This window comes from Panicum virgatum, chromosome 8K (genome assembly GCF_016808335.1).
Source record: "Panicum virgatum strain AP13 chromosome 8K, P.virgatum_v5, whole genome shotgun sequence".
NCBI classification, from domain to species: domain Eukaryota; kingdom Viridiplantae; phylum Streptophyta; class Magnoliopsida; order Poales; family Poaceae; genus Panicum; species Panicum virgatum.
In genome coordinates this window covers 48,906,081-49,174,040 of record NC_053143.1, presented here as the reverse complement: position 1 = coordinate 49,174,040, position 267,960 = coordinate 48,906,081, and the positions used below count along the sequence as shown (strand labels likewise).

General features: G+C 46.3%; 12 protein-coding genes, 5 long non-coding RNA genes and 2 pseudogenes across 34 annotated transcripts; 14 read left to right on the top strand and 5 right to left on the bottom strand.

Annotated features, from left to right (window-relative positions):
• Positions 1-68,072: 68,072 nt before the first annotated feature.
• LOC120645021 lies at positions 68,073-69,104 on the top strand. The gene is made up of 2 exons (XR_005664060.1): positions 68,073-68,425; positions 68,684-69,104. It is a non-coding gene; the product is annotated as an uncharacterized LOC120645021 (long non-coding RNA).
• Positions 69,105-94,188: 25,084 nt separating this feature from the next.
• Positions 94,189-95,007, top strand: LOC120645020. The gene is made up of 2 exons (XR_005664059.1): positions 94,189-94,361; positions 94,460-95,007. It is a non-coding gene; the product is annotated as an uncharacterized LOC120645020 (long non-coding RNA).
• Positions 95,008-113,372: 18,365 nt separating this feature from the next.
• On the top strand, positions 113,373-118,444 carry LOC120645012 (disease resistance protein RGA5-like). 10 transcript variants are annotated; one of them, XR_005664049.1, is made up of 6 exons: positions 113,374-114,303; positions 115,441-117,046; positions 117,147-117,423; positions 117,615-117,651; positions 117,903-118,034; positions 118,163-118,444. XR_005664049.1 is itself a non-coding variant. In XM_039921755.1 (4 exons), the coding sequence occupies exons 1-2, from the start codon at positions 113,489-113,491 to the stop codon at positions 117,413-117,415; spliced, it is 2,790 nt and encodes a 929-aa protein (XP_039777689.1). In that variant the 5' UTR covers positions 113,373-113,488; the 3' UTR covers positions 117,416-117,423; positions 117,615-117,651; positions 118,163-118,243. The 10 variants fall into 10 exon arrangements, 3 of the variants coding, with proteins under 3 accessions (XP_039777689.1, XP_039777688.1, XP_039777687.1); XR_005664050.1 differs by having other exon boundaries at positions 117,903-118,038; positions 118,294-118,444; XR_005664045.1 differs by having other exon boundaries at positions 115,441-117,423.
• Positions 118,445-119,423: 979 nt separating this feature from the next.
• LOC120645016 (dirigent protein 1-like) lies at positions 119,424-120,181 on the bottom strand. Its single transcript, XM_039921759.1, has one exon. It carries the CDS (start codon positions 120,135-120,137, stop codon positions 119,547-119,549), a length of 591 nt encoding a protein of 196 aa, XP_039777693.1. The 5' UTR covers positions 120,138-120,181; the 3' UTR covers positions 119,424-119,546.
• A 934-nt stretch (positions 120,182-121,115) lies between these two features.
• LOC120645019 lies at positions 121,116-124,059 on the top strand. Its single transcript, XR_005664058.1, has 4 exons — positions 121,116-121,893; positions 122,374-122,498; positions 123,397-123,602; positions 123,803-124,059. It is a non-coding gene; the product is annotated as an uncharacterized LOC120645019 (long non-coding RNA).
• Positions 124,060-130,919: 6,860 nt separating this feature from the next.
• Positions 130,920-133,750, top strand: LOC120645013 (disease resistance protein RGA5-like). Its single transcript, XM_039921756.1, has 4 exons — positions 130,920-131,100; positions 131,134-131,642; positions 131,795-131,820; positions 133,341-133,750. The coding sequence occupies exons 1-4, from the start codon at positions 130,936-130,938 to the stop codon at positions 133,628-133,630; spliced, it is 990 nt and encodes a 329-aa protein (XP_039777690.1). The 5' UTR covers positions 130,920-130,935; the 3' UTR covers positions 133,631-133,750.
• Positions 133,751-143,977: 10,227 nt separating this feature from the next.
• LOC120645017 lies at positions 143,978-148,367 on the top strand. 5 transcript variants are annotated; one of them, XR_005664056.1, is made up of 5 exons: positions 143,978-144,036; positions 144,322-144,584; positions 145,188-145,284; positions 145,381-145,474; positions 148,115-148,367. It is a non-coding gene; the product is annotated as an uncharacterized LOC120645017 (long non-coding RNA). The 5 variants fall into 5 exon arrangements; XR_005664054.1 differs by having other exon boundaries at positions 148,104-148,367; XR_005664055.1 differs by lacking the exon at positions 148,115-148,367 and adding an exon at positions 146,720-146,937.
• A 2,429-nt stretch (positions 148,368-150,796) lies between these two features.
• LOC120645018 lies at positions 150,797-153,307 on the bottom strand. The gene is made up of 3 exons (XR_005664057.1): positions 153,000-153,307; positions 151,977-152,878; positions 150,797-151,887 (listed from the first exon to the last, which is right to left on the bottom strand). It is a non-coding gene; the product is annotated as an uncharacterized LOC120645018 (long non-coding RNA).
• A 1,522-nt stretch (positions 153,308-154,829) lies between these two features.
• On the top strand, positions 154,830-159,483 carry LOC120645011 (disease resistance protein RGA5-like). Of its 4 annotated transcripts, none has more exons than XR_005664044.1 (6): positions 154,830-155,016; positions 155,138-155,958; positions 156,401-158,361; positions 158,554-158,589; positions 158,848-158,977; positions 159,131-159,483. XR_005664044.1 is itself a non-coding variant. In XM_039921752.1 (5 exons), the coding sequence occupies exons 2-5, from the start codon at positions 155,150-155,152 to the stop codon at positions 158,862-158,864; spliced, it is 2,823 nt and encodes a 940-aa protein (XP_039777686.1). In that variant the 5' UTR covers positions 154,830-155,016; positions 155,138-155,149; the 3' UTR covers positions 158,865-159,483. The 4 variants fall into 4 exon arrangements, 2 of the variants coding, with proteins under 2 accessions (XP_039777686.1, XP_039777684.1); XR_005664043.1 differs by having other exon boundaries at positions 158,848-159,039; XM_039921752.1 differs by having other exon boundaries at positions 158,848-159,483.
• A 175-nt stretch (positions 159,484-159,658) lies between these two features.
• On the bottom strand, positions 159,659-160,873 carry LOC120645015 (pterocarpan synthase 1-like). Of its 2 annotated transcripts, XM_039921758.1 has the most exons (2): positions 160,266-160,873; positions 159,659-159,905 (listed from the first exon to the last, which is right to left on the bottom strand). In XM_039921758.1, the coding sequence occupies exons 1-2, from the start codon at positions 160,823-160,825 to the stop codon at positions 159,902-159,904; spliced, it is 564 nt and encodes a 187-aa protein (XP_039777692.1). In that variant the 5' UTR covers positions 160,826-160,873; the 3' UTR covers positions 159,659-159,901. The 2 variants fall into 2 exon arrangements, with proteins under 2 accessions (XP_039777692.1, XP_039777691.1); XM_039921757.1 differs by lacking the exon at positions 159,659-159,905 and having other exon boundaries at positions 160,102-160,873.
• Positions 160,874-173,450: 12,577 nt separating this feature from the next.
• LOC120645880 lies at positions 173,451-173,879 on the top strand (the record flags this gene model as incomplete). The annotated part of the gene is made up of 1 exon (XM_039922599.1): positions 173,451-173,879. A coding segment is annotated over one exon (402 nt), but the record flags the coding sequence as incomplete, so codon positions are not given.
• Positions 173,868-178,467, top strand: LOC120644990 (disease resistance protein PIK6-NP-like). Its single transcript, XM_039921732.1, has 2 exons — positions 173,868-176,138; positions 176,455-178,467. The coding sequence occupies exons 1-2, from the start codon at positions 175,342-175,344 to the stop codon at positions 178,376-178,378; spliced, it is 2,721 nt and encodes a 906-aa protein (XP_039777666.1). The 5' UTR covers positions 173,868-175,341; the 3' UTR covers positions 178,379-178,467.
• A 7,219-nt stretch (positions 178,468-185,686) lies between these two features.
• On the top strand, positions 185,687-188,228 carry LOC120644993 (L-type lectin-domain containing receptor kinase IX.1-like). Its single transcript, XM_039921736.1, has one exon. The coding sequence runs from the start codon at positions 185,826-185,828 to the stop codon at positions 188,028-188,030; it is 2,205 nt and encodes a 734-aa protein (XP_039777670.1). The 5' UTR covers positions 185,687-185,825; the 3' UTR covers positions 188,031-188,228.
• A 4,233-nt stretch (positions 188,229-192,461) lies between these two features.
• Positions 192,462-198,599, top strand: LOC120645879 (probable serine/threonine-protein kinase PBL7). The gene is made up of 7 exons (XM_039922598.1): positions 192,462-192,563; positions 192,730-192,991; positions 193,100-193,328; positions 193,421-193,571; positions 196,467-196,586; positions 197,933-198,319; positions 198,522-198,599. The coding sequence occupies exons 1-7, from the start codon at positions 192,462-192,464 to the stop codon at positions 198,597-198,599; spliced, it is 1,329 nt and encodes a 442-aa protein (XP_039778532.1).
• A 3,168-nt stretch (positions 198,600-201,767) lies between these two features.
• Positions 201,768-204,934, top strand: LOC120644999 (transmembrane protein 45A-like). Its single transcript, XM_039921743.1, has 2 exons — positions 201,768-202,573; positions 204,115-204,934. Exons 1-2 carry the CDS (start codon positions 202,218-202,220, stop codon positions 204,656-204,658), a joined length of 900 nt encoding a protein of 299 aa, XP_039777677.1. The 5' UTR covers positions 201,768-202,217; the 3' UTR covers positions 204,659-204,934.
• A 10,827-nt stretch (positions 204,935-215,761) lies between these two features.
• LOC120644997 lies at positions 215,762-220,326 on the top strand (annotated as a pseudogene).
• Positions 220,327-220,870: 544 nt separating this feature from the next.
• On the bottom strand, positions 220,871-221,668 carry LOC120645001 (pterocarpan synthase 1-like). Its single transcript, XM_039921745.1, has one exon. It carries the CDS (start codon positions 221,562-221,564, stop codon positions 220,971-220,973), a length of 594 nt encoding a protein of 197 aa, XP_039777679.1. The 5' UTR covers positions 221,565-221,668; the 3' UTR covers positions 220,871-220,970.
• Positions 221,669-246,490: 24,822 nt separating this feature from the next.
• LOC120645878 (NADP-dependent D-sorbitol-6-phosphate dehydrogenase-like) lies at positions 246,491-249,143 on the bottom strand. The gene is made up of 5 exons (XM_039922597.1): positions 249,109-249,143; positions 248,971-249,028; positions 248,729-248,846; positions 248,508-248,640; positions 246,491-246,521 (listed from the first exon to the last, which is right to left on the bottom strand). The coding sequence occupies exons 1-5, from the start codon at positions 249,141-249,143 to the stop codon at positions 246,491-246,493; spliced, it is 375 nt and encodes a 124-aa protein (XP_039778531.1).
• Positions 249,144-251,844: 2,701 nt separating this feature from the next.
• LOC120645877 lies at positions 251,845-264,861 on the top strand (annotated as a pseudogene).
• Positions 264,862-267,960: the final 3,099 nt, after the last annotated feature.

The following is a 267,960-nucleotide window of genomic DNA, read 5'->3' as shown; positions in this document are numbered from 1 at the left end:
TAATGCTCCATATTAGTCCTAATATGTATTAGTTGAAAAGCATTCTACTTTAATAATTAAATATCTTTTTCTAGTTTGATAATCTGCCCTTAGCTTGTCAACTAACATGCTAGTATAGTTTTCAGAAGAGCATGGTGCACGGATTTCGACATGCTAGTATAGTTTTCAGGAGACCATCATGCAGGGAGTTCGACGTGCAAAGATGTAGCATGCTATGGCTGGAAGCCTAGAAATCAAGGTTAGGTGAGAGAAGCTAGCTTACGTATATGGTGGCGACGCTGGCGGAGTTGCCCTGGAGGGGGGGGGGGGGGGGGGGGCTTGATGTCGTTGCCGATGGTGCCATAGAGGTACGTGTCTTGCTGCACGTCCAGGGACTGCGCCAGCACCTCCTTGTCTAGATACATGTCTCTAGATTAATTAATCTGCAATACCAAGAAGCCGATGAATCGTTGTGAAGACTGGAAGACCCTAGAGAGATTAATCAACCAATGATTGCAAGACGCCGGCGCCGAAGAAAAATCAATCTATGACTTCAAGACGCTAGAATCAAGCACATGAGAGGCTGCGTGGTTGAAACAGATTCGAGGAATCACGGCCGATCAAACAGCGGTGGTTCGGACGGCTGTCGCCGCGGTGGCCATGGATGCCCTGCTTGGTTCCGCGTGACTGGGGACAGAACTGCGCTAGCGAGACGCGGCCGCGCTGATGTCATCTATATATTTAAAATAAGTAAATATATCTCCTGTATATATGGACATGTGATGATACAATGTTGTCTCCTAGCTAGGTGACTCACGCAATCAATACAAAATCTCCTAGCTACGGTTGGTATTTTTATTTTAATTATTCAATAATGGTAATGGTGGATATCTTTTAATTAGACATAGGGGTATTTTAGATCAGTTTTTATCATAATGGCAGTGGTAGGTAATTTTTATTATTTTTATTTTTTTTCTTCGATTAACGTGGGAATTTCTAAACCATGAGAGCGAACATGAGGACTCCTTTTGTTGGCCAAATAATAAGGCGCCGAAGAGAAATCAATCTATGACTTCAAGACGCTAGAATCAAGCACCTGAGAGGCTGCGTGGTTGAAACAGCTTTGAGGAATCACGGCCGATCAAACAGTGGTGGTTCGGACGGCTATCGCCGCGGCGACCGTGGATGCCCTGCTTGGTTCCGCGTGACTGGGACATAACTGCGCCGGCGAGACGCGGCCGCACTGATGTCACCTATATATTTAAAATAAGTAAATATATCTTCTATATATATGGACACGTGATGATACAATGTTGTCTCCTAGCTAGGTGACTCACGCAATCAATACAAAATCTCCTAGCTAAGGTGGGTATTTTTATTTTAATTATTCAATAATGGTAATGGTGGATATCTTTTAATTAGACATAGGGGTATTTTAGACCAATTTTTATCGTAATGGCAGTGGTGGGTAATTTTTTTTCTTTGTTTTTCGATTAACGTGGGAATTTCTAGGCCTTGAGAGCGAACGTGGATGCTCCTTTTGTTGGCAAAATAATAAGATAATAGATTTCTCTATTTTTTTAGATTGTTCATCTAAGATCATATGTGGCTTCACGTAGATGCTCTAGAATTTCTCTATTTTTTTTAGTGTCCACCTAAGATCCTAGGTCGCTTCACGTAAAGGCTTCAAAAGAAACCTCCAATTAGTAATAGTAAGATAACCACATTAGATCTATTATATTTTCGAAACAAAAAAATCCACCTCTGTCATTAAAAAATAATCTAAAGTAACATCCTAAATCTATATCTAAATTACTAATCTCTGCCGTTAATAATAGAATACTATTTTAAAGCTTCACCATTAATCCTGACAATAAGATGCGCTAGAAAATAAATAAAATCCTAGGAACTGAAAGAAAAAACACAGCCCTTAATCTTCTCCTCACATGATCGTATGGGCCTTACTCACTCTCACGTAACCCTAGGTATCAATCCCACGGGGATGAGATGATCCTCATGAGACAACGACTCCTATCCCTCGTGTCACACCATGACCATAGCAAGACATTCCTCGATCTCTTCCCTCCCCTTATCTTCTATGGACAAAGGAGGATAATAAAAGGATAAATCGATTTAATCTGGTCAGTCCTTGCTCGATCTTTCTCTCTATCTCTGCTTCTGTTCTGTGAACATAGGAGGACGATGCCTGAGAGATTCGAACATTCTCGCGAGAGAAAAAAAAAACAGAGACGATGCCCGATAGATTCGAACTCTCCAAGGGAAACCGCATGTACTTAGCAGGCACACACTTTAACCACTCGGCCAAAGCGTCAGTGAGTACATGACCTCCCTGCCGACCCCTGCTCATCGCGCTGCAAGACCTCTGTGAGGGACCGAAACAGCGACCAGAGGGGGGGTGAATGGGAGCCGATTTAAAATTCTTGCAAACTTAAGCTCCGGCTTAATCCCAAAGTGCACACCCAATCCTAGAATCCTCTGCACAGTGTGGAGTAGCTATGAGGGAGCTACACCAACACGAAAAGCCTTAGGAACAAGGTGAACTGATGCAGAAGCAAGCAACGAAGAAACTGTGCAAGAGACAGCAAGGTATATATCACCGGTTGATCCGACGCACAGCAGATGAGTACGTCGGTCTAACCGATGACACAGAGCCTGCAGCGAAGAAAAACAGTCACCGGTTAAACCGATGCCCCGGTTTGAACAACGTCGGTTCAACCGGCGATACGCACCGGACGATCCGACAAAATCCAAATGCCACGCCGGTGCAGTTGTCCAGAGAGAAAAAGCATCGAATTCAATAGAGCACCGGTTAAACCGGTGTTGTGAAAACTCAATTCACCGGTTAAATGAGTGAACTCTTGCACGTGGGGCAGCTGGTGACCATGCACCGGTTAAACTGATGCTTGTGGTAGCTAAAGCACCGGTGTAACTGAAGAACACCAGAAAACCCTAACTCAGAGAAAGACCTATACACCGGTTGATCCGACGTATACAATTTCAAAGCGTCGGTTCATCTGGTGCTAGATGAAGCAGAGTCCAGAAACGCTTTTCAGCCCGCGTTCTTCCAAGAACTCGATGATCGAGTGTCCAAATCAAGTCCAAATCTCACCAAATTTTGCAGGCATGATCACAAGGGACTTGTGAACACGTCCACGGAAGGAATCGACGAATTACTCCATGGTTTGGGAGAAATCGACGAAATCCTAAGCAAGATTGGGGTTTTCTCAAGAATGCATGAACTTCGATTCGTGGTGACTCGTGTTTCCGGGGGTTTTAGCTCTAAGCTAGAGAGTTTTGAACCACTTCAAAGAGTCACGAAATCATCTAGAAACAAGCCATCAACTCGTGCTCAAGAATCGACGAAGGAAAATCGAATTCATCCAAAACAAAGCACAAATCATACGAGATTGAAATGAATTCAAAACCCCGGAGGGCACAAGGAGGATTGGGCCTCCTTTCCCGATCAATCTCGGTACAAAACTCAACAATCCATGGCCGAAAACCTACCCTAGAGAGGAGAGGGAGGAAGAATAGGGAGGAGACAGGGAGGTGGCGCCAGGGAGGAGGAAGGCGTGCGTCTAGGTTCCAGGCTCCCAGGGTGGGTGAGTTGGCTGCCCTCCTCTCCCTTTTAACCCCAATAACTCTCTAGACTAAAGACTAAAATACCCCTAGACTCAATTAGACACTAGAAAGCCCATTGGGGCAAAACCGGAAAAAGATACAAGGACTCATCCGACGGCCGAGGTTCTTTCTTCGAGTCGATGTCTTTTCCGCAATGCCGCCATGTGGATGAAGATCCGGTTCGCGGTTTTGGGGGGTCCGCGAAACCCGGGAAGGTGGCCGGTTTTGAGAAAACCGCCAAAACTCCACGCGCGGGAAGATTCCCGCCTCCACGCCATGGCCCTAGACTCCGTTCCTGCCTCAGCCTTCTGACGGCCCTAGACGCCGCCCGTCACCTCCTCTCCCGCAGCGAGGCCCTAGACGCTGTCGACGCCCGTCGCCTCAGTCAGTCCCGAGACCGACGCCCGTGCCTCCATGACTTGGCGTCTTCAACCGCCGTCCGCCTCCTTGGTTTTGTGGCGCAAACCAAGAAACCTGCCTTCCGTCGCCGCTTACGCCCTCGATCCAGGAGTGGATGCCACAGCTGCCGCCCGGCCCGAGCTCTTCCACGGCAACTCTCCGTCGACACTCGACGCCCGTGTACCTGCAATCTCCCCCTTGATGAGTGCATTGTCAACACACCACAAACGAACCAAGATTGAAACAAAAACAGTGAAGAACAAAGAAGCAAGAGAAAAATTTGAACAAGTGACAAAAGCTCAAAAGAAGCAAGAATAAGTCACTTGACCAAGCAAAGATCGATTCCCTCAGACAAGGGCAACGGCTCGACGCAATCGATCAAACACAAGCATGACTCCTCAAAGACAGAGGCAGGGCTCGACACAGTCATGACAGAAGCGGAGGGAAAGCAGAAAACTCCCACTGAATGCATTTCCCCCTTTCCAGTGCAACTCTCACCACATGTATGCACTCTCAAAGCCCTGTGCACAACAAGTTTTTGGTTCACTCAAAAATCAAACAATTTTCCCCCTTGTTCGATCACTAAACTTCAACCCCTTGTTGGCACATGCACACATCAAGGCTTAGACCTAACGCTCCCCCCTGAAACTGAGATTCCCCCTGAACCTATGCTATGCAATGAATGCAATGCAGGAGGTGTAAGTGAAAGCATTCAGGGATACAATGATATGAGCAACAACTAGTCACAAGCACGTGTGCATCCATAAACAAAACCTGCATCTAGCTCAACTGGGTATATCAAATCAGTCTAGAGCTAGGCAAGTTCCAGTTTAGGAGAAATAAAAGCATCACGCTTGATCTAGCACGAGCAAGTAGGGAATTGAAAACAGTGCTAATCAAACTCATACAGGTGAGCCAAAACAGCCAAAGCAGGTTGGAAACATTCATTTTGCCATCAAATTAAATCAAGCAATCGTTAATGCCAGGGGTTGAAAGCTTGTCATGCTTTACTTAGCAACGAGACCAAGCCTATGCCAAAGGCAGTCAGAAGCTTAAGGCACTCGTTTCAGTCATACACAGCCTTGCCCGGGTTCTCACAAGTGCAAGGTGAGCCGTCCCGAAAGCTCGATCAGTGCGACAAGCAATCCCACCTGGATCTTTCCATTCCATTTCAAGCACAATCCAAGCAATTTCATCAATTTTAGATCATGTCAAGTAAGAATTGCTGAACGAAAGGCTACACTTGCATGAATGAGATAGCAAAGCATATCAATCACGCCCTAACATGCTAGTAGCCAAGACAGGGTGACCATGTTTTTAAATTTTCAAATCAAAATAGCTTAACTCAGATGATGTCATATACACAGTGGAGCAAGCTATTCATGATCACGTTTATAAACACACACTAGTAAGCACTAGGAGATCATAGCAAAGTATACAAGAATGCTAGTGCAAGCGAGACAATGTAAAATGCAAAAATGTACAATGCATATGCACAATGCAACTACCAAACCTAGAAATCGAAGAGAAAAACAAATAAACCCTACAAAGCTACCCAAAGAAAAGTCAGCGATCAAAAAGGGTAACAAACCCAAGCTCCCCTCGCAAGCGAGCAAAGGTGTCCTGCTCAAGAGGTTTGGTTAGGATATCTGCGGTTTGCCTCTCTGAAGGGACATGGATCAAGTCTATGTGACCTCTCTCATGATTGTCTCGCAGGAAGTGGAACTGGATATCGATGTGTTTGGTTCTGGAGTGTAGGACAGGGTTCTTTGCAATGCTAATAGCGGACATGTTGTCTAAAAAGATGGGAACCCTATCAAAACTCAGTCCATAATCCTACAAGGTTTGTTTCATTCAAAGTATCTGGGAGCAACAGCTAGCAGCGGCAACATACTCAGCTTCTGTGGAAGAAAGCGCTACTCTAGCCTGCCTGGAGAGGACCAAGACACCAAAGATGTACCAAGAAATTGACAAGTGCCGGATGTTGACTTGCGATCCAACCGACACCCACCGAAATCGGCATCAGAAAAACAAACCAAAACCAGAGAAGAATCCACAGAGTACGAGAGACCAAACTCAGGGGTGAATTTCAGATACCTGAAGATGCGTTTCACCACCTGCCTGTGGGAGGTGTGCGGCGAAGCCTGGTACCGCGCACAAAGGCCGACGCCGAATTGAATGTCCGGCCGCGTCGCCGTCAGGTACAGGAGGGAGCCGATCATGCTCCTGTACTCCATCTGGTCCTCCGCCTCGCCGTCCAAGTCCTCATCAAGCGCCGTATAAGTGCTGATCGGAGTCGGCTGAGGAGACAAGTCACTCATGTCGAACTTCCGCAGCAAGTCCTTGGTGTACTTCGCTTGATGGACGAACGTGCCCTGAGGAGTTTGCTTGATCTGCAGCCCGAGGAAGAACTGCAGCTCACCCATCATGCTCATCTCGAACTCCCTGGACATCTGCTTAGAAAACTTGGAGACAAGAGCGTGAGAAGAGCCACCAAAGATGATATCATCCACGTAAATCTGAACCAACAGAAAGTCAGAGCCAGAGCGCATGAGGAACAAAGTTTTGTCAACACATCTCATTTTAAAACCTTGAGCAAGCAAGAAGGTTTTAAGCCTATCGTACCAAGCTCTAGGCGCCTGTTTCAAACCATAAAGAGCTTTCTGAAGTTTGTAAACACGGTTTGGAAACTTGGGATTTTCAAAGCCAGGGGATTGCTTCACATAAACCTCTTCTTCAATAAAACCATTTAAGAAGGCAGATTTGACGTCCATTTGGAAAACTTTAAAACCCTTGGAAGCAGCAAATGCAAGAAAGATCCGAATGGCTTCCAAACGAGCAACTGGGGCAAAAGTTTCCTCAAAATCAATCCCTTCTTTTTGGCAAAACCCCTGGGCAACAAGCCGAGCCTTGTTCTGAACAACCAACCCATCCTCACCCTGCTTGTTTTTTGAAAACCCACTTCGTTCCGATGGGATTACAAGCAGGTGGAGGCTCGACTAAAACCCAAACTTGGTTTCTTTCAAAATTTTCAAGTTCCTCATGCATGGCATTGACCCAATTAGAATCAGAAAGAGCGTGTCCAATATCCTTGGGCTCAAAAGAGGCAACAAATGCTGAATGAGCAAAGCCAGTGATACTTGTTACCTTGGACCTGGTGACTCGCTCGTTGAGATCACCTAGCATCTGTTGAGGTGGATGACGACGCTGAATGTGTCATGGTGCTTCCCGTGTCGAAGTCGCCTCCTCCTCAACCAAATCTGGTGTCTCCTCAGGTGCAACTGGTGAAGCCTGAGTCACCTGCTCGATCGGTCCCCGGGAAGTAGACGTAGTCAGGTCGGGGCCGTCGTCATCGTCTGAACTCGTGGCAGAGACGGCTGGGTCCACATCACGTGTGGTAGCCTCAGCGTCGCCCTCCGCAGCTTCTTCCTCGTCATCTTCAAAGATGGAGGTGCCGAGCTCATCTTCTCCTGCAACTTCAAAGACATAAGCATTGCACGGTGCAGTCTCGTCGAAAGTGACTTCACAAGTCTCTCTGACGATGTTAGAATCAATAAGCAACACACGGTATGCTCTGGAATGAGATGAATAACTGAGAAAAATGCCGTCAGACGAGCGAGACTCAAACTTATCAAGATTTCCTTCTTTCAGCACAAAACACCGGCAACCGAAAACTCTGAGATGGTCAACACGGGGCTGGCATCTAAATCGCAACTCATAAGAAGTCTTCTGCATGAAAGCACGCAAGAAAATGTGGTTGGACAGATAACAAGCGGTATTGACCTCCTCAGCCCAGTACTTTCGAGGAGTCATATGCTCATCGAGCATCGTCCTCGCCATCTCAACCAGCATCCGATTCTTCCGTTCTACAACTCCATTCTGCTGTGGAGTGTAGGGGGAAGAATACTGGTGTTCGAGCCCTTGATCACTGCAAAAGGTGCCAAAACGAGCATTTTTGAATTATGTGCCATTATCACTGCAAATCGCTCGCATGGCCTGGGGTAGATCGTTTTTCAACCTCTAGATCAAGTCTCCAACAAACTCGAAAGCCTCATCCTTGGTTCTCATGAAAAAGACCAAAAAATAGCGAGAAAAATCATCCACGATCACAAGAACGTACCACTTCCCACCAACTGACATCACCCGAGAAGGACCTACTGTGTCCATGTGTAGCAATTCTTCAGGGTGAGCGGTCATCACCTAATTAACAGGCGGATGAGAAACGGCAATCATCTTCCCGTGGCGACACGGATGGCAAACAAGGTCCTTTTCAAACTTCAATTTGGGCAATCCTCGGATTATGCCAAGTGAGCTAAGTCTCGACAACAAATCGAAGCTCAAATGTCCAAGTCTCCTATGCCACTTCCACAAATCAGAAGAAGGACCAGCCAACAAGCAACGAGAAGGGCCAAGAGGAGTTCCAGAAAAGTCAACCAAGAAAACCCGATCGCGAGGTGTAATCCGGCAAACCAAATCTCCTCTGGAATCCAAAACACGCGAACAACCCTCCTAGAAGCGAACCTCAAACCCCTCATCAAGAAGTTTCGAAACAGAGAGCAAATTAAAGCCAAGATTTGAAACCAGAGCAACCTCTCTCAGGGTAAAGCGATCAGAAACTCGAACAGCGCCAACACCACGTACCTTGCCCTTACTATTATCCCAAAATATGATGTATTCTTTGTGGCACATTAGGGTGAGGCTGGAGAAACATTTGTCATTCCCAGTCATATGGCGCGAACAACCAGAGTCCATGATCCACCTATTCTCCAAGCCTCCAACCTGCACATCAGTAGTGAGACAAAGGGTGAGCAAATGTCTCAACACTGGGGTTAGCAAAGTGAGAAGCAAACCAGTGTCAAGCCATTTGCTCTACAGAAGGGTTAGCAAGATCAAAAACGTGTCCCCTGTCCCGTCTACCACGAGGCTGATGACCACCACCGCGAGGAAAGTGTGGTGCATCGTAACCTCCTCCAAAGCCTTGGTCCCGTGGTCCATAGCCGTATTGAGGACAACCAGGAGCACGACCGGCAAAGTGACCACCCGCTGGAGCACAGTAAGCACCACCGTCTCTCTGATCTCCACCTACACGGCGCGCCCTAGCATCTTGCCTATCACCACGCCGAGGAAGTCCATGCACCCGAGCAGAGTACATGTCCGAGTTGCGTCTCTCCTACTCACGCTTCACAGCCCGCTTCCTCCTGAAGCAAAACTCCTCCAGGTGACCCTCTCTGTCACAGTACTCGCAGTGGTACCTCACCTCTCTCTTGGGAGGTGGAGGCCTAGCCTGCAGACGAGGAGGAGCAGGCCCCTTCTTCTGGGTAACCTGGGCTGTGGCAGCAGAGAGCATATCAAGGGGATTCCTCAGCTCATTGGGCTTTGGAACCCAAACCTGTTTCTGTGGAGGTGCTTTTAATGGTTCCTTAAGCACACCATCCACGGGGTCAATGAGTGAAGGCTGTGTGCTCGTGCTAGCAGTGTTCAGAGTACTTAGAGCTCCAGCAGCCTTGCCGATCTTACCATACAACTTGTCAAAGTCTGACTTCGTGTATGTGTAACTGACCCCAAACCCATCACCACGCTTGAACTGCTTGATCATCATGCCTAACTGCGGCTCACTAGCAGAAACCCAACTAAGAATCGCCCTAAGATAGGTATTCTCATTCTCCAAGTTGGCTTTCTCTACCGCAAGATTATCCAAATCAGAGATCAAACCAGGGCAAACATGACAATCAATAGGTAGTCTAGACTCCCCGAACTTAGTCTTCCCCAAAGACTTAATCAAGATGTTCTTCTCATCTAGCTCCGACCTAAGTGTGGGACAAAGCTTACAGGCACCAAGTAGAACAGGCCTAGATCTAAGCTCCTCTAGTTCACAAACAATAGTGACAAACTTAGACTGCAAAGAAGCTAGATCAGACTTAAAGATAGGACACTCATCGCATTCAAGCACATCACTAACAATGGGAGCGTCCTTAACCAGTTCAAGCTCATGCTTGACCTTGGCTAGCTCGTGAGACACATCAAAAAGCGAGGTCTTGGCAACATCCAAGTTCGCGACGTTCTCATCATGCCTGGCACGAAGAGCAACAAGATCATTCATGTGAGATATGCAGCCAGCGCACTCATCCTCACTAGATTTCTCCCTAGAACAAGCCAGCTCAGCCCTAAGCTTTTTACGCTCTCTAGCTGCTTCCTTAAGCAGCCTCTTCTGGTTGTCGAGAGCGGCGTACAACTCCCTAACCTCAGTATCAAGGAGGTCGATGGTGGAGTTTACCTCTGAATCACTCTCGGATCCAGGAGAAGAGTCGACGTGCGTCGGTGTAGCATGTTCACCCGAAGACGCACGAGCACCATTTGCTTCACCCGCCATGGTGCAGAAGCCCTTGCGCCGACCGGCTGCCAAGCAAAGGCCGATGAAGCCGGTGGCATCCTTGTCCCGCTTCTTCTTCTTCTTGTCGTCGTCGTCAGAGGTCGGTGAAGAAGAGCGGTCGGTGTCGGAGCTCTTGTCGAGGTCGCTGAGCTGCACCAGGAAGGCCTTCTCCCGCTTCTACGTCTTGTACTGGAAGCGCTTCTTGAGTGACTCCTTGTCGAAGCGTCCTCCCCGGTCACGACTGCGGTGCTTGTGGCGCCGACGCTCCTTGTTGGAGCCTCCCTCGTCGCGGTCGTGGTGGCGGTAGTAGTCGGGGTTGTTGTTCTGGCCACCGCCGGACTTCTTGGGGCAATCAGCGATGAAGTGGTTCGGATCGCCGCAGTGGTAGCACCCGGGGTTCTTCCGCCTCTGCCGGTTGTGGTAGACACGCTGGAACTTGCTGATGAGAAGGCACAAGTCATCGTCGCCCAGCGTCTCTAGCTGCTCATCTGTAACAGAGGGCAGAGAGACAAGAGAAAAGCCAAGAGCAGAGTTAGCGTTAGAGCTCGATCCACCTGGGCCAGTCACAAGAGCGATGCTCTTGGAAGGAGGGGCACCATTGAGATTGGCTCGTGTCTGATTATCCACCTCTGTGGCCTTGAGCTTGCTGAAAAGCTCATTCACGGTCAGAGTCTCATAGCCTGCAGACTCGATGATCGTGTTCACCTTGAGATCCCACACAGAGCGGTCAAGTGTGTAGAGCAACTTGAGGGCCTTCTCATGCTCTGTGTACTCAAGGGCATCAGCAGATCTGTTCGCATTGACTTTGTTTACAATCGATTGAAACCGACTGAACATGTCGCCAATGATCTCACCCGGCCCTTGTGTGAAATTCTCATATTCATGCCGGTGAGTCTCGAACAGTCTGGCTTTGACCTGAGGTGTGCCCTCGTGGTAGTTCTCAAGACACATCCAAACCTTGTGGGCTTCCTGAAAACCCTAGACGCGTGAGAACTCCGCACGAGAAACGCCAACAAATAAGACATTGACAGCTTTGGCGTTGGCCTCGTGCTTGGACACCTGAAGAGGTGTGGTCCGAACGGCAAGCACCTCGTAAGCCTGGTTCTTGGTGATCTCCCAAACCTCGGCTCCCATGCTTTGCAAGAAGGCACGCATGCGAACCTTCCAATAAACATAGTCCTCGCCAGAAAATACTGGGATCTTACCAAGACTCGCCATGGTCGCCAAGTGGTTTTCGAACCGGTTAGGGTACTGAAAACCTCAACCAAGCTCTGATACCAATTGAGGGACCGAAAGGGCAACCAGAGGCGGGGTGAATGGGAGCCGATTTAAAATTCTTGCAAACTCAAGCTCCGGCTTAATCCCAAAGTGCACACCCAACCCTAGAATCCTCTGCACAGTGTGGAGTAGCTATGAGGGAGCTACACCAACACGAAAAGCCTTAGGAACAAGGTGAACTGATGCAGAAGCAAGCAGCGAAGAAACTGTGCAAGAGACAGCAAGGTATATATCACCAGTTGATCTGACGCACAGCAGATGAGTACGTCGGTCTAACCGATGACATAGAGCCTGCAGCGAAGAAAAACAGTCACCGGTTACACCGATGCCCCGGTTTGAACAACGTTGGTTCAACTATCGATACGCACCGGATGATCCGACAAAATCCAAATGCCACGCCGGTGCAGTTGTCCAGAGAGAAAAAGCATCGAATTCAGCAGAGCACCGGTTAAACCGGTGTTGTGAAAACTCAATTCACCGGTTAAATGAGTGAACTCTTGCATGTGGGGCAGCTGTTGACCATGCACCGGTTAAACCGATGCTCATGGTAGCTAAAGCACCGGTGTAACTGAAGAACACCAGAAAACCCTAACTCAGAGAAAGACCTATACACCGGTTGATCCGACGCATACAATTTCAAAGCGTCGGTTCATCCGGTGCTAGATGAAGCAGAGTCCAGAAACGCTTTTCAGCCCGCGTTCTTCCAAGAACTCGATGATCGAGTGTCCAAATCAAGTCCAAATCTCACCAAATTTTGCAGGCATGATCACAAGGGACTTGTGAACACGTCCACGGAAGGAATCGACGAATTACTCCATGGTTTGGGAGAAATCGACGAAATCCTAAGCAAGGTTTGGGTTTTCTCAAAAATGCATGAACTTCGATTCGTGGTGACTCGTGATTCCGGGGGTTTTAGCTCTAAGATATAGAGTTTTGAAACACTTCAAAGAGTCACGAAATCATCTAGAAACAAGCCATCAACTCGTGCTCAAGAATCGACGAAGGAAAATCGAATTCATCCAAAACAAAGCACAAATCATATGAGATTGAAATGAATTCAAAACCCCGGAGGGCACAAGGAGGATTGGGCCTCCTTTCCCGATCAATCTCAGTACAAAACTCAACAATCCATGGCCGAAAACCTACCCTAGAGAGGAGAGGGAGGAAGAACAGTGAGGAGACAGGGAGGTGGCGCCAGGGAGGAGGAAGGCGTGCGTCTATGTTCCAGGCTCCCAGGGCGGGTGAGTTGGCTGCCCTCCTCTCCCTTTTAACCCCACTAACTCTCTAGACTAAAGACTAAAATACCCCTAGACTCAATTAGACACTAGAAAGCCCGTAGGGGCAAAACCGGAAAAAGATACAAGGACTCATCCGACAGCCGAGGTTCTTTCTTCGAGTCGAAGTCTTTTCTGCAATGCCACCGTGTGGATGAAGATCCAGTTCGCGGTTTTGGGGGGTCCGCGAAACCCGGGTAGGTGGCCGGTTTTGAGAAAACCGCCAAAACTCCACGCGCGGGAAGATTCCCGCCTCCACGCCATGGCCCTAGACGCCATTCCTGCCTCAGCCTTCTGACGGCCCTAGACGCCGCCCGACGCCTGTCACCTCCTCGCCCGCAGCGAGGCCCTAGACGCCGTCGACGCCCGTCGCCTCCGTCAGTCCCGAGACCGACGCCCGTGCCTCCACGACTTGGCGTTTTCAACCGCCGTCTGCCTCCTTGGTTTTGTGGCGCAAACCAAGAAATCCGCCTTCCATCGCCGCTTGCGCCCTCGATCCAGGAGTGGACGCCACAGCTGCCGCCCGGCCCGAGCTCCTCCACGGCAACTCTTCGTCGACACTCGACACCCGTGTACCTGCAATCCAAAGACCAAGCGCACGATCACACCGCACGGTTGACAATTCACTCATGACAAGCAGGATAGAGTACTCAATATTCCTCACTCTGCTTCTGCAAGACCATGTCCGAGCTGTAGCAGGCCATTCTCCCTGCTGGCTGCCGGAGCCGCACGGCGAGGTTCATTGATGCTACACGTAGCTACGTCAAGGTATGGGCACTGTAAGAAACATAGCCCCATTAGACTATAGTTTTGTGATTTTTGTGATTGAGTGACAATATAATCATTGGGACTAAAGTGAATGTTTTTTAGGTCCCAAAGATGATGTACAAAGCCCCAGCAGAGCAAAACACGAAGAAAGAACTCAAAGAAGTGATGAATTGAATGAGTTCAATAAGAATCAACCAACTGGTTGAACCGACGGGCCTGAATTATAACTGACCAGCAGTTCAAAAGATGATCAAGCAACCACGACCGGTTAAACTGACGCTTTGGTTTTCAAGCATCGATGCAATGCACAACAATTCAAGGGAATAACCTAGGTGACCGGTTGAACCAGTGCTTTGGTTTTCAGGCGTCGGTGCATGTATCATTTAATTATACATAAGGTTTTGGAAGTTGAAGCTGAAGAAAGTCTTCACGACCGGTTGAACTGATGGTGCATCGATGCAAGCGTCGGTGCAATGACGTGAGCAAACAGTGGTAGTTGGAGTTCAACGGCTAGCATGCAGGCTTAGTGTGACCGGTTAAACTGACACATGTGTAGCGAAAATGGCCTCTCATGCCATATTTCAATATAATATTTTGGCGATTGATGACACACACAACACTTGGACTAATGTGATTGTTAAGATGACTATTCTCAGGCTTTTAGGTTCAAGTGATGACAAAGAGAAGAGAGGCGTAGCAAGGCCCGAAGGGCCACCCCTCGCGGGTCTCAGGGCAGCGCCCTGAAAGCTCTTCGGTCCAAGGGACAAGAATTGAGGCATTTTGCTATCATCGGTTAAACCGACGTAGGGCAAAATGAACTCACCGGTGCAATCACAGAGAAGGTCTGCGGGCTAGGGTTTAACACCGGATTAACCGACGTTGAAGAAAATGTATACGTCGGTGCATTGGCAGATGAAGACCGAGGAAATTACATACACCGGTTGAACCGACGATGCATCGGTCAATTGCATCGGTTCAGTTGTCCAGAGAGGTGGTTTTTGGAGGAACGTGAAGAAGTTACAATCACCGGTTAAACCGACGCTAATTTTACATACACCGGTTGATTGCATCGGTTAAACCGGCGATACACCGGTTAATTGCTAACGGCTAGTTTTTCAAGTAGCAGTTTACATACACCGGTTAAACCGATGATGGCTTTTGGGGTACGTCGGTTTAACCGGCGTTACGCAGTTTTCTGGCAGCTTTTCCCCAACGGCTACATTTGCTTGGGCTGCCTATATATACCCCCAAGGCCGGGTCATTTGAAGTTGCTGGAGTTCAAGGAAGTATACAAGAGCTAAAGATCATCTCCAACCACCATAGAGCTTCATTGTACATCATATAGGCTTAAGCACACTTGTGAGAGTGCTTAGTGCTTGTTTAGGCTTAGTTCTTGAGAGAACTAGCTTGAGAGAAAGCCTTGCTGCGGCAAGCAACTTGTATACTCGTCGTGTGACCCTCCGACTTGGTGTGGAGTGGCAACGACACTTTGTGCGGGGAAGGAGGCCCCTACTTGGTGTTAAAGCTCCAAGATAGTGAAGACGGTGCCGTGGTGACGCTTCGAGATAGACGGTGGCGGTGACCTCGTCTTTGTGACTTGGTGTCACTTAGCCTTTGCTTGTCGGGAGCCTTGGAGGCGTGGCAAGACGGTGATCAAGCGAAGAGACTCGGCATCACACTTGTTCTTTGTGAGCAAGTGGCCGTGGACGTAGGGAGGGACTTTGGTGTCCTAACCGAACCATGTTAAATCGTGTGTCTTGGTGTCTTCACGGGAGTTTGCATATCCTCTCCCTTACCGCTTTACTTACCACAATACGTTTCCGCATTTACTCTTTCTTGCTTACCTTTACTTTCCTAGTTAGTTTGATTAGGATTGGCTATAGGTTGCAAGTCTTTTGGGGTAAGTAGAGTGTAGCATAGATAAACCTTAGTCAAAACTAGCATGTGTAGGACGTGTTAGGTTTATCTTATGCAATTAGATTGAGCCCAAGGATAGAAAAGCGATTAGCGACCCTATTCACCCCCTCCCCCTCTAGGGTCGGACACCCCGGTGATCCTTACAACATGTGACCGGTTTAATCGACGCTTTAGAACTTTTTGCAGAACGGCTAGTAATGGCTATGTGCTGCAATCTAACCTATATAAGGCCTCACCCCGAGCCATTTGAGGCTGCTGGAGTTCAGGAGAAGCACCACACACATTGAAAAAGTTCTCCAAGCCATCCAAGTGCAAATTGATCAAATTCTTAGGTTCAGCATAATCTTTGTGAGTGAGAGTGCTAGGCTAGCTCAAGATTGAGTGAGTGTGCAAGGTGTAGTTGCCTTATGGCTAGTTCTAGAGTGAATCACATCTTGTATCTCGGTGTGCCGGCCTCTTGGAGCTTTGGTGACTCACCGGCAAGTCTTCGACCCTCCGTCTTGGTGTGGAGCGGCATCGATGACCTTGTGCGGAGGACGTGGAGACTCCCATCCTTTATGGAGAAGCTCCTTAGTGGAAAGCGGTATCGAGGTGACCGGGAACTTGGTGTGTGCCTTAGTGGCCTAGCCTTTGTGGCAAGTCAAGGAGTACCCAGGAAGTGATTTGGTGATTGGAAAGCAATACTCTTTGTGAGTGCTTCAACAATGTGAAGTAGGAGTGGCTTAGTGCCTAACGAATCACGGGATAAATCACGTGTCAAGAGTTTGCTTCCTCTCATCTCTTATTTATGTTTCTGCATTTTATATTTGCAACTTGTGTGCCTTTACTTTTATAGAGTAGTATCTTGATAGGATTGGCTATAGATTACAAATCTCTTTTGGGATGAGAGTTTTTACCTAGTTGCACATCTAGATAGTATGATCTAATTTTAGTTTGTGCAAATTAGTTTGAGCTTTAGGTTAAAATAAATAGAGTGCCCAATTCACCCCTCCCTCTCTTATACGGAGGAACAATCCGACTTTCAGGCACGAAAACCTGACGACGACGCCATGAGAACCAGGTCAGCGGCTCGTTGATGACGCCATCAAGTGGTTCTGTGTTCTGTTCCTCGTTTACATGGTAAGAAATGGCCGGTGTGTTCTCCGACGACGACCCTGACCAAGAAGCTATGGCCAACTTCCCTGTGAACCCTCAACCCTTCCTCGTTGTTGGGCTCACAGTCGATCATGGCTGGAACAGACCAGCAAGAGGGCGCATGGCCTTGGGAGGAGAACCAACCAGAGAACATGAAGATTATGCAATCATCACCATCAACCCGATGCCTCAGAATGCTGCTCAGCTTCGCCCGACGCTCAATGTTGCTTGCGACTTCCTGGAGCACACGCAACGGGTTCGGGTAACTGCTTCTCATCTTTCTCCGCTAGGCCTGGGTCTGATCAGATTGAGAACAGTAGCTCAGAGAGACCAACTTGTCCGGGATTCCCCCTTTCACCTAGGACAAAACCATGTAATCACGGTTGTTAAGCATGACGAAGGGCTAAACTCCAGATCGTGCACCTACACACGTGTCTGCTGGCTCATGTTCTTGGCTTTTCCTCTAGACTTTTAGAAGGATGTGTTTATCAGAGCTGCTGTTGCACCGTATGGTCGTCTGCTGGAATGGTACAGGGACGAAAATAAGTCCAGAATCCTTGCACAAGTCCTAGTGCTCAGCCCTGACAGAGTAGCTAGGAGCTTGATTGTCTCGAGGGGAACATTGATTGGGGGCTTGGGACGTTCTTGGACAGTGCCTGTCTACATTCTTAATGGCCACTTCCTAGATCACTTCCCTGCTGATGAAGACCCGGTACCTTTTGATGGTGAACCTCACCCTGAACACCCCCCAGTTGTTCTTGGGCCCAATCCACAAGAACCCAATTGGCAGAATGAACATAATGTAGCTGCAGAAAACCTGGGCTTCTTTGGTGCTAATCATCCCCAGCACATACAACAGAATTTGGGACTGAATCACGGCCAGATACTTCAGGGTGCAAATGGCCTGCAGGCTGAGGAATTTCAGGCTGGCAATGAAGATGTTGCTTGGGAAGTTGTCCAGAATCAAAACCAAAATGAAGATATTCAAGCAGAAGTGCAGCTGCCTCCACAACATCCAGAATTCCCACAACACATCATGGACCTTGACCTCTCTGGCTCCTCCATGAGCTTTCTGAGAGCCAATGGCCCTGACATCTCGCTTGATGATGTTTTTGGGGATAGCAGCTCTTCCTCATCTAGTGATGCAACCTCAATTCCACTAGAGAATGAAGAAAATCTACTCAGATTCCTGGCTGCACAGAGCCATTGTGCTTCAATCACTATCTTTCACAGGAGGGGTATCCCTTTTAATGATGAAGCCACATCTGCAAACAGCTTCCCAAGTTCTTTTGCCATAAAGCACACTCTGATTGAAAAGCCGGTTTCAATCCACACCAGTGGCACCCAAGAAACTTTTACAGGACAGGAAATTGTACCTTGGCAGCCCTGCATTCCTGCTCTGCTTCTGCAGTTGTGGCCTAATGTCCTACAAGCTTGGCGCCAAAAGAGGAGTGTTGAAGGACTGACACCTAATTCAACGGTTGGGCCTCCCATACATGACACAGAGATGACCTCTCCAGACACTATGGAGTTTCAGCCCAAGTTCACTCCTTCTACTGATGAAAACCAGCCCAGCACAGTCCTTGCAAGAGTTGAAATACAGCCCAGCCCAGCCACTCGAGGCAGAAAGAAGAAGACAGTCAGATCAGGGAATGTTTCCCTCCCTACCACCATCTCCAATCTGACAAGTCCTTTGGTGGACGGCAACGTTCGTCGTAGTTCAAGGCTAAATAAAAATGATGGCTTCTGTGCAGTAAGGCTGGAAAGAGAGCCAGCAAAAAAGAGGAAGATCAACATTGTACAAATTAATGAAAAGACCGGTACAATTGGCTTAGTGCCCCTCTCAGTCCTGCAAGGCTGGGGGATTGATTGTGGGATTGCTCCTGAGGAGTTATCCAATGAGAAGCTGATGCAGGCTCCTGCAAATCAGATACAGTTTGAAGATGAAGACACTGATGAAGCTTTTCTGTGATTGGAGGGTCTTGTGTGCCCTGTCTTTTGCCCACCTTTTGAACTTTAGTTACTTCTTTTCTCTTCCAGATACTTTGCCTGTGTGGCCCGTTACCACCTGCTTGGATGTCCAAGTAGTTCTTGAACTTTTCTACACTCTTTCTTATGGATAATCGTGTTTGGAATATTTTATGTTGGAATATTCGTGGCATCAATGCCTCCAGCAAATGGGATGCAATTAGAAATAAAATTGAAGAGAGCTCCTGCTCTGTTGTATGTCTCCAGGAAACAAAGCGAGAACACTTTGACATCTCCTACATCAGAAAGTTTGCACCAAAGGGATTTGACAGCTTTGATTTTATTCCCTCTTCTGGGGCTTCTGGGGGCTTCTAATTCTCTGGTGTAGTTCGGCCTTTCGAGGAGCCATAATCGAAAAACATCATTTTACGATCACAGCCTCCTTCACCTCAATGATTAATGGTGACTCTTGGCAAGTCTCCAATATATACAGTCCCTGTGATGAACCAGAGCGAAGTAATTTCATTTGCTGGCTCAGAGATTGTGAAGTTAATGACTCTGTAAATTGGATTTTCTTGGGAGACTTCAATTTCTATCGTTCCTTAGAGAACAAAAACAGACCAGGAGGCAATCTAAACGATACACTGATCTTCAATGATGCAATAGACCATTTAGGTCTGACTGAACTACCCTTAAAAGGATGGGCCTTTATGTGGAGCAACATGCAATCAGATCCTCTGCTAGAGCAACTAGACTGGTTCTTCACTTCCCCCAATTGGACACTTGATTTTCCCAACACAGAGGTTTTACCAATGGCAAGAATAACCTCAGATCATATTCCCTGCAGAGTGGCTATCAGCACTAAAATCCCCAGGAGTAATGTTTTCAGATTTGAGAATTTTTGGGTAGAACATGAGGGTTTTTTGAACACTGTACAAAATTGTTGGACCCAACCTATAAATGACTGCAGTAACTCTGCCAGAGTCATCTCTCTATGGTTCAAAAAGCTAAGGTCCGATCTCAAAGTTTGGAGCAAAAGCCTCTCTAACCTTTCTTTGCTTATCAGCAACTGTAATTCTGTTATCAGTTTTCTTGATGCCCTAGAGGATCAAAGGCTACTCTTCAATCCTGAGATGAATTTAAGAAATCTAGTGAAGTCCCAGCTACAAACCCTTCTACACTACAAGAAAGAATACTGGAGAAAAAGATTCACAAATAACAAAGTGAAGTTTGGTGATGAATGCACCAAATTCTTCCATGCAATGGCAACCATTCCATATAGAAGAAATGCAATCTCACAAGTCAAAAATGAAAATGGAATCTGGGTGCAAGATCATGAAGGAAAAGTAGGCATTCTCTGGAACACCTTTAAAAATAGAATGGGTATTTCTTCTGAAGTCACAATGCATTTTGATTTGCACAGCATTCTAACTCCTAGAGGAGAAGATTTGGAACTTCTGGTACAACCCTTCCAGTGTGAGGAAATTGACAGAATCATAAAGCAGATGCCCACTGACAAGGCCCTAGGGCCAGATGGTTTCAATGGGCTCTTCTTGAAGAAATGTTGGCCAATTGTCAAAGGAGAATTCTACACTCTCTGTCAAGACTTTTATCTAGGAAACCTAAACTTAGAAAGCATTAATACTTCCTATATCATAATGATTCCCAAGACTTCTAGTCCAGAATCTGCCAATGACTACAGACCCATTTCACTTATGAATATCAGTGTGAAACTTCTGACAAAAATTCTAGCTGATAGACTTCAGAAGGTGATTATCTTGCTAATTCACAAAAATCAATATGGATTCATCAAAACCAGAACCATTCAGGATTGTCTGGCCTGGAGTTTTGAATACATTCATCAGTGCCATCAGTCTAAAAGAGAGGTTATCATTCTCAAACTGGATTTTGAAAAAGCATTTGACACTATAGAGCATGAAGCTATTATCCAGATGATGGTCCATCTTGGCTTCCTAGACAGTTGGCTGAATTGGATCAAATCAATTTTATCTTCAGGCTCTTCAGCAGTCCTTCTCAATGGAGTCCCTGGAAAATTTTTCAAATGCAGAAGAGGAGTGAGACAAGGGGACCCTCTCTCTCCTTTGTTGTTTGTGCTGGCAGCTAAACTACTCCAAGTTTTGGTGAACAGAGCTGCAGAACAAAATTTCTTGCATGCACCAATACCACAACCAGATGTTGACTTCCCTATTGTGCAATATGCAGATGATACCCTACTTATTATGCAGGCAGACTCTCAGCAGCTATTCTTTCTAAAATCCTTACTCAACACTTTTGCAAGCTCTACAGGTCTAAAAGTGAATTACAAGAAATCTCAGATTCTACCAATTAATGTGTCCCCTGAAAAGATGCAACATTTGGCCATGACTTTTGGTTGTTCAGTTGGTTCTCTGCCTTTCACTTATCTGGGCCTGCCAATGGGCACAACAAAACCTCGAATGGAGGACCTTACCCCCTTAATGGACAAGGTTGAAAGACGTCTCTCAGGTTGTGCCACCTGGCTTTCTTACTCTGGAAGACTACAAATGATAAATTCTGCAATCTCCCCAATTGTCACTTATGCAATGTGCACAATCAAACTGCCAAAAGGTGTTATTGAGAATATTGACAGGATTAGAAAGCAGTGCCTGTGGAGAGGAAATTCAGATAAAAAACGTGGAGGCAACCTGGTAGCTTGGGATCAGGTACAACAGCCAAAGAAAAGAGGACTTGAAGTTATTAACTTGAGATTACAGAATGATGCCTTACTTCTGAAACACTTGCATAAGTTCTATAACCATGAGGACATTCAATGGGTCCAGCTAATTTAGTTCAAGTACTATCAACAGAAGGTACCCCACACCTCTAGGGAAGTTGGATCCTTCTGGTGGAAGGACATTTTTCGTCTAAATAACTTATATAGAAGCATCTCTCAATGCACAGTAGGCAATGGTGGCACAGTTTGCTTTTGGGAAGATAGGTGGCTCACCAATATTCTTACCAACAAATATCCTAGATTGGCCTCTTAATCATTATCACCCTCCATTTCAGTGCAACAAATCATGGAAGCAGTGGATCTAGATAACATTTTCTTTCTGCCACTTTCCCAACAAGCATTGGAAGAAATGGAAAATCTAAAGTTAGAGCTGCAGAATGTGCCTTATGAGGAAGACACATATGACCAATGGAAACCCTTACAGGGTACTGGATACTCTTCCAAGAAGTTCTATGACTTTGCTTTCAGCACTGTCCAAGCAGGCACAATCTTCTCCCAGATCTGGAAGTCAAAATGCACTCCACGAATCAAATTCTTTATCTGGCTCGTTCTGATTGACAGGCTAAATACAAAAATCATGCTCACCAGAAGACACATAACTTTCCATGGGGACAACACTTGTGTCTTGTGCACCACAGGTGCCGATGAGACTATAGATCATTTGTTCTTCAGTTGTCCTTTTGCAGGTCTTTGCTGGACAAAAATCAGCTTCAATTGGGATCTCACATTGAACTTGGAAGATAGAATTCTTCAGGGGATAAATGACATTGGCTTGGATTTCTCCATGGAAGCTGCAATGATTGCTGCGTGGGAACTTTGGAAGATACGCAATGATAGAGTCTTCAGCAGAGGAAACCCGACCGTTAGTAGATGGTTTTGTAATTTTAAAAATCAATGTCTTCTACATACTATTAGATTTAAGGCAGACTTGCGGTCAGCCTTCTGTTCTTGGTTAGATGCTTTGAGCTAAGATCGTTGTAAGTACTTTTTTGCTGGACTCTCTTTATTTAAAGGTTTTTTGATACTGTGGGGATCTCCCCCACAGTTTTTCCTTCAAAAAAAAGAAATGGCCGGTGTGTTGTTCAAAAATTTTCAGAACTGAGCTCGGCACAATAGCAAGGAGCGTACATTGGAATTACAACTCGTAATTACCAAAGCTTTGATATGCTACTAAACACGTGATGTGCAACTAGGTGAACCCAAACACATGGAACATCGTTTGCAGAGGTTCAGGTTCCGTGCGAGTACTCCAACTATCGGAGTCTGTTTTTAGAATTTTTGAGGGAACAAAACTGAAGTTTGCTTCAGGTTCTTACACTTTGAAAGGCAGAGATAGATTGGTGTAGTAAAATCACTGATTCCGTTGCATATGAAAGAACTAGTGAGATTTTTCCTTCCATTGCCACCCGGCCGGATTCAGAGTTCAGTGCTCAGTGCATGCATAGCACTACCTCCTAGAATATGTCCCAGTGTACTGCACCCCACTAAAACGATAAGTGCGGATATTTGTGAAGGGAAAGGATGATCATCAGCGCAACAAAGATGCCATCTTCCACCAAGGCCTCTCTACTTCACTTAGGTCTAAGGAAAAGGATGAAGATTCGTCTTGTTAGTGCAAATGCTTTAAGCAAATCAGATATAATCTATAAAGTATAAACACGTAAACATTTCTACAGTCTGTCTCACGGAGAAGAAAATGGCTACAGAATGCACTTTTATTTTATTTTATTTCTTTCATCCCTGTAGCGACATCGTGATTGGCTACAGTGGTCAGGCGGAAACAGCAGGACAACACAGACGACCCATGCGTGTTCGATCAAGTTAGCAGGTCTCACTCTTATAATTGAACAAGCAGCCATCTGTATTGCACTGAATGGGAACAAAAATTCCCATTGTCAACAGTCGAGGCTTTAACTAGGGAAATTTCGGATCATACTCCACTTTTGTTGGATACAAATCAAGTGTCTCACAGAGGGAATACACCTTTATTCAAGTTTGAATTAGGGTGGGTCACTAGAGACGGGTTTTTTAGATTTGATAACAGATGTGTGGAAAGCTGAAAACCGAGGTACAACACCATTACAGCAATGGAAAAACAAGATCAGAGCGGTCCGTAGATTTCTGCGTGGTTGGGCGAAAAACCAAGTGGGAGAAAACAAGAAAAAGAAAATACCCCTCCTCCAACAGCTAGATATCTTAGATTGAAAGGCTGAATCTACGTTGCTTTCACCACAAGAGCTGGAACATAAACGTGTTTTATCTATGGAGCTTTCTGAGATGCTTAGAGAAGAGGAACTTTATTGGTTCCAGAGATCTAAAGCAACCAGACTTGCAAGGATGCCAACACAAGATATTTTCAGCTTGTAGCTAATGGAAGACATCGTAAAACAAGGATCTTTCAGCTAGAACAAGAGGAGGGGACCATAGTAGGCCGTGAAAATCTTAAAACATATATGCAGAGTACTACAAAAAACTTTTCGGGAAGCCGGAGCAGAATAACTTTTCTCTAAATGAGGACTCTAGGGAGGACATTCCTCAAGTGTTTCAGATAGAGAATGAGTTTCTCTATGACGAGTTCAGCGAAAAGGAAATTAGAGAGGCGGTGTTCCAAATGTAACACAACAAGGCACCTGGTCCGAATGGTTTTCCAGTGGAGTTCTTCCAATTCTTTTGGGAAACTATTAAAGCTGACCTGCTTGAGCTGTTTGTAGAATTCCACAAGGGCGAGTTGCCTTTACATAGTCTGAACTTTGGTGTGATTACCCTGCTACCCGAAAAGAAGGACACAAGCAAAGTGCAACAATACAGGCCGATATGCCTCCTAAATGTTAGCTTTAAAATTTTCACAAAAGTACTCATGAACAGATTATCCACTATAGCTTAAAAAATAATACGACCATCTCAAACAGCATTCATTCTAGGATGACATATTCTGGAGGGAGTGGTCATCCTACATGAAACAATCCATGAAATGCACAAGAAAAAGAAAAATGGGGTTATTTTAAAACTTGATTTTGAAAAAGCATATGACAAGGTCAAATGGCCGTTTCTTCAACAAGTGTTGCGGATGAAAAGCTTTTCAATGAAATGGTGTGCTTGGATTAATCAAGTGATAACCAAAGGTTCTGTAGCGATAAAAGTTAATGATGATGTCGGTCACTACTTCCAAAGGAGAAAAGGAGTAAAGCAAGGGGATCCTCTATCTCCCATACTTTTCAATATCATTGTAGACATGCTGACAATCTTAATTGCGAGAGCCAAAGAAATCCAGCAGTTCAAGGGAGTGGTCCCACATTTAGTCGACGATGGTCTTTCCATTTTGCAATATGAAGATGACACAATTCTCTTTATGGAGAATAATCTTGAACAGGAAAAAAAACTAATGCTCTTGCTATGTTCTTTTGAACAACTGTCTGGTCTCAAGATTAACTTCCATAAAAGCGAATTATTCTGCTTCGGGGAGGCCATGGTCTTCAAAACGGAATATGAACAGACCTTTGGTTGCCGCCAAGTTATGTTCTCGTTTCGATACCTAGGAATACCCATGCATTATAGAAGACTTAATAACTCAGATTGGAAGGGAGTAGATGAAAGATTCCAAAAAATGGTTAAGCGGCTGGAAAGGGAAGTTGCTTTGTGCTGGTGGAAAGCTAGTCCTTATTAACTCCGTGCTTAGTAGTCTACCTTTGTTTATGTTTTTGTTCTTTGAAGTTCCTTGTGAGGTTTTGAAAAAGCTGGATTTCTATAGGTCTAGATTTTTCTGGCAAAGGAACGAACATAAAAAAAAAGTATAGGCTTACAAGATGGAGTGTCATCTGCTGCTCAAAGGACCAAGGGGGTTTGGGAATCTTAAATCTCGATGCTCAAAATAAATGTTTGCTAAGCAAGTGGCTTTTCAAGTTAATAAATGAGCAAGGGGTGTGGCAAACCTTACTCAGGAGGAAATACCTTCAGTTCAAATCTCTCACTCAGGTTGAATACTCGCCTGGAGATTCTCATTTCTGGTCAGGTCTCATGCGCGTCAAACCCGAGTTCCTGAGATGGGACAAGTTTGAGCTGGGTAATGGGTCTCTGATCAGATTTTGGGAAGACACTTGGCTAGGCAATATGAACCTTTAAAAAGTCAATACCCGGCTCTGTATAACATAGTTAGGAAAAAGTCAGCTTTAGTCAGTTCTGTTCTAAGGTCGATTCCACTAAATGTCTCTTTTCGAAGGTCTCTGGTGGCTAATAACTTACTCTCGTGGCACCAGCCGGTGGCTAGAGTAATGGATATTCAGCTACAGGATCAAAGTGACAGTTTTGTATGGTCTCTGCAACAGAATTCAGAGCTCAGTGAATGCATAGCACTAGCTCCTGGAATATGCCCAGTGTACTGCACCCCACTAAAATGATAAGTGCGGATATTTGTAAAGGGAAAGGATCACTACTACAAAACAGGCCTTTGTTCCTGGCCATTTGTCCCGGCAGCCTTTGGGCCCGGGACAATAGGTGGCTTTTGTCCCGGGTCCAACGGCTAGCCGGGCCAGCGGGGGGGACGGGGGCCTTTTGTCCCGGTTGGAGACACCAACCGGGACAAAATGGGAGCCTTTTGTCCCGGTTGGTGGTTCCAACCGGGACAAAAGGCCCGCGTAGCCTTTTGTCCCGGTTGGAACCACCAACCGGGACAAAAGTCCCCCCTTTTGTCCCGGTTCGTGCCTCCAACCGGGACAAAAGGCCTTGCGCCCCTTATCCCCTTCCCTCTCCCCCCGCCCGAGCCATTCAGCTCACTTGTTTTCTCTGTTCTTGGCTCGGGATAGAGGAGTTTTGCTCATTTCTTCACCACATTTGTGAAGATCTTTGATTCCCCGTCCATCCATCTGCTCTAAAGGTTTGGGGCTTGATTTTCTCTTCTTCCTTGGCTTGTATAGCTCATTTCATACTTTAGAAATAGAGAAAATGTGTAGCTAGCTCATTTCTTGGACATTATTTTGCTAGCTAGATTGCATATGTAGGCGTAATTTTCTTTTAGATTTAGATGAGTATATGGATAGTAGAAATTTTTAGAATGAGTGTAGATACTTCATATGATGTACTTGTATATATGACCATATTGTGGATAGTTGATTTTTTTATTCGTGAATGAATTAATGAAATGAGTATATTATAGAATTTTTTGTATTATGAATGGATTATTTTGACACTCTAGTGATGTATTTAATCAGGCTCACATTGAAACCATCTAGAAGCTAAAAAAATCTTTATTTCGAAACAAGTATACGTCGTTAATCTCCATCCAACGGTGATGGCACTACCTTTCAGGGATACACGATGCGCTATAAGGACGTCGCAAATCGGTTGGTCGCATCACCAGCACTTCCGATTGATAAGAAGACAGCATTTGACGCAGTCAGCATGCCGTTGTTGTACTGAGAGCATATGAACGAGCATGCTGCCTGTGCCAAGTGCTGTGCCTATTAATCGTAAATGTTGGTGCTGCGACTAGCCGATTGGTGACATCCTTGTACCGCACCGTGTCCCCCCGAAAGGCAGTGTCATCACCGCAGGGTTGAGGTTACTGACATATATATTTTCAGAAATAAAGGTTTATTTTTCTTCTAGAGGGTTTCTGGATATTGAAAAGAGTGTACTCCTGGAACTGAAGGGTGTCAAAGTAATTAGAAGTTATAGAGATTTCTTTCAATTAATTAGAGATTTCTTGAGGATTAATGATACATTTCGTCTTTTTTATATAATTTCATTGTTATTTGCAAGAGTTATTAATCTGATCATTGTAATTGTAATAGTAAATAATTTTTGCTTTGTAATGGTAAGAATTTATAATTTTGTGGAAAATAAAGGTATTTTTCAGTAAAATATGGCTTCAACAGCTGGAGGGAGTGGCGCCGGTGGGGGTGATCGTTGTCCTTCTGGAGAGAAGGGCACAACTCGAGTAGGTCGTCGGTCCAAAAAACCTAGTGCTTTTCATAGGGCAGCGCTCCGTTATTTGGAAAAAGAATATAGAGAATGCATGGCAAGGGGCGAGGAACCTCCGTTTGATCTCGAGGATTTATTGCGGCGTTACGGTTCGTCACCACCAAACTCGGAGGTTTCAGCTCCGCCATCTTATTCTGCGCCAGCAAGAAATCCGTTAGAACATTCTGCGTTCCAACGCAAGGACGGTTGAAAACCTATGTGTTGTTGACCGAATTTTTAAATTTCATGTATAGTACTCCTTTGTTAAGTTCTGTAATGGATTAAGTACCCCTTTTAATTAATCAAGATGTATGATAGATATTGCATATCTTTTAATTATTCATGTTATGTTACATTTAGTTTAATTTAGGTTTGATATATTTTATTTATTCGATACGTGTAAAGAATTCAAATCGATTTATTTAAAATGCAGATGGACCGGCAATGGATGTACAATGCTGACCGACGTTCGAAAGAATTCATTGATGGCCTGCATTATTTTTTGTCTGTGGCTGAGGCAAACAAGCAGAATGGTTTTATGTGCTGCCCGTGTGTTCATTGCAACAATAACAAGGATTACTCATCTTCAAGAATCCTACACAGCCACATTTTCGCAAATGGTTTCATGAAAAAGTATGTTTGTTGGACGAAGCACGGAGAACAGGGGGTTACCATGGAAGACAATGAAGAAGAAGATTTTGACGACCACTTTCCCGGGAATGCTGGAATCGGTGCATTCGATGACGATATTCCCATGGAAGAGCCCGAAGTAGATGTAGCAGAAAATGATCCCAGCGACGATCTGGGGCAAGCATTGCACAATGTGCAGGCAGACTGTGAGAGTGAAACGGAGAGGTTGAAGTTCCAGAAGTTGTTAGAGGACCACCATAAGTTGTTGTACCCAGATTGTCAAAATGGATTTAAGAAACTTGGCACCACCTTGGAGTTGCTGCAATGGAAGGCGACAAATGGTGTATCCGACAAGGGATTTGGTGAATTACTCAAACTTGTTAAAAAAATGCTTCCTAAGGACAATGAATTGCCTGCCACAACGTATGAAGCCAAACAACTTGTTTGCCCTTTGGGACTGGAAGTGCAAAAGATACATGCATGCCCCAACGACTGCATCCTCTACCGAGGCGAGTACGAGAATTTGGATGCATGTCCCGTATGCAGTGCATTGCGTTACAAGATTAGAAAAGATGATCCTGGAGATGTCGAGGGAGAGCCTCCCCGGAAGAGAGTTCCTGCGAAGGTCATGTGGTATTTGCCTATAATACCACGTTTGAAGCGTCTGTTTAGAAATAAAGATAATGCTAAGTTGATGCGATGGCACAAAGAGGAACGCAAGAAAGACTCGATGTTGAGACACCCCGCTGATGGGTTGCAGTGGAGAAAAATAGATAGAACGTACCCTAAATTTGATTTGGATGCGAGAAACATAAGGTTCGGTTTGAGTACGGATGGCATGAATCCTTTTGGTGAGATGAGCAGTGGTCATAGCACTTGGCCTGTGACTCTTTGTCTGTACAATCTTCCACCATGGCTCTGCATGAAACGAAAGTTCATCATGATGCCAGTGCTTATCCCGGGTCCAAAGCAGCCCGGAAATGACATTGATGTGTACCTAAGACCATTGGTCGAAGAACTCTTATTGCTCTGGGGCGATGAAGGTGTACGGATGTGGGATGAATACAAACAGGAAAACTTCAACCTACGAGCATTGCTGTTCGTAACGATCAATGACTGGCCTGCTCTTAGTAACTTGTCAGGACATTCGAACAAGGGATACAAAGCATGCACACACTGTTTAGATGATACCGATAATATATGGTTGACTCACTGTAAGAAGGTTGTATACATGGGTCATCGTCGGTTTCTTCCCATTAGGCATGCGGTACGAAAGAAGGGCAAGCATTTCAAAGGCCAAGCGGACCACCGAACAAAACCGATGCACCGTAGTGGTAAAGACGTCTTCAACATGGTAAAAGATCTAGAAGTTGTTTTTGGAAAGGGATCTGGTAGCCAACCTGTTCCGAACGAAAATGGAATGGCGCCCATGTGGAAGAAGAAATCTATATTTTGGGAGCTACCATATTGGGAAGTCTTAGATGTTCGTCATGCAATTGATGTGATGCACCTCACGAAGAATTTTTGCGTCAACCTGATAGCATTCTTGGGAGTGTACGGAAAGACAAAAGATACAGTAGAAGCACGTCAAGAATTGCAACGTATGGAAGAACGAGATGCCTTACATCCACAACAGCGAGATAATGGACGACAATACTTAAGTCCTGCCAGCTATACTCTTAGCAAGGAAGAGAAAGAAACCATGTTTGACTGCTTGAGCAGTATAAAGGTTCCATCTGGATACTCATCCAATATAAAATGAATCTTAAATTTGGCAGAGAAGAAATTTACAAATCTCAAGTCCCATGACTGCCATGTGCTTATGACTGAACTTCTTCCGGTTGTGCTGCGGGGGATTCTGCCTGATAACGTCCGGTTAACCATCGTGAAGATATGTGCCTTCCTCAACGCAGTTGCTCAGAAGATAATTGACCCGGAGAATTTGATAAAGCTGCAAAACGATGTGGTGCAATGTCTTGTTGGCTTTGAGCTGATATTTCCACCATCTTTCTTCAACATCATGACACATCTTCTAGTGCACCTTGTCAAAGAGATTGATATTCTCGGACCAGTATTTCTACACAACATGTTCCCATTCGAAAGGTTCATGGGGGTACTCAAGAAATGTGTTCGTAATAGAGCTCGTCCAGAAGGAAGCATCGCCAGTGCCTACGGAACTGAGGAGGTCATTGACTTTTGTGTTGACTTTATTGATGACCTTAAACTGATTGGAGTCCCTGAATCGTGATATGAGGGGAGACTAACTGGAAAGGGTACATTAGGAAAGAAATCTTATGTCTGCACAGATGATTTCTCATTCAAGAAAGCGCATTATACGGTTCTTCAACAATCATCCTTGGTTGACCCATATATCGAGGAACACAAGAAAATTCTTCTCTCCAATTTCCCGGAAAAGTCTGAGGCATGGATTACACGTGAGCACATGAACACTTTCTGTAGCTGGTTGCGGAAGCATCTAATGCATAATATGGATATAAGTGAACAACTGTTCTTATTGGCTAGGGGACCATCTTGGAATATCTTAACATACCAAGGGTACGAGATAAATGGAAACACATTTTATACGATAGCCCAAGATAAAAAGAGTACCAACCAAAACAGCGGTGTTCGTATGGATGCCACGGACAATAATGGAAAAAAAGACACATATTACGGCTACATTGAAGAGATATGGGAGCTGGATTACGGTCCCAATTTCAAGGTGCCTCTATTTCGTTGCCAATGGGTTAAGCTATCTGGAGGAGGGGTAACAAAAGATGAGTATGGGATGACAATAGTTGATCTCAACAATCTTGGGTATAGAGACGAGCCATTTGTCCTAGCCCAGGATGTCGCTCAGGTTTTCTACATTAAGGACATGTCCAGCAAGCCAAAGAAGGGGATCAACAAGCAAAAGGATGAGCCTAAGCGACACATAGTTCTATCAGGAAAGAGAAACATCGTTGGAGTGGAGGACAAGACAGACTTTTCAGAAGAATATAATAATTTTGTTGCCATTCCACCTTTCGAAGTAAATGCTGATCCATGCATCCTGCTAGCCAATGATGATGCTCCATACTTGCGCCGTGATCATAATCAAGGGACATTTGTGAAGAGAAAGTCTGTTACCGCTAATCCTTCATGTACTTGAATCATTTTATATTATTGTATAAAAACATAATCGCAATTCGAATACTTTTATTATATATGTACTGTACAATTATATTTTATGTGTTATTTATATTATTTTATATATTTTTCACTTAATTACTAGACTCAATTATAATTTTCATTCAATAATGGATTACTCAACTAATTTTATTTATTTCATGAAATTACATTCACATTAACACACTATACTCTTTCACTAACACACACAATCTCACTAACACACACTATCTCTCAAACTCACACACTACTCATTAATATCATGAAATTGCTTAATTTTATCTAAAATTCACTTTTTAAACGTTAATATCGTGATAGAATCCACTTTCTATCGAAAAGCAACAGTTTGAAAAAAAATTTCACCTAATATATTTTTGCATGGTCAAAATAACAAATATGATTTCAAAAAAGTTAGATATTTCATTGACCCAATCACTTGAATGAAAATTAATTATTTTTGTTGCGTGTATCAAGTTTATATAGAGATAAGAAATTTTGTTCCATAATTTTTGGAATCATAATTTTATTAACTGAAATAACAAATGAAAGCCAATTTTAAAAGAGAAGTTAAAAGAAACAAAAACAAACATAACATTAGGCGGGAACGAGGGAAAACGGGCCCCTTTTGTCCCGGGTGGTAGATCCACCCGGGACTAAAGGTGGGCCGCGGGCTGGGAATTTTCCCGGCCCACCCAAAAACCCCTTTTGTCCCGGGTGAAGCCACCACCCGGGACAAAAGGTCCTTTTGTCCCGGGTGGTGGTTTCACCCGGGACAAAAGGGGGGGCCTTTTGTCCCGGGTGAAGCCACCACCCGGGACAAAAGGTCATTTTGTCCCGGGTGGTGGCTTCACCCGGGACAAAAGGCCCCCCCCCCATATATTTCCTAGCTTCCTCCCTCCTTCGCCCTTCCTCCCTCCCGCGCCGTCCGTTCCCCTGCTCCCCCCACCGCTCGAGCTCCCCGAGCACCGCCGCCGTCGACGTTGCCGCCCAGAGCCCCGCCGCGCGAGCCCACGTCACCGAGCGCCGTCGTCCCTGCGAGCGCCGCCCCCGGCCTCCACTCCGCGCGCACGCCCTCGTCGGCGGCCTCCACTGCACGCCGCCGCGCCGCCGCCCTGTTGTGTGGGTATTCTTCGATCTGTTCTTTTACAGATCGGGAGTTCGTGATGTCCTCATCTAGTGGATACTTCTGTCTTACTACACATGCCGATCTGTGATGTCCTCATCTAGAATTTGTCTCATACTCTTATGGTGTCACTTGACAGTGTTACCTACTCTAGCACTTCGCCTGCTCTATCAATGTCGGCTGTATTTTGTTATAGGAGAAAGTCTCGGTAGATTTTGACCCTTAATTCATCATTATATATTCTTAGTTGCTAGTTACAGAATCTTCATCATTAAATTCCTTTGATTTGAGTATGAATATAGTGATGTAACTTTTGTGCACTAAATATATATGTATATAATTTGACTAATTATTGGTCAAAAAATTGGTAAAGTTTGGTAATCGAAATACGTCTTACAACCGAGCCCTAACCTTTAATTGATGATAATTTCCTTTTTGACAACAGATATTATAATTTCTACTCAACAAATGATTCAAATTAAAATTGAGAATCTTTTGGCTTGGACTTAACAAAAAAGTGATAAAAAACCACATGTCAATAAGAACATAAGACCCCGATGACTCTCTTGCGCTGCACGTAGATTGAAAGATCTTAGAATTTTGTGGCAAACTAAATGGACCACCTAAAATATCATGTGGACAGGGCCAAACTTGATGGAAGCACCCCATCCATCACAATTACCTGCAGCCAAGTAGTCATTAGATAGTGACACTTATATCTAGATGTGATCTTCCAGAAAGAAAATCAAACAAAAAAATCATATAGGAAAAAAACTATACTTATTTTGACATGGAGAGAGTATAATTAGTATTGCTTTAATTAGATGAATCTCATTACAAGCTAAAACTACATTCTTTGTGGGACAAAATTTGGATGCAAAAAACTATACTTATTTTGACATGGAGAGAGTATCATATATGGACCCAATTCAATAAAGCCTAGCAAGGAAGCCCCCAATGCAAAAGAATCATTCTCTCCGTCTCTGCTCATAGCTCGCCCTGAGCCCACGTCCCCCCCGGCTCCGCGTTCGCCCCAGTGCGCCTCCGGCCCTCGGCTTTGAGCCCTTCGCCTTCGGCCCTCGGCCCTCCGCCTATCCCTAGCCGCAAATTTCTGGAGTGGATTATTTAGATAATTTTTAAGGGTTTTATTTGTATTCATATTTTAGTTACGATGGACCCGCGACACACAGACGCGGAAGATGAACAGTTCCTGTTGAATATGATTGGCGAAGGTCAAGGAGATGTCGCTGAACAAGCTGATGATGGCAGCAATACCGACATATATTTGAATATGTCCGGTGATGGAATTGAGGCACCATCTATTCAGGATGACGCTGCTGCTGAACAAAGTGCTAATGTACATATCAAAACTATACTTATTTGTAGTGACAATCATATTTTCATCTGAATCTATATGAATACTATGAATGTTTTTTTATAGCCGTCTGGATCATCGTCGCAGCAGAAAAAGACGAAGCGAGGCCCAACAAAAAAACTGGAAGGGCGGTTCATTATAACGGAAGTTGGTCCAGATGGCGAACCGATCGCTCCAGAAGCTGCCGCCAAAAAATTCATAAGACAATCCGGATGTATTGTCAGGGACCACATCCCGATCAGCTTTAGGCTCTGGAAAGCTTCCAATCCAAGCGAGGAACGGGATGCGGTACCCGAAAGAGAAAAAGAATGGTGCTGGCGGGAGCTTAAGAAAAACTTCACGGTTCCAGCTGAATCCGAAGAGATATGCAAGCGCTGGACCCTGAGTAAGATGGCCGAACAACTGCGATCATTCAAGAAAATTTTGACGAAGAAATATATCAAGACCGGGACCACACCCGTATTTACCGGCGAGCTCGAAAAGCTCAGGGGTCACTGGGATGCATTTGTGGAATACAAGTCTTCAGAGCTTGGGCTTCAGAAGGTGCAGAAGGCCAAAGACAACGCCTCGAAGAAAGTGTACCATCACACTCTAGGCCAAGGAGGCTACAAGCTTGCAGTACCCAAATGGGAGAAGATGGAGCAGGATCTGCTTGACAGAGGCATCCGACCTGCGACCATGAACTGGCCTGAAAGGTCAAGGACCTGGTTTTATGGTCACGGGGGAAGCTTGGACCCATTGACTGGTGACTGCATCTATGGGCCAAACATCCAGCGAGCAGCCCAGAGACTACAGGAGGCCATACAAGCAGCGGCCGAGGGAACATTCCAGCCGGATAGAGAGAGGGACGAGCTGACTTACGCCCTTGGGAATCCAGAGCATCCGGGCCGCACAAGAGGCAAAGGCGTGGTTCCGTGGAAGTATGGGTTCAGGGAATACATTGATTCATATAGAAGCCGGCAAAGAAGAAAGAATGATGAGCGGGAGCACCTGCGAAGGCTAGAGGAACGGCTCATGTCACACGATCAAAGACTGGAGGAAGAGGTTCAACGCCAAGTGGCCGTAGCAATGAGCCAGCAACAGCAAGCGCAAACGTTGCCTCCAGAGCCTAGTGTCGCAGCAGATCACCTGTCTCAGCGGAAAAGCAGCTGTGCTTCCACAGACGTCGCCGCTGCCGAGCCCACGGGGATCCAGGCCGCAGTTGAAGCGTCGGCCCCGCAGCGATTTCCAGTGGATGAGATCACCCACCGGACACCTTGTGACCTGCAGACTGCCGTTAAGAACTTAATGTTCACTGTTGCGTACGGTACCGCCATGCCAACCGAACCAGGCGACGTGTACCACGGGCAGCAAATTCCGCCTAGATACACAAGAGTTGGCGTGGAGCAGGTGTGCCAGGGTTGGGAGACGCTCGAGCTTGATATTCCTGGAGGCGATGGGGAGAGGACACTAGCAGAAGCCATTCATGGCTACATCCTATGGGATAAGCGCTACATTGTCCTAAAGTCGGATGATCAAACACCAAGACCGGCATCTCAGCATGCCTCTCCAAGACCGGCATCTCCGCAAAACTCCCCAAGGGCAGCACTGTCTCGGCAAGGTTCACCGGCACATTCTCCATCACCATCATCTCATGCGCCGATGAACACTCAAGCGTCACCGTCGCCTCCATGGTCACCCCCTCCGCCGCCGGCAAAGAAGCAGAAACGGCCGCCGGCAAAGAAGGTAGCTGCACCGGCTAGGGAGCCTCCAAAGAAGAAGGAAAAGAAGAAGAAAACCAAGGAGGCTCCTATTAAATCCTGGGACATGAGCCTTGAAGAATGCGATCGGATAACTCAAGAAAGAGTTAAAGAGCACTTCAAGCCGAAGCCAAAGCCGGAGCCCGAGAAAGTGATAAATCCGATAGATTTGAAATTTTTTAAGGGAATGTGCGAAGCAAATAAGAGAAAATTCATTCCGAGAGACCCCCCTTCAGACTACGAACGCACAATTATCAAAACTACTGAGAAAAAGAAGAGACAATCAAAGTCGTCGTCGTCCGACGTTCCACAGCTCGGAGCCCAAAAGAAACAATCAATAGAGCCTCTCGTAGTGGGACAGACGACGCAAGAACAAGACTTTGTTACATTTCTGAAAGAATCAAACCTGACGGCCGCTCAGATTGCAGGGGGAGAAGATATTCCAAAGGCCGATGTGGTCGTCAAATGGACGTTTGAGATCGGCAAAACTCTTGTACCCCCCGAAGTAGTGTCTGTGCTTCCAACGCAAATGTATAAGCTGCACCAGCACTACATGCGTGCGATGGCCGATTGCATCTTCATGCAGGGCGCAAAGATTAAAGATGACGATTTCTTACGGGGGGAGGCCATTATATGGATAAACTGGGAAGAAATTTACCAACTATTCCATCAGGAGGCCCTCGACATCTCTATGGTCGGCTTGTGGGTTCTGTAAGTATTTTACTGTCCTTACGTATTGTTTTGCATGATCTCAACATACTGATCTCTTGATTTATTCGGTATCATGTAGAATGGAGATACATACTTGCAGAAGAAAGGGATACTCTCACCTCGGCTTCATCGATCCAATTACTTGTAATTGGAGGCTTCTACGGGACAATCCCGATGACATATTCCAAAACTTGTTCAAGTACATAAGCGTTCATCACAACAAGCAAATGATATTGTTTCCTTACAACTTTGCGTGAGTGATTCCTTCCGTCTAACTCTTTCTATTCTATAATCGAATTGTTTAAACCTTAACTACCAAGAACTGCCTCCGTATAATCTTGCAGTGAACACTTTGTCCTAATTGTCATAATTCCCGAGAAGAGCCTACTCGTGGTTATGGACTCATTGAGGAGACCTCCAGAACAATACGAAAATCTTCTTAACATGATGAAAAAGTAATTCTACCACTACTCCGTCCATGACCGATAATTTGAATCACTTTGTTACTTGACTATAATTGTTCTAATCATGCACAGGGTTTGGAAAGAATTCGCTAAAAATCATCCAGGCAAATTTGACAAGGAATTGAAGATCAAGACAGATTTTCCGGTACGCGCTTGGATGATTCGTTGCACGATTCATTAGTTTTATTATATATTCATGTAAATACCTGATAATTTCTTCTCTCTTAAAGTGTATGAGGCAGAAACCAGGCACTGTATTGTGCGCATACTATGTATGCGAGAACATCCATGGTCTGGTAGGTCCTCCAAAGGGCTGGACAGATTGGGAGGAGGAAGTAAGTAAAAAAACTTGTTAATATTTGAACTCGTATTTTAATTAGTCGAAATTAATTATCCCCTTTTTCCATAGGTCGGGGAGATGCGCGATAAACTCATACCGGAGGAAAAGGTTATGGCGATTCAAGAACAATTCTCCGGATTTATTGTTGAGCAAGTCCTCGATCCAAAAGGCGAATTCTACTATGATGGAATATCTAATATTGACAATCACAGTAAATATGACAATATACGCGTATATATGTAATTAAGAACGAATATAACTATGTAAATATATATGTGTGTCTATGTATTAAATTTCTATTTATGAGTATGTATGTATGTATTAAATTTCCAAAAGGCAAATTCTACTATGTAATTAAGAACGAATATACCTATGCAAATATGATGGAGTATGTATGTATTATATATATAAGCACTCCAATAATATATATGTGTATATATATATATTTATATAATATTGGTCCTAGACATTTTCATATGTAAAGGAATTCACATGTATAGATATGTGTATACATATATATATATAAGTGAATTAATTTATATATGAAAACTATCTAGGACAAATATTATATAAGTAACTATATATATATGTATATATTAGTGGAGATCATACACACTGAATTCCAATACATAAGTTTAATTGAAATGCAAAAGTATAATTGAAATAGAAAAAGAATTGAGAAAAGAAAAACATGAAAAAAAAAGAGACCTTTTGTCCCGGTTGGTAACACCAACCGGGACAAAAGGGTGCGCCAGCCACGTGGGCGCTGGCTGCACCTTTTGTCCCGGTTGGTGTTACCAACCGGGACAAAAGGTCCTCTTTTGTCCCGGTTGCCACAACCGGGACAAAAGGGCACCCCCTTTTGTCCCGGACAGGCGTTCCCGGTTGGGAAACCGGGACAACAGCGGTTTCCCAACCGGGACAAATCAACGTTTTTGTAGTAGTGGATGATCATTAGCACAACAAGATGCCATCTTCCACCAAGCCCTCTCTACTTCACTTGGGTCTAAGGAAAAGGAAGAAGATTCGTCTTGTTAGTGCAAATGCTTTAAGCAAATCAGATATAATCTATAAAGTATAAACACGTAAACATTTCTACAGTCTGTCTCACGGAGAAGAAAATGGCTACAGAATGCACTTTTATTTCTTTTATCCCTGTAGCGACATCGTGATTTGCTACAGTGGCCTGGCGGAAGCAGCAGGACAACACAGACGACCCATGCATGTTCGATCAAATTCTTCTTAGCAGGTCCCACTCTTATAATTGAACAAGCTGCCATCTGTATTGCTTTGAGAAAAAGAAGATTCCTTTAGTTGGTGCAGGGATGAAAGCGAAAGGCATTCATAAATAAGTCAACAAGGGAAATGGCAGTGCCACCAGGAAAAGATGAAAGCGAAAAGCACATAGTTCCTATCAAACGTACTAGGTCTATTCTATCCTCTTGTCCCTAAAGTACTTAAATTTGCAAGCACAATTCCAACACACCAGGGCAAACTTTTGATTTGGGCACTGTCGGACCGGAACGGGCGACCAGAAGGGGTGGGGGGTGAATAGGAGCCGATAAAAATTCTCTCCAAAAAAACTGACTCCAATTCACTGCTCAAAACACCTCTCTTCTAATCGCCAAGATGACACAAGTCAACTGGTAACATGCTCGTCCTAGGAACGATTAGGAATCCTTAACACAAAGCGGAAGCAGGCGAAAAGCAATCTACTCAACCAAAGCAGAGCGCGAAGCGGAAATGTCGATTTACCAGAGCGCTGAAAAAGCTTTTTTGAAAAGATTTGCAAAAGAGAGCTTTCTTCACTAAGCATGTAACGATTCCAGAAAGATTAGCTAAGCTCAAAGTCAAGCGGAAGCAAAGCTTAACCAACAAGACGATCAAGAGCCTCATCAAAAAGATTAGAACTAATCACTATAAAAAAATACTCTTAACTAAGAATGCAAAGAGTAACAATAATTATCAATTAATTCAAGCTAATCAAGCATGCAAATTGGTTCAGAGACACCAAGGGGGCAAAAGTTAATCAACTAGATTAAATAAATGAGCAGAAAGTAAATAACAAGTGCAACGAGATGATTCGAACCAAAATGGGCTGCAAGCTGCCGCTGCCTGCACCGCGTGACCAGCAAGCTGGGCCGTGAGCCTTGGCCGTTGCTGGCCTGCTGCCTGTGCACGCTTTGCTTGCTGTCCGCGCGTGGGCCGTTTTTTCTTTTTTATATTTTTAAAAAATAAAAATTTCAAAAATATATGTTCGTTTTGAAATATTTCAAAAATATCCCCCTGTCGCCCTATGAGGGCGACAGGCCATAAGTGTAAATTTTTTTCTTCAAATTCGCAACGAGGTCCCTGGCAAAAAAAAGGGCCTGTCGTCCACCCAACGGCGACAGGCCCCTGTCGCCCGTTGGGGGGGGGCGACAGGGTCCCCTCTCCCTATATAAGCCCTGGCCGCCATATGCCGCCATCCCCTTTGTCATTTGAGCCTAAAAATTCAGGAAAAAAGAGAGGGGTGAGGAGAAGAAAAGCGGCGAAGCTCTGCCGAATTGCGTACTTGTGATCAATCGGTAACTTCCGTATGAATCCATTGATATTGTATAAAAATTTAATTTAATTAGCGGATTAGCTGAATTAGATTTGGTGCTTTAGAACACTCGTTTAGTATTACAATTTCAGTACTATTACAGACTTATTTTTAAATTAATTATGAATTTGAATAGAATTATGAAAGTACTTTATTGATATTGCAGTATAAGGCAATGGCTGCCTCCAATTGTGGAGGATTTTCATGGACCGAAGAAAAATCTAGTATAATACTTGATATCATGACCCATCTTATTATCAGTAAGAAGTTGGATCCGTTAGCGGATGGTACGATAGAGATGGTGTTGTCCAAAGTAGTAGAATTTAAAGATATCACATTATTTCGAGGTATTACAACGCAAGATGTAAAGGGACACCTGCCAGAACGTCGGAAGATATACATGAGAGTATGTGAGCTAGTGAATCATCCTAATATCATTGGATTCTTACAAAGTTCTTATAAGATATGGATGCGGCTAGAGGTGTATGAGATGCACATTAAGGTAACTCTCATTCAGTTGTAATCCCGTCCGTCATTTCGAATCCATATTTATGAAACAGTAACATTGTTTTTTAATTATATGCTAGGATTACCCCGAGGACACGGAGTTGATTAACAAAACGATACCAAATTTCCGTAAATAGGTATGTATCTTCGGTGGTGGACTTATGCCGCAAACTAGACGAAGGAGGCGGATAAGATCTTCGGGTGATAGTACTTGGCCTGCGCAAGAACAGATGCCCGGAGGTTCGTCAAGTCATGTTGCACCACCTGCAGCACAAACTTGTGTTAACTGGGATGACGACATGGATGACTTCATGCCCCCCAAACCATGGCCTCCAACACATGATGTTTCTCCCCCTGTACATGAACCTAGAATCAGAAAGGAGACAAAGGGAAATGCAAGAGGTTCGTCAAGTCATATTGCACCACCTGCAGCACAAACTTGTGTTAACTGGGATGATGACATGGATGACTTCATGCCCCCCAAACCATGGCCTCCAACACATGATGTTCCTCCCCCTGTACATGAACGTAGATCCAGAAAAGAGAGAAAGGGAAAGCCAAGAGGTTCGTCGAGCCATACTACACCACCTGCAGCACCACCATCTGTCAACTGGGATGACGAGCTAGATGATTTCATGCCATGATCTATAACATATGATGTTCATCGGTTTAAGATGTATTCGTATTTAGTATTGTTAATGTTGTATTATGCTTGTATGTATGTCTCATACCTAACTTGCATTCACTGGACATATACATAATGTCGAGTTTGAATCATACTTAGTCGTAATGGAGCATCGAAGTATAAACATGTCACTAGAATACTAAAAAGCACACATTTAATTAATATAACGCTAAGAAATAAGAACTAAGAAATGCATTACATAATATGAACCATCAAATTTTACATCATAATACAACGATAATGAAACATACATCACACATGCAGTGGCATGGAAGAACCCGTTGCAAACTACGGTAAACAGATTCCGGACTAACCTAACATGCCTTAGGTAAATTTAAAAAAAAAAACAGAACAAACACAACGATGCAGCATGTCACTACCACTAGGGTAGTCCTAGTAGCCGTACCCCCACGTAGCAAACTGCGTTGAGCCTTCTCCGCACTATCCACCCATTGCAGGTGGTGCAGGTGGTGGTGCCGGAGGCGCAGGGCCCTTCTTCTTGTGACAAGGGCAGTTGCAGTAAGCAATAGTGCATGGTTCATCCTGTGAACCGGCAGCATTGCTAGTATCATCAACTTCGTCGTCTTTGTTACCCTCGCTCACTTCCTCATAATGGTTCACCTTGCATTCCAGATCAAAGATCTTTATCTGGAGGTACTCGATGAACTCCTGAACAGAATCAATTGGTGCAGGATCGACCCACCTAGTAAAACCACAGTTTTCTGGAGCATCGAAAGACTGCAAAATAAATTTCATGTAAGGTGTCTCATTGAAGATAAAGAAATGAAAGAACCGAGTATTACCCATGCGTGTGGACATTTAAAGAAACGCCGACCGCCATCCATCCCGTCGGTGCACATCTGCACTAAGCAGTCCTCACCATGTCTGCATTTTGGCCACGGTTATCGTATTGTCGAAGAGGAGTTTCATTTTTAAATTCACTCTTGTGCTGTGGCGGAAACTCAAACACTGGTTCCGGAAAGGAATCAGGTCCAAGAGGCCCCTCCCATATTATGGGGTCTCCCTTTCTTCCACCTTTTCCTTTCCCAAAACCATAGTAATTCTTCCCGCTAGACCCACCTCCAGACATTGGGTATACAATGAGCTTTGGTGTTTAAGTGCTGTTGGGAGTTCACAAACTTCGGAGTATTTATAGGCGCACAAAGGTCTGATACCCAGAGTGTGGAGTGTAAATGCACCTACAAAGCCTACATGACAACACAGTGAAGAGGCTAGCTGACCTAACACTAAAAAGGCTAGATTCGATTATCGAAATGACTACTCAATGCATCTCTGTGCATGCAGACTCACAGCGCTGCATTGATGCCGCTCGGTCGATTGCGCCTAGATGCCGCTTTCCCCACTACACGCCACAGACCTGCGCTGTAGAATGACAGGTTCGTCGTCCTCGCCAGAGAGACTGCTTTGAAGGTGAGCTGGATTGGTTGCCGTGTTGTCACATCTTTTTGAAATGGTGGAAGGGCACTGCTAAACATGTCACGTATGTCTGGGCAAAGAATGCGACATTTGGGAAACCCGTGATCGCCGTGCTGAGCAGTGGCAACCTGTGATCTCGTACTCCCAGCTAGATACACTATGGTTCCTATTTTGAGCTATTCGAGCGTGTAGTCGTCATCATCGTCGGCAGGATCTCGGCCGCTAACTCCTACCGCACCTAACTTGTCCTTCATTAAATCACGGAAATAATTCGCAAGAACTTCCCTTATTTCACGAGCATTATGGAACCCACAAACATAACAAGTTCACATCAATAGTATGTATAGAAACAAATGACAAGTAAACTAGCACAATCATAAACATCGGATACAAATAAGCGGTCCACAGCTATCTCATTACAAATAAACATCAGATATATCTAACCACCCCTAGGGCGTTGGACCCTTTAGCTCTCTGCTGGGCACGGACATGGCCCTCAGAATAGGTGAGAACATCCGGAGACCTCACATGTCGCTCAGGACGCGCAAGGGGCTGTGATGTCTGCTGCTGAGAGATCCCAAGTGGTGCTCCTCCTAGTTGTGAATACCCCAAGACATCGGGGTCACCTTGCGCGGCAGGCTCTTCTGGAGTCAAGCTGTCGAGGTCATCTAAGGTGAAGGCCTCGTTATCTGGTCGAAAAGAGGAAGAAGAAGGTCCGGCACCCTCATCCGGGTAGAATCCTACGCATAAAATGTGGATGTTAGCGTACGCCTGTGTATTTCGTCATGACATGTAGAAACCGAAATACGAAACATAAACTAACCTGTGTAGACAGGTATCTGTGGCCCCGGTGTCATCCCTGGATACGGTCCGCCAACTGGTGCTGTCCCTCTAAATATTCCAGTATGGCCGAACACAATAGCTGGATCGTATCCTGTATGTGATATTAATAAATATGTAGGAACACTTGATCTAATTTTAAAGAGATATGTACGTTACCTGCACTTGGGAAGAACTGCGACGTCGGCCCGTGCACGGTCGACGGACAAGGGAACGACGAGGAGGCCTGGGACGACCCGTGGCTGTCTTTGTACTGCACACGGCTTCCCAAGTTGTGCACTACCTGACGCAACTGATCACGCTGCCTCGACCATGCCTCTGTCTGCTCAAACTGGGTCATTGGGGATCCGGCATGTACCCTCATCAGGTAAGTCGAGCAGTCCGTCTCCATCATGTTGCAAAGGCGAAACTGCATCCATTCAGTAAAGGTACAGTTAGAAACACATGAATTATCTTACGAATATGAATATGATCAAGAGACTCACCGCGCCAGCTAGTGCCTCCACGTGGTGCCGGGCATAGCCATCCTAAGGCCTCGCCTGGTGTGGCTGCGGGTGAGTGTCAACATAAACCAGACGAGCCCGAGTCCGGGGTAAGTACCAGGTGAGGTAAGCTCTAAAGGAGCTGTCTGTGTGTGGTCCTGTTGGATGGACCAAGTGCTCGTCTGCCTGTTCCCATTGGTCCACCCATGGCTGCACCTTGGTGAGCCAATCATCAGAGCACGGCAAGCCACTCCTTGACAACCTACAAAAGTGGACCACGAAGAATCGTTAGATTCGACACGAATGTATGAGCCAAGTTCATTCATAATTACCTGTGGTCCTGGCGACTGACACGCTCCAACGCGGTTGGCACCGGAAACTCCTGGCGCTGCCCAAACTATCTCCTGACTCTCCAGGGGCAATATGCCTCAACCGCGATGTCATAAACCAGGACGGCGGTAGTAAGCCACAGGCTCGCATTCGCGGAGCAGTGCGAAGACAGGCCTGCTGGTGCACGGGTAGCCACAGCCTATGGGCTGTAAGGCTCCCAGACAACGTCCTCGGGCGTCAGCATGTCGAGCTCCGAAACAAACTCAGGATATGCGCGTCTAATCTGCGCATGCGCCCAGGACCTCTGCATTCCGAATAAGTAAAATTAAAAGTGCGCTAATACATCATGTAACAATGAATAACAAAATTAGATTTGTTGCGAACGTACCTGACGCCAGATCCAGATAGTTCCCATAGTGGGCCTCTCGTCCTCCTCGTCGCCGTACATGCCCCCGTGGTAAGGCTCGTGGCTGACCATGGGCCGACCAATGGCTAGCCTCTCGTACGACCAAAACTGTAGCAGTAGTGGGCACTCTGCCAGGATAGCATTCCCATGTGTCTTCATGCAGCCGTCGCAGAGTCCACGGTAAGTGGCTGCAAGTACCGCCTCACCCCAGCTGTAGGGCGGTACGTCCTCGTCCCCATCCACAATCTCCCGTGCATACGGAAGGAGAATCCTATCGACCGAGTTGCCATGAGTGTTGTTGAACATGATGTAACCAAACAACCAAAGTAGGTACACTGTACTCGTCGGCATCCGCAGCCAACAGGGCAGGCTGCATAAACAATTAAGATTAATGGTTTCAACTGTCAATGGAACATGTGAATTGTAATAATTAAATTTATATATGGAATGAATACGTACTGTAAACTGTAAGAACCAGGTCTTCGAAGGACCTGCTGCTCGCGGGTGCGGGTTGATCGGACCTGCTTCTTCCACGCGGTCAACCAGGGCAAAACGGGCCTCCAGCTCATCCTTCCACGAGGCCGCCACCACACGCGGACCTACAGCCTCCCGACGATAGGGAGGCCGAGGAGGTAGGCCACGTCCTGCAGCATAGGAGTCATCTCCCCACACGGGAGGTGGAACGTGTGTGTCTCCGGCCTCCATCTGTCAACGAGCGCCGTCAGGAGGGATCGGTCGAGCTGAATAGGCCCAACCTCGACAAGATGGCTCAGAGTCAGTAGACCGGCCTCACGTAACCTGCAGAAAAACAAAATTGTCGAAACAAAGGAATACCGATGAATACATAAGTGATAAACAATAATATTTCATTACATACCGGTCACACCAATCATGGTGTATAGAGATCGCCTCCCCGGGTGGACGAGGACGTAGCACCTCTAGGGCTCGGTGCTCAACAGCTGCAAAGTAAGACCTGTGGCTCGAGTCGATCACTGGGTCTAGCAAGGAGTCCATCTCCATACCTGCAATCAAAAATATATGAGAACACATAGGTAAATATATATTTCATACAAACTGGACACATAGGTACAATAATACTTCATTACATACCTGCAATATTTCATTACTACATATTACAAATAATGAAATACAATTGTGGATCATGACACCGAATGCCTTCCACGAGCAATTCTCGCCGATGCTCGTCTGAACGTAGGAGGTGCTCCATCTCTGGGATTTCCGGAAGGACCGACGTCAGCAGCATCGTGAAGTGCATTCTGAGGACACTTCTTGTAGTTGTGACCCAATGCTCCACATTGGCTGCAACGCTTTTGTGCCTTGCTTGCTTCCGACTCGTCCATACCATTCCGAATACGACGTGTCTGACGGCGGACTTTGCCTTTCTTAGTGGCTGGATCAGGAATAAACATCTTATTCTCATTATCCTGAGTGAAAGGCCCCACAATTCCAATCCCGTATACCTCATGTCCCCAGGTGGATACAGCTGCTTCCTTGCTGAAGTAAGGTGAAACATCCATCATTCACACACTTCACCTCATATTCTTTACTGCCAGACTTTACGACTCTGAATTCTCGTTTCAATGATATTGCCCATAGTCTCACAGCATCTTTTACGGCTTCAATGTTTGGATATGTTGCACCTTGCACTACCTCATTCCCTCTGTACTCTCACTCCTGATTTCGTACATCTTCTGCGATATGACTGCCAAAACCATGCTCCTTCCACTCTTTTGGCAATGAGTACTGCTCGTCATCAGATGAGCCCTCATATTCTTCCATCTCTATTGCGGTTTGGTCTTCTGCCTCCATCTCGTCCACAATGCTATGTATCCTCTCTCCCTCATCAGCAAGGCCCTGTGGTCCCATGTTTTGGTTCTCTGTCTCTTCTGACTCCTCTTGCTCAACATAATTGGTATCTCTTCGAATACTCGGAGTTCCTTGATCTACACAAAGTTGGATTTCATTTTGAGTCTTCTCCCGGATTTGAACAAGAATGGCCAGAGGCCACCCACGCTCTAGAGCTGCTTGCATGTACTTCTGCCAGTCATCAGTGCTTTGTATCATCATCAATTCCCATAATTCACTTTCTACCTCCTAATTAACAAGAGACTGGACGGTGATCACATGTGTCAACGGATCAACACGGAACCCACGCTGCAGCCACTTACATATGGAACCAAAACTCCTTTCCAGAGGTTTATCTATGGCGCTAGATGTGCATTTAAAGGCAGAAAGATCTACTCCATTTGGCCCATACATAACATTGTAGTCACCATAAAATACTTGAAACTGCATCTTGCTCGACATATCTGTATATCACATAATACTTATCGAGTTATACTCTTTACTTCACTACCTTATTCAATAATCCGTAAAAACTAAGTATGAAATTCAACTACAACGTATAAGTATTCATTAGTACGTGATGACACTCAAATTCTATACTGCATATGCCAAATTCTATTCTAAATCATAATTAATTTATAAACACGTCTCTAATAGTACTGCAATTGTAATAATAAATGCATAGTACTAATTTTCTAAACTAATTTACTACTACGTAACAACAAACTAAAGTATCATTAAACTCCTACTTAAATGGTTCTACTATAGCAATAATTAAATTAAATTACTCACCCCTACTTAAATTACTCCTACTTAAATGCGTAGTACTTAAATAGAAAAATATATAAACTAAATGTACTAACCTACAGATCACAAGTGCTGAATCCGGCAGGGCTTCGCCGCTTCCCTTCTCCTCACCCCTCTCTTTTTTTTCTGGATTTTTGGTGGAATTTTCGGGCTCAAATGAGGAGGGAAGGGGGGTTGGATCTTATATAGGGAGGGTTACCCCGGTCGCCCGCGGGGGGGGGGGGGCGACAGGCCCCCCTGCGCGCGCCCGTGGGCTGGGCCCACTGGTCACCCGAGGGGGGGGGGACAGGCCCCCTGTCGCCCGTTGGGGGGGCGACCGGCCCCCTTTTTTCCAGGGACCTCGTTGCAAATTTGAAGAAAAAAAATTACACTTAGGGCCTGTCGCCCTATGAGGGGGCGACCGGGGGGTATTTTTGAAATATTTCAAAATGGACATATATTTTTGAAATTTTTATTTTTGGGTGTAAAATTTTTGTAAGAGAACAAGGCCGTATATTGTAGGACATGATCATATTGTGGATGGTGGATGGACTGAACAAGAACAATCCATGGATGAGCCATGGTGTCGTCACCCTGTTCCCTGGGTGTAGTAGCTAGCTAGAGCACTATTGGCCGGACGACAGCCCAGCATGGTCATCTCCTCCGTGCATGGTCATCTCCCCCGTTCAGGCATGCAGAGCTAGAAGCTAGCCGCTGACCTCTCATCTGACCCCGACATGTCAACTAGGCCTGAGCAGCAGCAGCGAGTGACCCATGCATGATGCCTGCGTGCGTCGTCCACGGGAGTTCGAGCTCGTGAGCCATGCATCTCTGCTACTGCTAGGTGCAGGAGCATCTGTCACCCTGTCGCCTGTCCCACAGGCGACAGCCCCCCTGTCGCCCGTGGGGGGGCGACCGAGCGACCGGCCCCCTCTGCCGCCGCGTCCCCGCCAGGGATGTGTTTGAAAATAAAAAATTTACAGAAAGGTCCCTGTCGCCCACTGCTTGGGCGACAGGTGCTTGTCGCCCCCCCAAATGGGCGACAGGGGGTTATTTTTGTAATTTATTGAAATGGCCATATATTTTTGAAATTTTATTTTTTTTAAATATAAAAAAGAAAAAAGTGCCGTGGGACGCCTGCCCTAGCCCGTGCGAGCTGGGCCCCTGCTCCGCGGTGGGCCGCTCGCCCCGCACTAGCCCAGCCTGTGCGCTCGCGTGCATCCCACCTGGCCCACCAACACGGCCGCTGGTGCACCCCACGCCGCCGCTGCACACGCGCATCGCACACGCCGAGACTTGCCTCGCCGCGCTCCCCGCGCATCACGCAACTCACCAAGTGCATGGGAACCGAGCGAATCGAGCTTCGATTCACTTGCATGGGAAAAGAAACGAGAGCAAACAAAAGAGGGATTCCGAAACTTTAAATCAAAATTGCTTCCTCAAAACTTCATGAATCCAAGCGAAATTTCGGCCACAGATGCACAACCAAACGACCTAATAGGTCCATGAAGAAGTTCGCGAAAAGATGGAGCATCCACGATGAATCGAGCGAAAAACTAAAGCGCCCTAGCAAGAACATGAATTTGGGGAAAACTCAAAATCCGAACCGATTGGCGAGAGATTTGAAAGGTGATTGAATCAAAGATGTTCACAAGTGTCCTAGCAACAAATCACCTAAAGAAATCCGGCTCAAAACGCGGCCAAATGCGAAGAACGAAAATTCACCCGAAATTCATCCGAAAATGGCGGAAAAAAATGCTCGGGATGAAGTAAAAGGACACGAATTTGATCTTTTGATTACTCCACGAGGTCCGATTATAAACCACTGTTGAGCACAACAAAGCTAAGATGGCAAAAAAATCAGATCAAAGATCCAATCTCCTCTCTCTCTTTCTAACCCTAACTCTCACACCCAAATGAGAAGACCTCCAAAATGAGAGAAAATCCTAGAAGTGATTTTCCTCAAACAACCCCCTCTCTCTATATCTCTATATATAGATGCCCTGGTCAATGACCAAAACGCCCTCCATTAAGCATACAAGCCAAATACCTCTTAGAGGTAAAACCATCCAGCATTTTATCAAGCCACCGGACAGACATGCCGCCTTCACAACTTCGCTTTGCCTCGACACAAGCTTCGCGATGACGCCACGTGTCATCTGGGACGGCCATCCGGCCGCACCGAACGTGCCCCCGGTTTTGAGGCCCAAACCGGCAAACCTGCCACATGCGATGTCGACGCATGTCCGACCCCCGCCAAGTGCCACGACGCCTTCAAGATCTTTCGCGCTCCCACCGCACGGGCAGCCTACTCGAACTCGCCATTGCCTTCCTCCCTGACTTGGCCGATGTCGTCTTCATCACAATCTCGCTCTCCATGTACTCTTGCTTTGATCGTGCACCATGTGGACCGCTCATAACTCCGTCTGGACTCCTCGGGTCCCTCAACGCCAAGCCTCTACTTGTCCTTCACCACCGCATGATGCATCGGCGCCAAGCCTCCTGCTTGCCCGTCATCACCGCATGGTCCATCGCACCCAAGCTGGAGCTCGCCCTTCACCGCAATGTCGTCGACCACCATGTCGCATCCTACACCTGCACATCATGAGCTAAGAGATACATCAAATCCACACAACGTTGTCATTCACTCGTCATCCAAGAGGGACCATCATTGGTCCTCAGGCTTTGTATTTCTTGGGTCATTTACACACTTCCATCCTATCTCTTTCATTATTCAAGCAATAGTTTTGCCTTTATATGATTGGATTCCGACTCTCACCCATTTGTTATTGCCGTTCACTCCATTGGCTTAGCGTTCTATTCCATGACAGCTGCGAGCACCTAACTTGGTGTCAAGGTGGCAGCAACTTCGAGTCAAGGCGGTCGTGGAAGTTGCATAGTGTCGCAGAAGCACGATCTGGTGACGACTAGCTTCCACTCCATCCAAGGACTTCCCTGGCTGCGGCAGCTCTTGATTCCCATCCAGAAGAACCTACAGCCCATTCGGTTGCTCGTAATTGGCTGGGCTGGGACGGGAACGGCTGGGCTGATCCGGCAGCCCATCACCAGCCGAACGGCTGGATAAGCCGCGGCGTCCGTGACTGGCTCCCCCTCGCTCATTCGTGTCGCGCATCTCAGCTAGGGTACCAGCCATCTCAGTTGATAAGCCAGCCACGTTTTCCAGTCAGAATAGTGACTACCAGCTACAACTATACGCCCAGCCACCAGCCCAGCCAATTACAAGCCCTCTCGTCCTTTATTATTCAGATGCACCTTGTGCGACACAGGGAGAACACAGAGTAACTTACTAGCTCCTTGCCCTCGCCCAGGAACAGATCCATGGAGGTGGTGACAAGTGCACTGCCAAGCGTTATCACCAAGCTCGGTGAACTGCTCATCGGAGAGTACATCTGCAGAAGGGAGTGAAGGGGAAGATTAGATTTCTCCAATCTGAGCTTGAGAGCATGAATGGTGCCCTTGAGAAGGTCTCTAGTACACCGGCAGACCGGCTTGACATTCAAGATAAGATTTGGCCTAGGGACTTGGGGAGCTGTCCTACGACATTGAGGACAGTATTGACACATTCGTGGTCCGTGGCTAGGGCAAAGAGCAGGCCGATCTGCATGGCATCAAGAAATTCATTGATAGAAGTGTTGGTTTGTTCAGGAAGTCTAAGATTCGCCATGGGATGGCCCCTGATATTAGAGATATCAAGATCTATGTCGAAGAGGTTGCCAAGCGGCACGGAAGGTACAAGATTAACAATGATGTTGCTATGCCTGTCATGATCGACCCTCGTTTATTTGCTCAGTACATGGAGGTGAAAGAGCTTGTTGGAATTGATGAGGCAAGAGATGAGCTAATCAAAACTCTAGAAGAAGAGAATGGAGTGTCCATGCAGCAAAATGGAAAGATAGTTTCCATTGTTGGATTTGGGGACTGGGAAAGACAACTCTTGCAAATGCAGATTAAGAAAAGATTAGAGCACGATTTGATTGTTGTGCTTTTGTTTCAGTTCAAACTCCTAATTTGAAGAAATTATTCCAGGGCTTGCTCTATAATCTTGGCAAGAACATCAATGGAGAAACATTGGATGAGAGTCAGCTCATCAAAGTACTTAGAGAATTCCTTCAAGAGAAAAGGTATGAGAGACCATTCTTTCTGTCAATATGAACAATGTTTAAATAGCGGGCTATAGCGGTGCTATAGCGGCGCTATAGCGGTTTTGCGGAGCTGCTGCTATGACCACTGCAATAGAAAATAGCACGCTATAGCGGGCTATAGTGGCGCTAATAGCGTTTTGAGAACCCTGCCGCTAAATCCTATAACCTGCTATTTAAAACATTGAATATGAACATATGAGATTTTTTTTGCCAATGATAATTTATGTTGTTTATAATACTATGGCCATGTCTAGATCTCCTACAAATTATAAGAATCTGGATAGTGGCCATAGATTAAAAGAGTATGGATTTATACATTATAATAGCTGGGCTGTTTGGACCTCTAGATTATAAAATGGTGGGAGGGTTAGTTGTGTTTATATCCTCAAAAGTAGGATTGAGGGAAATAGTGGGATTACAATAATCTGGGTGCTAAGGTTTTTATAATCTATCCAATTACCTGGTGTGTTTAGCTCTCATAAAAACTTTTTAGCCAATTTGTATAATCACAATTAGATACATTCCATAAGTGTACATACGATCAACTAAATGTTCATGCATGGCCCTTATTAAATAATAAAATACAATCACTTTGTCTTTTTAACATCATTATTGAGTGCAAAAATAATATAGCAAAATATATGATCTTTATTTCTGATTGGACTTCTATTATGTTTTGGCAAAGATTCTGAGTGGACTAACTTTTTTTGCCAAGGATAATTTACGTCTTTCTTTCATAATACTATGGCCATGTTTGGATCTCGTACAAATTATAAGAATCTGGATAGTGGCTATAGAGTAAAATAATCTGGATTATATACATTATAAATAGTTGGGCTGTTTGGATCTATAGATTATAAGATAGTTGGAGGGTTAGTTGCATCTATAACCTCAAAAGTAGGATGGAGAGCTATAGTGTGATTACAATAATAAGGGTGCTTGGAATTTATTATCTATCCAATTACCTAGTTGTTTAGATCTCATTATGATTTTTGTCTGATTTCTGAAATCACAATTAGTTCTATACATGGCCTAAGTCGACATATTGTCAGCTAAATGTACATGCCTGGCCCTTGTTAAATAACAAAATATAACGACTTTATTTTTTCACATCATTATTAAGTGAAAATAATATAGCAATATCTACAATCTTTGTTTCTGACTGGACTTATTTTATGTCTTGGCAAAGATTTTGAGTGGACTTATTTTGTCTAAATACATGCTAATCTAGCTGCTCCCTAGCTATTTTAGTTTAATCACAAAAATATTTAATGGTCTAGTTAGCTTAATTTGCATATCTTGATATATATATGAATATTATTAGAAGTTTTTCCAACCTAAAACCATTGCTAATAACTTGCAATCTGTATAGGTACTGCATTGTTATTGATGACATATGTGATATATCAGTATGGAAAATGATCAGATGTGCATTGCCAGATAATGATACCGGATACATTATCATCATAACTACCCATATTTCTGATGTTGCTGAACAGGCCGGTGGTGCTTACAAGCTGAAACCTTTTTGGCACAGAAAACAAAGATAATAATATAGACATAGAAAAATGTCCTGACCAAGAGTTGGCTGAAGTATCTGACAAAATACTAAACAAATGTGGTGGTGTACCCTTAGCAATTATTACGTTGTCTAGTCTGCTAGCATGCAAAGTAAGAAATAAACTGGAGTGGTATGAAGTGTACAACTCTGTTGGTACTGGTATGGAAAACAATATGGATGTCAAGAATATGAGAAATTTTTTGTCTTTTAGCTACTATGAGCTACCATGCCATCTAAGGACTTGCTTGTTATATTTAAGCATGTTTCCTAAAGATTTTAAAATTGGCATGGACCGCTTGATAAGAATGTGGATAGCTAAAGGTTTTATCCAATGTGAAAAATATGGGAGGAGTCTAATTGAACTCGGAGAGAGTTGCTTCAACAAGCTCATCAATACAAGTATGATCCAACCTATATATAACTCAGTAACTGGCATGCTAAATAGTTGTCGCATACATGATATGGTGCTCGATCTTATCCGTTCTTTGTCAAGTGAAGAAAACTTTGTTACTGTACTAAGTGGTATGGATAGCCCATCTCCATCAAATATGTTTCGGAGGTTGTCCCTTCAAAATAGCAAGGAAAGTGACAGTGGCTCAAGCTACTAGGAGCTTGTTACAACATGCAAGGTCAGTTGTTGTCTTCACCTCTTCCGTTGCTCAAGTGCTGGCTCCTGGCAGCTGCCGAGTTTTACGTGTACTGGATTTAGAGGATTGCAGCATTTCACAAACTAATAGCCTTAAGCACCTTGGAAATTTATATCAGTTGAGGTGCTTGAGATTATAGTGTACGCATATTTCTCAGCTCCAGGAAGAAATAGGAAACCTGCAATTTCTACAAACATTGGATGTGAGGCTCAATACTATTTCCAGCTTGCCTTGGAGTGTTGTCCAGCTAAGAAATTTGATGTGCCTACACATTGATTCATCTACAAGAGTGCCAAATGGAATCGAAAACCTAAGGTCGCGTTTGTTTTTTTCAGTTTAAGTCATAAGTCCCATCACATCATATGTTTAAACACCAATTAAGAGTACTAAACATAGACTTATCACAAAACTAATTTCATAAGTCGTGACTTAATTACGAGACGAATCTATTAAGCCTAATTAGTCCATATTTGATCACTAATTGCTACAGTAACTATTCGCTAATCGTGCATTAATTATACTTGATAGATTCGTCTAGAGCCCTAATTTCAACTTATACAATTAGTTTTATATTAAATTATTAAATTGATATCCGAATATTCGAATTGACATCCAAACATTCGATGTGACAGCAATTTAAAAAACCAATCAAGCCTAACATGTCTTGAGCAGCTGTCACATTTATGCATTGATGACTCCACCATAAATATTACAGAAGAGTTGGACCAGCAAACTAAACTGAGGCATCCGTGGATTCAATTGAATGACTGGAATGACAAGCTGTTGGAGGGCCTACGCAAGCTACAAAAGATCCATGAACTGAAATCTCTGTCTATCCTGGTCAACTTGGCATCGGTGGATTGGACACTTGCGCCTTGTTTAGTTATATGTCAAAAACTTTACACATTAATCACATCAATGTTTGGACACATGCATGGTATATTAAATATAGACAAAAAAATCAATTTTCACATATTGCCTGTAAATTACGAGACGAATCTTTTGAGCCTAATTAGTCCGTGATTAGATAATAAATTACTACAATAGATATGTGCTAATGATAAATTAAATATTCTTAATAAATTCGTCTCGTAGTTTACAGACGAGTTCTGTAATTAGTTTTATGATTAGTCTATGTTTAATACTTTAAATATGAAAAGATTTCATTTCAAAAACTTTACGAGGAAGAACTAAACAAGGCCTTGGATTGTCCCTCGACATATTCGTCATTTGGGAGTACGAAGCTGTTGGTTTTCTACACTGCCAGTTTGGGTGAATCCATCGCTTGTTTCGGACCTCACCTTCCTATCCATTGCCGTGAGGCAACTACACCAGGTTGATCTTGAAGCCTTAGGGAGGTTGGCCTCTCTCCGCTCTCTACGTTTGGCGGTGGACAATAAGAACCTCGGAATCTTTCAGGGATTCATTGTTGGTGCTGGTTCGTTCCCATACCTTGTATTCTCTCTTCTCGTAATTTGTATGGCTAGTGATATTTCAACAAGGAGCTATGCCAAGGCTCAGAGAGCTTCGGCTCTGGCCATTGTTTTATGTGCGGGAGGGAAGAGGAATTGCCAGCAACGATGGTGATCTCGACATGGGCCTGGAGAACTTGCCATCGTTGCAGGACGTGGTTGGTTATCCTTGTTGGCGAAATAGCCCAGCCAATATAGCTAAATGGGCTGATTGTAAAGGTCAAGAGCTCAAAATGTAAATCATGCACTTTTCAGGGGGCCAGGAACAAATTGCCACCTCCCTCCTTTCTATATTGAGGAATGTTGAGTACTCTATCCTACCTGTGATGAGTGAATTGTCAACCGTGCGGTGTGATCGTGCGCTTGGTCTTTGGATTGCAGGTACACGGTCGTCGAGTGTCGACGGAGAGTTGCCGTGGAGGAGCTCAGGCCGGGCGGCAGCTGTGGCATCCACTCCTGGATCGAGGGCGTAAGCGGCGACGGAAGGCGGGTTTCTTGGTTTGCGCCACAAAACCAAGCAGGCGGACGGCGGTCGAAGACGTCAAGTCGCGGCAGCACGGGCATCGGTCTCGGGACTGGCGGAGGCGACGGGCGTCGACGACGTCTAGGGCCGTCAGAAGGCCGAGGCGGGAACGGCGTCTAGGGCCACGGCGTGAAGGCGAGAATCTTCCTGCGCGAGGAGTTTTGGCGGTTTTCTCAAAACTGGCCATCTACTCGGGTTTCACGGACCTTCCAAAACCGTGGACCAGATCTTCATCAAGATGGCAGCATTGTGGAGAAGACTTCGTTCTGAAGAAAGAACCTCAGCCGTCAGATGAGATCGTGTACAGGGGGATTCTTGTGCTCTTTTGTGATGGATTTTCGTTTCGTTTTTGATGCACATGATCGCGACGGTTTGTAGAGCTCTTTGGAGTGATTCTCGTGCCTCTAACCTTGTGCCTAATCCTCTGGAATCAAGAGTTCTCACGAATTGGAGTTTTTGAGGTCTAGAGAAAACCCCAATCCTTCTCGATGTTCCCTCGAATTCTCAAGGTTCTTTGATCTTTTGGGAAATATCTCTTGGGAATATGTTCGCAGGTTAGTTGCGGAGGTGTCCTCCAAGTTTCGCTGGATTTGGACTTCGTTTGCTCGAGATTCTTCTCTTGAAGTCTTATTCTCGGGTTTTTCTGGCCGCGACCGATCAGACCGGATGACAAGACCGGTCAGACCGGTCAAGACCTGTTCAGGCCACGACCGGTCAGACCGGTCCGACCGGTCCAGGCAGTCGAGTTCTGCGATTTGCGTCGTATTGACTCTTTTGCTTCCGCGCAGCTTCCTAGGGCTTTTCGCTGGATATAGCTTATACATAGCTACTCTCTCATATCCTAGGTTCGAGGGGTTGTGGTGATTTTTGGGATATAGGCCGCCGGATTGATTTCGAAAGAAAATTTTGATCGGCTCCCATTCACCCCCCCCTCTAGTCGCCGGTTTCGGTCCCTCAATTGGTATCAGAGCTTGGTTGAGGTTTTCAGTACCTTAACCGGTTCGAAAACCACTTGGCGACCATGGCGAGTCTTGGTAAGATCTCTGTGTTTGCCGGCGAAGACTATGCTTATTGGAAGGTGCGTATGCGAGCCTTCTTGCAGAGCATGGGAGCCGAGGATTGGAAGATCACCAAGAACCAGGCTTACGAGGTGCTTGTCGTTCGGACCACACCACTTCAGGTGTCCGAGCATGAGGCTAACGCCAAGGCTGTCAATGCCTTGTTCGCTGGCATTTCTCGTGCGGAGTTCTCACGCGTCCAGGGTTTTCAGGAAGCCCATAAAGTTTGGATGTGCCTTGAGAACTACCACGAGGGCACACCTCAGGTGAAGGCCAGACTATTCAAGACTCACTGGCGTGAATACGAGAACTTCACACAGGGGCCGAGTGAGAGCATTGGCGACATGTTCAGTCGATTTCAATCGATTGTGAACAAAGTCAATGCGAACAGATCTGTTGATGCCCTTGAGTACACAGAGCATGAGAAGGCCCTCAAGCTGCTCTACGCACTTGACCGCTCTGTGTGGGATCTCAAGGTGAACACGATCATTGAGTCTGCTGGCTATGAGTCTCTGACCGTGAACGAGCTTTTCAGCAAGCTCAAGGCCACGGAGGTGGATAACCAGACACGAGCCAAGCTCAATGGTGCCCCTCCTTCCAAGAGCATCGCTCTTGTGACTAGCCCAGGTGGATCGAGCTCTAACGCTAACTCTGCTCTTGGCTTTTCTCTTACCTCTTTGCCTTCTGTCACAGATGAGCAGCTGGAGACGCTGGGCGACGATGACTTGTGCCTCCTCATCAGCAAGTTCCAGCGTGTCAACAGGCAGAGGAAGAAGAACCCCGGGTGCTACAACTGCGGCGATTTGAACCACTTCGTCGCCGATTGCCCCAATAAGTCCGGCGGTGGCCAGAACAACCACTTCGACTACTACCGCCACCGCGACCGTGACGAGGGAGGCTCCAACAAGGAGCGTCGGTGCCACAAGCACCGCAGTCGTGACCGGGGAGGACGCTTCGACAAGGAGTCGCTCAAGAAGCGCTTCCAGTACAAGGCCAAGAAGCGGGAGAAGGCTTTCCTGGCGCAGCTCAGCGACCTCGACAAGAGCTCCGACACCGACTGCTCTTCTTCACCGACCTCCGACGACAACGACAAGAAGAAGAAGAAGCGGGACAAGGAAGCCACCGGCTTCATCGGCCTGTGCTTGGCGGCCGATCGGCGCAAGGGATTATACACCATGGCGGTAGAAGCCGATGGTGCTCGTGCGTCTTCAGGTGGACATGCTACACCGACGCACGCCGACTCTTCTCCTGGATCCGAGAGTGATTCAGTGGTAAACTCCACGATCGACCTGCTAGATACAGAGGTTAGGGAGTTGTACGCCGCTCTCGACAACCAGAAAAGGCTACTTAAGGAAGCAGCTAGAGAGCGTAGAAAGCTTAGGGCTCAGCTGGCTTGTGCTAGGGAGAAATCTAGTGAGGATGAGTGCACTGGCTGCATATCTCACATGAACGATCTTGTTGCTCTCCGTGCCAAGCATGATGAGAACGTTGCGAACTTAGATGTTGCTAAGACTTCGCTTTCTGACGTGTCTCATGAGCTCGCTAAGGCCAAGCATGAACTTGAACTGGTTAAGGATGCTCCCATTGTTAGTGATGTGCTTGAATGTGATGAGTGTCCTATCTTTAAGGCTGATCTAGCTTCTTTACAGTCAAAGTTTGCTACTGTTGTGTGTGAACTAGAGGAGCTTAGGTCTAAGCCTATTCTGCTTGGTGCTTGTAAGCTTTGTCCCACGCTTAGGTCGGAGCTAGATGAGAAGAATGCCTTGGTTAAGTCTTTAGGGAAGACTAAGGTCGTGGAATCTAGCCCACCTATTGACTGCTCTGTTTGCCCTGGTTTGATCACTGATTTGGATAATTTTGCGGTAGAGAAAGCCAATTTGGAGAATGAGAATACCTATCTTAGGGCGATTCTTAGTTGGGTTTCTGGTAGTGAGCCGCAGTTGGGCATGATGATTAAGCAGTTCAAACGTGGTGATGGTTTTGGGGTTGGTTACACCTACACGAAGTCAGACTTTGACAGGTTGTATGGTAAGATCGGCAAGGCTACTGGAGTTCAGAGTGCTCTAAACACTGCTAGTTCGAGCACGCAGCCTTCGCTTGTTGACCCCGTGGATGGTGTGCTGAAAGAACTATCAAAAGCACCTCCACAGAAGCAGGTTTGGGTTCCAAAGCCCAATGAGCTGAGGAATCACCTCGACACACTCCCTGCTGCCGCAGCTCAGGTTGCCCAGAAGGAGAGGGCTGCTCCTCCCCGTCCGCAGGCTAGGCCTCCACCTCCCAAGAGAGAGGTGAGGTACCACTGCGAGTTCTGTGACAGAGAAGGTCACCTGGAGGAGTTTTGCTTCAGAAAGAAGCGAGCTGTGAGGCGTGAGCAGGAGAGACGGAACGCGGACATGTACTCTGCTTGGGTGCATGGTCCTCCTCGGCGTGGTGGTAGGCAAGATGCTAAGGTGCGCCGTGTAGGTGGAGGTCAGGGAGACGGTGATGCTTACCGTGCTCCAGCGGGTGGTCGCTTTGCCGGTCGTGCTCCTGGTAGTTTTCAGTACGGCTATGGACCACGGTACCGAGGCTTTGGAGGAGGTTTGGAGGCACCACGCTTTCCTCGCGGTGGTGTTCGTCAGTCACGCGGTAGATGGGACGGGGGATACGCTTTGCCTCATTTTGCTAACCCTTCTGTAGAGAAAATGGCTCGACACTGGTTTGCTTCTCACTTTGCTAACCCCAGTGTTGATACATTTGCTCACCCTTTGTCTCACCACTGATGTGCAGGTTGGAGGCTTGGAGAACAGGTGGATCATGGACTCCGGTTGTTCGCGCCACATGACCGGAAATGACAAATGGTTCTCCAGCCTCACCCCGATGCGCTCAAAGGAGTACATTGTGTTCGGGGATAATGGAAGAGGAAAGGTATGTGGACTTGGCGTTGTTCAAGTTTCAGATCGCTTTACCCTGAGAGAAGTTGCTTTGGTTTCGAATCTTGGCTTTAATTTGCTTTCTGTTTCGCAACTTCTTGATGAGGGGTTTGAGGTTCGCTTCAAGGAGGGCTGTTCGCGTGTTTTGGATTCCAGAGGAGATTTGGTTTGCTGGATTACACCTCGCGATCGGGTTTTCTTGGTTGAGTTTTCTGGAACTCCTCTTGGCCCTTCTCGTTGCTTGTTGGCTGGTCCTTTTTCTAATCTGTGGAAGTGGCATAGGAGACTTGGACATTTGAGCTTTGATCTGTTGTTGAGACTGAGCTCATTTGGCCTGATCCGAGGATTGCCCAAATTGAAGTTTGAAAAGGACCTTATTTGCCATCCATGTCGCCACGGGAAGATGATTGCCGCTTCTCATCCGCCTGTTAATCAGGTGATGACCGCTCACTCTGGAGAATTGCTACACATGGACACAGTAGGTCCATCTCGGGTGATGTCTGTTGGTGGGAAGTGGTACGTTCTTGTGATCGTGGACGATTTTTCTCGCTATTCTTGGGTCTTTTTCATGAGAACCAAGGATGAGGCTTTCGAGTTTGTTCGAGACTTGATCTTGAGGTTGAAAAACGAGCTACCCCAGGCCATGCGAGCGATTCGCAATGATAATGGCACAGAATTAAAAAACGCTCGTTTTGACACCTTTTGCAGTGACCAAGGGCTTGAACACCAGTATTCTTCTCCCTACACTCCACAGTAGAATGGAGTTGTAGAGCGGAAGAATCGGACTCTGGTTGAGATGGCGAGGACGATGCTCGATGAGCATAGGACTCCTCGCAAATACTGGGCTGAGGCGGTTAATACCGCTTGTTACGTGTCCGACCATATTTTCTTGCGTGCTTTCATGCACAGGACCTCTTATGAGTTGCGATTTGGACGCCAGCCCCGTGTTGATCATCTCAGAGTTTTCGATTGCCGGTGCTTTGTGCTGAAAGATGGAAATCTTGATAAGTTTGAGTGTCGCTCGTCTGACGGCATTTTTCTCGGTTATGATTCTCACTCCAGAGCTTACCGTGTGCTGATTATTGATACTAACATCGTCAGAGAGACTTGTGAGGTCACTTTCGATGAGACTGCACAGTGCAATTCTTCTGTCTTTGAAGTTGCAGGAGATGATGAGCTCGGCATCTCCATATTTGAAGATGAGGAGGAAGAAGCTGCGGAGGGCAACGCTGAGGCTACCACACGTGCTGTGGACCCAGCCGTCTCTGCCACGAGCTCGGACGATGACGACGGCCCCAACCCGAGTATGTCTACTTCCCGGGGGCCGATCGAGCTGGTGACTCAGGCTTCACCAGTTGCACCTGAGTTGACACCAGATTTGGTTGAGGAGGAGGCGACTTCGACGCGGGAAGCACCACGACGCATTCAGCGTCGTCATCCACCTCAACAGATGCTAGGTGATCTCAACGAGCGAGTCACCAAGTCCAAGGTAACAAGTATCGCTGGCTTTGCTCATTCAGCATTTGTTGCCTCTTTTGAGCCCAAGGATATTGGACACGCTCTTTCTGATTCTAATTGGGTCAATGCCATGCATGAGGAACTTGAAAATTTTGAAAGAAACCAAGTTTGGGTTTTAGTCGAGCCTCCACCTGCTTGTAATCCCATCGGAACGAAGTGGGTTTTCAAAAACAAGCAGGGTGAGGATGGGTTGGTTGTTCGGAACAAGACTCGGCTTGTTGCCCAGGGGTTTTGCCAAAAAAAAGGGATTGATTTTGAGGAAACTCTTGCCCCAGTTGCTCATTTGGAAGCCATTCGGATCTTTCTTGCATTTGCTGCTTTCAAGGGTTTCAAAGTTTTCCAAATGGATGTCAAATCTGCCTTCTTAAATGGTTTTATCGAAGAAGAGGTTTATGTGAAACAACCCCCTGGTTTCGAAAATCCCAAGTTTCCAAACCGTGTTTATAAACTTCGAAAGCTCTTTACGGTGTTTATAAACTTCGAAAGATCTCTTGGGGATATGTTCGCAGGTTAGTTGCGGAGGTGTCATCCAAGTTTCGCTGGATTTGGACTTCGTTTGCTCCAGATTCTTCTCTTGAAGTCTTGTTCTCGGGTTTTTCTCAGCGCGACCGGTCAGACCGGATGACAAGACCGGTCAGACCGGTCAAGACCTGTTCAGGCCACGACTGTTCAGACCGGTCCGTTGAACCGGTCCAGGCAGTCGAGTTCTGCGATTTGCATCGTATTGACTCTTTTGCTTCCGCGCAGCTTCCTAGGGTTTTTCGCTGGAGATAGCTTATCCATAGCTACTCTCTCATATCCTAGGTTCGAGGGGTTATGGTGATTTTTGGGATATAGGCCGACGGATCGATTTCGAAAGAAATTTTGATCGGCTCCCATTCACCCCCCTGGTCGCCGGTTTCGGTCCCTCATATATATACAGCTGACCCAAGGGATCAAAGGAGGCTCTCTCTTGAGCTCACTCATATTTGTGTGCCGTCTATATATTTTTCCTCTCTCACTGCTTGGCGGACTCACCACCCCAACAGTTTGGCGCCCACCATGTGTTTGGCACAAATTCAAAGCTCACGATTATCACACAAAAGAGCCTTCATCACCCTAGTTATTAGAACCTGACCGGAACCAGTGGTTTGAATGATAAAAGATCGAACCAGGGGCTCCGCCAGTCCGGTTCGATTAAAAGACCATCTATGTAATTAGACCGGCAAAAAACAGACGAACTGGCCGGTTTTTTGTGGAACCGGTGAAACGGTTTTCTTGGAACCGCTCCGGTCTGATTGTGTGCTGCGCTGCGTGGCCATGGTGTGCTGCGCTGTGCTGCGGGGCCATGCTGCACTGCAGCACTGGTGGTGTTGCATGCGCCGATGCGCGTGCCGTGTGGTGGGCGTGGTGCTCTGCCGTTGTGCTGCATGCTGCCACTGGTGGGCCCGCATGGCATATCGTGTTTGGAAATTGAAAGGTTGCATGCGGCGGTTTGTGCTCCTGTTGGCTTTATGTATTTTTGTTAGAAGTGAAAGTGAATGGAATGGTTGATTGTATTGATGGATGGTTTAGACTATTTCTTTTATATGTACAAGAGGGAAAGAGTGTCTATTCGCGAAGGGACATGCCCCTTCGTGAATGGCCCTTTCGGGATAGCCCCTTCGTGAGTTGGCCTTTTTGTGGATTGGCCATTTCGTGAAAGGTAACCGCCGAATGACTAAACTAATTAACTATTATAGAAATTGATCACTAATTCTAATTTCTTCATAACACTCCTCCTTGATCAATTTCCTTCTTCTTGTGGTCTTTGTAATCAATTTGCTCTTCTTGTGGTCTTGTAATCAATTGAATAACTCCTTGAAAACCCTATGAAAAAAATTAGGAGATGCGACACACATATATATATATAACTCCCCCAAAAACCTTTTAGGAAAAATGTGAGGAGAATTTTTGGAAAACCCTGTGGGAAAAACCAAAATAATTTCGGTATACTAGGCAAAATTCCTTAAAACCCAATAGGAAAAATAAGGAGAAACACCATAATATATAATTATCAATGTTAGTAGACCCTTGAGATAAACCCAAAGTCTTAGTCTAATAATATTTTGACCCTATGGTCAATATGCTTCAAATACCATCTTCGAAAAACCCCTATGGAGAAAATAGATGATATACCATATACCTTTGCACTGGCATTGCCTCATCAAAAACTTTATATGAGAAACCTCAAACGGAAAACTCACATAAAGAAAAGAGTACAATACATATTATGTCTGAGTATCATCCACCAAAAACTCCATGGGAAAAATGGATGATATGACATGACCTTGTGTTGATATTGTCTCGTTAAAAACTTTATATGAGAAACCCCAAGGGAAAAAACTCATAGAAAGAAAAGAGTGCAATATGATGTTTGCAACAAGTTACTATTCAGAGAGACTCTCCCCCTGATACTTGCAAATCTCAAAGTAATTTCATACCAATGCACTCAACACATAAGAAATGTGGAGTATGGTAGATTCTGTGAATATCTCAGCGAGATTATCACATTACTTAGTTTGCAAGTGTTCCTATGTCCATATTACTTATGGAGTAGAACCATCTTAGGGCAAAAATATTACACTAAGTGTAACTTGTCTTTATCTACACAACACAAGTTGCATTACTTTATAAGTAATGACTATTGATTCAATAGAATCAACACCGCATAACTTCAACATGTGATATATCATTCTGTCAAGCTATACACATTCATGTGAAGCCTTGTGCATTACAATATCAGTATGATTATCAGAATTGACCATTAAATGTCCAGTTATAGACTATTATAAAATAGTCTTTCTATATGTACATTAAGCCTTCCAATGATCTGGATTTTGGGATTTTAGAGATAACCAGAATCATTATATCCACATAATCGGATCATGAATTATACCAAGATCACATGTGCTATTTGAGATATTAAAAGATACTCTTGACTCCCAACTACCAATATTTTGTTAGAGTAGCGCTTCTACTAGATAGCAAATCTTTACAAAAATAATATCTCCGGCCGGGAATTTTTTGCAAGATATATTAGCGCATGGATAGCACGGAGATAATGAACCGTATGTTCTATTATCTCATTTCAATCACTATGGCATAAAATAATCTTTCTCTCTTCTAGAGGTATTGAATCGCTCAATATGATCTGGATATAGATTATTTATACAAAACCTTGAGAGAAGATGTTTAGATCATAAACACAAAATAAAATATTGGTTTAATCTGTATCTTCCATCTTAAACTCCGTCTTTTGATTATCACGCGCTATCAATGTGTGTTCATTACTATTGGTGTCAAATTTATTGACCACCATATAAGACTATGAAGTCCAGTCAAGGACATAAAAAATGAACACCCACGTGTAATCAACCTTGTATCCCTTAACTTTAAGGAATACACACAAAGTTGATTGTACCAAATTCGACTTAACTGCTCTAAGCCATATATTGACTTAAGCAATACACAATATATGTTGTAATTTTATGTATGAGGTTTGGGTATGTGAACTCATTTCCGGAAGTTTCACAGATATACAAAATCAAGTGATCATATAAATATATGCAATCACTACATCTATCAACTATCAACTGCAAAGATAGATGTTTTTGTACTGCCAATCAAAAGATAGTATTGGAAATTTTTTAACAATTATTTAGGATAATAATTTGCACTAAACCTAAGTACCTGGGCTTTGCATAAACCCCTTATGCTACTAGTCTTGTTTTGTATCTCACCACCATATTGTTATCAATCCATTCAGGATGAAAACACTTATGTATCCCACAGTAAAGATACCTTGAGATGTTAGCTCCGTAGGCTAAACCATCTCTTCCTTGATGGGCAAGACTATCTCTATATGTACTACTTCATTCAACAAGTTCCAATAAGAGTGTTCAAAACACTCTGCCATGGTCTTATTAATTGGATGACTTGAAATGTTGTATACAATTTATTCAGAGAAATATGTGTCGACACATGTAACCTTTGTTTTATAAAATTCTCTAGTCTATCAAGACTCAAAAATACCATTAACGACTCATCATGACTTCCTGAAACGAGAGTCATGGCTTTTCGATATCCTAGCATCAGTATTTAGGTGCACCTCTGAGCTAGAGCTAGGTTTGTGGATGACATTCGTCCACCAGGTAATAACCAATATTTACCCACAATATGTTGCCAACCATAGGTTGACCTGTATTTACTATCTTAAAAGGAAAGCCTTCTATTGCTAGCAATGAATAATTATGCTTTACGGCCATACTTCTCCCCCTCTTATTTACAATTGGGAGTTGAGTGGATTTATTTGGTACTTTCACTCTTTCTGGCACATACTTGCAAAGAATTAACAAATTTGAAAGATACCTTAGTACTCAGTAAATGCATTTGGCAGTCTATTTGCAATATTTTGCAAATAATAGTTCTTTGAACTCCAAAGTTAATCATTTAATACGTGATCCAGATCTTAAAATGCTTTAAGCATTCCAAATATTTTTCCTGGCATTATATATGGTACGTCAAATCTCCCCCTAATGCCTGGAAATGCTCTTTATTAAAATAAACTCAGCGTACGGGCCGTAAATAGGTTCTCCTTGAGAGGTTCTAGATACTTAATGATTGACGGAGATTGAAATCTTATGTTGATCCCAAATTTTCTGTGTGTACCCATCAATGTACGCTATGGTGGTGAGATTTGTACGTATACAACGTAATCCAATTTTACGCAAATAGGAAATCTTCAAGAATTCCCACGTACTAAATGCATATAGGGGATGTGCAATTAATCATAAGTCAGGAGTGTGTAAATCTACCTGACCCCAACATGAAGTTGGTAAATAGAAATTCTCTAACACTAGTCCTTTATTATTTTGATGTCTTTCTCATAGATTCCATTTCTCATGTATCTAAGACATTTAAATATTATTTTAAGATAAGAGGGTTTTAAAATCTATCTGTGGCACTTGTCATAACCACACTTTTGGAAAAATAGGACCAATAGAATTGCTAATAATTTTTCAACTAATCCCATAGGATGGGCAAGTTGATCATTCCAAATTTGGAAGGCATCAACAGTGTGAAAAATTATCTTATACGCAACATTTTCTACGGGAATGATTGTATGCATAATACAATCAAAATGAGACTTATCTCAATACTTATATGCCATATCCAATATTATCTTTTTGTGTTTCCAAATGAAAACACATTTGGATATCTCTATAATAAGATATGGGTCGAATTAGGACATAATCAAATATCCGCAATTGTTAACTCATATCTATAGGAAGAATGATAGTGGTAGAACAAACCAAACTACCATTGCATCGCATCAATGATAGCCAAAATTATTCCCTCTTCTTGTCATAAGAACTAGGATAATTTTGCTTCTCCAATTATAGAGTTTGTGGTAAAAAAAATTGTCTACTAGGCACATATCATTCCCACATTGGAAAGATTTTCGGACTATCTATATTTATATATGATAAGAATTCAATGAAATTCTCATCTAATATATAAAAATCCATAAATATTATCAAGTATCAGATTTATAATATGATACCTACAATACTTATGCGTTGACAATGAGTATTACGACATCTTTGATGTATAATGAACAACTCCTAATTGAGGTTCATGAAATTCTTCTCAAAGTCAATGGGATAAGTCAATGCTATTTTCCACTGTCCATGGGGGATAATGATACCATCTAGAGTGAGTTCATCAAACTCCTCTGAAATCAATATCCACACATGTGACAGCCCATTGATTTAATTAATTTACACCGTACCTAAGGTAAATTAAAAATTATATGGTAATGTTGTAATCTTCAATGCAAAATTTAGGGGGGGTCCATATCTTCACTTTGTTTTGGATAGTTGGAGATAGTCAACAAAACTTCAAATCTCACAACAATTAGAGGTAGTCACAACATGTGTATACCTCATAGACAATCATTATTAATATGGCACACACATAGTATATAATCCCTATGTCCGAAATATAGAGTAGATCTCTCAGTAGTAGGCAAATAAATTACTGCTATAGGCATGGTCTCTGGGCTGATATATTTGCATGAATATACCACAGCTAATACCTAAGACTCTACTACCTGTGTGTAACTTTTAATAATGAATGATGATAGTCACCATAAAACTGTACCATTCGTATATTTCCAAAACACCTATTTAGAAGAACACAATGTAAGTAATCATCAAGTTAAAATAAATTAAACATGATGTAGACTTCTTAGCAATGGGCGAATAATCACTGCCATAGGCACTGTCTCAAGGCTGAATAATTCAATATGAATTCAGTGCAACCAATGCCTAGGACTCCATTACTTGTGTTAGGATCCCAAATGTATCCAAGATATGGATATAACAATTTTTGAATAATCCAACAGTAATTAAGAAATTCTTAATTAAGAGGAACAACCTTTGTTAAATGCAATTTACAAAAAAAAATTACCAAATTAACAAGGTCAACAAAGTACTCTACCGTATTGGTATTGTTTATGTCAGAGACTAAAACAGAAAATTTACTAAGCACATAGTGCTATAGTTGGATAGTGGCATAATTTTGCACAAATCCTGTAGGGATCAAAGCACAAATCTACTTTTTTTATGTTAGCCTTACTAGCAAAAATGGTTTGTCTGCCATTTTGCCTTTTCTAGACTTGGCCAATATGTGCCTATATACAACCGTCTTTAATTAAGCATCACTTAATTAAGAGGATATGATTTTATTGCAATTAAAATAATTGCCAACCAACAAAATCGAAACCATTTATATTTACATATACAATTTTCTGGTTTCAAAAGCAAACAATGTATAGGAGTAAAGATACTATACAAATTCTGTCAGAGTCCATGACTAAAACAGAAAAACATAGACACAGGAAAATATATATAAATATTAAACAATAAAAAATCTCCGCAATATAATGTATTATGATGCAATTTCTAAAGACTCATAGGTCTCAAAAACTATCTATTTACACTAGATAAATAATTTGCATCATAAGTCGTTTAAAACACAAGGTCTAAAACAAGCATTTATATTTTCAATTATAAATGCAATATATTGCAGTTTTGTATCTAGTATAGGGGCTAAAACATAACAATTTAGGGCCTCAAATATAAAAAAAGAAGAGCTGAATAATACAAAATGTAAATAAATAAAGTTTGTGGAGTCTTATTGCGATTTTGCATAGGAGAGATAGGACTTGGTGCGGTTCGTGTTGGCCTGCGGGTGGTGGCCCATTTTGGGCCGGCCTGACCAACTGGCCCGTGTAAGGGCCTGAGGGAGCGGTTAGGGTGACGAGCCGAACCGCCGCCGCCCCTCTGCCCCAAAGGTCGCGGTGTCCCTTGGCCCCGACCGCCGCCGCCGCCTTGCCTCTGGGCGCCGCCGCCAGACCCGTCTGGGCGTGCAGCCGCGCCTTGGCCGTGCCATCGCCGGCCGTGGTGCGCCGCCGCTAGTGTGCCGTTCCGGCGCCGTGGTCGCCCGCCAGTGCCGAGCGCCGCTGCACGCCGCTTCATGGCCTCTGCGCCGCGACCTCCGGTGTGTGCCGCCTCCAGCCCCATGCATCGTCGGCGTTGACAAGTTCTTTGCCTGATGGTTTGCTTCTTCCATTTCATGGATGTCGATAAGGCAAAAATGCATCTGTTCTCCTCTTCTCTATCAAGGCTGGGAAACCAAACATTGATTCTCGATGCTGCTGCATGTACTCGATTAGTGATATATAACGTGTTAAGAGTAGAATTGCGAGAGCAAGAGGATTGATGGCTGCCCGATAGTTGTAGTTTTCAATTCTTCTTTTTATTTTCTTATGCTCTTATGCTTTGGGCGATTATCCTTCGATTCTTATTCCTGCAGTTGAGGTCGGGCCTCTGCTCAGGATGGCGACTGCAGAGTTCATGGACGAAGAAGTTGATGGCGCCCGTTGTCGTCGCCGGCGAGTGACCGTTGTTCATGCGGTCTTCTTCTTGGCCTAGCATGTCGCCGGCGAGCCCATGCGTCCAGTGGGGGAACGGCGTCCGCGACCACCACGGGAGCGGCGACCATGGCGGCCTCGGCGGCGACGACCCGAAGTAGCGTGGCCTATCGGCCTCTGTTCTTGCAGCAATTTGGCGAGAGGAGAACTCCCTGCAGTGGCTTTGTTCCTCTTGTTCGCTCAGTGTACGAGTCGTCCAGTTCTCTGATGATTCTTCTCGGCGACTCCGCTTGTTGCGCTCAGTAGTAGAACAAAGTGATCAGGGTTGTGAGGACGACATGCTCTCCGGCGTGTTCTTGTTGCCGTTCTTGCCGTGGTGTTGCAGAGGGTTCCATGGAGTTCTTCGTAGCCGAATTCGCGTCGAGTTCCATGGAGGCCAATTCGGCGAATTCCAGGGAGCGTTAGGCCAATAGGCCTCTAGCGCTCAGTGAAGACTTCCGGCCTCTCTTGGGAATAACTCGGCGAGTTCTCCCTGTAATCGAGAGTCAGTGGAGAGGCTAATGTGCGTGATAACGTGTTAGAAGTGAATGGAATGGATGATTGTATTGATCGATGGTTTAGACCACTTTTTTTATATGTACAAGAGAGAAAGAGTGCCTATTCGCGAAGGAACATGCCCCTTCGTGAATAACCCTTTCGGGATGGTCTTTTCGTGGGTTGGTCTTTTCATGAAAGGTAATCGCCTAATGACTAAACTAATTAATTATTATAAAAATTGATCACTAATTCTAATTTCTTCATAACATATTTTAGCATTTAAGATTGCTTTGCAATGGTGAATATTTGAATTATTATTCTAGTTTTTTTCACCAATTTATAAGTGCTCACATATTATATTTACACACACATTTTATATATCAAGTAAAACAACTCCAGAGCACCAATATCTTGGAGTATGTGTTGTACTTGTGGGTCGATTAGTGGGAAGCAGGTTATATAACTGTGTTTTAATAATCTTATTTATATAAACGATCAAATATATGTTGCTAATTATCTATTATACATCATTATATTGCACCGGTCTCAACTATCTGTGAGCAGTTCAACCATCCGGTCCAAAATCATCGAACCGGCGGTTCAACCGGTGCTTAATAGTTGGACCAGTAAACCAGTGAACCGATAGCTTCACCGGTTCAATGTCCGGTCCGGTCCGGTTAACTATATTCATCACAACCCGTTCTTCGTCTGTATTCGCATTTTAATGCCTTCGACCAGCTTCAGAGCTTCGTCGTCATGCAATCACCACCAAGCCAGCGAAGTCCCTTCCATCACCTCGGCCCAGTCGAAGAACATCTTCGGCCCAGCTCCATCGGACCTCGGCAGCATCACGCCATCTCCAACAACATTTGGGCTTCGCCCAAGCTTCGTTGGCCCGTGACTCCTCGTCGGCCCAAAGCAAAGGCAACCGCGCCACCTTTGGCCCAGAGGTAGACTCCTCGCCTTTTTTCATTTTTATATTTAAAAAAAATAAAATTTCTAAAATATAATAGTCGTTCCAAAAAATTTCAAAAATGGGTCCCTGTCGCTCAAGCAGAGGGCGACATGTCTTTTTTATAAAAAATAATTTACAAACTAATCCTCGATCAGCGCGGCGCGAGAGCTCGGTACATGGCGAAGGCACCACCACCTGTGCCCCAGCATCACGCGCCCCCGGTTTCGGGCCGCACCCACCCCGTCGTTGCACCACGGCTTCGGCCAACGGGCTTCGGTGCAGTCACCACGCGAAATGTCTGACACGCAATGCTCACCACGACTCCAGGAGTCGAACCCCGGACTCCTAGCTTCGGATGCAGAACATCAACCATCTCAAATACTTCGTTGTTTTGTTTCTTGCATGATGCATTATTATAGTCAATAATTGGCTTCGCACATTGCTTTGTGGCGCTGAGGCATTCGTTGGAATGGCCCTTGCATTTATTATTTTTACATACTGCCATTTTTCGTGCAAAGTGTTTCACTAATCACAGGCTGATGCAGAAAAATTTATCTCAAATCTTTATTTATTGGTTGAAATGGATAATATCTTTCATCTTGAGCCAAAGCGGCTTCGGTCTTTGCCGGAAGGGAAAAGTCCCAACCATCAGAGCTAACCCATCTGAACATCTCTTATTTTGATTTGGTTCAATATATATTTCTTTATTATATATACAAAAGCTATCTGGTCTGACCGTGCAGAGGAAAACATTTGGTTGTCTTCGTTGATTATGGGCTTCGGCAGTTCCACATTAATTGGGCTTGGGCATTTCCATGATTACTGGGTTTCAGCATTCCCACGATCATTAGGTTTCTTTGCCTTCATTGATTATTGAGCTCTGGCATTACCACGGCCTCAGCAGCGCAGCTTTGGGACTTTGAGAATTCAGTTCCAGTGGTCAAAATGGACAGCTCTGAAGCAAATATTGGATTTATATATTATTTTCAGAAAAATCATCTCAAGAAAACAGCTTCGGTCAACAATCATTGGCTTCGGTTTTCTATAGCCACGGCCACCCAGAGGCCTTCGGTCTACACTGTTGGGCTTCAAAGCTGCATGCTGCGTTTTGGGCCGCTCCGGTTATCAACCTTTGTGGCTTCGGCCTAAATTGTTCCATCAGCTCCGGCCTAGCAAGCAGCTGGCGTCAGCCTGTGGCTTCGGTGCACGGCGCGTGCGGCCAGCTCCGGCCCCAGCGAGCAGCTGGCTTCGGCCTGTGGTTTCGGCCAGTGTGGAAGCCTTCGGCAAGATCAGCTGACGCGGTATATCAGGATTTGAGCGGCATGCTGGATTCTTCGGCAGCCATGCACGTCAAGCATTGAACTAATGGTCTTCATGGGCAATTATCACTGGGTTTTGGAAGCCACCAGAGGCGTCGACACTTCAGTAATTATTGGGCTTACAAAGACATCTACTCTTTGGGTCTCAGGAATTTTGGACTTTCATTTCTTGATAAAATATTATGTTGCTATCTTTTGGTTCTCAGCGCTGAAGCAACCTACCCCTTCTTTTCAAAGAAGTGTTGTTATCAGCGGAAGGGCTCAAATGCCCAGAATAAGCGGACACGGTCCGTCCTCACTTTTATGGCAGTGGCGTCTATTGCCCTGCTTAATATCTTACGATTTACCTTTCTTAACCTCTCGCTTAATATTTATGATAACTCTTCATTTGCCAGGATACCCCATATCTTTTTTGCAGACTCTCCATCAAGGATATCATCTTCGGACCATTTGTTGTATGGGTGAGCCTAGCCCATGACGCAGGCGGTCTTCGTCAGATATGATCTTCATCAAAAATGGTCTTCATCGAAGTGGTCTTCGTCAAATGGTCATCGTCGAAAGACAAAATGGTCTTCGTCGAAAGTGGTCTTCATCGCAATGGTCTTCGTCGAAGTTGTCTTCGACAAAATTGTCTTCATCGAAGTTGTCTTCGACAAAATTGTCTTCGTCGAAGTGGCCTTCGTCAAAATAGTCTTCGTCGAATTGTCTTTGCTGAAGTGGCCTTCGTCGAAATTCTCTTCTTCGAAATAGTCTTCGTCGAATCGTCTTCGCCGAAGTGGCCTTCGTCGAATTGGCTGTCGGTGTTTTACCGTCGGGTTCTCCGAGGGGTATCCCGAGGAGAGTGGTTATGAGTAGGGACTCGCTGAGATCAGAACGCAATGGTGCAAGGAACACAATGATTTAGACAGGTTTAGGCCGCCAGAGCATAATACCCTACGTCCTGTGTGGTGGTTTGTATTCCCTCAGGTATTGTTCGATGTTTTGGAGGGGTACCTGTTTGCCCTTATATAGTCTAGGAGAACGGGGTTACATGGAAGTCCTAGTCGAGTTCTGTTAGGAATCTAGTTCGAGAGGTTCGGCTAGTTCCCGAGACCGTCGACTAGTTCTACTCCTATTCGAGTAGATACAAAAGAGGTAGGGCATAACCATGTACTACTCCCTACTCTAGAATATTCTGTGCCCGTGGGCAGTCCCGTCGTCCCGGATCTGACAAGCCCCCGAGCTCTTTGTAGTCGAGTCATGCAGGCATCAAGCGCTTCTAAAGACATCCTTCGGATACTTTGAGCATTCCTGGACTTCCGTCTGCATAACCGAGCGCTTCGGGTGCTTCTGGAACAGGACGCTCATTCTCGGAGTCCATTGAATGCTTCGTGTAGTCTTTCGAATGCTTCTTCGGCTGCATCGAGGCTATGAGGTGCTCAAGCCCCGAATCTTTCTTAACATATATATGGCGCGCGATGTACTCGCGCTCCATACGGAGTAGCCCCCAATCCTTAGTTTGATTTGATGAATCAGGCTGAGGATCAGCTCGGTCCTCTGGGTTTTTCGATCTTCCATTTGAAGTCTGGAGCTTTTTTTGAAAAATGTTGCCATTTATGATATGTATTCTGTAGCCCCCGAGCCTTGAATTCAAATCCTTGGTTTGGGGTTAAGGGTCCAGGAGAATCATGTTTCGTCCTCTTGTGATCTTTCTGAAATCATCAGAGCTGCAGCGAATCTTCAGAAAAGGTGACAGTGCGGTGTACTGTTTGCCCGTGGGTTCACGTGGCGAGTACTACTATAGAATCTTTTCTGTTTTGCCCGTGAGCCTCCCTGCCCTTGGATGTCATGGGCTGATCTGCGGCTTTGCTGGTTCCTCTATTTAAGCAGGGTCTGCTGCGCTTGGGTCTTCATTCTTGCAGATGTAGCCATGGGTTCCAAGTGGAGTTCTTCGTTGGAGAGTACTCGACCTCCTGATGAGAGTACTCGACCTCCTGATGAGAGTACTCGATTCATTCTTGATGGTGCTAGAAGAGTGTTTGCGAGCAGCACAAACACTTGTTCTCTCTTAGGCCGCCACCTTTGCTTCTCACATCGCAGCCATCCTGGTTGTCTTGATAGGGAGCTGGTGGAAGCCGTGTCAGAAGCTTTTTCGGGTGGGAACTGTCGTTGTTTCCCCCTCGATGGCTTCTGGAGAGATGACATTATTTTTGTTGCAAAACATATCAGGGAGAAGAGCAGATACAAGAAGAGGATTTGCGATATTCCTGACTATGCATATCTTCTTACAACAAGACTTTTCCTCCATGAATGTATCTGGGTTACTCCCTTTTGGGAGTAATGAACTTTGTATCTTTGTATCAGCCCTTAGGTTGTCCTTTTTATAGTTGAGATCGAGTGGTTTCGAGTGTTGAAACCGTTGAGATCTGTGTACTTTTTTGTATTGGAATGTAATCCCTGAATGGAAATCTCTGTTTTTGCGCTGGTTCCGCTTTTTCTTGTTGAGAAATCTGGGATTTGTTGACTGAAATAACTCTGAAGCCGGTGCGTGACCTTTGGGCTTCTTGTTATTTTACCGTACGGCCACTGGCTTCCCTTATTTAACTGTTCGAGTAAATCTAGGTTTAGCACGCTTCCTTAGCCTTCTTCCACCGCTGCTAACTCATCTACTCTTGCCTTTGAGTGCCGCAAGAAACTAGCCACCGCTAGCCCCGAGCGTGAAGCAAGAGAGGATTGTTCTCATGGCGCCGAAAAGGTCTACTGCGAAGGGGAAGGCGAGCGGCGCAGCCGGGGACGGGGCGGAGGTCCCGGAGTGGAAGTCGAGTAAGTGTACTGACTCGCATCTTTTGAATCTAGTAGAGAGTCACCTTCTTCAGCCCAAGAATGTGATCCATTGGAGACGTTCGGATGGGGAGTCTTTTCCTCATGAGGGTGGAAACGAATCTGTCGTTTCCTTTCTCATGTTCTTCGGGGCCTCGGTTTTTCCGTTTCTGATTTCTTTCAAGGCCTTCTTCATCATTGGGGGGTTCAGGTGCATCATCTGATCCCTAACTCTATTCTTCACATCTCGATCTTTGTTCATCTGTGTGAAGCTTTTCTGGGGATTGAGCCCCACTTTGATCTTTTCTAGTATTTCTTTCATCTGAAACCTCAGCCTAGCGAATCAAAGATAGATGTGGTTGCAGGTGCTGGGTTGTAGTTTCGTCAGGGGAAGAAATCCCAATACATCTCCTATGAGATGAGTGACAAGGTCTTCGACTGGAAGGAGATGTGGTTTTACATTAGGAATCTTTCTTCTTCTCTTCCCCTGCATACTCCTAGTCCCCCTGTGAAGAGACCGAGTTGGAATTCCAGGGGAGGTAGGGTGGACCAGGTCAATTTTCTCCTTGGGGAGATCGAGAGGGTGAAGGCGGATCATCAGATTACTGGTGTTTCCGTGGTAGCGCATTGGTCTCTTCGGAGGGTTCAGCCTCTACAACGGTGAGTTCATCTTGCCTATCAGTATACGAGTGAGGGGGATCCCACTCGATATACTCTGGAGAAGATCTCCGAAGATGAGTTGGAAGGGCGGGTGGCCGCGCTTCTGAAGATCATAAACTGGAGGCCCAGTTTTTCTGGGGCATTCAGAGCTGACAGGCATCCTCGAGAGGTACTACTTCGAGTAGTCTACCATAGTTCAAATCGAGTACTTTTGTCGAGTAGTCGAGTTGATTTTGTATCTTTCGTGCAGATTAAACCTGAAAACTATCAGAGTTGGTCTCCGCTTCCCGAAGATGTGCCATTGGCGCATACTGACTCAAGTGTAGATCTGACTTCTTTTGTCTTGCACTTTGGTTTACATTGACTGTTGAATCTTTGATTGATCAGTTGTGTCTTGTTTGTAGGTCCGTCGGCCAGTCGAACGGTGTCGGATGTCCAGGACCGGGCGGTGGACGAGCTGGCCATCGATTCGGGGAGGACCCGGAAGCGGAGGGCTGCCTCCGTTGGTAGCAATGAGAGGTGAGTTCAAACTGTTGCTTTTCTGAAGTCTTGCGTTCGTTTTTTATGGCTTTTTCTTTTTCTTAGGCCTCCTTCCCCCTCCAAGAGGCAGGCGGTAGGCTCTGTTGTGAGCCCGGCCATCACGACTCCCGTTGCGTCGGCTGAATTAGGCGGGAGTGGCTCTGCTAAGGGGCAGAGTGCTTCGGGACAGAGCGTGGTCCCGAAGTTTGTTAAGCCAAAACAATTCATTCTGAAGCACTCCTCTCAGTAAGTGTGACTGTTGATCGACTATTTGTTTTGCTTTCTTCGCTTTTGTACTGAGGCATCGAGTACTTCTTTTTGTAGCAATCCTGACGCACTGGGGATTGATGAGTCGGAGAAGGGAATTTTTGATTCTCTTAAGAGCATTGCCCATGTGCTTCCCAGCCCGCCGAATGGGGACGATCGGGTGGCTGATTCTGCTACTGGCACAGCGAAGAACCTAGCCCCAGGAGAGGCGGGCATGAATTCTTCGGTCGCTAGCACTGGCGAGTGACTTGATGCGATCGGCTGGTTTTTTCGTTGAGCTTTTTGCTAATGACTTTGTATTTCTCAGATAAGCAGACTGAGGATCCTCTAGAGAGTCATGTGGCTGCTGGCAATGTTGACTTGATCCCACTAGATGTGCCATGGCAGGAGGTGGAGAAGCCGGTCGATGGGTCGACTGCTGTAGCCCAGGAGATTCTGGGCTGTCATTCTTCTCTTGTTGTAAGTGACTTTTCGTACTCGAGTACTTTTGTTGGGTTGTCGAGTACTTTTGTCTTGACTGTTTTTTGTTGACAGAATCTGGCTAAGCAAGTCATTGAGCAAGCTGAGTTCCTTCGGTGGGCTGGGGAGGGTCTCCAGTTGACAGCTGACCAGGCACAGTTGCTTGAGAAGATGGCTGCTCTTGAGAAGTCTTCTCGGGAGCAATCGGAAAAGGTCAGGCTTCTAGAGGCCCAGGTTGTCAGACTCGGGGCAGCAGGACTGCTCACGGGCATGGAATATTTTGGAGTAGGGAGTACTGTATGGGTACGCCCTACCTCCACTGTAACTACTCAAACAGTAGTAGAACTAGCCTAAGTACAAGAAAACTACCCGACCCACTCGGAGTAGGACTCTAAACGTACTCGGCTAGGACTTTCCATGTAACCCTGTTCCCCCAGACTATATAAGGGCGAACAGGGACCCCTCCAAAACATCGAACAATACCTGAGGGAATACAAACCACCACACAGGACGTAGGGTATTACGCTCTGGCGGCCCGAACCTGTCTAAATCCCTGTGTTCCTTGCACCATCGCGTTCTGATCTCGGTGAGTCCCTACTCATAACCACTCTCCTCGGGATACCCCTCGGAGAACCCGACGGTAAAACACTGACAGCTGACTCCCACCGTGGGGCCTCTCGCCAAAGATCAACAGAAGAATTTGATGGCATCTTTCGAATTCAACTTCCCGGCGATCGACGCCGGAACCACCTTTGTTTTCGGCTCGTGGGTCTGCATCGCCAATGGATCAGGTGGTTTTTCGAACCATCTGATCAACCCCACGAGCACGGAGACACTCCGGCGAGAACAACTCAGCAAAATCACTTCCGTCGAAATCCTTCTCCCCGAAATCGCTAAGGAAATCAAGAACTTGTCCTTGTCGGACTCGACACCTACTCGATTTCCTTTCGGACTGAAGAATTCAGCCATGTCGTATTCAGCACTTTTCCGCCAACAGGACCGGACTGGGACTCAGATTCCTTCCCTGTTCGACTCCTACCCGGACTCCGATGATGACTTCGATCTCGACTCGGATTCACCCGGTTGCTAGAATCTGACCATCCTGGCTACACCTCAAAGCCAAGTCGTCTTCTGGAAGAACTCTGAATCCGCCAATGACGTCAATAATGCCCGGTTGGTAGCTTGCCTACAAGATTTGCCTTACTAGCCAGGCAGACCTCTTTCTCCAGTCAGAGGAGAGAAAATTGGTGACGCTGTTCTGGTCGATTATAGCCAGACTCTCGACCCCGGATAGACAAGTGTACGTCTCACTTCACGGAGAAGAAAGTGCACTTGGCTCTCAGGCTAATCGATACGCCAACAAGAGTCTAGACTAAATTTCAGACGACGAGCTGTCAGTCAACGCTCCACAAGACGAGTCCCAACAAGACAAGGAAAGCCGGTGATGACGCAACCGCCGCCGTGCCACTCGCAGAAAGAACGCAACCGCTCGAGCTCAGCGTGCTCCAGCTCCGCACGGACCGCGAAACCTGCAGCAAGACCTGGACGAAGCAGCCGACAATGCTTTCAACAGTCCTCTGATCAACCTGGCCGAGGCAGCTGTATTGATGCAAGCCCTACCAGACACTCCTCAAATTCGTGAAATTCAGCACTTGACCAGAGACGCCTTGCGTCAGATTGGAAGACAGAATCCGGCTCCATCTATTTCTCACAACAACCGGACCCCTGCTAAACAGAAAGGCCATCAGGAAGCAAATCAAGGCAACCACCCGTGTGGCCAGCCTCGGCCTAGGTTCCAGGATGAGAGCTATCATGCTGGTCCTTCGAGAAGCCATGACCGATACCCTAACGATGCACGGGACATCATCAACGCCAAACTTCATGGACGACCTGCGAATGAAACTGATCGATTCCCGGCCTTCAGCCAGAACATAAATTACGCCGAGTACCCAACTAGTTTCAACCCAGTAAACATGCAGAACCTAAAGAAGTACGATGGCAAATAGGATCCCAGACAATGGCTACAGATTTACTCGACAGCTATCGAAGTAGCAGGAGGAACAAACTCTACTAAAGTCATATATTTCCCTATGGCTTTGGAATCCGCCCCCTTGATGTGGCTCGAGAGCTTGAGACATGACTCGATCCACTCATGGGAGGACTTGAAAAAGATCTTCATCGACAACTTTCAAGGCTCTATTCATCGCCCAGCCACTTGCCATGACCTACGACTGTGAAAACAGGAGCGAGGCGAAGCCCTGAGATCATACATAAAGAGATTCTTTGATACCCGAGCTACCATCGCCAACATAGCAGATGATAATGTGATCGACTGCTTTCACAATGGCCTCGCTGTGCAACAACTGTACCGAGACTTTGGAAGAAAGACCTCGCTCGGTTATAGCATTGCGGGACATGATGCTTGCATGGGCCGACCAAGAAGAACAAGAACGCGGTCGCTTCCCCCGCCACGAAAATAACAATCAGAAGCGCAACGGGGACCCACGATCAGATAAAGGCCAATGCAACTTTGACAAGAAGCGAAAGCCGGAGGATACAGTGGCTATGATGGAACGGGGTCAAAAAGGCAAGAAGGGAAATCAGCAAGACGATTTTCAAAAACTACTCGAAAGACCTTGCCCTCTACATCCTAAAGGAAAGCACACGATCCTCGAGTGCATTAACCTTCGTAAGTCTCTCCAACAACGTCAATTGGAAGAAGACAAAAAGAAGAAAGACAAACAAGACGATGAAGACGGCGACAAAGATGGAACCATGGGATTCCAGCAACCCGCCAACAGGGTCAACATGATCTATGGAGCAGACTCTTCTTTCAACAAGAGAAATCAGAAACTGGTCTGGCGTGAAATACTAAAGATGGAACCAGCCGTCCAGAAACCACTAAGGCATAGTGAAACACCATACCTTCTCAAGGGAAGATCAATGGACCAGCTTTTCCGAACCTAGAAAATTTCCACTCGTCCTGGACCCAGTGGTAGCCGGTTCCATTCTCACTCGTGTACTAATCGACGGAGACAGTGGCCTAAACCTCATCTTCATGAGTACAATCACCAAGATGGGACTCGATATATCTGACAAATTGAAACCAAGCAAAGCACCCTTCTACGGCATCATCCCGGGGAACACTTCTTTCCCAGTTGGAACCGTGGTGCTCCCAGTTACCTTCGGTACACCAGATAACTACCGAACGGAACTCATCAAGTTTGAGGTAGCAGACTTCGAGTCCTCATATCACGCCATACTCGGACGGCCAGCCATGGCCAAATTCATGGCAATCCCTCACTACGTCTACCTTCTTCTAAAGATGCCAGGAAAAACAGGAGTCCTCACCTTCCGCGGAGATCTTCAAAGGTCCTTTGAATGTGAAAAGGAAGCTATAACCTATGCTTCCACCAATCGACTCTCGGACACCGCAGGAGAAGTACTAGCAATAGCCCAGCAGTACTCGACATCGAGATCAGAGATCCCTACAAAGAAGATAAACCGCTCTGCTCCAAAGCCACAAGACAATATCGGAGTTAAGGCGATTCAGCTACAAGAAGACGACTCGTCAAAGACAGCCTTGATCGGAACAGGACTTACTGACAAATAGGAAAGCGCGCTCGTCAACTTCCTTAGGGCCAATCGTGACGTATTTGCTTGGAAACCAGCCGATATGCCCGGTGTCCCAAAGGAGTTGATCGAGCATTCCTTGAATGTCAACCCTACTGCTACTCCAAATAAATAGAGGCTACGAAGATTCTCGGCTAAAAAAAGAGAGGCCATCAAGAAAGAACTCACTAAGCTACTCGCAGCTGGATTCATCAAAGAAGTTTATCACCCCGAGTGGCTGGCAAATCTAGTACTCGTTCTAAAAAAGAACAACAATGAGTGGAGGATGTGCGTCGACTACACAAACCTCAACAAGCACTGCCCGAAGGCGGACTCCCTCATATTGACCAAGTCATCGACTCGACGGCCGGATGCGTACTACTATCCTTCCTAGACTGCTACTCGGGCTATCATCAAATAGCTCTCAAGGAAGAGGACCAGATCAAAATGGTGTTCATCACTCTGTTTGGCGCATACGCTTATAAGACCATGTCCTTCGGACTGAAGAACGCTGGACCAACTTATCAGCGCCCCATACAGTTATGGTTCACCAACCAGCTCCATCGCAATGTGGAAGCCTACGTTGACGATGTGGTCGTAAAAACAAAGGAATTCGACTCCTTTATCCCCGACCTAGAAGAAACCTTCAATGGTTTGCGAAGCTTCAAGTGAAAATTGAACCCGACTAAATGCATCTTCGGCATACCATCCGGAAAACTACTTGGCTTCATTGTCAGCCACAGAGGGATCGAAGCAAACCCGGAGAAAATTAACGCCATCATGAACATGGAAGCCCCGGCGTCCATCAAAGATGTTCAGAAGCTCACAGGATGCATGGCTGCCCTAAATAGATTCTTATCGAGACTCGGCGAAAGAGGACTCCCTTTCTTCAAACTACTAAAGAAACAAGACAAATTCAAATGGTCTCATGAAGCAGCCGACGCACTCGAAGACCTGAAAGAGCACCTCCAGTCACCTCCTATCTTAACGGCTCCAATGCCGGGAGAAGAGATGCTCCTTTACATCGCAGCTACCACACACGTTGTCAGCACAATAATTGTGGTAGAACGAAAGGAAGAAAGCCACGCCTACGGCGTCCAAAGACCAGTTTACTTCATAAGTGAAGTGCTTTTTGAATCAAAAGTGAGATACCCACCAATTCAGAAACTCCTCTATGCAATCTTGATTACTTTAAGAAAGTTCCGACATTACTTTGACGAGTACAAGATATCAGTCATCACGGACTTCCCACTGGGAGATATATTACACAACCGAGACGCAACTGGCCGCATCTCAAAGTGGGCAGTCGAACTAGGGGCACTCGAGCTAAAATTCACGCCAAGAACATCAATCAAGTCCCAGACTCTAGTCGATTTCCTGGCTGAATGGAGAGAAAACCAAGTACCTACCCCACCATCCATATTAGATCACTAGACCATGTACTTTAACGGCTCACTGAAATTGGGTGGAGGAGGAGCAGTCGTACTTTTCATCTCTCCAAAAGGAGAGCAACTCAAATATGTTTTCTAAATTCTATTCGAAGTATCCAACAACGAAGCAGAATATGAAGCCCTCCTACACGGCCTCTAACTGGCCATCTCACTCGGCATCAAGCGGCTACTCATCTACGGAGACTCCCTCCTTGTGGTCCAACAAGTAAACAAGGAGTGGGACATCAACAAAGAAACCATGGATGCCTACGTTGTAGAGATCAGGAAACTTAAAAACAAGTTCTCAGGATTGGAAATCCACCACGTCGTCTGCGACAACAATGTGGCAGCAGATGTCCTCTCAAAACTTGGCTCCGACCGAGCGGAGGTTCCTCCAGGAATTTTCGTCCACGAACTTCATCACCCCTCAATCAATATTTCCACCCCAATGGAAGTCGACTCAGTTCCTCAAGAAACCAATTGAGAAGTGATGATGATTGAAACCGCTCTATGTTTATTGACTACATCAAGGACAAACTACTCCCACCTGGAATCGAAAAAGACAACGCAGAAGTAGTACGCATCATGCGCCACAGCAAGAACTACATCCTTATTGATGACAAACTCTACAAAAGAGGCACAGGATCCGAAATCCTCATGAAATGCATAACAGCAGAAGAAGGCAAAGAAATCCTGCATGAAGCTCATGAAGGTACGTGCGGAAACCACGCAGCCTCACGCACGCTAGTTGGCAAAAGTCTTCAGATCAGGATTCTACTGGCCAACAGCATTATCAGACGCAGAACTACTCGTCAAAAGATGCCAAGGCTGCCAGTACTTCGCCAAACAAAATCACTTGCCTGCTCACAGCTTAATCACCATACCTCCATCTTGGCCCTTCGCCTGCTGGACCTTTGACATGATAGGACCACTCCCAACAGCGCCAGGAGGATTTACACACATATTTGTGGCAGTAGACAAATTTACCAAATGGATTGAGGTCAAACCAATCACAAAAATCTCATCAGATCATGCAGTCGAGTTCATCAGTGAAATACTCCATAGATTCAGTTTCCCCAACACGATTATAACCGACCTTGGATCAAACTTCACTTCGCAAGAATTATGGGATTATTGCGAGAACTCAAGCATTGACATCAAGTACGTATCTGTTACACACCCAAGAGCAAATGGCCAAGTGGAACGCATCAACGGACTTATAATTGATGGTTTAAAGAAAAGAATCTTCGATTCTACAAGCAAGAAGGGAGGTAAATGGCTAGCAGAATTAGCAATGGTAATCTGGGGGCTACGCACCCAACCTAGCAAGGCCACAGGACAAACACCTTCCTTCCTAGTATACGGCTCCGAAGCAATACTGCCGGCAGACGTCATATGGAAATCACCTCGACTAGAGATGTATGACTCAGTAGAAGCCGATGGAAGCCGACAGCTAGAACTGGACTCACTCATTGAGATGAGAAACAAGGTCCTTCGGAAGTTTAATTCAAGCACCCAAGACAGTTTCAGGAGTCGTAACTCCATCGGCTACCTCGAATACCAACCTTTCTTTATTTACTCAAAGTCAAAGGCACGGCGAATCGAGTAGTCGGGGCTAAGGGCCATGAGCCTTGCGCCCCTAGAGACAAGTTCTCTACCCTCTTCAGGAGTCGTAACTCCATCGGCTACCTCGAATACCAACTTTTCTTTGTTCACTCAAAGTCAAAGGCACTGCGAATCGAGTAGTCGGGGCTAAGAGCCATGAGCCTTGCGGCCCTAGAGACAAGTTCTCTACCCTCTTTAGGAGTCATAACTCCATCGGCTACCTCGAATACCAACCTTTCTTTGTTCACTCAAAGTCAAAGGCACGGCGAATCGAGTAGTCGGGGCTAAGGGCCATGAGCCTTGCGGCCCTAGAGACAAGTTCTCTACCCTGTTCAGGAGTCGTAACTCCATCGGCTACCTCGAATACCAACCTTTCTTTGTTCACTCAAAGTCAAAGGCACGACGAATCGAGTAGTCGGGACTAAGGGTCATGAGCCTTGTGGCCCTAGAGACAAGTTCTCTACCCTCTTCAGGAGTCATAACTCCATCGGCTACCTCGAATACCAACCTTTCTTCGTTCACTCAAAGTCAAAGGCATGGTGAATCGAGTAGTCGAGGCTAAGGGCCATGAGCCTTGCTGCCCTAGAGACAAGATCTCTACCTTCTTCAGGAGCCGTAACTCCATCGGCTACCTCGAATACCAACCTTTCCTTGTTCACTCAAAGTCAAAGGCATGACGAATCGAGTAGTCGGGTCTAAGGGCCATGAGCCTTGCGGCCCTAGAGACAAGTTCTCTACCCTCTTCAGGAGCCGTAACTCCATTGACTACCTTGAATACCAACCTTTGTTTGCTCACTCAAAGTCAAAGGCACGGCGAATCGAATAGTCGGGGCTAAGGGCCATAAGCCTTGCGGCCTTAGAGACAAATTCTCTACCATCTTCAGGAGTCATAACTCCATCGGCTACCTCGAATACCAAACTTTCTTTGCTCACTCAAAGTCAAAGGCACGACGAATCGAGTAGTCGGGGCTAAGGGACATAAGCCTTGCGGCCCTAGAGACAAGCTCTCTACTTCCTTCAGGAGTCGCACCTCCATCAACCTGTCGACTACCTTAGTACTCGACTTTTGGACGGGACAAGTTCCCTATTTCCCAAGAGAATTCGATCGTCCACAAGACGACAATTGATCGACTACTTCGGTACTCAACATTCGGATGGGACAAGCTTCCTATCTCCCAAGAAGACCACCACGTCCATGAGACAACAACTATCGACTACTACGGTACTCGACCATCTACAAGACATACTCGTCCACGAGACATCAATTATTCGACTACTACGGTACTCAACCTGAAAAGAGACAACATCTCAAGAAGAGCTACTCATCCACAAGATGGAAATTAAGGAAGAGACATAATCTCTACATCCACACAAGACGGTCAATCAAGAAAAGTTCTTACAAAAAGAACCTACCAACCCTTTGACCAAAAAGTTATATTTACATGCCAAAGAAGAAGATACAGTACATCCTACTGATCTATCAATTTTACAATTTGGTCGGCCACAGGTTCTGCCTCCTCTACAAACTTGACAAATTGACCATGGTCACAAGTCGAACACATGCCATTGCCAAGGACACCTATCTTGGCCCAAGGCCAATATGATTTGACAAGATCAAGAGCCTGCGCTACACAATTCCTAGAAGCTTCAGCCAAGTACTCGGCAAACTTTGGAGGAACCTTCTGTAGCCGATCAGCCAAACTGCCATCAGACTCCTCGGCGGAACCTACAGACTCGACCATAGTTTGAGCCACCAACCGAAGCTCCTGCAACTCCTTCTGGTGCTCTTCAGTACCGTCTACAGCCACAACAAAAAGGATGTAAGCACCAGTATAACCAAAAAGGAAAGCCTCAGAACACAGATCAAGGAGTTACCTCGGTTCTTCTAGATAACCTCCTTCAACATCTTGACCCTCTGCATGAGCGCGGCTTTGTCTTTCTTCAAAGCAGCATTCTCCGCCTCTAGCAGAGCGATCTTCTGGCGATCCGCCTCAGTCGCTTTCAGCTTCTGAGACTTCAGATATGAATGGTTCACCATTTTCTACAACAACACAATTAGTCTACAGAGAAATTTCACACAAGGAAAAAGTACTCGACAATAGTACTTACCACAGAAAACTTGGTGAATTCCCGCACAACAGCCTGGAACTTCTTCATGTTCCTAGCCGTCAACTGCGGATCATCCTCAAGTTCTTCACCATGATTGCACTCGAAGTGAGGGGGGGACGCCGCAATCCCCTCAAGGAGGCTATCACTCGACTCCTCTTCAACTTCTGGTGAAACACCTGCTGCCCTATCCTCGTGAAGCAGCCGAGCAAATGGAAGAACCTTCGAACCATTGTAGGGAGGAATGATAGGCTCACCAACAGGGACCCCCTCCGAAGACTGCGATCCCGTCCCACCAGCCCTCCTTGAAGACTCCGCCACATCAGAAGGAGCAGCAATAGCAGGAGCCCGCTCCTCAACCACTCACCTATGCTTAGGCACAGGACCAGGGCTGCAATCAGAGGCAAAGATGTTAGACAGCAAAAACTCAGAGCGAGACAAAAACCACCCGACTGGTTACCTGACATCATCGCTAACCCTTCTCTTCCGCACAGTTGTCCTCGGCTTCTTGGGACAACTAATGCCGGCTTCGGGTCCCGGACTCCCCTCACGAGCCAAAAGTTTGACTCCTCCCGTCTTACCCTTCATCAAATCTGCAAGGAAAGCACGATTATTGGAGTCAGAACTCGACAGAGTCTCCGAAACAGTTGGATCCAAATCCGGCCGATAATCATGAGGTTGCAAATGAGCGCTTGGCATCATATGGCTTGGCCGATGAATGTCTGGCAATGGAGGACATCTTCGATAGATCAACAAATCATCCTACAAAAAGACCCAGAGTCAACCAGAATGCAAAAGGACAGTTCAAAAGCACTCTATGATACTGAACTTTACCTATTTTGGCGGATTACTCGCACAAAATAAATCCAAAAGCTCAAGCATGGAAGTAACACCCTCAAAGAGGTTAAAAAGAAGCACCATAGCCTCATCTTGACTGGTCTTCTCTGAAGAAAACCGAGAGGGATCGCGCAATCCCGTATACTCGAATCCAAGATGACTGCGGCGCTGCAAGGGCTGAACCTGCCTCCTAAGGCAGGACGAGACAACTGTAGCCCCAATCACCCCCTCCCTTCGTAGCTTAGCAATCCACTTGAGAAGCTCTCCCACCTAATCAGCATTAGCAGCAGGCACACACCACTTGTGACGCTGCTTCGGAGGTCCAGGAGTTCTCTCCTGAAGAGCAGGAGCATGGTTATCGATATAAAACCACTCCGCTTTCCAATCCCCAATCTGACGGCACAAAGAATAAAGGATATACTTCTCCGCCATGCCAGGGTGAAACTGGAGATCAGCACCCCCCACCCTTGCAATATTCCTAAGATTGGGATACGGATTCAAGGAAAAGACACTTTTGAAAAGATCAAAATGGGGATGAATCCCCAGAAATGCCTCACATAGCTGAACAAAAATAGCTATATGTAGGATTGAGTCAGCGGTTAAGTGATGAAGCTGAACACCCCAGAAGAAAATAAGACCCCGCAAAAAGTCGCAAGCGGGAATGGCAAGGCCACGCTCAACAAAAGCTTTGAAAAGGACAATTTCAGAAGTTTTTTCATATGGCCTCCCTTGACCCTCGGCCAACTGCCACTGAATCAAAGTTCTAGATTGCAAGAGATGGCGGCTCACAAGAGATGAGATCGCAGCTTCCGACAACTTACTTTTCCTCCACCCATCAGCCATCGTCGCCTCCTTCTCGGACATTTAGCACTTGGATTTCTTCGGCGCCATCCGGAAGGTCACAAGCCTCTTCTCACACATATGCTCGGGGGCTGAAGAATAAAAGGAAGAAAGAAGACAAAACCTAACACAGCAGGCTAAGGAAAAGGCCGGAGGCAAGAGAAGATGAAAACACAGATCGGATCTCCGCTGTTAAATAAACAGGACAATGGCATTCTGGGGAATACCAGGAAAACCAAAGGTCACAAAGAATGCCTCGGTTTGGGAAACTTAACCCTAAATCGAGGGATTTCAAGTCAAGGCTCGGAGGCTGCAAGATAGGCATCATAAATGGCAAACATTTTTGAAAACAAACCCGAAGACAAAAATGACCCTCAGCCTGATCCTTCGGTTCAACCTAAGGCTCGGGGGCTACTCCATATGGAGCATGAGTACATCACGCACCATATCAAAAGAAGAGATTCGGGGCCAAGAGCACCTCATAGCCTCGACGCAGCCAGGAAAGTACCCAGAAGATTACTCGAAGCGCTCGAAGGACTCCAAGCCTGAGCAACGGAATCCAGAAGCATCCGAAAGCACTTGATGATCGTCTTCAGAAGCACTTGATGCCTGCAGAACTCGACTACGAAGAGCTCGAGGGCTTGTCAGACCCGGGGCAGCAAGACTGCTCACGGGCATGGAATATTCTGGAGCAGGGAGTACTGCATGGGTACGCCCTACCTCCACTGTAACTACTCAAATAGCAGTAGAACTAGCCTAAGTACAAGGAAACTACCTGACCCACTTGGAGTAGGACTCTAAACGTACTCGGCTAGGACTTTCCATATAACCCGGTTCCCCCAGACTATATAAGGGCGAACAACGACCCCTCCAAAATATCGAACAATACCTGAGGAAATACAAACCACCACACAGGATGTAGGATATTACGCTCTGGCGGCCCGAACCTGTCTAAATTGCTGTGTTCCTTGCACCATCTCGTTCTGATCTCGGCGAGTCCCTACTCATAACCACTCTCCTCGGGATACCCCTCGGAGAACCCGATGGTAAAACACCAACAAAGGTTGAAACATTGGAGCAGGATAATTCTGCTCTGAAGGACAAGGCCTCCAAGCTGCAAGAGAAGACCAAGGCTGCTGCCAAGGAAAAGAAAGGTATTCTTTTTCCTTCTTCGATGCTTGTCGTTCGAGTAGTTTCTTCTGTGCTCATATTTTGCTTGCTTTGGCAGAGCTTAAAATCTTATTGTTGCAAAGGGATGAACTGGTGACGGATCTTAAAAATATTATGTATCGTCATGCAGATGTTGTGGAGAAGCTGACCAAGATCAAGGCTAACGCTGATAAGCAAATGATCGGCGATATGAAGCAGATTATGGAGTTATCCCAGCAGCTGGCTGATCTTGAGGTGGTGGCTAAAGTAGTCGTTGACATGGTGGAGGATGAGAGGGCTGCTGAGAAAAGTCTGCTGGAGCGTCTTCGTGAAGCCCCCTAGCGACTTAGTAGTTTATTCTCTGAAACCTCTAGGGACTACTTAGCTCATGCTTTGGGATTGGTTAAGTCCTTTCTTCCTTCTGCGAACTTGTCCTTTATTGGTGATGGGGTTGCTGTTGGCTGCTCAGAGGAGCAATTCTCTGAGTATGTCACGGAGATGAAGCCCATTGCTGATAAGGTTATCAGCAGCTTGGAGCTAGCGCCAGAGTCTTGAACAGTTATTGTAATATCCTCTTGACTTTTGTGTGGATGTGAGTCCACTTGAGTACTTTTAACATTCTGATGTATAGTACTTCTTTCCTTTTATTTGGCAGCCGGTTGGCTGGTTGCCTTTTCATGAAGCTTGTCATCGGCTGTCTTGAGTCATTTCTTCGAGTACCATAGTAGTCTATTTGCTAGTCGTCTCGTGGACGAGTAGTTTCTTTGTAGGAAGTGGAGAGATTGCTTCGAGTACTATAGTAGTCGATTATTCTCTTCTTTTGTATGTTCTCGAAGTCGAGTGCATAGCAGTTGATGAATTGTTATCTCGTGGATGATTAAGTCCTTGGAGATAGGGAACATGTCCCATCCGAGAATCGAGTACCGGAGTAGTCGATCAATTGTCATCTTGTGGATGAAGAAATCCTTTTGGGAGATAGGGAGCGTGTCCCGTCCGGAGATTGAGTACCGAAGTAGTCGAGTAATTCGTCATTTCGTGGACGAGAAAAATCCTCTTTGGAGATAGGGAACTTGTCCCGTCCAAAGATCGATGACCATAGTAGTCGATAATTTGTTGCCTCGAGGACGAGATAATCCCTTTGGGAATATGGGGCGCATGCCCCTTCGAAGGTTGAGTACCGAAGTAGTCGAGAATTTGTCGCCTCGTGGACGCGATAATCCTCTTGGGATATGGGGAGCATGTCCCTCCGAAGGTCGAGTACCGAAGTAGTCGAGATTTGTCACCTCAAGGACGGGATAATCCTCTTGGGATATGGGGAGCATGTCCCTCCGAAGGTCGAGTACCAAAGTAGTCGAAATACCTGTCATCTCTTGGACAAGAGAGTATAGAGAACTTGTCTCTAGGGCCGTTGGGCTCGTGTCCCTTGGCCCCGATTACTCGATTCGCCGTGCCTTTGACTTTGAGTAAACAAAGAAAGATTGGTATTCGAGGTAACCGAAGGAGTAACCACCCCTGAAGAGGGGGAGCTCATGTCTCTAGGTTTAACTCCTGAAGATGGTAGAGAACTTGTCTCTAGGGCCGCAAGGAACATGTCCCTTAGCCCCAGTGCTCCGAGTGCTTTGCGAAGAGTGCTGCATTGGAAGCTCCGAGTGCTTTGCGAAGAGTGCTGCTTTCCTTTGGGATGCAGGAAGCATTTTGAATGGATTTTTTGGTGAGTAGAATCAATCGTCGACTGCTTTGGTTGAGAAGGATGTGCTGCTTTGTCGCGACGTCGTTTTCGTGGATTGTAACCGTAGATATCAGGTATCCGGTAATTAGATGTCGGACTGTAGGCTTCGACTTCCTCATGATCTTCCCTTTTGTTGATGATGACTATTTTTGCATTGCGGCCAATGTTGATAACATTGTGTAAGCCACTGTTAGAGTAGTCGAACGAATCGCCATGTTGTTGATGATGCTCTGTCTTGAGAATCATCTTCGGATTGTTGTCTAGATGGACGATGACTGTGATTCCCAGTGGAGGATTTTTGTGGCTAGCTGCTGTTGCTTCAGTTATCTCCGGTTCAGAGAGGAATTCATCGTAGTCCAAGTCTTCTAGTGCTGTAGAATTAGCTCTTCGGTTTGTAGCATCCGAAAGAAAGGCCATGAAAATTTTGCGATTGTGGCTATGAATTTTTGAATTTGCAATGTCTTCATTGAGCGGAAAGCCCTGTTGGAATAGTAGTTCTTCATCTTCTGAGAATTGCTGCTCCTCTCTCTGATTTGAGGACTATAGTTCCATTTTTGTAGTGATGGTGGGAGTCGACCCCTTGTCAGATTCAGTCTTCTTGTCCGAATCGGGTTGTAGCGCGAGTCGGTTTCTTTTGAGGATTTGGTCCGAACCTGGAGAGAGTCTGAGAGTGTGTCAAAGAAGGTCTTCATCATATGGGAGGGTGTCTGCTGGGCACCATCCGCCTTCGATTCGAACTGAAAGTTCGTTTATAAATTTATCATATTTTTCCAAATTGTCACATTCCTTCGGAGAGAATAGCCGTGGCATGCGGTGATCTTCTTGCGGAGTCGGGGAATTTGGAGTTTGGATGGTGTTGCACCAGTGATTCATGTAGTCTTCGATTGAAATAGAGTCTTCTGTGGGGTGGCATTGTGATAGATTTTGATCCAATTGAGTCAGTGACTTGTTTTGTGAATCGTTCCATAGTTTATTCACTTTGGATTGCTCCCAGAGAGTTTCGAGCTTGTCGGGATTTGTTAATCCTTCCATAAACAAGTCGATGTCATGTGACCATTCAGCTAGTTTATCTTTGGAGATTGGTTCATTCAATTCTTCGAGATATATGGTGAAAGGTTGGTCTTGTTCTAGTTCTGCAGAGTTGAGGTCCCATCGGTTGGAGAATTCTTCATGAGAAGTGTTGATGTTGAATATGTCTTCAGCTAACTGAAGGCAGTGCTCGATCTTTTCATCGATATTATTGATGTTTGAAGAAGTGTTCTTGGACGGCTTCTTTTTGCGAGTAGTTTTCTTGAAGCTGGTCTTTGACTTTTTCTTCTGAGGACTTGGTTCGGTGAAGTGGGTGCAATTGGAAAATAGAGTTTTTCCACTCATGGAAGTTTCTTGCTTGGTGTCTTCTAACAGTCTTTCCAAGTCCTCTTCTATTTCGGAGAGTGTTTTGGTTTCGATTACATCGAATTTGGGTTGAATTCGAGTTTCATCCGAGAATCCGACCTCTTCGAATTGGTCAACAAAGTCGTCGAGTTCGGGGAGTTTTGCAGCTTTTGAAATTTCTGGGATGTTTCGGTCAACTGGGAGGCTTTCGAAGCCGCCTGATCCGTTGGCGATGAAGATCCAGGAGCCAACGCAGAAAGAGATGCCTTCCGAAGCTATGGAGTTGTCGTCGAGAAAATCCATCGAATTCTTCTGACGATCGTTGGTGAGATGCCCCACGGTGGGCGCCAGCTGTCGGTGTTTTACCGTCGGGTTCTCCGAGGGGTATCCCGAGGAGAGTGGTTATGAGTAGGGACTCGCCGAGATCAGAATGCGATGGTGCAAAGAACACAAGGATTTAGATAGGTTCAGGCCACCAGAGTGTAATACCCTATGTCCTTTGTGGTGGTTTGTATTTCCTCAGGTATTGTTCAATGTTTTGGAGGGGTCCCTGTTCGTCCTTATATAGTCTGGGGGAACGGGGTTACATGGAAGTCCTAGTCGAGTTTTGTTAGGATTCTAGTCCGAGAGGTTCGGCTAGTTTCCGAGACCGTCGACTAGTTCTACTCCTATTCGAGTAGATATAAAAGAGGTAGGGCATAACCATGTACTACTTCCGACTCTAGAATATTCTGTGCCCGTGGGCAGTCCCATCGTCCCGGGTTTGACATTGGCTTCGTCGAAATAGCCTTCGTCGAGTTGTCTTTGCCAAAATGCTCTTCGTCCCAGTGGCCTTCGTCGAACGGGCTGCGCCGAAATTGTTTTCGTCGAAATGGCCTTCTTTAGAAATTGTCTTCAAAAATTCTCTTCGACAAATGGTCTTCGTTAGAAATTCTTTTCGACAAAATGAACTTCGTCGAAATGGTCTTCATCGCAATGGTCATCATCGAAAGACAAAATGGTCTTCGTCGCAATGGTCTTCGTCGAAGTTGTCTTCGACAAAATTGTCTTCGTCGAAGTTGTCTTCGAAAATGGTCTTCATCAGAAATTCTCTTTGACAAAATTGTCTTCGTCGGAGTTGTCTTCGATAAAATGGTTTTCGTCGAAGTTGTCTTCGATAAAATGGTCTTCGTTAGAATTTCTTTTCAACAAAATTGTCTTCGTCGAAGTTGTCTTCGACGAAATGGTCTTCATCGAAGTTCGAAGTGGTCTTCGTCGAAGTTGTCATCGTCGAAAGTGGTCTTCGTCGAGAGTGATCTTCGTCAAAGTTCCAAATGGTCTTCGTCGGATGGGTCTTCATCAAAGAGATCTTCGTCGGAATTCTCTTTGTCGAACTTATCGTCATCGAAATGGTCGTCAAAGTGGTCTTCATTGAAAATATCTTCATCAAAATGGTCTTCGGGCTATTGGTTTCACCCCAAAGAAAACTAAGTTATATATGGCAATGGCTACGCCAGGGTCTCACAGAATTCTATTTGGCCTTCGATACTGCTCGATTGCAGTTAACTTATGGAATTTCCGCTAAATAACAAAGTGGGACTCACCGGAAGGTTGGCCCATGCTTATTCGGCCAACTCTTCGCTCTTTACTCATTGCAATAGCATTCATTAAGCTCAAATGGCAACTCTTTGCATCACTTTCATTGCATTGTACTGTGACGGAAAGTCGAAGGCGGAAAGTCCTGTCGTGCCAGAGAAGTCCTCCTGTGCGCAAAATGCCGAAGGCGGGAAAGTCCTGTTGTGCGGAAAGCCGATGGCTAGGTATGACCTAGCCGTGCTAAAGAGCCGGAGGCAGCCTAAGGAAAGTCCTGTCGCGCGAAATGCCGAAGGCATTGTAATAAAATAGAAATGAAAATGACAAAAGTTTTGTAGGTGCATTAGCTGCCAACTTCAGTATGGTGGTGAGATTCTATCTCTGGTTTTCATATTAAATTGTTGAAACAGCAATAAGTTTTCAGCATGGGCTTCTCATCAAAGATTCATTCTATCAGTAATAGGCTTCTTCTTCAGACATGAGTTTTGTCAGTCAGACCTTCGTCAAAATGGGCATTCGTCACTTCTATGTTGCCTCCACCACGAACCCCAGACAAGAGAGGCTATAGTGAGATCAGGGGACTAGCACCTTCTGGCGAATAAGTCTTGCCCGGTGCTCGTCGTTTCGGCTTCGACGATGACTTCGGACTTCGCCCTCATCGACAGAGTTTGGCTCAAGGGGCTCGCCATCTGCCTTTGGCGACCACGACTTCGGCTTCGACCTCGTCGACAGAGTTCGGCTCGAGGGCCTCGCCTTCTGCCTTTGGCGACCACGACTTCGGCTTCGACCTCGTCGATAGAGTTCGGCTCGAGGGGCTCGCCTTCTACTTCGGCGACGACGACTTCGGCTTCGCCCTCATTGACAGAGTTCGGCTCGAGGGGCTCGCCTTCTGCCTTCGGCGATGATGACTTTGGCTTCGCCCTCATCGACAGAGTTCGGCTCGAGGGGCTTGCCTTCTACTTCAGCGACCACAACTTCGGCTTCGTCCTCGTCAACAGTGTTCGGCTCGAGGGGCTCGCCGTCTGCCTTTGATGACGATGACTTCGGCTTCGCTCTCTTCGACAGGGTTCAGCTCGAGGGGCTCGTTGTCTGCCTTCGGTGATGACGACTTCGGCTTCGCCCTCATCGACAGAGTTTGGCTCAAGGGGCTCGCCTTCTACTTCAGCGACGACTACTTCGGCCTTCGCCCTTGTCGATCCACTTTGACTTGAGGGGCGCCGTCCACCTTCGTCGAAGACCCTCTTCATCTTCAAAATCGAAGTCAACAACTACATGGAGTATCACTGTCATGTATGTGTAGACCCGCTAGGCGTGCGTGCTCTTTTCTTCATCTGTTTTGTCCTACTGGGTTGTCGGATGGAGTTTTTAGCGAGGCGTTCGGGCAGGCGGTCACGAGGGCAATCCTTATGGCCAAAGTTGAGATAGGTCTGGGCCAATTCATATGTATTCAGCTACTATGCTTTGTCATACCAAACAAACCAAAGTAACGGAGGGGCTACTGTTGGAGAAATGGTCCAGCCCATATAGCTAAATGGGCTGATTGTAAAGGTTAAGGGCTCAAAATGTAAATCATGCACTTTTCAGGGGGGTCAGAGGTAAATTGTCACCTCCCTCCCTTCTATATACAGCTGACCCAAGGGGTCGAAGGAAGCTCTCTCTTGAGTTCACTCATATTTGTGTGCCATCTATACATTTCTCCTCTCTCATTGTTTGGCGGACTCACCTCCCCAACAATCCTCCGTTCTGAAGGCACTAGCAATGAGAAGGCGGAGCAAGCCATGGCTGCACTGACGCATGCAACTGAAATGCATCCCCATCATCCCCGCCATGATATACATATTGAATACGAAGGTGTGGTAACTCTTGTAATTATTCTTTCCCGTTATTCTAACACATCTTCCCTGCTTTATTTCCTTCTAACCTTAATTTTGTTTTCAATTCAATCTCAGGTTGAGATGACGAATAACGAAATCGAAGCAAAGATTTGTGTTGGCGCAAATCGCCACATTTGCAGAGATAAAATAGCTCGCCCATGGACAGCACCAAACAACTTGAAACCTGTGAGCGAATGAATCCTGGAAATTGCTCACACATGTAGTGCTATTATCTACTCAGTTTCCCATGGAAATGTCCGTGTGCGTGGGTTAGATTTGGTTGGTTAAGCCTTGTGCACGCTTGGAACCTGGATGTCTTCCTAGCCGGCTAAATTTTACTCCTTTTTTGCAGTACTAATAACTTTGCTCTCTGGCATCAATAATGCGGTGCATGGGAAAGGCAGCGCAATGTGCCGGCCTCAGGAGCCTGCAAACCTTGTATTGTACGTTCTGCTGGTGTCGAGTGCAGCATTAGTTGGATCCCTTGAGGCTCTCAAATTAAAACCAAAATCTTTTGCTTAGTTTCTTCTGCATTGTATTTGTCCTACCGTTGTTCATATATTAATCTTCATGACTGCTGCCTGTATGACGAGGAAGGTCAACATGTTAATTTTCCATAATCTGCCAGTGATACTTCAGAGCGGCGGTGCCTGTATGCATGGTCGCCCGCTCTCTTTCTCTGTAATACAGGCCAACTGATGTAGCATTTCAATGCAACTAGGACGCCTGCTCTGTTTTGGTGTGCAATGACAATATAGGATTACTGGATAGTAGATGAGTTAAGCATGCTCTGTTTCATTGTGCTCTCTTCTGTGCATTACTCTGCCCTGAAGTGCAGAACATGACGCCGACAAGTACCTTCATATTCAGCTACCCTGGACGGACCCACCCACGTACCGGCTGCCGGCAACGCTCGTCAGGACTGAGCTGCCTGCAATTGCATGCTCGCAGCTGACCACGATGGCATGCTCTCTCTCATCGCCGGCCGATGCAGCCCGAAACAAGAAAGTCAGGTCAGCGGTGCCGGGTGTAAAGCGGCAATTGGTAAGGCTTGTAAAGCGATCGAAATGGGATTGTTTTGAGTGTTTACAGCTAGCAATCAGCGATGGAAGGCAACGCTAAGCCGGAAGGTATATTTGCATTGACGAAGCTTTGATCCCTTGCTTAACACACATGGAAAGACGACAACTTGATTAGGACCGAATAAAAAGCTCGCAGCTTGTTTGCTCGCTCGGCTCGACACTAGCTTGGCTCGGCTCATTCTAATTTCTTAACGAGCCGAGCTAACATTTTAGCTCGTTAGTACTCTCTATTCAGCTATGATAGCTATATTTTTAAAATTGAGAAATTCAGTATTGATTGATATATTTAGTCTACCTCGGGGTTTGTTGGGCCAGCACTTAAAACTCCTGGAAACGAGTCTCGCTGAAACATGATTGGAGAAACGAGGAAAAGATGGTTAACGTGATTAATATATTGATAAGCATACTTATTGTTCTTGGTCATTGTGCCAAATAAAAATATAGCTATAAAAATATAGCTATCATAACTGAATGGAGGGAGTATAACAGCGACTTCCAACAGCTCACAAGCCAAACGAGCCACAGGATGCGCGGTCCAACAAAGTCCATCCAGCCCAATAATGTAACCCTAACCCCCTCCCATCGTTGCAATATGAAATGCGGAAACTTAAAGGGAGGGATGAGAGGAAGCGAACTCTCGACACGAGGATTTATCCCATTGTTTGGATTACCACAAAGGCGCCCCTACGTCCATGTTGTTAAAGTACTCACGAAGAGTATCGTTTCCGGCAATCAAGTCTCTTCTGTGAACACAATCACGGTCACCTTGATCCCGATCTTCACTAAGGGAGATTGCCCACGAAGGAGGGGTCTCCGTCCCCCGCACAATGTTGTCGACGCCGCTCCACACTAAACCGGAGGGTTGTTGACGTGCCGGCGAGCCACCAATGCTCCAAGAAGGCCTGCGCACCGAGATACAAGTTTGGTTCACTCTAGAACCATAGCACAAGGATCTAAATCTTATTTGATCACTCACTCAAGAGCTAACCTAGCACTAACACTCACAATGCTTGTGCTAAGGACTAAGGATTTGATCTTTATGCTCTTGGATGGCTTGGAGGTGTTCTTGGGTGTGTGTGTGGGATGTCCAGCAACTCCAGCAAACTCAAAATGGCCGGGGTGAGGCGTATATATAGGCCAACAAGTCTTGTAGCCGTTGCTCCAACGGTCAGCAGAAAACAGCATACTAGCGGATGAACCGATGCCTCTGCATGGGGTGGCGTCGGTTCATCCGGTCACTCTCAGACCTAAAGTAGTCATTGAGCTTCTGACGCACTGTCTGCAGCACCATCGGTTTAACCGATGACTGGGTGTCGGTTAAACCGGTCACTCACAGCACTCAACTAGCCGTTGGACCTCTTTCTCTCCTGCTGACGTCATTACACCGGTGCTATACTCCGATGCACCACCGGTTCAACCGGTGCTAAAGGCGTGGCTCCTGCGCGCTTGACATCGTCTCTGGAATATAGTGCATTGAATGCACCGATGCCTCTCTTCACACCGTCGATTCATCCGGTGCTTCACTTCTTTCTTCACTTGATCTCCAGAGGCGCACAGACTTGTGCCAAAGTCAGGGCGTCGGATCTTCCGACAACCATTGGATGCACCGATGCTAAGGTATCGGTTCTTCCGGTGCTACTGATTTCTGCAGAACTCGTCTAATTCAACGTTACTTTGAGTTCTTTCTTCGTGTTTTGTTTTGTATGGCCTTTTTACTTCATCCCTGTGATCTAAAAATATTTACTTAACAAAAACATTAGTCTAATTAATTGCGTTGTCATTCGATCACTAAAATCACTCGAAATGACATAAATAGTGCCATATTCGTTACACAACAGATCGCATCGCTGCAGCGTCCGCACCGCTTCCACCCGTGTTCCCGCGGTCTTGATCCCGTTGCTCACCTGTCCTTTCTGTCTCCATCCGTCCTCTGCTCCAAGCGTCAGTTCATGGAGGAAGAGGACGAAGTGCAACAAAAGCCTGCAAGCGTTGAATCCAATAGGGCATGGAGGAGGGAGCAGAGCGCATCAGCCAAGCTGGTCTCGGTGAGGATCCCCAAAGGCCGGTGGCTTCAGGCTGCGCTGATTCCAATTGTGCTGCCTTCATGCCTCACTTTGGTCATGCTAATCCAAAATTCGATGGCTTCTTTAGGCTACATTTGCATTTTATTGAGCTATAGCAACCGTGTGTGAATCCAGCTTCTTGTTTGTGGTGATTTTTTTTTCATTTTTGCTTCATCTTACTGCCGTTTTGATCAGTCTGGATGTTTACTGCTCTGGGCTCGCGAGCTGGACTACTGGAGTTGGTCATGTTTACTCTCTCTTTATTTGAGGGGAGTTGGGTGAAATATTAGGATAAACAGATAATAATTAGGGAAAGGAAAGGTATTGGAGAACTACTAAAGCGTATCTTTTTCCCAATACTAGTTTATTAGGAACTAGGGAGGTGACCCGCACATTTGCGTGGCTAGTTTGACTAAGATCTTGTATATTGCTATTATTTAAATGTTGTTATAAATGTTTGGAAAACAACTTATGAAATTTTAGAAATTAAATGTCATCTAGCAAATGAATACTTAAAGTTTATATGTGTTGAGTTTGACATGTTAAAATTGTATTAAAAAGATTCATCTTAGAATATAATTTTATAAAAATATATCTCAATTGTATATTATAAATAATCTATAGCAAAAGGTAGCAGTCAAAGTTGAGTTTATATGTCTAACCTGCTGGTTGGTGGCGAACTGGCGATGACGAAGCATGGCTCCATCATCACGGCATGGGTGTTGAGCCAATGCGTGCCTGATGCCCTTTGTGCCAGCACGTTGACGTAGGCCTTCGCCAGGTGCCAGACCCACTCCTCGGTGCAGCCAGTCATCGACGCCGGCGGCGTGTACACCTTGCTCTCTTGGCGGCGGTGATGCCATCGCGGAGCTCCGGCAGGCTGAACTATGTCCACGGGCATGAGCATGCCGGCCGATGCCGTCCTCGTATAGCCGCGCCTGATGATGTCGTAGGAGTAGTTGAACTCTCGAAGCTGACGTATCCCATGAGCCTTGGCATGTACGCATCCTCGTCCGGCATCGTCAGCTCGCAGTTCGGGTCCGTCTGCGTTGCCCGCCCGCTGCCCCCATGCGGCCGCGCCGATCTAGGGTACGGGTGCTCCCTGACTCGCCTAGCGTTGGGCCGCGGGTTGTTGCCGCTGTCCTCTGGTTGAGGTCGCTGTGCACATCGTAGCGCTAGACAGGTCCTGCTGGTCGTATTCCGCAGGTTGCGGAGTTCATCATCGCTGTAGGGTTTTACCCGCCGCCGGCATCTAGGCTCGGCATCGCTGGGAAGAAGACGCTCTTTTTTTTCTCTTGTTCTTTTATTAATTGATTGTTATTTTATTAATTGATGTTAGAGGTGGGTAATATAGGAATAGGGGTATTTTAGGTTTATTTTTTATAATGGCAGTGGTGGGTAATTTTATTTTTTTCTTTTTTCTCCGATTAACGTGGAAATTTTTAGACCTTGTGAGCGAACGTGGAGGCTTTGTTTGTTGGCCAAATAATAAGATAACTAGCAAGGTGGCCCGTGCTAATAGCGCAGGTAGCTAGTTTTTTATAATTTTTCTTGACGGAATGATATTGAATTTTCATTTTTTTCTATATCCCTTTGGCATATTCTCATGTACCTTTTAATGTCTAAATTTGGAGATTGATTTTAATATTGGATCGCCTTGAATATCGGTGCATTTTTTAGCATGTAAGTCCGATGGTTAATTGTAAGATGTGGTCCCCTTGAATACATTTTTTTCTTTTACAAAGTTTTTTATATGTAGTTATTAAATATATATTTATATAAATGTGGTAGTGATGTTGCAGAAGGCTACAACTTTTAACTTGCTTGTTGGACTTTAATTTATGCCTTATAATATTTTGAATCTTTATTTAGCCTTTCTTTGCAAAATCTTTTATATATATGGTATATTAATGTATAAATGTTTCTTTAAGAAGTTCAGATGGATAAAGTTTTTTATTTGGGCCAGCCCTGGTTTTTTTTTCACTTTGATTTTTGTTTTATTTTTCTTGGCTCATCTCATCACATAAATTAGCCCACTTTAGAGTTGTGTCATATCAGCAATGGATATTTCCAGGTGTGTTTTGCAGGTGTCTCTAATATTTTTCTTGGACTTCTAATTTCTCCAGCTATTTCTGCTGATTTTCCCTCTCACATTTTCTTTATCCATACATTTGAAATCGGTTAGCATTTTCCGCATAGGATGCCCTTCATGGAGAAATTCACTGTGTAGCTCGGCTCGACTGCCCGAGTCCTCCCAGGGTTATCCTGTCGGCTGCAGGCTCATGTTTTTTGTTGGCGTGTGATTGGAGCAGCTGCTCCGGTCATGTCGTGCGGCGTTTGCCCACAAGGCTGCGGCAACAGCACGGCGGCTCCGGCTAGGACACGCCACGGCTCCGGCTGGGATGCGCAGCGAGCGACTTGAATTCTTGGCAAGTGGAGTATCGGCCGAGAAAGAAATCAAAACAACCTGGCGCAGGAACGCAAGCGATCAAGATGTGCAAAATGCCTCATAGGTTATGTTGTTGTTTGAAATATGCTAGTTGGTCATCTATTTATTTACTTGGCTGGAACCTTTCTCTTATCCGAGTCCTATAATTTTATTTATTGATCGGTACCTTTTCAAGTACACATATGTATATGCTATAGAATATGAAATATTTTAATAATTATGTTAAGCCAAGCCAGGTTATGTTGTCATGGGTGAACTCCTTTTCCTCTCCGAGTCATATACCTTTATTTTATTTATTGACTGGTCTCTTTCCAAGTACACATAGGTACATAATATGTTATGGCGTATGAAATATTTTAATAATTATAGTTATTTTTCATCACGTAAGTGTGTTAGTTATCCTTTTACTGGTTTATAAGTAAACTTAACCGTCCTCTATCACATAAGCGTGGTAGTTATCCCCTATAAAACAATCGATCTAGGCCAAACCCGAGGAATCCGATTTGACAGGGTTGCTAAACCGGTCTGCGCAGCCTCACGGTGATTCGGTCCGTTCGCGACCCGCACGATCTAGCGCATTCGATGTGTTGACTGGATTTCACGTCAACCATAAGAAAAAAATGGAGAGATTGAGGAGGAGGGAGGAGCTTAGGCCCCTCCATTGTTTTGCTGCATCCGCCATACTGGGACTGCCTACTGCTGTGCTGCAGCTGCATGAACTCTTGTTGCCCGTGCGTGCGGCCCGTCCGTGTGTGTCTCGGGCTTTCGGCAATCAATCCAATCCCGCTCACTGCCGCAGCTGGGCTTGTTCTTTAAGGCGGCAAGCGTGCAGATGCACACAAGAATGCATGATGCACACATGCCGCGTGCATCCTCCCGTTCCCGTCTGCCTTATTAGCTCGCCGCTGCAACGCCGTCGTCCTCTCTCGTGGTTTTGTGGCACCAGTGTGAAACAGTGTGATGCACACATGCCTCCCACCAGATCAAGCGAGCCGTCCTGCGAAGCACTGAAGCAACCTCCCGGCCACCTGGAAACACATCCCCGCACGTAGAAGACAGCTCTCGCTGCATCTTTATTGAATTAACATGGATTTTTATGATTATTTTGAACCGTTAGATCTTTATAAAATCCGACGGTGCAAATCCTTCTCTTTTTAGTTTAACGTGTGAATGTGAATTTCTAGACCCCTAAATTTAATATGGACTCTTCTAATTAATTTAGACCGTTAGATTTTAATAGAATCCGATGGTGCAAATCCTTCTCTTTTTTAGATTAACGTGGGAATTTCTACACCTCTAAATTTAATATGGACTCTTTTAATTAATTTAGACCGTTAGATCTTCATAAAATCCGACGATGCAAATTCTTCTCTTTTTCAAATTAACGTGGGAATTTCTAGACCCTCTCGGCGAACGTGGTTGCTTCTTTTAACACTCCTTTATTAATATAATAGATAGATTAATTTGGACCGTTAGATCTTCATTAAATACGACGGTTCAAATTCTTCTCTTTTTCAGATTAACGTGGGAATTTCTAGACCCTCTCGGCGAACGTGGTGGCTTCTTTTAACACTCCCTTATTAATATAATAATAGATAGATAATAGGACTACTGGAGATGTTCTTGATGTTCAATAAATCAAACATCACTAAGAATCCGAGAAATAAATTTATAATTCTGCTATTCAGATTCAAAAAATTTTTGGTACAAGTCTTTGAAGAGGTAATAATTGATCATCAATAAATAAAAGCAGGAAAATGCGGAAGCTGGCTAGCTTCTTCTAGCATGAATTGGGATTTCTCGAAGAACACAGCATGCATAAACATGTCTACTAAGTTGAGACTAGCGACTATTGCCTGGGCTTTCCCCGGGGACGGCTAAACTATTGTTGGTACCCGGCATATTCCTGCACCCAGTAGCATGTATAGTCATGGTTATCTGGTTACACACATAACAGTAAGGATCACAAAAATCATAAGCACAAGTGGACGGGGGTCTTGAATTTGTCAAGAAATTGCAATGATTTGTCAATGACACTCCACAGTTGACAGGGACACAGAGCGATGGCCATAATAACAAGTAGTTGGGCCATAATAACAAGTTGTTGAGCGTGTCTCTCTGGACACAAGCCAGATGACGCAGAATTCAATACCCTCGTTAGGTGTAACATGTAATTTGTCAAGAAATTGCAATGCTTTGTCAATGACACTCCACAGTTGACAGGGACACAGAGCGATGGCCATAATAACAAGTGGTTGGGCCATAATAACAAGTGGTTGAGCGTGTCTCTCTGGACACAAGCCAGATGACGCAGAATTCAATACCCTCGTTAGGTCTAACATGTAATTTGTCAAGAAATTGCAATGATTTGTCAATGACACTCCACAGTTGACACGGACACAGAGCGATGGCCATAATAACAAGTGGTTGGGCCATAATAACAAGTGGTTGAGCGTGTCTCTCTGGACACAAGCCAGATGACGCAGAATTCAATACCCTCGTTAGGTCTAACATGTAATTTGTCAAGAAATTGCAATGATTTGTCAATGACACTCCACAGTTGACACGGACACAGAGCGATGGCCATAATAACAAGTGGTTGGGCCATAATAACAAGTGGTTGAGCGTGTCTCTCTGGACACAAGCCAGATGACGCAGAATTCAATACCCTCGTTTGGTGTAACATGTCATCGCTACAGTCGCAAGGGCCACGAACACGACAGGATTCATGAACGTTCTATCGCTACAGCATTCTGCTAGCTCTCCCGTCTACTAAGTCGTTTGACTTTTTTTACTCTAATTTTAATCACTCGTCTAGACTAGAAATAATGTGAGACAAATTTAATGATTATTTTAGACTATTTTTATAATGACAGATGTGGATGTCTTTTTAGAAAACGGAATCAATATCGCAACTATTGTTAAAGACGATTATAGTCCACCGAGGATGTTTCCTATTTTGTAAGAATTTACAGAATTTATATTATTTTTCTAGTATTTCTCGTGAGGATACAGGTGGAGGCACCCTAATTACTAATAGTAAGATTCATAGATGTAATCGGATGATTCGTATTTAGCTAAAATGCTGAATCAGCAGGGAAAGCTTTCACTGCAATGGATGATCTGCTTACCCACCGGAACCCTACCCGAGCGCCGCCGCCCCCTCGAAGCCCGGCTCCCCCATCTCGCCGCCACCCGAGCGGCCACCGGAAGTCCGGTCGGCCGCAAGGAAGGCGGCGGCGGGGCTCCAACTCGCCCCCTCCTTCCCTTTTCCTCTCCTTCCCTCCCCCTCGCCCTCTCTCGGTGACTATCCATGGCGGCGGCGGCTTTTCCCTGGCTGCTCGCGGCCGGTCCGCCTCGGTGCGGCCGGATCTGCGTCCCTGGTCGCCGGATTTGCCCCCTGGTGCTCGGCATGGCGGGGCGCGGCGGCGGTGCTCGCGGTCGGGCGGGGTGTGCGGCGGCGCATCGGCGGCGGCGTGGCCGGCATGGCGCGGCGGGGCGTGCCCTGGCATGACCAGGCGCGGTGGCAGCAGCGGTTGAGGCATGGCGGGTGCGTCGCGGTGCTTGCCACGGCGGCGCCTTTCGCTTCGGGGGCGTGGCTGGGAGTGGCGGCGGCTGCTCCCGTGACGTCGCTGGGGCGTGGACAACGGCGTCCATGGGGCGAGCGGCTTGGTGGCTGCGTCTGGTCAACCTGCGCTGCGGTGCGTCGGCGGCGCCGCGGTGGCGTGTGCCGACATCGGTTTTGCTCAGACATGCGCTGGCGTCGCCATGGTGGCGTCGTTGGCTCGGCCGTGCGGAGGCTCGCTAGCAGCACCATGGTGGTGGGCTAGTGACGCCGACCGTCCTTTCACCGCGGTGGCGATGCGGGTGAAAACCCATCCCTCGTTGGGATGACGTCGATGGCGCCATTGGCGTCATTTCCTTCCTAAAGACGACGTCGAGCATCTCTGGCTTTTCCGGCTTGGAGGCTTCCTTCAGCATTGGCGGCTTCCGAATGGGCATTATTTTCTTTTTCCTTCCTTTTTTGTTTAGGGTTTGGTGTGAGTTGTGGTGGCTCGTGTCGATATCCCAATCCGACCGGGTAGAGTTCACAGTGGCTCAGGTCGATGTCCCAATCCGACCGGGCGGAGTGAAGGTTGTGGTGACTCGTGTCGATGTCCCAATCTGACCGGGCAGGATGTAAGTTTGGTGGCTCGTGTCGATGACCCAATCCGACCGGGCAAAGAGTTGTGGTGGCTCGTGTCGATGTCCAAATCCGACCGAGCATATGTCGTTGTGGCTTGTGTCGATGTCCCAATCCGACCAGCCAAAGTCTGAATGTGTCCCGGTTGATGTCCCAATTCAGTCTGTCGGTGTTGCTAGCTGTTGGTGTTGTAGTGGTAGTTTTTGTAGTTTCTTTTGTGTGGTTTTCGGGCCCGGTTTACCTATAAACAGGGTCAATTCTCTTCTTCTTATTAATATACGCCGGACCGCAAGCTGTTCAGGATCTTTCAAAAAAAAAAACTTTCTCCCCTGCAATCATACTGCCAGTTCAATTCCTCCCGATAAACCACTTCCTTCTCAAATCATGTTCCAAATTTGTCTAACTTGCCATCTTGTCTCAATAACCATAAAGGCAGTGAATCAGTGATAACGCCCATTGTATATTTCTAAAGTCGACACTTACCAGAGCAAGGAACCTTTTTCTATTTCAAAAACAAGGATACCTGTTTTCAGAGGTTTAAGCTTGGTGCAGTTTCTTGAAACTTCATCTATAAAGTATAGTTTGTTAGAGCATAGCCAAAAATTGTGCAGCCCTTGGTGGCATTATAAAAAGATAATTTAGTTCCAAGGAACACTTTCTAAGAAGTTAGTGTAATTCCTTGAAATGCAATTTTGATTTCAAGATGTCACTCTGCTGACTGGCGTACACTGCCGCAGCATGAGTTTGGTTGAACCATACGTGTAAAGCTGGTGAAATTAGAAGAAGAAGAAAAGACTTTTATAAGTATGATGAGTACTTAGATTAGTACATAGAACAGCTGAGCTAGCTACTTTAGGCGTAATTATATCTTACTTTCTTGTTCCACACCAAGTTATCGTTCCCCCTTAATCTCCTATATTTGTTGGATCGTGGAATTGAGAATACGATGTAATGGCATCAGTTCGCCTGGACTGTCGCACATAAAAAATGAACTGCAAAGGCTTGGCACCAAGCTCCAGTGCAGGCTCTGTTTGCCAGCAGGACAGAATGAGAAACTACGCCATCCTCTCCTATCCCTTTCTTCTCCGGTTCTCCATTGCTCCCTTTGTAGCCAGTACAAAACAGAGTTGGCAAATGGAATGCTAACGGGTGACCACAATCTAACTATTACTTAATTGGAGTCTCTTTCGAAGTCTTCACGTGAAGTCACTTGGGATCCTAGATGGACGTCCTAGAAAAAAAGAGAAATTCTATAAATTCTCTAAAAAAGTAAAATATCTGGCCCTGAACCAATATGGTAATCATCATTGATGATAATAGCAGTTGGATTTACTTTATTTTTAAAAATTACCCACATATGCCATTATAATGAATTTGTCTAAAATAATTCCCTATATCTGTATCTTAATTACTCACATCTGTCATTATAGAAAAAACTAGATCCAGCCTATTTTAGATTCTATATCTATGTCTTAATTACCCACATCTGCCATTATAGAAAAAATTAGATCCAGCCTAATTTAGATATTCAAAAATTTAAATCTATAAAATAGTACCGGTCACATCTACCCAAACAATTCTTCTTATTCTCTTCTCCTTATTTAAATCGGAAAGTCCATCCCAAAGGGCTAATAATATATACGTGTACATCTGTCTATTTTTAAGAGAGTTGTCGTCCTTTCGAGAAATAAAATTCGATATTTTTCTGATGAGCAGCATGCAATGGTGTTGATCTAGATAACTGGCACTAAGATAGAGCTGGGCTTACCAGCGGATTAGTCATGATTGTGATGTATACAGGTTAAAGTATATTTACATGCAAAAGAGTTAAAATATATTTGAAGTCTATGTATTATCACTACTGGAGCAACCCCTATCACTGCCAGCTCAAAATGAGCATCATCGCCGGTTCCCCTGTCTGTTGGATTTAAGTCGACAGTGATAGGTTGGACTATCACCGCCGGATCTAGAACCGGCGGTGATGCCCATTTGAAAAAAATAAAAAAATAAATAAAATCAGGCCAGCCACGGCGAGCTCCGCTCCATCCGCGCCGCCGCATGCTGCCCGTCCGCGGCGCCCTTCCGCGGCGTCCCTCCGCCGGCGTGCCCGCCGCCCTTCCGCCCCCACGCGCCCCTCGGCACACGCCGTTGCACCCCTCTGTCTGCGCGCCCGCAGGCCGCACTGCTTGCCGGTCGCCGCTGCGCCCCTCCGCCGTCCACGCTGCCCATGCAGCGCGCCCATGCCGCGTCGCTCGCTCACCTGCGCACCACTTCACGCGGGGTTCCCGCGTGCTCGCCTGTGGAGAGGAGGGGGGCTGGGAGAGGCGGCCGAGGAGAGACCTGGTAGTGGAGGAATGGAGAGGAGTGGCGGAGGGGAAGGGGAGAGCCGGCAGTGGGGAGGAGGGGGGGCGGGAGACGAGGAGCAGGAGGAGAGGAGGGAGGTAGCGGTGGAGAAGAGGAGGAGCAGAGGAAGAGGATAAGACAGGGACAAGAGGGAATGAGTGGTGAGGACGCAACAGAGTGTTAGAAAAAGGGATAGAATTTTCATCACCGCCAGTTCATAATACGACCCGACGGTGATGCTTACCCGTAGAACCTATCACCGCCGGTTCGTAATACGACCCAACGGTGATGTCTACTATCACCGTTGGGTCCAAAGTTAACTGGCGGTGATATGATATCACCGTCGGGTCCAAAGTGAACCGATATCACCGCCGGTTTGATTCAAACTGGCGGTGATGGGGCATTTGCGATGACCAGTTCTATAGTAGTGTATGGTGTATAAATGAAAACTCTATTTGCATAATCCCACTACTAGAAAACGGGCCTTGGGCACCGGCTGAGAAAGGCCAAAGGCACCGGTTTACCAACCGGTGCCCCGCAACCGCGACCATTGGCCTCTACTTAAGACACCGGGTTTTTCAACCAGTGCCTTAGGCTTCCATTGGTACCGGTTATTTCCAACCGGTACCAAAGAGGCTTCCACCCTGACGTAAGGTGGCAGCCCCTTTGGTACCGGTTGGTATTTCCAACCGGTACCAATGACCTTTTCCCTTTTTTCCCAAATCCAGTTTTGTTTGTTATATTTATTACTGTTTATTCTTTTATAATTGCTAAACGCACTCAAGCTCTACAGTACTCTACGTTCATTGGTTGTTCGTGTTCGTTTTCAGAGAATATTTGAAACTAACTAAAAGTGAAATGCGAGCATATAATTAAGCTAATTAGATGAACTAATATATTTACAAATTTACAAGCATTAAGGCATAATGTTTAAAAATATTTACAAATGTACAAGTCATGTTAGCCGTCCAACTACTAGTCCCCTCAGGATGTCGATGAAAGTCCTCTATCGATGTGACCGTCGTGGTAGAACTCGACTCTAGGATCCAAGATCTCGTTCAAAATGAATCCGGCGAGCTGCTTGCACACGGCGTTGATCCGATCAGTAGAGTAACATTCATCCCCCATTTCAGACATCTATCATTTAGGAAAAAAGCATTAACATTATGTGTGTTAGTACAATTATGAAAATATACTAGTGAACGGTTTGGACGTACTCTCATTTCTTCATCAGTAGCCTTTCCGCATGGAGTCATGATGTGCAAGTAGTCGCATACGTAGTACCCGCACCAATCAGTTCCTTGTTGTTGTCTCGCACACTTAAGGAGAAACAAATAAATTACTCAATTTAGAACAATTTGGGATTATATACTTAACTAGACAAATCTTTATGAATGAACATACCGGATAATCCATGTTAACGTTCAGTTCGGGCCTCCATTGACCACGCCCTTTGTTATTTTTCACAAATTTTTTCCAAACCCTGCGCTCAAAGTTAAGTTTGATATTCAGGAATTGTTATTAACAGAAAAAAGATTTGATTGTGCAAACTGAACTTACCTGTTCAAGGGGTCTATGATATGTTGGATTGCGGACTTTGGATTTCTCATTGAGTCAAAGACTATAAGATTGCCGGTCTCTACGGAAAGTATGAGTAAAATCCAATGATAACTGCAGATATAGATAGGATATATACATAAATGTATTAGACAACTTAGTATTTATTTAGTAATATAACAGAGGTTTGAGTCGATCAAGGCTTACCCAAAGTTGTATGGTATGAATATATAGGATTTGTAACTTTGCCTAGTCAACGAATCATACATGTTTTCGCACGTTTCCTTGTAACTTTCGTTGATCAATTTCTGGTTGACTAGCAAAGGAGACATGAAGCCGATCTAATGGTGCCATCTAGATTTTCGGCTTCTTTGGATCTCCTGTCTAAACGATGCAATAGAAATTTTATAATGCACACATATAATTATGTTCTTGTTAACAAAAAGTATTAATGTAGAGGTAAGTGATACTTACAAAACCCAAATGGTGATGATAGAGGCGTCGAGGGCTTGTTGATGGTAAATGTGATATAAATTTTGGAAGTACACCCAGAAGTCGTCCTCCCCGCGGAAGAAATCATGGTCACGATACTTGACTCCAAACATTTTCCCTTCGTCTTTCGCCATTCGCAGGTACCATCTATGCAAATTGAACATCTGCGTGCCTAGACTTTTCTCCTCTTCCTCAGTGACAAACGGTTTTCCATGCTGGAATGGAGTAATAGTGCGAGCGACAGGGATTTTTGCCTCCACATGCCCCGTTGCCTCCTCTAGCGTTAATCCAGTTTCAGAAAGAAATATTGGGGCCTGTAGGTCCGCCTGGAGTTGTACGTCCGTCGGGTGTAGGAGTGGCAACCCTGGCACCCGGAGGGGCTCGAGTTCTTTTTGTTGTGTGCTAGTGTTAATCCAGTTTCAGAAAGAAATATTGCGGCCTGTAGGTCCACCTGGAGTTGTACGTCCGTCGGGTGTAGGAGTGGCAACCCTGGCACCCGGAGGGGCTCGAGTTCTTTTTGTTGTGTGCCAAGCTGAGGAATGGTCTTGCCACATTTTTTCTTCAGATTTCTCACCTTGTGTGCCTTTGTCAGAGTACGATCATAGTCCGAGGGTAAGCTTTTCGATTTTGGTGGGTTGTCTAGGTTTGCGAGAAGCTTTTTCACTAGTTCTAGAGGTATCTTTTCCCTCAGCGGGGGGACTTTAGGCTTCGATTGTTCTTTTATATATCGAGCAGTCTCCTCTTCCAACTCCTCAGCGGTTTTCTCGTAGGTTAATTGTCTTTCGACCGTTTTCTGCTTCTTCTTTGAGGGTCCAGCCGCTGGGAGGGATGCTGTCTTTTTCTTTCCCTTTTCTAGTGTAGGAGGAGTTGGAGTACTCGTGGCCCTTTGCGCCGGCGGAGACGGTGGTGAAGGAGGTGGTAGTGGGGACGGCGGTGAGGTAGGCCGCGGAGACGGGCGATCGGTCTGCACGGGAGCCGTTGTGCTTGCAGTAAGTTTGATGTCGGCCTTGCGCCATAGAACGACCCCGTGCAGTGCGTCTCCCAATGTCTTCTCTCCATCCCCTCCAACGAAGTCGAGCTCAAGATCCTCATTGTTTCCAACTATCTGCTCGACTGTGATGGAGGTGTAGCCAGGAGGTATCGGCCTTCCATGAATTGTAGTAGAAGGATTCAGGGGCAGGGCTGACCCGTATGCGACATGAATGGATATATTTCTTGCTCGCACATGAAGCTCGCACGGTGTCGGCATGGTGACATCATCCACTGGATACCTCTGGTCATCTACCGCCGTTGGCTCAATCTGGGGTTGCTGTTCCGCTTGTACGTCGGGCGCCGCCGTGGTTGCACAGCTGCTGCGTCGCTGAGAGGCCGGGCTTATCACAACATCCGGGTGCGACCCAGCAGTGCCCCTTTGGTTCAGAGCTAGCTGCACCGCCTCATTGACCCTGGCGTCCATCTGAGATTCGAAGGACGCAACCTTCTTGTTCATCTTTTCTTCTATGGCACAAAGTTTCTCTTCCTGTTCGGCTTTGCTCTTTCGGTGAGTCTTGTAAGAGGGATCTCCGTTCCAAGCAACTTTCCATGGGACCACGCCGATGCCGCGGGCTCGTCCAGGGTGTTCCGGATTCTTTAATGCCCTTGTCAGCTCATCATTATCCCTTTGAGGATGGAATGTTCCTTGTTGAGTCTCATCTATTGCAGCGACTAGATCGCGGGACACTTCTTGTATATGCTCGGGCACGACCAAACTTCCATCCAACTGGTTTAGTGTCACGCCATTAGCAAATAACCACCACTTGGATCTATCCGGCCAATCCCAAGTCGTCGGCCTGATGCCTCTATCTATAAGGTCCTGCTCCATCTTCTGCCATTTTTTAACTGACTTCTTATACCCGCCAGCCCCAAGGTGGTGGCTGTACTTCTTATTTGCTGCATTCACCTTAGCTTGTTCGGATTTTTTTGGGCTTCCTCTGATAGTTTGTATTGTTTGAACTCCTCCCAGTATGGTTTAACCTGAGGAAGATCGTCCCAGTTCGGCTCCTTATCCTTCTTGATGTAATTGGTGTACAACTTCTTCTTGAAAGTTGCAAAGGCAAGGACCATCTTTCTCAAGGCACATTTCTTCACAAGTTCTTGGTCAACTCCTTCAGAAAGAGTGAACATATCCTTGAGTTCTGCCCATAGCATTTTCTTCTGATGTGCAGGCACGGCGTGTTGCTGTTCTTCGGGTTTGGTCGTTTTCCATAGTCTTGTGGTGATCGGAATGCTCTGTCCACTTTTCTCCACTGCGACCCATCAGCGGGGTGTCTCAACATATTGTCTTGCTTACGTTCTTCTTTGTGCCATCGCATCAATTTAGCATTCGTTTTGTTCATGAACAAACGTTTCAGACGTGGTATTAGAGGAAAATACCACATCACCTTGGCAGGCACCCTCTTCTTGACACGCATCCCCTCAACGTCGCCTGGATCATCTCGAGGGATCTTATACCGGCATGCGTTGCATACAGGGCATGAATCCAAATTTTCATACTCACCTCGATATAGGATGCAGTCATTAGGACAAGCATGTATCTTCTGTGCCTCTAATCCTAAATGACAAACAACTTTTTTTTGCCTCGTATGTTGTCTCCGGCAAGGTGTTACCCTCAGGGAGTAAGTTTTTTATAAGTTTCAGCAACTCCTCGAATCCCTTGTCAGACAAACCATTTGATGACTTTCATTGCAATAATTCCAATGTGGTACCCAACTTCTTTTGGTCTTGTTTGCAATCAGGGTACAACAATGTTCTGTAGTCCTCCAACATACGCTTCAGATCTCTCGATTCCTTTTCCGTTTCGCCACCTTCCTCAGCTTCGCGCAGCATCTGACCAAGATCATCTTCTACAACGTATCCTTCGGTATCTTCTTCAGGCTCACCCATTGCAGTGTCATTGAAAAAGGAATTATAATTGGCTGCAAAGTTAGGAATCCTGTCCTCTTCTTCTACATTATTATCCAGCACAATTCCTCTTTCGCCATGCTTGGTCCAAACATAGTAGTTCGGCATGAAACCACTATTGAACAAGTGACTATGGATGGTTCTTGATGATGAGTAATCCTTCTCATTCTTACAGAATTTGCATGGACAACGAATGAAACCGTCATACTTGTGTTTCTCGGCCGCTTCTATGAATTCATGCACGCCATCAATGAACTCCTTTGAACGCCGATCGGCCATGTACATCCATTGCCGACTCATCTAGGTCCACAATACATTTATATACATCATTGTAGTGTACAAATAGTACATTCATACTATAATAAATTTGAATTCAAATATATAATTGATAATGCTTATAACTATAATAAATAGATACTATTCACTTATCAAATAAATTAAATGATAACTGCTTCTAAAAACCAATTGCTAAGTTATGGAGAAAAATAACTAACCTTTTTTGAAAAAAAACAAAAATTCGCCTCCCCTCTCCTCACTCAACTGCCATGAACAGTGAGTTCACGGCAGCTTGGAGGGGGGAGGGGTTGGGGTATTTATAGGCGTGGCTCAAAGGCACCGGTTGGTGCTCAACAACCGGTGCCAAACAAAAGGCATAGGCACCGGTTGATGTTACTAACCGGTGCCTTTGTTGTGGGCACGTGGCGGCACCGGGCCATGGCAAAATCCGGTGCCATTGTCCACCCTTTAGGCACCGGTTGGTTCCACCAACCGGTACCTATTCCTCCTTGTGCTTTTGGTACCGGTTGGTGGCACTAACCGGTTCCTATATTAAAGTTTTGGTACCGGGTGATGCTTTAACCTGGTACCAAACACCTTACCTTTGATCGCCGCTGGCCAAAGGTACCAGCTGCTTTTGCAGCCGGTACTGATGCGTGGCATTAGTACCGGTTGCAACAGCAGCTGGTATCTTTGGCCAGGACTTTTGGCCTGTTTTCTAGTAGTGTCCCTTCACTCCAAACTGTAAGTTATTTTACACTAAATAGACTAAAATATGTCTTGATCTATATTTTTCCATAAACTTAGTCAAAATTAGATGAATTTTGTTTAGGGCAAAGATTGAGAGTGAAATATTTAGGTACGACGAAAGATAAAACAAACTATAATTTAAAATAGAGGGAGTGTTAACTAGGGACATATAACTATAAATTGCTTGCCCGTGCTTGAGGTATTGGAGGGGAGTTGGGTGAAATATTGGGATAAATAAATAATAATTGGGGGAAGGAAAGGTATTGAAGAATTGCTAAAGCATATCTTTTTCTCAATGCTAGTTTATTAGGGAAAGGAGGACTACTGGAGATGTTCTTGATGTTCAATAAATCAAATATCACTAAGAATCCGAGAAATAAATTTATAATTCTACTATTCGGACTCGAAATTTTTTTGGTACAAGTCTTTGAAGATGTAATAATTGGTTCATCAACAAATAAAGCAGGAAGATTTGGTACCCGGCATATTCCTGCACCCAGTAGCATGTATAGTCATGGTTATCTGGTTACACATAGAACAGTAAGGATCACAAAATTCATAAGCACAAGTGGACGGGGGGTATTGGATTTGTCAAGAAATTGCAATGATTTGTCAATGACACTCCACAGTTGACAGGGACACAGATTGATGGCCATAATACCAAGTGGTTGGGCCATAATAACAAGTCGTTGGGCGTGTCTCTCTGGACAAGCAGATGACGCAGAATTCAATACTCTTTTTAGGCGTATCGTGCCATCGCTACAGTCGCAAGGGCCACGAAAACGACAGGATTCATGAACGTGCCATCGCTACAGCATTCTACTAGCTCTCCCGTCTATTTATGACTTCACCTTCATCCCACCGCCGGGCTCTCCATCCTGTCCAAGGCAACTGCAAGGCAGAAACCTCGAGCGAGCTAACTGAGCCAGTAACGAGTCTCCATTCAGAACCAGCAGCACTCAGTGATTCATGGAGGTCGTGACGGGGGCACTGCCGAGCCTCCTCCCCAAGCTTGCTGAGCTGCTTGCTGGCGAGTACGGTCTGCAAAAGGAGGTGAAGGGGGGGATTATCTTCCTCCAGGCTGAGCTCGAGAGCATGCAAGGTGCCCTCAAGAAGATCTCCAAGACGCCAGCAGACAAGCTTGATGACCAGGACAAGATCTGGGCAAGGAAAGTGAGGGAGATGTCCTACGACATAGAGGACACTATTGACACGTATATGGTGCGGTGCAAGGGGGGAAGGAAGCCGGCTGAACAGCATGGCTTCAAGGAAGCCATTGACCGGACCCTCAAATGGTTCAGGCAGCCCATGATCCGCCGTAAGATTGCTACGGAGATCAGAGAAATCAAGAGCCATGTCGAAGAGGTAGCCATGCGACGTGATCGGTACAAAGTCAATGACACTGATGTTGCTAAGCCTGTGGCCATCGATCCTCGGTTATTATTTGCTCAGTATGAGGTTAAAGAGCTCGTTGGCATCGATGAGGCGAGAGAGGAGGTAATCCGGATTCTAATGGAAGGCAATACGGAAGTGTCCAAGCAGCATGGCAAGATAGTTTCCATTGTTGGGTTTGGAGGCCTGGGGAAGACTACTCTTGCTGATGTGGTGTACAAAAAGATCAGAGCACGATTTGATTGCTCAGGTTTTGTTTCTGTATCTCAGACACCTGACCTGAAGAAACTATATAAGGAGTTGTTATATGATCTTGACAAGACAATGAATGTAGAAACATTGGATGAGAGGCGGCTCATAGAATTACTCAGAGAATTCCTTCAAGATAAAAGGTACGAAAGCACTCCTTTCATCAATTTCTACATATAAAGTTTTTTTTAGCCACTGATAATTTGCACCCTCTGTTCACGATACTCCTTCCGTCAATTATACATATGAAATACAAGGCTAGATATAGTTCATTAAATGTTCATGCATGGCCCCTAATAAATTGCAAAACACAACCACTTAAGATTTATCACACAAGCCTATCAACCCATGCTTCCGCACGGGTTAATTAGAATTAATATAAAAATAAGACTTACAGCCAAAAGAGCCTCCAATTAGTAATAGTAAGATCGTATTACATGCAAATAGTTTCTTGACTGGACTTAATTTTTGTTTTGGCAAACATTCTGAGTGGACTTATTTTAGTTGTCCACGAACTTGCTAAACCAGCTGCTCCGTATATATTTTAGTCTAACCATTCAATCATTAGTAGTGTTCCAGTTAACTTAATTTGCATACAGCTGCAATATGAACAATATTAGAACTCTTTTCTATCCTAATAACGTGGTGTTGTTTTCTCTGACAACGCAGAAGAGCTGCGTGTCATTTCATTAAGAAGAAGATAACATGTGGTATGTGTAGTTAATTTGTTGTTGATGATTTTTTTTAAAGATTATACAGTACAACTCAAGCACTCACAACACACACTCATCCATATGAACACACGTACGCAAACCCTACTCCTATAAGCATCTTCGAAGGCTGAGATGACAAATCATTGAGATTGACGAAGTCATCATAGGCACCTCACTGTCCACGGGAATGGCACCTACCACTGAATATAAGATGTGTTTTGCCTGATAATAATGATTTATGAGATATCTCAGAAAATTATTATATGTGCTTTGCCTGATAATAATGTTGGATACACTATTATTACAACTATTCATATTCCTAATGTATAGAAGAACATTTGGTAATGGTCTAATGGAAACAAAGGCTTGCCTTGTTTTGGCAAACATTCCGAGTGGACTTATTTACATGGACTTGCTAATCCAGCTGCTCCCTAGCTATTTTAGTTTAATCATTATCATAGTTGTCCAGTTAGCTTAATTTGCATAAAGCTGGTATATGAACAATATTAGAAATTTTTTCCATCCTAAAACCAAAAGTTTTTTTCTAATAACTTGTGATATGTGTAGGTATTTTGTTGTTGTTGATGATATATGGGATATCTCAGTTTGGAATATGATTAGATGTGCTTTGCCTGATAATGATGTTGGATACACTATTATTGCAACAACCCGTATTTCTGATGTTGCTGAACAAGCCGGTGGTGCTTACAAGCTGAAACCCCTTTCTCCATACAACTCACGGAAACTATTTTTTAGAAGAATATTTGGTAATGAAAACAAAGATAGCGATGAAGAAACAGTAAAATGTCCATATAAGGAGCTGGATGAAGTATCTGATAGAATACTAAAAAAATGTGGTGGTGTGCCCTTAGCAATTATTACGATGGCTAGTTTGCTAGCTTGCAAAGTAAGAAATAAAATGGAGTGGTATGAGGTGTACAACTCTGTTGGTACTGGTATGGAAAATAATATGGATGTGGAGAATATGAGAAAGATTTTATCTTTTAGCTATTATGAGCTGCCAAGCCATCTAAGGACTTGCTTGTTATATTTAAGCATGTTTCCTGAAGATTTTGAAATTGACAAGGACCGTTTGATTAGAATGTGGATAGCTGAAGGTTTTATCCAACGTGACCAGGGGAAGAGTCCATTTGAAATAGGAGAGTTTTACTTCAATGAGCTCATAAACAGAAGTATGATCCAACCGATACAAGATCAATATGGCATGCTATATCTATATGGCATGCTAAATAATTGCCGCATACATGATATGGTGCTCGATCTTATCCGTTCCTTGTCAAGTGAGGAAAACTTTGTTACTGTACTGAGTGATATGGATAGCACATCTCCGTCAAATACGATTCGGAGGTTGTCCCTTCAAAATGGCAAGAAAAGTCACGTGATGGCTCAAGGTACTGGAAACTTGTTGCAACATGCAAGGTCAGTTGTTGTCTTCCCATCTGCCGTTGCTCAAGTACCTGCTCTTGGCAGCTGCCGAGTTTTACGTGTACTGGATCTACAGGATTGCAACCTTTCACAGACTAATAGCCTTAAGTACCTTGGAAATTTATACCAGTTGAGGTACTTAAGTCTATATTCTACGCATATTTCTCAGCTCCCGGAAGAAATAGGAAACCTGCAGTTTCTACAAACATTGGATGTGAGGAGCAATCCTATTTCCATCTTGCCTTCAAGTGTTGTCGAGCTAAGAAATTTGATGTGCCTAGACTTTGAATCGATTACAAGAGTGCCAAATGGAATTGGAAACCTAACATGCCTTGAGCAGTTGTCATGGTTATGCATTGATGGGTCCACCATAAACATTATAGAGGAGTTGGGCCAGCTAACTGAACTGAGGCAGCTGTGTATTCTATTGGACAAGTGGAATGACAAGTTGTTGGAGTGCCTACACAAGTTACAAAAGATCATGGATCTAGTTATCACAGTCCATCCTGGTCAACGCAGCATCGGTGGATTGGATGCCTGGGTCGCTCCTCGACATCTCCGTTTCTTGGATACAAAACACGGCTGTTGGTTTTCTACACTGCCTACTTGGGTGAATCCATCGTTTGTTCCGGTTCTCAGCTGCCTACTGATTTCCGTGAGGGAGCTACATCAGGTGGATCTCGACATCCTCGGGAGGTTGCCAGCTCTCTGCTTTCTACAGCTGGAGGTGGACAATAAGAACCTGGGAATCCTTCAGGGGTTAATTGTTAGTCCTTGTTCGTTCCCGTGCCTTGAATTGTGTTACTTCTGGGAATTTGTATGGCCAGTGGTGTTTCAAAAAGGAGCTATGCCAAGGCTCAGAGAGCTTAGGCTGGAGCCGTTGTTTTATGTGCGGGAGGCAAGAGGAGTTGGCAGCAGCGATGGTGGTCTCGACTTGGGCCTGGGGAACCTGCCATCGCTGCAGGACGTCAGAGCTGAGCTCCTATGTGAAGGTCCTAGCGAGGAGGAGGCCAAGCAAGCCAAGGCTGCGCTGACGCATGCAGCTAAAATGCATCCCAATCATCCCATACATGGTATATATATAGAAGTATATTGATTGTGAAGGTGCGCTAGCTCCTGTCCTTATTCCTTGCGTTAGTTTTTTCCCACCCTGTGCCATTTTTTCCCGCTTTGTTTTATTACAATCTTAATTGAAGATGAAGGAGGGTTAGCTCCTGTTGTTATTCCTTGCTACTCCCCTTCTACATTTCTTCTAAACTTAATTTGCGTTTATTTTTCCCGGTTTGTTTCCTCAGAATCGGATGATGGATCTTGGACTGACAGTGCTAAAAGGTATATAAGCCAGCCTGACTCCTGTTGTTCAATATAACCCCATTTTCCACCTTATTCTAATCATAGTTTTGTATATTTGTCTCATACTAGACAGCAAAATTTTTATTCTAAAATTAATTGCGTTTGTTTTTTCGTGCCCTGTTGCCAGACGGGCTCTAGTTGTCCCCCCCCCCCCCCCCCCCCCCCCCCAAAGTCCTAAATTTCCCCTCTTCATCTTCTTCTAATCTTATTTTTTTCGATTTCTGTCTTAGATTGAGATGATGAATAACGAACCGGATAAAAGATTTGAGTTAATGCAAATGATAAGTTGCTGGTGGAGCTTCGCCACATTTGCAGAGATTAGATTGCTCACGGCTCACCCGAGTACCAAACAACTCGAACCTGTATGTAGTTATGTTATCTACTCAGTTTCCCATGGAAATGCCATGTCTGTGGGTTAGATTTAGTTGGTTAAGAACTATTACGATGTCTGTGGGTTAGAACCTGTAACAACTCGAACCCTTTTTTGCAGTACTGATGTTGCTCTCTGGAGTTATTTTGCATGAGACTTCAGAGCATCGGTGCCGGAATGCATGGTTTTTTTGAGGGGTCAGGAATGCATGGTCAATCGCTCTGTTTCTTTCTAATACAGGGCACCTGTATGTAGTGATGTTATCTACTCAGTTTCCCATGGAAATGCCACGTCTGTGGGTTAGATTTGGTTGGTTAACAACTATTACGATGTCTGGCTTCTGCACACTTGGAACCTGGAGGCCTTCCTAGACGGCTCAATTTTACTCCCTTTTTTGCAGTACTGATGTTGCTCTCTGGAGTTATTTTGCATGAGACTTCAGAGCATCGGTGCCGGAATGCATGGTTTTTTTGAGGGGTCAGGAATGCATGGTCGATCGCGCTGTTTCTTTCTAATACAGGGCAACTGATGTAGCATTTCATTGCAACTAAGACGCCTGCTCTGTTTTGGTGCGCAACGAGAATATGAGATCACTAGATAGATAGTAGTGGTTCCCCATGCTCTGTTTCGTTGTGCTCTGTTCTAAGGATTACTCTAGTCTGCACAACATGGTGCCAAAGCATGAATGTCGGGTCAGCGGTGCCAGGTGTGCGGTCACCTTCTAGTTCTAGCAAAGATCGCACCCATTGCTTATTTTCTGCATTGTGCTCTGTTCATCTCATCTCATCTGTTATTATTGATGCATTGCATGGATGATTTGATGACCCCCTATGCTCTGTTTCCGTGTGCTCTGTTCTGTGCATATCTCTGCTCCAACCAACCGGCTGTCGGCAACACTCGTCGGGAGCGAACTGCCTGCATGTCCGCATTCTGTCTTCATCACCCCGGTCTGTCATTCAGGCCGAGTCTGCATGATCTCATAGGAGCAAAAATCTTCCGAGCGGGTTGGCCATGGACATGAGCGAAGAACGGCATCATAGTAGTATCTTACCAATACTGTTTCGGCACCATGTTCTACTAGAACATGGCCGGACGCCGTGTTGCCCCGCCTCCCCACATGGGCATTCGTCACGCCTCTCCCCGCAGGCCACCTGAGGCGCCCACCCCCGGATCACCTGGCCCCTTCCGCCCTCCTCGAACCCGTCTGGAAGTGGCGCCGATTCCGGCCGGGGAGCAGTGCAGAACGGGAAGAGAACGGCGTGGGAACGCGGAGGAGAAGGTGGGCGGCAGCGTGTGAGCAGAATCGGACGGAAACCCAAGGGATCGATATGATGTGGAGAACACATGCATCAAGCTAATTAATAGCTTGGAGGAGCCAGGATTGATCAGCAATATAATTCAGCCAAGATTGCAATCTGTGCTGTGTTATTCGATCGATCGCAAAATTAAAGATGCATGACCAGTTGCCACGATCGAGCATATTTAATAATTGTGCTATGTATTATTAGTTAATCGATCGCAGCAGAGATGACCACCAATTGCCACCGGCGGCGCTCACCGGCGGCACGGACATGTGCACGTCCAGCTCCACCATCACGTACTTCTCGGACACCACCAGCTCGACCATCCTCCACGTCAGGTAGCCGGCGGCGCGCCGGAGCCGGCCCGTGCCGCCGACCACCGCGGCCTCCGCCTTGTCGTCGTAGACCCCGACGCGGCCGGCCACGGAGAAGGTGCTGCCGTTGTACAGCCCCGCGGTGAGCGCGACGGTGATGGCGACGGTGAGCACCTCCTCGTGCTGGGAGGCCAGCATGTAGGTGCCCTGTGCCCGGCCGACGGCCCGCGACCCGGGGTCGGGCTCCTCCGTCACCACGTCGTCGATCGCCGCCGTGTCGCCGAAGTAGGCGCCCCGCTCGACGTCGTGCGGCGGCCCGACGCCGTGGATGAGGTGGATGGCCGTCGTCCCCGGCCCGCGCATCACGTCGTGCATGTACAGCCGCAGGTGCACCGGCTGCCGGCGGCTGGACGCGGCGGCGAGCAGGAAAGCTACCACGGCGACGGCGACGAGCTGCTTTGCGGAGGAGCTGGGGGCCATTGTGCTTGGGATTGAGAGATCGAGCTGCTGGTAGCTGGAGTGTCTCGATCGTCCCTCTTGCTTATAGCCGGCCGGAGCGAGGAGACATAAAGTAAGGTACCGTGCATCACGTGTTGTTACTCTGTCCGTTTTTATTAATATATAAATGAATGTCATATATTTGTACATATATAATGTATGTACTCCCTCTGTTTTCAAATATACGACGTTTAGGAAAAAAACTTTTATTTCTTGTCCTAAACGTCATATATTAAAAAAACGGAGGTAGTAGTATGTTTGAGTGTCGTATATTTGTACTCTCGCGTTTCGAAGAAAATGTCATATATTAAAAAACGGAGATAGTATGAGTTTGGGTGCTTTGATGTGGAGGCAGGCTGGAATATGATTTCATTATCTGAAAAAATGAGTTTGGGTGCTGCCTATACAAGTATACATGATTTTGCATTTTGCTGTACTTACATATAAATCGCTTGTGCGGTACATTTGTACTTGCCTTTGCTGCAACTTGCATGGAGACAAATATTTTGGTTCACCACGATCGGCCCCATTGCATGAATTATCAAAAGTTAAGTGAGATGTCAGTGTAGTGGGATATGCTGGGAGAATCAGCAGATAAAGGTGCTGGTCCTTGGTCGTACATGCATTAGCTGCTAATTATTGTCATTACTCGTGATTAGGAGTGTCAGCGCTATTTGCGGCCTTTGGTACAGTACTCTCTCCATACTCGAAAATAATATCGTTTTGGACAGCGATATGGTCTCCAAAATTTAACTTTAACTTCTTATTTTTATAAAAATATTTATCACAAAGTTATATATTTATACTTTTATGAAAGTATTTTTCAAGACAAATCTATTCATATGGTTTTTGTATTTTGAAACTCAACAACTTGAAAGTTATTCATGATTTATATTCTTAATGTTTGATCCAGACCTTATCTAAAACAATATTTTTTTTTAGTATGGAGGGAGTACTCAATAAGGTGGCATGAGGCTATACTGTTCTGTTAATGTGAGTTGTCAGGACTAGAGTTAGTGCAGTACTACTGCTAATTCTACCGATCGAGGGCTAGCTCACCAGCATAGCACTCTGCTCTCTGTTTGCCTTCACGAAAGAATTATATACTACTCCCTCCGTCCCCAAATATAAGGCGTTCCGGAGTTTTTAGAACAGATTATGACTATGTAGAAAAGACTCTCCTACCCCTAATTATTAAGCATTGGGACTCTATTTGGGTAACTAAATATTCTCATACACCTCCTCTACATGTACCTCCCTCTATATAGCTACATGCAGATTTTTCTGTTGGAAAATACCTAGAAATGATACACAATTAAGATGATTGGGTTCACTCTCAACCCAGAATCCCTTACATTTGAGTACAAATTTAAACTCTAAAATATCATACATTTTAGGACAGAGGGAGGAGTGCATAATTATGCCTGCACGATCTTGTTGTTACTTCAACATCCAAATTAGAAGGAAAATATGTCCGTTACGTGTACCGTTCGTGATCATCGATCCATTCTTAAAATGTTGTAAGATCGTGAATTAATTATTGTGCTCCATGAAAGGTTAGTGCAGGTCCTGATGCGTTGGAACTGTTGCGAAATCTGGAGCCCACCTAGATCCACGAACGCAGGAGCCTGTGGCCGTGCCGCCGCTTCAAGCCGTCGGCGCGATTGTTCTGTCGCCGCCCTTGCCGCGGCAAGGCCCATCCCGAGCAAAGTCGCAAGGGACAAGGGACCGTCAAAAGGTTAGTAGATCGTGACTGCCATCTATCACCAATAATTGACGCAAGTGGGGACAATATCGATCCATCTAAACAACTTCGTCTCAAGAGGCGTCAGAAATACACAAATTTACCAGAGGAGGAAAAGGAAAGGAGACGTGCAATATGGCGAGAGAAAATTATAAACGTCGCAAGGATAAAACCCTAAATTTAGGCTCCGGCGATCCTAATTCTAATGGTAATCGTAAAATTTTTGGTTTGTAATATATAGAATTGTATCGTTGGTAATAGTATGTGTTTAATTTTTAAATTTTATATGCCTTAAAATGATGTAGAGATTGAACTTGCTTGGCCTCCACGCACACCGCCATGATCATATCAAATGATGATACCATTTCACAAATTTATAATTTTCCAACTGGGAATATCAAATTTTAAGGCATGCCTATTTGTAGTAGTTCCTTATTCACACACTGAGATTGTGCCATCGCGTATTTGTTGTAGTATCTGCTTCAGTTATACCGGATATTGTTGAAGTTGAAATCATGATGAGCAGTGTCATTACTCCCGAAGATGAAGGCCATTGGCTGTGGAGAAATGATATCTTAGGAAATGTACATTGGATCCAGGTTTGATTATAGATACTAAATATTGCTTCCCTTTTAGTTTTTTAGATAGCAAATATAATTGGTCATTTAATCGCACAACAAATGAGATTTTTTAGTAGTAGTTCGAAGCAACCCATTTATTTTTAAACAATTTGACTTTAAATACGTGCCATAATCTTAGATAGTAAATATAATTGGTTATTCCATCATGCAACAAATGAGATTTTTAGTAGTAGTTCGATGCAATCTAACTATTTTTAAATTAATTTGACTTTAAACATGAGCCTGTGGCACGTACATCTCCACTAGTAATAATTAAACAAAAGCAAATTTTCTTACAATTAAACAAAAAAAATCTCAATTCCATTCATGTTTCAGAAAAAGAGGATTCCTTTAGTTAGCGCCAGGATTAAAGCAAAAGCATAAATAAATCAACAAAGGAAATACTACTGCCAGCAGGAAAAGATGACAAATAATTATAAGCACACTAGTCGATCAACCTGTGCTCCCGCACAGGCTAGCATTTGTAGGTGACATTAATATTAGAAGTTTTTTTTTATAAATTTCATCAGGGTGAACAATCGATCAAATTGTGGTATGTGTTAATTAATATCCTTACATTATGGCATGATAAGGAGGATCATACAATTCTGCAACATAGATTCACAATACTTTAATAGTACGTATTATATTAATGAGCATTTTATTCTTGGGAGCGAGACAATACAATTTGAAGATTGTAGCGCAAACTTTGATAGAAAATTGCTAAATTTGCTTCTATTTCAAATATCTGTGACTATAAATATAAATTATTATTATTAGATGGCCATTGAATGAGATTTTTTTTGTTCTCTCTTTTCTTTTTCATCTTTGTCTTCTGCTGCTTATTATTATTAGAATTTTTCATCTCCTTCTCTAGCTTTTCGGTCCCAGTTCTAACTCAGCGCACCAAAACTATGGTGCATGCACCTCTGCGGCGGTGGCGCCCTAGCCGGTGGCATCCAAGTACTACGTAGCTGAGGACGAAGAAGGCCCGGTAGAGAAGAAGGCCAGGGGCATTGCCGGTCAATTTGCAGCTGAGGTCCATGCTGGTCATCAGTCGTGTCGTACCACGTAGATGAAATTGTAAGAAATCATCTCTCTTTTGTGGTAAATATGTAGGATTAATATTAAAACTGACATTTGATGAGTAGAGTAACCACTCATAAGAGTGGCTGAAATTAAATATCCCCTTACATACGGTGTCAGCAATAAGCTAAGCAAGGTTCAGATACTTCTAACTTTCCAACAGTTTAATACCTGATTACCTCGTCGCGGGCCTGCAGGCAACAGGTGGCATGCAACAGGCGTGGACGGCAGCAGCGCACGAGGTGGCGAGGACGATGCACTGGAGGAAGATCCTACCCAAACACCATGACTCATGCACGCAGGCAACGTCTGATCCAATTTGCATCAGCATCAAGCACGATTGCTCCCTGTCCGCTGGTGCCGTGGAGGACTGCAGGTTGGCCTAGTGGAGGTGAGGATGCCGGCGCTGCTAACAGATGATCAGGCCTGGCCCGGGGGGGGGGGGGGGGGAGGGGCGCCCCCGAGACCGAGGGGCCCCTCCTAGGTATGTACTATATACTTACTCCCTCCGTCCTTATATGTAAGCATTCCAAGGGTTCAAAATTTTTACCATAATGTAAGCATTTCTAGACTTGAGTGGGTTCCACCTCATCCATATCCTCTCCCTACCTCGCTCCTCCTAGCCTGCACGCCGCCTCCGCCGCTTCCCGCTCCGGCCGCCGCCCTCCTCTCATGCTCTGGTCGCGCCCCTCCCCTCCTGCTCCGGCCGCCGCGTGGGATCCGCCGCGCCACCCTCCTCTCCTCCTGCTCCGCTGTCGCCCTCCTCCAATCCTCTCCAGCTCCGGCCACCGCCGGGATCTGCCGCCATGCCCTCCTCCCCTCCCGCTCCAACCGCCGCGCGGGATCCGCCTCCCGCCTCCTCCCCTCCCGCTCTGACCGCCGCGCGGGATTCGCCGCCCCGCACTCCTCCCGTCCAGCTCCGGCTGCCGTGCGGGGTCCCCCGCGCCGCCCTCCTCTCCTCCGGCTCGGGCCGCCGCGCGGGGTCCCCCGCGCCGCCCTCCTCCCTTCCCGCTGTCGCCGCTACGCGGGGGCCGCCGTGCTGCCCACCTCCCCTCTTGCGTCGACCGCCGCGCGGGGGCCCGCCCCGCTGCCATCCTCCCTTCCTGCTCCGGCATCCGCGCGGGGGGCCGTCCCGCCACCATCCTCCCCTCCCGGTCTGGCATGCTCCGCGGGCGGTGCAGCGGCGCCAGTCGTCGCCGGGAGTGGCGGCGGCGTCGCCGGTAGGACCCACTCCAGTGCCGTCGGGCGGTGCGACGGCGTCCGAGAGCCGTGCCGCTTGCGGCTTGCTTGTCCTCCCACCGAACTCAGGGGCAGAAATGTCATTTCCTCCTTGTGCTATTTTGTGTGTTTGAATCCTTGGAATGTTTACATATTGGGACGGAGGGAGTACTTATCATATAAGTACACGCGCACTACACTGCGAGGTTCAGTCCCTTCCATCCGCCTCAGTATCTTTCCTCTCTCTCTGTTTTTTATTGGCCTCCGCATCGAGTAGCAGTCTGCATGCTAATCCGCCTCAAAATCTGCTAGCATGCTTTTAAGCTAGCAACGGCCAGTCGATTGGCGATTACACCACCGATGGATGCAACGCATGGTGGAGAAAAACAGATGCAGAAGCTAGAGAGCTCCGCGCATTCTCGGCAGACGGCAATGCACCGCATGAGGAATCATCATCACCGGCTCAAGATTATTGATGTTTGATTTCTAAACGACAATCTATATTTGCATGTCCATTGTAGTACGTAGGGCACTGAAAATTTATTGATTGGATTGGACATCGGTTAGAGATATACTCTCTCCACTCGAAAAGAATGTCGTTTTGGACAGCGACACGGTCTCCAAAGTTTAAATTTAACTTCTTATTTTTATAAAAATATTTATCGCAAAGTTATATATTTATACTTTTATGAAAGTATTTTTGAAGATTAATTTATTCATATGGTTTTTATATTTTGAAACTCAATAACTTGAAAGCTATTTATGATTTATATTCCTAATATTTGATCCAAATCTTGTCCAAAACAACATTCTTTTCGAGTGTAGAGGGAGTAACTCTGTTCGGCTGGCCAACTGCAGCAGCCGGCTTCTTTCAGCTTATTCCTTCTCACAGAATACTATTGAATCAGCCGGCTTATAGATCAGCCAAAATTTCCTTAATTGGCTTGATTAACTTTGTCGCTTTGCACTAGTTTAAAAAATAAGCACGTGGAGTTATTTAGAAAAGATGCATTCGATTCGTAGAAAGTGAGCAGATGAGTTCTAAAATCACAAAAAGAGACACCAACAAGATTAAAATAACAGAAACACTTAAAAATTCCAAATCACAGCTAATATTAAAACAAATAATCAAGGTCTTGCCAGAACATAACATAGATGATAACAATACACATCTTTAGTGTTTACTAATAATATTTTATTATATATAGATACTATTGTCAATTTTATTATAAGAACCCTAGATTTTAATTTTGCCCCGGGCCTCGAAAATCTCATGACCGGCCCTGCAGATGATACGGATGATAGCGGCGGCGCAGGCAGTTCGTTGTTGTTCTCGTATTTAGATGGAAACCGCTCATGGGAAAAAGGGTACGCTTAGGTCGAGACGCGCGATTAGCAAGCGGAGCGATGGGATTTAACTTTTTAGCTGTAAAAAAATAGAGGGGGAATATTTTAGCCTACTTCTTCCTAGTACTTGTGTAGGTAATTTTTAGGAACACAGCAGATCCAACAGATATTTTGCTTTTTTTAAAGAATTTCTTTGATTTCTCTTATTTTCTAAGACTTCCACCTGGAATCTTAGGTGGCTTCATGTGGAGACTTCAAAAAAAGTCTCCAATTAGTAATAGTAGGATGGTGACTACCAAACGCACTAAGCTTTATTTTATCCTCTTATTAGTCCTAAAGTATTGTGATTAGCAGTCATGATTCCAGCCCACTCGGCCAAAGTTTCTTGCTATAATTTTTTAAGCATAATAGTTTTACCATTGTTTGATCTCTCACACACACACTACCTTCCACCGTTCATTCCACTGGCTCAACGTTCTATTCCATGGACCATGGCTGCAGCTAGCGAGCACCTGACTTGAGTGGCGCAAGCAACTTCGGTCTGCCAACTAGAGCGGGGGCGAGAGCCGGTGACCACTAGAGGCGACCAGCAGCAGCTAGGTAACTCCCAATCCAGGGGCAACCTGTGACTGACACATGCATGTCTCAGGCGTGTTCTGGTCTTTAATTGCTCACACAATCGTGCTTGTGCGCAGTAATTAAACACACATATACATAGAGAAACCTTACCTGCCACTTGAAAGATCCATGGAGATCGTGGCGGGGGCGCTGCCGAGCCTCATACCCAAGCTTGTTGATCTGCTTGTGTTGACGCAAATTTCGGTCAACACACGAACGCACTAGATCGTGCGGCGCGAAAAAGAGCTCGATGCAGCTCTTACTGCGTGGAGCGGTCAGACCGGTCTAAGGGACCGGTCAGACCGGTCGTCGGTAAGAATCGGCGACGGCCGACGAACGCAAACCCTGGAGGGATCCCGTCAGGGTAGGCGCACGTAGGGTTGTTCTAGAATCGGCAGGCCACCTAGAACGCCTTCAAACGTCGCGGAGACGAAGGAAGAACAGCAGAGGGGGTTGGAAGAGCTAGGATTTGGAGAAGAGGATAAAAAGTAGAGTTTGTATTGATTTTATTCAATTGGATTCCCTAATCGGCCGTGACCCTTTATATTTATAGGGTGGGGTGTACTTATTCCGCAAGAAATCCTGTTTACAGATCTAAATCTATGAAAAATCTTAGTTGTACTCGGACACTACCTGTACCGGTCAGACCGGTCGGTCCCTGCCGGACAGGCCACAGTGCCTCGACCAGTCAGACCGCTCGGTCAGACCGGTCAGACCGGTTGGTGCTAATTTTGGCTGTCAACATATGTCCCCTGTTTTTTTGGTAAAGCTTGCTTGCCAAAAAATATTCTTCTGAGCCAAAATTGTCTAAGGACGATGATTAACACTACATCGGCCATTTTTTGTACTAAAGGCGATAAACAATTATCGGCCATGTTTTGCTCAAGTCGATGTTGAAACAATTTATTTGGACCGCCACACCTTCTTCATTGTCTCTGACGTCTTTAGCACGGCCTTCACTTGTTATTCAATTGCCTCCTTCTTGCGCATACGTTGCAGCCTTCGCTTCTGAGTATGAGATAAGCCTGAGGGACACCACCTCGGCTGTAAATACTTTGAATCTTGCTCTTTGCTCTTCTCATTCTCTTTGCTGCAATCAACATCTTGCTTGACCGAATTATTGCTAGCGACAATCGGTCTTTGTAGTAATGCATGATTTGGATACATAGAATGATATTGAATATAATATGATTGCATATTCATCCTACTACAATCCTTAGGTGTATAAAAGTATGGATACTAGTAATACCATGGAGCAATCGGTCCACTAGATGAAGTATAATTACTTTGACTCGATTGCTCTTGATGTCTTGACGATGATCCCGTATCCTTGACTTCGCTTGGTGGCCCCTTCTGTCTCTGAGCACTCCCTTCCTTCTCATATTTGGCCAAGAGTTCCTTAAAACTCGGCATTGCCTTGATTTTGGAGGAGTTCCCAGATTTATTGGGTGCACCGGTCAGACCGGTCCCACGACCGGTCAGACCGGTCGACTTGTTGCCAGCCTTCTTCTTTTTGTCTTGCCCCCCGAGTGTTTTTGCGCCTTGAGGGATCTTCTGTGTCAGCTTCTTTTCAGGTCTTTCATCACCAATAACTACATTCTTCCTCTTGGTTGATTCGGCTTGACTTGGCCGAACTAGCACTTTAAGATTATTCAATTCCAACACATGCACTGGGAAAGGATTCTGATCAACCTGCATATTAGGAATAACCAATCGTCCTTCATTAATGGCAGATTGAATTTGTCTACGTAACACATTGCAATCATTAGTAGCATGTAAAAAAGTATTATGAAATTTGCAATATGCTCGCCGCTTCAACTCTTCAAGCGGCGGTAGAGTATGTGACATCTTGACATATCCAATCTTATATAACTCATCAAATATCCTCTCGCACTTGGATACATGAAAAGTAAATCGTTTATCTTGCCGATTTTTCTGAATCGGGTTAAGAGCAGAACAAGTAAATGATTTAGATTGAGATGGCCACATCATTAGACTCATCGTCCGAACAATTTGAATTGCATTCTAAAGCATGCACACTAGAACGATGATGCCTATGAGATTCTTGAGACTCTTTGCTTCGGCTTTCTACAAAAAAAGCTCTTTGATGCACCTGAGTAACCGTAAAGAAATCATAGCCCTCTAATCTTTCTTTAATATGAGAGCGCAAGCCATTAAAAGCCAAATTAGCTAAATTCTTTTCTGCAATATTCACACTAAAGCATCGGTTTTTTGTATCGCGGAATCGTCTTATATAATCATTGACATATTCATCACGCGATTGTCTAACCGATGTCAAGTGAGACAATTTAATCTCATCATGCCCACAGAAAAAGTGCTCATGGAACTTCTGCTCTAATTGTTCCCATGAGCCAATAGAATTAGGTGCCAAAGATGAAAACCATGAGAAAGCGGTTCCAGTTAGAGATAAAGAAAATAAACGCATTTTCAACTCGTTTATTGAACCAGTTTCTCCTAATTGGGCAAGATACTGACTAATATGTTCAAAAGTACTACTAGTATCTTCTTCACTGAATTTAACAAACTCAGGCAACCTAAAACCAGCAGGTTATGCAACTGAATCAAACGAAGTAGGATACGGCTTTTGGTATGTGCGGGTTTTACTTCTAACATCCACTCCAAAACTTTCTCTAAGCAGATTAGCCAAATCATTCTTATAATCAGTAAGCATTTTATCGAAATTACTCGAAGAATTTGGATGTGTGGATGTAGATACCTCACGCTGGTTTGGAACAAACTGACCGGATGGACCGGTCAGACCAGTTTGGGGGAACCGGTCTGACCGGACTGATATACCGGTCTGACCGGTCTCTGCCGGTTTTGCCAACGCTGCACATATCGGCCGAACATCTCGTCGGAGATAGGACCGGTGTTCCTGGAGATTTCTGGTGGTGTGTACTGAACAATCTTGTTTGTTTGGCTAATGTTGGCCGAACCAGGAATACTCATAATAGGATCAGTGTACGTGGGTGTAATAGTTTGACCACTGAAATAATTCATCGGCATCCCATATTGAGGTTGACTCGTAGGAGATGCTGCCGATGGTTGAGGAACATAAAATTCATAAGTAGAAACAGATGGAGGTTCATCGGTTGATTCTGGTTTCTTACCAGCCGATTCCCTTTCCTTTGAGCTAAGCCAATTAACCCAATAAACATCACACTCAGCTAGCAATTTCTGAATTTGTTCCATAGTAACACCAGAAGGTGGAGCAGTTGCAGCAGATATTACCTCAGTAGATGCATCCGAGGAGGTAGAAGCGAAGTCGATCTCCTTAATCTTGGTGACTTTGCCGCGTCGATCGACCTTGATGCTCGCAAGCGCCGCTTGTAGATCTTCTTCATCGCGCTTCTTCTTGTGCTCCTCCAGCAGCAGACGAACGTCCTCCGGAAGATGCTCATATGTCGAAGGGATGATGTTCTCTTTGTCGATTTCTGTGTTGGAGCTCATCTTCTTTGGAGTAGATTAGATTGGTTTTATTAACCAAGATCTTTCTTCCCCAGTGGAGTCGCCAAAAAGTATGTTGACGCAAATCTCGGTCAACACACGAATGCACTAGATCGTGCGGCGCGAAAAAGAGCTCAATGCAGCTCTTCCTGCGTGGAGCGGTCAGACCGGTCTAAGGGACCGGTCAGAACGGTCGCCGGTAAGAATCGGCGACGGCCGACGAACGCAAACCCGGGAGTGACCCGTCAGGGTAGGCGCACGTAGGGTTGTTCTAGGATCGGCAGGCCACCTAGAACGCCTTCAAACGTCGCGGAGACGAAGAAAGAACAGCAGAGGGGGTTGGAAAAGCTAGGGTTTGGAGAAGAGGATAAAAAGTAGAGTTTTTATTGATTTTATTCGATTGGATTCCCTAATCGGCCGTGACCCTTTATATTTATAGGGTGGGGTGGACTTATTCCGCAAGAAATCCTGTTTACTAATCTAAATCTATGAAAAACCCTAATTGTACTCGGACTCTACCTGGACCGGTCAGACCGGTCGGTCCCTGCCGGATAGGCCACAGTGCCTCGACTGGTCAGACCGCTCGGTCAGACCGGTTGGTGCCAATTTTAGCTGTCAACAGCTTGTTGGTGAGTAAAATCTGCAAAAGAATGTGGCGGGGGGGGGGGGGGGGTGGGTTATGTTCCTCCAAGCTGAGCTCAGGAGCATGGAGGGCGCCCTCGAAAAGATCTCCAAGACACCAGCAGACAAGCTTGACAATCAGGACAAGATCTGGGCCAGGGATGTGAGGGAGCTGTCCTATCACATAGAGGACAGCATCGACACATTCGTGGTGCGCTGCAAGGGGAGGAATCCAGCCAAACTGCATGGCTTCAAGAAGGTCATTGACAGAAGCCTCGATTTGTTGATGCAGCCCAAGATCCGACGTAAGATTGCTACTGGCATCAGAGACATCAGGAGCCGTGTCGAAGAGATGTCTAGGCGGCGTGATCGGTACAAGGTCAATAATGATGCTGCCGTGCCTGTCAGTGTCGATACTCGGCTAATGGCTCAGTACGAGAAGGTAACGGATCTCGTTGGCATCGATGACTCAAGAGACGAGATAATTCAGATTCTGATGGAAGGCAATGAGCCGTCTAAACAGCAAAGCAAGATTGTTTCCATTGTTGGATTTGGAGTCCTCGGGAAGACAAGCCTTTCTAATGCGGTTTATGAAAAGCTTAGAGCACAATTTGATTGTTGTGCTTTTGTTTCAGTCTCTCAAACTCCTGACATGAAGAATTTATTCAAGTGTATGCTTAATGATTTTGGTGAGAAGTTCAGTGAAAAAACACAGGATGAGGGGCAGCTTATCAAGCAACTCAGAGAATTCCTTCAAGACAAAAGGTATGAATAAAGCAATATAGAATACACTTTACTAGCCATTAATTTTTACTTCCTCTGTTATTAAATACAGGGTTTAGCAAAAACTATATTTTTCTACCCTAATATCTTACTTAACTAGTAGTAACATGGATTTCGTCTAACCATATCTGCAGGCACTTCATTGTTATAGATGATATATGTGAAAGGAATCGGGTGCTCTAGCCTAAGAGGGGGAGGGGGTGAATTAGGCACTAATAAAAACTTGACCTATGGCTCCAACTAAGTTGCACAAAACTTAAACTAAAACGTGCTATCTAGATGTGCAACTAGGTTGTTCTAGTGTGAAACCCCTATCCCAAAAGAGTTTAGCAACCTATAGTCTTTCCTATCAAGAAAATATTCTATGAAAGTAAAGGCACACAAATTACTAGTATGAAATGCGGAAGCTTAATGAGCAAGATAGGAGATAGCAAACTCTTGACGCGGGTGTTTATCCCGTGGTTCGGTTAGCCACAAAGGCACACCTACATCCACGTTGTTGTAGCACTCACTAAGAGTATTGCTACTCGGCCACCAAGTCTCTTCCGTGAACACAATCACGGTCACCTTGGCCCCGGGTTCCACTAAGGAGCTTCTCCACAAAGGATGGGGGTCTCCACGTCCCCCGCACAAAGATGTCGTCGCCGCTCCATACCAAGTCGGAGGGTTGATGACGTTGCCGACGAGCTTCACGCTCCAAGGTGACGGCGCACCAAGCTCTTGTATTGGTTCGCTAATGAACCACAGCACAAAGGCTTGAAGCCTTGCAATCTCACTCACTAAGAGCTAATCCTTTACACAACACTCTCAAAGTGTGCTAAGGGCTAAGGATATGATCTTGATGCTTTTGTATGGCTTGGAGATGTTCTTGGGTGTGTGTGTGGGATGTCCAGCAACTCCAGCAAACTTCAAATGGCCGGGGTGAGGCGTATATATAGGCCACCAAGTCTTGTAGCCGTTGCTCCAACGGTCAGCAGAAAATCTGCGTATCACCGGAAGAACCGATGCCTCTGGCAGGGGTAGCGTCGGTTCATCCGGTCACTCTAAGACACGAAGTAGCTGTTGAACTTCTGACTGCTGCTACAGTGACCACCGGTTGAACCGATGCTTAGTACCGATGCATCACCGGTTCATCCGGTGCTTAAGAATCTTCTCCTGGGCGTTGACGTCATTGCACCGACGCAATACTCCGATGCACCGTCGGTTGAACCGGTGCTGAAGAAACTTCTCCTGGGCACTTGACATCGTCTCTGGAACATAGGACGCCCAATGCACCGATGCCCCTTTTTGACCCGTCGGTTCATCTGGTGCTCATAAGCTGACTTCGCTTTGATTCCCTTCTGCTATGGCGTCGGTTCTTCCGACAACCATCAGATACACCGATGCTTCATGCGTCGGTTCTTCCGGTGCTTCAGACCGAAGAGCTTTCAGGGCGCTGCCCTGAGACCCGTGAGGGGCGGCTCCCCCTCGACCCCCGTCCGCTAATCGGGTAGCGGAACCCCCGTAGGGGCGGCCCTTCGGGCCTTACTACGCCTATCTTCTCTTTCTCTTTGTCATCACTTGAACCTAAAATTCTAAGAATAGTCATCTTAACAATCATATTAGTCCAAGTGTTGTGTTGTCATTCGATCACCAAAATCACTCGAAATGGCATAAAAGGTGCCATGTTCGTTATAATATGGGACATTACGCACTGGAAAATTATTAAATATGCATTGCCTGATAATAATGCTGGATACAAAATTATTACAACATCCCGTATCCTCCAGGTCGCTGAACATGCTGGTGGTACTTACAAGATGAAACCACTTTCTCTTAACAACTCCAGAAAATTACTCTATAGAAGAATTTTGGGTAACGAAAACAAAGGCAACAATGATGACAAAGAGACATGTCCCGATAAGGACCTGGCTGAAGTATGCGATAGAATACTGAAGAAATGTGCCCTTGGCTATTATTACGATGGCTAGTGTGTTGGCTTGTAAAGCATGAAATAAAATGGACTGGTATGAGGTGTACAACTCTATTGGTACCGGTCTTGAGAACAGTCTAGATGTAGAGAACATGAGAAAGGTTTTGTCATTTAGCTATTATGATCTGCCATCCCATTTAAGGACTTGCTTGTTATACATTAAATGGAATGGAGCACATATCTTCATCAAATATTATTCGGAGGTTGTCCCTTCAAAATGGAAAGGAAGACGATGCTGCTACTGTGGCAACTAGGAGCTTGCAACAAGTAAGGTCAGTTGTTGTGTTTCCTCTGCCATTAGTCTATTGCCAACCCTTAGGAGCTTCCGAGTTTTACGTGTACTGGATTTACAAGGTTGTGATCTTTCACAAAGTTACAGCCTTAAGTATGTTGAGAAGTTATTTCACTTGAGGTACCTGGGATTAGGTGACACACGCATTGCTCAGCTCCCTGAAGAAATAGGGAATATACGATTTCTACAAACATTGGACCTCATGGGCACCAGTATCTGTAGCTTGCCATCAACTGTTGTTCAGCTCAGACATTTGATGTGTCTCTACATTGAGTCATATACAAAATTGCCAAATGGTATTGGGAGCCTAACAAGCCTTGAGGAGCTGCTATTCTTACGCATCGATGACTCCATCACAGACATTACAGATGAGTTAGGCCAGCTTACAGGACTGAGGGTGCTGAGTATTGTTCTCTTCAGCGATTGGAATGACAAGCTGCTGGAGTGCCTATGCAAGCTGCAAAAGATCCAAAATATATATATCGAGGTCCACAATGGTCGCCGGAACATCGGTGGATTGGATGCCTGGGTAGCCCCTCGACATCTCCGAATGCTGAATACAAGATGGAGCTGCTGGTTCTCAACTGTGCAAATGTGGATGAACCCGTTGCTTCTCCCGGACCTCTCCTTCCTATCTATCGCCATGAGGGAACTACAACAGGCCAGCTCTCCGGTATCTTGATCTGGAGGTAGACCATGAGGATCTCAGAATCTTTGGAGGATTTGTTGTCGGTGCTGGTTCGTTCCCATGCCTGGTACGCTGCGGGTTCGGGGGATTTGTAGGGCCCGTAGTGTTTGAGCATGGGGCAATGCCGAGCCTCAGAACTCTTCACATCCAATTCTCCGTGAGGGAGGCGAGAGAAATCCCCAGCAACGATGGTGGTTTTAGCATGGGCCTAGGGAACCTGCCATCGCTGCAGGATATCTGGGTTTATTTGAATTGTGAAGGCGCTAGCAATGAGGAAGTAAAGGATTTGAAACTTGAGTTGAGGAACTCGGTTGAAATCAATCCCAATCATCCAAAATTCCACATATACTGATGAATCGAACTTGACATGCGGATCAATATGAAGGTGCGTGATCCCCGGTCTCTTTTTTTCCCTCCTTTCATCTTTTCACGTTCCATCTGACCTCAATTTCTTCTGCTTTTCCTCAGTTGATGGACTGAAAGACAGGAGAAACTGTTGAAAATGGACAGGAGAAAATATTTGTAAGCATGTCTATCCCCACACGAAAAGGTGAACACAAAATGGCTCCATTTGTTCCCTCTTCCTTCTCTGACATTATTTTCTTCTTCTGCCTCGGTTTCAGCTGAATGAAGAAGTCAGGACCATATAAGGTGGAAGTCGCTGGCTGCCTCTCTCTTGTTTCCCCTTTCTGCTACCATTACATGTTCGTCTAAACCAAAAAAAAAAACATCCTCTGTTCCTATCACAGGTTAATCCTCTGTTCCTATCACAGGGTATCCATCCCAACCATCCCGCCCTTGAGTAAATGGAGATGAAGATAGAAGGTGTTATTTTTTTAGAATAATGATGTACAGTACTGGCCAAACTGACCTGTTAAGGCATGAATCCTGCACATGTCGATGATTATACCTGTATAATTTAGAAGAAAAAGAATATACTTGATTGAACAAGTACATTTTTGTTTTTTGAAATAAATGAACAAGTACATTTTGTCAATGGCAGTGTTTTGTTTTCTCATTGGACCAAGGGCATGTGGCAGAAATGGCAGCTTTCTGATTGTTAATCGAGAAAGAATTATATTTGTAATTTTAAATTTTAACGCTTGAGAAATAATTAATCTAGCTCACAGTACTACTTTAACTCCTTTTTCTTCATGAATTAGTTTTCTTTTAACCAAAATTCTGCCTTGAACGAAAATTTGCTCCAACCCCTAAGAAACAATGGATGAGTGGAACCGTAGAAAGGGTATGTGGAGGAGAATCAGGTGCCTCCCTAAAAATTAAAATGAAGTCTTTTTTAAGGGCCTGTCAGATTTAGTATTTTGACTAATGCTAAAAAAAGTTTAGGGCTGTTCTCTATATAAGTTTTTTGAACAAACCGCACAAGACAATGCGAGTTTCTATTAGTATAGCAAAAAAATACAAGACTACAGCCCTGGGAGGCTGTATGCACGAAAAATAAAGAAAAAGAAAAAAACAGCCTAAACTCGCCCGGTTGGATTGGGACATCAACACGGGTAGCACTCGGCTCAAAACCGCCAAACTCAACCGGTTGGATTGGGACTTAATGCGGCCGCACCACACTACTCGATAATGGCAGCCGATGTAACACCCACATTTTTAAATTAGTAACCTAAATAAATTTAATTATATTTATTATAGGTTCGATAAGATTTTAATTAATTTATCTTGATTTTAGAGCATTTGTCGCGAATTAAATGAATTACAAAGCTATAAAAAGAAATATAACGAAAATAGGGTCGTGCATTTCATGCTGCTTTTGCATTATTTTGTTTGCTTGTTGTTCAAATTGAGTTTAAATTTCCCTAAATTTAAATTTGAATTGAATTGTTTGAATCATTTTCAAAAGAAGAAAATGGAAAACCTCTCTCTCCCTTTCAGCCCAGCCCACTCCCTCTCCCTTTTTCTTTTTTTCCCCCGCTCGGCCCAAACCCCACCGCCAGCCCAGCTCCCCCTCTCCGGCCCAGCTCACATGCCGGCCTGCGCCGCGCTCCCTCTCTCTCGCCGATAGGCGGGCCCCACCTGTCGGGGCCGCCTTCCTCCTCGCGCCCGACCGGGACTCGAGCCGAGCCCGAGTCCGACCGCGCCCCGCCGCCCTGCTCTCTGGCCCGCACACCAAGGGCGCTATTAAAGGAACCCTGCGATCTATTTGACCCCTAGAACCCGTAGCCGCAGCCGCCTTCCGCCCAAAACCTAGCCGCCGCCGCCGCCATCGGACCTTGGAGCTCGAAGCCGCTCGCCGCGCCACCGTTCCGCCGCCTTTCCTCGACGTCTGCGCATTCCCAGAGCTTCGCATGGTGGTGAGGACCCTCGCCGGACCCTTTTCCCTCTCTTTCTCCCTCTGTCCCGCGGGGGATTGCCTGTCGGAGCTCCGTCTCGTCGCCCCGCCGCCAAGCTCACCCTCCGCTGCGTCTTGCCTCGCGCAGGCCCTGCTAGCGCGTTCGCCGTCGCCTCCGCCTACTCCCCAACCGGACTTGAGCCCAAACCAAGCCTAGATGGCCGTTTTCGGCCAACCGCCGCCGTGTTTCTCGCCGTCGCATGCCCCGCTCGGCCTTCCTCTCGAGCACCTGAAGCCCTAGATGAGTTTGCCTTGCCTCATTCTCTCTCCCAGACCAAAACCCGAGCCGAATCATGGCCAGAATCGCGCTTACCCAATACGTCGACGGCCCTGCTGCCGCTCGCCGCCGCAGTGCCGCCGCTGAGTGCCACCGCCGTCCGATCCAGATTGGATGACCCAGAGCCGATCTAACCCGAGCCGTCCGATCCTAAACCTAAGGCCCAGATTAGATCTGGCCCGGATGGCGATTTTGCAAAAGAGACCCTCTATTTTTCCAGAATCAACCCGCAGTCCACCATAGTTCAAAAGTATTTACAAAATAACCCTTTTCTTTTATGTTTTAGCCCCTGGTCTTTTATAATATCTAACCCGCCGTCCAGAGCCCTAAGTTTTGCATGCTAGCCCCTGCGTATAAGGTTTAATTACGTTTTAGCCGTCGGTTTCTTTAGTCCGAGCTCTTTTTCTTTTAAATCTTTCGCAGTTAAGCCCCTAGAACCCCGTTTTAGCCATAACTTGATCATTTTAACTCCGTTTTTAACAATTCTTGCGCTCACGCGGTCCTTGTAATTTGCACTATTTACCTTGTCTGGTGTACTGTTTCTTATCTATTGTATTTGATTGCTTGTATGTACATGTATGATGCATTAGACGGTGCGCCTTTCGAGGATCAGCAAGAGCGAGCCTTTGAAGACACTGAGCAGCAGCAGCAGTTTGAGGAAGGCAAGTGGCCCTTGATCATGCTTGTTGTCCCAATAATTTATCAAGTATTCACATTTACTTTATATGCATGCATAAGTATATAATATGACGGGTCCCAAATTAAGTATGTGCCTAGTTCTTTATTTCCTTCCTTGATAAGCTTGGGTTTACTTTATGTTATAGCTATGCTAGTTGCGCTTATACTAGTCTAAGGTTGGTAACTTGGAAGCTATGATACACTTGTTATACTTCATGTTCTGGTATACCTGTTATAATTAAGATCATATGTTTTAATTGGAACATGGAGAACCACCTAGGAAAATAGTGCAACCACAATATCATATGGCTCTGATTTTGGCTAATTAATTAGAAACCTTAGCTCATGATGATCTTACCGAATGGGCAAGAGGCATTGCATCGAACGGGGTATAGCTCAGTCCTCTTGAGATGTTGATATGTTTCTGGGTAAGGCGTCATCCTCATTAGGAAGTGTTATGACCACTTTGACTGGAATCCTTAGCAGGTTGCCATAGGTTAGGGAATCTTTGTAAAGGCCACGTAGTGAACCTCTTGCCACTCACCAAAGGAAGTGTTTAAGAGCCTTGCAAACCCGGGCGACTCAGGGGAACACGAATTGTGGGTAAAGTGTACAACCTCTGCAAAGTGAAAACTGAGATATCAACCGTGCTCATGGTCAAGAGCGGCTTGGACCCTCACATGATAATTGAACTGGAAGATAATCTAAATCGATGCTATTTATTCATGTTGTTCTGTTTTGCTTTACTTCAGTTATTTACTTATCTTTGGGTTAATGGTATAAACTTGTACTTAGTTAATGCTTGCCAATTAAAATTTGATCAACTAAAAGTGCTTATCGCAGTCAAACCATGTCAGCTATTTCTTGATTTGGCTTTGCATGTAGTATAATTTTCCCTATCACTTGCTAAGTACCAACCATAAGCATACTCACCCTTGCATAAATGCTGCTCAGACCAAGATAATTGTCCGAATTTTCTAGATGATTTTGATGACTTCTAGGTGTATGTCTGTAAAGTTGAAGATCCACTGTTACTCTATAAACTCTATCTATTCGTTTAAGATTAAGACATTCGGTCATGTAATAAAGTTATTAATACTCTCTTTCGTTATGATAGTGTAATGGTATTCACTTTATAAGTCTATCATATGTATAGAACTTGATCATGGCATGTATACACATAAGATGCATTCGGTTCCTTTTCTAAACCGGGTGTGACAGCCGAAAAGCGTTAGCACAGCACCCACCAACAATCTCACTCTCGTGTAGTCATCGGAGACCTCCCGGTGTGATGCTGCGACAACAAGGATCTAACAGAAATAGACTGCACCGCACCAAGAAGGCCACTGCCATGCGGGACCCTACGCTGTAGTGCCGCTGCAACACCACACTCCATCTAACAGAGTGAAAGCCACTAGATTCGACCCCTCGCAGGCTGCCTCGCAGTCGCCACCACGATAACACAATATGCGGGGGCCTCACCACACCCACCGTTGGACTCCACCTCGTTCTCGTCGTCTTGAAGAAACAACGCACGCGGGGGCCTCACCACGTCCGTCATAGTACTCCATGTCACGGATCCATCTCTATTATCTCCATCAGAATGGGGGGCAAAGTTGGCCACTCTCAAGGTTCCCATCGAATAGCCGTACCGCCGCCGCAGGCCGACTTTGCCTCGTTGCTCCACCTGCACACATAGCCATCATCGTCGAGGTAGTAGCCGAAGAAGTCTCTTGCGCCGTCTTTCGACGATGTAGCACACCGGAGTAGCTCAGCAAAGTTGAACCACCCGTCGTAGTCCGATGCAAGCCAAGTCATCCAATGTTGCCATTGCTATAAGTGTCGTCCTTCAATGCAGTCCCACACCACACTGACAGTTGCAAAGCAACGCCAGCTGCCACGGTCCGCTATAACCAGCCAACCCAACAACAATGCGGTAACTCCAGGCCACCACCAGAGCTGTGATCGCCTCCACGTGAGCTCAACAACCCCCATCAAGCTCACCATCTGCACCATGCCGCCATGTGCTGCCATCGGCAGGGGCCTCCCATGGTTGTCGACACCAGCAATGCCACAAGCAGAGTTGGGTCTCCAGGCGCCTCCAAGGAGGGAACAACGCCGGTGGTGCCACCGTCACTCGTCCAGAATCTGGATCGGGTTTTCACCAATAGAACCCCGTGTAGTAGGGATGGAGTTCCAAGATGACGCCCCCAACAGGGAGAGCGACGCCGTAGGGCGCCGCCGCCATCGCCACAAGCAAGATTGCTAGCAATGCTTTCGCCCGGAGCATCTCATCCCTACTGCACGTCTCCAGCTCGGCATTCCAGGACCACGACCAAGGAAGCCCTCCTGGGCCAGCGTCGCCACCGTGCCTTCTCCCACCGCGTGTAGACACCCTCGGCTGCGCCACCACGACACCTGACCGCATCGTCGGCACACACGCAGCTGCTGCCGCGCACAGTTGTCATCGCCGCAGCGGCCTGATTCAACAAGCCGGCGCCACCGGCCTCCGTCACCGTTGCTTGCACTGTCTCCTCTGTGACGCCGCACGGCCTCCTCACCCTGCAACCAGCCGCCAATGCGTTGCACCTCTCCGCGATCACAGTCCACGCGCCCCACGCCGGTCCATGCCCTGCAGTCGTTGCCGCGCCTCCGGGCGCGGCCGGCTCTGCGCTGTACAACCGCTGCCCGCCAAGCCTCAACCACCCACCAGCTTCGCGACAAAAGCCGCTGCCGCACCTTCGACGCCATGCCATGCTCACCTGCCCATTGCGTGGTTCATGGCCTCCATGCGCCTACCGTCGTCGGCCTCTCGCCTCCGCCGCTAGCGGCCACCAGGTCCGCAGTACCGTCCGTGGCTGCCACGGCACTCCGCCGGCCAAAAACACCACCGCCGCATGCGCAGCCACCGGATCTGGCCAGCACCATGCCGGATCTGTGGCCCTCAGGCTCCACCACCGTGGGAGACAGCCCACGCCGGTGAGCACCCACCGGCGGCTGTGGCGGCCGTGCCCGCCTAGATCCACTTGGGGAAGGGGAAGGGGAAGGAGCCCCGCCGCCAAGCTCATTGCGAGTCGTATGGGCTTCCAGCGGCCCGCTCGGGCGGCAGCGCGGCGAGAGGAAGCAGCGGCGAACGAGCGGTGGTGGGGGCTTGGGCCACGGCCTCGCCACCCGTCGCCGGCACTCGGCCCGCCAACGGCCTCGATAGCGCTCGCGAGCCCGACGTCGATGCCCTCGCCCTCTCGCCAAAGGGTGGCCGGCCGGCGGGGCTGCTACGCCACCTCCCTCGCCGGTGCCCGAGCTCGGCCTCGTCAGCGCTCGCCACCTGGATGCCGACGCCCTCGCCGCCGGTCGCCAGTCGCCGTGCCCAGGCTCGGTGCTCGCCGTTGTCATGCTAGCCGCGGCCACGCACGTCGCGCCCCTGGTGGCCGCTCGCCGCGCCCACGCTCGACGCGCCGCCGACGTCCACTACTTCACGGCCGACCGCCTCGCCCGCCGTCGAGCCCTAGGTGAGCACGTGCAAAAGGCCCTTGCTCCGTCTCATGTTCGTAGTACATTACATAACCTCATTGCCCATGATGGTATAAATTGTTACCTAGATTTGGTCTGGGTAACATATGATGATCTTGAGCTTGTGGTTGTATTAATTGTGTCGTGTAGTTATGCTTCTCATGATTGTCATCAAACCATGTGACACATCCATGCCCAAAGCTTCCTGCTTTTTTTTTGCCGTGGGTCAGCTTTGGCACACGGCAAAGGACGCCTTTGCCAATGTCTGAATGCCGTGTGCTCTTTGCCGTGTGCATATGGGGCTTTGCCATGTGCTTTGGCACACGGCAAAGCAGCAGTCTCCTGTAGTGAATACTCCACTAACTAATGCTTTGTAGCTTCCTTTAATAACTGGCATTGCTTTATACAGTAGTAGCTTTTAAATTTTTTTACAAAGCTAAACATGAATAAGTAGAAATTTTGTTTTTTTAAAAAAAAGTAATGTTTTTGTTTTTTTTCTTTTAATTGCTCGATAGGTGCCGGTGCACGTCAGCAAGTGGAGGCAGGCAGGCTGCAGAAGTGGAGTGCAGAGTCAGTGGAGTAGGAGTGAGGAAAAGCGTACAGTTTGTTTCAAAAAAAGAAAAAGCATACAGGACAGGCAGTGCGGCTCTATGCTATAAGGATTCATGACAATTGAAACATTTCTCATCAAAGCTAGCCCCCATACCTACCTCACATACCCCCAGAGGCCCACATGTAAGGTCCAAAAGTTAGACAGAGAACTAGACAGACTGAAAACCAGGCGCCCTCCCGTTGTTCACGATCCCGCCGCCCCCCCCCCCCCCCCCCGAATTTTTTTTACCGTGTGCTTGTCTACCCGCCCGACCGCTCATCACGGTAATTACCTCCCTGATCTCCGCCGATTCCTAGTGACGCCGCTGCCCTCGCTCCGCCCTCGTCGCGACGCCGCCGAGATCGCGCGTCGAACGAGCATAGGAGCCCACGTTTCCTTCTCCGCCCTCGTGACGGTGCCCTCACTCCATCCTCGTCGCGGCGGCGCCGAGATCGACATTTCCTTCTCCGCCCTCGTGCTCGCTCCGTCCTTATCGTCCCTCTCCGTCCTCTGCTTCCGCCTTGGATCTCTCTGCGCCAGTGTCCGCACTCTGCTTCCAACTGACGCCGCGCGTCCCCATGACGCCGAGCGTCACCGTGTCCGGCCGCCGAGCCAGTGTCCGCGCCTCCCAGTTGTCGGCCACTGCGAGCGGCGGCGCGCACCCGGAGGAGGCGCGTGTACGGCGATACGTGAGTTTAAAAAATGACATAGTGGTAGTATAGAGAGAGTATCGGAGTATCGAAGTATCGAATACGCAAGTATCGGATACGGGTACGGCTGGGTTAGTGAAGTATCGGTGATTCATGGCCCCGCGGCCTCCTGAATGGGGACGAGGCCGGAGGTTCCGGCGCGGGCCACGGCAGTTCTAGCCTTGAAGCCCGCAGCCCCGAGCGCGGGCCACGGCGGTTCCGGCGCCGGCGCGGGCGGAGCACGAGCGCGTGCAGGCGCTGCGTGAGACAGAGGCGGAGCTACCTATCACGCAGGGTGGGGCAGCTGCCCCAGCTAACTCCAGAACAAGTAGTCAATAGTTACCAATTAAAACTCAAAATTGCGCATGGTCCGGTGGTAAGAGGTGCTTATCCTGAGGAGTAGGTGGCAAGTTCGAATCCTTTCCGCGACTGTTTTGCACTATTTTTCCCCCTATTTTCTCCACACCAGGCTCATTTCCTCGTGCTTGCTTAGTTCCCTCGCTTTCCTCCGGCTGGTTCACTCCTGTTTCCTTATTTTTGAGTGTTATTTTCAAATCAATGTAATATATAATTATATATAATATATTACACTAGTATTTTTTTGCTATTCTCTAATGAGATATATCCTCTTAGATTTATTACACATAGTCACATATAATCGTATATTACACTAACTCATTTGTTCTTCAAATTTACAAGTTGATATTGATTGAATTAATGGATTATATTAATAATTTATTACACTAGTATTTTTTTTTTGCTATTTTCTAATGAGATATATCCTCTTAGATTTATTACACATATTCACATATAATCATATATTACACTAACTCATTTGTTCTTCAAATTTACAAGTTGATATTGATTGAATTAATGGATTATATTAAGGTGGTATTTTCTGCTATCCTCTAATGAGATATACCCTCTTAAATCAATCTTTTGATTTATTACATAGTAGATATTCATGTATGTCTTATGCAATGTCATTAAAAAAATGTGCTTATAGTGATTTAATATTTAGATTTATTACAGAGTAAATATTCATGTTTATCTATACGATGTCATTAAAAAATTGTTTTTATAGTATGCCCCACCTAAATTTCTAGGCTAGCTCCGCCACTGGCGTGAGATCAAGAACCAGATCATCCCGCCTAGGCGCCGTGGCGGCGGTCGTGGCGTCGCTGGCGGAGCCTGGGGCCTCGCCGGTGGCGCTCGTCCAGGCGGAGGCCGCGGCGAGAACGACGGCACGACCGCCGCCACGCCGCTGGCATCGTGGGGCACCTCACCCAAATCCTTGCGCATCACGACGAGAATGTAGGGTCAGCTGCCCTCACTTGCTTGTTGCTTGTGTCTGCGGGAATCTGATTGGTTTTAGGATTGAAAAAGAGTTTGTTCTGCAGATTTGTGCTTAATTGTGAAAAAATCTGTTGCGTCTCCAGACTCGAGAAGAGTTGACGGAAACTAGCAGCAACACTAACTGCTTCTTGCCTTGTTTCCTGGTTGAGATTTGGGGATATGTTAGTAGTTATGCTTGCAATCTGAGCCAGAAATTGTTACAAACGACGGCTTGAAGTCATTGATTAGTTTAATTGTTTGTCTCACAGATATCAATGTTCGCGAACATGACATCCGTTTTGTTGAAGACAACTGGGAGAGTTCGGTGAAATTCTACCTCCGTTTGGTGTTATTCTTTTATGGCGGCCCATGTCCTGGTTGTAACAATTAACTGTTTCTGCACTAGATTAGCCTCGTATATTATCATGTTGATGTTTCTTCTTATTGATGACAGGTTCTTGGTGCTTGGGGACTAAGCTGGGAGGTTTGGATGGATGGCATGGAAATCACACAGTTCACATATTTTCAGCAGGTAGATCCAACAAAAGAGTATGCATCACTTTATTACTTCTGCTCAAATCACAGCAGGACCACACAGCTGTTTGATGTGCATATCTTGGATGTAGCCAAGAATGCAAACTAGACCAATATACAGTGACTCGTTAAACTTTTTCTTTCAGAAAAGGAAAAAAACTAGACCATCCAGGTCAGGGGCGAAGCCAGCCACAAATGTCACCGGGGTCTTCATGTTTATGCAACGGGGTCTTCTATTAGTATTTGCTGTAGAGTTCTATAGAATTCTGAATTTTTATCGGGTCTTGTGACCCCAATGCTAATGGGTAGCTTCGCCACTGATCCAGGTAGAACTAGGTTGTTTGCATCAAGAATAAAATAGCACCCATAGTAGAAACTTTATTTATTCAAAACTAGATATCCTACTATCCTAGGAGTAGTCAGGATAGTAGAAATTTTCATTTGTTATTCCTGCCAAATCTCTGTACTTTTGAGATTGGCAGTGGGTTTGCTGGTATGGATTGATTTTTATTTAGCACACGATTAGTTGGTGCTGCTCATAATAGGTTGGGCTATGCAGCCTACTTTACAACTTGACTAATTACTAATAACTCATGCTCAGGTACTGACTTTACTCGAAGCGAGCATAATGATGAGTTCTATATGGATGAGGCTGGAAATGTGAAAAGACATGGACTAATCGATCAGGCAGTGTACAGGTTTTTATCCTAAAATCCTATTTCTTTACTGCTACATTTTTTCTGGTGATATAGTCTAATTAGTATGGAACTGATGACTCGGTATTTGTAATACAGGGAGGGATATCAAATGGTGGAATTATATACTTTTTTCTTGAATGCTGAAATTATATACTTCAAAGTGGCTTTTAGGCCAACAACAACCATTGGGGTAAGGCCTGTTCAAAACAAACTTTCTTTGTTTCCTTAAAGCATTAACTGTAGCATTTTTATGAGGGGTAAGTATTTTTTTTCCTGTGAATACAATTAGAATATTTGTCAAAAACCCGCCTTTTTGCAGCTACGAAGAATATTTGAATGTTTATCTGGTTCGATGCATGTCATTTCTTTTGCATTGTCAGTATGATAACATTTACATATTTTGAGCTACAGTTCATACTTGCTAATTGTATAAAGTTAGCCATTCGTCTGAGATGTTGATTTCTGATTTGTCTGCATGACATATGTGCCATCCCAGTTCTTCTCAGAAATAGACAACTGATTTTTTTTATATGTGGTTCTCTACATGACATGTGTCATTCCAGTTTTGCAACCCAAGCTGTTTGATATAATAGTTTCTAAGTAAAATATAATTCCATGACACCAAATATTAATCCACATGCTCGGTTTCAACTACAGGTAACAGATTACTTTCGTCTTTGTTTTTTCACCCATCGAACTAGATACAACTACAACCTAATCCTGTTGCTGACTTTTCCCACTCTGGTAACACAAGGATCGTTAGCTATCAAACTGTCCGTCCATCATCCATGGGAAAAATAAATTCAGTAGTTCTTTGAGATTGGTTGAAACATTCATTATATAGTTCATATATAGGGAGGTCCTTTCTAGATGATGATGCTTGAAATAGTGCCATTTGAAATTATGCCTAACCTTCTGTATACCTTTTAATTTTACATTCATACTAAATAACTGGAGTAGCTGGTTGAAGAAGTTGATGTTGAAAATGAAGGACATTGGGTACTAGATAATTTGATAAACCTGTTCTTAAATTGTAGCAAAACTACTGATGAGAACTACTATAAATTGGTCATATTTATATTTATATTTTACATTTTAAGTTAGACAATGTTTCCTAAATTATAATATTTTGTTGTTGTTTATGTCCCATTGATGTTTAAAGTTTCTCCTTTTCTTCTACATGACTGGCGTGCTGAAAAAATATATCTTGTTTCATCTGATTTTTGTGGTATAATTTATTTGGCTACCATAGCTAAATAGGATTGAATCTATGTACAACAACTATTTCTTTGAATATAAGAATATTGAATTTTTGTATAATTTGTTATAAGTAGATAAATAGTGAACTCAAGATTCTGTAGGATTGCCCCTCGATTTTTTTTTTAATTTTTGTCTAAAACATGTGGTAAGAATCATCATATCATCTACATGGCAGAGTAAATTTCTGTTCGGATGGGAGGTGCTTTTGGTTTGGGTTCGCATCTTCCATGTCTGATGTGTTCTGCTGTATATTATTTGTCTGTCTTGTAAAGTTTGGCATTCACTAGGTGGTGGCAAACATGATTTTCTTGGTGCGTATATATTATCTGCACGTGTTTCATACTACCTTATACATACTATTTACCTGTTTTTATAATTAAATATTTTTTCATATTTCGAATATTTGTCTATTTTCACCGCAACTATGACCTCGTTGCTTATTTTCACAATCATTCTGTTCGGCTGCTGTGGCTGGTGCCTGATGCTGATTTGTTGTGAGAGAGAACTATTATTGGTTGGCTGGTAGCTGGTGCTAGTTTGGTATGAGAGAAAAATACTATTGGCTGATTTAGCTGACCAACAAGGCTAACAGAGTGATATAGTTTCTAAAATTGCTTGGGAAAGACAACTCTTGCTAATGCAGTCTATGAAAAGATTAGGTCACAATTCGATTGCTCTGCCTTTGTTTCGGTGTCCCAGAATCCTCATATGGAGAAACTGTTCCAGGATATGTTCTATCAACTTGCCAAGAGAAATAATGCAAGGATCAATGTTATTTATGAGATCAGAGAATTCCTTCAGAGCAAGAGGTATGAAAATTTTACAGTACACACACTAGACATCAACTTGATTACTCCATAACTGCCATGTGCATGGGAAAGGTGGCAGTAAATATAAAAAGGAGTTATTAAAAAGGAAGATCTTGCGTGTCCCCATTAAACCATGTACTACAACCACTAAATCTCTTTTGTAGCATTGATGGAGACTCCTGACTAAAAGGACTTGTAGTGCTAATCTAGTTGTTCTTTAAATACTCTAGCTATCGTAATGTAATAGCTCCCTAGTTAGCTTAATTAATACTCATATACACGCAGTGTATATGAGCATAATACCCTATCTAGCTAGCATAATTTTTTAATAGCTTGCCTTTTTATGTTTGGGGCTATTGCGTTCTTACCTCTATTTTGGTCGCGAATTGTGATTTTACCCCCCACTTTACGCAACTTTGTGATTTTACCCCTAGTTTTTGAAAACGAAGATAGACTTTACCCCTACTATGTTAATGGGACTTAATGGTGTTAAATGGACGGGTAAAAGACAACTATACCCTTGCATTTTTGCACCTGTTTTTATGAACACATTGTGATTTTACTCCCATTTTGACATAAACTATATAGCTTTTGGTTTTCGTGCCACAAGTTTGATTACATTTGTAAAAAATACGTGCAACATTTAAATCTCCAAATAAATTTTATAAAAAACTAGATTCAAATATTTATCTAATGATATTTAATTAGTACAATAAATATTAATATATTTTTATATATATTTGGTCAAAGTTGTTTCTCAGGAAGCGAAAGCGAAAGTTATTTAGGGACGGAGAGAGTATATGAAATGGAACGAAATAAACACCCAATGCAAGAAACAGGGGGCAGGCACATGGGCCTTCATGCCGACACTTGCATCTGCTGGATGCATCTCATCGTCATCGATCTGCTCATCATCATGCCATGCCATGGGAGGCAGAGTGATTTGGACTCGGAAAACAAATAAAGATTGATCATTAAGTCTAAATAAATAAAGCTCTTCACACTTGACATTTATACTAACCTTGTCTGAAAATTGCATCAACTGCTCAACTACTACAGCGAGCCGCCCCAGCCACATCATGGCTTCAAGAAGTTCATTTACAGGAGTCTGAGCTTGTTGACCCAGTCTAAGTTTCGCCGTAAGATTGCTAGTGACATTAGGGACATCAAGAGCCGTCACTACTACAAAAGTAATTTATAGGAATGTCTCAATTTTTTTCAGAGACGGACAAAAATTTCACACGTTGCTACAAATGGAGAGGAGTTACTGTCACATCCGACCTGCCCCTAGAAAAGCAATTTTAGGGGCAGGTAAAATGGCATCACCTGCCCCTAGACTGCCCCTAAAAATGGTGGCATTTGTAGGGGCGGGTCATGGCCTCACCCGTTCCTACAAATGTATTTTTAGGGGCGGGTGATGGCATTGCCCGCCTCTACAAATGGTTCCACACAAAAAAATTCATAACCTTTTCATATGATCTCGGATGAAGTCAAACTTTATATCAAAATTATAGAGAATGACGAGATATAAAACTTTGTAGTTGATAACTTTTTCATTTAAGGTCATCTAATGGTTCAAAAAATTATTATAAGTTCTCTAATAGCTATAACTATATAGTATCTCATATAACTCAAGTCATACTTTGAAGTTTCCACAATCTTAACCTTTATATAAACTGAAATATACTTGGCATATTTTTTTATGTTTCTATATTTCACAATAACTATAGTGTAGAAGTTTCATATTTTTTTAATTTATTTTGCTATATGTAAAAAATTAAATAAATTTTCAGATAAAATAGAAAACTATTTTTAGGGGCGGGTGATGGCATCACCCGCCCCTACAAATCAATTTCAGAATTAATATAAACGAATAGCATACTCCATAGAGTCACAAGTGACTGTGTAGTGCGGTGGTAAGGAAGATACGCGCGAGGCTTGAGGTAGGCGGTTCGAATCCCGATTTAAGCAAGTGCGTATATCTCGTAAAAAAATGTACCTTGATAGGAGATGGACTTGTGGTGGTGGCCGGTTAGTAGGAATTTTTTTTCCTTTTTATTTTGTTGTTTTTGAGTTTTTTTCTAATTTTTTTCATATTTTGAAAAATAATTTGTAGGGCGGGTCATGAGCTCAAACGCCCGTTGCTACAAATCAATTTGTAGGGGCAGGTGAACCCATGAGCCGCTCCTCTAAATCATTTGTAGGGGCGGGCATGTTATCCGTTCCTACAAATTTCATTTTTAGCTATAAAAATTAGGGACGGGTAGCACACCCGTTTCTAAAAATAGATTTTTACCCGCCTCTAAAAATATTTTTTTTGTAGTAGTGCATGTCATGGAAGTGTGCCAGCGGCGTGAGAGGTACAAAATCCGCGGTGTCGCCGCGCAGCCTGTCAGTACAACTTTCGATCCTCGTTTGGTCACTCAGTACGCAGAGGCAACAGAGCTTGTTGGCGTTGAGGAGACGAGAGATGAATTGATCAAGATTCTGATGGGAGGGGATGAAGTGTCCAAGGTGGAAGACAAGATAGTTTCCATTGTTGGATTTGGGGGCTTGGGAAAGACAACTCTTGCTGATGCAGTCTATGAAAAGATTAGGTCACAATTCGATTGCTCTGCCTTTGTTTCGGTGTCCCAGAATCCTCATATGGAGAAACTGTTCCAGGATATGTTCTATCAACTTGCCAAGAGAAATAATGCAAGGATCAATGTTATTTATGAGATCAGAGAATTCCTTCAGAGCAAGAGGTATGAAAATTTTACAGTACACACACTAGACATCAACTTGATTACTCCATAACTGCCATGTGCATGGGAAAGGTGGCAGTAAATATAAAAAGGAGTTATTAAAAAGGAAGATCTTGCGTGTCCCCATTAAACCATGTACTACAACCACTAAATCTCTTTTGTAGCATTGATGGAGACTCCTGACTAAAAGGACTTGTAGTGCTAATCTAGTTGTTCTTTAAATACTCTAGCTATCGTAATGTAATAGCTCCCTAGTTAGCTTAATTAATACTCATATACACGCAGTGTATATGAGCATAATACCCTATCTAGCTAGCATAATTTTTTAATAGCTTGCCTTTTTATGTTTGGGGCTATTGCGTTCTTACCTCTATTTTGGTCACGAATTGTGATTTTACCCCCCACTTTACGCAACTTTGTGATTTTACCCCTAGTTTTTGAAAACAAAGATAGACTTTACCCCTACTATGTTAATGGGACTTAACGGTGTTAAATGGACGGGTAAAAGACAACTATACCCTTGCATTTTTGCACCTGTTTTTATGAACACACTGTGATTTTACTCCCATTTTGACATAAACTATATAGCTGTAAATAATGTGACTCCATGGACAACATTATATCAAACGCCACAATAATTTCTCCATAATTTTATCAACATAAATTAACAAGATTAAAACTGAGCAATAATTTTGATAGCATCATAACATAATTTGCATTTATAAAGTCTGGATCACATGCATAGATAAATAAGATCCATCATAGGTGCAGCAAAAGCAACATCATAGGTGCAGCAATAGCAACAGTACAACACCAGATGGCATCCACATGCATATGCACCAAAAGCATCAACTACCAGAGAGGTATTACATGCTCATTGAGAATAAATTTATGCATCTATTCCTAACAATGCAGCCAAGCTTCTGGATCTCCCTTTTCCTCTTGTTCCAACTCTTCCAGCATCTCTTGTTCCTGTTTCACTTGTATTGGCCCTTCCCCTTCCCCTTCCCCTTCCCCTTCCTCTTCCCCTTCCCCTTCCGGATCCAGCATCTTCTGTTTCTGTTTCACCGGCACTTGCACTTGCACTCCCCCTTCCCCTTCTTGATTCAGCACCTTCTGTGCCTGCTGCACTTGCACTTACACTTGTACTTCCACTTCCTCTTTCTCTTCCCCTTTCACTCACGCTTTACAAGAAAGAAAAAAATGGTTCAGTCAACAAGTACAGTAACTATGTTATTGGCAAACCAAGTCCAACATTCCTTGGACTCAGTCTCAGTCACTCCATAAGCAACTGGAAATAGCCTATTCTCACCATCCACTGCAACAGCTGCTGCTAACTGACCCCTAGATCTCCCTGTCAAATGTGTGGAATCCATGGCAATATAAGGCCTACATCATTGCAAAAACCTATCAATGCATGATTTAAGAGCAACAAAGGACCTGCTGAAACACACATAGCCATTGTCATCTTTTTCGGTGTCTATCTCAACAATACTGCCAGGTACCACTCTCAAAAGCTTAGTTTGATAGGTGGGTAGCAAGTCATAACTGTCAGCCCACTTCCCATATACGGTGTCCGTTGCTCTCATCTTGCCTCTCACAACTCTGTCATATGGAATTTCAATGGAGTACTTCTTTTTTAGCCTATCTTGCAACTCCCTTGGTCCCATTTCAGGGTCGTCCCGCAACAAGTCAACCACTCTTCCGGCTACCCATTTATTGGAGACCATCGTTTTACCGCAATTATTGAATGAACCACATGTATGCTTTGGTCCACTCATCTTAACCTGCAACAAAACCATCACAATAAATTTCTAAAAATGATACAAAAATCTACTTCATACTTCTACAAATTGAAACAAAATGTTGAATTTACCTTGCAGCCAAGGTACTTCTTGCTCGTAGATGCAAAAAACTTCCAATTGCAACCTTCTTTGGCCCTCTTGCATATGGCTCTAAACCTTCGTCTATCCTTTTTCGCAATCTGATAGGCATGATCATTCAAGATAGCATGATGGGTAACTGCAAATTTGCACTGATCCACATCTGGGAACGCAATACCTACATCAATACATGGATCATCGACATCATATGAAAAAGAGGAGGATCATATTCGTCATCATCATCAAATACTTCACCATCAGGGTCAAATTCTGGATCAGAGCAACCATCAGCACAGTCAGATGATGCAGCCAAATCACTGTCATAGCTGCTATCACTCGGTGCCACAAGAGAATCAGTGTCAGAATGCGTGCCCTCCTCATCAACTCCTACACATTCATCATCATGTGCACCTTTGCTTTTGGCTTTGGTGGCTCTTTTTTTCTTGGTGGTGGATGTCACTCTCTCATTTGGGGATCTCTCATTGGTCTGTGACTCACTAGTGCCTCTCTCATTTGCATGTACTTTATTTCTAAGAGAAGGGTGAAACCTACGTTTAGTTGGTGAAAATTGCAGTGGTCCTACAAACTCATTTACCTGGGCATTGATTTGGGCTACTCCCTTATTAAGATTGCACTAAAACCACTCAAGCATATCCTCATCTAATTTTATCTCAATAGAATCGGTCTCCAACTCACGCCAAAAAGTTATGTACTCTTTCATCCCCACATGTAATGCCCGGTAATGAAATCAACCAAATGCTGCAGACCATAGGCATGTATGTCAACAATTTGAGTTAGCAATGTTTTGCCCTGCATCCATGACTTTGGTCCACCATCAGGTAAATTGAAAAACGACCGTACTCTAACAACTAGATTTATCTCTCTACGATTCGACCTACAAATCACAGCAGTGAATACACAGTTAGCTAAATCGTCCTAGATATCGAGGTTAATCCATCCTACAAATGGATTTGCCCCAAAATCTAACATCAGTACACAAGAACAAGAGAAATTACCTAGGGTTCTCTTCAAGATTGGACAAATCCATCACTTGTTGGTCGCTAGCTCGGCTGCTGCGCTAGCTGGGCGCGCCCGCGCCGGCGCAAGGCAGGCCCCAGCAACTTGAGCGGGGTCACCGCGGGCTCCACGCGACCTGGGAGGGGGCGCTAGCCGGGCAGCGAGGGCGCGCCGCGCCGGCGCTCGCCAGGCCTGTGCGCCCCGGATCCGCAGAGTCGCCGCCGCCGCCTCCTGGATGTCCGAGCTCGAGCTGCCTCCACCGTCGCCTGGAGCCTGAGCCACCGCTGCCTCTGCCTGGATCCGTCCGAGCCGCTGCTGCCACAAGACTGAGAGAAAGGGAGGAAGGTGGGCTCGGGATTGTGGAGAGGCTCTGGTGGAGCACGTAAACAACCTAAGGGTTGCAATGTCTTTCCACCATATTTCCAAGGCGTTTCCTTTTTTTATTTGTTTATTTCAGATCCCACTAACGGAGTTGGAAGAAGGGGGCAAACGGATGCTTCGTTTTGGTAAAACAGGGGTAAACTCACAAAGTTGCGAAGGGAGGGGGGGTAAAAACACAATTAGCTTGCAGAGTAGGGGTAGAAACACCAATTTCCCTTTATGTTTCCATATGCACAGATATATCATTGTTCTCGATGACATATGGGATATTTCAGTTTGGAAAATGATGAGATGTGCCCTGCCTGATAATAATGGTAGATACAGAATTATCACAACTACCCATAATGTCAATGTTGCTGAAAAAGTTGGTGGTGGTTATGAGCTGAAAGCTGTTTGCCTTCAGGACTCTAGAATATTATTATATAGAAGAATATTTCACAATGAAGATAAAGACAAATGTCCAGATGAGCAGTTGGCTGAAGTCTCTGATAGAATGCTAAAGAAATGTGCTGGCGTACCCTTAGCTGTCATAATCAAGATATTAGAGTGGTATGAAGTGTATAACTGTGTGGGTACTGGACTGGAAAATAATCAAGATGTGAGGAATATGAGAAATATTTTGTCACTTAGCTATTATGATATGCCATCCCATCTAAGGACTTGTTTTCTATATTTAAGTGCATTTCCAGAAGATTATATAATTAACCATTGGAGTCTTTTTTTTTTAGAAATTTTGAGGGAAGAAAACTACAGCTCTGTAGTTTGCTTCAGGTTCTTACACTTTGGAACTTAGAAGGCAGGGACAGATTGGTGTAGTATGATCACTGATTCCGTTGCATATGACAGAGCTAGTGAGATTTTTTTCCTTCCATTGCCACCCAGCCGGATTCAGAGTTCAGACTTCAGCGCATGCATACCACTACCTCCGAGAATATGTCCCAGTGCACTGCACCCCACTAAAATGATATGTGCGGAGATTTGTAAAGGGAAAGGATGAGCATCAGGGCAAAGAAGATGTGCCATCTTCCACTAAGGCCTGTCTACTTCACTTTGGCCTAAGGAAAAGGAACAAGATTCGTCTTGTTAGTGCACATGCTTTAAGCAAATCAGATATATATGATCAATAAATACATAACATTAGCTAAAGCCTATCTCACGGCGAAAAAAATTTCTGCGCACTTTATTTCATTTAATTTATTTTACCTGTACAGCGACGTTGTCTTTTGCTACAGTGGCAAGACGGACACAGCAGGACAGAACAGATGACCCATGCGTTGCTTTGCATTGAGAGAAAAGAAGATTCCTGTAATTAGTTGGTGCAAGGATGAAAGCAAAAGGCATTATGCTCAATTAAAAAACGTAGGAAAAGGGTATTCTCCACCCCGCTTTTGCAAGAGCTTCCATTATATTGTTATAGAGCTGCTTGCAGCAATTGGCCTGAGGTGTAGGACAGGCCGTGCGGGAATCCAGTGGCCTTGTGTCTCTCTCGTCCATTATTTGCCTCCCCTGCGTACCATCAGGCTCTCCGTCCTCCCCCATGGCAGCAGCGACTTCTAGTCAATCAAGCTCGATTGGCGACGAGCTGCGGGCAACCTGACCCGGCGAGGAAGTTCCATACCCGACCAGCATCGACCTGTGAGTGCCATCTCGCCATCTGTTGTTCTTTACAACTCTGCACGACACTGCTTATTGCTGCCCGCGAGGCTGTAATGAGGAACATACACAAAAATCTCAATCCTTGCACTCGTTTATTTAGGGGCAAAAAACCATGGAAGTCGTGACGGGGGCTCTGCCAAGCGTCATCACAAAGCTCGCTGGTCTAGCCGCCGGGGAGTACAATCTGCAGAAGGGGCTGAAGGGGGAGATCAAGTTCCTGCAAGAAGAGCTTGAGAGCATGAAGGCTGCGCTGGAGGACATCTCCAGGACTCCGGCAGAGCAGCTTCCCAATAATGACAAGATCTGGTCCAGGAATGTGAGGGAGCTATCCTATGACATAGAGGATAGCATTGACACGTTCATGGTGCAATGCAAGGATAAAGGGCTTGGCAAACAGCACGGGCTAAAAAAGGTCATTGATAGGAGCCTCCACTTGTTGATGCAGCCAAAGGTTCGCCATAAGATTGCCAAAGAAGTCAGAGAGATCAAGAGCCGCGTCATGGAGGTGCACGAGCGGCGGCGCAGGTACGAGGTCAACCTTGGTGTTGATAAACCTGTTACTGTTGACCCTCGTTTATTCACTCAGTACACGGAGATGAAAGAGCTTGTTGGAATTGAAGAGGCAAGGGATGAGTTCATCAATAATTTTTTGACACAAGGGAATAACGTTCCCATGAAGCAAGGAAAGACCGTTTCAATTTTTGGATTTGGAGGCCTGGGGAAGACAACTCTTGCTAATGCAGTTTATGAAAAGATTAGAGCACAATTCGATTGTTGTGCTCTTGTTTCTGTGTCTCAAACTCCTGACTTGAAGAGATTATTCAAGGGCTTACTCAATGATTTTGGCAAGAGCATTAATGAACAAATATTGGATGAGAGTCGACTCATAAAAGTACTCAGAGAATTCCTTCAGGACAAAAGGTACGAAAGCACTCCTTTCGCCAATTTATACATATGAAGTTTTTTAGCCACTGATAATTTACACCCTCTGTTCACAATACTCCATTCATCAATTATACACATGAAGTACAAGTCTACATGTGGTTAATGAAATGTTCATGCACGGCTGCATTAAATGGTAGAACACCACCACTTAAGCTTTATCACATCATTATTAAGTGCAAATAATTCCCTGACTGGACTACATTTTGTTTTGGCAAAGATTTTGAGTGGACTTATTTTGTTCACGGACTTGCCAATCCAGCTTCTCCCTAGCTATTTTAATTTAGTTTAATCATTAAATCTCCAGTAGTGTTCCATGCCAGTTAGCTTAATTTGCATCTAGCTGGTATATGAACAATATTAGAACATTTTTCCATCCTAAAATCACAAGTCTTTTTCTAATAACTTGTGATATGTTTAGGTATTTCGTTGTTGTTGATGACATATGGGATATCTCAGTTTGGAAAAGGATTAGATGTGCTTTGCCTGATAATGATGTTGGATACACAATTATTACAACTACCCGTATTGCTGATGTTGCTGAACAAGCTGGTAGTGCTTACAAGCTGAAACCCCTTTCTTCAAACAACTCTCGGAAGCTATTTTTTAGAAGAATATTTGGTAACGAAAACAAAGACAACAATGAAGAAATAGAAAAATGTCCTGATGATGAACTTGCGGAAGTATCTGACAGAATACTAAAGAAATGTGCTGGTGTGCCCTTAGCAATTATTACAATGGCTAGCTTGCTAGCTTGCAAAGTAAGAAATAAACTGGAGTGGTACGTGGTGTACAACTCTGTTGGTACTGGCATGGAAAACAATATGGATGTGGAGAATATGAGAAAGATATTGTCTTTCAGCTATTATGAGCTGCCATGCCATCTAAGGACTTGCTTGTTATATTTAAGCATGTTTCCTGAAGATTTTGAAATTGACAAGGACCGCTTGATAAGAATGTGGATAGCTGAAGGTTTTATCCAATGGGAAAAACAGGGGAAGAGTCCATTTGAAATAGGAGAGTTTTACTTCAATGAGCTCATAAACAGAAGTATGATCCAACCGATATATAACTTTTACACTGGCATGGTAAAGAGTTGTCGTATACATGACATGATGCTCGATCTTATCTGTTCCTTTTCATGTGAGGAAAACTTTGTTACCATACTAAGTGATATCGATAGCACATCTCCATCAAGTACGATTCGGAGGTTGTCCCTTCAAAATGGCAAGAAAAGTCACGTGATGGCTCAGGCTACTAGAAACTTGTTGCAACATGCAAGGTCAGTTGTTATCTTCCCAGCAGCCGTTGCTCAAGTGCCGGCTGCTGGCAGCTGCCGATTTTTACGTGTACTGGATTTGGAGCATTGCAACCTTTCACATACTGATAGCCTTAAGTACCTTGGAAATTTATACCAGTTGAGGTACTTAAGACTATATTCTACGCATATTTCTCAGCTCCCGGAAGAAATAGGAAACCTGCAGTTTCTACAAACATTGGATGTGAGGAGCAATCCTATTTCCATCTTGCCTTCAAGTGTTGTCGAGCTAAGAAATTTGATGTGCCTAGACATTGACGAGACTACAAGAGTGCCAAATGGAATTGGAAACCTAACATGCCTTGAACAGCTATCATGGTTACGTATTGATGACTCCACCATAAACATTATAGAGGAGTTGGGCCAGCTAACTGAACTGAGGTTTCTGCGTATTAGATTGGACAAGTGGAACGACAAGCTGTTGGGGTGCCTACACAAGTTACAAAAGATCCAGGAACTAGATATAAAAGTCCATCGTGGGCCACACAACATCGGTGGATTGGATGCCTGGGTCGCTCCTCGACATCTCCGTTTGTTGAAAGCAGAAGGCATCTGTTGGTTTTCTACACTGCCGGCTTGGGTGAATCCATCGCTCGTTCCGGATCTCACCTGCCTAGAGATTGCAGTGAGGGAGCTACATCAGGTCGATCTCGACATCCTCGGGAGGTTGCCAGCTCTCCGCTCTCTATGGCTGAAGGTGGACAATAAGAACCTGGGAATCCTTCAGGGGTTAATTGTTAGTCCTGGTTCGTTCCCGTGCCTTGAATTCTGTCACTTCGTGAAATTTGTATGGCCAGTGGTGTTTCAAAAAGGAGCTATGCCAAGGCTTAGAGAGCTTTGGCTGGAGCCGTTGTTTTATGTGCGGGAGGCAAGAGGAGTTGCCAGCAGCGATGGTGGTCTCGACTTGTGCCTGGGTAACCTGCCATCGCTGCAGGATGTCTTCGCTGAGCTCCGATGTGAAGGCGCTAGCAAGGAGGAGGCGGAGCAAGCCAAAGCTGCGCTGACGCATGCAGGTGACATGCATCCCAATCATCCCCGCCATAGTATATGGATTGACTATGAAGGTGCGCTAGCTCCTGTCCTTATTCCTTGCGTTAGTTTTTTCCCACCCTGTGCCATTTTTTCCCGCTTTGTTTTATTACAATCTTAATTGAAGATGAAGGTGAGTTAGCTCCTGTTGTTATTCCTTGCTACTCCCCTTCTCTGTTTCTTCTAAACTTAATTTGCGTTTATTTTTTCCCGGTTTATTTCCTCAGATTTGGATGATGGATCCTGGAATGACAGTGCTAAAGGTATACAGTATATATATGCCAGCCTGACTCCTGATGTTCGATCAAACTCCCTTTTCCTCCTTCTAAAACTTTGTTTTGTATATTTATCTCTTACTAGACAGCAAAATTCTTATTCTAAAATTAATTGCGTTTGTTTTTTCGTGCCCTGTTGCCAGACGGGCTCTAGTTGTCCCCCCCCCCCCCCCCCCCCCCCTCCTAAGTCCTAAATTTCCCCTCTTCATCTTCTTCTAATCTTACTTTTTTCGATTTCTGTCTCAGATTCAGATGATGAATAACGAACCGGATAAAAGATTTGAGTTAATGCAAATGATAAGTTGCTGGTGGAGCTTCGCCACATTTGCAGAGATTAGATTGCTCACCCATGGACAGTACCAAACAACTCGAACCTGTATGTAGTGATGTTATCTACTCAGTTTCCCGTGGAAATGCCACGTCTGTGGGTTAGATTTGGTTGGTTAACAACTATTACGATGTCTGGCTTCTGCACACTTGGAACCTGGAGGCCTTCCTAGACGGCTCAATTCTACTCCCTTTTTTGCAGTACTGATGTTGCTCTCTGGAGTTATTTTGCATGAGACTTCAGAGCATCGGTGCCGGAATGCATGGTTTTTTTGAGGGGTCAGGAATGCATGGTCGATCGCGCTGTTTCTTTCTAATACAGGGCAACTGATGTAGCATTTCATTGCAACTAAGACGCCTGCTCTGTTTTGGTGCGCAACGAGAATATGAGATCACTAGATAGATAGTAGTGGTTCCCCATGCTCTGTTTCGTTGTGCTCTGTTCTAAGGATTACTCTAGTCTGCAGAACATGGTGCCAAAGCATGAATGTCGGGTCAGCGGTGCCAGGTGTGCGGTCACCTTCTAGTTCTAGCAAAGATCGCACCCATTGCTTATTTTCTGCATTGTGCTCTGTTCATCTCATCTCATCTGTTATTATTGATGCATTGCATGGATGATTTGATGACCCCCTATGCTCTGTTTCCGTGTGCTCTGTTCTGTGCATATCTCTGCTCCAACCAACCGGCTGTCGGCAACACTCGTCGGGAGCGAACTGCCTGCATGTCCGCATTCTGTCTTCATCACCCCGGTCTGTCATTCAGGCCGAGTCTGCATGATCTCATAGGAGCAAAAATCTTCCGAGCGGGTTGGCCATGGACATGAGCGAAGAACGGCATCATAGTAGTATCTTACCAATACTGTTTCGGCACCATGTTCTACTAGAACATGGCCGGACGCCGTGTTGCGCCGCCTCCCCACATGGGCATTCGTCACGCCTCTCCCCGCAGGCCACCTGAGGCGCCCATCCCCGGATCACCTTGCCCCTTCCGCCCTCCTCGAACCCGTCTGGAAGTGGCGCCGATTCCGGCCGGGGAGCAGTGCAGAACGGGAAGAGAACGGCGTGGGAACGCGGAGGAGAAGGTGGGCGGCAGCGTGTGAGCAGAATCGGACGGAAACCCAAGGGATCGATATGATGTGGAGAACACATGCATCAAGCTAATTAATAGCTTGGAGGAGCCAAGATTGATCAGCAATATAATTCAGCCAAGATTGCAATCTGTGCTGTGTTATTCGACCGATCGCAAAATTAAAGATGCATGACCAGTTGCTACGATCGAGCATATTTAATAATTGTGCTATGTATTATTAGTTAATCGATCGCAGCAGAGATGACCACCAATTGCCACCGGCGGCGCTCACCGGCGGCACGGACATGTGCACGTCCAGCTCCACCATCACGTACTTCTCGGACACCACCAGCTCGACCATCCTCCACGTCAGGTAGCCGGCGGCGCGCCGGAGCCGCCCCGTGCCGCCGACCACCGCGGCCTCCGCCTTGTCGTCGTAGACCCCGACGCGGCCGGCCACGGAGAAGGTGCTGCCGTTGTACGGCCCCGCGGTGAGCGCGACGGTGATGGCGACGGTGAGCACCTCCTCGTGCTGGGAGGCCAGCATGTAGGTGCCCTGTGCCCGGCCGACGGCCCGCGACCCGGCGTCGGGCTCCTCCGTCACCACGTCGTCGATCGCCGCCGTGTCGCCGAAGTAGGCGCCCCGCTCGACGTCGTGCGGTGGCCCGACGCCGTGGATGAGGTGGATGGCCGTCGTCCCCGGCCCGCGCATCACGTTGTGCATGTACAGCCGCAGGTGCACCGGCTGCTGCCGGCTGGACGCGGCGGCGAGCAGGAAAGCCGAGACGGCGACGGCGACGAGCTGCTTTGCGGAGGAGCTGGGGGCCATTGTGTGAGCTTGGGACTCAGCGAGCTGCTGGTAGCTGGAGTGTCTCGATCGTCCGCCTTGCTTATAGCTGGCCGGAGCGATCGAGGAGACATAAAGTAAGACACCGTGCATCACGTGTTGTCAAAATATACATACTGTGGCCGTTTCTTATTAACTAGCATAGACGCACATACGACAGACACATAAATTAAGAAACCTAATCAAATTTTAACTTAAAATATATTTAATTAAGTAATTAAAGTATTATTTAAAATAAATTTCAAAATATGTATCATGATAAATGTGACGGCTATCTTGTAGCTTAGGTCGATACAAATCCAATGCAACAAGAACATATTACTATGGATAATTGAGAACAAAACTCTATGTATTCTTTCTCCTATCCGAATTGAGCTGAACACTTGTCTCGGGTACGGCGACGAAAAGGTCATCATCTTCTGTGAATTTCAATTTGCAATCAAATGGAGTCATTTGATTTTTTTTTGAAGTAAAATGGAGTCATTTGAATTTGATAGATGGTGGCTTCAGATCGATACCTTATGGCGGCATTCGATCGCGAGATGTTGCTGTAGAACAGCGATCGATCTGTAGATGCTGTTGCCGCCGCCGACCCTGATGGCGCCACAGTACTGCACGTTGTCCTCTCTGAACGCGCATAGGCGGTTGAGCTCCGGAAGCTGGGGGCCATTGCGAGGATGAGCTAGCTAGCTTGGGCCTGAGAGCGATCGAGCTGTTGGTAGCTGGAGTGTCTCGATCGTCCGTCTCTTGCTTATAGCCGGCCGGAGCGAGGAGACATAAAGTAAGGTACCTTGCATCACGTGTTGTCACAATATATATACTCTGTTCGTTTTTACTCCCTCCGTCTCAAAAAAAATGTAAATTTCATTTTCCGCGAAGTCAAACAATTCTAATTTTAACTAAATTTATACAAAAAATTATTAACATTTGTATCTCTAAATAGATGTAGTATAGAAATATGTTACATGATTATAATCAAAAGATACTTATATATGTTATAATATAAATATTAATACTATTTTGTATAAATTTGGTCAAATTTGAAATTATTTGACTCTTCGGAAAGCGAGATTTACATTCTTTTTGGAACGGAGGAAGTATTAATATATGAATGAATGTCATATATTTGTACATATATAATGTAGGGGTTATTGCGTTTTTACCCCTATTTTGAACCTCAATTGAGTTTTTGCCCTCATTTTTTTTACTTTACATTTTTACCCCTACTGTTCGTCTGAGAAGCTTCCGTTTACCTCTGGAATTCACTCCATTAACTGCATCGAGAATTTAAGAATTATAAAAAATAACAAAACCCTTCGTAATTAAGTGAGAAGACCAAAATACCCCTTGACCCTTATTCCTCATCGTGCGGTTTGCATCTGTTGGGATGTGACCTCATGGTGCTTCTCTTTTGGATATGTATGATGGGGGGTTCTGATTTGGTGCTACATCTCTTTTGGATATGTATGTATGATGGGATGTTATCTATCTATATATCAACATATATGCATGTGGTTTCAACTTAATTTTGTATGTCATGTTGCTGTCCAAATTTCTGTCAAATACTTGTTCATATTCTTATTGAAATACTGCTGAAATATAATGGAAACAGGGGTATATTCATAAAGTTCTAAAAAAGTAGGGGTATATTCGCAAGGATAAAATTGTCTTCTTTAACACCATTAACCGCTGTTCACGGAGTAGGGGTAGGATGCGTATTCATTTGCGAACAGTAAGGGTAAAAATACAAAGTCAAAAAAAATAGGGGTAAAATTGCAATTGGAGTTCCAAACAGGGGGAAAACGCAATTGCCCCTATAATGTAGGTACTCTCTCTGTTTTCAAATATATGACGTTTAGAACAAGAAATTTTTATTTCTTGTCCTAAACTTCATATATTAAAATAACAGAGGTAGTAGTATGTTTGAGTGTCATATATTTGTACTCTCGCGTTTTGAAAAAAAAGTGTCATATATTAAAAAACTGAGATAGTACAAGTTTGGGTGCTTTGATGTAGAGGCAGGCTGGAATATGATTTCATTATCTGAAAAAATGAGTTTGGGTGCTGCCTATATAGGTATATATGATCTTGCATTTTGCTGTACTTGCCTCGTTTATGCACCGTGTAAAGTTTTTTAAAAGAGAATCTTTTCACATTTGAAGTATTAAATATAAACTAATTATAGAACTCATCCGTAAACTATGAGACGAATCTAATGAGCCTAACTAATTCGTCATTAACATATGTTTACTGTAGTAATTTAGTGTCTAATTATGACCTAATTAGGTTCATTAGATTCGTCTCGCAGTTTACAAGCAAACTGTGCAATTATTTTTATTTCATCTAGATTTAATTCTCCATGCAGGTGCCACAATATTCTTTTGGAATTTTGAATCTAAACAAAGCCTTACATATACAATCGCTTGTGCAGTACATTTGTACTTGCCTTTGCTGCAACTTGCATGGAGACAAATATTTTGGTTCACCACAATCGGCCCTACTGCTGGGAATGGATTGGGCCAAATTCAAATCGAATTGGATTTTGACACTTGGATTCTCTTGGACTTGGATCTAATTGGATATGGATATCCATTTGCTTTGAATCTAATAGGATTGGATTATGTTGGACAAACAATTAGAGGATAATCCAAATCTTATCTATTATCTTAATACAATAGTGTTAAAAGAAGCCACCACGTTCACCGAGAGAGTCTAGAAATTCTCACATTAATCGGAAAAAAAATACACACCGTTGGATTTTGTGAAGATCTAACAGTCTAGACTAGCCCAAAGAGTCCATATCCAATACGTCATCTTAAAATATAAAAAAAGAGAGAAGGATACACATTGTTGGATTTTATGAAGATCTAACGGTCTAGACTAGTCCGAGGAGTCCATATCCAATACGTCATGTCAAATGTGATAAATAAATAACTATATTTGAAATTTCAAAGTAAAGAAGATCAGGTGCGGAAGAAGAAAGGAAAACAAACTCTGCATGACCTATCTTATCGTATGTACATGGGACTAATACGAGAGGGGATATGCGTGTACGTTTTTGTTTTCCAAAATAAGTGTGGGCACAGAGGGGGATCATGCGGCCAACCAACAAGCCTAAAGTTCAGAAGTCACCGCCGAACAAACTAGAGATATCCCTGGCTTCTCGCTTGAGGTGGTTTTGCAGCTGCAACAGAATGGCTATGCCCAACGCAAGGGTCACACCCTCATCTTTGTTGCCTGCTGCCTATATGAGGCCTCCAGGTTCTTGAGTACAGGGCTTTTTCTCTCACAGAAGAAACAGCCATGAGTCCGACCATCAGGAGGACTCCACTGACGGCGACGGCGACGACGCAGATAAAGAAAGCAGCACCTAATAAATACATACATAAATTCAAAATTAAAAAAACTATTTTTCCTTCCTGAATTAAAAGGTGTCTTAGCTTGCTGGACCTAGATTTCAAAGTTCCCACACTAACCAAAAATAGGTCTGTCTATCTATAATCCTTTTTAAACACTGTTATCAAGGATCGTGATGAAGAAGTTTAATTTGATCGTCTCACCTTCCTGGTGCACTAAAATAATAAAAAAACATGCAGTACGAGCATTGACTGCATAGATCGAAAATTGCAAGGAGAAAGAAAAGTCAGACAAGAGACTCACCTTGCTGGAGCACTATAATAAAAAAAAAAGAAAGCACGTGCAGTACAAGCATCGACTGCATGGATCAAACGTTGCAAGGAGAAAGAAGAGTTGGACAACAGAAAAGGCAGATGCATTTGGTTGCACTTAAGAATGCTAGGTGATAACCACAACGACAGTCTTTATGTGCTAGGGCAGACACTCCTTAGCATTTGTACAAAGTAGGTACACAACCATGTCTACCCCGGCTCCAAAAATAGTTTTCGAAACCATTCAACCGTTTATAAACCTTAACGCACCATTAAATAAATCACACACAAATCACACATTTGTAAAGCAGAAAAATATTGAAAATATTGTATTATAAGGTTTTTGCATGAAGCTTCTAACCTAAGCAATTTATCATGCAAGGTATTATATCATCATTTTATAACTAATGATGATTTTGCCCTAGGGTTAACAAGGAATTTAGGGTGATTAAAACTCAAGGAATAGCTTTAATATCAAATTTGGGTATTAACTATTTAGAAGAAAAATACTTGTTTTAGTTACCAAAATATCGCACCATGCATTTAAATAAAAGGTCAGGTTTAGTTGTTGGTCAGGTTTAATATTCATGAAATTCTGGGTTCAACATGATCAAGGAGGGATGATAGGACTTGCCTTCGGGCTCGCCGACAGGTTCTTCCTTGTAGTCCGGGTCCTCGGGGTCGTCATCAAACGCGTTGTCATTTATACCTACGTACGGACGTCGAAAGCGTCACTATTGGTACGTGCATTCGCGGATAAGTGATATAAACAAACTAGACTTTTGAAATAAAGTTTGAATTGGGCAAATTTGGTATGGTTGGAAAGATCTTGAATTTAGAAAATTTTAGGAACAAGAATCATCTCATTTGGATGAAAAATGAGGAAGTTATGGCTTGTAGAAGTTTGAAATCCTGAGAAATTGTGAAACCAGAGAATATTCTGGAACGGCCTCCGGACCCGCTCCCAACATGGTGGCAGGTCCGGTGCCACCATGAGTCCACAAGGGCGAAGCGCTCAGGGGTGGCTACCACGGGTCCGGACCCCCGCGGACAGGTCCCGAACCCCCTCGGGGTGGTCCTGGACCCCCATGTGTGGAAGCCGGACCTCCAGGAGGCTTGAGCCTTCAAGCCAGCCAGGGGGCCCGGATCCCGCTCCCCACTCGGGTAGGGGGTCCGGAGCCGCCACGTGCTCCTGTGGGCGCGGCCATACGGGGTAGCCGGAGATGGGGCAGAAAAAACGGGCACGAGGTGAAGAAGGAAGGGGGAGGTTTCAGAGGGGGTTTGGGGCTGCACTGCGAGCGCGCGCGGGGGGAAATATTGTGTATGTGTGGTTGGGCTAGCATTGCGGCCACGGCGGCCGGCGACACGGTTCACACGGTGCCGGAGCGGCGGAAATGGGGATACAAAGAACTGAGGGGTTAGGAGGCTTGGGGGTGGTGCGGGAAGGGCCGGTGAGGTGCAGTGGAGCTTACCGGTACTTTGATTTGGGCGGAGCGACGGTCGGCGCCAATTTATGCGGCGGAACGGTGATGGCCAAAAATGGGGAAAACGGTGGGCGTGGGCGTTTGTGCTCGATTGGAGGCGGAGGGGGGTGCTCGGGGTGTGGCTGCGGCGGCTACAGGAGCGCGAGAAAGCAGGGACCCTATTTATAGGCGGTTTAGGTTGGTTCGGGGAGGGGAGAGGCTCGGGAAGCTTCCCCCGAGCTCCATGGCGGTGGCGGTGGCGGTAGGGGCCGGGTGCGAGGCGGAGGGGGAGGGGCGTCGCGTAGTGCTCAGCAGAGTAGGGGCCGGGAGAGGAAGCGAGACAGAGAGGGGAGAGGGTGCATTTGCGCTCGGCGGCCACGTGGCACGAGCGCGGGTAGGGGCCGGCGAGAGGAGGAAGACGATGGTGAAGGCGGGCGGGGCACGTCCGCGCGGTGAAGGCGTGCGGGCGAGCGGCGGTGGCGGTTCTTCCAGCGCGAGCGGGCCGGCTCGCTGCAGGGCACGCGGGGCTGGACCGAAAGGCGGCCCATAGGGGAAGATAGGAGAGCGGGCCGCGCAGGGGAAAAGAGGGAAAGGGCGGCCCGTTTAGGGTTGAAAGTTTCAAACATTTTTCAAATGGGGTTGGGTTCAAATTTTGAGAGAAATTCAAAATACTACCATTCTGATTTATTCGCGTCTTATTTGAAATTCATGATTTCAAAATTTTTATTTCACAATTTTGAAAGGAATTTAAAAATAGAGTGTTACATGACATTTCTCGGTCATGGCTTTTTCAAGCCACTTGCAGAGCTAAACATAACATGAAAAATTCCTCCTTGCATTGCTGACCTTCATTTCATTGATACGATCGACATGGCTTACAATCAAATCAATGGCCCCATACCCCCAGAGATCGGCAATTTAACCCGACTGAAGTACCTCAACCTCAGCATGAACTCCATCACTGGGAGGATTCAAGATTCCATATCATTTTGTTCCAAGCTTGAGGTTATCACACTAATGAACAACTCCATCGAAGGTGGGATCCCTCCAAGCCTTGCCAAGTTACAGCTCCTTCAGGAAATTGTTCTTGGTAATAACAACCTTGGCGGAAGAATCCCTTTGGGGATTGGATTGCTTCCAAAGTTGCAGTATCTGTTTCTCCCAAGTAACAACCTTGTGGGCAGTATCCCCGAATCCTTGGGCAGCAGTCCATCGCTCGCCATTGTAGTTCTTCGGAACAATAGCTTAACGGGTGGCGTTCCACTTATGTTGGCAAATTGCTCAACACTATACTACCTAGACCTCATGCAAAACAAGCTCAGCGGAAACATCCCCTCTACTCTCTTCAATAGCAAATCACTTGTTACATTAGATCTCTCAGATAATGAATTCTCTGGGGTCATCCCATCATCCTCCATGATGTCCCCACCAATACAATATATTAGCTTAGCAAAAAACAACTTCTCCGAAGTTATACCTGCCACATTTGGAAACTTTTCTTTTCTTTCCACCTTTCTCCTTTCTTAAAATAACTTGCAAGGAAGCATCCCTGAAAGTTTAGCAAGAATTCAGGTATGGGAAGCATTAGACATTGCTTATAACAATTTATCAGGCGCAGTACCACAGAAACTTTACAACAAAACATCACTCAGCTACCTTGGCCTTAGTGTAAACCAACTTGTAGGAAGAATTCCTAGTGACATTGGCAACACTCTTCCGAACATCCTGTTGGGAATAATCATGACTTGGGTGTGTCTCGAGTTAGCAGCTATCACGTTCATGAGTCAGCCGAGTTTGTTGCTCGGGTAGTTGGTGCATGCTTGCATGTAGGCGTGCGTGCGTTGGTCTGCCGTGTACGTCGTGGAGGAGCTGCATGCGCGGTCCGTTGCCATCTGTTGGAGCAGCCGCGTCGTTCGCGCGCGGCCGGAGTATTAGAGTGGCGCAGCGGAAGCGATCCTAGACCGGTTCTAACACATCCAAACACTGGTCATGGAAGGAAACAAATTTGAGGGCTCACTGCCTGTCACCTTAGTCAATGCCTCCAAACTCCAAGTATTAGAACTCCGTGAAAATACATTCACTGGGGTAGTTCCTTCCTACTGGTCACTGGCCAACTTGATTCAGTTAGACCTTGGTGCAAACCAGCTTGAAACTATAGACTGGAGTTTCTTGTCTTCAGCATCAAACTCTAATGAACTTCAATTAATATATTTGGACAATAACAAGCTAGAAGGAACATCACCAAATTCCATTGGCAATCTCTCTGTTAGATAATTACCCTTGCTCTTGCTTGTCATCAATGTTTGTACAGTAGAGGGAGCTCCTGCTCCTGTTGTGCCATGCCTGGTCCTTGACTTGGGCGGCAGTTGGCTGTAGCAAATAGTTGTAGGTACAGTTGGCAGCATGGCTGTAGTAGCTAGAAGTGGTAGGGACTGCAGAACACTATAGCACCTTACCTTGTAAATTCTCATCTTGACCGGTGTGTCTATAAAGAGGAGAGAAGCTGCAGCTCAGAGTTTCAATGCAGCTCCATTTCGTGTGCTCTTCCTGAGTCCTTCTTCCTCTCATCTTCTTCCTCCACCTGCAAGCAAGAGGGTGTTGTGTGTGTCTGAGGGAGTGCCAACAAGTGGTATTCAGAGCTTGAGTGTTCGAGCTTGGTGGCCATGGCTTCCCTGGATCGTGAGCATGGGCGCAGGCGTTCTCAGGAGCATGGCCGTGGGCGCTAAACGACGTACGTCGTGAAGAAGACAGTGCGAGACGTCGGCGGCACGCAGTACCCCATGCTCACTCTCACGAACTACGCCAAGTGGGTGGTGCTAATGAATGTGATGCTCAAGGCGAGGCGCCTGTGAGCGGCGGTGACCGTGGGCACCGCTGACGAAGAAGACGACCAGTCGGCCATGGAGGCCATTCTCAAGTCGGTGCCGACCGAGTACGTCGTCCCGCTCAGTGCCAAGGACTCCGCTAAGAAGGCGTGGGAGAGCCTGGAGACGATGCGGCTCGGCGGCGACCGCGTGCGCAAGGCGAAGGCGCAGCAGCTCCGGTGAGAGTACGAGGCTATCGCGTTCCGCGATGGCGAGGCCATCGAGGACTTCGCGCTGCGGCTCACATCTCTGGTGAGCCAGCTAGCGCAGGTCGGCGTCGACATCGGCGAAGAGGAAGCGGTGGCAAAGTATCCCTGCGTCGTGCCGCCACGATTCGCGCAGATTGCGCTCTCGATCGAGATGCTGCTCGACATGAGCACGCTCTTGATCGAGGAAGTCACCGGGCGGCTCAAAGCGGTCGAGGACCGCGCGGAGGCCCCCGCCCACCCGCACGACCGCCGGCGGCCAGCTACTGCTCACAGAGGAGCAGTGAGCAGCGTGCCTGCGCGAGAGAAAGCAGGGGGAGGGCTCCTCTGTTTCGTGCAGCAGCGGCGGAGGTGGCGCGCGCGGAAGGCGGAGGAGGCGGCACGCGCGGAAGGTGGCGCGGTAAGCCACGGCGGATGGCGGAGGGCGCCGGTAAGGACGGCGGAGATCATGCCTCTGACAGGGATCGTTGCCGCAATTGCGGCAAGATCGGGCACTGGGCCCGCGACTGCAAGGAGCCGTGGTGCCAGGAGCGGGCGCACCTCGCCCAGGATGACGAGGAAGAGCCTGCGCTGCTCATGGCGTAGGTCTGCACCATCAACACCGAGGCAGAGGACCACGGCGGGCGCGTCGAGCTCGACGAGCCGCGCGCGCGAGTCAACCTCGGGCGAGCAGAGGAGGAGGTAGAGGAGCGGTGGTACCTTGACACCGGCACGAGCAACCACATGACCGAAACCGCGCGGCCTTCTCCGAGCTCGACACCGGAGTTGTCAGCACCGTGAAGTTCGGGGACAACTCCAGCGTCGACATCCAGGGGCGCGGCACGGTCGTGTTCCAGTGCAAGAATGGCGAGCACAAGGCGCTGACGGATGTGTACCACATCCCCAAGCTTCGGAGTAACATCGTCAGCATTGGCCAGCTCGACGAGTGAGGCTGCCAGGTGCTGATCGACGGTGGCATGCTCCGGATCAGGGACCGCGAGCGGAAGCTGCTCACCAAGGTCGAGCGCGGCAGGAATCGCCTCTACACCTTGGCGCTGCGCATTGCGCGCCCGGTGTGCTTGGCGGCAAGGTGCGACGATGCGGCGTGGCGCTGGCACGCGCGCTTCGGCCATTTGAGCTTCGATGCTCTGGCCAGGATGGCGCGGCAAGGCATGGTGCGAGGGCTGCCACTGATCGAGCATGCCGGCGAGCTGTGCAACAGCTGCCTTGCCGGGAAGCAGAGGAGGCTGCCGTTCTCCAAGAAGGTGAGCTACCGCGCTGGCGACACCCTCGAGCTCGTCCACGGCGACCTCTGCGGGCCAATCACGCCGGCAACGCACGGTGGGAGGCGCTACTTCCTGCTCCTGGTGGATGATTGTAGCTGCTTCATGTGGCTGCACATCCTGTCGAGCAAGGATGAGGCGCCAGCGGCGATCAAGGAGTTCTAGGCGCAGGTGGAGACGGAGACGGGGAAGAAGCTACGCGTGCTGCGGATGGATCGCGGTGGCGAGTTCACCTCGGTCGAGTTTGGCCTCTATTGCGCGGGACAGGGCGTTGAACACCACCTCACGGCGCCGTACTCGCCGCAGCAGAACGACGTCATGGAGAGGAGGAATCAGACGGTGGTCGGCATGGCTAGGAGCATGCTGAAGGCCAAGAAGATGCCGGCGACATTCTGGGGCGAGGCGGTGAGCACGGCGGTGTTCATCCTGAACCACACGCCCACCAAGAGCCTGAAGGGCATGACGCCATTCGAGGCTTGGCATGGGAGGAAGCCGGACGTGTCCTTCCTCAGGACATTCGGCTGCGTCGGGCACGTGATGAAGACTATGCCCAACCTCGCCAAGCTGGAAGACAGGAGCACTCCCATGGTGTTCCTAGGGTACGAGCGCGGGAGCAAGGCTTATCGGCTCTACGACCCGGCCAGCAGCAAGGTGGTAGTGTCCCGCGATGTCGTCTTCGACGAGGCGGCGTGCTAGGGCTGGGAGTCCGGCGATGGGGAAGCGACGCCAGGCGGACTGAGCAGCTCTTTCACCGTCGAGTACATGGTGTACGCCGGTGCGGGGGAGCTGGCTCATGACGAAGGGGAAGCAACACCCTCGAGCGAGTCGCAGGGGACACCCTCGAGTGCGACACAGGGGGCACCCTCGAGCGAGTCACAGGGGGCACCCTCGAGAGAGGCACAGGTGACACCCTCGAGCGAGGCGGAAGGGACACCCTCGAGCGAAGTGGAAGGGACACCCTCGAGCGAGGCGGAGGGGACACCCTCGAGCAAGGCGCAAGGGTCACCCTCGAGCGAGGCGCAGGGAACACCCTCGACCGCGGGGCAGGGGACTCCGATCTCCGCCGCAACGAGCACCGTTTCGTCGATTCGCTTCGTCACGCCTCCGCCGAGCGCCTCCCCGAACATCGACGCCGATTACTCCGGCGAGCCACTCCGATTCCGTCTGGTGGATGACATCGTTGGCATAGGGAGTCCGCCCGGGCAGGCGGCCCATGTGCTGGACGACCTCGAGCTGCATCTGGGCAGCGTAGAGGAGCCACCAAACTTCGCCGCAGTAGAACAAGAGGGACGCTGGCAGGCGGCGATGCTGGAGGAAATGGTGGCGGTGGAGAAGAACCGCACGTGGGAGCTGGTGGATCCGCCGGCCGGTTGCCGGCCAATTGGGCTCAAGTGGGTGTTCAAGGTGAAGCGGAATGAGCACGGCGAGGTGGTGCGGCACAAGGCGCGGCTCGTCGCCAAGGGATTCGTGCAGCGCGAGGGCATCGACTTCGAGGAAGTCTTTGCGCCGGTGGCGCACATGGAGTCCGTGCGCTTGCTGTTGGCGCTGACAGCGGTGAGGTGCTGGAAGGTCTATCACCTGGACGTAAAATCGGCATTCCTTAACGGAGAGCTCACCGAGGAGGTGTATGTGCAGCAGCCGCCGGGATTTGTCATCGCCGGCGAGGAGCACAGGATGCTCCGCCTAGAAAGCTGGATTCTCGAGTACATGGGCAATGGCACCCTAGAAAGCTGGCTCCATTGTTCGAAGGTGGACACCCAGCAGAATAAAAGGACAGGCAGCCGGATGCTGAACCTAGGTTCAAGAATACTGGTGGCCGTGGACATTGCTGCTGCCTTGGACTATCTACACAACTGGTGCAGACCGCCTTTGGTCCACTGCGATCTGAAGCCGAGCAATGTGCTTCTGGATGATGATATGGTTGCTCACGTTAGCGACTTTGGATTGGCCAAGTTTCTGCACGGTTGCGATTCTTCAGCGAGGCTTATGAGTTCAGCAAACATTGCCGGGCCAAGAGGATCCACTGGGTACATCGCGCCATGTGAGAACTTACTATTCATATATTCTTAACATCTATTATTATTACGCATGTAATTACACTACACTACGTTTTGAGGAAGTTGGTCTTCATTGAGCTACCAATAATGCAAACTCAGATAACTTTTTTTTTCTGAAGAATGAGAATGAGCACGATCTGTTTGCCTACATTTCGTCGCAGAATATGGGATGGGTCTGGAAATCTCGACGGCGGGCGACGTCTACAGCTACGCCGTCATCCTGCTGGAGATGATCACGGGGAGGCGCCCGACCGACGGTCCGTTCGAGGGCGGGCTGAGCCTCCGCGGGCTCGTCCAGGGCGCGCTCCCGCGGGACGTCAGCGAGGTCCTGGACGGCGGCCTCGTCGTCGTCCCGCCGCACCACGACGACGGCGATGGGGACAAGGCGATCATCCTCGGATGCGTCGAGTTCGGGCTGAGATGCGCCGCGGACTCGCCAGGAGACCGGCCGACGAGAGAAGCATTTTCTTCGGCGCTGGAGGTTTCAGCGGCCCACGGGTAGCAGGCCAGGCCCACCCGGCGGCACCTGTTCCTGCTGCTGCTTGTAACCGCCCGAAGTCAAGAGAACATTATTAATTGAGCAGTTTATAGATTCTCAAAAAAAAAAGCAGTTTATAGTAGTAGTCGAGAACAAATTCAAAATATTAAATGTGGAGCAAAACAACACTCCATGGACGTACAGCTAATACTAGTACAAAATAATAAACAGATATTATATTAGCAGAGAACAAATTCAAATTCGGTAAGAAAGCAAGATCAAGCTAGTTTAGTTTATTAACCAAGCACACTAATACGTCGAGCATGTAAATTACAGGAGCAGAGTACTCGCTTGCTCCTGCTACCCAGTTCTGCCCCGCTCCCAAACAAATCCACATATTCACCCAATGATCCGCCAAGCATCGCCGAGCCACCCGAGCCGCGCGGCCCCACTGACCCCGCTTCGCGGCGGCCCCCTCCGCCTCAGGGGCGGAGCTACGTGGTGGCGTAGGGGTCGGACGATTTCCACATATCCTTTATACCCAACTGATTTTCACCGTGTTAGACCCCGGTTAAACTTCAACGAGAAGCCTGCTGACCCCGGTGGCATTTTGTTCTGGCTTCGCCCCTGTCCGCCTTCCGCGTCCGCGCCTGGAACCCCGTCGTCCCCTGCGCCTCCTCCCCGCTGCGGCTGCTCGAGCTCGACGTCGTCGCCGGCGGCGCCCTCGCGGACATGTGCGTCGAGGTGCTCTACTTCACCCACCTCCGCGTCTTCGCCGCCGCCGGCGCCCTCAACCCCGCCCACCTCAACGACCTCGAGCACGGCAGCATGCTCCTCATGTTCTTCCTCTTCGGCGCCCTCGCCCTCGCCTCCCATCTCAGCCCCAGGTCAGTTCGCCTCGCCGCCTTCGCCGTCGCCGTCGCCATCCGTGACGACGCGCGCCAGCTATCATCTTCTAGCAGACTAGTACGCTCCTACACGGATCAGCGACCACCAACGCGATCCACATGACCAAGAATCCAAGATCCCATTTTTTTTCTTTCTCGCCAAAATTTTCAACTTCAATTTCCTACTCGTTCCAACTTGACATGAGCACAAACTAAAAAATTTGAATCAGAAACAAGATTATTAGGATTGGGATTATTTGGGATGAACGAACACGACGATCATCTAGCTAGCTGGCTAACTGCCACGGCCGGGCATCGTACATACTACATGTGATTTCAAGGGGAAAGGAGGTGGGGTGGTTGGTTGGGTGGCGTACGAATCTTCCCCGCGGCGGATGGTTTTTGACCATTCCGGCGTCCGCATCCGGCGGTGGTGTTCTTCGTCCAGCGGTCGCCAGAGGAGAGGACCCACTGACTGACTATACCAGGATTGACTATTCCATGTGAGTGTGACCACCCAGCTGCTCCAACTCGGCTACCAAATGGCAGCAAGTACCTGTACTGGTGGTAGTTTCATGGCATGGCAGGGACTGCTTTTTCATGTGGAAGAAATTTCCTACTACTTCCCTAGTGCTCTGCCTTTTTGAAAGCATCTCGTGTGCCTTTCTTCATCAGGGAGCCAATAGGCAGCCAGAGTTTGCAAAAGTGAGGAAAATGTTTATGCACACACTGTTAGTTAGTGTTAGTGGATCCTCCTGTGTCTGCCAATAGCAAGCCAGTCTACTAACTACTATTAATACTATATTAGTAGTTGTTAATTCTGTGACAGGGCATAAACTCTTTAATTTGCTGTGTTGACTACTCTTGGCCGGCAGCATCGCAGGTCGCCATCAGCCACGTATTACGCGAGTTTTCTACTGCCGTGGCCGAGACTTTTAGGCAACCTGCCTCTTTCTTACATCATCACTCATGGAAACTTTCAAACCATGACACATGATGGGGGCACTGCCAAGCCTCGTTCCCAAGCACGCTGATCTGCTTGTCAGTGAGTCCAAGTTGCAAAAGGGGGTGAACGAGAACGAAGCTCTTTGCCGAGTACCCGAGGTAATGCACTCGGCAAAATAATAAACACTCGGCAAACACCCGATTTCCGGTAGTGAAGGGGGAGATCAGGTTCCTTCAAGCTGACCTGGAGGGCATGAAGGTTGCATCTTCAACCACGCGAACCACAATTTCATTTGTTAATCGCACACGGTCACTCACCTGCTCCGCAGACCGCAGAGGCGTTCGTGCTTTCCTAGCAACCGCCCTAATCTAATATAATTCATTTGTTAATAATGATGTTGAGGTTTTGTCTAATTGTCTATGCAAGCAGCAAGCGGCTTCTTTCCTGGAGCCCCCCGTGAACTGGCAGTGGCATCCCGAGGCGTGCAACGTGCACACAGCCATTGCCCAGAATTTTCTTTTTTTCCCCGTCAGCAGGAGTCACGAGCCCTGCTCAAAATCTACCTTGAGCACCACCATTCAACTCCACACAGCACGCCACTACTGCTGCCCTCAGCTCACAAAAACACACAGCAAACTTGCTCCTTGGTTCCTAGAGGCAGATCCACATGGAGGTCGTGACGGGGGCACTGCCGAGCCTCATTCCCAAGCTTGCCGACCTCATCGCCGGCGAGTACAATTTGCAGAAGGGGCTGAAGGGGGAGATCAAATTCCTTCAAGAAGAGCTTGAGTGCATGAAGGGTGCCCTCGAGGACATCTCCAGGACTCCGGCAGACCAGCTTCCCAATAATGACAAGATCTGGTCCAGGAATGTAAGAGAGCTTTCCTACGACATAGAGGATAGCATTGACACGTTCATGCTGCAATGCAAGGGCAAAAGGTTGGGCACACAGCATGGGCTCAAAAAGATCATTGATAGGAGCCTCAACTTGTTGGTGCAGCCAAAGGTTCGCCACAAGATTGCTACTGAAATCAGAGAGATCAAGAGCCGCGTCATGGAGGTGCACGAGCGGCGCCGCAGGTATGAGGTCAACCTTGGTGGTGACAAACCTGTTACGGTCGACCCTCGTTTATTCACCCAGTACACAGAGGTGAAAGAGCTTGTTGGAATTCATGAGGTGAGGGATGAGTTAATCAATAATATGTTGACAGAAGAGAATAATGTTCACATGAAGCAAGGCAAGATAGTTTCCATTGTTGGATTTGGAGGCCTGGGAAAGACAACTCTTGCTAATGCAGTCTATGAAAAGATTAGGTCACGATTCGATTGCGCTGCCTTTGTTTCGGTGTCCCGGAATCCTCACATGGAGAAACTGTTCCAGGATATGTTCTATCAACTTGCCAAGAGAAATAATGCAAGGATCATTGTTACTGATGAGATCAGAGAATTCCTTCAGAGCAAGAGGTATGAAAACTTTACAGTACGCACACTAGTAGTAGGCATCAACTTGATTACTCCATAACTGCCATGTGCATGACAATGATGGCAGTAAAGGAGTTATTAAAAATGATCTTGCGTGTCCCCATTAAACCATGTACTACAACCACTAAATCTCTTTTGTAGCATTGATGGAGACTCCTGACTAAAAGGACTTGTAGTGCTAATCTAGTTGCTCTTTTAATACTCTAGCTATGGTAATGTAATAGCTCCCTAGTTAGCTTAATACCCTATCTAGCATAATTTTTTAATAGCTTGCCTTTCTATGTTTCCATATGCACAGATATATCATTGTTCTCGATGACATATGGGATATTTCAGTTTGGAAAACGATGAGATGTGCTCTGCCTGATAATAATGGTAGATACAGAATTATCACAACTACCCGTAATGTCAATGTTGCTGAAGAAGTTGGTGGTGCTTATGAGCTGAAACCTCTCTGCCTTCAGGACTCTAGAATATTATTTTATAAAAGAATATTTCAAAATGAAGATAAAGACAAATGTCCTGATGAGCAGTTGGCTGAAGTCTCTGATAGAATACTAAAGAAATGTGCTGGCGTACCCTTAGCTATCATTACGATAGCTAGTTTACTGGCTAGTAAAGGAGGAATGATATTAGAGTGGTATGAAGTCAGCAACTCTGTGGGTACCGGATTGGAAAATAATCAAGATGTGAGGAGTATGAGAAATATTTTGTCACTTAGCTATTATGATATGCCATCCCATCTGAGGACTTGTTTTCTATATTTAAGTGTGTTTCCAGAAGATTATATGATTAACAAAGTTTGTCTGATAAACATGTGGATAGCTGAAGGTTTTATTCAATCTGGAAAACAAGGCCAAACCCTACTAGAAGTTGGAGAGAGTTACTTCAACGATTTGATAAACAGAAGTATGATCCAACCCGTGTATGATTGGTACTCTGGCGTGATAGAAGGATGCCGAGTACATGATATGATGCTTGATCTTATCTGTTCCTTGTCGAATGAAGAAAACTTTGTTACAGTCCTTAATGGTACAGAGAACACTTCTCCATCAAATACAACCCGGAGGTTGTCCCTTCAAAATGGCAAGGACGACCATTCTATGACTTGGGCTACAAAGAGCTTGCAACAAGTGAGGTCAGTTTTTGTATTTCCATCTGCTCTTGATTCAATGCCGGCCCTTGACAGTTTCCGAGTTACACGTGTACTGGACCTGCAAGGTTGCAATCTTTCACAGAGTTACAGCCTTAAGCACCTTGGGAAATTATTTCACTTGAGATACCTGGGACTACGTGGCACTGGTATTGCTGAAATCCCAGAGGAAATTGGAAACATGTCATCTCTACAAACCTTGGACGTAAAGAGCAATAAAATTTCTTGCTTGCCACCGACTGTTATTCGGCTAAGAAACTTGATGTTCCTCTACATTGACTGGTCTACAAGACTGCCAAACGGGATTGGCAACATTACATGCCTTGAAACGCTGTTACTGCGCATTGACGACTCCACCATGGACATTACAGAAGAGATAGGCCAGCTACTGGAACTGAGGTTGCTGCGTATTGTCTTGGACAAATGGAACAACAAGTTGGTGGAGCACCTAAACAAGCTGCAAAAGATCAAGAATCTGTATATAGAGGTCATCAATGGCCAACGCAGCATTGGTGGATTGGATGCCTGGGTTGCACCTCGACATCTTTGGAGATTGAATACAGTCCGGAGCTGCTGGTTCTCAACACTGCCGGCTTGGATGACATCAGTTCTTCACCTCTCTTTCCTGTGGATCGCCGTAAGGGAGCTGCAGCCAAAGGATCTCGAAATCCTCGGGAGGTTGCCAGCTCTCCGCTCTCTAGAACTGGAGGTGGACCATGTGAACCTTGGAATCCTTGGGAGATTCGTTGTTAGTGCTGGATTGTTCCCGTGTCTTGTACATTGCAAGTTCTGGGGATTTGTAGAGCCTGTGGTATTTCGGCAAGGAGCTATGCCGAGGATCAGAGAGCTTTATCTCGACCTGTTCTTCATGTGGGAGGCAGGAGAAACCATCAGCAGCGATGGCGGTCTTGTCATGGGCATGGAGAACCTGCCATTGCTGCAGGATGTGTTCATTGAGTTCCGATCTGAAGTGGCGAGCACTGAGGAGGTGGACCAGGCAAAGGCTACACTAAGGCGTGCAGCTGAAATTCATCCCAACCATCCCCGCCTTACTATATACTCTGATTAAGTTGATTAGGAAATATGGCTTGAGGTTTGAGGAAAATGTATCTATAGCTTTGTGATTGTGGCATTAGGAAATGGTATATTTTTTCTTCAGGCTCTAGCACTCGAAATGTTTGTTGAAATCTCACTTGTGAAACCTGAGTTGTTAGCACTGCAATTTGCAAGTCAAAATTTGCACGGGTTAGTCTCATTTTATTAGCAACTCCGGAAATTCAGATGAGATAACGCAGGGCATCCAGACATCAGAAGGCAACTCAGACCACGCAGATCATCGATATGTCCAGACCCTAGAACTTAAATAAGATACAATGCACTATTCAGATGTGTGACTTACAGTGATGATGCCGGCTGGACTGCATGGTGCTGGTTCGCTGGGCAAAAACGAGATGGAAATAAAACATGAGCACGTCACAGTTAAAAAGTGAAAATAACAAATATTTGCACAAATGATGGCATAGCTCTGTGGTAAGGTGGTTGATTGTCTTCCCTATGATGTTGGTTCGAGTCTTCCTTTGGTCATTATTTTTGCTGAATTTATATTGGAGCTGACAGACATGGTGCTAAGTTAGTTTAGTGCATGTTCAGTGCATGTATTGAAAAGGTAAATACTAAAGGTAGCCTTAAACAAAGACTTTGTTTAGTGGTAAGGCATCTGAATATAACCCTCGCTGTCTGGGTTCAAATCCCGTTTATGCTCTTTTTTGTTCCATAATGCTATTTTTTTAATATACCTGGAAGCATAATGCTATTTTTATTTTGAGAAGCCAAATGTGCGCTCATTTTTATCCATATCCAATGTAAAGGAGAAAATTCAAACTAGCAAGTCACACCTCTAAATAGTGTATTGTATGGAGCCACCTGTTTTACCTTTGCCTTCGCCTTGGCCGCCGCCCTACGATTCAACGATTTCCTAATATGGAGGCTAACGACACTGCCGCAACTCCTACATAGGCAGCTGCTGAACATGCAGATCCTGGGCCCCTTTCCGGACCTAGGTCACATAGAGCCGGGCCTACCGGTGGCAACACCGGCCGGCACACATGCGCTCGCTTGCAGCCTACGCCCGCCCTGGAACCCAGCTATTCCAGGCATCTAGGCACGATCCGTGCCGATTCTAGGCTTGTGGACGCCTATCGGCCTATGCAGGTTTGTTATTCGCCAATTTGAGACGGCGATGTACGAGATATCAGCATTGCTGCAATCCTAGTCCGTCACTCCGTCCGATCCGAATAGAGTTTTGGGATATTAAATGATTTCAAATGGAAATATCATCAATAGCAAAGTTGTACAACTCAACGAGTTCTCCCACTTTTATTTTATTCATTTTTCCATCTAACTTTATCTAAATAATTTAAAATTTATGTTGACATAGTAAAATTTATGTTAACTTTATCTAAATAATTTAAAATAAAATACTAAATTTTTTCACAAACATATAGGAGGTCTAGTAGTAGTAGTGATGTTGCTGCCACCGTTGCAGTTTTGTGAGGTATCATAATATGAAATTTTAAAATGGCATTTTGGGATACCAAATGATTTTGAAAGAATTTGTCTTATCAATTTTTCCACACATGCTCAATTTGAATTTCAAATTATGAAAATTTCAAATAGAATTTTGGTATGTTCAAAGACCCACCAAATACAAGTGCCACCAACCACTTTGTACTGCAACAAACAAATTGGTCTATTGCAACATAAAAAATTCATGGCAATAGTAACATGATATTGCATCCAGTAAGGATGGTAGTTGCAACAAGTAACTAAAAATTGCAACGCCACAAAATTTATTACAACCCTAAAAAAACCGTGGCAACAAGAACATGCAACTGCAACAATTTCAGAATTCTTGTTGCAATTACCACCTAGCAATTGCAATACTATTTAAGATTATTGCAACCCAGAATAACCATGACAACGGTTAGAAGTAAAAGCTACCAAATCCAATATAGTTGCAATTGCACCAAGTAATTGCAACAAAAATCAATACTAATGCAACTCTAAAGCGTCATGGCAATAACGCCAACTAATTGCAACACAATTCTAAAATGGTTGCAGTAGCGCACTCCTATTGCAACGACAAACCACACATATTGCAACACATTTAGTCTGTTGCCTTATAAACACATGTTGCAACCATTTTACGGAAATGTTGCAATACGACCCACCTATGGCTACCAAATCAGTGGTGTTGCAATCGTCTGGCAAGGCATTAGAGGCGAATCCTTATAGTGCCTTAACTGGATGGATGGGGTAGGGCAGGAGGCTGGAGTGACAGCGGAGTCCCGCACACGCTTCTCTGGTGGTGGGCTAGAAATAGCAAAGCAATATCATCAGAGTCCAAGAACCCGATTCTTTAATAACAACGATATAACGGGTACAAAAAATATACCTGTTATTGTTGTCAGCTGATGGCGCCTTGCGCTTACGCAACTCTGGCGATTCCGCACGAACTTCGCTCGTCGCAATGCTTCCTTGGACCATCGCTGTTTGACTCCCGTCATCCCCATCTCCTCCGGGAAGGTCTATCAACCATACATGATTCTTCTTGGTTAGTTTCAATTATGGATACCCAAACAATTGAAACACAAAATAAAGAAATCGATGCAGATTTGGGTTAGCTTGTGCAGTAGGCACAACTTCAGGAAGTGGAGGCCTACTCCCATAATTTTCTGGATTAATCTGTACAACAAGTCCTGAATTAATGAGACTACGGGAAACAAAGTACTCGCTATTCATCGCGAATCGACTACTTTACAGTACCTCTCGAGGCCGCTTGTTTAATCGGAAGTCTCCCCCGATTTTTGGCACCTCGGTTACTCCCTCGAGTACTCGATTTACCCGACGCATGACATCCGCCTGGGTAATTTTGTCGAGAGTAAAGCGTGATGGATCTTCCTCACCTATATACATGTATTCAAAATTTGCTCATTGTTGGAGTGGCTGGATTCGTCGGCACATCCAGTTTGCGACTATCGACGCGCCAGTCAATTTCTTTTTCCTCTTCAAATGATCTATCTTGCCAAGAAGATCATTGATCTGGGCAAGATTATCTCCTTTCGAATTCCAACTGAGTTTGAAATTGGTGGACCAGGTGTTCTGAGGGGGAGAGCTGGTGCTTGGTTTTTCATATAAAACCAAAAATTCTTCCAGTCTATAACTTTGGAAGTCAATTTATATCGGATATATTTCAATCCTACACCCTAACGCAACTACAAACCCGCTCCCACAACTACATCTATGGTGGTTGCGTTCGGTTGGGGTTTCAGATGGAAAAGATGTTGAAATAGATCAAAATGCGGTTCAATCCCAAGATAAGCTTCGCAAAGATGAACAAAAATTGAAATGTAGAGGATAGAGTTTGGGGTCAAGTGATGCGCTTGAATCTCCCAATGATGCAAAAGGCCTCGGAAGAATAGAAGTGGGGATTCCGAGACCATGCAAGATATAAGATTGAAATATTATGGTTTCTTGTGGTCCTTCGCGAGGGGACGCATCTCCTAAAGCTTTACACCAATAAAGTACCTCGCGAGGTTGAAGCAATTTCTCTTCAACAAGACCAAGGAGGTGGAAGTCAGAGCACTTACTTGCTCTTCATCCTTCTTTCTCCGCCAGACTTGATGCTCCACGGGTTTTCTCCTTCCCCTTCCCAAGTGCCTTTTTGGTTGCCATCTGGATATGGGAGAGATTTTTCTTGCTTACTCGCTCGGTGGCTAGTGGTGACTAGTTTCTCATTGCAAAGGAGGCGAGAGCAGAGGAGAGTTGGCGATGGTAATGGCGGTGGATTCAACTACGCAAATGGAGAAAACGTACTAAACCTAGTTTTTACCGAATGGTTAAATAACCTAGTCAGTGGCAATTTCGAGAATATCAGATAGATGAAGAGTCACGCACCAATTACGATTTATTTTGAGCAATAAATTCTAGGATTTTTTTTTCTTATTTGGAATATTTCGAATTTATCAGGGCATTCTGTATGCCACGACTTTAGATCCTTAATTCCAAATTTGCAGGAATTGGCTCTAAGGCTCGGGGGCTGCAGGGTACGTGTCATAAATGGTATGTTTTTTAAAGCGATTTGAGAGGCAAAAGAGGATTTGGAAGATTTTTTGAAGACTGATTTGACCCTCAGCCTGATTATGCGATTCAACCTAAGGCTTGGGGGCTACTCCATATGGAGCGTGAGTTCATCGCGCACCATATAAAAGAAGATTTGGGGCTTGAACACCTCATAGCCTCGATACACTCAAAGAAGTACTCGGAAGACTACTCAAAGCCCTCAACGAAGCATTGAAGGATTCCAGAAGCACTCGGCAACGTCTTTAGAAGTACTCGACGCATGCAGGATTTGACTATGAAGAGCTCGGGGGCTTGTCAGACCCGGGGCAGCGGAACTGCTCACAGGCGTGGAATATTCTAGAGTAAAGGATAGTGCATGGAATGTACTTTTCCTCGCATGTAGCTCTCGTATAGAAGTCGGACTAGTCGATGTAAAAGGAAACTACCCAATCCCATTGGAGTAGGACTCTGCTAGTATTCTTTTAGAACTTTCCATATAACCCTGTCCCCCAGACTATATAAGGGCGGGCAGGGACCCCTCCAATATAATACAATCACATAAGACAATACAAACCACCACACAAGATGTAGAGTATTATGTTCCGGTGGCCCAAACCTATCTAAATCTTTATGTTTCTTACACCATCGCGTTCTGATCTGGCGAGTCCCTGCCTACAATCAATCTCCTCGGGGTATCCCTCGAAAAGCTTGGCGGTTAAACACCGACACCCTTAGCTTCCAACCTCCCTCCCTCTCTCGCCTTCTTCTTGTCAGCACTCAGCAGAAGCATGGTGTAACCTTTCTGGTTCCCTCACCTGTCTGGTTGTTGGTAGCCCTACCAAGTGTCGCAGGTGGCCAACTCTATGTTGTTAATTATCTATGACATATTATAATATTGCACTAGTATGAAAGTATTTGTGGACGGTTCAATTGTCCATTCCGAAATTATCGAACCAGCGGTTCAATCGGTTCCTTATAGTTGGACCAGTAAACCAGCGAACCGACAGCCTCACTGATTCGATCTTCAGTCCAATTCTAATAACTATAACTAGCAGGCCTCGGCGGTTTTTTTTTAGAGTTGGTTTTGGGTGCCTTCTGGTGAAAGCCTTGCCCGGCATCCGCCGGTGCCAACAACGGCTGCGCTCTTTCGTGTAGTTCACCTCGTTGGGGGTGTTGTTGTTGCCACCAAACCCATTTAGTCTTTGCCAGGTGAAAACTTGATCTACTCCTCCGCAGGTGACGGACGATGGTGCACCGCCATCTGGGTCGTTTCTTCCTTGCAGGCATCGTCTTGCAGGACCTTCACGCGCGCTCTCGTTGGATTCACGTTGTTAGGCAGCCCGATGCGGGCGATCATGGTGTTTTCTCTCGCAGGTCCTAGTCTTCCTAGGTCGGGGTGGTGTCGTGATTTCTTTAGTGCGTTTGTGGTTGAGTTCTTGTTTTTCTTTAAGTGGCATGGCGTTCTTGTATCTTTGCGCTTTGGGGTCTTTCCCGAGGTTGCGTTGATGTACTTCTCCTCTTCCTGAATAAAAAACATGCTACGCACGTTCTTAATTTTTTTAAAAAAATTAGATATATATTAGCCTACAAATTCGTGCTCCGCGCAGCCTGATTAGAATTAATATAAGAATGAGTTTTATAGCTAAAAATTAGAAGAGAAAAGTTCAATTTACACCATCAAACAATCGTAAAAGTCCGATTTCAACCTTCAACTACAAAACTGGATAACATAGACCATCCAATTGTTAAAACCGGGCAAATTTGGCCCTTATGGTGGTTTCGAAGGTGGTTTCATATTTTTGAAAAAAGTAAAAAATTCTAATTAGATCTAAAAATCAACTAATTCATTTTAAATCAAAATAATATGAAACTAGTATCAAAATATTTCTAAAAATATAACCTATCTATTATTGCTCTATTTGAATCATAGTTGTTCAAAAACAATAGGTATAACTACAAGCAACCAAATATTATGAATATAATAAAAATTGGATCTAAATAACTGACAAGTATCGTGTTGATAAATATATTACATTTTTAGAAAACTTTTGATACCTATTTTGTTTTTTATTTAAATAAATTAAATTACTTAAATTTTTTTATTTTAAATTTGAATATTTTTAATTCTAAAAAAATAGAAAACTAACTTCGAAACCACCTAAGGGGCCAAATTTACCGGGTGTCAACAGTTGGATGGTCTCTCTTATCCGGTTTGATAGTTGAAGGATGAAAATTGGATTTCTGTGATAGTTTGAAGGTGTGTACCGGGCTTTTCCCTAATTATAATTATCTATCTCACGCTTTTTTTCATCGATTAAATATTCTAACATATACTCTAAAATATATATTTATCATTATCTAGTTATAATACATTTTATTTTGCATCACACCTCCATATATATTCGATATATATTTAGTTGAATTATTTGTTGGTAAATTGGTATTCTTATCTCTTCTATCATACATGAATACATGTGACACATATTTTGGGTAGTATTTTTATATAAATAATAATATTAATAATAGTAGAAAGTAATTTGAAATTTTATATTGGTGCACTTTAATTTCTTGTTATAATTATATAATTAAGATTTAGATAAGTGGTAATTTAACTTCTAATAATGACATAATTGGATAATTATATGCAAATTTTGGGGGTTATTTTTATTATTTTATAATTGTATAGGTGGGTAATTTATACGAAGATTTGGGGGTTATTTCAGATTTTTTTTAATAATAGCAGAGGTGGATAATTTAGACACATGTCTAGTGGGTACTTTAGTCTATTTTGGTAATAGCAAAAGTGAGTAATTTATTAGAAAAGATAATAAATCCGATGACTATTATGATTAGATTTGTTAGATTGATATCAAGATGTTTCTAATTTTTGTGAAAAATTATTAGATTTCTCTAAATTTTTAGTGTGTCTGCCTAATATCTTAGGTGGCTTCACGTGGAGGCTCAAAAGGAGACTCCAATTAGTAATAGTAAGACTCAATGTTTTAAATAGCAGGCTATAGCGGCAGCTAAGAGCTAAATTATATATGAAAAAAATAAAAAAACTTAGCTAAATCTCTTTCAGACAGCTATAGTCCAAGATTTAAAACCTTGGTAAGACTAGACGTAGTTTTATTCAAATTTCAGTGCCCTATTCTGTATCTTGCACTTGGACCCCAAATTCCGCCATGCGAGCCTTGGCACGCGCCTCGTGCTCAGTCACATAGCAAAACCGTACCGTAGGCGTTCCTTTTAATTTGTTCCTTGTAGCCGTGTCCGTGACTTGACTGGGGGCGGGTAGAAGAAGGCCAGGCCACACTGTCTCCTCCCAAACGCGTGGCTGTTCCAAGTCAAGCTGATCGGTCAACTGGGACGTACGCCACCCCTGTCCGGTGGCGATGGCCGGCTTCTCGACGATCACCGGCCTCTTCTTCCTCTCGGTCTGCTGCTACCTCCCCGTCGCCGCCGCCTTGGTGTTCAACTACTCCTCCTTCAGCACCAGTGACTACGACAGGGGAATCAAAGTCGAAGGCGACGCCAGGATCAATGACTCCGGCGGCTGGATCGAGGTGACCGGGCGCGAGGAGTCGAGGATCGGCGACAGTAGGGGCCGCGCGTCCTACAGCGCCCAGCCGGTGCTCCTCTGGGACGGAGACACCGGCGAGGTGGCCAGCTTCACCACGCGCTTCTCCTTGGTCATCGACCCACAGGAGCGGTACGGCGGCATCAACAACAAGGGCGCCGGCATGGCCTTCTTCCTCGCCGCCGGCTACCCATCCAGCATGCCGCCGGATTCCGCGGCCTACGACATCGGCCTGACCAACCAGGACGCCGGCGCAGTGGCCACCGGCGACGGCCGCTTCGTGGCGGTGGAGTTCGACACCTTCAACGACACCATTGCTCTCGACCCCAACACCACCTACGACCACGTCGGCATCGATGTCAATTCCATCAGGTCGGTGGCCACGACGGTCCTGCCGAGCTTCAGCCTCGTCGGGAACATGACCGCCGAGATCAAGTACGATAACATCTCCAGCATCCTGGAGCTGACGCTATGGCTGGCCAGTGGAACGACGCCTTACAAGCTTAGCCACAAGGTTGACCTCAGGAGCGCGTTGCCGGAGAGCGTCTCCGTCGGCTTCTCCGGCTCGACTTCGACATCCGTCGAGCTGCATCAGGTGCATTCTTGGTACTTCAACTCGTCGCTGGAACCCAAGGCCGCACCTATACCAGCTCCGCGGCCGCCGCTTACGCCACCGACGACCCCGAGCACATCAGGTTCCGGGCGCGGCGGAGCAATAGCGGGAGCCACCGCCGGCGCAGCGCTGTTCCTCGTGCTTCTCTTCGCTACGGCAGCTCTCCTCGCGCGGCGGCGGCGGAGCAAGCGGAGAAGGGAGCTGGCACAAGAGTTGGAGGAGGTAGGCGGCTGCGACGACGGCGACGATCCGATCATGGAGATCGAAATGGGGACGGGGCCGAGGCGGTTCCCGTACCACGAGCTCGTCGCCGCGACCAAGGGCTTCGCGCCGGAGGAGAAGCTCGGGCAAGGCGGTTTCGGCTCCGTGTACCGGGGACACCTGAGGGAGCACGGCCTCGCTGCCGTGGCCATAAAGAGGTTCGCCAAGGGATCCTCCATGCAAGGGAGGAAGGAGTACAAGTCGGAGATCAAGGTGATAAGCCGGCTCCGCCATCGGAACCTCGTGCAGCTCGTCGGCTGGTGCCACGGCCGCGACGAGCTCCTCCTCGTCTACGAGCTCGTGCCCAACCGCAGCCTCGACGTCCATCTCCACGGCGACGGCGGCGTCTTCTTGACATGGCCGATGAGGATCAAGATTGTTCTTGGGATTGGATCCGCGCTGCTCTACCTCCACGAGGAGTGGGAGCAATGCGTCGTGCACCGCGACGTGAAGCCCAGCAACGTGATGCTGGACGAGTCCTTCGGCGCCAAGCTCGGCGACTTCGGGCTTGCGAGGTTCATCGACCACGCCGCCGGGATGCAGACGATGACCGCCGTCTCTGGCACGCCGGGCTACGTGGACCCCGAGAGCCTGATCACCGGCAAGGCGAGCGCCGAGTCCGACGTCTACAGCTTCGGCGTCGTCGTGCTGGAGGTCACGTGCGGGCGGAGGCCGATGAGCTTGATGCAGGGCGGCGCCGGCCAGAAGAACGCCGCCGTCTTCCGTCTCGTCGAGTGGGCCTGGGACCTGCACGGCCGGGGCACCACCCTCGCGGCCGCCGACGAGCGGCTCAATGGCGAGTACGACGCGGCGGAGGTGGAGCGCGCCGTGGCCGTCGGGCTCTGGTGCGCGCACCCGGACCCGCGCGCGCGGCCGTCCATCAGGGCGGCCATGGCCGCTCTCCAGTCCAGCGGCGGCCCGCTACCGGCGCTGCCTGCCAAGATGCCCGTGCCGACGTACGCGGCGCCGGTGACCTCGCCAGAGGGCCTCTTCTCGCACAGCGCCGCGTCCTCATCAGCGGCGACGTCCTCCAGTTTGACTCAGCCGTCGACGACGACGACTCACACGTCCTGCACTGTGTCGGACACGTCGACCAGTTCAACTGGTTTGAAGGATTCGTCTTCGCTACTCAAACATCAGTACTAGTCTAAGTCTAGAGCCTAGGTGGGAGTGTCTCCCCATCAATCGACCAGTTCAATCATCTCCTCCAGCCATTGGATAGTGACAATGACTTAAAGCTTTAGAGGCCAGCTTTATGGTTGCATCAGCAAATGCGAGCTGAAACGAGCATTAAGTGTATTACCTTCAAGGCAGCGTCTTTGGTTGCATGCAGTAATTTAACTATGACAATTTCGACGCAGCTCTCCATTTCCTATATTTGGACCGAAAAGACAGTGGTCATTTTCGTGGAAGCATTACTAAAAAATAATTTGTAGCAATGCTTCAAATTTTTTTAGTGGCGTACCAAAATGTCACCCGTTTCTAGAAATGGATCGCAGTTACTATAGCTGCCGAACCGCCTCTAGAAATGTATTTGTAGCTGCCGAACCGCCTCTAGAAATGTCACCCATTTCTAGAAATGGATCACGGACATTCCAACTTTCTTACATCATTGCGTGGGTGCTCATTAGATATGAAAGCGATCGAGTGCTCTAGCCTAAGAGGGGGAGGGGGTGAATTAGACACTCTAAAATTCTTAATCTATGGCTCCAACTAGTTTGCACAAAACTTAAACTAAAACAAGCTATCTAGATGTGCAACTACGGTTTACCTTAGTGTGAAACACTCATCCCAAAAGAATTTTGCAACCTATAGCCAATTCTAGCAAGATACTACACTAAGAAAGTAAAGGCACACAAGTTGCAATATGAAATGCGGAAACTTAAAGGGAGGGATGAGAGGAAGCGAACTCTCGACACGAGGATTTATCCCGTGGTTCAGATTGCCACAAAGGCGCCCCTACGTCCACGTTGTTGAAGCACTCACGAAGAGTATCACTTCCCGGCAATCAAGTCTCTTCCGTGAATACACAATCACGGTCACCTTGATCCCGATCTTCACTAAGGGAGATTGCCCACGAAGGAGGGGTCTTCGTCCCCCGCACAATATCGTCGACGCCGCTCCACACCAAGCCGGAGGGTCGTTGACTTGCCGGCGAGCCACCAATTGCTCCAAGGGGCCGGCGCACCGTAATACAAGTGTGATTCACTCTAGAACCAGCCACAAGGATCTCAACCTTGCTTGTTCACTGACTCAAGAGATAATCTAGCACTCACACTTTACAAAGATAGTGCTAAAACCTAAGGATATGATCAATGAGCTCTTGTATGGCTTGGAGGTGTTCTTGGGTGTGTATGAGATGTCTTGGGACTCCAGCAAACTTCAAATGGCCGGGGTGAGGCATATATATAGGCCACCAAGTCTTGTAGCCGTTGCTCCAACGGTCAGCAGAAAACAGCATACCATCGGATAAACCGATACCTCTGTATGGGGCGGCGTCGGTTCATCCGGTCACTCTCAGACCTGAAGTAGCCGTTGAGCTTCTGACGCACTGTCTGCGACACCACCGGTTTTAACTGATGACTGTGTGTCGGTTAAACCGGTCACTCACAGCACTCAACTAGCCATTGGCCTCTTTCTCTTCTGCTGACGTCATTACATCGGTGCTATGCTCCGATGGACCACCGGTTTAACCGGTGGTGCTGAAGACTTGGCTCCTGCGTGCTTGACATCGTCTCTGGAACATAGTACATCCAATGCGCCGATGCCTAGCTTGACGTCGTTGATTCAACCGGTGACTTGGCTATCTTGACTCAGTCTTCGCTTGATCTCCATTTGGTGCTCAGATTTGCACCGATGTCAGGGCGTCGAAACTTCCGACAACCATCGGATGCACCGATGCTACATGCATCGGTTCTTCCTGTGCTCTTGTTTTCTGCAGAACTCATCCAATTCTGCATTTCTTTGAGTTCTTTCTTCGTGTATTGCTCTGTATGGTCTTTTTACTTCATCACTGGGATCTAGAAATGTTCACTTAACAAAACTATTAGTCCCATTGATTGCGTTGTTATACGATCACCAAAATCACTCGAAATGGCATAAATGGTGCCATGTTCGTTACAAGGTGGTAGTAGGTTTATTGAGCTCAAAGAACGTCTACTGAGGCTTGAAAGTTTGTATGTATTTGTCGCAAATAAACCCTTTTCGTACAAAAGAACGGTAGTGCCTATTTGAGTCAGAAAAACATTCTGGCATGCATGTCGTCAATAATATATATGTTTATTTTGTCGATCACTACCTTCTAACATAAGTGAATTTATGAGATTTCTGCAGCAAGATTTATTTTGAAAATTAATCTCCTTATCTTTCATGTTTTTATACCTAAATTACTGTTCAAAATACTTAGTTCAACGGATGGTCCTACAAAAAATATATTAACTTGCACAGGAATATCTTGTTTCTGTTATGCACAGTAACAAGAGACATACATGATTACAGAACAGCCGCTCATGCCATATCGTTTTACCCAAGTAGGTTTTATCTTTTTCTTGGGTAAAAAAAGTGTTAGATTTAGTATGACATCGGAAATTGATGATAGGGAGCACAACATATAAGGTGAGACCGCAGTCCTCACTCATCTGGCTAGTCTTTTGGGTTGAGTTAGATCTGAGGTCTTAGTTGGTTCGTTGGGTGCCGGCTCGTGAGTATAGCGGGCCGAGCCGGTTCCTGTTGCGCACTCTAACAAAAGGAATTTAAGAAGCACTGTGAATATCTTTTTCTTCCTTGGCTTCTTATTTCGTTATGTGCGCATACTCGTCAGGCAAGCTCTATATAAAGTGCAAGTAGGTGCAGCAGAAGAATCACCACACTCAGATCCTTGAAGCATCCACTAGCAAAATGGCTATCTTAGGGGCCCAGAAGAGATCCTTCTTCCTTCGGCTTGTTGCAACGCTCATCAGTATTCTGATTGCATGGCCCTGCCCACCATATTCCTTAGCCACAGCATCCACACTCCATAATTCATCAGAAACAGATCGCAACTCTCCACGCGGCGTGGGTGCGCTTCCGTGCCGCCTACGTCGCCCCGCCGCTCCAGCTCCTCGCCGACGCCTGCGTCGTGCTCTTCCTCGTCTAGAGCGCCGACCGCCTTGTCCAGAGCCTCGGCCGTCGCCGCGCCATGGCTCGACCAACTGCGGTCCAGGGGCATCAGCAGTCATTTTTGAAAGTTTCTCTCACCCGATCTCTGGAAACGCTTATTCTAGAAACTTGCATATTTGTAATGTCATATATCCAATTAACCCTTTTTTAAATACTGTACTAGACGAAAAGAGAGGGAACGAAAGGATTTTTTTTTTTGAAAGTTCGAATGCCCAGGGATCCATTACGAGGAATTTTAGAAATTGGGTCTCCATTCGCAAGTCTTTTAGAATTTAACATCCTAACCCACCAGGGCACAACAATCGAAGTGCCTCAGTTCAACAGCTGCAATGTTGACACGTCGTGGGACCTAGGTAGAATTAGAAAAACAATCTCAATCACCCACGTTAATCGTCCTTTCTCTAGTTGCACTGACAGATAAACGGCTAGCGCCCATCCGTGCCTCGTTCCTCACTGCAGTATTTTATTGCCCTCGAGTCGAATCAAGTTCTGTAGTCGATTTTCGACCTGAAAACAAAACGTCGGTAGTCACTATGTGCTCTGTTCGTTTTTGGGTAGCCCACGATTCGATTTTACCGCACCTTGGAGCTGTCCTAAGTGGTTTTATGAGTAGGAGGGGATCCCAAAGTCAGTAGAAACCTTGGACCCAAGACCGCATTCACTTCCCGTCCGCCGCTCGTCCGCCCACCGGTCCACGGCGCGGCGGTGCCGCCCGCCTCTGTCTCTCCCTCTCTCTGTTTAATATCTTATACACTAGTAATCTTGTAACAGTATTTCTATTTCGGCTGATTCGATATCGTTCTGTAAGAGAGAATAATTCAGAATAAGCAGGAATAAGACAAGCCGAACGGAGAGGGAATGTGTTGGATGTTGTATTCGTTCCGGCCCACGTTTATTTATTTATTTGTTTGGCTTGGGGTTGGTGCGCGGCGGGATCGATGCATGGATGCTGCCGCGCCGCCTGCTCTGCCCTACTCTCCCTAGGATCTCCGCTGTCTGTACTCGCTTGTACACACACGAGCGCCACCGCGAGCTTGCTCCTGCTACCCGGCTGCTCCGCTCTGCTGCTCACTTGCCGCCGCTAACCAGCTCGGGGGAACGAGTCGGGAACAGAGAGGGAGAGGGATAGACAGAGAGGACACCATCATCGCCCTCGCCCCCGGCCGGAGAGGCCAAGGCAGCGGAGGAGATCATCATCATCCCTCGGCTCCATCGCCCACGTACGTACGCGCTGCTCTGATCCGAGCTCGCTAGATCTCCGCCGGCAGTTTAAATGGAAGCTGCTTGTTGGTACATGTTTACAGGAACTTTTTTATTTTTTTTTTTGAACCTGTTTACAGCAACTTTGAATGGTCCCGTCGTAAGCCGACTAGTGGCAGAGGACAACAAGTGCGAAGCAACAAGCAACTGACAGTTGCTATGGTGCCACGTCGTCTAACCTATCAGTTCCTAACAGAAATTACTGATAATTTCTCAAAGGAGAGAGAACTTGGTGAAGGCGCCTTCGGACAGGTCTTCAGGGTAAGATAATCATAGGCATACCTGGTTTTGTAGAAAATATAGTGAAGTATGACAAAGACAAACAAAAAATCGACTCTGCCACTGCATTTTTCTGATTGCCAAATCTGATAGGTGGTAACAACAAAAATGTCAAGTTATTGAGTGCTGATGCATTTTTTTTGGATAGGGAGTGAGGAAAAATGGAGAAGACGATATTGCAGTGAAGTTGTTACATAATAGACTGGGACTTGACAATCGGCAATTCCAGAATGAGCTCAATAATCATATGATGCTCAACCATCCAAACACAGTACGCTTTGTTGGCTATTGCAATGAAACACATCAGGTGCCTGTAGAGTTTAAAGGAAGAGTAGTTTTGGCTGATAAGACCTATAGAGCACTTTGTTTCGAGTATTTGCGCAATGGGAACCTTAAACAGCATCTTTCTGGTATGACGATGCTTCAATTCAATATATATGATGTTAATGAAGCTTGAGGAAAAAATACTAGTGTATATGTGCAGTTGAATGATGCTTTGTTTGTTCATATTTTCGCAGATGAATCAAGTGGACTTGACTGGAACACACGTTACAAAATCATAAAAGGGATTTGCGAGGGTATAAAATATATTCACAAGGGACTGGGAAAACCTATTTACCACTTGGATCTGAAACCTGAAAACATTTTACTAGATGAGAATATGGTGCCTAAACTTGCAGATTTCGGTTTGTCTAAGATCCCCAAAGAAGACAAAACCCGAATCACAGCAAATTCCTATGGCACATGGTTGATTACATGCCTACATATAGTTACATAAGAATAAATTTCTAATGATTAAAATGTGCTTACAAGAAAACGCTGGCTTTGATTCCATGCAGGGGTTACATTCCACCAGAGTACATCGAGAGAAACATAATCTCAAATAAGTTTGACATATTCAGCCTGGGTGTTATCATAATAAAGATAGTAACTGGACCTATGGGCTACACTGAAAGCGCTGGCATGTCAGATGAGAATTTCATTGAACTGGTAATAAATGTTATATCTTTTAGCGGTATCTAGTCAGTTAATTTCTAATAAAGATGTGTGATACAGTTTATATTTATATAATAATATAATCCAAGCATACATAACTACTTACATATTTCACAGGCTCAAGGAAAATGGAGGAACAGGTTGCAAGCAAAATGGAATGGTTGCTTACTAGAAGCATATTGCCAACAAGTAAAGAGGTGTGTTGAGTTAGCACTGAACTGCGTGGAGAGAGAAAGAAACAGCAGACCCGATATAGTGTCTATCATCAACAAATTAAGTGAGACGGAAAATTTGATTAACGCGGTAAAAGTTGACCAACAGGACAAGGTAATTAAGATATTCATTAGCATATTTTTTTCTTATCAGCTTCTTGTAAATGCATACCATAGAAAAAAAATGCCAATCCAGAAACCGATCGATAACAAAGGACAAGTCCCATTTGAATAGCGATGATCCCCCTGTTGGCGTAAAATTAGGGCCAACACACACGAATGCGCACGATCGTGCAGCGAGCGATGGCACAGATGCGGCGCCGATGCTCAAGGCTGTCAGACCGGTCAGGATGACCGGTCAGACCGGTTCGCCGGCGAAGAACGGTGAAGTCCGACGAACGATCGCCCGGGAGGGAACCCTGTCAGGGCAGGCGCACGTAGGGTTGTTTTAGGATCGGCAAGCCACCTAGAACGCCTTCAGACGTCGCAGAGACGAAGGAAGAACAACAGAAAAGGGTTGGAAGGAGCTAGGGTTTGGAGATAAAAATAGAAACAATAAACATAAAGAAAAGTAATGTATTGATGTGTTTTTTTTATCGATTGGATGTCTCAATCGGCCGTGGCCCTTTATATTTATAGGGTGGGTGGACTTGTCCTGCAAGAAATCATATTACAAGATCTAAATCTATGAAAATCTCTAGTTGTACTCTGACTCTGCTTGGACCGGTAAATATTTTGAATCTTGTCTCACGTCTCCTTTGCTGCAATTAAAGTCTCTTTTGACCAAATCATTGCTAGCAACAATCGGTCTTTGTGGTGAAGCATAATTTGGATACATAGGAGGAAATTGAATATAATATGATTGCATATGCATCCTACTATAATCCATAGGAGTATAAAAATAAGGATAAAACCAGGAAGAAAACGGCCCATAACAATTATTTTGATGTGAACAACAAACCGATTGCTCTTGAAGTTTTAACTATAAGCTCACATCCTTAGCTTCATCTGATCGCTTCTCCTTCTTCTGAATAACTTCTTGCTTCTCATACTGTAAGGATCACCGGAGTGTCCGACCTTATAGGGGGAGGGCGTGAATAGGGTCGCTAATCGCTTTCTATCCTAGGACTCAATCTATTTGCATAAGATAAACCTAACACGTCCTACACATATTAGTTATGACTAAGGTTTATCTATGCTACTCTCTACTTACCCCTAAAAGACTTGCAACCTAGCTAATCCTAATCAAACCAACTAGGAAAGTAAAGGTACGCAAGATAGAGTAAATGCGGAAACGTAATACGGTAAGTAAAGAGGTAAGTGCAAGAGGGATGCAAACTCCCGAGTAGACACGGTCATGTAACGTGGTTCGGCACAAACGCCTACGTCCACGGGACACCGAGGCTCTTCCGATCACCGTCTTGCACTACGCCACCAAGGCGATGCCGGCAAGCAAAGGCAAGTGCGCACAAGACACCGAGTCTAGTGCACCGCCACCGTCTCTCTCGGTCACCCGGCCGAAATCCACTACGGAGCTTCTCCACCAAGGAGGGGGTCTCCTCTTCCCCCGCACAAAGTGTCGTTGCCACTCCACACCAAGTCGGAGGGTCACACGACGGATCACAAGGATTGCTTGCTGCAGCAAGACCTCTCTCAAGGGAGCTCTCGCAAGAACTAATCTCTATTACAAGCACTAAGCACTCTCACAAGTGTGCTCAAGCCTATATGATGTACAATGAAGCTCTATGGTGGTTGGAGATGATCTTGAACTCTTGTATGCTTCCTTAGTTTCCAGCACTCTCAAATGAGCTGTGGGGTGGCATATATATAGCCCACACACCCCAAACTAGCCGTTGGAAAAAGACTGACAAAAAGCGCTATCACCGGTTAAACCGATGCTCCAGTTTTTGTCATCACCGGTTTAACCGGTGAGTGCATTTTCCAACTAGCCGTTATACTTCAACGGCTACCTCAATCGACCGACGTAATCAACCGATGCAGCGTCGGTTTAACCGGTGAGTGTAGTTGCTGAAAAACTAACTCTCTGGACAACTGCACCGATGTTCACCAATATCTAATCGTCAGTTTAACCGGTGTATAGAATTTCCTCTGTCTTCATCTGTCAATGCACCGACGTATGCAATTTCTTTAGCGTCGGTTCAACCGGTGTAAAACCCTAGCCTGGTGTACTCCAAGTCAATGCACTGACGAGTGTAAAACACCCAACGCCGGTTAATCCGGTGCCAAACCCTAGCCCGCAGGCCTTCTCTGTGATTGCACCGGTGAGTTCATTTTGCCCTACATCGGTTTAACCGGTGATAGCAAAATGTCTCTGTCTTGATTTCTTTGACTTGATTTTCTTCACGGTCTCTTCGATTCTTGTCCTTTGGACCGAAGAGCTTTCAGACCGGTCGGTCGTATCAGACCGGCTACAGAAAAACCCCAACCGGTCAGACTGCCTACGGACACCGGTCAAACCGGTTTACCAATTTTGGTCGTCAACACCCCCTTATGAAAAATTGCCTGCTTCCTTGCTTTATCCCTTTCGTTGCCCTTTACCCTTCAACCATAAGAAATGCTATTACTTTTGATGGTCGCTAGTCAGTTAGTTTTCAATAGAGATATATGATAGATACGATACAGTTTACATTTACATAACTACTTACTTATTTGACAGGCTCGAGGAAAATGGATGAACTGGCTGCAGTCGAAATGGAATGGTTGCTTGCTAGAACCATATTGCCAACAAGTAAAGAGGTGCATTGAGTTTGCATTGGACTGCGTGGAGAAAGATAAGGTAAGTGAGACGGACATTATGATTAACGAGTTAAAAGTTGGCCAACCGAACAAGGTAATTAATAATATCTCCACTACAATATGCTTTTAGGATAAAAAATGTTAAAAGAAAACTTTTCGAATGAAAAAATTCGAGCATATAACAAAATATTAACTTTTGTGGAAAAAATTTGAACTTTTCGATGAAAGATTTCGAACGAAATTCTCCCTCACCGCAGGACACATCGGGGACCTCAAACAAGATAAGTATGTCTGAATGTTTAATATGCTTATACGCCTACAAAAGTTTCCTCCTTTTAAAATGGATTTATCAATAACACACACAAAAAACTCTTTGTATTGTTTTTAGGAAAAAGTCCCTTTTGTCTTTCTCAACTTTAGACGAAATCCGTTTTCTCGCCTAAACAATGAAACTGTCCGACCGGACTTCTTGAACTCCTGAAACCGGTCACGTGACCTCCCAGAGCGGTTTGAGGCTAATGTGGCAGCGCTTTTCTCTTTTTCTTTTATGTTTATTTTGATTGAATCTTTGGAAAATCGTGATAAATCACAAAAAAAATCATAAAATGAGAAATCTAATTTTGTTGGACTCCACATAGGTGAACATATTATGTGATATACTTTAGTACAATTTTTTGGCTATAGCTTTAGATATTTTTTTTATGTAATTAATGTATAGCTACGGTTTCTGTCGTCTAATAATGGTGAAAATTTTATGGTAGGCTAATCATTATATAATTGGATTGTAGTAAAAAATTATGATTATTGCATCATGTATAACTGAGATATTAATTTATCTATATAAATCTAGATAAATCTAGACGAATCTACAGATAAACATAGATAAATCTATAACTTAGTCATACATGGTCAAATAATCATAAATTTTTACTACTGTTCAATCATATAATGATTAACCCAACATAAAAATTTCACTGTAATTGGATGACGAAAATTGTAGCTATAAATTAATTATAAAAAATTATATATCTAAAGCTATAGTAAAAAATTGTATTAAAGTATGCCATATAATATGTTCACTAGATATATCTATTCATGTATAGTCCAACAAAATTGGATTTCCTATTTTATGATTTTTCAAAATTCAATCAATATAAATATAAAAGAAAAAGAGAAAAACTGCCGCCATGTCAGCCTGAAACTGCTCAGGGAGGTCACGTGACTGGTTTCATTTGTTCAAGGAGTCTGGTCGGACGGTTTTGTTGTTCAGGAAAAAACAAATTTCATCCAAAGTTGAGGGAGGCATAAGAGATTTTTTCCTTGTTTTTACCTTTATGCAAAAGCACAGAAAATAAAATCATAATATGGTAATCTCAACCTTAACAGGAGGAGGGTGCTGCTTCGAAAAGAAAAAGAAAGGAGGAGGATGCTGCGCTGAGCAGGGAGGAGGTTGTGGCGATCATGGGAGCGATAGGCTTGGAAGTGAGAGGGCGGCGTGGGGACGGGCTTGCCGCATCGATGGGCTACGGCGAGTTGTCCCGTCTGTTCGAATCGGATGAGCCAAGCTTCGACGAGGTGAAGAGCGCCTTCGCAGTGTTCGACAACGACCATGATGGGTTCATTAGCGCTGTAAACCTGCAGTTCGTGCTAGCGAGGCTCGGTGTCGTCGAGGACGCCGTCACATGCCACGCCATGATCGTTGCAGCAGGCGGCAATTGCTCCTCGAGAATGGCCTCAGGAGTGACACTGGCGGAGGGCGAGCGAAGTGTTCCTGTCTGCACAGGGACTAAATGTGATATAAATATCAGTTTAAAAAAAATAATATTTACATTAATTACATTAGATTATTTGGCCTCGAAGACTAAACGAACTTTATATTCAGGAGAACGATTTAAGCGGTTCTGTTCAATACCTCCGAGCTTAGGAGGATGTAAGAGTTTGGTGATACTGAACCTATCACATAATGTCTTCCTAGGGAGCATCCCACCTGAGCTTCTTACCATTTCTTCTCTTTCTGGAGCTCTGGGCTTTTGAGGAAATTAATCTTCACTGAGCTACCAATGCAAACTCAAATATCTTTTTCTTTCGGAAGAACTAGGCATATAGCCGCGCATTTTCAAAAAATTGCATGTCGTTGTATCCTTACTTAAGAGTTATACTATTTTTTTACCATACATCATCATGTTCATTATCATAAATTATGTCTTATTGTTGATTGAAACAATTCAACTATGATTTACCTATAATAACATTTTGATTTGTTGAGATTTAATAATATTATGCAGATAATTATTCTTATTTTCATTTTATTTTGATTGATTGTTGTTAGCTTTAGTTTTTATTAATAATATATATTTGTAACTGATACATAGCTAAATTGTATTTTATATTTAATTTTTCATAATGACATTGGTGGGTGATTTTTAATTAGGCACAGGGGTATTTTAGACTAATTTTTATCGTAATGGAAGTGGTGGATAATTTTTTATTTTTCTATTTTTCTCCGATTAACATGCGAATTTATAGACCTTGAAAGCGAATGTGGAGGCTCTGTTTGTTGGTCAAATAATAAAATAATAATAGATGAGAATGACCAGCTATACACATATGTTTGCCTGCATTTCGTTGCAGAAAACGGGATGGGTCTAGAGATCTCGACGGCAGGAGACGTCTACAGCTACGGCATCATCCTGCTGGAGATGGTCACGGGGAGGTGCCCGACCGACGGCCCGTTCGAGGGCGGGCTGAACCTCTGCGGGCTCGTCGGAGTCCCTCGGATCGGAGCTCGGAGCTGCGTCGAGCGGCTCGCCGAGCTCGGGCTGAGATGCGCCGCGGGCTCGCCGGGGGACTGGCGGGCAATCGGACGCATCAGCATGGTGGTAGGGTTGGTAAAAAGCTCAAGATTTTGAATTAGAGACCGGGCTCTAACCTTATACTCCCTCCGTCTCGAATTAATTGCACATTTACGATTCAAATTTTTTCCCACAATAAAAGGTCGACTTGCACATAGTTTCATGCACAACATCAGACGGCAATACACGGTGCACTGCCGAGGCTTATGGACGAGCATTAAACAAAGAAAAAAAATTGAAGGAAGCCTGGGATGCTCTCGTCCACTCATTCCCTTCTTCCCTTTCCCTGCGCAGCAACAATGACGCTACTATCCATACGCTCATACTAGTCCGTACTAATGCTGCTCCCCTGCGTATGTATAGCGTTTGAGCTTTATAGGGACATTTTCGTAATTTTATTTGCATCGTTGGTTTTCGTGCCCCATCCTAAAAATGCAAATATTATAAGACGGATGGAGTATAATTTTAAATTAAATAATTTAAGAATTTTATTGAGCTGTGAAAAAACTACTAGGGTCATAGCACGTTACCACCCCTACACACACATGTCGTTGCGAGCAGAGAAACGTTTCCTTCGAGGCTAGAGGTTTAACCAGGCCCGGCCCACCCAGCGAGGCCCACCCAGCGACACGGTGCGGGTGCTTCGGGCCTCGATGTTCCTGGGCTGGCCCTAGCGAGTATTATGACTGGTTGGGAGCCCACTGAGTCTGATGTGGAAGAGAAAAATTAAGAAAGAGAAGAAAGCAGATGTCTCACGAGACGCCGGCAAGCAGGGCGGATGCTCGGGCGCAGGGCTCCTATTTGCTGCGCAATTGTCTTGTTCAATGCTTATTGGCTGCTGTCGCTTGCCCAGCTTGCGGATGCTGTAGCTTCAGCATTAAATACTAGCCACGCTAGCTTGCTTTGCGCCCGCTGCCGCCGCATCTATTAGCCGTGCTCTAATACTATGAAAGAATAAAAAATGTTATATTAGCAGAGAACTAATTCATATTCCGGAGGAACGGAAAATCAAGCTAGTTTAGTTTATTAACCAAGCACATTAATACGTTGAGCATGCATGTAAATAAGGTTTTAAATAGCCGGCTATAGCTTTCGTTATAGACCGTTATAGCTTCTAGAAAGAGCAGTCGCTATGGTATTTAGCCCGCTAAAATCGGCTATAGCCCGCTAAACGTCAGTTATAGACCGCTAAATGCCGTAACAGCATTTCTGTCGCTAAACGTCTTAGCTAGCGATTTAAAACATTGCATCTAAATTACATGATAAATAAATAAATAAATAAATAAATGTGGTCCGGAACGGATTCAAGATCAACACATGATTGCCGTCAAATTTTAGGAGCGATCAGTTGCTTCATTAAACAATCATCGGTTTGCTCAAGGACCCTATAGTTGGCCAAATGGGCCAGACCCGATGAGCCAGCACGGGCACGATCCAAAAAAGCACGACACTAACACGGTACGGGCACGACACCATAGTGCCAGTGCCGGCACGAGGCACTGTCTATATATATAGTGCCTGGGCCGCAGGTCCAGCCCGCGGCACTAGCACTGGCACGGCACGACTAATGGGCCGGCACGATGCCGGCCCGATAACACTAACAGAGATGGCCCAATTTGCAAACCTAGGTATAAAATCAAATCATTTTTCCTTCCCACAGGCCACAACCCCCATCGCCATCCTCAAGCCGCCGCCCCATCTCGTAACTCTCGTTCCGTCCCTCCCTCAACCTCCCGACGCCTCTATCCTCTTCTCCGCGCCCCTCTCTCTCGCCCTCTCGCACCGCGCCGCCGGCCAGCCACCGTGCCTCCCTCTCGCATCGCGCCGCCAGCCCGCTGCCGTGCCTCCCTCTCACGCCGCACCCGGCCGCCTCCGTCGCCCCCTGTCCTCGCCTCCCCGGCCAGCGGCCACCACCGCCGCTCCCACGCAGGCCGCCGCCGCCGGCCTGGCGTGCTGGCGTGCCCAACGGCACGGCACGGCACGCCGGCGCCCTCGCCGGGCCGTGCCTGGGCCGGAATGGCGGCACGGCGGCACTGCATGGCACGACACGGTGGAGCCGCCGTGCCCCGACATGCCGTGCCCCGGCGTGCCGTGCCCCGGTGTGCCCGTGCCAGCCGTGCTCGGGCCGTGCCGTGCGGCCCGGTTGGCCGACCCCTCGTGGTTGGGAGGCTGGGAGGGAATCACAAGTCTCCGCCGACCGCATTCACTGCCCCCACCGCATCCGCAGCGCGGCGCTGGCACAGGCCCCGAGCCGAGCCGAGCCGAGTCCACGACGCCGCGCTGCCGCTGTGCCGTGCAGCTGCAGCCGCATCGATCGCTTCCATCGCGATCAGAGCAGAGTACACAAGAGCGGAGCAGAGCAGGCGGCCAAGGCCCCAACCCCAGCGAGGCCACGCCGCCGCCTCGTCTCTCCTGCTCTGCCCCGCTGTACTCGCTCGTACACACACGAGCGCCACCGCACGAAGCCACCCAGCTGCCCCGCCGCTACACCAGCTCGGGTTGGGCGTGGTCCGACCCACAGCAACGACTCGGACGGCGGCACCACACCATCGTCGCCTCTCCCCTCTTCTCCCATCCCTTTACGCTTCCCCGATTCTGATTCCGCCCCTCGCCATCATCACCCAATCATCCGCTCCGCCTCCGCCTAGCACCGCCTCGCCTCACTCGGTCCCCGGCAGCCGCCTCCGCACCTCCTCCTCTCTCCAGGCCGGCCGCCGGCGGCCGCGCCCAAAAGTCAACCCGCGATCCGCCAGCCCCGGGAGCTCCACCCTCCGGCGCGGCGGCCCCACCAACCAACACCGCCCGCCGGCGCTCCCCCGATGGGTTCCTTCAAGGGCCACGCGCTCCCCGGCACGCTGTTCCTGCTCGTGGGGCTGTGGCGGGCCTGGTCCGCGGCGTCGCGCTTCGCCGCGGCGCCCTCCGCCTTCCGCGTCCGCGCCTGGAACCCCGTCCCCTGCGCCTCCTCGTCGTCGCCGCTGCGGCTGCTCGAGCTCTACGTCATCGCTGGCGGCGCCCTCGCGGACATGTGCGTCGAGGTGCTCTACTCCACGCACCTCCGCATCTTCGCCGCCGGCGGGGTCAACCCCGCACACCTCAACGACCTTGAGCACGGCGGCATGCTCCTCATGTTCTTCCTCTTCGGCGCCCTCGCGCTCGCCTCCCAGCTCCACCCCAGGTCAGCCGCTCAGCTCCTCCTCCTCCTCCTCATCTTCTTCTTCTTCTAGTAGCACACTACTACTCCTGCACGGATCAGCGTCAACCAACCAACGCGATCCACACGACCAAGATCCCATTTTTTTTCTTTCTCGACAAGAATTCCAGCTTCAATTTCCTACTCGTTCCAACTCGACATGACCAAAAGCTAAAAATTTTGATTCCAAAAATAAGATCAGGACTGGGATTATTTGGAATGAACGAACGAACACGACGATCAGATGTGAATTGAAGGGAAGAGGAGGTGGGGTAGTTGGTTGGGTTGGTTGGGCGGCGTACGAATCTTCCCCGCCGCAGATGGTTTTTGACCATTCCGGCGTCCGCATCCGGTGGTGTTCTTGATCGAGCGGTCGCCAGAGGAGAGGACCCACCGACTGACTATACCAGGATTAGCTGGTGGTCCAGGGCGAGCCATGTGGCCCAGCTGCTCCAGCTCGGCTACCAAATGGCGGCAAGTACCTGTACTGGTGGTAGTTTCATGGCAGCCAGGACTGCTTTTTCATGTGGGAGAAATTTCCTACTACTTTCCTAGTGCTCTGCCTTTTTGAATGCATCTCGTGTGTCTTTCTAATCAGGGAGCCAATAGCCAGCCAGAATTTGCAAAAGGGAGGAAAGATGTTAGATGTTTTTGCAAACACTGTGGATCCTCCTCAGTGTCTGCCAATAGCCAGCCAGTCTACTAACTACTATTCGTACTTATATTACTAGTTGTTAATTCTCTGACGGGGCATGAACTCCTCTTCAGTCTGCTGTTTTGAATACCATCAGGGCAGAATCTGAATTGGCATGGATTAACTGCCATGCTTGAGCAGGACAAAAAGAGAGCTCATGGAGATATTTATGTGTGTCCCTTTTCTTTTTGCCTTTGGAAGTGGGAGGTGGGGCCACGGTATCACTGCTGCCAAGTACAGTAGCAAGTGCAGCCTGACTCTGTTTTGCATTTGAGTAGTGTTGGGCCCCCAGTAAGCTTATGGGTGAGTGAGTCCCTGCTTAACCTTTTCCCCTGCAATCATACTGTCCGTAGTGCAATGGAATCCCTGCTCAACCTTTTCTCTTTTCCTGCTGCAATCATTTTGCCATCTTGTTTTATCTTGCTATGTTGTCCCTGCAACCATTGTTAACTCAAGGGAGTGATGATGCTTCTCGTTGCAAAGTAGTAATATGGCACACAGCAATCATCACCTCATTACCATGTGGAGGACAATGTGGGTTTCAGTGGTTGGAACATTCTTTACAGGTTCAGTTTCAGTGCAAGCACTAAGCTGTCAGAGTTTGTTTGATAAAGTAGGAATTTTTGCTGGAAGCTGTATGTCTGTATCTCAATTCTCAAGAGTGTGCCTAAAATTCTTACCTTTGGAAGTACAAAGTGACAGTAATTTGGGCACTGGGTGGACCTGTGACTGCATAATGGATCGAAAAAGGCCTTATTTTTTCACCCACCTGGCATTGTTTCAGTTAGAGATGATCTATCATGCAGAGGTTCCTAACAGGTGCTCGCTGCAGGTACCTGCCCTTGACCGATGGCGTCCTGTGCCTGGTGGCGGCGACGGCGTTCACGGCGGAGTTCGTGCTCTTCTACTTCCACTCCACCACCCACATGGGCCTGGAGGGCTACTACCACTACCTCCTCGTCGTCCTCATCGGCCTCTGCATCGCCGCCACCGTCCTCGGCGCGCTCCTGCCGGGGAGCTTCCCCGTCGACCTCGCCTCCGGCGTGCTCATCGCCCTGCAGGGCCTCTGGTTCTACCAGACGGCGTTCACGCTGTACGGGCCCATGCTCCCCGCCGGCTGCGCCCGCGACGCCGGCGGCCACATCGAGTGCCGCGCGCACGCCGCCCAGGAGCGCGCCGAGCAGCTCGCCAACTTCCAGCTGTTCGGGCTCGTGTTCCTGGCCTTCGTGTACGCGCTCGGCTGCTACGCCGTCGCCGCGGCCAGGCACGGGCACCCGGACCTCAAGGCGATGCACGACGAGCACGTCGCCGCGATGGAAGGTCACGCCGGAGCCGGCGCCGCCGCCGCCGCCGCCCAGGAGGAGTGCGCGATCTAGTGGCCGCAGCTAGCTGCTGCTCTTATTCTTGTTGGATTTGGTATAGGTGTACATGAACTGGCTGCTGGGCCGTTCAGAGTTTTCAGAATTGAGAGCTCGGCTTACTGTAGGGAGTGTACATTTTGGGATTAGTTAAAGCGAAATTACCGGAGCTTTTTCTCCTGAAATTTACGAAAGGTTTCATGAGTTGCTTAACTTGATTTGTAACAGTCACTGATTTTGTATGCTTGTTACATGAGGAATAGAATAAGAGAAGGAAGGATAGTTCTGTGTTCATTGCGAAAGAGTCTATAGCAATCTGTGTTGTTGGAGCAACTCCAACAGTGTAGCCAAATCTCAGTCTCTATATTTTCCCATGTACTAGCTATCCATCTCGTTGCTCCTGACTGAGTAATGAAATTTTGGACTCGCTTGTTCTAGAAATTAAAAAAAAAGGGCTTCAAGAAGTGCATTGATAGGAACCTTGATTTGTTGACACGGTTTCAGTTTCACCATAAGATTGCTAATGAGATCAGAGACATCAGGAGCGGAGTATTCTAATCAGTGAGCGCGCGCCAGAACAGGTAGCAGCGAGCGATTTAAGACAGGTCGTCCTTTCCTTTTTTTGGTTTCCGCGTCTGTCGTGTTCCGCTTCTGTCGCGTTTCTTTTGTGTTTTACGCTTCCAACTCTGGTTTTCCTCCCCTTCTGCCCGCCATTTCCTTTGCGTGTTTTTTTATGTCCACGATTACATAACTTATGCACACAACTTTTGTCTGATAACTTATAAGAGTGTAATTTTGTAGCGCCACTTCCGCGATGCACATAACTGTATGTATAACTTAGCTTCTTCTAGTCAACTTATGCACAACTTATATATAACTTTTCATTTTTAGAAAGTTGTAACTTATACGCATAACTCTTCTTTCTCATAGTTTTGTGCCACCACTTTCATGGTATGAACAACTTATATGTTACAACTTTTTATCTTTATGAATGTTCTTTAGAGAATTTTATGTATAATTTGTCCGCGATGTACACACATGTACAAAATAGTATATAACACAAAAAGATGGAATGGAAAAAAATGAAAAATGAAAAGGAGGGGGGGGGGGGGGGGGGGGGAGGAGTGTGGCGCCAGTCTTCACGCTGCCCCGCCAGCAGCGTTTCTGGCGAGCGCTTGTCAATTTGGATTCGCGATGAGGAGCCGGGTCATAGAGGTGTCCGACCGGCGCCAATGGTACAAGATTGGCAGCAAGGCCTTCACGAAGCCTGCAGCGGCGGGGGACGTACGTGGCCCAGCCCAGGAGGGAGAGCAGTGCTAGCAGCGGCACGCAGCCCAGGCACAGAGAGTAGAAACCAATCCAACTCAATTTGCATTTCGTCTCTGCATTGCATTGGTTACTTAATTTCTGCTCCCATGGCTAAACTAGCTGATTAGTCTTTGCTCCTGCTATTGAGTCTGAAGCAATTCGCGTGCTTGATTAGTTTTTGTTCCTGGAATGGCCTTATATTATTAATTGTCTTTAATTATTTGTCTTTGCATGCTTAGTTAGTTAAGGGGACTCTTCTATGATGATTAGTTCTAATTATTTTAGGGAGTTTCTTGATTGGCTTTTTCGTTAAATTTTACTTTCATTTAATTTTGAGCTTTGCTAATTATTATTGAAATGTTGCATACCTATTAATGAAGAAAACTCTTTTGGAAGTCTTTTTTGAAAAAAAACTTTTTTGCACCTGATGAGTAAAACGTTACTTCCGCTTCGTGTCGTGCCGTGCTAGAGTAGATTGCTTTTCGTTTGCTTCCGTTTTGCAGCGAGCCTTTTCCTAACCGATCATAGGGTGAGCGCGTTACGAGTCGAGTTGGCTTGTGTCTCCTTGGCGGTTAGAGTAGAGACATGGCAGATTGAATTTGGAACATAAGCCTTTATTTATTCTTATCGATGAGAATTTTTTAAAAACTTCTATTTGCTTCCCCTCTCGCTCTGGTCTCCGTCCCATTCCGGCACCATCATCTGATTAAGGAGGCAAGGACTGGTTCAGACATGCCCACGCTGTCATGCGCTTGCCTCCATTAATGAGTTTATATGTGGACGTTTGGCTGAATCATGCTGCTGTGGATGTGCATTTTTGAGATAGGGAACCCAGGAAAAGTTTAATTAGAGAATGCTGCACATACGCGCGCGCTTCAAAAACAAAACCATGGCACCAGCCGATTAATAAGAACCATTGAGCTGTAGTGGATCTAGAATTTTCAATTCTGGTAATAAGCCAATACCTTATTGTCAAGAGCCGTGCCCGGTCAGTCAGCTGATTATAAGCTAGTAGACATCCTATCTAGTTGTGCAATTAATACATTTGAAACCATCCAACATGAGGTCTGTTTGGAACATTAGCCCAAGACTAATTTTGAGGGCTAATGTTTAGCCTTGAATTGGAAGGCTAAAGATTAGCCCAATTAGGTTGTTTATTTGGATCTATAGGCTAATTAATGCCCACCCTCTCTCTCATTCCCCATGTCTAGGCGTGCGTGTATATATATACTCACCTCTTTTGTGGGACCATGCAAAATTAGTACTATTATCACTCATTGAAAGGCTAAGGATTTTGGGAGCGATAATCCACTTTAGCTCAAAATTATCTCACATATTTGTTTGGATGCATGAGGGATAATTTGGAGCTAAAACGTGAGAGCTAAGGATTATCCCTTGTATCAAACAGGGCCATGGAGTATTGCACCGGGACTTGGTCTAATCGCCGAGAGCCATGTATTACTATCATTGGCTCGAAACCCTTGACGAAATGGTCTATAAATAATGGGCTTCTCGACTCCATATACATCACTTCACAATTATAAGCTAGCTAATAAGCGAACAAGAGTGTTAGGAGTGGAGATGATGACAAGCGTCGGTGGTGGCGGATACCCCTCCTTGCCCCAACGCATTTGTGGGAGTGGCGTCCACCCCCAGCACGACCTTCTCCTTGTAGTCTACCACCACAACGCCGCCGTTTCTTGCACCCTCTGCACCAAGCCCCTCGCCGGCCTTCACGCCTACAACAGCGCCATCTGCATGTTCAACTTCCACTGGGAATGCGTCTTTGGGTCGTCGTCTGTCCAGCAGCCACAAGTACCGCCCCACGTCGGAGTCGGGGCCAACGTCCAGCAGCCACCGCCGCCACGACCGCCGCCCAATGCCCAGCCGCCGCCACTACCTGCACGAAGAGGTTTGGGCAGCATAATTGCAGGCAGCGCCATCGGCGCATTCGTCAGTGAGATCGTGAAGGAAATCATTCGCCATGACGACGAAGAGGTCTCTGAGGAATAGCTTGTCTCTCGGGACCCTGCTAGTAGCTGGGCTGTAGCTTCAGCGGGGCGACGTAGATGGCTGCTTCATCATATGTACCATCTGTATGCTTGGATGATGTACGATTACACGTGTGCCGTGGCTTTCAATTATTGTGTGTCAAATAGCAAGCGATCCGGATGAGGATGATGTCAAGCACGAATATTTCTTCAAATATCGAGTAAAGGCAACGTTTATTAATATCACGTATGTAATAACATTCGAACACCATACGAGTCCAAATCTTAACTAGATTATGTTTAACAAACCAAATTAACAAACAGTTACATGATCTTTCTAAGTTATCACATATATAAGAAAGATTTGATTACATGACATTCTAACATGCTATCTAGTTTAGATTGGAGACACTTAATACATTAATGATACTTGAGAAGCACTTGAATCCATCTGTTCCAGGAGGCTAGATTCAATCTCAATCATGCTTGATTAACCAAATTAAATGGATATTGAGTTTTCATTAAAATGGAACAAGTCTAATTATTGTCAGAGTTCGAGTTTACGAACTAGTCTAGGAATAAATAAGATCCAACTCCAATAGAGTACCAATAGATAGATTACAATTTTTTGAAAAAAAAAATTGCCACTAGTTTTATATTTTATAATTGAAAATGAATTAGTTGTAGATTTTTAATGATTAAATTAGATTTTTATTAATCCAAATAGATAGATTATAATTTTAGAAAAATTTTGTTGCTAATTTTATATTTTGTTGATTTGAAATGAATAGGTTATAAATTTTTAGAGAGTAAATCAGATTTTATTAATGTATATATTTGATATAACTATCCGAATATAGTGTCCGACTAACTATCTAGATTATCCAGTTGGATATCCGGTATCCGATAGATATTATCCTTCTCATATCCAAATCTGATATCTGAATTAAGTATTAAACCAGTATACGATATCCAAAAAAATATCCGGATATCCGAATCACTATCACTGTACTCCGTTCAACATGGTGCCGAAACATCAACCGGCAGCGTCGCATGCAGTGTGCTCTATTCATCTTGTCTCATCTCATCTGATTAAGTTGATTAGGAAATATCGGTTGAGGTTTGAAGAAAATGTATATAAAGCTTGGGATTGTGGCATTAGGAAATGGTATAATTTTTCTACAGACTCTAGCACTCGAAATGTTTGTTGAAATCTCACTTGTGACATCTGGATTGTTAGAGCTGCAATTCGCAAGTCAAAATTTGCACGAGTTAGAGCAACTCCAACATCTTCTCTATCCTAATGGATTACCTAAAAAAAGAAAAAAAAAACTAGAAAAATGGGTACCAACAGCTTAACCAACCAACCCGGTTATCTATCTTCATCTCCATATCGTGCTCCCCGGGAGGTAAAAATGCGGAAGCCAATCGGATCAGAATCCTTCCGATTCCTGTGGGCCCCACCCCTTCACCAAGTCCCCTGCCGCCGAGTGTCGTTGCCGCCCCCACAGTCCCGCCGTCGAGCGCCAACCCCGCCGTCGAGCGCCATCCTAATTTATTAGTTTTATTTGACTTATCCTATTGGTTAAGCTAATTCTGTTTCTAATTTGCTTGTTAATGGGAATACAAATCAACTACTAATATTTTCATTTTTAATTATGAATTTATCTGTCCATTAGTCGTATTTGATATAGACTCTTAAGTGAACTACTATTTTTTATATATATTTTTTATTTCAAATTTAGCTATTTACTAATTATATCCAATAAGTATTGTTTTATCATGTGCTATTTTTCTTATTTTGCATTTAGCTATTCTAATCATATTCGTCATTGGACTCTTTGATCAAATCCTAATTTGTTTAAGTTACAAACTTAGCTAGTTATAATTGTGTTCGTCAAGGACCGTTAGTTGTTAATCGTATTTGACATCAACTTTATGAGTTAGTTTAGATCCTTGGATCTCTATAAAATTCAATGATGTAAATTCTTTTTTTTTAGATTAACGTGAAAATTTTCGGACTCTCTCGGCGAACGTACATTCTCGCCTCTTTATATGGACACGCTCATCGCCTGACGAATTGTCCCTGCAACCTTCTTGCCAGCCTTTTTTTTTGTCATGTCCTTTATTATTAAGCAATCACATTTCGCTAAGATGCGAATAGTTTGTAAATTTGCTGATTGGGCTATTCTTACCGGCCCGGCCCATGAGTTAAAAACAAAATCCAAACAATCGAGCCCATGTACGTTTTTATGATTGCAGGGTAGATGGATTTGCTTAACGAGAACACTTTTATGATTTTGTAAAGTCGTGGTTAACTTTCAGACTTCAGCCACTTTTAATAGTTGTAGTTTGACCAAATATTTTAATTTGTAGCCTAAGGAGTAAGGATGCATGAGCACAAGAAGTTTTTTTTTATTTCTCAGTGCTGAAGGTTTGATCTGTGTCCATTGATTCTACACGTCGCTACGTTGAGGTACGGGGCACCCAAACCTGACGACATCGTTGACGACGCCATCAAGTGGTTCAGAGTCTCGTAACTGAGCTCGGCGCAAGAGTAAGTAACATACATTGGGATGACTTCCCCGTAATTACCTAAGGTTTTATCTGTGGCTCAACAAGTGAAAAGTTTATGGTACTGTAACATCCCGTATTTTTACGGAACGTTATATTCTCCAAAAATGTGAATTTTCAAATACTTTTTGTGTTTAAGTGTAAATAGTTAGAAATAATGTAAGGAGTTATCCTCTTCTATCTCAAATCCTAGCAAATTAAAAACGAATCAAAAATAAGGATGATATAGTTGTTAGTGTGCTTTATTTGGAGTTGGAGTTTAATTGTATCTACCTTGTTTAAAGTTTGGTTCGATTTGGATTTCTTTTGTTTGAATTTGAGTGGTGTTTAATTTGAAATAGCCATTCAAATTAAACACAAAAATCTAACTAACCCCTCTATCTGCTCTTGGACCCAAAGCCTGCAACCAGCCCGGCCAGCAAGGCCCGTTGCTGTCCAACCCGCACAGCCACCCCGGCCTGCCAATCCCAGCCTATTCGGCCTTTTCCCGCAGACAACCCAAACCAGAAAACTAGCCAGCCAGCCCGACACCGCATGCCCCGCCGGCCCATACCGGCCTAGCACCCCGCGGCGCTCCCCTTTCTTGCCCCGAGCCGCTGACTTGCGGGCCCGCCCCGTCGGCCGCTCCGGGCGCTGTGCACCTTTCCCCTCCGCGACGCCTCGCGGCCTCCTCTGCTTTTCGCTCCACGGACGACCACCGCCCGTGCCAAAGCTGCTCCGCCTGCGCCTCCACCTGCTCCCGCGCAACCGCCTCCGCTCCGCGACAAGGCACGGAGACCACCTAGACGCGCGCCTTGACCACCCCGCGACCCCGAGCGCGAAGCGGAGAAGCCCGGATGGCCGCCACGTACCCCTCCGCGCGCAACCCCAATCCCGGCGTCAATCCTCGGCGTTCGCGCCCAATCGGCCACCCGCACCAAGCCGAACCCTAACCCGGCCGCCTATAAGAGTCCCCGCAACCGCAGCGAAACCCTAGCCGGCCCCTGGTTGCTTTTCCTCATCCGCCGCCACAACCACCAAGAAACAGAGAGGAAGAGGGCCAAGAAGGGGAGAAGCAGAGGAGAGCTCGGAGCCAAGGGAGAAGAAGGGGAAGGAGAAGAAGGAGAGGAGGGGTTCAGCACCGCTGTCGCGCCAAGGTGGAGGCCAAGGAGGAGGACGCCGCTGCTACCGTCAGAGGACATCGTCGCCGAGGAGCTTCACCGAGCCGGCGCCGGGACGACGACCTCGACGTAGCTGCGCGCCACGGCACAACCTTGACTCGCCGGCCTCGACTCACCACCGCTCCATGCCCTTCTCCCTCGAGCCCGCTGGTGAGACACCGTCGCGCCACCCTTCTCCATCCCTGTTCTGCTGTCCGGCCGCCGTACGCCGCCGATGAGCCTCCTAGTCTACCCTAGACCGCTCCCTTGTTTCCTTGTAGGAGCCGAGCGCCATCACCCTAACCACGCTGCCCTGCCGTCGCTCCTGTCTGCCGCCATGGCCATTCCACGGCCAAGCTCCGGCGCCCAGGCATGGACCATGGCCAAAAGGCCGCCCTTTTTCTTTGCCTCGCACGAGCCCGAACCACGTGCACGCGCGTCTCGCCGCCGGTGTCCCGCGCATGCCCGCACATCTCAACTCGCCGCCGCAGACTAGGGACACCCAGACACCGCAAGCACGGGTGCCCCATAGCCGCACGCCCCTGGCACCGGCGTTCCGCCGCCCTGCCGACCATGACCGCGCGCCATGCCTCGCCGTGGCCGCGACGCGTCGCGCACACCGTCACCGCACATCGGCACGGCCCAAAGGCCAGCCTTTCCCTCTCCTAGCACGACCCTGAGCGCAACCTGACCACAAGGCAAGGCTTGGCCTTGCCATGCGCCGAGCCTCGCCGCTGTTTGCCACCAACTGTTGCTCCGCCGTCCTGGAACGCGCCAGCGCACTCACACGCGCTCGCCGCCGCCCAAGACTGGTACTTTGCCCCGTGTTGGCACCATCCCGAGCGCCTGCGCGCGTAACCTAGCCCGGAGCCCAGCCTGGCCTTGCCTTTGAACCCCGCCGCCTGGAACCTCGTCACCGTCGCCGACCGGAGGACCTCCGCCATCAAGCTTTGCCTGAGCCTTGGCCTGACCCGCCTCTCCGCCGCATCGGGTGGATGCGCGCACGCCCGTGATGTCGCGTCGCGGTGAGCCGAGCCACATGGGCACGAACACACCCGCACACACACGAACGGCCACTCAGGCATGAGCCGCAGCAGATCGGTACTGGCCACACCAGATCCAATGAGCTACTGACACGTAGGACCTAGTTGTAAGAGCGGAGGAGGAGCGCTGATGCGCGGGACCGGAGCATCAGTGGGAGAAGGGAGAAGAGAAGAAAAGGAGAAGGAAGAAGAGAAGATCGGCCGCCGCCCTTGCTTTCGGCCCGGCAAGCTGAGCCGGCCCAATCTCCTTTGAAGCCTGCCAAGCCAACCCGAGCCGGCCTACCAGCTGAAGCCGAGCCGTTGGGCCGAGTCGGAATGAGCCGGCCCAGATGGCTTTTAGCCCAAGAACCCGTTAGCTTTCCCTTTTTCTTTTTCTTTTTCTTTTGTTTAAACCGACGCTGACACGTGGGTCCCACCTGTCGGTGAGACCTAGTGGCTGACACATGGACCCCTGAGCCGCGGACCCGTTGACCAGTCAACGGTCAATGTTGACTCGGTCAATGCTGACGTCAGCAGGGCCCACTGTTGACGTCATCAGACCCGACCCCCTGGATGACGTCGTGCTGACGTCAGCATGCCACGGGACACGTCCAGAGGCTGCCACGTGTCACTGACTGTTTGTTTTTCTTTTTCGATAATCATTTATTAATTCTAGAAATTGTTTTAAGCTTAAAAAATTCATAATAAATGAACCGGAGCTCCGAAAATAATGAAACAAGTTTCATAAAATTCTTCTAAAATCATGATCTACGCGTTAGAGTAGGTTTTGTTGTGAGTTGGATCTTATTTTTGTAGTTTTGTGCATTCTTGCACTTTGTCCCTTTAGTAATTCGTAATTACGATTAGGTCCCTGCGAGAAGGAGCTGATCGACGCCTCGGACGCCAGAAGACCCAAGAGGACGTCCCGGACTACGAAAAGCCCTCGAGACCCCGGAGGACTACGAAGAGTTACCAGGTTCATGCCCATTTATGACTTGAATTCCTATTAGGCATTGCTTGCTAGAATTGCTAATGCTATACTTGTGTGTGTGAGAGATAAGCCTGCATAGCCTACTTATATACCGTATTCCTTGCATCCCTGTTATACCTTGATTGATTCTTGGATGCTTTGGCTACTATGAGAGAGAATGGGTATGGGAATTCCATGTTATGATAGTCTTGGCATGCATGAGACCCATTTTGTGAGGAGCCAGAGATAGGGATTTTAGCGGGGGCAAGCTACTGGCCGGGAATGTGTATTGGGCACATTCTGGGGAGCACCTGTGGCGGGTGCGGGAAGAGAAGAGAAGGAGAGGCAATACATGTTATGGGTGCCTTTGGCGGACCACTGCGGAGGACTGCTTGCCCCAGCTCTTACGGACATATGCGGTAACTATGATTTGTGGGATTTTGTAAACGTGCACACCACTTATCCATTATGTGGGTGGACCCGGTCCGAGCTAGCTATGAGCGTCACCAGACCTGTTAGGGGTAGGGTATGTGCAGGGGAGGCCCGATGCTGGAGTAGCATGGGCCTTATACAAACTCCGGATGGCAAGGGGTGGGGCCACACAACTCCAGGGCGACCTCTTGCGAGAGGATACATCCCAACCTGGTGGGACAGGATGGTGCCGTAGCGGTTAATCTCGTTCTCAGTAGATCAGTGCCTCAGAGTCAGTCGGTCGACGGATCGGCGGGCGATGGGGCGAGTGGGTACAGGTGCGCAACCCCTGCAGAGTGAAAACTATACATATAGTCGCGTACTCGGTCATGTACATTCCTACTCTTCTGTTACTTCATCTAGAGTAGTAAACCCAGATTTCTACCTCCCTCTAGTCCACTTCCCCCTGTGGAGTCAGATGAGGTGCAGGGAGAGGGAGTTCCTGCACCGCCCGGGTTTTGACCGGTGCCGGTATGGCCCGTATCGGAGAGTGACAGATGACTTATATTATATACTTGTGCTTGCATAGGAAACCTCAGCCTACCCTTGGCTACTTTTATACCTTATTGCATCCACTTAAAGCTTGCATCCGGATGGTGACGTGAACCTATCCCGTCCTTGGGGATAGTCTGGTAGATGCAGGATTCGACTTGCGGATCGAGCCTGAAGATGAAGTTAAGGACGGTTTGAGCTACACTCCGAGCTGCATGTGAAGAGGAGACATCAGGACGAAGAATGCCCAGAAGAATAGCTACCGCTTCTGACTTCTGATTGTTTTCCTTTAGCCCAAAGTGGCTTGTACTCTGATTTTCGTACCACAACTCTCTGAGTTATGTAATAAATAAATCTATGTAATGAATTTCAGTGTTGTATGTCTGTGATATCTAATTGAAATGAGTTATGTATGTGATAGCTACTGATCCAAGGACTATCACAATGATACAGGGATTCGGGTTCTTCTTCCGGAAACTCGGGTTGTTTCAGGAACGACACAGCACTGTGAACCCAAAAAACCCAAAAACCAACCATGATCCTGTAACACATGGAACGTCGTTTTCAGAGGTTCAGGTTCTGTGCGAGTACTCCAACCATTGGAGTCTTTTTTTTATAGAAATTTTGAGGGAATAAAACTACAGCTCTGAAGTTTGCTTCAGGTTCTTACACTTTGGAACTTAGAAGGCAGGGACAGATTGGTGCAGTGTGATGACTGATTCCGTTGCATATGACAAAGCTAGTGAGATTTTTTTTCCTTCCATTGCCACCCGGCCGGATTCAGAGTTCAGACTTCAGCGCATGCATACCACTACCTCCGAGAATATGTCCCAGTGCACTGCACCCCACTAAAATGATATGTGCGGAGATTTGTAAAGGGAAAGGATGAGCATCAGGGCAAAGAAGATGTGCCATCTTCCACTAAGGCCTGTCTACTTCACTTTGGCCTAAGGAAAAGGAACAAGATTCGTCTTGTTAGTGCACATGCTTTAAGCAAATCAGATATATATGATCAATAAATACATAACATTATCTAAAGCCTATCTCACGGCGAAGAAAATTTCTGCGCACTTCATTTCATTTAATTTATTTTACCTGTACAACGACGTTGTCTTTTGCTACAGTGACAAGACGGACACAGCAGGACAGAACAGATGACCCCTGCGTTGCTTTGCATTCAGAGAAAAGAAGATTCCTATAATTAGTTGGTGCAAGGATGAAAGCAAAAGGCATTATGCATAATTAAAAATCATAGGAAAAGGGTATTCTCCACCCCGCTTTTGCAAGAGCTTCCATTGTTATAGAGCTGCTTGCAGCAATTGGCCTGAGGTGTAGGACAGGCCGTGCGGGAATCCAGTGGCCTTGTGTGTCTCTCTCGTCCATTATTTGCCTCCCCGGCGTACCATCAGGCTCTCCGTCCTCCCCCACGGCAGCAGAGACTTCTAGTCAATCAAGCTCGATTGGCGACGAGCTGCGGGCAGCCTGACCCGGCGAGGAAGTTCCATACCCGACCAGCATCGACCTGTGAGTGTCATCTCGCCATCTGTTGTTCTTTACAACTCTGCACGACACTGCTTATTGCTGCCCGCGAGGCTGTAATGAGGAACATACACAAAAATCTCAATCCTTGCACTCGTTTATTTAGGGGCAAAAAACCATGGAAGTCGTGACGGGGGCTCTGCCAAGCGTCATCACGAAGCTCGCTGGTCTAGCCGCCGGGGAGTACAATCTGCAGAAGGGGCTGAAGGGGGAGATCAAGTTCCTGCAAGAAGAGCTTGAGAGCATGAAGGCTGCGCTGGAGGACATCTCCAGGACTCCGGCAGAGCAGCTTCCCAATAATGACAAGATCTGGTCCAGGAATGTGAGGGAGCTATCCTATGACATAGAGGATAGCATTGACACGTTCATGGTGCAATGCAAGGATAAAGGGCTTGGCAAACAGCACGGGCTAAAAAAGGTCATTGATAGGAGCCTCCACTTGTTGATGCAGCCAAAGGTTCGCCATAAGATTGCTACTGAAATAAGAGAGATCAAGAGCCGCGTCATGGAGGTGCACGAGCGGCGGCGCAGGTACGAGGTCAACCTTGGTGTTGATAAACCTGTTACTGTCGACCCTCGTTTATTCACTCAATACACCGAGATGAAAGAGCTTGTTGGAATTGAAGAGGCAAGGGATGAGTTCATCAATAACTTTTTGACACAAGGGGATAACCTTCCCATGAAGCAAGGAAAGATAGTTTCAATTGTTGGATTTGGAGGCCTGGGAAAGACAACTCTTGCTAATGCGGTTTATGAAAAGATTAGAGCACGATTCGATTGTTGTACTTTTGTTTCTGTGTCTCAAAGTCCTGACTTGAAGAGATTATTCAAGGGCTTACTCAATGATTTTGGCAAGAGCATTAATGAAGAAATATTGGATGAGAGTCGACTCATAAAAGTACTCAGAGAATTCCTTCAGGACAAAAGGTATGAAAGCACTCCTTTCGCCAATTTATACATATGAAGTTTTTAGCCACTGATAATTTATACCCTCTGTTCACAATACTCCGTTCATCAATTATACACATGAAGTACAAGTCTACATGTGGTTAATGAAATGTTCATGCACGGCTGCATTAAATGGTAGAACGCCACCACTTAAGCTTTATCACATCATTATTAAGTGCAAATAATTCCCTGACTGGACTACATTTTGTTTTGGCAAAGATTCTGGGTGGACTTGTTTTGTTCACGGACTTGCCAATCCAGCTACTCCCTAGCTATTTTAGTTTAATCATTAAATCTCCAGTAGTGTTCCATGCCAGTTAGCTTAATTTTCATCTAGCTGGTATATGAACAATATTAGAACATTTTTCCATCCTCAAATCACAAGTTTTTTTTTCTAATAACTTGTGATATGATTAGGTATTTCGTTGTTGTTGATGACATATGGGATATCTCAGTTTGGAAAAGGATTAGATGTGCTTTGCCTGATAATAAAGTTGGATACACAATTATTACAACTACCCGTATTTCTGATATTGCTGAACAAGCTGGAGGTGCTTACAAGCTGAAACCCCTTTCTTCAAACAACTCTCGGAAGCTATTTTTTAGAAGAATATTTGGTAACGAAAACAAAGACAACAATGAAGAAATAGAAAAATGTCCTGATGATGAACTTGCGGAAGTATCTGACAGAATACTAAAGAAATGTGATGGTGTGCCCTTAGCAATTATTACAATGGCTAGCTTGCAAAGTAAGAAATAAACTGGAGTGGTACGAGGTGTACAATTCTGTTGGTGCTGGCATGGAAAACAATATGGATGTGGAGAATATGAGAAAGATATTGTCTTTCAGCTATTATGAGCTGCCATGCCATCTAAGGACTTGCTTGTTATATGTAAGCATGTTTCCTGAAGATTTTGAAATTGACAAGGACTGCTTGATAAGAATGTGGATAGCTGAAGGTTTTATCCAATGGGAAAAACAGGGGAAGAGTCTATTTGAAATAGGAGAGTTTTACTTCAATGAGCTCATAAACAGAAGTATGATCAAACCGATATATAAGTTTTACACTGTCATGGTAAAGAGTTGTCGCATACATGATATGATGCTCGATCTTATCCGTTCCTTTTCAAGCGAGGAAAACTTTGTTACCATACTAAGTGATATCGATAGCACATCTCCATCAAGTACGATTCGGAGGTTGTCCCTTCAAAATGGCAAGAAAAGTCACGTGATGGCTCAGGCTACTAGAAACTTGTTGCAACATGCAAGGTCAGTTGTTATCTTCCCAGCAGCCGTTGCTCAAGTGCCGGCTGCTGGCAGCTGCCGATTTTTACGTGTACTGGATTTGGAGCATTGCAACCTTTCACATACTGATAGCCTTAAGTACCTTGGAAATTTATACCAGTTGAGGTACTTAAGACTATATTCTACGCATATTTCTCAGCTCCCGGAAGAAATAGGAAACCTGCAGTTTCTACAAACATTGGATGTGAGGAGCAATCCTATTTCCATCTTGCCTTCAAGTGTTGTCGAGCTAAGAAATTTGATGTGCCTAGACATTGACAAGACTACAAGAGTGCCAAATGGAATTGGAAACCTAACATGCCTTGAGCAGTTGTCATGGTTATGCATTGATGGGTCCACCATAAATATTATAAAGGAGTTGGGCCAGCTAACTGAACTGAGGTTGCTGCATATTAGATTGGACGAGTGGAACGACAAGCTGTTGGGGTGCCTACATAAGTTACAAAAGATTCAGGAACTACAAATAGCAGTCCATCGTTGGCTATGCAACATCGGTGGATTGGATGCCTGGGTCGCTCCTCGACATCTCCGTTTGTTGGATGCAAGAAACATCTGTTGGTTTTCTACACTGCCGGCTTGGGTGAACCCATCGTTTGTTCCGGTTCTCACCTGCCTATGGATTGCCGTGAGGGAGCTACATCAGGTGGATCTCGACATCCTCGGGAGGTTGCCAGCTCTCCGCCATCTATGGCTGATGGTGGACAATAAGAACCTGGGAATCCTTCAGGGGTTAATTGTTAGTCCTGGTTCGTTCCCGTGCCTTGAATCCTATCACTTCTTTGAATTTGTATGGCCGGTGGTGTTTCAAAAAGGAGCTATGCCAAGGCTTAGAGAGCTTTGGCTGTTGCCGTTGTTTTATGTGCGGGAGGCAAGCGGAATTGGCAGCAGCGATGGTGGTCTCGACTTGGGCCTGGGGAACCTGCCATCGCTGCAGGAGGTCTTGGCAGAGCTCCGATGTGAAGGCGCTAGCAAGGAGGAGGCGGAGCAAGCCAAGGCTGCATTGAGGCATGCAGCTGAAATGCATGCCAATCGTCCCTACCATAATATACGTATAGATGTATATTGATTGTGAAGGTGCGCTAGCTCCTGTCCTTATTCCTTGCGTTAGTTTTTTCCCACCCTGTGCCATTTTTTCCCGCTTTGTTTTATTACAATCTTAATTGAAGATGAAGGTGAGTTAGCTCCTGTTGTTATTCCTTGCTACTCCCCTTCTACATTTCTTCTAAACTTAATTTGCATTTATTTTTCCCGGTTTATTTCCTCAGATTCGGATGATGGATCTTGGACTGACAGTGCTAATAGGTATATAAGCCCAGCCTGACTCCTGTTGTTCAATATAACCCCCTTTTCCACCTTCTAATCTTAGTTTTGTATATTTGTCTCATACTAGACAGCAAAATTTTTATTCTAAAATTAATTGCGTTTGTTAGATTGCTCACCTCTTCATCTTCTTCTAATCTTATTTTTTTCGATTTCTGTCTCAGGTTCAGATGATGAATAACGAACCGGATAAAAGATTTGAGTTAATGCAAATGATAAGTTGCTGGTGGAGCTTCGCCACATTTGCAGAGATTAGATTGCTCACCCATGGACAGTACCAAACAACTCGAACCTGTATTTAGTGATGTTATCTACTCAGTTTCCCGTGGAAATGCCACGTCTGTGGGTTAGATTTGGTTGGTTAACAACTATTACGATGTCTGGCTTCTGCACACTTGGAACCTGGAGGCCTTCCTAGACGGCTCAATTTTATTCACTATTATGAGTGTTGCTTATGGGACGAAAAAGGTCGAGAAGTTATTTTGCGTGAGACTTCAGAGCATCGGTGCCTGAATGCATGGTCGATCGCTCTGTTTCTTTCTAATACAGGGCAACTGATGTAGCATTTCATTGCAACTAAGTGCAACTAAGACGCCTGCTCTGCTCTGTTTTGGTGCGCGACGAGAATATGAGATCACTAGATAGTAGTGGTTCCCATGCTCTGTTTCGTTGTGCTCTGTTCTGAGGATTTATCTAGACTGCAGAACATGGTGCCGAAACATGAATGTCAGGCAGCGGTGCCAGGTGTGCAGTCACCTTCTAGTTCTAGCAAAGATCGCCCATTGCTTATTTTCTGCATTGTGCTCTGTTCATCTCATCTCATCTGTTATTATTGATGCATTGCATGGATAATTTGATGACCCCCTATGCTCTCGTTCCGTGTGCATATCTCTGCTCCGACCAACCGGCTGCCGGCAACACTCGTCAGGAGCGAACTGCCTGTATTATCATCCTTGCTGATTAGCTTCTCTCTCGCTTACATGTGAGCCCCACCTGTCATCACCCAAATCTACTCCCTGCTCTTCTTCTTCCGGTTCCCTCCACCGCCGGCCGGCGAAGCCAAGGGATGGATATGATGTGGAGAACACATGCATCAAGCCAATTAATAGCTTGGAGGAGCCAAGATTGACCAGCAATATAATTCAGCCAAGATTGCAATCTGTGCTGTGTTATTCGATCGATCGCAAAATTAAAGATGCACGATCAGTTGCCACGATCGAGCATATTTAATTTAATTGTGCTATATATTATTAGTTAATCGACCGCAACAGCAGAGATGACCACCAATTGCCACCGGCGGCGCTCACCGGCGGCACGGACATGTGCACGTCCAGCTCCACCATCACGTACTTCTCGGACACCACCAGCTCGACCATCCTCCACGTCAGGTAGCCGGCGGCGCGCCGGAGCCGGCCCGTGCCGCCGACCACCGCGGCCTCCGCCTTGTCGTCGTACACCCCGACGCGGCCGGCCACGGAGAAGGTGCTGCCGTTGTACGGCCCCGCGGTGAGCTCGACGGTGATGGCGACGGTGAGCACCTCCTCATGCTGGGAGGCCAGCATGTAGGTGCCCTGTGCCCGACCGACAGCCCGCGACCCGGCGTCGGGCTCCTCCGTCACCACGTCGTCGATCGCCGCCGTGTCGCCGAAGTAGGCGCCCCGCTCTACGTCGTGCGGTGGCCCGACGCCGTGGATGAGGTGGATGGCCGTCGTTCCCGGCCCGCGCATCACGTCGTGCATGTACAGCCGCAGGTGCACCGGCTGCCGGTGGCCCGACGTGGCGGCGAGCAGGAAAGTCACGACTGCGATGGCGACAAGCCGCTTTGTGGAGGAGCTGGGGGCCATTGTGAGGATGAGCTAGCTTGGGACTGTGCGATCGAGCTGCTGGTAGCTGGGGTGTCTTGCTTATAGCCGGCTGGAGCGAGGAGACATAAAGATTCCGTGCATCACGCGTGTTGTCAGAATCGGACCTGACTAACCAAACACGAGTGTTTTGAAGTCTATGCTCACCCGATTGTTTTGTTACATCAAATCACATGATTAGGGAAAGGGGGGACCTCACCCCCCCCGCGTCGTCTCCCCCCCCGGAGGCGACTCGGGCGGCGCCCCAAGTTTCGCCGCGGCGCCCCCCCCTCCCGGCCACCTCTCCGTCTCGCCGCCGCCGGAGCTGGGCACCGGAAGTCCGTGTTCCCGCTAGGAAGGCGGCGGCGGGGCCTTCTCACGTCTCTCTCGCCAGCCTAGGGCGCCTAGGGCGCCGGCGCCGAGCTTGGAGGCGGCGGCCCGGGGCTGCAGGGCTGCCACCCTGGTGTCCGGATCCGGCGATGCCGGGCCTGGATCAACGCGGCGGCGCCCTAGGCTTCTCGTTTTGCCTCCGGTCACCGACACGCCGGTGTCAGAATTGGAGGCGGCGGCGGCGGCCTGCGTCAGGTTTGGCGGCGGCCGGAGCTGCAGATCCGGTGTCCCGGAGGCCGGATCCGGCGCCCCCGGAGTTGGTCTTCGTGGTGCAGCGGTTCACCAGCAGGTCTTCGCGGTGCAGCTCCACGCGCGGAGCGGGTCCTGCGGGTCGCCGGCGGGCAGATCCGGCCCCTTCCCAACCGGATCTTGCGTGTGCCGGCGCCTAGGTGGAGTGCTGCGCGGGGCTCCGGTGAGCCTGGTGTCTTGCCCGGCCGCTCCACTCCGCTCCGCCGGTGGAGCCGGTCCGGTAGGTCGCCGGTGGCCACGATCCGCCCATTCCCGGCCGCAGGAGCTGTGGGGGTGTGGGGCTGGGTTCTTGCGGCTCCGGTTTGCTCGGACACCCCGCTCAGCTCCGTCAGTGGAGCAGTCTGGCGGGTCGCCCGGCGACCCCCCCCCAAGCTGCTGGTGAACCTCTGTCATTCCTGTGTTGGACTTCAGCGAGCCAGTACCTTCGTCGCCGTTCAGAGCTTTTGGGCCTCCTATGCTGGCACCGTTGTGCTTGCCTACCATGGCCGTGGTTGCGGGAGCATTGGGAGAAATCCTTGCCTGGCTTGTGCCAGCCGGCAATGGCGACACTTACAGTGTTGCGTTCCTCGTTGGAGGCTTTGTCGCAGCGCTCCCCTACTTGCAGGTCTGACGGTGACGGGTGGGCGCGGGAAACCGCAAAGGAAATCTTAAGTCCGGCATTGCGCTGGTCTTGTTGAGACATCGGTGACACCTACGGGTGCCACTCCCCTTCTTGGAGGCGATGTCGAACTTCCCTCCCACCAAGTGCTGTTGCTGACTGCTCCTTCCTGAAGCCGGTGCGCTTGCTTCCCTAGTGCTGGTTTTGGTGAAAGGGTGATACAAGCTGTGGATTCCCATCGTGAGTCACGTGGGTGTCCTCCATTTGGCGCCTCTGCTCTGTCGGCGCTCTTCTTGCTAGTGGTACCATCAAATTTTATGCCGGGAGGTGTTCCCACCTTTCCACCATCCCCCTGTGAGGTTTCCTCCCCTTGCATGGCGTTGGATGGTGGTACGTGGGAGCCCGGATGTGCTTTCAAAGGTGGCTCCATCAGCATCCAAGGGGAGATCGTCGTTTTCGGTGAGCCGTAGTTTGCGCCCCTCCCACCGCCTTTAGTCCCCTCTTCATTGGCCTGACCCTCAGATGGAGGGTGACAGCGGAGTGGCGTAGCTACGAGGGGTGGTGTGGAGGTGCAATGGCCACGGTGAATCCGGCGAGTATGTTGTTCGGTGGTGGCTCTCATCGACGCTTGGTGGCCGTCTCTCTAGCGAGTGTCCTACTTTTGTATCTTGATCCGTAAAAGTTGTTGTCCTCCCTATCTATGTGTTGTGTTGTGTTGGACTGTTGTAAAATTGCTGAATTCCAAATGTTGTAGCATTTTGGCTTGCCTAAAAGCCCATCAATATATCAAAGGTGACCGTCAAAAAAAATCACATGATTAGCGCAGCAGAAAAAATCGAGTGTTTCAGAGGATATCTACACCCGATTTTTCAACCACAGGATTAAAATCCATTGGTTCAGGTTTGAAAAGCAGGTTAATTATTCGATTCTTACTAAAACACATAGCTGTACAAATCTAATTATAAGTCTTGTGAGCATAAACAGATTTGAAGAATGAAGTTCCTTTAGTCAGGATTAAAAATGTAACATTTTAATGACAAATCTGAAATATTAAAATCATGCAGCTCTTGAGTTCAAGTAACATATTTGTCACACCAGAATGTAAAACCCTAGAACTAAAGAATGTAACTGACACATGAAATTTAAATATACATCAACTTGGCAATTAATAAATCAAATTCTCAAAAGGAATGAAAACTTCAGAACACAAGCCTGAATAGAGCTTCAAAATTCAGTCACAAATGCTGAGTTCAGAAATGAAATCAGAAGTCGCAGCACACAATACTAAACACAATTTTGTTCATTTGTTTTGACTACAAATTTGCTTTGAGTGCCCTCAATGGAAAGTTATGTGTGGATGTCCCTAGCGATGAGAACATAATGCCTCTCAAATGAACATGGTGGGTGGAAATACATCTACAAACATAGACATCATATGAAAAATGTTAGCCAAATATGACATAACCTGACATTTGATCAATTACACCATGCAGACATACAAATGATAGTATAAAAACCACTGGAATTTTAGCTGTAGGCACTGTGACTACTGAAATATGAAACTAAATGGCATGCTTGAGAAACATGACATAAGAAATGTCAGAAAATTACAATAACAAATGAAATGGAAACGTCAGGAAAAGTTGACATTACAAGAACTATTTCAGAAAACTAGAATTACACCTTGTGAAAGTTTGGATCGGGTGCTCTAGCCTAAGAGGGGGAAGGGGTGAAATAGGCAACTAAAAATCTTAACCTATGGCTCCAACAAAATTGCATAATATTAAACTAAAGCAAGCTATCTAAATTTACAACTATGGTTCTTCTAGTGTAAAACCCCTATCCCAAAAGAGTTTAGCAACCTATAGCCTTTCCTATCAAGATGCTACTCTATAAATGTAAAGGCACACAAGGAAGCTAGTATGAAATGGGGAAATGTAAAAGCGGGATAGGAGGAAGCAAGCTCTCGACGCGAGGATTTATCCCGTGGTTCGGTTAGCCACAAAGGCACACCTACATCCACGTTGTTGAAGCACTCACTAAGAGTATCGCTTCCCGGCAATCAAGTCTCTTCCGAGGACACCAAGTCACCCGGTCGCTTTGATCCCATTTTCCACTAAGGAGCTTCTCCATGAAGGATGGGGGTCTCCACGTCCCCTGCACAAAGTCGTCCACGCCTCTCCACACCAATCCGGAGGGTCGTTGATGTTGCCGGTGAGCCACCAATGCTCCAAGGTGCCGGTGCGCTGAAATCTTGTTTGGTTCACTCAAGAACCACAGCACAAGGTCACTACACCTTGCTGTCTCACTCACAAAGGAGCTAACCTAGTACTAACACTCTTAAATGTGTGCTAAGGACTAAAGATATGATCACTAAGCTCTTGGACGGCTTGGAGGTGTTCTTGGATGTGTATGGGGTGTCTCAAGTCTCCAGCAATCTTTAAATGGCCGGGGGGTGGCGTATATATAGCCCACCAAGTCGAACTAGCCGTTTGGAGCCATTATCTAATTTCTACGTAGACCATCGTGTCGGTGTTTTACCGCCAAGCCCACCGAGGGGTACCCCGAGGTGGTAGATTGTAGGCAGGGACTCGCCGTGATCAAAACGCGATGGTGCAAGGAACACAAAGATTTAGACAGGTTCAGGCCGCCAGAGCGTAACACCCTACGTCCTGTGTGGTTGTTTGTATTGCCTTAGGGATTGACCGATGGATGATGGAGTTCGTGCACAAAGACTCCTGGGGGCACATTGTTGTCGCGGATAACATGATGAATCTCCAGTCCTGAGAATTTGTTTTCAAGCTTTTGAATTTCTGCAACATAAGCATCCATGGTCTCTGTATTGATGTCCCATTCTGTTATCGCCATAAATTAACAAGATTAATTTATGGGCCGAAAGCAAGATGGGCTTAAAGCAGAAGATTAAGAAGGCTTGTAAATCGGCTCCTGCGTGAGCATTTGGGCCACATGGGCCATGTATCTATAGATTTAGTTTAAGATTAGAGATAGAGTCCGATCGGGACAAGACTAATTTAGATTGTTTCCCAAGTCTCCGGACTATAAATATGTACCCTATGTTATTCATGAAGGGAGAACGTCATCACGTCTCGCAAACAACAATCTCGGCGCATCGCCACCCCTAATCCTAGGGTTTCATCCAAGTAAGCGCCATGCTGCCCTGATCGCTTCTCGCGATCAGGGCAGCGTTGTTCTTGCTTTTACCTTGGTATTACTCGTACTGAAGCGTTTTTGATGGCGAGTAATGCTAGTTATCTTGATATTCGTAGCACAGCTTTAGTAGATCTATCGGGCTTTGTTGCTAATTGTCTACGAATATCACGTTGTCTTTACGCGATCATGTCATCATCTTATACTATCTTGTTAGCTACGTAAAGACAACACCCTGCTTCTTTTATGTCTAGTAGATCTGATCTGTTATGGTTTGCTCTTATTCTCAAGAGTTGGCGTAATATCTGTTAGGTTAGGCCTTGCAAACGGATTGGAAGATCCGGTGATGTGTTAGATGCTTTGCTTTAGTCTTAACAGGGAATTGATCCGGAAATCGGCTCTTGCTAGTTCTTAGCCCTCTGTTTTTTGTTATGGTTTAGTTATTTATCACGTTCATTAGGCCCAATCACGTGTAGGATGTTCCGATCTAGCAGTGAAGCTTTTACCATCGTAGATCAGATTAGTTAGATTTAATAGAAGCAGCTTTCATAATTATATGCTTCATCTACTGATATCAGATACATAGATCTAATCTGACACCGGGACTCGATCGGCTCTTTAAAGCCGATGCAAGAGTCTTCCCGGGGAGCCGACTATGGCTCGGACTTACGTTTACACGTGTCTTTGTACGCAGGAAACTGTTTGGAGCACGTTCGCACCCTCCTGATCGGGTATAGGTCAGGTGGCACGCCCAACATTCTCCGGAATCTTCGGGCGCGTGACGGAATTGCGGACCGTCGACGAGGGAGCAGTGCCTGCCAGCGCTCCGGTGACCTCCCGGCTCTTCGTGTTGCATGTCGCTGCTCGCCGGTGGGTTTCGACCGACAACACATTCTGGCACGCCCGGTGGGACACTTCTCGACAACAACGTCCCCTGCGACAATGTCTGGAGCTCAAGATCAAGAACTCGCTCCCAATCCCATCACGTATGAAGAACTCCCTCCTGAACACAAGAAGAAGTATGATGAGATCAAAGCTCTGTTGGAAGCCGAGCTCATCGGCTCTTTTGAGAGGACCCGCAACCATGGCATTAAGTGGAAGGGGTTCTCGCCTAAAGGCGCTCTCGACAACGTAGATTTGTCTGTACCATCAGAGGAGTGCACCAGGGCCCTGCGTCAGGAGATGAACTACATGGTGGCCCATACGCTTCATCGGCACTCTCAGGGCCTGATGAACGAGCTCGAGCGCGTGGCGCATCGCGTCATCCAGGAGATAATCAAGAACCAGTACTCTCCATCGGGACCAACCCTAGGGAGTCATACAGAGGAAGCTACACTGCATTCTAGGCCGCTATTGCCATTCTCATTTGCGGCTCCAAAACCACAAAATTCGCCGATCTACGTCATCCACAAGATCGGACGTGATCCTGGAGAAGGCCAATTCCTCACCGAGCCACCCAAAGAGATCCCGCACGGCTACACGTGCGCATACATTCCTGACAGCATCAATCCATCATGCTCGGTGCAGATGGTAAACCCAGGAGCTTCTGGAGCAGACACGGAAAAACAAGCATGGTTGGCAAAGTACGCTATCGGGCCGAATGCTGAGCCATCGGCCCCAGGAGTTCTTAGTCTGGAGCAGGTCAGTGCAATACTGAGAGACCAGTTCGGCATCCTGCCCAAGAGAAAAGCGATCGGCTACTCCAAGCCGTATCCAAATGACTACGACTTGATCCCGTTGCCTCCCAAGTATCGGCTTCCTGAATTCACCAAGTTCAATGGGTCAGAAGGAGCCAGCTCCATAGAGCATGTGAGCCAATACTTAACGCAGCTTGGGATGATCTCAGTATCGGATCCTCTGAGGGTCCGGTTCTTCGGCCAATCTCTTACAGGCCCAGCTTTTGGATGGTACGCATCATTGGCTCCAGATTCAATTCGAACTTGAAGGCAGCTCGAAGATCAGTTCCACACCCAGTATCACTCGGAGGCTACTGAAGCTGGGATTGCCGACCTCGCACAAGTCAGGCAGAAGCGAGGAGAGACTGTGTCGGAATACATATAGCACTTCAGAGAAGTCAAAAACCGATGCTACTCATCGCGCATCACAGAAAGAGGCAGTCGATTTGGCTATTCTAGGACTTGCTAAGCCGATCAAGGATATGGCTTTTCAGTTGGAGTTCACCTCTCTGGCACACATGGTGCAGAAGCTTACGGCATATGAGCTTTACCATCCTGAGTTGTACCAGGACAAGTTCAAGCGCCATGTGAACATGGCCCAGGCAGATGAATTTGATGACTATGGCGAGGAGCAAGAAGTGGCCGTGGCAGAGTGGACTCGGGGGGCAAACCCTGTCCCGTGCAAGTGGGTCAAACAGCATGGGCTTTGTGAAGGGCTTCGACTTCGATGTGACCAAAGCAGAGCAGATATTTGATCTGCTCCTCAAAGAAAAGCAGCTGAAGCTCCCAGAGAATCACAAGCTACCGACGGCACAAGAGCTGCAGGGAAGACTGTACTGCAAATGGCACCACTCGTTCACTCATGCTACGGGTAAATGTAAGGAGCTGTGTCATCAGATCCAATCGGCTATCGAGCAAGGCCGATTAATTCTAGCTCGACACACGATGAAGGTCGACACGAAGCCCTTCCCACAAGCCAACGTGGTAGAGTTGTCGGACTTCACTCCTACGGGCCAGAATTTTTCATTCCAGATCAACATGGTGGGGCCCGTACGCCGTTGTGACGAGCAAAGGAGAGATGCCATTTCTGGCAAACGGCCCCAGGATCAAAATGAGTCAGGGCGACAGCATATTACTGAAGAGCAAGTGCGTCACATCCGTAATCAGCTTCCTGCTTCTGATCGGCTCCTGGAAAAATATGAGTATCAGCACAAGCTGCATTGCCGATATCAATCGGAAGAAGAGGAGTACGAGTGTCGCACAGGGAGGGCGCTGGGAAGACGCCAGGCTGTACGCGACCACTGGCATTGCCCATTCTTCAGGTACTGCTGGAATTCCGGTATGACCCGATTGCCCACTATAGATGATTGTCTGGAGTGCAGGCCTCGGACACGCCAGTCAGGCGATACTTCGGTGTTTCGACGCTTGGGGCCCAAAATGCGTCACAATGAACATGTTGAGCAGTCGACCAGGGGTGATTCCGAGCCAGAAGAAGAAGACAGGTACCATCGCCCACGGTGGTGTCCTGACGGGCTTAATCATTCGCAAAAGTGCAGAGTGCAGCGCTTGCACAATCTAGAAGAGGCAGAAGCGAAGTACCTTGACGTGCTGAGGAAGGCACGTCCGGATCTCGCGGAGTAGGTCAGGCACCCGCGAAGGGTGGAAAGGCACCCTCCAAGAAAGGAGTGGTGCCATAAGCAGACAAAAGCCGATGAGAATCCATCGGCTGATGTGAACATGGTGTTCGTGCTCCCATCAGAGTTCCGGGCACCCCAACCGGAGGATTTGCCTGTTGCACAGTTGGATCTTGGCCCCCAGTAGATCATCTTCGAGAAGCCAAAGGAAAAAAGCTACAAACATTTGAAGGGGCTGTATCTCAAGGGCTTCATCAACGGTAAACCCGTTAACAGGATGCTGGTTGACACCGGTGCTGCAGTCAACCTGATGCCATATTCAGTGCTGCGCCGGTTGGGACGTTCTTGTGCCGACCTATTCAAGACCAATGTGATGCTCAATGACTTCAACGGACAACCATCAGAGGCAATGGGGGTTCTTAATGTGGAGTTGACAGTGGGCCGTAAAACGATCCCGACTTCATTCTTCATCGTCAACAGCAAGAGTACATAGACGGTGTTGCTTGGGAGGGATTGGATTCACGCCAACTATTGTATCCCTTCCACAATGCATCAGTATCTCGTCCAATGGGATGGCGATGAAGTGGAGGTGGGCCGTGCAGATGACTCCAGCGAGGTCTCGCTCGCAGCCATGAACGCATGAGATGCGGAAGGGCAAGAGCCGATCTCAGGGATCGCCCTGGAAGATTGTGATCGGATCGAAGAGACAAAAATTAGACTGAGGCTGGTCTTATCCACTGGCCTCACAGAGAAGAAGCATCCTGGCATGCTACGGGGTGTAATAGAGGTAGAGAGGCTGGTCCCAGCGACCGGCCCCAAAAAATAGAAAAATCCTGTTCGAGGTCGGAATTGTTACATCATGTACATACGATGGCCTGCTCTGGCAATTGGACATTCATCAACTATTTGGTTTCAGATAATGATGGAAGTATAGAAGCGGCCAGCCCGTGCGGTTGGCCAAATAATTTTTCTTGTCATCTCCCTGTGTTTGCCGCTGATCTTGCGGATAACGAGGACTCGCCTACGTTCGCGGCTGGTTTTTCAGACGACGGCAAACTCGGATACGGGTTCACGTTAGCTGATGATTTGGAAGAGGTTGACATTGGTCCTGGGGATAAGCCACGGCCGACATTTATCAACAAAAAGTTGGATCCGGTCTTGCGTGAGGAGATGATTGCACTGCTGAAAGAGTAACGGGATTGTTTCGCATGGGACTACACCGAGATGCCCAGTCTAGACAGAAGCATCGTCGAGCATCGGCTCCCGCTCAAGAAAGGGTTTCGGCCGTTTCAGCAACGAGCACGTCAAATGAAGGCCGAAGTCCTAGAAGAAGTCAAGAAAGAGGTGGAGAAGATGCTGGATGCTGGGTTCATCAGGCCTTGCCGGTATACAGAATGGATCTCTAGCGTGGTACCGGTACAAAAGAAGGATGGCCGATGGCGTGTTTGCGTCGATTTTAGAGATCTCAACAGAGCGACGCCAAAGGACGAATACCCAATGCCTGTTGCAGAGACATTGATCAACGCAGCTGCCGGCCACAAAATGATGAGTTTTATGGATGGTAATGCCGGCTACAACCAGATCTTCATGGCCCTAGAAGACGTAAACAAGAACGCGTTCAGAGTACTAGGCACGGTCGGCTTGTTCGAATATTTGGTTATGACCTTCGGACTGAAAAATGCCGGTGCAACGTACCAACGTGCCATGAATTATGTTTTTCATGATCTCATTGGCAAACTGGTAGAAATTTATATTGATGATGTTGTGGTCAAGTCCAAATCAGCTGGGGGCATCTAGAAGATCTGCGTCAAGTTTTGGAGCGGACTCGAAGGTTTGGGCTCAAAATGAACCCAAAGAAGTGCACTTTTGGTGTATCAGCCGGTCAATTATCTGGGATTCTTGGTGCATGAACGAGGAATCGAGATTGGCCTGAAGAGTCAAGAAGCTGTGAAGACGATGAAGCCACCTACTACTCAGAAAGAATTGCAGAAGCTCATCGGTAAAATTAATTTTGTCAGACGATTTATTTCTAATCTGTCTGGGCGCATTGAACCATTCATGGGTTTAGTGAAGATCAAATCCGATGATGAGTTTCGCTGGGGGGCAGAACAGCAGCAAGCTTTCGAAGAAATCAAAGAATATTTGTCAAAGCCTCCGGTATTGGTTCCTCCTCAGCAAGACAGGCCGTTCTACGTGTACCTATCCGTGGGTGACACTCTCATTGCTTCGGTGTTAGTCTAGAAGCACGACGGCAAGGAGAGGGTGGTTTTCTACCTCAGCAGGCGCATGTTAGATGCCGAGACCAGGTATCTTGAAATCGAGAAGCTTTGCCTTTGCTTATTCTTTACATGTACGAAGCTTCGTCATATTTTGCTCTCAGCGGAAACAATTGTCATATGCAAATCGGATGTCATAAAACACATGCTGTAGGCTCCTGTTCTGAAAGGCCGGCTTGGAAAATGGATGTTTGCGTTGTCAGAGTTCGATATCCGATATCAGCCTGCGAAAGCAGTCAAAGGACAGGCACTGGCGGATCTTGTTGCAGATAGGATCAGTACTGATATAGCTGCACTATTTGTTCGTGCTTGGGCTATGTTTTTTGACGGATCGGCTTGTGATGATGGGTGCGGTGTGGGAATTCTGTTGGTGTCGCCTCGAGGAGCGACTTACTCTTTCTCCATCAGGATGACTGCCCCATGCACCAATAATTTGGTGGAATATGAAGCCGTTCGCAAAGGGATGGAACTACTCCTCGAAGCTGGTGCAGAAGCGGTGGAAATATTTGGAGATTCCAAGCTGGTGATTTCTCAGCTCACGGAAGAATATAGATGTGAGAGCGAGGCTCTTTTTTCGATATGGATGCAGTGCCGTGAGTTGATGTCACGATTCAGGTACATCAATTTCCACTGGATACGCAGGACTCTGAACAATGAAGCCAATGATTTGGCGCAGATGGCTTCTGGGTACAAGGAAACAGCCGATGGAGTCGACGTAGAAGTCCAGTTTCTAGAACCCGGAGACTGGAGAACCGATATCTTCAATTACTTGAAGGATTCGGCTCGGGGGCACCCATAAGGATAAGACTCAAGGCCATGAAGTATGTTCTGATAGGGGATGACATGTTCTACAGGACCTTGGAAGGACTACTACTTAAATGTCTGGGACCTCCAGAGTCAAATCGGCTCTTGCATGAGGTTCATGAAGGAGCCTGCGGTACTTATCAATCGGCTCATAAGATGAAATGGCTGATTAGGCGATCGGGTTATTACTGGCCCACTATGCTTGAAGATTGTTTCAAATATTACAAAGGATGTCAGGCATGTCTGAGGTTTGGCAAAATTCAGATAGTGCCAGCATCAGTAATGAATCCTATCATCAAACCGTGGCCATTCAGAGGTTGGGCCATGGACATGATTGGACAGATCAACCCGTCATCTAGCAAGGGTCACCAATGGGTCTTAGCTGCTACGGATTATTTCACAAAGTGGGTATAGGCAGTGCCCATGAGGTCAGTAGCATCAAGAGATGTGATCAGCTTCGTCAAAGAGCACATCATCCACAGATTTGGAATTCCTCAAACTATTACAACCGATGGAGGATCAGTCTTTATATCAGAGGAGTTCAGGAAATTTGCCGATGACATGGGGATTAAGCTAATCAGATCATCTCCATATTATGCCCAGGCTAATGGACAGGCTGAAGCATCCAACCAGAGCCTCATCAAGCTCATAAAGAGAAAGATCGATGAATATCCTAGGCGCTGGCATGAAGTGTTGTCAGAAGCTTTGTGGGCGTATCGTATTTCATGTCACGGGTCCACCAACACATCACCGTACCATTTAGTCTACGGCCAAGACGCTGTGTTACCATGGGAAATCACGGCCGGATCAAGGCGTGTTGAATTTCAGAATGATCTATCTGCTGAACAGTATGCAGCCTTGATGAATGATAATGTGGACGATCTGACAGAGCTAAGGCTTTGGTCGCTGGAGAAGATCAAGGAAAATAAGGCTAAAGTTGCTCGTGCGTACAACAAGAAGGTCAAGCCAAAGAATTTTCAGGTTGGAGACTTGGTTTGGGAAGCAGTATTGCCATTAGGAACTAAAGATAAAAACTATAGCAAGTGGTCTCCAACTTGGCATGGGCCGTACAAGGTTGATCAGGTTTTCCCTAGGAATGCATACATGCTTGAGGAGTTGGATGGTGTCAAGTTTCCTGTTGCTGTCAATGGCCAACACCTCAAGAAGTATTTCCCGAGCATGTGGGAGAGCGAGTAACAAGAGCCGATGAGACCCATCTGGTTATACTGAGAAAGGCCAACACGTTGAGTTGGCCGATAAAAAAAAAGAGAGTAGAGCCAACACGTTGAGTTGGCCGGTAAAAAAAAAAGAGAAATGCCAACACGTTGAGTTGGCCAGTAAAAAAAAGGGAGAAAGGCCAACACGTTGAGTTGGCCAGTAAGAAAGGAAAAAAGGATAGGCCAACATGTTGAGTTGGCCAACAAAAAAAAAAGGCCAACACGTTGAGTTGGCCGGTAAAAAAAAAGAAATGAGAGGCCAACACGTTGAGTTGGCTAGTAAAAATATATATGAAAAGCAAGATAGCCGATGTGCGAGCATCGACTTAAGATGTTTTTAACAGTCACAAGTTTCAGGATTAACAGGTGGTACTAATTGTTTCTTGAGCCTATATATTGGTTCAGGAATTCTTCTATGGCATGGATGGCTTCTGTGTGGACGGAATCTGCTCGTGCTATGATCGCTTCGTCATCCTTGTCATCGCCTGATATTACCTGCCGACTCAAGGTGCTGATCTCTGCAAACTCTGCTTGTATCTGCTCGGCTATTTCCTGGGTTTCTTGTTCGGAGTTTGCGATGGAAGCTTCCTCAGCCTGGATGAGTTTCTTGGTGGTACGAACCTTTTCTTCGAGTTTTGCCAGTTCTTTCTTCAGGAGGTCGAGTCGGTTCATGTTGGCAGACATGTCAGCTTTGATATCTAGAGTTGCCTTCTTCTGGTTCAGGGCTTTGCACTTTTGAGCAATGTCAGCTTTCAGAGAAGCTTGAGAGCGACGTGCTTCTATTCTTCGTTGTGCTTTATTCACTTCTACCAGGAAGAATGGAAGATTGCTGGCCGGCCAAAGCTTGATTTGCAATGGCTCCGGGAGTTGGGATTCTATTTGCTCGAAGATGTTCTTTATTTCACTAGAATCGCCAACTAGAGTAGTGAGTGGAGCAGATAGTAGATCCTTGATGAGATGAAGCTGATGTGCCAAATTAGCCGATTGCTGCAAAGATGGTGTTCTTGCTCCAGGGGCAGTCAGACCCATTGATGCCGGGTCGAAGGAAAGCAAACATGAAATATCAAAGCCCTATGGACATATCTGAAGTTAGAGCAAGGTGCGTTTATGAAGCTATCGGCTGTTTCAGAATTGGTTTTTGTAATGTTACCTGTTCTGAAGAAGAAGTGCTGGGCGGTTCAAGAGCGATCGTCCTGTTAGAGCTTGTGTTGACATCAAGAACATCGACTGTATCGGCTTGTTCCTCGTTTGCCTCCATCAGTGCATTTGGAGTTGCAGTCATCTCATGTTGTACTGGACTTTCTGTATTGGGGATTTCTTCAGCTGCGTCCTGGAAATAGAACTACAGTCAACCAGAGTACATGTGTATGCAATAAAGAAGGAGTTTTAGAAAGATGAATTACCTGGTTGGTGTTGGACTCTGATGGACTCAGGGAAGCTGGTATTGGTTTCTTGATGATTCGCCTTGTGATCATCTTCCTTTTCTTGGTCAAGACTCGGGGGGCAACGCTTGCAGAAGTTTGTCTTTGTTTGGAAGCCGACTGAAGTAAGTCTGGCTGAATAGTCATTATCACTTTCTTCATTGATGGTGTTCCCTTACAGAAGAGTACGTCAGAGGCAGTTGGAAGAAAGTGGAATGGCTCCTCGTTGCTGGTCATAGGTTCTGGACCATCCTGTTGCTGTTAACGGGGCGAGCAGGATTAGTCAAGTAAAGGGATGGAGGACTTAGAAAGGATGAATGTATAGATTTAGTACCTCTTCCTCGGGGATTACATATTCAGGATCAATTTGCTGCAGTCGAGGGCCTAGAGCTTTTCTGAAAACATGAGTTTTCCACATGTACCACCAAGTATCAAAGCCGATTGATGAGGAGGTGAAGGACAGATCGGCTGGTATTGGAGTGAGAAGATCATCAAACATGCTGTAGCATCTTGAGCTGGTGAGACCATCAGGCAGATCGGCTCTACTCTCCACCAAGTGGTGAATATGGAAGTGGGGAGGGACCTGTCCTAGGCCAAATTGCTGAGCTGCTATGACTGGTTGGTAAGATTCATAACCTGGCTTGATAATTCTATTGGAGGTGCTGATGCCGACAAAAAGGAAGCCAGGTCGGATCATTAAAGAGTACAGGTGCCGAGTGCTGTTATCATCGGCAAAACTATCTAATCTAAAGGCGGTTGGATTCTCAAAGGATTCAGATTCAGTAAATGGGAAATAAAGTGGGTTATCCAGTCCTTTGTAGAAGACTCTGAACCATTTTGCTGCATCTGTTGAGTTCAGTTTACTGCCAGGAAGACTGAATAAAGCTTGGTCGTAGCTAGTACATCTAATTGGTTTGCTACTTTCATCAGGAAAAGAGTTCTTGGTTAGGCCTTGGAAGTTTGGGATCTGGTGCTAAAAGTACAGTTGTGCCCATAATTGAATAAACCACCAAGGGTCTCCAGTTCTCAGGTTCTTTTGGTTAAGCAAGTTAGATGTCATCAAATGGAGATAGTTCTTAGTTGGAGCTAAAGAAGGGCCACAGAAGATGAAGTGCTCTAGCCAAAGATTTAAGAAGGCTGTGTGTTCCTTCTTAGTCATTGGACCTTTTGTTTTCATGTGCTGATTCATGTAAGTACCCCAGTTTGTGCAGTTAACATTGGAAGAAAGTTTGAAGGGGACTTCTGCCATTTTGTGGGCAGCTGGATTAGGAGATCCAATGTCTAGGCTAGTGATCATAGTGACATCTAGCAGAGTGGGAGTCATGGGTCCATGACCAAAGAGGAAACAGTTTAGAGCATCGGACCAGAAATAGCCGATAGTTTTCAGAAGGTTTTCATCTTTGTCAAGGGGTGATAATGATAAGCTAAGTGCATCGGCTATGTTCAAATTCTGCCACAAGGGCATATAAGTTTTTGCTACTCTGTTGTACCATGTAATCCAGCTCTCAGGAGGGTTAGGCCAGGCTCTTAAGCAGTCGGCCCAGAGGTTCAGATCGATGTTTTGACTCACGAAAGGGATCCTATTTGCTACACAAGAGATTAAATCTATGGGGTTTTCATGAATTCGTGGGCCAAGACAAAAAGATTTTGGGTTTGAAGGATGTGGCAAAAGGATGTCTGACACCTGAAGTTTAGAAATTCAGAATTATACGTATGATGTCAGGTTTCAGAGTTTAATGTTTCAGAGGCTTAATAAGCTGAAGAATACTAAAAGAGTTGGGCTGAATATTACCTTCAGGCCGCAGATTGCCGCATTATCGATTGCAGAGTTTGTCATCTGAGCTGCAGAATCTGCCATGGTTCAGATCCGTTGGTTCGGGGTTTGGTTGCTGTGGGTTCTGATTCGAATTCCGAGTGCTTGAAGAGTTCTTGCTCGAATTTGTAGAGCTGGGTTTTCAAAGTACGCTCGGATTTGAGAGCTTGTTTCGAGTTCGGTTCAAGGTGGAAGTGTTACTCTACTCTTGTGCGGGTTGCTTCTAGTTTGAATTTCGTCGGCTCTTGGATATTTATAGAAGCCTGATGCGTTGCCAACAGCTTTTTAGAAAGTAGACATCAGACACACATAATTTAGGGAACTCGATTTCATTAATAGAAAGGTCATTACAAGGAAAGCCGATTGTTACAAAGGAATTAATCCTTCGGCTTTGTGATCCTACCCCTACGATGCTACCTACTTCTACTACTTGTAGGTACCTAGTACCTATGGCGTTTGGGGCTCCGGGCCGGCGCATCTCCACTGTCGTCGTCGTCGAGGCTGAAGGTGCTGCTGCCACCCTCGGACCCGAAGTGGCTCCAGCCGTCGTCGCCACCACTGTTCTCTTCCTCGATGTCCTCATCGGAGGACCCAAGGAACCGGAAGGGCTTTCCGCCCATCGGCTCATCGTCGTCGTCGGAGGAGTCGATCTTCTCTTCCGAGGAGGAGTCGACTCCGTCCGAAGAAGGGACTTCTTCGTCGCTGCTCTCCGACTCCTCCTGGAACAGGAGCCGGAGGTCTTCTCCTTCAATCGTGGGCTCGTCCTCCTCAGAGATGACCCCGAAGTCAAACTCCTCTGCATCCCAGTGCAGAGGAGCCAGCGCTTCATACGCTGCAGTTGGGTCCCACTCCGGCGTCGGCTCCTGACTCTCCGGGATGGAGTCGATGGAAGAAGCAGGGAGGGGGGAAGAGGAGGAGAAGAGGAGGAGGAAGAGTCTCCAAAGGAGTTGGAGTCGGAGGAGGAAGAGATCGCCATGGCTATTGGTGCTGGAGGACTGGGGTTTTCTGCGCTACTGGCTTGGGAGGAAGAAGAAGTTTGCTGTGAAGTAGAGCCGATTCGGGGTGAGATTAAATAGTGAAAAGATGAAGACGGATCGGCAGTTTCACGTTCTACGAGGAGCCAGTTGCAGAGACGTTGCGTCTTCCTTGGTGGTTGCAGTGTGTTTAATGAGCATTAACGGGAAGATGAAGCGACGGAGTGGTTTTGGAACTATCATTGCCAAAACCAGGGGGCATGTGTTATCGCCATAAATTAACAAAATTAATTTATGGGCTGAAAGCAAGATGGGTTTAAAGCAGAAGATTAAGAAGGCTTGTAAATCGGCTCCTGCGTGAGCATTTGGGCCACATGGGCCATGTATCTTTAGATTTAGTTTAAGATTAGAGATAGAGTCCGATCAGGACAAGATTAGTTTAGATTGTTTCCCAAGTCTCCGGACTATAAATATGTACCCTATGTTATTCATGAAGGGAGAACGTCATCACGTTTCGCAAACAACAATCTCGGCGCATCGCCACCCCTAATCCTAGGGTTTCATCCAAGTAAGCGTCATGCTGCCCTGATTGCTTCTCGCGATCAGGTCAGCGTTGTTCTTGCTTTTACCTTGGTATTACTCATACTGAAGCATTTTTGATGGCGAGTAATGCTAGTTATCTTGATGTTCGTAGCACAGCTTTAGTAGACCTATCAGGCTTTGTTGCTAATTGTCTACGAATATCACGTTGTCTTTACGCGATCATGTCGTCATCTTATACTAGCTCTTGTTGCATAGAGTTAGCTGCGTAAAGACAACGCCCTGCTTCTTTTATGTCTATTAGATCTGATCTGTTATGGTTTGCTCTTATTCTCAAGAGTTGGCATAATATCTGCTAGGTTAGGCCTTGCAAACAGATTGGAAGATCCGGTGATGTGTTAGATGCTTTGCTTTAGTCTTAACAGAGAATTGATCCGGGAATCGGCTCTTGCTAGTTCTTAGGCCTCTGTTTTTTGTTATGGTTTAGTTATTTATCACATTCATTAGGCCCAATCACGTGTAGGATGTTCCGATCTAGCAGTGAAGCTTTTACCATCGTAGATCAGATTAGTTAGATTTAATAGAAGCAGCTTTCATAATTATATGCTTCATCTACTGATATCAGATACATAGATCTGATCTAACACCGGGACTCGATCGGCTCTTTAAAGCCGATGCAAGAGTCGTCCCGGGGAGCCGACCACAGCTCGGACTTACGTTTACACATGTCTTTGTACACAGGAAACTGTTTGGAGCACGTTCGCACCCTCCTGATCGGGTATAGGTCAGGTGGCACGCCCGACATTCTCCGGAATCTCCGGGCGCGTGACGGAATTGCGGGCCGTCGACGAGGGAGCAGTGCCTGCTAGTGCTCCGGTGACCTCCCGGCTCTTCGTGTTGCCTGTCGCTGCTCGCCGGTGGGTTTCGACCGAAAACACATTCTTTGTTGACTTGCTGAATGACGAGTAATGAGTCGACGTATACTAGTAGTCGCTTGATGCCGAGTGAGATTACAAGCCATAGTCCGTGCAATAGTGCTTCATACTCGGCTTCGTTGTTGGAGACTTTGAAGAGTATCTGGAACACATACTTGAGTTGTTCGCCCTTGGGAGAAATGAATAGCACACCAGCACCGCCTCCTCCTAGTTTTAGGGAGGCATCAAAGTAGATGATCCAGTGCTCCAGGATGTTGATGGGTGCTGGGATTTGGTTCTCCCTCCATTCGGCCAAGAAGTCGACTAGTGCTTGGGACTTAATGGCTGTCTTTGTCTTGAAAGTAAGTTCGAGTGCTTCTAGTTCCACTGCCCACTTGGAAATACGTCCGGTAGCATCCCGGTTGTGAAGTATATCACCCAGTGGGAAATCCATGATGACTGTGATCTTGTACTCGTCGAAGTAATGGTGTAGTTTTCTGGACATTATAAGAATTGCATAAAGCAATTTTTGAATTGAAGGATATCGGGCCTTTGATTCAGATAGAACTTCACTGACGAAGTAGACTGGGCGTGATATAGAGTAGTAGATCTTCTCCTGGTAATGGTGCGGTGAGGATGGGTGGAGACTGGAGATGTTGCTTTAGATCCTCGAGTGCTTGAGCCGCATCTGGATTCCACTGGAACTTGTCTTGTCTCTTCAATAGCTTGAAGAAAGGAAGGCCACATTCCCCTAGCTGAGAGAGGAACCGATTGAGAGCTGCCATGCAACCCGTGAGCTTCTGAACATCCTTGACAGTTGTTGGAGCTTACATAGCCATGATGGCATTAATCTTCTCGGGATTAGCCTCGATCCCCCTGTGGCTGATGATGAAGCCGAGTAGCTTTCCAGAGGGGACACCAAATATGCATTTGGTGGGGTTGAGCTTCCGCCTGAAGCTACGTAGGCTGTTGAAGGTTTGCTCAAGGTCAGAGATGAAGGAATCGTGTTCTCTTTTCTTGACGACTACATCATCAACATAAGCTTCAACATTGCGGTGTAGTTGATTCATGAAGCAGAGCTGTATAGCTCGTTGATAAGTGGCTCCTACATTCTTGAGGCCGAAGGACATGGTTTTGTAAGCATATGCCCCAAACGGAGTGATGAAAGCTGTCTTGATCTGGTCTTCTTCCTTGAGGGCAATTTGATGATAGCCCAAATAGCAGTTGAGGAAGGAGAGTAAGACACACCTAGCAGTAGAGTCAATTACTTGGTCAATGCGAGGAAGCCCGAAGGGATCTTTTGGGCAATGCTTGTTGAGGTCTGTGTAGTCAACGCACATCCTCCACTCGTTGTTGTTCTTCTTGAGGACCAAAACAGGGTTTGCCAACCATTCAAGATGAAGTACTTCTTTGATGAATCCTGCTGCGAGTAGTTTAGCTATCTCTTTCTTGATTGCTTCCCTTTTATTTGCTGAGAATCTCCGTAAGTGTTGCTTCTTGGGTGTAGCTTTTGGATCAACATTTAGAGAATGCTCGATCCACTCCTTGGGCACGCCTGGCATATCTGCTGGTTTCCATGCAAATACATCACGGTTAGCCCTAAGGAAGCTGACGAGCGCGCTTTCCTATTTGTCACCCAAATCTGTCCCAATGAGCGCAGTCTTGGAGGGATCATTCTCATGGAGCTGGATGGTCTTGATGCCCACATTGTCGAGTGGTTTTGACGCAGACTGGTTTGCTTTCTTTATCGAAATTTCCATCCCTAATTGGGAAAGCTGTTGGGCTGCCGCGAGTACTTCTGCGGAAGTGTCTGGCAATCTGTTGGAGGAGGCGTAGGTAATTGCCTTCTTTTCACATTCGTAGGATTTTTGGAGATCGCCACGAAGTGAGAGTACTCCTGTCATGCCTGGCATTTTGAGCAGCAGATAGACATAATGTGGTACTGCCATAAATTTAGCCAAGGCGGGGCGCCCAAGGATGGCGTGATATGATGATTCGAAGTTGGCTACTTCGAATTTTATATGCTCTGTCCGGTAGTTTTCCTTGGTTCTGAAGGTGACTGGTAGGGTGACTGTGCCAATTGGAGTGGCAGAGTTTCCAGGGACAATGCCGTAGAATAGTGCTTTGCTTGGAGTCAACTTGTCGATAAGGTCAAGTCCCATTTTCTTCAAAGTACTCGCGAACAGTAAGTTAAGGCCACTACCGCCGTCGATGAGTACTCTTGTTAGTCGAGATCCTGCTACAACTGGATCCAGGACGAGTGGGAATTTCCCTGGCTCAGAAAAGCTGGTCCACTGGTCTTCTCTGGAGAAAGTGATTGGGACCTCGCTATGTTTTAATGTCCTGGGGACGGCTGGTTCCATGGATAAGATCTCGCGCCAAGCAAGTTTCTGGGCATGCTTGTTGAAACCTGATTCTCCTCCAAAGATTATGTTGACCACCTGAGCAGGCTGCTGGAAACCCTGCTTGTCAGATGGATCTTGGTGTTCGTCGTCTTCTTTGTTTTTCTTCTTCTCTTCTTCGAGTGGGTGCTCGTTGATTGTTTTCCGGAGGTTAATGCACTTGAGCATCGAGTACTTCGCCTTTGGATGCAAGGGCACTGCTTGTTGAGTAATTTCTGGAAATCTTCATCACGGTTGCTTGGTTTCCTACCTCGTTGGGTGCGGTCAACCATGGCAACAGTGTCATCCGGTTTGTGCTTCTTGTCAAAGTTGCGTTGTCCTCTATTTGAGCGTTGATCATCGTGAAGTCTCGAGTTGTTTTCGTCATGCCGAGGAAAATGATCTTGCTCTTGTTCTTCCTGGTCGGCCCATTGCAGCATCATGTCTCGGAGGGTCATGACTGATTTGTGGCGGTTTCGCCCGAAGTCGCGGTAAAGTTGTTGCGTAGCGAGTGGAAGCAGTCGATGATGTCATCGTCGGCAATGTTGGCGATGGTGGCGCGAGTGTCAAAGAATCGCTTGAGGTATGACCTCAAGGCTTCTCCGCGCTCCTGCTTGCATAGCTAAAGGTCGTTTCGAGTAGCTGGGCGGTGGATGGAGCCTTGAAAGTTGTCGATGAAGAGTGCCTTCAGGTCCTCCCACGAGTGGATGGTGTCCCGCTTTAAGCCTTCCAACCACGTCAAAGGGGCCGGCTCGAGGCCCATTGGGAAGTAGATTACTTTTGTAGAGTTCGTGCCTCCTGCAACCTCAAGAGCAGTTGAATATATACGAAGCCATTGGTGCGGATCTTGCTTACTGTTATAATTTTGTAAATTTTGCAGGTTGGCGGGGTTGAATCCATGGGGGTACTCGGCGTAGTTGATGTTCTGGCTGAAAGCGGGGAAGCAATCCTTCTTGTCCAGCATGCGTCCATGTCGTCGCGCGTTGATGATATCGCGCGCATCGCGGCGATTTCCATAGCTATTTTCTAGACTTCTTGATGTGGCCCAGGGTTTCTACTTTCATCTTGGTAGTCTTTTAGATTATGCTGTTGTGCCTGGCGATATTGGGGTTGTTGAGGTTGGTGCTGGTTGTCCTCCTAGTTTCCTCTTGGCCTTGGGGAAGTATGGCTACCCCGGGATAGAGGGGGTGGGCTTCTGTTTCTGTCCATCTGGTACATAGCCTCTTTGGTTAGGAACTGCATCCGATGAATTTCTGGAGTGTCGGGTAGATTTTGCATCAGAATTGCAGCTTCAGCCAGGTTGATGACCGGGTGCTGAAAAGGTGGTCCGCCTATGTCATCAAAGGCCTATTGCAAGTTGCGAGGGCCTATGGGTGGGACTCTACCGCTCTGAGCACGTATAGTGGCGTTAGTCCTGCGAGTAGCACGGCGACGGTTTCTTTCTCTTCTGGCTTCCTTATCTTCTTGTGTCTCATCTGCCGGAGCATTTGCCGAAGGCTCATCGTTGGAGATTTGATCCGGGGTTTCAGTGGCGAAACGGGATGCATCTCCCTCTTGGTGGTGTGCGCCTATGATAGTTGTGCAGATCTGATGCTCGGGAGGTGATTCGTGAGTAGTACTGTAGTCGACTAGCACTGTCTCGGCTACTTCTTCGATCGGGGAGAGAGGTCTGCCAGGCTGGAATGGTAGGTTCGGGATGTAGGCTATCAGGCGAGGGTCGTCAATTAGTTCGGCCGGCTCAAAACCCTTCCAATATACAAAACGACCTTGCGGTGTAGATGTTATGATCAAGCTCAGATCTTTGTTCATGCTTTGAGTAGAATCATCATCTGAGTCTAGATAGGAGTCATAGACAGGTGCCTCCCAACAGGTGGTGTGTTCCTTCCCCGGTATTCGGCGTGCAAGGCGGTGATGCATGGCTGCCATGTAGGTGGTAGCTGCGTTGTGTAGCCTGAACATTGGGTAGTTGGGAGACGTTTCGAAGTAGATTGAATCTAATCCGAAAGTTGTCGCCATATATCGTGTTGATGTCACGTTGAAAACGGATAGTCTCTCGATCTTGTCGACAAGTTCTGGAAGTAGAACTTCTCAGGCTCCATTGAGTGAAGCCGGGGAGGACGATTCTGGGCTCGTGGGATCGGCCAGGTGGCTGTTGAAGCCACTAGAGCCACCAGCGGTGCAGACCCATGAACCAAAGATGAAAGTTGTGCCCTCTTCGAGCACTGCCGGTTCAAAGTTGAAGGATGCCATCGGGATCTTCTGGTGATCGTCGATGAAGCGCCCTACCTGGCGCGCCAGCTGTCGGTGTTTTACCGCCAAGCCCACCGAGGGGTACCCCAAGGTGGTAGATTGTAGGCAGGGACTCGCCGAGATCAAAACACGATGGTGTAAGGAACACAAAGATTTAGACAGGTTTAGGTCGCCGGAGCGTAATACCCTACGTCCTGTGTGGTTGTTTGTATTGCCTTAGAGATTGATCAATGATCGTGATGTGTATCGTCTATGCTTTGGAGGGGTTCCTGCCCACCCTTATATAGTCTGGGGGGACAGGGTTACATGAAAAAGTCCTAGATGAGTACAAATAGAGTTCTACTCCAATGCGTTTGGGTAGATTCCTTTCCTATCAGCTAGTCCTACTGCTATACGAGTAGTTACATAGTCGGTAAGGCATATCCACGTGCTATCCCTTACTCCAGAACATTCTATGCCTGTAAGCAGTCTCGCTGCCCCGGGTCTGACACATTGGTTTAACCGATGGGGGGTCATCGGTTCAACCGGTCCCTCTGTGCTTGGGTAGCCGTTGGGTCTTCTGACAGTTGACCTGGACACCATCAGTGTAACAGATGAAGAACCATCGGTTCTTTCGATGACCACTGGTTTAACCGATGCTGTGCCGTCGGTTCAACCGATCCCTCTGTGCCTGGGCAGCCGTTGGGTCGTCTGATAGCTGACCTGGACACCATCGGTATAACAGATGAAGAACCATCGGTTCTTCCGATGACCGCCAGTTTAACCGATGCTCTGCCATCGGTTCAACCGGTCCTGAAGGCTTGGCTCCTGCACACTTGACATGCTCTCTGATCAATGCCCCGGTGATTGCACCGATGCCTTTGTTAGGCCCATCGGTTCAACTGGTGCCTCTTGGCTCTGGTTCACTTGACTTGGCTGCTGCACTGCCCGTTGTACCGATGCACTAGCATCGGTTCAACTGATGCCCATCGGTTACACCGATGGCCTGTCATCGGTTCTTCCAATGCTGCTGTATTCTACAGAACTCATCCAATTCAACATTTCTTTGAGTTCTTTCTTTGTGTTTTGCTTTGCTTGGGCTTTTTACTTCATCCCTGGGATCTAATATTATACACTTGACAAACTCGTTAGTCCCATTGATTGCGTCGTCGTTCAATCACCAAAATCACAAAACCATGGCCTAATGGGGCCATGTTCGTTACACCTTGTTTAATTTCAAATGACGATATAATTGCCACTGGAATTTTAGAAGATATGAACTGTCACTAAAACTCTAGATAGACATATGTAGATCAAAGCTAGTAGACATAGAAGAGATCATAATAGTATTTCAACAAAATGGATGCAAATAACATATAACAAAGGACTTCGGATTATTCTATGTTGAGCATCAGAAGCAAATGGTTGTTTGGAGCTCATTGCAACAAAACATCACCAAATGAGAAGGTAGTAGAAGTTCATATATGGTTTCCTCAAAATTGCATATAATATGGTTTCAAACATTATAGGTAGCATAATTAAATAATCATCATGATTAAAAACCCATTTTCTTGTACCTTTGTACACTTTGTATACCTTGGTGGTAATTGATTGAAGGGAACTGAATGTCAAGATCATATCTGTACACAGAATACAGAGAGGTAGAACCTTGAGTTCTCAAGAGATAAGTGTCGATATTTTTACCACCGGCCTACCATGGGAGGTCCTAAGGTAGGAGATTGTTGGGAGCAGATCGCTGGATCTGGAACTTGAAGGTAAATGCAAGGACACAAGACGCAAATTTAGACAGATTCGGGCGGCCGAAATAATGTGATACCCTATGTCATGTGTGGTGGTTTGGTAAATTACGCCCTACGCTGGTGTGTTGTGCTCTGTTGAGCCCATGGGTTATGCTGATCTAGGTACCCCGCCCTCCTTTATATAGTCCAGGGGGTGAGATACTAGTCGGTTACAAGATTGGAGTCCTAGGAGGATTACAAAATAGAGTCCTAGGAGGATTACAGAAGAGTCCTCTATGGAGTCTGGTTTCTTCCTTCCTTGTCGGTATCTAGAATCTTCATCTCATCCATGCAGTGTGCACAGTCTCGTGGACCCGTATCTGACAAGCCTCCGAGCTCTTCGTAGCCGAGTACTGCAGGCGTTGAGTACTTATGAAGACTTCCGAGTGCTCCATCGAGTGCTTCACATAGTCTTTCAAGTACTTCCGGCTGCATCAAGGCTGTGAGGTGCTCAAGCCCCAAAAATCTTCTTTTATATGCTGCGCGATGAACTTGGGCTCCATATGGATTAGCCCCCGAGCCTTAGGTTGAATTGCATTATCAGGCTCTGGGTCAAACTAGTCTTCAATCTTCTGGTCTTTATCTTCAAAATTTTGAAAAATAAGCCGTCTATGACACGTGTCCAACAGCCCCCGAGCCTTGAATCCAAATTCCAAGATTTGGAATAAAGGATCCAAAAGTCATGGCACACGGTGTAGAATTTTCTCGCCTCCGGTCTTCACATGAATCAGCATCAGGTAGTTTTGCGGCATCTAGCCCCCAAGCCTGCGAGATAGGCGAGCCATAGAAGCCACGTCGAGTAGTTTTTGGTGTCCACCCTCCGAGCCTGAGAGCAAGACATGCCGCTCACCCAGCAGCATGCTCCATGTCCGATCTCCTGTGAAACAAACATAAAAATATGTTTTAAAATGATATACTTGATATCAAGTCGGGAGCAAATTCTAGCATTGTAGAATGCATGTAAAGAATGGGAGAGGATCCTAGCATTAATGAATGCATGTAAAAAAATTTTGTGTCTTGCTCTTGCTAGGCCATGTAATTTCCCCGAGCAGTTAGCCTATTAAGTTTAAGCACCTAGTCCCGATAGCTGTAGCCCATAGCACAGGAGCGTGACCCTCTTGCACGCGTAGGAACGTAGGTGTACAGAAGAGTCGAGGTTTCACGGATTAAGGCATATGCTCCTCGAGTACTTTAGCACCCGTTGAGAGGAGACGATGAGAATAGAAAAGAAGTCGACAAGGCGACAAATAAGATGCGCGGCGCGCATAAAGCAGTCGATGAGAGTCCGGGTTGCAGACAAAATAGTCGGTAAAAGTGCGGGTTGCGCACAAAAAAGTCGCTGAGAGTGCAGGTTGTGCACAAAGCAGTCGATCATGGTGTAGCCCCCAAGCATAACTTCGGTCGAGAGGCATATCCCAAAAAAGCAGTCGATCTTGTTGAAAACAAGTCAAAAAAAGGTATAAGTGACTTAGCTTTATTGAAGCCGACTAGTCAGAGTGGATTCCCACGGTGGGCGCCAACTGTCGGTATTTTTTCCGCCAGCCTACCTAGAGATGCCCTAAGGTAGGAGATTGTAGGAAGCAGATCGCCAGATCTGGAACTTGAAGGTAAACTTAAGCACACAAGACAAATTTAGACAGGTTCAGGTGGCCGGAATAACGTAATACCCTATATCCTGTGTGGTGGTTTGCGGTCGGAATAACGTAATACCCTATATCCTGTGTGGTGGTTTGGTATATTGCGCTCTGCGTTGGGGTGTTGTGCTCTGTTGAGCCCATGGGTTATACCGTTCTAGGTACACTACTCCAGCACCCCCATCACCGCCAGTTTTGGGGGGCATTGGATTTATGTCAATGGTGATAGGAGGTGATGCAAGGGTTCATCACCGCCGGTTCATAAACCGTTGGTGATGCGTGTGTCAGCCGTTGGTGATGACTGCTCATCACCGCTAGTTTGTGTCTCTAACCGGCGGTAATGGGGATATCAACACCGCTGGTTCAAGACACAATCCGGAAGTATGACCTTTTTCCCATAAAAAATATTCATATAATAATATTGCTTCATGTTGTATATAATTATAGCAGAAGAATTTAACCAAAGAGCTCATACATACATTCAATCTTTATTACTCCTCAGTTTTCATGACTTTGTAGGGTAGTTTCATGTACATGTCGTTTACAATTTATACATACAGACCACATTGTCATCCATCAAGTTATTGGCACAAAATTCTATATAACTCCTTGTATACAAGACTCCCAGCTAGTTTTTTTGAACTTGTATACAGCTCAATATGACTCTAAGTGAAACAAAAGGTAACTGAAGTTCACCTTGAAGTTGAACTGCAGTAATATAAAGGATGGCAGTTCATGCTAACTCTATGTCACTGTATTTTTGTACATAACCAAGAACCAAATTAACCCAATCAGATGGCAGCCATGTTGAAGTTGTGAAAATTGAAAAGAACTAGTAATGATAGAACTAGCAATTCATCCTGCTGCCCATATCTAGTTCTGAACCAAAAGACCTTTCAACTTAGGACAGAGAATGCATATTACAAATTGAAATTCAGTAAACACTAGTCTTTTACCACCATTTTCATGTCCTAGGAGTGCCACACACTCAAGTCTAGAAAGAATTACATTGAAGTCTTGCATACAATTATTTTTTTACGATATCTATAATGCTACTTCTATCTGTCTAAGTGCCTGTCTATTACATATGCAATGCAACAGCAAATTTGGAAAGATTTGGAAGAACCATACCTTGTTAGAGATGCTGCATATAAAAGTCACATGATCAAGCATGCTTTCTATGTAGACAAAACTACAACTGCAACAAGAAAAATGTCATTTCAATTTACCTGATCCCAATGCTGCGGACCAGTCCCATAGAAACAAGTTCTTCCATCGCATGGCATGTTGTTTCCAATGAGACAGTGGTATCAATGTCAAGCACACTATCATCACCAAGAGCAATAGAAGTTGTACCAACTCCTGAAGGAAATCAAAATGCTCTATTCAGTGAGACACATACATATTAAATCTTCCTAAATACTATGCAAAATTAAGAGTTAGAATTTACCAATATGTCTAGTAGCTACTGGGAAGTGAACAAGATAGGGATCAAGATAACCTAGCTGCAGCTTCTTCAAGCTGTCCTTACAGGCTTCAATCACATGACCATGATCTGAATTCCATAGCTACAGTCATAACAAACAGAGATGTTTCAGTATAATGAAAAAAAGAAACATTAGTTGTGATCATGCACAATTAGGAAGTGGTGGTTTCCTAGTACAGAGAGTAGGGCTTTGCAATTTAGATAACCTTGGTTGTGATGAACAGATCCTCCCTCTTGACAATTTTGGTTTGCAAGCTGAGAACACTGAAAGAGGGCACAAGGAAAGTCAAACAATAACATGAAACTGACATGAATGAGACAAGCGGCATCTCAGATTAGTTCACATGACAAGCAGTGGCGGCCACGGCACCTCGGCCATCCGAGCCATCGGAGGCACGGCGCCCCGAGGGGAGCGGCAGCCCAAGGTCCCCGGCCACCGGAGACATAGCGCCCGGGGTGAGTGGCAGTGGCGGCGGCCACGGACCTGTGGCCACCGGGACCACAAGGAGCACACGCCCCGGGGCAAGCGACAGCGGCGACCCCTGATATCCGGCTAGGCGTACCTCGGATCCGGCGAGGAGAAGGCCGGATCCAGCCCCGGTGGCCGGCGGCGGTGAAGGGGCGACAAGATTTCCCACTGGAAGAGGTGGGAGGCTGGGGGGAAGAGAGAGGTGGGAGGGCGTGGGAGGGGCGAACAGGCGGCTTCCGCTGCCTGCATCATCGCCGCCGGTGGTGGCGGCCACTGGAGGCGGCCTGGGGGCGGAGGCGGCGGCGGCAGAGACCAAAGGCGGTCTGGGAGTTAGCGGTGGGGAGGTGGACCGGAGGAGGAGGTTAGTGAAAGGAAAAGATTGGGAAAAAAATAAAATGAGAGGGAGAGGATAATATGGGGTGGTGTTCGCATCACCGCCGGTTCGTAATAAACGTCTATCACCGCCGGGTCGTGTTACGAACCGGCGGTGATGACGGCTATCACCGGCGAGCCGGCGGTGATAGCACATCACCGCCGGTTAGAATAGAACCAGTGGTGATGAGGCATTTGGGATAGGGTTTTCTGTAGTAGTGGTACCCCACCCTCCTTTATATAGTCCAAGGGATGGGATACTAGTCGGTTACAAGATAGGAGTCCTAGGAGGATTACAAAATAGAGCCCTAGGAGGATTACAGAAAAGTCCTATTTGGAGTCTGGTTTCCTCCTTCCTTGTGGGTATTCGGAATCTTCCTCTCATCTATGCGGTGTGCACAGTCCCGTGGGCCTGGGTCTGACAATAGGGCATCGATCACTGAAGAAAAAGTTGTTACAAAATCTATAAAATGCATCGTTAGATTTATTTCTAGATTTGTATCTTTTGTTGTACAATAAAAATAGACAAATAACCCACATAAGTATTTGATAAAAAATATGCAATAATCGTCCATTGAACTAAGTCAAAGTCATGATCAACTTCATTTTCAGTTTCTTGATTGGGTCTGATCTTTTGTTGATTGTAAATTCAAATAAGAATTGGAAAATTTAAATTCAAATCAATAAAATTTTTGGCAGGCATGCTATTTCCAGGGCAGGTCACCCCTTAACCTGTCCCAGGAAATCAATTTTCAAGGGCCGGTCACCCTCTCACCTGCTCTTGGAAATCGATTTGTAAGGGCGGGTAGCGGGTGACCCGCCCCTACAAATGCATTTCCGGGGCGGCTGAAGGGGTGACCCGCCCTTGAGAAAAAGATTTTTAGCTGAGGAAACTACCAGCCTCTAAAAATACATTTTTACCCACCCCTAAAAACCCTTTTCGTAGTAGTGGAGCATACAACAGCTCGGGGCTGGCGGCAAGCAGGCCGCAGATCAGGCTGGAGGCAAGTGTGCCGCAGCTCAGGGCCAGTGCAGCTCGGGTTGGTGCGAGTGTGTTTTAGCTGGGCCGATGAAGCTCGGCCGTGCCAGCGAGGCTGTTCGAGCTCTACGTAGTGGAGCTTCATCGGTGGGGCTCGGTGGAGGGGAGCAGGCCACAGTGCAGGAGGGAGGAGGAGCTGTGCCGGAGGGAGACGGCGCGGGGGAGTAGGGACTCGGGAGGGGCAAGTAGGAGCTTCCCTAGAGTAAGGGACTAGAGTAGGGTCGCTAGAGCAAGTTTTTTCATCTCCAGCCCCTACTTTTTGAGTAGGAATCCAGGTAGAGGTTTTGTTGAAGATGTTCTAAGCAAACTATTAGTGTACAGTTATTCTCAAAATAGACTTGTGGAAACAGTAGTGTGCAATGCAGGAACAGGAAAAAAGACATATATAAATATGATAGTACGAAGATTATTAGTACCAGTTGCGTAGCCTATAATTCACCATATGAATAACGATGGAGGTTTAAAGTCCAACTTAATTGATTTCTAGATTTTTTTTAAACTCTTGAATATTTGCTTATTTGCATGCTGCCGCCGCACGCCCCGTGAAGCCCAACCCGTATTCCTCTGTAGTCTCAAAAAAAAAACGTATTCCACTTCGTATGGAGATCTGAGAAAAGGTGTTCAGCGCTTACTATTTTCAAATGAAAATTTGAAAAAACCTCTATTCCTCTGGGTATGGAGATCCGAGACGTTAAATGAAAATTATTGTTTTCTCGAAAAATGTTGCTTGCAGCAAGAGGCTTCTTTCGAGGAGCAGAGATGCAAATATTTCATCTTTTCCCGTACTAGCACACCGGCACTGGCAGCGGTATCCAAGGTGCGTCTGAGGTGCGCCTGGCATTTTTGAGATTCCCCATCACTGTTGTCACGCTGACAATAATCAAACTGAAACTTTGGCATTGAGATTTGCCAAGTTTAAACAAACTTATCTTTCTCTTGATGCAATGCATGCGGCTTGTTTCATAGAGCGCCCCGGCACTGATAGCGGCATCCCGAGGCGTGCCAAGCGCATACAGCCATTCATCACCATTTTTCTTTTGCCCCTCGTGAGAGCGACTGCATAAGGTCTGATTCTGCTCAAAATTAAGCTATCTTAAGTACCACTGTGCAACTGCACACAGCAGTACTGCTTACAGCTCCCACATACACACACCGAACTTGCTCCTTGCGACCTTGCACCCAAAGCCAGATCCTCCATCCATGGAGGTTGTCATGGGGGCACTGCCCAGCCTCATCCCCAAGCTCGCTGATATCATAGCCGGCGAGTACGGTCTGCAAAAGGAGGTGAAGGGGGGGATCATCTTCCTCCAGGCTGAGCTTGAGAGCATGCAAGGTGCCCTCGAGAAGATCTCCAAGACACCAGCAGACAAGCTTGATGACCAGGATAAGATCTGGGCAAGGAAAGTGAGGGAGATGTCCTACGACATAGAGGACATAGAGGACACTATTGACACATATATGGTGCGATGCAAGGTGGGGAGGAAGCCAGGTGAACAGCATGGCTTCAAGGAAGCTATTGACCGGACCCTCAAGTGGTTCAGGCAGCCCATGATCCGCCGTAAGATTGCAAAGGAGATCAGAGAAATCAAGAGCCATGTTGAAGAGGTAACCATGCGGCGTGATCGGTACAAGGTCGATACTAATGTTGCGAAGCCTGTGACCGTTGATCCTCGGTTACTATTTGCTCAGTATGAGATGACACACCTCGTTGGCATTGATGAGGCAAGAGAAGAGGTAATCCAAATACTAACGGAAGGCAATGAAGTGTCCAAGCAGCACGGCAAGATAGTTTCCATAGTTGGGTTTGGAGGCCTGGGGAAGACTACTCTTGCCGACGTGGTGTACAAAAAGATTAGAGCACAATTTGATTGCTCAGCTTTTGTTTCTGTATCTCAGACACCTGACCTGAAGAAATTGTACAAGGGGTTGCTATATGATCTTGGCAAGAGAATCAATGAAGATACATTGGATGAGAGGCGGCTCATAGAATTACTCTGAGAATTCCTTCAAGACAAAAGGTATGAAATAAAGCACTCCTTTCGTCAATTTGTACATGTAAAGTTTTTTTAGCCAGTGATAATTTGCACCTTCTGTTCACAATACTCTTCTTCCATCAATTATACATATGAAGCATAAGGCTACAAATGGTTAATTAAATGTTCATTGATGATCTCTATCGAGCGACAAAATACAACCATTAAGCCTTATCACATCATTATTTAGTGCAAATAGTTTCCTGACTGGACTTCATTTTTGTTTTGGTAAACATTCCGAGCGGACTCATTTTATTTGTCCACGAACTTGCTGAACCAGCTGATCTGTAGATATTTTAGTTTAATCATTCAATCGTTAAAAGTATATGAACAATATTGGAAATTTTTTCATCTAAAACCAAGAGTTTTTTTCTAATAACTGTGATATATGTAGGTATTTTGTTGTTGTTGATGACATATGGGATACCTCAGTTTGGAATATGATTAGATGTGCTTTGCCTAATAATGATGTTGGATACACTATTATTACAACTACACGTATTTCTGATGTTGCTGAACAAGCTGGTGGTGCTTACAAGCTGAAACCCCTTTCTCCAAACAACTCTCAGAAACTATTTTTCAGAAGAATATTTGGTAATGAAAACAAAGACCATGATGAAGAAATAAAAAATTGTCCAGATAAGGAGCTGGCCGAAGTATCTAATAAAATACTAAAGAAATGTGCTGGTGTACCCTTAGCTATTATTATGATGGCTAGTTTGCTAGCTTGCAAAGCAAGAAATAAACTAGAGTGGTATGAGGTGTACAACTCTATTGGTACTGGTATGGAAAACGACATGAATGTGAAGAATATGAGAAAGATTTTGTCCTTTAGCTATTATGAGCTGACATGCCATCTAAGGACTTGCTTGTTATATTTAAGCATATTTCCTGAAGATGTTGAAATTGACATGGAACGTTTGATAAGAATGTGGATCGCTGAAGGTTTTATACACTGTGAAAAATATGGTAAAAGTCTATATGAACTCGGGGAGAGTTACTTGAATGACCTCATAAACAGAAGTATGATTCAACCGATACATAGCTCAAAAACTGGCATGGTACATGGTTGCCGCATACATGATATGGTGCTCGAACTTATCCGTTCCTTGTCAAGTGAAGAAAACATTGTGAGGGACCGAAAAGGCGACCAGAGGGGGGTGAATGGGAGCCGATAAAAAATTATCACAATCGAAAGTTCGGCCTATGATCCCAAGTGTGCACCCAACCCTAGATTCCTAGGTGAAGTATGGAGTAGCTATGGATGAGATACACCAACACAAAACACCCCTAGGAACAAGCAAGAACCAATGCGGATGCAAACACGAAGTAACAGCGCAAGAAACAGCACGGTATATGAACACCGGTTAAACCGACGTGTGAAGAGAGTCTTCACCAGTTCAACCGATGTCACAGAGCCGGCAGCAAGAAAAGCGAGCACCGGTTGATCCGACGCAGGGATTAACAAAGCGTCGGTTCAACCGGCGACACTACACCGGATGATCTGACAAAATCAAGAGTTGACATCGGTGCAGTTGTCAAGAGACACCTCAAACTGGACTCATGAACACCGGTTAAACCGACGGTATCAAAACCAAAGCACCGGTGCAATTGTCCAGAGAGACTGCAACACGAATCACACTGAACACCGGTTGAACCGATGCTAAGAGACTTCTATACGCCGGTGCAATGAACCAAACACTAAAACCCTAACAGCAGAAAAACCAACTCACCGGTTGAACCGACGCAACATATCACAAGCGTCGGTTGAACCGGTGATAGGAAAAAATCTGCCCGTGCCCAGAAACGATTTTTCAGCCCGCGACACTTTAAAAACTCGATGATTGGAGGATCAAATCAAGTCCAAATCTAACCAATTTTGTAGGCATGATCACAAGGGACTTGTGAACATGTCCACGGAAGGAATCTATGAATCACTCCATGGTTTGGGAGGAATCGAGGAATTCCCGAGCAAGAATGGGGTTTTCTCAAAAATGTGAAACGCTCAAGAACGTCGATCCTAAGGAGCTCGTGAATCCTAGGAGTTTTGCACTAGGCAAGAGGGTATGGATTCACCACAAAGAGCTCTAAGAACCACCACGATCTCGTGCACACAAACAATCAAAGCAGAATTGAAATTCAACACAAACAAGAGTGCATGGAGTATTGAATTGATCTGAAATCGAAAAGCCCCGAGGGCACAAGGAGGATAGGGCCTCCTTTCCCAATCGAATTCAATACATGGTCTCAAAAATCCAACTCCGAAATCTCACCCTAGAGAGGAGAAGGGAGGAAGAAGGAAGAGAGGGAGGGGGCGCACGGGAGAGAGAGAGGCGACTGCTCACTGGGCAAAAGAGAGAGGGAGAGAGAGAGAGAGAGAGTGGGTGAGGGGATATTTATGCCCACTAACTCTAGAACTAAAGACTAAACTACCCCTAGACTTAATTAGAGACTAGAAAGCCCGTAGGGGCAAAACCGGAAAAAAATACAAGGACTCATCCGACGGCCGAGGTTCTTTCTTCGAGTCGAAGTCTTCTCCTCGATGCCGCATGGGGATGAAGATCCGGTCCGCGGTTTGGAGGGTCCGCGAAACCCAGGTAGGTGGCCGGTTTTGAGAAAACCGCCAAAACTCCACGCGCGGGAAGATTCCCGCCTCCACGCCGTGGCCCTGGACGCCGTTCCCGCCTCGGCCTTCTGACGGCCCTAGACGCCGCCCGACGCCCATCACCTCCTCGCCCGCAGCGAGGCCCTAGATGTTGTCGACGCCCGTTCCTCCGCCAGTCCCGAGACCGACGCCCGTGCCTCCACGACTTGGCGTCTTCAACCGCCGTCCGCCAACTTGGTTTTGTGGCGCAAACCAAGAAACCTGCCATCCGTCGGCGCTTGCGCCCTCGATCTAGGAGTGGACGCCACAGCTGCCGCCCGGCCCGAGCTCCGGTCCCGGCTGCCCTTCACCGCCATCCACCGCACGGTCCATCGGCCATAGCACCTCCACGGCAGCTCTCCGTCGACACTCGACGCCCGTGTACCTACAACCAGGAGTGAGTACTCCACATTCCTCAATCTCCCCCTTGATGAGTGCATTGTCAACACACCACAATCGAACCAAAAATGAACTAAGAGAGAAGCAAAAACCGAGAAGAACAAAGAAGATGAAGAACTTGAACAAGTGACAAAAGCTCGAGAGAATCAAGAACAAGTCACTTGACCAAGCAAAGATCGATTCCCTAAGACAAGGGCAATGGCTCGACGCAATCGATCAAACACAAATATGACTCCTCAAAGACAGAGGCAGGGCTCGACACAGTCATGCCAGAAGCAGAGAGAAAACCAGGAGCTAAACAAAGCAGAAACTCCCACTGAAATGCATTTCCCCCTTACCAGTGCAACTCTCACCACATGTATGCACTCTCAAAGCCTTGTGCACAACAAGTTTTTGAAACTCTCAAAAATCAAACAATTCTCCCCCTTGTTCGATCACTAAACTTCAGCCCGAGGAAAAATTGCAGCTCACCCATCATGCTCATCTTAAACTCCCTGGACATCTGCTCAGAAAACTTGAAAACAAGAGTGTGAGACGAGCCACCAAAGATGATATCATCCACGTAAATCTGAACCAATAAAAAGTCAGAGCCAGAGCGCATGAGGAACAAGGTTTTATCAACACATCCCATTTTAAAACCTTGAGCAAGCAAGAAATTTTTAAGCCTATCGTACCAAGCTCTAGGCGCCTGTTTCAAACCATAAAGAGCTTTCTGAAGTTTGTAAACTCGGTTTGGAAACTTGGGATTTTCGAAACCAGGGGGTTGTTTCACATAAACTTCCTCTTCAATAAAACCATTCATGAAGGCAGATTTCACATCCATTTGGAAAACTTTAAAACCCTTGGAAGCGGCAAATGCAAGAAAAATTCAAATCGCCTCTAAGCGTGCTACCGGGGCAAAAGTTTCCTCATAATCAATACCTTCTTTTTGGCAAAACCCCTGGGCTACAAGTTGAGCCGTGTTCCGTACTACCAACCCATCTTCACCTTGCTTGTTTTTGAAAACCCACTTGGTTCTAATGGGGTTACAAGCAGGCGGAGGCTCAACCAAAACCCAAACCTGATTCCTTTCAAAATTTTCGAGTTCCTCATGCATGGCATTGACCCAATTGGTGTCAGAAAGTGCGTGTCCAACATCTTTGGGCTCGAAAGAGGAAACAAATACTGAATGAGCAAAGCCAGCGATACTTGTTACCTTGGACCGTGTGACTCGCTCGTTGAGGTCACCTAGTATCTGTTGAGGTGGATGACGACGCTAAATGTGTCGCGGTGCTTCTCTTCTCTTGTCGAAATCGCCTCCTCCTCAACCAAATCTGGTGTCTCCTCAGGTCCAGCTGGTGAAGGCTGAGTCACCTGCTCGATTGGCCCCTGGGAAGTAGATGTAGTCAGGTCGGGGCCGTCGTCATCGTCCGAGCTCGTGGCGGAGGCGGCTATGTCCACAGCACGCGTGGTAGCCTCAGCATCACCCTCCGCAACTTCTTCCTCCTCATCTTCAAAGATGGAGGTGCTGAGCTCATCATCTCCTACAACTTCAAAGACAGAAGCATTGCACAGTGCAGTCTCGTCGAAAGTGACCTCACAAGTCTCTCTGACGATGTTAGTATCAATAATCAGCACACGGTAAGCTCTGGAGTGAGAAGCATAACCGATAAAAATATCGTCAGACGATCGAGACTCAAACTTATCAAGATTTCCTTCCTTCAGCACAAAACACCGGCAAATGAAAACTCTGAGATGGTCAACATGGGGCTGGCGTCCAAATCGCAACTCATAAGAGGTCTTGTGCATGAAAGAACGCAAGAAAATATGATTGGACACATAACAAGCGGTGTTAACCGCCTCAGCCCAGTACTTTCTAGGAGTCCTATGCTCATCGAGCATCGTCCTAGCCATCTCAACCAGTGTCTGATTCTTCTGCTCTATAACACCATTCTGCTGTGGAGTGTAGGGGGGAGAATACTGGTGTTCAAGACCTTGATCACTGCAAAAGGTGTTAAAACGAGTATTTTTGAATTCTGTGCCATTGTCACTGTGAATCGCTCTCATGGCCTGGGGTAGCTCGTTTTTCAACCTCAAGATCAAGTCTCGAACAAACTCGAAAGCCTCATCCTTGGTTCTCATGAAAAAGACCCAAGAATAGCGAGAAAAGTCATCCACGATCACAAGAATGTACCACTTCCCACCAACCGACATCACCCGAGAAAGACCAAAGGTGTCCATGTGTAGCAACTCTCCAGGGTGAGTGGTCATCACTTGATTAATCTGCGGATGTGAGGTGGCAACCATCTTCCCGTGGCGACACGGGTGGCAAACAAGATCCTTTTCAAACTACAATTTGGGCAATCCTCGGATCAAGTCAAGAGAGCTAAGTCTAGAAAGCAAATCAAAGCTCAAATGACCGAGTCTCCTATGGTATTTTCAAAGATCAGAAGAAGGAGTCGCCACCAGACAGTAAGAAGGGCCAAAAGGAGTTCCAGAGAAATCGACCAAGAAAACTCGGTCACGAGGAATGATCCAGCAAACCAGGTCTCCTCTGGAATCCAAAACACGAGAACAACCCTCCTTGAAGCGAACTTCAAACCCCTCATCAAGAAGTTGCGAAACAGAGAGCAAATTGAACCCAAGGTTCGAAACCAAAGCAACCTCTCTCAGGGTGAAGCGATTAGAAACTCTAACAGTGCCAACACCACATACCTTACCCTTACCATTATCCCCAAATATGATGTATTCTTTGTGGCGCGTTGGGATGAGGCTGGAGAACCATCTATCATTCCCGGTCATATGGCGCGAACAACCGGAGTCCATGATCCACCTGTTCTCCAAGCCTCCAACCTGCACATCAGTAGCGAGACAAAGCGTGAGCAAATGTCTCAACACTGGGGTTAGCAAAGTGTGAAGCAAACCAGTGTCGAGCCATTTGCTCTATAGAAGGGTTAGCAAAATCAGGAAAAGCGTATCCCCCGTCCCGTCTACCGCGAGGTTGACGATAACCACCGCGAGGAAAGCATGGTGTCTCGTAACCTCCTCCAAAGCCTCGATCCCGTGGTCCATAGCCGTACTGAGGACGACCAGGAGCACGACCGGCAAAGCGACCACCCGCTGGAGCACGGTAATCACCACCGTCTCCCTGTCCTCCACCTACACGGCACGCCCTAGCATCTTGCCTACCACCACGCTGAGGAGGACCATGCACTCGAGCAGAGTACATGTCTGAGTTACGTCTCTCCTACTCACGCCTCACAGCCCGCTTCCTCCTGAAGCAAAACTCCTCCAAGTGACCGTCTTTGTGACAGTACTCGCAGTGGTATCTCACCTCTCTCTTGGGAGGTGGAGGCCCCGCCTTTGGACGGGGAGGAGCAGCCCTCTTCTTCTGGGCAACCTGGGTCGTGGCAGCAGGGAGCGTATCGAGGGAATTCCTCAGCTCATTGGGCTTTGGAACCCAAACCTGCTTCTGTGGAGGTGCTTTTTGTCGTTCTTTCAGTACACCATCCACGGGGTCAACAAGCGAAGGCTGCGTGCTCGTACTAGCAGTGTTTAGAGCACTAGGAACTCCAGCAGCCTTGCCGATCTTACCATACAGCTTGTCAAAGTCTGACTTCGTGTAGGTGTAACCGACCCCAAACCCATCACCATGCATAAACTGCTTGATCATCATGCCCAACTGCGGCTCACTACTAGAAACCCAACTAAGAATCACCCTAAGATATGTGTTCTCATTCTCCAAGTTGGCTTTCTCTACCGCAAGATTATCCAAACTAGAAATCAGACCAGGGCAGACATGACAATCAATAGGTGGGCTAGACTCCACGACCTTAGTCTTTCCAAAAGACTTAATCAAAGCGTTCTTCTCATCTAGCTCCGACCTAAGCGTGGGACAAAGCTTACAAGCACCAAGCAAAATAGGTCTAGACCTAAGCTCCTCTAGCTCACACACAACAGTAGCAAACTAAGGCTGCAAAGAAGCTAGATCAGACTTAAAGATGGAGCACTCATCACATTCAAGCACATCACTAACAATAGGAGAGTCCTTGGCCAGTTCAAGTTTATGCTTGGCCCTGGCTAGCTCGTGAGACACATCAGCCAGCGAGATCTTGGCAACATCCAAGTTCGCTACATTCTCATCATGCTTGGCATGGAGAGCAACAAGATCGTTCATGTGAGATATGCAGCCAGCGCACTCATCCTCACTAGATTTCACTCTAGCACAAGCCAGCTCAGCCCTAAGCTTCTTACGCTCTCTAGCTGCTTCCTTAAGCAGCCTTTTCTGATTGTCGAGAGCGGCGTACAACTCCCTAACCTCAGTATCAAGAAGGTCGATAGTGAAGTTTACCTCTGAATCACTCTCGGATCTAGGAAAAGAGTCATCGTGCATCGGTGTTGCATGTCCACCTGGAGACGCACGAGCACCATTTATCTCACCCGCCATGGTACAGAAACTCTTGCACCGACCGGCCGCCAAGCAAAGGCCGATGAAGCCGGTGGCTTCCTTGTCCCGCTTCTTCTTCTTCTTGTCATCGTCGTCGGAGGTCGGTGAAGAAGAGCGGTCGGTGTCGGAGCTCTTGTCGAGGTCGCTGAGCTGCGCCAAGAAGGTCTTCTCCAGCTTCTTGGCCTTGTATTGGAAGAGCTTCTTGAGCGACTCCTTGTCGAAGCACCCTCCCTTGTCCCGGTCACAACTGCGGTGCTTGTGGCGCCGACGCTTCATGTTGGAGCCTCCCTCGTCGCGGTCGCGGTGGGAATAGTTGTCGAAGTTGTTGTTCTGGCCACCGCCGGAATTCTTGGGGCAGTCAGCGATGAAGTGGTTTGGATCGCCGCAGTGGTAGCACCCGGGGTTCTTTCTCCTCTGCCGGTTGTGGTAGATACGCTGGAACTTGCTGATGAGGAGGCACAAGTCGTCGTCGCCCAGCGTCTCCAACTATTTATCTGTAACAGAAGGCAAAGAGGCAAGAGAAAAGCCAAGAGCAGAGTTAGCGTTAGAGCTCGATCCACCTGGGCCAGTCACAAGAGCGATGCTCTTGGAAGGAGGGGCACCATTGAGCTTGGCTCGTGTCTAGTTATCCACTTCAGTGTCCTTGAGCTTGCTGAAGAGCTCATTCACGATCAGAGTCTCATAGCCTACAGACTCGATGATCGTGTTCACCTTGAGATTCCACACAGAGCGATCAAGTGTGTAGAGCAACTTGAGAGCCTTCTCATGCTCTGTGTAGTCAAGCGCATCAGCAGATCTGTTTGCACTGACTTTATTCACAATCGATTGAAACCGACTGAACATGTCGCCAATGCTCTCACCCGGCCCCTGTGTGAAGTTCTCATATTCATGCCGGTGAGTCTCGAAAATCCTGGCCTTAACCTAAGGTGTGCCCTCGTGGTAGTTCTCAAGGCATGTCCAAACCTTGTGGGCTTTCTGAAAACCCTGGACGCATGAGAACTCCGCACGAGAAACGCTAGCGAACAAGGCATTGATGTCCTTGGCATTAGCCTCGTGCTCTGTCACTTGAAGGGGAGTGACCCGAGCAGCAAGCACCTCGTAAGCCTGGTTTTTGGTTATATCCCAAACCTCGGCTCCCATGCTTTGCAAGAAGGCTCGCATGCGAACCTTCCAATAAGCATAGTCCTCGTCGGAAAACACAGAGATCTTCCTAAAACATGCCATGGTCGCCAAGTGGTTTTCGAACCGGTTAGGATAATGAAAACCTTAACCAAGCTCTGATACCAATTGAGGGACCGAAAAGGCGACCAGAGGGGGATGAATGGGAGCCGATCAAAAATTATCACAATCGAAAGTTCGGCCTATGATCCCAAGTGTGCACCCAACCCTGGATTCCTAGGTGAAGTATGGAGTAGCTATGGATGAGCTACACCAACACAAAACACCCCAAGAAACAAGCGAGAACCAATGCGGATGCAAACACAAAGTAACAGTGCAAGAAACAGCACAATATATGAACACCGATTAAACCGACGTGTGAAGAGAGTCTTCACCAGTTCAACCGACGTCACAGAGCCGGCAGCAAGAAAAATGAGCACCGGTTGATCCGACACAGGGATTAACAAAGTGTTAGTTCAACCGGCGACACTACACTGGATGATCCGACAAAATCAAGAGTTGACGTCAGTGCAGTTGTCCAGAGACGCCTCAAACTGGACTCATGAACACCGGTTAAACCGACGGTGTCAAAACCAAAGCACCGGTGCAATTGTCCAGAGAGACTGCAACACGAATCACACTAAACACCGGTTGAACCGATGCTAAGAGACTTCTATACGCCGGTGCAATGAACCAAACAATAAAACCCTAACAGCAGAAAAACCAACTCACCGGTTGAACCGACGCAACATATCACAAGCGTCGGTTGAACCGGTGATAGGAAAAAATCTGCCCGTGCCCAGAAACGATTTTTCAGCCCGCGACACTTGAAAAACTCGATGATTGGAGGATCGAATCAAGTCCAAATCTCACCAAATTTTGTTGGCATGATCACAAGGGATGTGTGAACATGTCCACGGAAGAAATCTATGAATCACTCCATGGTTTGGGAGGAATCGAGGAATTCCCGAGCAAGAATGGGGTTTTCTCAAAAACGTGAAATGCTCAAGAACGTCGATCCTAAGGAGCTCGTGAATCCTAGGAGTTTTGCACTAGGCAAGAGGGCATGGATTCACCACAAAGAGCTCTAAGAACCACCACGATCTCGTGCACACAAAGAATCAAAGCGGAATTGAAATTCAACACAAACAAGAGTGCACGGAGTATTGAATTGATCTGAAATCGAAAAGCCCTGAGGGCACAAGGAGGATAGGGCCTCCTTTCCCAATCGAATTCAATACATGGTCTCAAAAATCCAACTCCGAAATCTCACCCTAGAGAGGAGAAGGGAGGAAGAAGGAAGAGAGGGAGGGGGCGCACGGGAGAGAGAGAGGTGGCTGCTCACTGGGCAAAAGAGAGAGGGAGAGAGAGAGAGAGTGGGTGAGGGGATATTTATGCCCACTAACTCTAGAACTAAAGACTAAACTACCCCTAGACTTAATTAGAGACTAGAAAGCCCGTAGGGGCAAAACCGGAAAAAGATACAAGGACTCATCCGACGGCCGAGGTTCTTTCTTCGAGTCGAAGTCTTCTCCGCGATGCCGCCGTGGGGATGAAGATCCGGTCTGCGGTTTTGGAGGGTCCGCGAAACCCGGGTAGGTGGCCAGTTTTAAGAAAACCGCCAAAACTCCACGCGTGGGAAGATTCCCGCCTCCACGCCGTGGCCCTGGACGCCGTTCCCGCCTCGGCCTTCTGACGGCCCTAGACGCCGCCCGACGCCCGTCACCTCCTCGCCCGCAGCGAGGCCCTAGACGCCGTCGATGCCCATTCCTCCGCCAGTCCCGAGACCGACGTCCGTGCCTCCACGACTTAGCGTCTTCAACCGCCGTCCGCTAACTTGGTTTTGTGGCGTAAACCAAGAAACCCGCCATCCGTCGGCGCTTGCGCCCTCGATCCAGGAGTGGACGCCACAGCTGCCGCCCAGCCCGAGCTCCGGTCCCGGCTGCCCTTCACCGCCGTCCACCGCACGGTCCATCGGCCACAGCACCTCCACGGCAGCTCTCCGTCGATACTCGACGCCCGTGTACCTGCAACCAAAGACCAAGCACACGATCACACCGCACGGTTGACAATTCACTCATCACAACCAGGAGTGAGTACTCCACATTCCTCACATTGTTACTGTACTAAGTGATGATATGGATGGCACATCTCCATCAAATACGATTCGGAGGTTGTCCCTTCAAAATGGCAAGAAAAGTCACGTGATGGCTCAAGGTACTGGAAACTTGTTGCAACATGCAAGGTCAGTTGTTGTCTTCCCATCTGCCGTTGCTCAAGTACCTGCTCTTGGCAGCTGCCGAGTTTTACGTGCACTGGATCTACAGGATTGCAACCTTTCACAGACTAATAGCCTTAAGTACCTTGGTAATTTATATCAGTTGAGGTACTTGGGACTATACTGTACGGAAATTTCTCAGCTCCCGGAAGAAATAGGAAACCTGCAATTTCTACAGACCTTGGATGTAAGGTGCAATAATATTTCCAGCTTGCCTTCTAGTGTTGTTCAGCTAAGAAATTTGATGTACCTATGTATTGACGGGTCTACAAGAGTGCCAAATGGAATTGGAAATCTAACATGCCTTGAACAGCTGTTGTGGTTACGCATTGATGACTCCACCATAAACATTATAGAGGAGTTGGGCCAGCTAACTGAACTGAGGCAGCTGTGTATTCAATTGTACAAGTGGAATGACAAACTGTTGGAGTGCATACGTAAGCTACAAAAGATCCAGGAACTATGGATCACAGTTCGTGCTGGTCAACGCTGCATCGGTGGATTGGATGCCTGGGTCGCTCCTCGACATCTCCGTTGGTTGGGTGTAGACAAGAGCTGTTGGTTTTCAACACTGCCGGCTTGGGTAAATCCATTGCTCGTTCGGGCTGTCACCTGCCTACGGATTGCCGTGAGGGAGCTACATCAGGCTGATCTCGGAATCCTTGGGAGGTTGCCAGCTCTCCACTCTCTGTGGCTGGAGGTGGACAATAACAACCTCGGAAACCTCCAAGAATTCATTGTTGTTGGTGCTGGTTCATTCCCGAGCCTTGTATTCTGTTGCTTCTCGCGATTTGTATGGCCAGTGGTGTTTCAACACGGAGCTATGCCAAGACTCAGAGATCTTAGGTTCATACCGTTGTTTTATGTGCGGGAGGCAAGAGGTGCTGCCAGCAATGATGTTGATTTTCTGCAGTACCATAATGTTGCTCAGGAGCCTGCAACGCAACGGGAGGCCTTGGATAGAACAACACGCAGGGGATTCCGAACTTCCAGTGACAGAGTCGGGCCTCGCAAGGTATCTTATTGTAGGGTCAGTTGCTGTTTAGTGCAATGGTCTCTGGTCTGATTTTTCATGAGGCTCTCGAAAGCGCAATCGTTTGGATATATAGTTTTCTTATCTTGTATTTAGCTATTTAGCGAAACCTATGTGTGACAAAGAGGAACAAGTATATAGTTTATGATCTTGTATTTTGCATATACCGTATGCAACTAGGACGCCTACTCTGTTTCGGTGTCCAATGAGAAATTGAGAATAAGAGATTACTGGATAGTAGACTAGTAGTGACTCCACATGCTCCGCTTGCGTGTGCTCTGTTCTATGATTCTGTCTTGTGTCTTCGTCGCCCCTATCCGTCGTGCAGGCCGAGTCTGCATGATCTCATAGGAGCAAAAAATCTCCCGGACTGGTTGGCGATGGACATGAGCTAAGAACAGCTTCGTAGTACTATCTCTGAATACATACCGATACTGTTTATTTCCTCCATGGCAGTGCATCCTGAGATGACATATAGGTTGGTGGCTATGGAGTATGAAGGCCTGACCGTCGTGACCGTCCGGGGCGCCGGGCACGAGGTTCCCCTGCACTGCTGCAACGTCTGGCGCAGGAGCTCGTCCTGTTCAAGCACTTCCAAAGGAGGAAAAGGAGGAAAAGGATCCATCGATCTCTGATCATCTGAGTCCTTGCTCGATCTCCCATTTTGTTCTATGAACCGAGGAGGACGATGCCTGAGATATTCGAACATTTTCGCGGGATAAAACCAACAGAGACACGCCTGAGAGATTCGAACTCTCGTGGGGAAACCCCATGTACTTAGCAGGCTGCAGGCACGCGCCTTAACCACTCGGCCAAAGCGTCAGTGAGTTCATGTTTAAGCGCACACTCTCCAATCCTCGCCTGCCGACCCCTTCTCATCACGCTGCAGGACCTCTTGTCTTGTCTGCTTCTGCAAGACCATGTCCGAGCTGTAGCATGCCATTCTCCCTGCCGGCTGCTGGAGCCGCACGGCGAAGGTTTCATGTGCGTTCATTGATGCTACACGTCGCCACGTCGGGGAAACGGCCGGTCTATTGTTAAGATTTTCACTGCTGTGGTAAGAACGTCGTTTTCAGAGGTTCAGGTTCCGTGAGAGTACTCAACTCTCGGAGTCTGAAGTTTGCTTCAGGTTCTTACACTTTGAAAGGCAAAGACTGATTGGTGTAGCTTAATCACTGATTCCGTTGCATTTTTTTTAGAAAAGGGAAATTTTATTGATTTCAAGCACAATACATTAAGGTGATACATCGTCTTGAAATTTTCCCGGCCTCTGCCTAGACGACACACAGCCTAAAAAAGTTTGATATAGATCCTTCCACACTAATGACTGTCAATCCTAAAACTAGACCGCCACCCATGTGCCCGGGCAAAAAAAAAATCCTTGACCACCTGTGCCAAAAAATAAGAAGCCGCTACAAGCTTGTCCTACAAAGTATGCTTCTGAAGGATAGCCCAAGTACAGATCTAGTGCGTAGTTGAGTAGATAACCAGCAAAAAGGAAGATTTTTTTGTTATCGAACACCACAATATTTCTGCATAGCCAAACAGACCAACACAAGGCTGCCGCGCCCAGACGTACTAGTGGCTTATATTCTTTTGAAATTCCATTGAGCCAGGTCCCAAATATAGTAAGCATATTATGAGGTTTGGGTATGCCCCAGGCCGCATAGATCGAAGCCCATACCATTCTCGCGAATCGGCAGTCAAAAAACAGATATTGTATCATTTCATTTTCATGACAGAAACAACACTGTTGGTTCCCCTACCAATTTCGTTTTGCAAGATTATCCTTTGTAAGAATAACGCCTCGTCTAAGATACTAGAGGAATATTTTTATCTTGAGTGGGGCGTTTAATTTCCATATTCTCTTATTTAGGTTAGGAGTGTTCTGATTGATTAATCCCAGATAATGTGATTTTACCGAAAAAACACATGTTTGGTCTAAGTTCCATTTAAAGTCATCACTTTCTTGGCTGAGAACGATAGTTGATAGACGTTAGGCAAGATTATTCCACATCACAAACTTATTGTCAATTAGATTTCTACGTCAGGAGAGATTCGGGATCTGTGTACTTAATACATCAGCCACCGTATCTTGCTTCTTCCTGACTATATTATAAAGTGGTGAGTATTGATCGCGTAAATGACTATTTCCTAACCAAGAGTCTTCCCAGAATCTTAATTGAGACCCATTCTTTATCATGAATGTTCCGAATCTTAAAAAATCTCATTTTACCTTCATCAGGCTCGCCCAAAAATGTGAATCTCCGCTCTTCCATTGGACCTGAACCAACAGTTTGGCCCCTAGGTATTTATTGCGTAAGATCTGCTGTCATGTACCATCTGTTGTTAACAGGCGGTATAGCCACTTACTGAGCAAAGCTATGTTTTTTAATTCCAAATTATGAATCCCTAGTCCCCTTGATCCTTGTGTCAACTGTTTTTTAATTCCAAATTGTGAATCCCTAGTCCCCTTGATCCTTGGGTTAACACAGAATGTTCTATTTTGCTAGCCGATACTTTCTTTTATGCTCGTCACTTTGCCAAAAAAATCTAGATCGAAAATAGTCCAACGTTTTACGAACCTCTTTTGGGATTTCAAAGAAGATCATGTACATGGACAAGCTGCTAAGAATAGAATTAATGAGTGTTAAATGACCTCCAATTGAAAGGTTTTTCCTGATTCCGTTGCATATTAAAGAACTAGTAAGATTTTTCCTTCCATTGCCACCTGGCCGGATTCAGAGTTCAGACTTCAGTCCATGCATACCACTACCTCCACTTAATCTAAAAAAAAATGCATACCACTATCTCCTAGAATGCCCAAGCTTGCATGCTCCCCTGGTATATGTCCCAGTGTACTGCACCCCTCCAAAATGATAAGTGACGATATTTGTAAAGGGAAGGTTGATCATCAGCACACAAAGACGTCTTCTTCGACCGAGGAAAAGGAAGATTCGTCTTGTTTGTGCAAATGCTTTAAGAACTCAGATATATATAATCTATAAACATATAAACATTTATGCTAAAGTAGTATCTCACAGTAAAGAAAATAGTGGCAAAATGCACTTTAATTCATTTAATTCCTTTTATCCTGGCAGCGGCGTGTGTTCTGGTACAGTGGTAAGGTGAAAACAGCAGGACAACGCAGATGACCCATGATATGTTGAGGGAAAGGTTGATCATCAGCGGAAGAAGATGCCATCTTCCACCAAGGCCTGTCTACGAATTTCACTTTGGTTTCAGGAAAAGGAAGATTCGTCTTGTTAGTGCAAATGCTTTAAGCAAATCAGGTATAATCTATAAGTACATAAAAACTGCTAAGGTCCATCTCACAGTGAAGAA

Excerpts from the sequence above, each read along its gene's own strand:
- LOC120644999 (XM_039921743.1), top strand. The coding sequence starts at position 202,218 with ATGGGTTCCTTCAAGGGCCACGCGCTCCCCGGCACGCTGTTCCTGCTC. Across the intron at positions 202,574-204,114 it reads GCCTCCCAGCTCCACCCCAG|GTACCTGCCCTTGACCGATG; the intron begins GTCAGCCGCTCA and ends TGCTCGCTGCAG.
- LOC120645012 (XM_039921754.1), top strand. The coding sequence starts at position 113,489 with ATGGAGGTCGTGACGGGGGCACTGCCGAGCCTCCTCCCCAAGCTTGCT. Across the intron at positions 114,304-115,440 it reads GAATTCCTTCAAGATAAAAG|GTATTTTGTTGTTGTTGATG; the intron begins GTACGAAAGCAC and ends TGATATGTGTAG.
- LOC120645879 (XM_039922598.1), top strand. The coding sequence starts at position 192,462 with ATGGTGCCACGTCGTCTAACCTATCAGTTCCTAACAGAAATTACTGAT. Across the intron at positions 192,992-193,099 it reads CCTTAAACAGCATCTTTCTG|ATGAATCAAGTGGACTTGAC; the intron begins GTATGACGATGC and ends ATATTTTCGCAG. Across the intron at positions 193,329-193,420 it reads GCAAATTCCTATGGCACATG|GGGTTACATTCCACCAGAGT; the intron begins GTTGATTACATG and ends GATTCCATGCAG.
- LOC120644990 (XM_039921732.1), top strand. The coding sequence starts at position 175,342 with ATGGAGGTCGTGACGGGGGCACTGCCGAGCCTCATTCCCAAGCTTGCC. Across the intron at positions 176,139-176,454 it reads GAATTCCTTCAGAGCAAGAG|ATATATCATTGTTCTCGATG; the intron begins GTATGAAAACTT and ends CCATATGCACAG.
- LOC120645878 (XM_039922597.1), bottom strand. The coding sequence starts at position 249,143 with ATGGCCGAGGTGCCGTGGCCGCCACTGCTTGTCAT. Across the intron at positions 248,847-248,970 it reads ATCTGTTCATCACAACCAAG|CTATGGAATTCAGATCATGG; the intron begins GTTATCTAAATT and ends TTATGACTGTAG. Across the intron at positions 248,641-248,728 it reads AGTAGCTACTAGACATATTG|GAGTTGGTACAACTTCTATT; the intron begins GTAAATTCTAAC and ends GATTTCCTTCAG.
- LOC120644993 (XM_039921736.1), top strand. The coding sequence starts at position 185,826 with ATGGCCGGCTTCTCGACGATCACCGGCCTCTTCTTCCTCTCGGTCTGC.
- LOC120645016 (XM_039921759.1), bottom strand. The coding sequence starts at position 120,137 with ATGGCCCCCAGCTCCTCCGCAAAGCAGCTCGTCGCCGTCGCCGTGGTA.
- LOC120645013 (XM_039921756.1), top strand. The coding sequence starts at position 130,936 with ATGTTCCTCCAAGCTGAGCTCAGGAGCATGGAGGGCGCCCTCGAAAAG. Across the intron at positions 131,101-131,133 it reads CATTCGTGGTGCGCTGCAAG|AAGGTCATTGACAGAAGCCT; the intron begins GGGAGGAATCCA and ends CATGGCTTCAAG. Across the intron at positions 131,643-131,794 it reads GAATTCCTTCAAGACAAAAG|GCACTTCATTGTTATAGATG; the intron begins GTATGAATAAAG and ends CCATATCTGCAG.
- LOC120645001 (XM_039921745.1), bottom strand. The coding sequence starts at position 221,564 with ATGGCCCCCAGCTCCTCCACAAAGCGGCTTGTCGCCATCGCAGTCGTG.
- LOC120645015 (XM_039921757.1), bottom strand. The coding sequence starts at position 160,825 with ATGGCCCCCAGCTCCTCCGCAAAGCAGCTCGTCGCCGTCGCCGTCTCG.
- LOC120645011 (XM_039921750.1), top strand. The coding sequence starts at position 155,150 with ATGGAAGTCGTGACGGGGGCTCTGCCAAGCGTCATCACAAAGCTCGCT. Across the intron at positions 155,959-156,400 it reads GAATTCCTTCAGGACAAAAG|GTATTTCGTTGTTGTTGATG; the intron begins GTACGAAAGCAC and ends TGATATGTTTAG.